The sequence below is a fragment of the Lagopus leucura genome, unplaced genomic scaffold (assembly GCF_019238085.1).
Source record: "Lagopus leucura isolate 7727_CA_CO unplaced genomic scaffold, USGS_WTPT01 Super-Scaffold_1, whole genome shotgun sequence".
Classification (NCBI taxonomy): domain Eukaryota; kingdom Metazoa; phylum Chordata; class Aves; order Galliformes; family Phasianidae; genus Lagopus; species Lagopus leucura.
Window position 1 is genome coordinate 36,074,182 of NW_024962250.1, and position 264,520 is coordinate 36,338,701.

At 40.7% G+C, this 264,520-nt stretch overlaps 2 protein-coding genes and 1 non-coding gene across 11 annotated transcripts; 2 read left to right on the forward strand and 1 right to left on the reverse strand.

Moving 5' to 3' along the window:
- The first annotated feature begins 5,672 nt into the window (after window positions 1-5,672).
- Window positions 5,673-67,652, forward strand: ESR2 (estrogen receptor 2). Of its 5 annotated transcripts, XM_042865592.1 has the most exons (10): window positions 31,443-31,657; window positions 34,928-35,397; window positions 41,856-42,031; window positions 44,563-44,679; window positions 53,893-54,183; window positions 58,116-58,254; window positions 60,317-60,450; window positions 61,908-62,082; window positions 63,642-63,795; window positions 66,172-67,652. In XM_042865592.1, exons 2-9 carry the CDS (start codon window positions 34,964-34,966, stop codon window positions 63,778-63,780), a joined length of 1,605 nt encoding a protein of 534 aa, XP_042721526.1. In that variant the 5' UTR covers window positions 31,443-31,657; window positions 34,928-34,963; the 3' UTR covers window positions 63,781-63,795; window positions 66,172-67,652. The 5 variants fall into 5 exon arrangements, with proteins under 5 accessions (XP_042721517.1, XP_042721507.1, XP_042721497.1 ...); XM_042865583.1 differs by lacking the exon at window positions 31,443-31,657 and adding an exon at window positions 5,673-5,759 and having other exon boundaries at window positions 63,642-67,652; XM_042865573.1 differs by lacking the exon at window positions 31,443-31,657 and adding an exon at window positions 20,616-20,656 and having other exon boundaries at window positions 63,642-67,652.
- A 1,298-nt stretch (window positions 67,653-68,950) lies between these two features.
- Window positions 68,951-240,700, reverse strand: SYNE2 (spectrin repeat containing nuclear envelope protein 2). 5 transcript variants are annotated; one of them, XM_042865498.1, is made up of 118 exons: window positions 240,679-240,700; window positions 222,769-222,884; window positions 214,045-214,106; window positions 213,030-213,125; window positions 212,684-212,761; window positions 212,501-212,593; window positions 211,088-211,269; window positions 209,173-209,369; window positions 208,620-208,717; window positions 207,566-207,667; window positions 206,744-206,881; window positions 205,780-205,944; window positions 204,109-204,221; window positions 202,737-202,893; window positions 201,639-201,735; window positions 201,289-201,476; window positions 200,969-201,133; window positions 199,478-199,651; window positions 197,545-197,703; window positions 197,112-197,285; window positions 196,052-196,186; window positions 195,741-195,896; window positions 194,405-194,616; window positions 194,063-194,138; window positions 192,825-192,943; window positions 192,109-192,232; window positions 191,115-191,272; window positions 190,518-190,665; window positions 188,496-189,094; window positions 187,456-187,635; window positions 186,765-186,915; window positions 184,372-184,530; window positions 183,531-183,692; window positions 181,162-181,263; window positions 179,744-179,944; window positions 178,862-179,027; window positions 178,083-178,195; window positions 176,731-176,930; window positions 176,244-176,363; window positions 175,872-176,157; window positions 174,885-175,054; window positions 172,851-173,133; window positions 172,235-172,399; window positions 171,023-171,367; window positions 170,411-170,545; window positions 169,725-169,865; window positions 168,345-168,497; window positions 166,867-167,022; window positions 166,224-166,489; window positions 162,929-165,044; window positions 162,313-162,635; window positions 161,688-161,832; window positions 160,758-160,973; window positions 160,101-160,366; window positions 159,185-159,341; window positions 157,109-157,264; window positions 154,332-154,472; window positions 153,816-153,998; window positions 153,089-153,226; window positions 151,505-151,690; window positions 150,329-150,451; window positions 149,014-149,196; window positions 145,075-145,200; window positions 142,686-142,880; window positions 142,007-142,078; window positions 141,178-141,297; window positions 140,495-140,602; window positions 137,082-137,315; window positions 134,712-134,879; window positions 133,991-134,116; window positions 132,440-132,546; window positions 131,872-132,013; window positions 130,796-130,927; window positions 130,049-130,201; window positions 129,581-129,790; window positions 128,421-128,522; window positions 127,382-127,501; window positions 127,012-127,212; window positions 125,329-125,502; window positions 124,632-124,763; window positions 122,928-123,124; window positions 122,186-122,318; window positions 121,120-121,302; window positions 120,536-120,682; window positions 119,521-119,697; window positions 119,126-119,281; window positions 118,281-118,430; window positions 116,290-116,460; window positions 115,240-115,373; window positions 114,724-114,928; window positions 112,436-112,615; window positions 111,645-111,773; window positions 111,047-111,201; window positions 110,535-110,682; window positions 109,358-109,452; window positions 107,841-108,075; window positions 106,888-107,082; window positions 106,103-106,228; window positions 104,121-104,276; window positions 100,221-100,379; window positions 99,074-99,240; window positions 87,149-87,311; window positions 83,413-83,600; window positions 83,121-83,271; window positions 82,461-82,643; window positions 80,974-81,111; window positions 80,212-80,406; window positions 79,092-79,374; window positions 78,670-78,738; window positions 77,735-77,871; window positions 76,680-76,809; window positions 75,370-75,581; window positions 72,830-73,030; window positions 72,337-72,465; window positions 71,916-72,107; window positions 71,172-71,261; window positions 70,896-70,942; window positions 68,951-70,226 (listed from the first exon to the last, which is right to left on the reverse strand). In XM_042865498.1, the coding sequence occupies exons 2-118, from the start codon at window positions 222,845-222,847 to the stop codon at window positions 70,001-70,003; spliced, it is 20,985 nt and encodes a 6,994-aa protein (XP_042721432.1). In that variant the 5' UTR covers window positions 222,848-222,884; window positions 240,679-240,700; the 3' UTR covers window positions 68,951-70,000. The 5 variants fall into 5 exon arrangements, with proteins under 5 accessions (XP_042721432.1, XP_042721423.1, XP_042721452.1 ...); XM_042865489.1 differs by having other exon boundaries at window positions 172,851-173,160; XM_042865518.1 differs by lacking the exon at window positions 141,178-141,297 and having other exon boundaries at window positions 172,851-173,160.
- TRNAL-CAG lies at window positions 176,987-177,069 on the forward strand. The gene has a single exon. It is a non-coding gene; the product is annotated as a tRNA-Leu (tRNA).
- Window positions 240,701-264,520: the final 23,820 nt, after the last annotated feature.

Sequence of the window (264,520 nt, forward strand, 5' to 3'; positions counted from 1 at the left end):
TATCCTCACACCTCACAAACAGGGGCTCAGAAGGGATTTACTGCAAAGTGAGCTAATTGCTGGGGTTTTCATAGGGCTGTTTCAGTGGCCACAGATCCAGGACATGGAGAGGGAACTGCAGAAGGGACATGGCATGGGTGACTTGGAGATTGGTCAGGTTTGAGACAGGGACACGGCACAGCCTACTTGGAAATTCACCTTGAGTATGGTGTTCAGTTTTGGGCCCCTCACCGCAAGAAAGACATTGAGGCCCTGAAGCATGTTCAAAGATGAGCAACAAAGCTGGTGAGGGGTCTGGAGCACAGGCCTTATGAGAAGCGGCTGAAGGAGCTGGGATTGTTCAATCTGGAGAAGAGGAGGCTCAGGTGAGACCTTATTGCTCTCTAGAACTACCTGAAGGGAGGTTGTAGTGAACTGGGGTTGGCCTCTTTTCTTGTGTAACAGTGATAGGACTGCAGGGAATGGCTTCAAGCTGCGCCAGGGGAGATTTAGACTGGACGTTAGGAAATACTACTTCCTAAAAGAGTGGTCAGGCACTGGAATGGGCTGCCCAAGGAGGTGGTGGAATCACTGATCCTGGGGTTGTTCAAAGAGCGTTTGGATGTTGTATTGAGGGATATGGTTTAGTGAGTACTATTGGTAATGGGTGGATGATTGGACTGGATGATGTTGTAGGTCTTTTCCAACCTTGGTGATTCTGTCATTCTGTCATTCTGTGATTCTGTGAAATGGGAAATGGGTGCTAAAGGCCACCCCTGTGAGACCACACAGGGCTGAGGGAACAGATTCAGGCTGTTCTTGAGGTGCTTTGGAGGCCACACAGGCTTGGGGAGCATTTACTCAGCTATGCTGGGAGCTCAGAGTCCAGGACCAAACCTGAACCTCAGGGGATGGAGGCCTGCATTCACTATAGAAAAGCCACCAATACGGTACACAATTCATGAGAAAGAAATGTGTGTGATTACTGAAAGAGAGACACTTAGTTCTTTTACTGAAGGCAGTTCATTTTAATTATACCTTTGCACCTTTCTTTAAGTTTGACTGCAAATTTTCATGGACTCTATTATCTTTTATACTGTAGTAAACCAATTAGCCCAGTAATACTTTTCTCCTCCGACCATCCAGGTTGTTTTGGAAAGTGCTGGTCAGTGTAAGTAAGGGTATTAACCATCTGGGACAGATACTTATATTTGTGAAAGACAGGTCTAGAGCCTGCAATTAACAACATATAATGGTTCCTTGTTTAGTCAGTACTGCCATCATCATACCTATGTCTCTGCCATTTTCACGCGGGTCTTACACTTTTTATATCTTGTCAGGCACAGTTGTGTGATCTGACAGGTTTTGTGAGAACAGATAGGTGGATAATGGTGTCTGCGTGCAATCCTGGTTTGTTCTTTTGGCAGAGGAGAATACCACCTTCAAGAGAAGTTGATTATGTCCTCCCCTGCAGATTTAGTTTTGAAACAGAGAGCTTTGAGCTTTTCTAAACTGAGAGACCTGTATGGCTTTTCAGACCAAAAACACACTGATCAACTTTATCTGAGAAAGCAGACAGGAAATAACTGGGAGTGAATGATTGAATTTTGAATTTTTGCATGGGCTAAAATAGATTGAAACTTCAAAATAATTACAGTAGCGTTAGCAGATTCCTACTTATCAGTTATAAAACAGCTATGATAAGAATTGACACTTTGTTACCTGGAAACTACCAAGCATGGCAAACAAGCGCACAGATTGGAACTTGTTAGCATTCACTCTTGTGATTGCTCCAACAGAATAGCAAATAATTGATGGCAGTGAAAACATCTACTGAAGATCATATGAAAAAAAAAAAGAGGGAGCTCATACCTATACCTAATCATGAAACCATGGACACTTTAAATGAAGCTGTGATTAGTTTTAAGTACCTACTTCTGACACCTGTTTCCATGAGAACAGGAGCAGCAGCTAGAAATGACGTAACCAGAGATCTTGTTCATTGTACAGACACAGAAACTGCAGATATCACACATAAAAGCATTAGGTCCAGTCAGCAGAGTGTTTTCAGGAGAAGAAAAAGGTTTATTGATGTTTCAAAGATCCTTAGAACACTTCCAGCAGAACTCCTTAGAACTAACTTCACTGTTACTTCTTAACAAAAACAACAACAAAGGTTTTTAAATGCAATTTTTGATTTAAAGGTAAAATGATTAGCAAGGAGTAATTTCGTTTTGGAAACCTGCACCTCTCAAGCAGCTAACACCATGAGGACTGAAAGAGAAACTGAGTGTAACCACAATAATGTATTACTCTACTCCTGCAAAACTGCCTGATAAGCATTCATTTGCCTTATATTACATCCTTTTCCTAGTGATATTGCATTGCATATAGTTTTGATTTGATAATAAAACATTATGTGTTGCTGAATCCTGTTTACTGTGAGCAATTTAAAAAGAACAATCTTAGTTTTATAGTCTAAGTATTTTCTTTGACCAGAAGTGTTTTGGAACAAAAAATCAGGCATATTTTCTAATTAATTGGGCAGTATTGTAAAATATCTTTTCATGAAATACGATGCTATGGCTTTCTCTTGATCAACATGAATGATGAAGGAAAAGGAGCAGAAGTCAGTGGTGTTCTCCCAAGGAACATACCTTTTATACATGACTGAGTATTACACTTTAGGGTAAGCTGTCTTTCAGATGTCTTTAGAAGTATGGCTGTTTGTGCAGTCTATCAAATAGTAACTTTTTTTTTCCCCCTTAAAGGAAAAGCCTGTGATAAAACAATGAACTCAGCCTGGAGGCTGCAGGTAACTTGTGTGCTTGTTACTTTTGTGGAGAGAGATTGGAAAGATTGTAATTGATGCAATTTCTCGCAATAACAAAATGTTCCTGACCTTTTGTTGATCACAAAGCAAATGTACTTTTAATATATCAAGTAAAATCAAATTTCGCTCCTTTTTCCCTCCTGCTAGCTCTCAAGGATGGTGTTATATACCAGGTTGCTTAATAAAAATGTCAACTAAGTAGAATAGGACAGAATGTTGTAGTTAAAGACCCTTCTACCACCAAACAGCTACCTCAATTTTCCTATTTCAGCATTTTCCATACTTAAAAAAAATGTACGTATGTGTGTGAGAGCAAGGAAGCTGTCAGCATGACACTGAAGAGCATAACATTTTAATGCGGGGAGATTTTTCAATGTAAGGATATAGGAAATGGTTCATAGACAATTACTTATTTTAACTGCCAGGCAGATTCTGCAGGAAACACAAAAAGCCCTGTCAACAAGTGCTATTGCAGGAATAAAGTAGTTATTCTGCTTGTTGATATACGGGGGTTCTACTTCAGCAAGCTTTGTATGATATAAACCCAGGGACAAAATCCTCAGTTTCAGTAAAAGAGGACTGGAGTGCAAAGCAAGAAGAACACAGTACTTTCTAATCATTCCTAATCTGTCCTCCCTTCCCACCTGGGAGATCAACGCAATCAAGTTTTATCAGCTGTTCCTGCTTTTCTGCTTCATCTCTAATGTGACTTCTCACACCAAAAGACAAGATAGCTGTGAGCAGGCTTAAAAAGTTTATTTCAAACATTAATTCTTTACATTGACATAGAACTTGGGTAATGATTATGCAGAGAACTTAACAACTAATTAGGTTACATTTACAGTGTGGTCTAAAAATTTGCTACTTATGTTTGGAAATTTGAGGAGTACTGGACTTCAGTAGTACTGTAATATTGAAGGGGGAATTTTGTAGCTGCCACCTATAATTGGGGTGTGATTTTGCTGCAGATATGGTGCCAAATTGACCATAAAATGGTAGGGTGCTACATCCTAAGAGAAGGAACACCTCCACTCTTTGGAAGAGGAGATTTTAGCCTGTTGCGGGAATCTGCTTGGCAGACTTTCATAGGATAAAGTCTTGGCTATAGGAACGGCTCAGGAGAGCTGTCTGAGTTTCAAAGATCATGAAAAATAGTCCATCCACTTGTGCAGGAAATCAAGCAAAGGCGGCAGGAGGCCAGCACGTATGAACAAGGATCTCCTGAGGAAAAGCAAAAATAGAAAGGGAGCATGAGGAGGTAGAAGTGTGGTCCAGCCTCAACTATTTTGTGATTCTATCTCTGGCAGGTGCTTCTCCTTTTCTATCATTTTGTTTCTGTTGCCTGGCTTCTCCAAAACCAGCTGGTTAACCAAAGAAATGCCTTAACAAGGAACAAAGTCAGAGTTAGGAACAGACCATAAAAAGATCACTGTTGGCAGTCCTCTCACATGCAGTCCTCGAAAGCTCATATCAAGTAGCTGAAATAAATTGCTGCCTCTGTAACCACTGTTGAGTCACAGTCAAATATCAGTATTTATACGCTCAGTAGGGAGAACTAAGGGAAAGAGTCAGAATTGAAAAACTGTCTGAAGTAGAATTGCACGTTTTTTCCGTAAGTGTCAGTTCTACAGCTGTTACAGTTGTTAGCAGTTTGACTATAACTGAATAACACACAATGCTCTAAATGAAAGGGAACCATGATAACCTGTCTGGATCCAGCACACCCATTAAGTATCTCAGGCTGGATTTAGAAGAGAGTTAATGCATCATTCAGCATATATTATGGAAGTGCACAGAGCAGCTAAGGGATGTGCAAGTGTACAGGAACTGCTGAATCACGGCCTGAACCTCATTGACCACCTGAGGCAAGCAATGAGTCAGCCACGGGAGCACAGGTGAAGGTAATTCACCTGTGCTACTGGAAGGGGTGGAGCCTGGCTGCACCTCTCTTGGACCCATTTAAGTGCTGACTGCCACTCACTTCTTGTGGAGAATGTTGTGAGCCTATAAAGTCTCTTTAAGTAGGAGTTTGAGATTCTTCCTAGATACTTTATTCTGGGCAGGAGGTTAACCAGTGGTAGGACTGGGGGCACTTGAGGCATTATCCTTATGGTACAGAACTCTTTACCCCATCACAACCTGTCTTGCCACTTTCCCCACATTGGGAGTGATGTATAATCAGAATTAATAATGGTATCTCTGACCAGGAGGACAGTTGAAAAGACAGTATGACTGGGCAGTAATGAATAGAGTCCAGCTAAGTCATGGAAGGCAGCATGGGTGATATACAAGCATGTTCTCTCATACACCATTGGAGTATGGCTACTTCAAAATTTTTTATACTGATTGCTATCACGTGTGTTTAAGTAGTATGATCTATCAAATAGCAGTGGATTGCCTCTCATTAGTAGTAATGGTTGTGGAAGCAGTATTTGAACCATGTAACTGGCTATTTCCTCTGAGGAGGACAAATTTTAACAACATTGAAATCTTGATGCTACATTGAAGCTGTGTCTTAATGACCATTTTCAATTATTTCAATGAAAAAGTAACTGTTATGGACTGTCATATGTAGTCTTGTGTCTAATATATAGGACTTTTTATTGTCCTTGTTAAAATCTATCTGAAAAAATACTCGCACTCACAGTCACAAGTAGAATATGTTGGAGCTTCTTAAAAAGAGAAGTAACTACTCCTTGAAAAGTTTTCCTAAGTTAAACCAGCTTTTCTTCCTCTCAGAAGTCAAGAAATATCCAAGAGATACGTGCAATTGTAACCTTCTTGATATTTGCTTATCCCTAGATTCCACTTGCAGCCAGTCTTGCTCTGAAGAGTTCTTATGTTTTATTCTGGATGACTCAATGGAGAAGGAGAAAGAAAAGTGGAAACAGCCTAGAGAAGAAGCTGAGAAGATAGAAACAGGTTATCTTCCTATGCGATTTTAATGGTAAGAGGCTAGGATTTCAGCTAAGAAAGGTAGGAGTATTCAACTCCCTCTTTATTTGCAGAGAGGGAAATCATCACGGTGACTTCCATTGCTGTATTTTTTATTGCTGCATTCCTCTGCGCTGCCAAGGGAAATAACCTTTTGTCCCCTCTTTCTTGGGGGACACTTGTTTTTATTGTTATCTCTGGTCAAATCCACCAGCACTGATTTAATAGGAGATGAAGGAGCTTTTGTGCCCTTCTCAGCAGTTTCAGCATGTGTGGAGCATGTTTCTGGGTCATTGGATGCAATTGGCGTTCAGATGAAATAATACTCCTTAGGAGTGGTAAAGACACTGTGTGCAACTTACCTGCTGTGTGGTTATGAAGTCTAGTGACTTAGCAAATAATGAGGTAAGTGATGATACTCAGTTGTAAGTTATGTTCAGGTAAAATAATGGATAAACTTAAAATCTTCTGCTTCAGCTTTGTATTTATGCAGAATAAACATATCCATAGCGGTATGGAAATGTAAAAGGTGTTAATAATTATTGAGAGATGATTATGAACAACTACCTGAGGCTGGTTTTTAGAGTGCATGAGTGGGCTCAGCTATGGGCTACCATGGCAGGTCTTTTTGTCCATGTAACAGATAGCCAAACACGCTGACTCTGAGACTGAAATCTTAGTGGATGTGATTAGAATCAACAGCTCCTCTCAGAAAAAACAGTAGGATCTCCTTTATAAATCTGAAGCAATATTTCTCTCCCCACTGCTGCCAGAGAAGGTAAACTCTAGCTAAAATAGTGATAGAGCAGTGCTGGCAGAGCAACCATGGTTGTTATTGTTTGTTTATATATTTGTTGGAAAAAAGAGGTTCTAGGGAGACATAATACTCTCTTTGAAGCATTGTGCACCTGGGCTCCTACTGTAACTAGTATGTTCTTGTGCAGCAATTTCCAGCTGGTGAAATGTCTGTCCTTAGAGGAAACATCCTCCCCAGCTACTCCAGGTCAGTGTAATCAATGGCTTCTCAGAAGGAAAATAACTCCTTTGTTGACTTGCTGTTCACTTAGTATATCCACAAGTACACTAAAAGTTTGTGTAAATAACAAAAGGTGTTTGCTGTTGAATAAGACTAGAATTCCCTTATTGCACTATTTATACTTCAATATTTCTTTCATTCCCCAACTTGAGCCATAAGTAGGAGAGCAAACTGTAGCACTATCATCAGGTACCTATCTTTTTTAACTACATGATTCGCAACATTGGTTGGAGAAGATAGGCATTGTACTCTTGAAAAAGCAGGATGGGAAATTTAAAATTAGTAGGTGAGATAAAGTGACTTTACCTAAAGAAATATGATAAAGGGAAGATTTAGCAGCAGCTGGCTTCATCAAACAACCACTAACTCTAAGTAAAGGTAGAGAATTCTTCTTATTTGCTTCTTCTGACAACTATCGTTTGGCTAGCGTCACTGTAAAGACTTATTTAGCAGAGAAGGAAAGCAAGATGTTCTCTTTACGCTGATGTAAGAAAAATAGCATTAATTTATGATACCTCAAACTGCTACTGTGCTAAGGGACAGTACTTGCTGTTCTCAAGTTCAGCAGCAGGTTACTTTCTCTTGTTGCTGAGCTTTAGCACCCAGGTATTTTCTGACTACTAAGTTATGGGAATATTGGATGATGCTGGAGGGACCTGAAGCTAATTCTGCCATAAAGAACACAAAGTACAGATGCTCTCCTTGCCTCAGGCATGAGTTAAAACATTCTTTTTTTCTTACCTTGTGAAACAAAAAGTCGAAAGGTAAAGAAATATAAAAGGATTTTTATATTAGAAAATAAAAATAATATACACAGTGTAATAAGCAGGAAAAGTGATTGCAGTTTTTTTTTAAAGTGAACTTGGTATTACTCTATGGTGACCATTTTCACAGCCCAAGAAATAATGCCTTGATGTGATTTTTGTACTGTTGAGAGAGATGAAACTATACTGACCATGCAGAATACTGAAAATAACAATAATATTTTCCTAGAGACATGCAAAATATTTCCCAAGGTCTAATTCTACAAACTTCCTCAAAAGAGCGGGGGGAAAAAAGCATGGAACTCAAACTCCATTTCCTCCAAGGACAAGACTGAAGCTAGTCAAGCCTGCTTTGGTTGGCTGCACTCCTGAGCAACAGCTGCATGACTGACTGATACAACACCAGCCAAAAAAATGACGCAGTAAATCTGTGCAATGAAGATTCCAGAAATGTGCAAGCATAGGATCATAGAATAGTTTGGCATGGATCTCTCTAATTTAAACTGCCATTTCCTTTAAGACTTACAGGGAGTCTTCAAATGTAGAATGTTGCATCTTCCGTTTTAACACTGGATGCAGTGCTTTTCATTTAATTCTGCAGTATAAATTTCATCCAACAAGAGGATTTCAAGTGCTTCAGCGAAATATGGTGTACAGATCTGTATGTGTTTTTCAGATGTCTGTTTCTGATATCTATTTCATGTTAGCATTTGGGCAGATTTGAACTGTCCCTTTGCCCTGTGCTGTTGAGAGAAACAAAAGGCGAAAGTTGTGTAGAATATGTGAATCTTTAGTGAAGCTTCCTTCAGAGAAGATTCCCAAGTATTTTTGGAAGGCTTGTAGAGGTCTAAAGAAGTAGTATCTGGAAAGATGGCCAGTTCAAGAACAGAACAAATACCTGCAGACTATGAAATAGAGAAAGACAAAGACAGTGTATGTTGGAAGTAGTGACTAATGAGCTGCACACAGCTAAAAGAACACTTGAAGAAATAGCAAGACAAGGTTTAAAAAAAAAAAGAGCCAGGTACTTTTTGTCTGCCTATTGCCACTAAAGTAAATCATTAAGGTCTCTTAAGAGACTCTTAAAAAGCTTATTAAACCGTTTTTGGAAGCTCTAGCTCATAGAAGTTGACTCTTTGCTCATATAATAAGCTTAAGGAGTTTTTGAGAGGCTTCAGCAATCTGAAAGAATGATATTTTTGGCACAAAGATGGATACACAATACATTTCAGAAGAAAATTACTGTTTGTTAGAGAGGAATCAAGTGTATTGTTCCTTTAAAAGGAACAATTAGGAGTTGGTTTATCCAGAGTTTTAAAAAGTGGACAAAGAACATTTTTGAGGTTTGACTAAAAACAATCTTGAGTTGGGTATGATTTAATTCTAAAAATCGGTCTGGTTACTTCACACCAATTCTGCTATGAGCATATTGCTGAGAATATATCTACATTCACTGGTCCACTGCAGCTTGTAGGCCTCACAGAATGTTATGAATATATTAGTACATCAACTCAATGATTGCACCAGCTATAAAAATTGAAATTACTTAAAGAATGGATTAGAATGTCCACGTCGCATTCAAAGCTTTCTTTTTTTTTTTTCCTTCTGAATGTCAGAGCTTTCCTAAATGTCTTGCTAAAACAAGAAGTGGAACGGTATGGCCACTACTTTCAAGCTGGGTTCTGTATCTGGCTTTGTTCTTAATTGCAATAAAAGAGTAGCTCTCTTTCCTATGTTTAATTTCTTTAGATCAAATTTGCAGGTGTTCAAAATATCATGGAAGTTGTAAGGTAAAAACATGTTCATTTCCTGAGGAGCCTACACACACACAGACTGACCAACTGTTGAAGAAATATATAAGTAGGATTATTAAAATGTCTCTTTTTCTCATTGTTCTGCCCGTGTTCAATGTTAGGGTTTTTCTGTAGTAATACTGAGCTATTTGTTGTATGCCATCTTTCTAGCCTTACCCTTTTTGCTGTTGTTAGAAAGAGATTCTAAGAATAACCAAGAAAGTAAATCTGGAGAAAAAACATAATAGGAATATATGTAGTTGTGAATCATATCTGAGGAAATGCTTAAGGGAACTCAGAACCCAGTAAATCAAGAAGTTGTGCCACCTTTTTTTTTCCTGAACTTTTCCTTCTGTCTGCCTGCCCGGATCTATTATTTAAAAGATTTCTCAAACTGCAGGTAATCACCTGTAATGATGTTACTGTCCACATCAGTCTGTCCTGAAACTCTGTGAGCTTTCTCTAGGATTGTTAGATAGTCAATGAGATTGAGTCCTCGAGATGTTGAATCTGAGCACCTCACAGTGGAAGAAAAAAACTATTCTGAAAGAGGAATAGGTAAGCTGGAAAAAGAATCTCTTAAAATCACTCATGGTAGCTAACTTTACTTCTCAGGTTCTCACTGTTTATAGCTGGTGAGGAATGAGTAAGCAATGAAGAGAGGGATTAATCTCAAGAACTGGAAATTCTAATTGCATTCCATTAACTTGCTGGCACTGTCCATCATTTAGCAGTTTCTTGCAAAAATTCCCCAATTCTTCCCCTCTGTCATCTTAAAGACGTATTTTAAGTAGACTCCAGGCTACCTTCTGTTATGTGATCTCTGTTTCAAACATTTGGACCAAATCGGTCATTTCTGATGCTTCAAGAGTATATGCCTCAAATATCTGCAATGGTGGATAATAAAAGTCACAGTAGAGCAAGTATTTGTTAGTTCTCCTTGTGTAACATGATTTGATTATTTTGATCCAGGGCTGTACAGTCAGTACTAATCACAGTGAGAGCTACATATGCTTGTAGGCTTTCTGAAACTGGTGAAGAACTACTTCTATTTTTTCATGTTTTTGACTTACAGATGTATAGCCTTCGGACTCTTACTTGGTAGGCTTTACTCCAGTAACCTAGCTTAATGTAATGTATTCATTAATAATTGTGTTCTTTCCATGTATGACAAATTTTAAAGTATTGAATTGAAAGCGTATTATGAACATGGAATATTTCCTTTAATCCACTTAAAGTACAAAGTGTGAAAAGGTTGTTTGAGGAATTGTTAATACAATGCTAATCTCGTAGCTGTGTAGATTCATAGATTTATTTGGAAGTACGCTCTTTTTACTCCCTTGCTTATTGCATAGAGTCCTGAAACTGGGTTCATCTGGTGCTGTAATCTTTCATTTTGGAGGCTGGGTGATAAAAGGCAAACAGTATTCGGAAAATAACACGCCTCCCTTTCCTGCCTGTTTATCTGCACGGTTTCAAGACTCCCACTCCATTATATTTGGACAATAGTAGAAGATGAAATGATGACAAGAGACCAGTTGCCATCCAAAGAAAAGCTTTGGCGAACGTCTAGGTGAATGTTTTTTGCATTGTCCTTCTTTCTCATCTATCTCATCTCTCTGCAGGTTAATGATGAATGCAGGAGATGAAAAGTTGTTCCCAAGAGTTTGGGAGCAAAATTTTATTTCTCATAATAAGAAATAAAATGTTTAGTATTTCTGTATTGCTGTTCTTCATAATACTTCTGAGCACATGACATGTTGGATGAAAAATAGTAGTTGAAATGTACCAAAGAACTTCAAGTTTATTACTAGGAGAAGAAATAAAAGCCAGGAAGTGCTAGACTTTGTGCAAGTTCTCACTTATTATTCGTGACTATTATCATCTTATCCATTGGAATTTTATTACAGAATATGCCTTAGGCTTTGCTTCAGAGAAATCTAGGGGCTACAAACTATAAGGAATAATTTATGATCACTTATAGGCAGCAAGCAAACTCTCATGGTTTAGAAAGTCATTAAAAAAAAACAACACACATTTGTGCAGATTAATCGTCTCATTCTAGAACAAGGAAAGCATTTACATTGTGTTGTAAATACTTTCCAGTTATGAGAGTCTAAATAGTCCTAGTAGCCTAAACTGGTACAAAATTTGAAGGAACAAAATCAAAAGAAATACAAGTAGCAGTCGGGAGAGAATTAGGTCTGTTAGCCGAGTATACGTCTTTTTTCCTCCCCAAAAATATAACTTGGGAAATAATAGGCAATTCCAGAATTACTGCACACTGTGTCTTGGTAAAAGAGTTTGTTTCCCCAAATCTAGGAATTGTGACTTCTGTGAGGAAATGCCTTGTTTAAGCTGACGTGTTTCTGTGTAGGTTGCTCCAGACGTAATGCCTCCTACCTATTTCAATGGAAACTACTGCAGACACAATGCAATAACACTATTGAATAGAATCAGTTCTCAGCTAGAAAACGCTCTTTTTCAGCATAGCCACTACCATTAGCTGTGTGTTTTTGCCAGCAATGAACAAAAGGCTGCAGTAATAACAATCTACCCCAGAAAACAAACAAAAGAAAATCAACAAAATGTGATGGAATATTGGTAAGAAGGTTCAATCTCTACTGCCATACAATCAACATCCACCTCTGATGTCACTGGTCAACATAATAAAATAGGGGGCATTACTTTTGGAGCAGCCCTAGTAAATGTCAGTAGTCTATTCCACATTTAATCAAGGTTGTTTTACTAATGAGAGTGGAGTTTGGCGCTGTGGTGCTCCACACCTGAGATCCTCCCCATGTGACATGAGTGGACCTCGGCAAGTGGGTGCAGCTAAGACAAAGATAGTTGGCAATGCTGAGACTGCTCCTAGCACACCTTTAGCAGTGCAGAGGTTATTTTAGTTTCCATGAGATACAGAATTTGTCAGCAAGAAGCCTTCAAACTTAAACTTCTTATGGTGATATAAAACCTTAGCGAGCTCTGCTAACAAGCTTCAGGACATTTAGATGACTGTATCCTGGCTGTGCTCTTTGTATTCACTCTGCTTTGGTTATTTTTGACACTCACCACAAGCAAAGTCTCATCAATGAAGCCTTGTGATGATTCTTGGTGTCAAATAATAATCTTCCTGTAGTTAATCCTATACAGCAGTAGAGTTACTGGCCCCGTTGAATTTAATGGCAGGACATTCAGCAAGGGCAGAACTTCTCACTGAGACCAAGTCCTTCTATCCTGATACAGCTACGAATTTAGAGACAGGGCATAAAAAAATCTAGAAAAGAGGTTCCTTTCCCAGAAAAAAAAAAAAAAAAAAAAAAAAAAAAAAAAAAAAAGATAAATAATTTTGAAAATGGTTTTCTAATACTAATAAGGAAAATGTAATAGACCATTTTATGCTCCTGTCCTTAGGCTGTACCTTGTACCATGATCAGTATAAAAGAAAATGATATTTCCTTGATTACTCATTCAAGAAGAAAATGAGTTCTGTTACCTGAAAATTTGGAAGTTTCCTGAGTAATTGGATAGCCTTTGTACACCTTCAATTTTTGATGTTATTGGGTAGTTTATGGTATTTACTAAGATGTTTTAGCGTAATCATTTTCTTGACAGGATAAAATATCACTATTACAGTGAGAACATTCTCCTGACAGCAGAAACCATTTAATAAATTAGATTCTGAATGCAATTTGCTGGTCAGTGAAGCAGAATATATAGTGCATGTGCAAGAAAGAGTTTAAATATCAACCAGAAACTAACAGTGTAAATTACACAAAAGCATCCTTCATTGTGCTGGCCTTTTCTTTCTTCTAAGACTGCAAAAGGCATTGGCAGGAATAATTTGAATGTCACAAATATGTCGTATAGAAATCTACCTGCTTCAAAATTACAGGCACTTATTTCAGTGCTGAACACACTAAAAAAACCTAGTTTAACATTTGGAGGAGAGTGGATTAACCAGCAGTATTCATTTAATTCCTACTATAGTCATCAGCCTTGAGGTGTGGATACCAAGATAGGTTCAAATCTTCCAAAGCATTCAGTGGGAAGGGCTGCTGCCTCAGCCTGCTAGAGTCTCCGAGAAGCATGGTAGCTCTGGTGTGGACTCTTGTATGGATTGATGACTGGTATATTATCCAGTAACAATTGCATTTCAGCAAGTGCCTAATAACAGACTCCTCCTTGTACCTGCTGAAGTTTTGGAAGTGAACATAAAGATGAAGCAGAGGTGGAATAAGGTGATCCTGTATTTGCATCTCTGAAACTGGCTAAATGCTATGATCTCCTGACAAATACTTGTTTTCTTCAAGTAGGAATCAGAATTGTACAGCAGGACTCATCCCACTTTCATATCTAGATTTTATTTGAACTCGAAGGAAATGGGTGACTTCCACTCATCCGGATAGCTGCAGCTGCTCTTCTGTTCTGTAACATGAAATGTAGTCCCCTTCCAGCTTCTCCCTTCTCTACAAGTCTTCTTCAGTTGTCCTAAATGCTGTCACTGCTAGAACTTCACAGCTCTTAGTAACTGTTTTTAGCCATTTTGAGCCTAGGCACTTATAATAGTTCCAGGAATAATGCACCGAAGTTTAAATTCTAAATATCAATCTTAATACAGCTTTTTTCAATGGTGTCCCTTTAGTGTCATCCTTTCAGAGATATGGTGAAAAACTGAGATACAAGATCATGAAATGCAGATCCCTGTTTGCCTTTGCTCCCTGCAAGGAAGTTTTTTTTCCTTTGGTTTCATCTCACATGGACACCCCATGTGAGGAAGGGAAGGGAAGAGACAACCCAATTAATTATTGCCTTTTATCCTTGTGTTTTTCCCCTTAAGCAGTTCCTGATGTTTTTCTTTCTCTTGCAGGTCTTCCTGAAAAATTTTGTTAGCCTTAGTTTGTATGTATTTATATATATATATATATATATCTATAGCTATGTGTATATACTTGTATATATGTGTATATATTTAATTGTCTTCCTGTAGACACGCTACTGATGTTTTTCTATAAATCTCTGAAAAGAGATAAGCCAACCAGATGCCTTTATTCTGCATGCTGCAAAGTTTTTGTCTGCATGGAATACTTGAATAGAATAATTATTTTATGTTAAATTTGTTCAGGAATGGACCTCTGTTCTTTCCCTTCATAATTCCTACCATCACTATCATTACATTTCCTCATAATGCTACCCAGGCAGAAACTGACAAAACTGAAAATTAATTTGTGAAATGTCTCCAATGTTTATGATGAAATAGCTCTGGGAGAGAAGTAGCAATGCTGTTTGTACTCAGCTAGAACCAATGTTGCTGTTCTCCAACATTCTTTTTATTGCTTTCAGATCCAGTGCATCAGAAGTAAATGCTGTCTCTGCTGTTCCCAGCATTCACAGTCGTGTGGATTTTGTGAGCGTCCTTTCTTATCTTTCTTTCTGCCTCCTTGTTTCATGTAAGGATCTCTCAGAGCTCCATCCTTTATCTTCTAGATGAGGAAACTGACAGAATAAGATTAAGGTTAAAATGTCAAAACTTTCTCTCAATTTTGGGTGCTGATTTTACACGTCCAGGCCCTGATCCTTTCAAGTGCACTCTGCGTTATTGGACTTTTAGATGGAAGTTGCCCTTTGAAAACTTACCATTGTTGGTTATTGCTTTTCACATCCTTAAAGACTAGGTAAAAATCTCCTTGAGACTGATTGGTATGCCAGTTGCTTTTCATTCTGGTTGAAAGTGGGAACAGTGATATGCCCTTTTGTTTAACGATAATTGAAACATGGGAAGATACTTCTGAGACCACTTGGAGTGCAAGTACGAACTGGCAGGTTTTGATCTGCTTGTGGTTGGGTGTGTTTTAAAGTAAGGAAGGAAAGAGGCAAATGAACAGAGAAGTGCCTCTAGCATGAGCTTGAGAGAAAAAACAAAAATTGCTTGGAGCTTTTTGTGGAGAATCTTTCAGGAGGAGTGAAAACTGTTTTGATTAATTGCTACTCTGATCAGAGTTTTATGTGTATTCTGTAAGTCAGCAGTATGTTTCTGTTAAAGAGAAAGGACTGCAGACCCCAGATAGTATAAAAGCATGGGCTTAGAGCAGAGATTGACCTTAAATTCGTAGAACAAATTTGTTTAATGAGCACTTAAAAACATCAAGTGTGGGATAGTTAGAAATTCCTTGAACTGAGCTTGCCAGTACAGAATTCACTTAGGTGCTACTCATATTCTGTATTTAACTTCCTAATGCCGTACTGAGCCACATAGTCCTCTTTTTGAACTGTGATTGGGAATGAATGCAGGAGTATTGAAAGAGGTACTTGGGCTGACTGTCTGGCCTTATCAAGTTAACATGCTAAGCAGCAGAGGAAACAGATGTCTTCTGGAAAAAAGGATAATAAAGTTAAGACAAATGACTTTAAAGACTGGATTTTATTCTTCTAGTGTATTATGTGGCACTAGGCAAAGTTTTTAAGATGGAATGGTCTAGTGGATTCTTTGCTGCTATTCTTTTTCCCCATTGTTATTGCCCATTCAGTAGGAAATCTAAGTTCAATCCATTCAGCCTTGAGCAACCAGGCAACAGATAGGCCACAGCTCAATAGAGTAAGTGTGAAGCTGCAGCCAGTCATCCAGATGACTATCCTTTCTGATTCCCTTAACTAGATAGCCAGACCTTCTTTGAGATTATGGCTTTTTTTCTTTTTTTCTTTTTTTCCTTGAAGGTTTGTTTTTTCAACAATTCAAACAAATCAGGCTCCACTCCTCTCCTTTCCCATATTACCTTTTGTTTACACAGAATCACAGAATGGCCAGGGTTGGAAGCGACCTCAAGGCTCATGAATCTCCAAACCCCTGCCACATGCAGGGCCACCAACCTCCACATTTAATACCAGCCCAGGCTGCCCAGGGCCCCATCCAACCTGGCCTTGAGCACCTGCAGGGACGGGGCATCCACAGCCTCTCTGGGCAGCTGTTCCAGCACCTCACCACTCTCTCTGTAAAGAACTTATTTAGCAAGGTAATAAGTGAAAAGAACATCTGTGCCAATATATTTTTGCAGAGGATTTTCCCTAAACTAATGTACTCAAAGCCTACTTGTATTTAAGATGGTGCCTAAATTCTTAGTGATTTTGGATTACAGAGCAAACCTGTTTTGTCTGCATTAGCTCCACCATCCTTCAGGTATGATCCTTGTTGAAAATCTGGAGCTCCTTTCCTGAGAAAATACAGAAGTCTTGCAGTCACTGTCAGAATTTAATGCCTTCGAAAATGTTCTTCTGTACTACAGCACACCAGTACTAAAGCTTCACTGTCAGACTGCAATGTGCATTTCATTCAGACTTTCTTCCTACTCTTGTTCAAAGGCTTAAGTTGTTGTTATTGTTTTTTTTTTAGGAAAATTACTTGTGAAACACATTATTTTGCAAACTTCAACCTGCACAACTAAAATTTAGCAAACTTCATTAGCAAACCTTGATGTCAGTTGCTCTTTGGAGTGTCAGGGAAAGTCTAACAGAAGGTATCAACACTAGCACTGCTGGTGCTATCTCTGAATCTTTTTCTTAATAATTTTGCACTAATACAATTGAAAGAAAAATTTAATCTATAGCTTTTGCTCATATTTGTTTAAGAGCAGATATGAGCAAGATATTTTTTCAAGGAATCTTGAGGATTTACAAGAATTAGTTTCATTCTCAGTTGTACTTGGAAGAATGCATTGCTACCTGTAGGATTTACTTAGTCTTGTAGAGCAATTCTTGAATTATAAATAGAAAGTGAAGAGAAAGTCTACATCTGTAAAAATTGTGATAAACTAGACTTGGATCATTTTTCCTTCTTGTGCTTGATTCTGTTTTGTAAACCTTGCCAAATTCTGCTAGGTTGGGTAGGTTTTCTGAGAAATACAGATTGATAAATTTTACATGTCAAAAAATGGATTTTTGATCTCAGAGGTTGCAGGTTATTGGGCTGAGGTGAGCCTGAGCTGTAGGCTCTCAGTCATTAGTACAGTAGGCCAGATCGAGGATGTGTTCAGCACTACTAAGTACAGAACTAATCGGCTCTGGCATCTCTTAGCAGCACCCTCCTGTCTTTCCCAAGGGCTTGACATTGCATCTATTGCACTGCAAGTCATATAAGGATATGTCCTACTGCTATGTCTCTGCATGTCACTGATGCTGCTCTGTAACCTTTCTTTCTCTTTGCGTGTCCTTCATGAAACAAGGAAGAAAGGAGTATTGTTTTAGTTTTTATTTCTGTTGTTAAAACAGTTCTGAACCTACAGCTTTCTCAGTCTTAAAAGAAATTAGACAGAACTCCAACCTGGGAGGTGAAGGCAACTTGCAAGACAGACTTTTGCAATAATTTTAGTTCAGCCTATTCAATTACTATCTCTGTAGTGATCATTAGCAGCATCATAGCTAGGCTGTAGCACAACCTACTTCTCACATGGGTTGGTTCTATTTCAGGTAGCTCCATTCTGTTTCTTGCAGTGTGATTTGTTTTACAAGACCCTGCTGGAGGAAAAAGCATTTGTGGCTCACAGCTAGTCATAAACTCATCAAAATGCAGCCTTGCATAAGATGCTGTTGTTTCACTACTCTGCTGAATACATTTTCACATTTTATTATTGCATTTATTGTTTAGAAGTATGTGAGTTTAGAAATTTTCTATTCTTAGGTTTCCTTGAGAAAGTGGTAACTTTTTCAGTTTGTTTGTTTGTTTCGATTTTTTTCTGATCATCTGACTTTAACCTGTATTCCTAATCTGTGATATGGGGCAATAGTAATAGAAGGAGAAGGGTGTTTCCTTTAGGAGGGTGAATGTAGGAAGGTGGGAAAAGGATGTGGTTTGAGAAGTCACAATCATAGAATGATAGAATATCCTGAATTGGTAGTGTTCTACAAGGATAACTGTTCCAACTCCTGGCTCCACATAGGACCATCCAAAAATCAAACCATGTTTCTGAGAGCATTCTCCAAATTCATTTTGAGCTCCAGCAGGCTTGATGTCAGGAAGTGGAAGAAGGCGAGTGTCAAGTGAAACGTCACTACAGTAGGAGTGCAATGTGGGAGAAAAACATGTTAGCACAAAGTAACAAAAGGGTCTTCCAAGCTTTAGAACATACCCTGATGTTTTTCTGACACCTCATGCTGATTTCTGTTTCCTGTTGTGCTGCTCTCTTGCTAGATCGGATGTGGCAAGGAAGAGTTTGCTTGGAGACCTAGGGAAATAGGGACATATGATGGTTCTTAATGTGTTTGGGCTGCTTGGCAGCTTGGGATGATGGGTCTCATATAGGAACTGTGGCTTGACTTGAATCTAATTTTATCCAGCTGGTGCTAGAGCTGTAGCTAGAAGTTCTTGTAGAAAGAAAGGAATGGATCTAGTTGAGCAATTTGTAGTCATCCAAAGGAGCAGTCTTTCCTCCTCCACTCTTGCTTGTGCTGGTTAACTATTCTATTGCTTTCTCTGACCTCTCCGGAGCAGATTTATATTACTAGCCTAGCAGTAAGACTGAAAAAAAGAGAAACTCTCCCTCCCTTTGTTCCTCTCCTTTTGCTGGGATAGGTTTCTGTGAAGTTCCCAAGCTCAAGTAACTTTTGTTGGGTTGGATGAGCTTCAGCATAAGGAACAGGGAGGAATTAGGAGGTTCTGAGAAGGCAAGGAAGAAAGACTGCTTCTGGTGATGGCAGCAAACTGACAGACAAGTGGAGATGAGCCAATCTGACCTCTGTCAGTAGCTGCTGCTCTTGAAGACTGATTAATTCTAAAGGGGAAGTTGAGCTAAAACTTGCTGCAAAATGAAGTCTGATACTGGAAACAATGAATAAAAAGATTATGTGGGAAGAGTCACTACCTTTTGTATCTGCTTCTTTGTGGTAGTACTGAAAGCTCTTGTTTTTCTTTGCAAACTGTGGTGTTATTGTGTTTTTATTTCTTTTTAAGCAGACTCCTTAAAGGGCAAGTTGTTTTTAAGCGTCTGTATTGATCAAAGAATAAAGCTCAGTTGCTTCAATTGCTGTAAATACTTTGGGAATCTTTCAGCCACTTCAGCTGGCTTTGTAACTCTCTCTCTTCTCTTGTTCTCCCACTGGCAGAATCTTCTGCATCTTGAACTTTGCTTTTCTAGTTAGATTCAGGTTTTCTACTGAGAAGAGAAAGTATATTTCTGTTTGAGTATATTAGTTGCATTGTAAAAAAGACATTGAATTAAGGACATCTGTTCTTGATGTTTGTTGAAAAACTGTGGAAGAGTATTAGCTGCAACCAGTTACTTTTTACCTTCGTATTGAAGCAACTTCATTAGTTATTGGTTTGAGCTAGCAGGCCTTTTCTATCTTGCCCAACTATTCTTTACCTCCCTATTGCCTGTTTTCTCAACAAAAAAGGAGGAAATAATCATTAATAATGCTGAGTAGATATAATAAATAATTGTATGACATCAGTCACATCCTTCAAGGAAATTATCATTTTCTGTAATTGCATGGTTCACATTCATCATAGAATCACTTGAGTTGGAGGGGACCCTTAAAAGTCATCTGACCCACAACTCCATCAGGTGCTCAGAGTCCCATCCAGCCTTACCTTGTGTGTCTCCAGGGATGGGGCATCCACCACTTTTCTGGCCAACCTGTACCAATCTTACCATCTTAGCCTTAACATCCTTATTGTAAAAAACTTCTTCCTTATATCCTACCTAAATCTCCCCTCCCTTAGTTTGAAACTGTTTCCGCTTGGCCTATCACAACAGATTCTACTAAAGAGTCTGTCCCTTCTTTCTTACAGCCCTCCTTCAGATACTGAAAGGCCACTCTCAGGTCTCCCCAGAACCTTCTCTTCTCCGTGCTGAACAGCATCAGCTCTCTCAGCCTGTCCTTGTAGAAGAGGTGTTCCATCCCTTGAAGCATTTTTTGTGGCATTTCAACAGGTCTGTATCTCTACTGTACTAGAGACTCTACATCTGTACATAGTACTCCAGGTGAGGTCCCACCAGCACAGAAGGGCAGGATAACGTTCCTCACCCTGCTGACTGTGCTGCTTTGGATGCAGCCCAGGATACAGTTGGCTTTCTGGGCTGCGAAGGCACATTCTGCTGGCTCATATCTAGCTGCCATCCACCAGTGCTCCTAAGTTTTTTTCAGTAATGCTGTGCTCTGTCCTTACACTCCCCATCTTGTATTGATATCAAGGATTGCTACAACCCAGGTGCAAGATCTTGCACTTGGATATATTGAACCTCATGAGGTTCACCTGGGACCACTGCTCAAGCCTGGCTGGGTCTCTCTGAATGGCATCACATCTAATTTCATCTATTTATTACATGTAAGTAACTAACTCTTTTTGCTAGTTCTTTGTGGCTTTATAGAAACAAACCTCCAAGTGCTTTTACATTATAAGACTATATATGTTGGTTTTTTTCTTGAACTTATCCAGGAGACTCTATGTAGTTAGGTTAAATGAATAAACATCTCTATTAATAAAGGGTGAAAAGGAAAAGCGAGAAATGAATGTTTGTCTCCATGACATCAAGAAGCAAATACCTTATACATGTCATCTCTGTTGTTGTGTACAGACAAGAAAGCACTCATGCCATAGGAAGGATTTTATATCTGGCATCTCTAAAAACAGCTCTGGTTAGGGAAAATATGTCCTTGGTCTTTATGGAGCATGGTTGCCTTCTTCACATCTTCTGCAAGGAAGCTGAGATTTCAGAAGAAAATTAGTGTTCATTTAGAATAACTTAATTCCTGCTTCAGGAGATATGAGTCCTAACAGACATGTTTTACTATAACAGAATAGTCAAGGCCAAATCTTTAAGGGAAGGTACAGTAGAATGATATAAGACCTTAAGCTGTGACTGGGCACTGTATGTGGAAAGACTTAAATGAAGGCAGAAAGTAGATTGAGTTGCAGTAGGAGAGAGCCTTTGAACCCTGCCTCTTGGTATCTAGGTATGTCCCCATTCAGCTGGAAACTGGTTGCCTCATGGAGAACGTCTGACACTGTGACTAAAAGCTTCATTGGCTTCTAAAGGTAGTGAGAGTGTTATTCTTCAGGGCAGGTTTTTTTGTGTGTGTGGAATGGAAATAAACCTTCCCATGTAAAAGTGATTTTCCCTTTTATACAGGAATTGTTATGAAATTAAGTGTATGGTACTGGGGTGAAAGCCATGGTAACAGAGTATAAGGTATTGACCCACAAGATACTCACAGGTGATGAGAAATATAGCCTTTTGCCTTTTTGATGTTTCCTTCAAATTCTTCTAGGTATAATTATGACAATTATTTCTGCAGATCTTAATGCTGCGTCCTTCTTGCTACAGCAATTTAGTAATAGGCATGGAAGAAAATGTAATTGTTAATGAACGTTGCTCAAAAAAAGATTCTTTCTGCAGTCCTGTCCTGGCCATTTTTCTTCACTCATCCTTCAGTGTTATCCTTTTATTGTAACAGCTTCAAAACTTGTGGGAGGTGGTGAAAAGGTTCTTTGTTAGGTGAATCCTGAAGTCAAACCACTCTTTAAATTGCTCATATCGTGTGAATTTGCTGGAAAGCCAAGTTGTGGCTGTGAGACCTGGAGTGCTAAATACAGTAGGAACGCTAAGAAGAAAACTCAGTAGTTACTTGGGAAGTTCACAGACAAGAGGCAGGTTGCATTCTTGTAAAATCCCCAATGGTCCCAGAATTGCTCACCATGAATAAGTTAATAATGGTGTAAGTAACTCCTTGCAGCTGGGACAATACAGAATTTATGCACTCATCAGTAATGGGCCTGGCTGTTAATCAGTAAGCTTACCCATTTTATTCATGAGAACATCTTTCTTTAAGGGAACTGCATTTGAATTTATTGGTGTTAGTGTATTCTCCTTGCGAACTTGTAAACAAAGGGGAGCTACCATCTCAAGCTGGATTAGTTTTGTGTCTATGTTTCATCTCAAGGCTCCTTATAGTTCCACATGTCTGGTAGATGGGTGCTTCAGTTACAAACTGCTGTAACTCGGTGTCTGATCATCTCTTTCAATGCAGAGAAACTCCTGTCCTGACACTGTCTCTCTTATCATTTCTCTGCCTCCAAACCAACCAGGAATTTGTAATAATTAATGACCTTCTCCTTTTATATTGTTTTAGGAAATATTAGTGTACTTCATATGTATATGAAAGAGAGAAAGAAACTTGACTTTTTTTCTTTGCCTGCTGCCTAATGCCACCCCATTCCTGATTGTTTATCTAGTGAATCTTTATTCCATCTGGCTATTTAACACACAGATTTCTTAATAAAATCTTAATTTGCTTTGATTGAAGGTTTTTGCTTTTATTATCCATAATAGATGTGGCTCCCAACTGACAGAAGATCTGAATGGAGAATAGAAATACAATTTGTAGGTAACTACTTAAAGCTGTTTCTAATGCTTTGTATATGTAGTCCTTGTTCCCCTTCTGGAGCTGCATTTTATGGACACTGCTACAGACCCTGTAATATTTTAATCTTTGTCAGGACTCTCTGCCAAGCAGAACCTGTATATTCTATCGTAAATATTCCTGTGGTAACACATCTTGGAGTCACTGATGGCAGTCCAAATACAGAACAATTATCTTCTGCAGAATCCTGCTGTGCTGTGAGGTGCCTGACGATAGGGACTGTTGTAGTTTCTGGCAGGTTTGCCCAAAGAAAGTCAGTTTTAGTTTACCTGTTTTAGTAGTCGAATTCCTGGGCGAAAGGTGCCCATATGGATCTCTTGACCGTACTGATGTCCTTTAGAGTCTAACTTCAGTCTAATGGCTGCCTGAAACCCTCAGGTGCAATGAGTTATTGTCCTCCTTGTGCTCTCAGATTTTTTTAAGTTTTTGCTATTTGTTTGTAAGAGAGAAAGGGGCTTTTCACAGTCTCTGTTGCTGTCCTGTGAAAGAGGCAAAAAGGTATTTGCTTAAAAATAGATAAATAAAAGGAGGAGGGGAGCTTTAGCAAGGACCAGTATTTAGGAGCTTGCAGGACCAGGGAGCTGTGCTGGGGCCTGAAGGAGAAAGCCTTTTTAGGAACAAATAATTAAATTGCCATTCTGTAGAATGTATCCATAAACCTTTACATTCCTACGCATTTGTATTTAGATGGTCAGGAGCATGACTTTACCCTTAAACAGAGTTTAAGAGCTACCACAGGCACAAATAGGATTGGATAGACAGGTCAGAGGCTGTAAAAAGAACTCAGTGATCAAGAAGTGCTGGATTTGAATCCCCCATAGCTTGCAAAAGTCTTCATCTGTTACAGCCAAAGCAAATCTCAGATTAAAAATATCAGTGTTTGGACCTGCAAATACATGGAGATGGGAAGCTCAAGGAAAAAAAATGTAGAAACAAGGTAAAAATGCAGATCTAATGCTAATTTCTCTAATGAGAAAAACGTCATTAGTGTGAAGTAATTATGGGAACAGCAGACTGAGTGGACAGTAATACTGCTTTGACTTGGTGCTGGCTGTGCTTGCAGGGAAGCTGTTGATAGCAAAGGTGGCAGGGCTATTGCAGCTACATGGGTTGACAACAGTCAAACCTCCAAATTCAGATGAAATATTTGGAAGGTTATGTAGACTTGAAGGTATGTTTGCATCTAAAATGCAAGGATGAATAACATGATGCTTTATCCAAACAAATTTATGAGCATGTCAGCTTCCCTAGAGTAAATGAGGTTAATGTGCTGTGCAACTAATCAAACACTTTGAAAGCAATCCCAGTGTATAACTGAGAGTTGGACCTTGATGCATGTCTTCAGTTTTCTTTAAATAAATGTTAACTTGGTAAAATAGAGATAACACCTTAAACAGCTTCTCATTAATTTGGTTTGCTTGAAAAAGAATGTAATTACATTACAAGCAAAAAACAAAAATTAAAAAAACCAAACAAACAAAAAAAAAAGAAAAACCCCATTAAAAACAGCTCTCTCTTTTCCCTTGGTATTATTGTAGTGGGTGTTAAAAAACATTGTCAAAGTTGTTTATTAAGAATGTCTGAAATATCTAAGATGATTAAGTTGCTGGTTCAGAGTGAATGTTATTATATTTCAGGTTTTCCTGTGACAAAGATTGAAATAATAATAATTAAAAAAAAGTTTGACCTGGCTTTTTTAAATGTCAGTGTTTTCTTCCAGAATTGCTGGTTAGTTAATCATTCACATTCCTGTGCTAAATATGAGAGTGACTGGCTTATGAAATGGTTCAGTAATGTAAGAGCTTTAACTGCAGTGAACGACAAATTCAGAAGCTTGTTATGTCAGAAAGGAGGAGGAGGAACTTCTGTTTAGGTCTTGCCTTCACAGGGAAAGGAAACACTGATAGTATCTGTGTAATCTTGCACTGATGAGCTGGCATCACATTGCTTTGAAAAGATTCATATTTGAGATCTGATGACTAAGTGTTGGTGAGCACAGCTGCTTTAGAATCTGAGATAAAGGAAAGAAGGAAAACAAATCCAGAATTGCTATGTGAAAACCTTGCTGACATGTAATGCTGTCAGAACATTCATAAAGAACAGAAACCCCATTCAATGTCAATCAGGTACGTGCTATATTGAATGCAATATTTATTATTTTCAATGTTGCCAAAGCTCTGCAATTGATAGGTGCTGGATTTATGAACAGTAAACTCTGTAAGTGAAATGGGGTAGTTAAAATATTGAGAGAGTTTGTTTTAGTTCCAGTGCACATTTGTTCTTAAAGTCAAATAGTTTATGCAGATTTTCAACAGGTTTGTGCTTTTAAAATTCTTTGAGGGTTCAAGGAAAATTGTAGAAGTTTGCTGTATCTTAGTACTTTGACTTAAAAAGCTGATTGGAATGTGATTGCTGCACTAAAAGCAGAAGGAATGCTTTTGGTGAACGCAGATAAGTAATTTTTTTTATTATTATTATTGCCAATGTGCAAAAATGAATATGCTAATAGAAGGTTAAAGCCACTTAGCATCATAATATTTGTAGGGCCTGATCCAAAGCAAATTGGAGTTATTAGAAGTTTCCCTATTGATTTATCTGAACTTTTGAATCAGACTCTTCAGATTGCAGGTATCACATTGCTTAATATCTCAGTTTTGTTTTTACAGCTGTTGTGTCTGTCCTGCTAGTTTTCTCATATTAAAGTCAGTGATGTAGGTTTCCATTCTTGTACAAGTAAATTGAGTTTTGAAAAGCATCTTTTGAAGTAAACAGGCAGTTACAAACCTGTTTCTTCAGTTTGCTTTTAGAAATGCTAGAGGGTATATTTAACAATAATGAAAGGTGGGTGCACATGCACACCTGTTTACCAAATCCTTTGGAATTACTGTCTGAATGCTAATAAAGGTTTTTGCCTAGCGAAGACAGGAATTATCTCATCATTTTATCTTGGGTGTTTTAAAAGGGGAGTTCTATTGGAGAAAACAAACTCCAATCTGAAGGGAAAAATGGGATAAAGAGCAGATTATGTAATCCAGAACGAATGGCTAGTGAATGTGCAATGTCTTTTTGGGAAATGTTTCTATCTTGTCATATGGAGAATGAAGCACCGTACCTTATATGCAGTGAAAGTCTCGATATGTTTGAGTAGCATGAGAAGCCCCTACTGAACATAGTCATTTAGCACTTGATTTTGATATGCTGAGTTTTAGCAGCTCATTGTTTCCTCAGCCATATCCTTGAAATTCCTTGTTCATCTTTTCTCCCCCTAAGAAGGGAGCAGTTCGAAGACTGAAGTACAGTGCCTTCACTGAAGCAGCATTTCTGACTTGTAATGTGAATCTTTAGAACTTCTATTTGCAGTTTCAGAACTTCAGCAAAATTCCTTTACAAGTCTGTGAACATAATTTAAACACAGAATCATCCCCCTGTTCTTTTTCCTCCTTTTTTTTTTTGCTTTCCTTTTGTAACTTTCCTATGTCTTTTTAAATAAGACGCGATGCGCTTTGCAGGCACAGTGGTAGTGACCCAGTGTCAGTGTAAGACAGTGGTAGAGTCTCTGTTCTCAAACTTGTAACCATGTGTGTAAGTGAACAGTTCAGCTTCCTTGGACTTTTAAAGAAGAAATAACCATAAAAATCTTAGACTAAATCTGATACTTCTTTACAGCTGATCTCTGAAATGCTGTTACTCACGAGAACCAGTTAATTTATTTGACCTCCAAGTATTTGCTGGAGAAAGTGAAATTAGAAAGATTATTTTTCATCCCAGTGAACATGTTTGTTGGCAATCTGATAACCTGGAATGTCACAGGAAAAACACTCCGTAGTTATAGAGACTGTCTGAAAATGGTACAATTGCAGAACTGCCTTCAGTGAGAGTCAGACAGTGAGTTTCTGTGATAACATTCTGGTAAAGAATGGATTGAAGTGTATTAATTAAAACCCTTTTGAAGCCATGTTTACTATGTGCTCTTTTCAAATACTCTGTGCTCTGGTTCTAGAATATTGACTTGAAGGGGCAAGTAGAAAAAAATGTGCGGTGGAAAGGGGTGGGGAGATCCAGGAGCTCAATAGGATGTATAACCACTCTGTTATCCTGCTTTTCTTCAGTTTTCTGCAGCACACTTTTGCTAGCTGCAGGAAATATTCACGTGGAAGTGCTTGCTGGTCCATTCCTCTAGGGACAGGAAATAGGAAGCTCAGAGAGCAGAAATCCCAGGATGAATTTTTTTTAGCTTTATTGAGATGGAATTAAGAGAACATTCAAGTTTTGTTTTGATTAATATATTGGACAGGTTCCCCTCCTGTGTTAATAAACAACAAGATTCTGACTAACTCAGCTGAGTCAGGCTTTTACCCACAGATCAGTAAAAGGCAGTTTCTCACGTCCAGTTTAATAAGAAAAGTCTGGAACAGGTTTTTTGTCTTTAACAGACTAAGACATGCCCGAAGCCTTTTGTTACCTGTGGATGACATTAAAGATATCTGATTTGGGATTCCGTGCTGCATTAGAACAGTGTGTCATAGCTTGCAAAGTCAAGAATATTCAATACCTTGATTTCTGTGTTATTTCTTTGAGTTTGTGAAGAAAGGTTACAGCATAATTACTAATTTCTCAGACAGTTTTAGGTCTTTTAAATCAGTAAAATTGGATATTAGGTAACTAAATAGTAATAAGATTTTAAAAAGAGAAATTAGAGTGAAATTGCAGGGACAAAAGTGTTTTAAAAGTGTTCTATTTTCCTCCAGTGGGAAGGTGTGTAGCAGACTGAATACAAGTGAACCAGTGTTATACATAAATTCTAACAAGGAAATCAGAAAAACAGCTGAAACTGTATTGTATTTCATACGTGCCCATACATAGATTTGTTTTCCATCCAGTTATAGCAATAGTCATTTATTCATGTTTATGTCTACAGAAAAAAGACTGTTTGGTGCAGTAAAGTCTAAAGCAACTGAACGCTTATTTATAAATGGTGTTTGCATGCTGAGCAGAGCAAACTGCAAATTGGGCGCTCCTGGAGCACTTGCAGAACTGAAGCAAGTCACAAAGCTTGGAGCTTTTGTGGCTGCCTGAATGGAAAAAGAGCACTGTATGTGGCATGTTCTTCTTGGAAGGACAGTGGTGAAACAGACTCTTCTGTTAAGCCAATTAGATTTACAGCTCAAATAATTTGTGTAGTAATGAGACTGTGTGGAAAAATCAGAGTAAGAAATGCTTTTATTTAGAGGAGGAGAGTGTAGAGTAAGGGCTGTTCACCATTGGTGTGAGAGGGAAAAACTCTGCTGCTTTTTTCCTTCTTCTGGTCACCTAGCTCTGACAAATGGCTCCCCAGCAGCAGGTTAACAAACAGGGTTTTCTGCAGCCTCAGACAGCTTGCAAAGGAAAGGTTATTTGAGGAGCCTGAGGCATGGCATGCTCAAGGGAACAGTCGGTGCATTGCATCCACTTAGCCAGGAGAAATTAAATCCTGCATTTACTGCCTTACATGCCAAGCAGAAACCCCCATCCCATGTTTTCTAGCTATGGGAAGTGAGATCCTCAGGTGGCACAGTGTGCTCTGCTGAACTAAACCAGTTCATGTTGTCTGGGGAGATGAATAAGTCATATTCCCAAATAACTGATTTTGTTGCCTGTAGATTGCCGGGGGCCTGGGCTTTGGGTGCAGCTATGACCTTACTCTTTTTGTTTGCTGGCCAGGAGGCTCTTAGTCTCATCAGTGGTTTTTATGCCTGGTTTTGGACAGCTGCTGCCAGGGAATCTCTTGTCTATACTTTCCTCAGAAGGTGAGATGGACAGTCTTGCTGCCTGAGAGAATAGGAAGTGCCAATTCCTGCTGTATTCCTACTGCCTGATTTTCTGTTTTCTTTCTTTTTGTTGTTATTTTGTCTTTTCCAAATATTGACTTTTCTCCTTTTCCTCTCCTAAATTTCTGTCTGACATGAGTGCGTTGCTGCTGGCATTGTTCTCTATCTGCCTTCTGTATCTCCTTGCAGACTTGCACGGGGGAACTGCTGTGGGAAAAGGGAATAAACACAGCGGTGTTTTTTGTTTCTGATTTATTTATTTATTTGAGCATCAGGAGAGACTGATGCTGGGAGATGCGGAATTGTAAGAGTAAACAAAAAGAACTTGAGTCAAGTCAGAGCCCCTGCACCAGCTCATGTCTTTGCCATGCCAATAACTAAGGCACAGTTAGTAACCTACTGAGTTGTGTAAAAGCCGTACTGGGCAAAATGTGGCTTTTTCTCCATATGTAGCCTCCCTTTCTGATGGCAGATGATTGAGCTTGACTCTCTGCTTCTCAGCAGTCATACAAATTAAAGATGTCCCTCAATACAAGATTTTGTAATGACTGGAAAGCCATGATAGTTATATGGCATTCTCATTAAGGGAGACATGGTGGTTGAAGGAAGTGATCTTCCTGGACACAAGGAACTGGTATGTTCCCTGCTGTTGGCACAGAGCTACAATCTGATAATCAAACCAAGAATTAGCTGCTCAGAATTAACCCTGTAAGAATAAACTAAATTATTTTGTGCTGAGATCCCCCACCAAAGTGTGCTTCAGGGTTACTGGATGCAGACACACATCCTTGTTCAATGAAAGCACAAGTCCCAGCTATAGGCCAGCCTGTCCTGCTCTCTCCTGCCCTTTCTTGCATCAGAAGATGCTTTCTTTAAGTAATAATGTTTTTATCAGACAAGTGTGATGTTCTTTGTACTAGCTTTTGCCATGACACTGCTGTAGGTTGAAGTGTGATTTCAAAATCCTTGGGCTAATGATTATAATTGCTACTTGTTTAATAGCTCTAATGGATTCTTCTTTTGTAAGGTAGCATGTTAGAATTTTCCCACTGAAATCCAAATATTCTTTTTGATGGAACACGTACTTGAGTGCCCGCTTTGAAGTAATGGCATGTGAAGTAGAGGAGCTGAGATCTCTCAGTATTCATTTATATTCTTGAACAGGACAGTGGCTTTTAATTTCTGGTCTATAGGTCTCTAAGTTTAAGAAATATACCTAAGAAATGCAAGTCATAGAAATCAAGCATACCTGCTAGTGATCTAATCCCACTGCTGTAAATCTTATGGCTCTCTTCATGTATCAAAAAGTGTCATCTTTGCTCAGGACCCACAATTCTTCACTTGAACGAAGTTTATGAGGTGGCCAGTGTCCTGGGTAATTATCGTTTGTCATTCTTCTCTTTTTCCAGCACAAGTAAAATGGAACTTCCTCAGCTACGAATGCCTCTAGTAGTGAAAGAACATAGTCGTAAAAAAATTTAGGTGAGAAGGAGTATCTGGAGAGCAATGAATCCAATATCTTGCTTCAAGTGAGGTCAGGTTGCTCAGGGCCATTTTCAGCCTCTTTTCAGTCTTCCTTTTTTTTTTTTTCTTCTCTTTTTAATGTTCCCAAAAATGAAGATTTCACAGCCTTCCTGAATATCCTGTTCCTTTTCTTAATTGTTTTCATTGTGGAGAACATTTTCATATGTCCAACCAGATTTTCTCTTGCTCGGACTTGTGACTAATCTCTTGTTCTCATTTGTGTACTGTTTAATGATCTTGCTTAGTCTTTGTAACTCCACTTCAGATAGTAGAAGACTGTAATTCAGCCCTCCTTCAGTTTTGTGTTTCTCTCAGGACCAAACCTGGTTCCTTTGGTCCCTGTCTGTGTCATGCACCAGATCCCTGAAATATTTATGAATGTTTAGTATAACCTGAAAGTTGTCAGTGTTCTCAGTAACACAAAGGCTAAAACAGGGCAAAGGGTGCTGAGTTCTTTTAATGTTTCAAAGCATTCCTGCCCCTATGGTTTTGATCTTCAGTATTTTCTTCAGAGGTGGTCTTGATCTCTTTGGAAACAGGCTGCTGTTTTGCAGGCGTGGATCTGAAAAGAGCTTTATTTGTTTTTGCTTTCCTTTCTACCCCCTACTTGTTGCTTATAGTGTAACTCAGGTAATAAATAATAAACCTGTTTGCTCACATGCCTTCTGTTGGCAGTATCTTGCACTGCTGTGTTTAATGAGTAATAAGTTATCCACAAAACTCGAAGCATAAGAGCTATTTTATGCATCAGCAGTGACTTTGCTTTAATGATCCGTTCTTGCGAAGATGCTTTCGTTTGTTTTTGCAATGAGATGCACAAAGTTTAACTTAGCAGAATATTAATACAAAGCTTTCCAAGAAGATGAGAGGCTCATGCTGTGGGGCAGTGGAATGCATGTTTGCTGAATCACATGTACTCAAATGGAAGGAAGAACGATTATGCCTTAACTGAAACCTAGCAGAGAAAGAAATCATCTTTGTGACAAGAAAAAAATTGTTCAAAATACGTGTCTTGCCTGGAAAATTCTAAGCACATTGTTATTTATGCTGATGAAATAGTGCCTGAGAATATCCAAGTTTACTTGCAGACTGTTGTGTTTTTCTAGGAAAAGCTATTGTATTTTTTCCAATCAAGCTCTAAAGTGTGGCAGCCTGCTCTCTCTTCCCTTTATTTACCCCTTTCTAATGCTATTTTGTGGAAGGCTTTCAAAAAGGTATTTGGTGTATATAATGTGCAGTTACCAACATTTGGATGTAGATACCCATTTGAGATTGTTCCAGTAGGTCAGATGGCTTAATTATTTACCCGTGTGTCTGTTTGACTATGACATCCAAACCAGCATTCTTGTGCTTGATCTGGTGTTCACTGCATGGTGATTGTCAAGATACACTGAATTCAATATGTAGAGCTATTTCAAGAGCAGAAGCCTCACTTTTTTGTGGATGACATTGACAACATCACATTTTTGCTCCTGCATACTCATGGAAAGTGGTCCCTTTGCATACTGGAACCCATGGAACTTTGTCTTACGTCAGATTTGGATGCTGCTCTTTATGTGCTATATTAGTGAATGGTAAGCGCTGCTGGACCGGACTGGCCAGACTGGTTATTTTCTTTGTGGCATTTCAGTTGCTTCATACCTTTCTAAGCTAAACTGACTTGATTGAAACACTTGCTGTCAAGAAGGCTGTACTCTATAGATAATGGATACCTGTTTTGTTTCTAGGCCTGGTACAGATCTAGCGCAGTGCTGATAGATTGGATCTAAATAATGTACTTAAAGTTGACCTTTGATTTTTTAAAAACCTTTCTTCAGAGAAGGAAGAGAAGTTGGGACAGGAGTTTGGTTCATAGAGTAGTTAATTTTAGTTTAATTAATAGTGTTTAAGATAAGAAAGCATCATACTGAAATGGGACAAACTTATCCTGTTGCGACTTCTTATTGTGATCCTCAGCTTAAATGTGTTAGTGATTCCTTCTGAGGTACTGATGTTAGTGGAGTTTGTTTTCTGTAGACTTGAATCTTAAGCTCTGGTTACCTGAATCTGCAGTTCCTTCTCAAGAAGTAAAGCTCTGCAGTCCAGCAGTTATTTTGGGCAGGTTTCTGTGCAGTTCTGAATGGTTTCTGCAACTTTGCTTTGTTTGTGAGGCTCTGGGCTTCCTGTTCTGAATCTTCTGAGTATAAGGGTGTATGAACAATATGATCTCATGTACATCCATGGCTAAACAATTTCTGCTAATCAAGTTAATTATCTTAAGCCATTACTGTAGTTTATTTGTTATATTGAAGTCTGATGAAGACTATTTTCTTTAGCCTTCTGGAACCCAAAGTCCCTTCTCTGGTAAAGTAAAGAAAAACAAAGTCACGAGCTGTGTGTTTTGGAGGAAGGCTGTATGAACTCCTCATGTTTGCATTGTCTCCTCCCTCTGAAACTTGACTTGTGCTGCTTCTAAGTCCTCTGTATATTTCTAAGTACTGCCTGCTGTTCTTTGGAGAGAATAAAGCCTCCTGCTAAGTAGGCAGCTATCCTCCCTATCACTCTAGTGGATTGCCTCTGATTTGGATTCGTGGCATTATTTAGTACCAACTCTATGTTCCCTCTGCTTATACATGCGTGCATGCATTTTCTGCATTCCTGAGGGAAACTGTACAGCCAGTTCCTGCTGCCAAAGCTATTGCAGTATCTTAGCAGAACATCTTTAGGTGATCGTAACAGAGATGTCATTGTAATGCCTCTCAGGTCCTTCTCTCAGAAGGATTTGGGGTAACGCTGAAGGATGCTCCTGTGGAGTATCACTAAGATCCCAGGTGGTACTCTGCTTTACCTACACGGAAGCTTTAAATACATTTTGAATTCTATGTACTCACTGGACAGATTTGTAGTATTCACTATGAAAATAACCACTGCTGAAAACAATCTGATTTTTCAGTTCCATCATTTTCTGCTCAAAAATTATTTAGGCTGTCCATAAAATGCAAGCAAAAGAACATGTGAGATTTTCAGTGCTTTTTGAGCTCTTAAGGGAAACAGGAGTTTCTGGCAAGGGCACATAAGGCATGTAGATTGTATGAAAAATGAGGTCACATTCTCCTGCTTTGGCTGCATCGGAGTTCCAGTGCAACAACGGCTGGATATGAACCACTGCTGAGATAATTCATTTTCCTGTTTCCCACAAAGGAATAAACAGCAGCTGGGTCTGAAGTGCCTAAGATGATTTGAATGAGTTCCTCGTTACTTTGCTGTGTATCTTCAGTTTCATCAATGGAATGTGAAGTGAGAAGAGCCCTAAACTGTCAGTTTTATTCAGGAAGTTGTTTTGTTTTTTGTTTTTTGGTTCATGTTTTTCATGATTTTTCTCATGTTTTTTGGTGATGCTTCTACCATCAGTCCCGTCTCTAGGTGAGGAAATATATCAGTACACCAAGATGGCATACTAGGAATGCCATTTAACAGAGAATTTCTGGGACAGCGAGGTAGCTGCTGCTTCAGGAAACATATGTTTGAATCTTTATCCTTTTATTTTATGGTTGTGTGAGATGAAAAAAGGTAAGAATATTTAGCAGCCATACTTCGGTCACTTCTGGAATAGCAAAAGTGTGGGTGGCTTCTTATTTACTCCAGGATTTTTCATGTTAATCTCTTATTGCCATCTGTAGAAGTGTGCTGGAGTATCACTTCTGGGAACTGGAACTTGAATGAATTGCACATGAAGCCCACAACAAAGAATGAAATTTAAATATTCTTAAATGCTGCTGTTAAACTGATGGTTCCAGGATGGGGTTTATATCTTAGGAGGTGTTTTGGTGGCTTCTTTCTTTTTTCCATTTTTTTCCTTCTTTTTTTTTTTTTTCATTTACCTTAAATAATTTAGATATACCTAAATATGGCAGATAGTGTTTCTGCGGGTGTATTAGGGTCCCTTGGTTGCTGGTTCAGATGGAAGGAAGAATGAAGAGTGGCAGTAAAGGCATAGAATCATAGAATCATAGAATCACCAAGGTTGGAAAAGACCTAAAAGATCATCCAGTCCAACCGTTCACCTATTCCCAAGGCAGTGCAGGATGCCAGGAAACTATAAAACTTCCTGGCCTGATGGATTTGCTTGAATTCCTCTTTGTCAACTCAGAAATTCCTGCACTTTGTGACATCTGCATTTCATGACAGCTGCTTTTATAATGGCTCTGTTCAGTGGTGCTGTATCCAAGTACCTTTCAGTGACAGAGTTGCTTATTGATGTCCATCCCATCTTTCTCCCTCTCTGGAGAGGGATGTGCAGCAAAGTTATGATTTTGAAAGGTAAAGTCTGTCTATCTGTGTTCCAAAACACCTCTTACACACTCGTGTTGCTACAGGAAGGCTGATACTTCAGTAGTGCACTTGCGGTGGGAGAAGAAGGAGGTGGTGAATTTCTTTGAAGGTAATTGGTTTCTTAGGACACTTATTCCACAATTACTCACCACGGGGTAATTCTGCCACTGACATGGAGCAGCTTTACCCTGGTTGCAGTGAATTGCTTTGCTTAGGATCCCAGCTGTCACATGCATTTTTGTTTCAGGCTTCAATTTATACATTTTTGTGTTATTACTTTTAAATGATGTTTGAACTCAACAAGTGTTGTCGCCTTTATTTTAAGGAAGTTCTAGAAAACTTTCTGCTTCATAAAGGTAGCAAACTTGAACGTTCTCTGTTTAAGTACATTTGGTATGTAATCTGTTTTTGCAGAATGTTTTCAGTGCTTTCTGTTTTGTGAATTCCTCTATATCTTTTACAGAGAAGACTTAAGACAGAGCTTTCTTAGTTTTTAATTCACGGTTGTTGTTTTTTCCACCTTAACCTCTTAGGATGAATATTTAAACAACCTTTGGTCTTGAGTCAAAATGTCCCTCTGTGCGTCTTCTCACAAGGACTTTTCTCAGTTGCTGCCACTTCAGGATGTTGGATGCAATAAGACAGAAATTAAAAACTCACCTGCTGGTATTGGCTCTCCAGTTCCCTACAGCTGTAATCAGTCTGCATTGACAACAGAACACAGTCCAATCTACATCCCTTCGTCTTATGTGGAAAACAGGCATGAATATTCTGCAGTGGCGTTCTGCAGTCCTGCCGTGATGAATTACAACATAGCCAGCAATTTTGGTGATTCTGAGAGTACATCTGTGAGGCAAACATCGAGCCCAAACATGTTATGGTCTGCTCCTGGCCACCTCTCCCCTCTGACACTGCACTGTCAGTCATCACTTCTGTATGCAGAGCAGCCTAAGAGCCCGTGGTGCGAAGTGAGACCTCTTGAACCAGTGCTGCCCGTCACCAGGTGAGTGCCACTCACTTCTTCAGAACTTTCCTAACAGTTAATTACAGCTTCTTTAGTACCTTTATGTCTTTTTGTTATTACTTTTAAAAGCGTTGTATTTCTGTGTATCTGGAAAACAAAGAAAAAACCCCACCAAGCACCAATTTGCTCCGGTTACTTTGCCATTGCTTTTTTAATATAACTTAGGAAATAGAATTTATTTTGAAGTCCTTTCAGGTGAAAGGAGTAAAGGCTCTTATTATTTTTTTTTTTTCCTACAGTGTTGTTTGAATTCCTGTGGGTTTGTTTTTTTTCTGCATCAAATAGTTATAAAGACTTTTATAAAAGCAAAAGGGAAGTTTATCTTTTTAAATTTGTTTTGAGAATTAACAGCCACACAGCAACACGCCTCGTGGTTAGAAAAAGTCTGACACTTCTTGTTGCTGTTCTGAACTGGCTTTTCATTAAGGCAGTGTGAGCAGCAGATTCACAGGCTGAATTTCTCAGAAGTGAATTTGCAAAAATGTTGCTTCATGCTGCGCAGACCCCGATGTTACATGCGATGAGAAGTGCGTGCATCATCAGCTGACAAAATAATTCCATTCATGTTCACAACAGCTTTTTATGCATAAAAGCAGAGGGTGTTGCAGGGGCAATTCCTGTTTTACTCACTGTGTGTTTGTTCATAGGGCTCCTTATTTAACTTCAGTCATTGACGATATGAAAAATAGCATGTCCTGGCTGTAGTTCAATTGTCAGTAATTTTGTTACTACCCACATCCCTTCTGCAATGGATGGATTTTATATTGTTTGCCCAGCAGTAAGGTGTAAAATGTAAGTCTAATTCAGACTTGTGGACTGCAGGAATCTTCAGGATGGCCACTTGAATAGTCTGCCTTTGGAGTAGAAGAGTAAGAGGCAGTTCTGGAGTGCATATCTGCTTCAGGTGTTAGGTGTGTGAGTTGGGACAGGCTATTTTAAATAGCACCAGCATACAAAGGGATTCCTTGAGCAGGTGAATGGGGTTATCATCCAAACTCTTCCCGCTTTGGTTAACGTTTCAAAACAGATAGGTCTGAGAAAGTGGGAAAACAGATCTAGGTTAGTGTTCTGGACTGTCCAGATAGTGGACCAAGCCAAGTGGAAGAACCCAATGGCAAGAGCAGACCTTCTGACACTCTGCATTGTGGCTTCCTATTTAAAAGTAAACCTGTACCTCTGGTGTTCAAGTCTTCTGCTGTTTGGGTTCTTATGGACTGTTGTGACTGTATTTATGACTGTATTTAAAGCAGAGAAATCAATGTAATTGGATATCTGAATTTGTGGATGATTTTTATCTCTCAGGAGCAAGCAATCACTGTATTATTTGGTAGCTGGACCTTTCCAATGGTTCATTTGTCCTAGTATGATGCATTGTAACCCCTCCTTTGTCTTTAGAAATTGTAAAAAATGATGTATAATTCAACATGCAAACACATAAAGGAGGAATTGCAATTCCCTGTTGTGGCTACATGGCCTGAGATAAAATGTACTTTTCCTCATCTTTTGGCGAGATCTTCAATGTCATGAACATCTTATTTATTGCCATGGGAACAATGACTGTGACACTACATCTTCGTAGATTATACCTTTAAGGAAGAATTCTTGGGATTGAAACAGGAATAGCTCTGGGGGAAGGGAGAGACTAACGTTGCAAGGCATAAATAATTTTAAACAACATTGTAGTTGAAGAAAAGGGAGTTGGTTGAATGATGAGTAAGAAAAAACATCAGTATAAACAGGAGGGGGAATAACTGTTTACAAGGATGGATAATGATAGGACAAGGGGGAATGGTTTTAAACTGAAACAGGGGAGGTTTAGGTTAGATATTAGGAGGAAGTTTTTCACACAGAGGGTGGTGAGGCACTGGCACAGGTTGCCAAGGAGGCTGTGGATGCCCCATCCCTGGAGGCATTCAAGGCCAGGCTGGATGTGGCTCTGGGCAGCTGGTCTGGTGGTTGGTGACCCTGCTTATAACAGGGGGTAGAAACTAGATGATCACTGTGGTCCTTTTCAACCCAGGCCATCCTATGATCAGTGCATAATTAGGGCTATTATACAGTTCATTTTTATCTTTAGGAATAAAGAGAGAGTCTCAGTGTGAGGGGGCTTTATTTTGGTGGGTGTAAACCTGGGTGTAAACTTCAGTTAATATTTGCTGTACTAATGAGGGCTGCTTTGCTGTGACTGATCTTGTGTAATTTGGAACTTCTTGTAGATCAGCTTAAAATAAGAAACCTGAATTCTACACATTTCCTATCCTTGCAAATAAGTTCTTTATATGAAGAAATTTATTTAACCTGCACTGCGTAACGTTTTGATTTAGCAGTGTTAATCTGTAGCAGTAGCTCAACAAAAATTTTTTTTTGCAGTATTCCAAGGAAAAATAAACATGAGCTTTTTCTAGAGCCTTTGTAGAGCTGATATATATATATATATATATATATATATATTTATGTTTTTGCATAAAATGGTAATAATTTGGTGATGCAAGCTCCAGACCTTGCTATGTGTATCTGTATTATATGTCCTGCAGGTAGTGAAAATAACAAAAACAGCCTCATTGTTGGTCCAGTGTTTCCATACAATCCATCTATAGTAAAATGACATGAAGAGAAAAGAAATGTGAGAATGTAATTATATAACATTTAAGAATAATCTGGCATGGCATCTGAAATTGATTTCTGCCTTCATCTCCTAAATTGTTTTTAATTAAAGAAACAAAAGATTTATTTTTAAAATGGATAGATATGTCTTTTTCACAAGTACTGGAAAACATTAAGAAGGTTGCCAGAGATGTTTCTGGAATTTAATTTCCTCCTCTTAACATCTTCTGTTCCATTGTTTTCCTTCTGCTTCTGATCGTACATGAATGGTTTGTGCAGGCCAGCAATGCTTGCTTGAGTTATATACAAATAAGTCAGTTTCTTGCCCACTGTGCCCCAATACTGTATTCATACATTGTCCAAGCTCTGCTCTGAAGCCGTAATTATTTCTGTTATCCTCCTATGCTGTTTCTTTTAATTATTTTAAATCATGCCCATCTGTAGGGCACTTGGAAATATCTTGAGGTTCCTTTGAGGTGATGGGCTGGCATTTCAATTTTATGATGCAGTTACAAGTTTAGAGCAAAAATGTCCCTTAATACCTGTGGCATCATTTTTGGTATGTTAATCAGTGTTGGGGACCTGTGCTTTGGAGATAGAAACATTCACAGTTATGTGGTATTGGTGCTTCCAGAAGTTGTGGTGGAGATTGTCCCTAGAAGCTGAGGAAAATAAAAGTTGAAAATGATTCTTCAGCTGACTTTTGCACAGCATTTTGCTCATGGTCAGGGGAGAAAGGAAGAGATTCAAATAATGACTGCCTTTTGCTCCAATTGCTAACACTCTTCTTAGACTTATGGTGCACTAACCAGGGCAAGAGCTTGAGCACAGGAAGTGATGAACCCTCAGCCTTTGTCATTGTACGGTTTACATTCGTGTAAGATTGAATCATCTCCTGGGAATGAAGGAGCCAGTGGCTTGTGGGAGGGAATCCTATTAAGAAGTGATAAAATCTGGACTGTTAATTTTTTGCTTCATCATTTTTTTGCTTTTTTGTTTTCTCAGTTTTATTTTTGTTCTCTCTTTAAAGCACAATAGTTTAGGTTTAAAAAACAAACAAACAAACACCAACAAACAAAGAACAAAAAAATCATGGTTCATAATGACTGCCAGGAGCAAATCTTGTTAACTGACAGGCCAGATCTTTGCCACTGTTATTCATTTTTAATAAAAAGTTGAATCCCGGCTCAGGTTTTCCAAGTGTGACATCTGCATCAAACACTTCCAACTTGGGATATTCTATGAAATCTACAACAAGTTAAGAGAGATGAGAGATATTGAATAGCCTGAATAGTCTTGCTGATTCCTTCTCCTTCAGGTTAATCATCTTGTCACCATTGATCATAGAACCATAGAATGGCTTGGGTTGGAAGGGACTTCAAAAGTCATTTAGTTCCACCTCCCTGTCATAGGCAACCACTACATCAGGCACCAGGCCAAGTTGCCCAGGGCCCCATCCAGCCTGGCATGAACATCTCCAGGGGTGGGGCAAATGAGGATCATTAGAAAATCATGGAGTTGTGACATTAAAAAAAAAAAAAAAAAAAATCTTAATTCTCTTTATGGAAAAATACTATATTTCTCTCTCTGACCCTGAAGACTTTCAATTAGAGATTGAATAAGGCCTTGGGCAACCTGATCGAGCTGTGGTGCCTTTGTTCACTCGACTAGATGGCCTTCAGACTTCCCTTCCAACTCAAATGATCCTGTGATTCTATATGGAAACTACGATCAAAAATAGAGAGGACCTCCTGCAGATGTAAAGCAATAAATCTCCATCCAAGCAGCTCCTCAATTGCAGCCGGGGTACATCCCCCTTTTTTCTGCATGGTTTGGTGCAGGAGCACTGTGGGCACACAGCCACCTACCAGTTTTTCTGGAGGACCTAGCAGATCACTTTTCTGTTGAGTGTGCTTGAGTGCATCAGTCCTGTGTACATTGAGAAGTGACCTCTAACCGTGCATGAGGCTGTTTGTCTGGGTAAGCTGCCTGATTGCTGTGTCCTTGGGGAAATGTGCATATATGTCATAAGTTAAAACTCTCTATTTCCTAGCTCTCTTGTCCATAAAGACACCAGTAACAAAATAATTGCTTTCGAACCTCCCGCTGTGCTGCCACAGCTATTGCTGATGAGCAGATTTGATGCCCGATGAGCCTGTGGGAGGGATGCATTCCAGATTGTTGCTCTTCCTGCAAGCTGTTCACTGCAGTAGGCAGAAGTCACGTAGTTTGCATGTGTGCAGAGTGGCTGCAGCTAAACTTTTAAGCAGATAAAGAAGCACTTGTGATGACTGGCAGGTAAAAAGCAGCACTCTTTTGTGTGATGTTGCAGTTTGTACTGTTTCTTTATTGTCATCTGGAGCAGCTTTGTGTCTTAACGAGGGCAATAAACATAGTTTGCTACGGATTAACAGTCAGTCACTGAGATGCTCTCTAACTGATCTGGATTCTCTTCTGATTCTAACAATTGGATCTTGATTCTTAAGTAGAGCAACCTCTGATACTGATGTGAAAGCCAAACTGCTTTTCTCCCAAACACAGGGAACTAGAAAAGAGTAGCAATGTATTTTCCTTCTTGCTTTAGCAACTTGTTAGGGATGTGTGCATGATACAGTACCTTTATTCTAAAGGAGCTTTTCCCCACATTGATCATCCCAGTGTAGCAGAGGGGGAAATTTGTCAGTGATTCAGAAATCCTTTAGCTTATGTGTGTCATCGACCAGACTCATTAAATATCTAAACACCTTTATTCCTTGTAACAGCTGGATAAATGAACTTTTAAAAAAATCTTGCTGTAACTTCATTCCATGATAAGTACTGTAACTTTTTTTTTTTTTTTTTTTTTTTTTTTCCCAAAGCGTTTATTAGAAAACTGGAGAACATTGTCCTCAAATTCTTGTGACCTGGGAGTTTTTTCATTGGCATGTAGGTGTTTTGGTCCTTACTTCCTGTCACGAACCCAGCACAAAGTCTACTTTTAATGTGTTGATTAAAGTCTCTATTACAGCAATTTCAACATATTTCCACCATTCTGTTTAAATTTGCTCTTGTTGGTGAGCAGATTTCTACTCTGGAGGTGTACCCTTGCTCTTCAGAAGTCTCACAAACTGGGCAACCTGCTGTCTCATTCCAGCTGATGTTTCTTCTCTTTAATACTGCTGGAAGGGAGCATGAGGAGAACTCTGCATGAGAAGCCTCTGTGTTTAAATACATACCTTTAAGTTCACTGCACAGCTTTCCTTTTGTCAAGCTGATACTGAGAGTATGCATGTGACAATATTTTCTCTCTAGCTCAAATACTGTACTGACATGAAGGTAAGATATGCTAAAACTATCAAGAAAATGGTGTCCAGAGAAGTATACAATGGATGTCCTTCCTATGCCTAAAACTTGCTTTACTGATGATCCGAGTTCCTTTTCTCTTTCTGTTTGTTTACTGGATCTTGGTGTCAAAAGTTGGTTGTTCTTCCATGTTTTTATTCTGTTCTAATGTTAATTGAGTTCCAAAGAATAATTCCAATAAGTTGGAACAACTTGGTGCACTTCAGAAATGCATCTTATTAATTTATGCAGAGCAATACGTATTTTTCTGATACATGAAATCATTTGATTGATGATGTTTCTTCATTATCCTTGTATTCTTACCTCCTTTTATTCCTCATTTCCACTGTTACAGGAGTCAGCATTGGTGGTCACCTTGAACAGAAATCTAATGTTTTGAGCTGCTCGTTCACATTGCATGTGAAAAATAATAAAATCCTTTGCTAGATTTACATAGCTATAATGGGATTGGATTCATTTTTTCCTTTTACAACGTCTTTCTTCTCTATCAGAGAGATATTAAAAAGAAGAACTAATGGTGATGACTGTACAAGCCCAATTGCAAGTAATCCTGGCTCAAAAAGAGACGCCCACTTCTGCGCAGTCTGCAGTGACTATGCTTCAGGATATCACTATGGAGTCTGGTCATGTGAAGGCTGTAAAGCATTCTTTAAAAGAAGTATTCAAGGTAGGAAAATCAGCTTTTGATGATTTAGCTTAAGTAAGTTTTTCATGTCATCAGAGACTGCAGCACTTGCTCTGGTAGTGTGTTGATCTAAAATTCTGGTGTGCAGTGCTGCATGTAAGTAGAACAATGTGTGATTTGATTGCTTTGTCTTTTGGTTCTTCTGTTGTAAACATCTGGAAACATTACAAAGCAAGCAATTCATTTCTTTAGAGAGGAGGTGCAGCACGTAGGGGGACTCATGGGAGAGTCCTTCAGCAATAGCCTCAGTGGGATGGCACTGCACACCTATGAATCTGATTTCATTTTGTGTTGCAAAGTAGATGCAGTAATTGTGAATTTGTTATAGCAGATGCAGAGGAGGTACTTCTCACAAGCAATGTCTTTGGACGCGTTATTCCTAACAAGAGTATATTGTTTGGAACTGTTGAGTCATAGCATATAATATCTACATCCATGGTTGCTATCACAGGCTACAGGCAGTGACTTATGCACTGTATTCCAGCTTAGTATCACATCTGCTTCTTATCCTTGGCTCTGGTCATCGTGTCCGGAGGCCTCGTGGAACTTAATGCAATTGACATTGAATGCTAACTACAGATACAAACACAGAAACTTCTATTGTTCTTTGTTCTGTGATGTTCTCTTCCTTTGCTGCATGAGGCCTTCAGCAGTCTTGAGGTATTTTCTTTTGGCTCAATGTGGCAGAGTTGGTGTCACCATTAGAATCAAACTTAAAACGAGTTTGCCCTTCCGATTTATTGTGCAAGTTCGGTGCAGGTGAATAACAATTTCTACAAATTGGTGAAAGTTCTTTTGACTTTTTAAAATAATTGAAGATAACTTTGTCTCCAGTTATCACAAATGGAGACTGAATTTAGTCTCAAAGTGTTTTCTGTCAGGAAAATTATTTGCCTGCTCTGTGCTGATCACACGTGCTGTGGTCATGAACAAGTTGCCTACTGTGTTCTTTTGTACACCTTAATGTACCCTGTCAGGTAATATTTGTTTGTGATTCAAATAAGTGAAAGTTCTTGGCATAAAACGCTATTGAGTGTTCAGTTGCAACCACTGTTATGAAGGATGCTGCTTATAAAAATCAAAAAGTTATGGGCCACCTGGAGGCAAGCATTTAGCTTTTGGCCTATGGGAGGCCCAGAATTGAAATTAAACGTTATGACTGGGCAATGTGTGTGGCCTCCTGCTTGCCTACGTTGGTCGTATATCAGTTCCATATCTGTGAACATCTGCCTGCAAAATAAACGATCTCAAGGACATGGGAGTTTTAAACCACTTTATGCTCCTTTGGGCTTAGGTTATAGAGCAGCAGAGAGCTGCTTCTTCCTTTTCCCCCTGTGTTGTGTGAAGAGTGATAAACAGTAATTTGTTTTTCAGTTGTATCCCAGATGGAAATGGGACAAACTGTAACCTGATCTCTTCTTTCTAAAACTCTGTTGGTTCAAAAATTCAAGGTTAAAATTATTTTAATTTTGCAAGGAAATGGTCACAATGGTTCAGTTAAATAATTACTCTTGGGGACGTGAGCTCTTGGACTTGCTCATGAATCAAGGCAGAACACAAAACCAAGCAAACTACCACCCTATTTGTAGTCTGCTTTATCTTTGTCTGATCCATTCTTAATGTTTAAAAAAAATAACTTAGAGAAACGACCTGAGAGAAAGGAAATTAAGAAATGTAAATTATTAAATATTTTTGTATTCTTTGGTGATGACTGTAAGAGAGATCTACAGTTTTTGGCAACAGGTAGTTTGGTTGCATTTAGATCAACTTGATAGTCAGGTCTAGCTTATAGGAATAAACTTTTGAACCAGTTTGTTGGTTAATTAGATACAACAGCGTAAAGAGATTCTGAGGAGAAGTGGGGTGAGACCTGAAGTAGGGAAGACAGCTAGTGCAAATCAAATAAAAACTTGTTGATAATATATGAAAGTTATACCTTGTGCTTCTGATTTTCTTTGTTTTGTACACTATGCATTAATTTATGCCATTCTTCTTTCTCAGGCTTTTAATTTCAAAATAACAACCATAACAATAACTTCAATCAGGGTCAGTTCTCCAAAGGCTTCTTCGTTCCTGGGAGTCACCAAGCCAGAGATTTCAGTAAATAGTGGTGTAGTTTACTTAAATCTTTGCAGACTGAGGTTGTGTGCACTGCTGTTTCCAAATGTGCTGAGGAAAAATTCTGCTCTCTGCCGTCTGTAGAAACCAAATATAGAGTAAGGTGTTCTAGACTGGGAGCAAATTTCCACAAGAGTGTATGTCTCGTTTTCAACAATGTGTTGGTATTATAAGATGCTTGGTTGTCTAACAGTCAACAGTAAAAGCTGACCTTTCTAGTTGCATTTTAAAGCCATAGATCGATGTTTTCAGTACAGGACAAATATGTGATTTTGCATTGTTTAAATTAATGGAGCTTAGATAAGAAATAGATGAGATGCTTAAAGTCCCTGCTTTGGGAAATAGCCAAGAGAGATTGGTGGGATGTTAAATTTTTCTCCTTTACTCTGCTGCAGGACATAATGATTACATCTGCCCAGCTACCAATCAATGCACGATAGACAAAAACAGGCGCAAAAGCTGCCAGGCATGCCGGCTACGGAAATGCTATGAAGTGGGAATGATGAAATGTGGTGAGTTCTGTGTGCCAGTGTTGCTTACTTGGAATTTGTTACATTCAGTCAGGTCTGTACAGCTTCCCCTCTAACTGATCCCCAGAATTCTAAAAAGCCACGACAAGGCAAGGTTTAAGCAAGTTTTGTAGGTAGGAATGCACCAATTCTTAAAGCAGGAAGAGACTGAATTTTTCTGAATTTAACCTGTGGGAAGGAGCAGGGAGTAAATTAAATGCAGGAAAACCATTGTTCCTCCGCTGAGCTCTGTAAATGAAGCTTATTTGCATGCTGTATTCTGCAGAATGGGAAGAAAGAAGGCTTCTGCCTGAGCCTCAAGTCAAACTGAAATCCTTTCTAATGTGGGGATAAATGAGCCTGTACTATGCCCTGTGGCTGAATGCAATGCAACAGCAGCAATGCTGTATCTGAGCAGTAGTAAATTAGCCTGGTATCCTGCTTCCAGTGGTGACAAAGAATGAAGTGAGAGAAATAGGAGCAAGACTAATATCTATATGAAGCTACTGCAGAAAACTCTGAGCTTCCAAAACCTGTCAGTTTGGGAGTTAGTGATCTAGAAGTTTTTTTTATTAGGTCTCAGTGGGTTAATCAAATGATGACTTGAGAAGTGTCCCCATTTTTAATGCTGTAAAGTCTTGGCGTCTAGTACACCCCGTAGCAAGAAATTCTTCAGCTTGACTGCATGTCTTGTAAAGAACAAGTCATCAATTTTCCAGGCTCTTTCTGTGGGCTTTATCTGCTTAAAGAGAGTTAGGGGGTACTTCTCTTTTTTTTTTTTTTTTGTTGCTTCTCATGGGCTTCTTTCATATGATAGCTTTCTGTTCTTTCATCAAAAGAAGCAGTGAACTATCCCTGTTTATCATTGCACTATCCAGCCTTTTGTTTTACTCCCCTCTACTTACTTCTGTTTCTTCGCTATTAGAGTTTTAAAGGTTACTTTTAAGAAGAAAATCCCTTAAAAGTTGTTTCAATAGCTAAAGTACTTTTATAGCCAAGGTTTATTGTTCTTATAGTTTTCCCAGTGTTCATGATAGAAGTAGGCTGGAAAAACATTGCTTACGAGCACTAGCATGGAAGGGAGAAGGTCATTGCACCTGGTCCTTGGTGATTAGCAGGCATGCATGTCATTTCATCTCATTTAATGCAGATACCTATTTCTATTTCAAAGCTCGCCTCTGTTTTTACCCTCCCACCGCTTTGATCTGAAGGCTCTTTGCAGAATATGATTCCTTTCATTAAGAACATTCTTCTGAATTCCATCCAGCATTTATCGCCGAATATTTAATGCCCGTTCATTCTTGTGGCAACACTGTCTTAGAGGCTCTTTTCTTTATTGTTAACGCTCTGGTTGTGTTTATGGACTACAGTCATATCCCCTCACAGCTTTTGTTTTATTAGACTATATAAACCAAGCAATCTTGTAAAACAGTCTACTGAAAGATTTGGGAAATTAGGGTAGCTTGTCCCATAATAATCTCCAGGATGGAGTAATGCATTTTGCACTTTGATGACAAGAATTGTAGAAGGTATTCCTGTGAGCTCTCTTCACTGTAGTAGCATTAAAACGTGGCTTTGTCTGCAGGAGGTATTCGCTGCATGCAGCCCAGGATGCTGTTCGCCTTTTCCATGGCTGTATCACACTCACACTTTGTAATCATTCAGTGAGCTGTTACGATTGTAGCCTCCTTGTTCAATTCTAGCTGATAACTCCCACCTTAGAGCCACAATTTCAACTGTTCCTTGTGTTGTGTTTGTACCCCTGAGGTACATATAATGTCTATTACTCGAGGCAGCTAGTTCTTTCTTATTTTCTTCTGCACTGATGTATCTCACCTTTATTGGTGTTTTTTGTTCATGTGGTCTTAGCTACTTGTGCTGACTGGTATCCAGAAAGGAAAACCTTCTTGCGAAAAGGATTCTTTTTGAAACTTTGCTTTCTGAATAGCCCTGCTGTCTCCTATTCAACTGTATGACTGAGAATTTTACTGTGTCTCTCTGAGAGCGTTTGCTATCAAGCCTCAGCTTTGGAGGGCTTCTGAAAAAATTGATTCTACTGTGGCATAAGGTGAAACTCCACAATACGTCCTTCAAATGAATCCTTTTATCCTAATTGTCCAGGAAGTCTTGACTTGTGATTAGACCTCACAGACACTAAGGTGTTACAAGTAACATAATGAATGTTTGTGCAACATTAATGACACTTCAAAACTCATTTATGTACAGATAAATTAGACATATCTATTATATCTGATATGTTAAATATAATATGTAATGGGAGTCATATTTTAAAAATAATTGGTTTTTTAAATTAGTTTCAGTAGCATTGAAACTTGAAAATTTTTAGAATTTAATTTGAGAACCTTGTGAAGTTAATTAAAAAAGAAAAAAAATCTAAAAATTGCATGCCCGATAATTGAAGCTGAATTGTCTGAGTTCCCTGATGAGTTAAGAGACACCTATGTGTAAAGCTGATGCACAGGGACATGGTCCCATTATTTGACAGATGTTTAAACCAGACAGATTTAAAAAGTGTATTTCTTGCATGAAATACAAATGACATTTCCTGCAGATCAGAGTGATTATCTTTCTTTTTTTATTCTTCTTAAAGCAATGCTTTATTACCACTTTTATGCCATAGAAAGCCATGAAAGTGTATGCTTTCTTTTTAGTGAAGACTTTTCCCCAGTCTCTGTGCTTTTCCCAGGTCACTTAGTGAATGCATTGGTTCACTTCTGCTAAAACATTGGGTAGGGTGGAATGGTTTGTCAGTGCATATTTGCTTGGGGAGACTTGTTATCCAGCAGAAGTGGCAGAAGAGCCTCAGTTACCTCTTTGCTGGTTCATGAAAGCTCATCATAAACTCTACACTGTTTGCATCAAACATTTCAATCCTAATTTTGTGTAGTATAAAGAGCCACCTTGAGGAAAATGTGTTTGTGTGCATATTGTATATGTTCCTGTGTGTAAATGTACTTGGATAGTATATGTCATTTTCAATACAGTAGGAGAAAGTAGGAAAGTTTTCCTTTGGAATTTCCTGGCTTGAAGACTCTTGAATGTCATTGCATTTGTAAATGTAGAGAAGTCAACCTGACAATCCAAAGGCATTTCAGTGGAGCCTGGCTTGGAGGTACTAAGGTGATAATGGATTTTCTAACAGAATATTTATCATACTGCTGGAAGCACAGGGTCTTAGACACTGTATCTGTAAATTTCTCTGTAGGAAGCCTGTGTTGCCTACTGTTCTAATCAAGTCAACTACTGCTAAATTTTGGCATTAGGAGTGATGGTAGAAAACTAATTGCAAAGAAAGCACTGTCATCAGGAACAAGGAAAACAATTATTACAAATATATTAAAAGTAGATTCTGCCCTGAAGACTTGAATAAAATAGATCATGATAAAAGAGATCTGCTCTTAGAACTTTCTGATGTTTACCTAGGGATCCTGAAATGGTCTGAGCTGTTTGTCCAAGGTAAAGAAAGAAGCGGGGAGTTGCTTTATCATTTCCTTATAGCTACCTTCTGTGCAAATATGCTTGTGCTTCTTCTTTTTTTGCTTCCCGAGGCTAAAATAAACATTCTTTGGTAAGAAGTCTTCAGTATCCTGTTGTTCCTGTTAGAATAGACTTAATTCTTCCAAAGACAGAGCTCTGTTTTGCCCCTGCCTGACGAAATGAGAACACTGATGATTCATATTAAAAGGTAATGGCTAGATACTGCCTCTGAGTACTGGTACTACTCCTTCAGTTTACAGAAAGATTTCTGTGTGATATGAATTTTGAAGTTCAGAACTTAGCTCTCTTTTTCTCCTCTATTTGCCTGCTGCTTGAAGATTCTGGATAGCTCTACATAGCACAGATATTGTGAACTATTTTTCACATAGAAAGTACACAGAGAAAAATGTTTCATGGCATTCTCTGGACATGAAATGTACTAATTGTAGTTCAGCTGTTTTGGAAATTACAGTAATTTTATCCCTTGTTCTCGTATGTTCTTGGTTGATTGCAGCATCTTTGTCAGGCCTGCTCTATGAACACATACATACTCACCAGAAAGTTTGCATTTCCTTTCAAAGGTTACTTGAGTGGTAATGATTTACTAATGAAAACTTGCTCTCAAACATTACTGAACTGACTAGTTACATAAGCAGTTGTCAAGGACCAAAATCGACGTTAAGAGCAATGTGCAGTCATATACTGCCAGTAATTCCTGTTCGCAGTTTGTCCATAAGTGAGTGAAAAAATTCTAAGGATTTAACTTAGAATATCCCAAGTCAGAGGGGATCTATAAGGATCATGAGGTTCAACCTCTGACTGCACACAGGACCATTCAAAATTCAAACCCTACATCTGAGAGCATTGTACAAACTCTCCTTGAGCTCCTGCAGCTTGGGGCCGCCCTCTGCCCTAGAGAGCCAATGCCGTGACCACTGCTCTCTGGTGAAGAACCTTTTTCCATTATCCAGCCTGACCCTCCACTACCTATGAGGAGCTGTAGGCCACCATGAGATCTCCCCTTGGTTACCTCTGCTCTGAGCTGAGCAAAACCAGTGACTTCTTTCAGTGTGTTTTATTTTTTACATTCTTGCAATCATTCACCCATGTGGCTTATGGTGCTGTAACTCGAGGTCTTGCCCTTAGTCTAGTGTTCTCAGCTGAATACAGCTATTTTCTTGTGCAAATAATTGCTCTAAATAAGAGGAGTGCAGTAGGAAGAATGAGAGATTTGATCATCTTATGCACTTTTCCAATTTCCTGAATTACCTTTATTTGAATGAATATTGGCTATTAAGTGTATTTAGGGAATTTGTGGCAATTTCAGTAATAGTCTCTAATCTTGGAAACTGTAAGTGTTTTAATGCTGTGCCTTTACACGGGTTGATTCATATCTCTATATACTGAAGCTAAACATTAAGGTTGTCTATAATTATTTCTTACCTACAGATTTATCAGCACACATGCCTTTTGGATGCTAATAAATGTACAGGCAAAATTTTTCAGTCCTGTCTAAGCCTCACATTTAAATAGGAAGCACAGAAATTCCTTTAGATTGCTTAAATGTTGGATTAATAGGAAAATCTGCTGCTACTTAATGTGTCCATTGACTGGCAAGCTTAAATGTTGCTTTCTTAGCTGTGCAATCTTACAGCTCTCTTTTTTTTCCCACATATCAGCTGAGTAAATTTAAATGTGGACATAAATAATTTTTCCTTTAGTTATGGATGAGTTGTGTTTTATGCACACTACTCAGCAAATCAGACTTGGTCTGCTTTGAAAATATGCGGCCATTAAAATTACACACAAAAAATTAAGTATTCTGTTCCCCTCTCATTTTGTTTTCTACTTCACACATCCCATTTATTTATCTATTTTCTTAATTTCCCTTTTCAAAAGATCTGAGGACAGCTGATCAGAGCATACTGAGTCCCATAGCACTGGGTTCACTTCAGTACCAGGAACTGAACTAGATCGATCAGTAGGTTGCAAGTTCTTGCCTGAGCTCATGTTGCTTATTACATGTGTCCAGTTTGCTGGAATTTCTTCCTCATTGTATCACCAGACATCTCCTTATCTCACTAACTCCCCCTACAGCCAGTAGATTTTCTGGTCCCTTCAGCCAACTGCACTACTCTTCCATACGTTTAATTCAAAGGCTGCTCTTCTTCATGCATTTTCTATTTGAGGGATTCACGTTTCCAGCAGGTATTGAAGGATGCATGTCATGGAGCAGCTGTTATTTTCTAATAGCCCAAGAAAATTCATTCTCCACAGTGTGTCTCTCTACGGCTTTTAGTCTGCTCTGTTTTTCTTGTTCTGTCCTTCAAGGTGCCCATTTTCAAAACACTTCAGCAAGGCACTGCTTCCTGCTTTTGTTCAGCTCTCTCCTGGTGATTAAGCTCTCCACCATGCACATTTGTATGGAAGTCAGAGCCACGGATTTCTCTAAACAGAGCACTCCAATACTTTGGTGCTTCTCTGTTCTGCCTCCAGTTGTACTTTTGTTTCAGTTTTCAACATTGCTGACCTTTCCTCTTTGTCCTTCCTGAAGGAAAATATTCACATACTTTCTGTGCATGATGTGACTTCAGAACAGTCTGCAGGCCCTGTGCTATTGGATTGTTTTTCTGCAGCTGACGAAGTGCATTCAGACTTTCCTCTTGACTTTCGTGTCAGCCCAGAAATGAGGCCTAGCAAACCTCACTTCATCTTCCATGCACGTGTGTAGAAATTAGTCTCTGCCTTGCTGTCCTTTGACTTTCTCAGGAAAAAAAGATTTTTGTCCAGAAAGATGAAGAAACTGATTGTGACTTCTGTGGTTTTACAGGTAAAACTTTTTTTTTTTCCGAGTGTCATAATCAAGGTTGATTTTGTAAATGTGCCATGAGAGAATGCCTTCAGTTCTCTCTGCTGGTATGTTGTCCTTCCCTGCTCAGCTTCTCGGGCAGCGTCTAACTAGATTTCATTCAGCTGAACTAGGACTGTATAGTTCTGCAAATCCCTGATTATTTTCCGTCAATACAGTGGTTGTGTAAATGTCCTGCCAGTACTCAAGCCATTTCATCCCATTCCTTCTCAGGATACAAAACCATCCTTTCCTACAGTGAATTTAGAATTCAGACCAGTACTTCCAACTGGTTCCAAACACTGCTCCAAATGCTTCATTCCACTTGGGTTCCTCCATGCCAGAGAACTGTTCAATGAACCTGCTTTCCCTGTTCCTCTTCTCCAACCTCATCTGCTTCCAGGCAGTGGGCATTCTCTAATATTCAGACCTTCTTTACAATTCCCTTTTACATCTGATGCGGTTTACTGAATAGGCAGCAAGTGAGGGTTGTGACAATGTGTAGTTGAAAGTTCCACACCTGTGAAGTCAAGGCAGAGTTGTTAGTCCTTAGCCAGTCTTTTGATGCCTTCAGGTTATACCTGACTGGCTTCTACATCTCGTCCTTCTCACAGGTTGACTCAAATGGTGCTTGACAGCTGCTGAAGACAAGACAGGATTGTGATCTGACAAGCTACATCATCTGGGAACATCCACCACTGAGAGTCTGCATTCACCCAACATCTAATTTAGCAATAGCATCTGAGATTGGGTTTTTGCGTGTGTGTGCCTTTACCTCTTTTTGTTTTTAATTTGGCTAATGTATGAACTCTTACTTTGCTAAATGAAACTCAGAGCCAGAATTGCATTGCCTCATTAGAATTCAGACAACTCACGTTCTATGTAACTGATAGATGTGGATGAGGAATAATAAGAATTGCTGAGTCCAGTAGCTTGATAGGAGGGAAACTGCAACATAACTGCATCTGCTAACAGCAAACATGAGCAGCTGTTGCCCTTAACAAAAACTCAATACCTATATGCACAGCCAGCCATGCTAATTGGCAGACACCACATCTAGCACTTATGCAAATACAAGTAGTGGCACATATATGGTTTTATACAATATGTATCCCTCCAGTATCTGGGTTTTAACGCTCTGTCAGGCAGCTGGCCCCTACTTCCCTCGGCCACAGGAACCGGAGTCTGGTACTCAGACCTTCTCTCATCCATCAGTATTATCAGAACCTGACCTTTGGTTTCTGTGTTCTTCTTTCACAAATTCTCTTGCTGATATGCATGCGTGCAAATGGGTCTCTGGCAACTGGTCCAAACCCATGGCCCTACTGGTAGGTGACAAACAGATCCTCTGGTATGGCTAGAGGTTGGGTTGGAACTTCTGGTTACTACAAGGGAACTGAAAAGCTTTTCCTCCTAACTTATCTGATGGGTGTCATTTCCAGACCACAGGCTGGTCATTGTTCTTTGATAGCCATGATAGTCAGGGTGCTGGTTGGAACTTTTGGGGTTTTTCCACCTTTGTTATTCATCTACTCCTTTTTCTTTGTGTACTTTATGAAGTATATCAAGAATAATAGAGAAGAACCACATCTGTGGCTATGATGTTGCTTTGGACAGCACACCAAAAAGACTTAATTAGCTGTAGTATTGTCAAGATAGCAGCACTACATGAAAGGATGCTTTTGTGTATTTTATGGGACTGAAACAAAATGAGGCAACCTATTACTGTGCTTTTAGGCTCCACGGTTTCTGCTAATAGAATAATAAATGTTGGTCTGATACAGATTTATGCTACCACTGGCATCTATGTATATATGAAAATTCAGTGTTCGAATATCATGTCAGTAAAGGCGTTGGCTAGCACAAAAAAATTGTCTTTTGAAAGATTTAGAGGAAAATTTCTCACTGACATTGAAAATATTGACTGCTGGAGGATTCAAGCCTATGAATCTGTTTAGTAATTTAATATTTTTAAATAACTTGATTTTTTTTTTTTAATGTGATGAAAACCTGCATATTAGTTACTGCCAAAGTTTATTTACATATTATTATTATTATATATTTATTTATAATTTTATTTGTAAATAAATAAAAAAGGTGTGAGGGAAACAGACATCATGGCTGAGCACTGCATCAAATGCCCACTGTTTTTAAACCCCTTAGCCTCCTTCCATGGCTGCTCTTCGAGAATAGGTTACAGTGATCCCACCAATAATACTGATAGGCAGAGAATGTTTGATGTTGTCTTAACGAACAGTAACAAATCATTCTGATAATTTAAGGCCTTTGTAAGAGGACTGCTCTGTGAAAGAGAAATAGTAATCTGCACGTGTAACTCCAAAGTAGGGGCTTGCTCTGTCTAGTTGTGGATACCCTAATTCATTTGGGGAAACTCCTGCTGGCTTAAGTGGACGTATGGAGAAGACAGGTTACCTTTCAGTAGGTCCCTAGCTGAGCACCCAGCTGGCAGCGAGCCCCAGCTGTGCTTCTGGCTGAGATATTTATTCATGGCTCATACTTTAGAATTTTTTTTCCCAATTAACATTTAAAAGCAAATTTATTAGCAGAATTAAACAGCTTTCATTACTTGCATTTAAAGACTTATCTCTTTTTGATGTCAATGGAATTTTCCCAGTGACTTGTAAAGTAGGCTCAAAAGTAAACATTGTTTTCAGTTATTTTTTCTTCAGGAGGCTCCTCTGAAGCAAAGTTGGGTCAATGCCGAAGCTCTAGAAATTCTGAAACTTGATGTTTAATGTTAGAACATCCACTACTGAGGGGCTTTTCCCCTCCTCCCCAAACATGTGGTTTTGTCCAATGCAACAGCGAGTGCAACGTATTTCAGTGCAATTGTGTACCTCTTGTGTCAGGCTCAAGAAGAGAACGCTGTGGGTATCGAATCCTGCGCCGCCATCGTAATTCGGAGGATTGCATGGGCAAAACCAGGAAGTACAATGAGGCTGCAACCCGTGTAAAAGAGATCCTCCTCAGCACAGTCAGTCCAGAACAGTTTGTTCTAACTCTGCTTGAAGCTGAGCCTCCCAATGTGTTGGTGAGTCGTCCTAGCAAGCCATTCACTGAGGCCTCCATGATGATGTCCCTGACAAAACTGGCAGACAAAGAGCTGGTTCACATGATTGGCTGGGCCAAAAAAATTCCTGGTAAGAATTTCAACCTCTTTTTTATCTATTTCATTTGACGCCTTAGTGGCATAGCGCTGTAAATGTGTAGTGTCTTATAGAATGTCCTGTAGCAGTAATGGACAAATTGTTGCTCTCAGAACTTCACTTGGGAGCATTTTGAATCAGAAGACAGCCTTGCCCATAATTTGATATCTGTTGTTAGCCAAGTACTTGTTCAGGTTGCTAAAAAGCATAGTTGATGTTACGTGTTATTTTTATCTCACCAGCTTTAAATGCCAGGTTAATCTGATTAAGTTCATTAAAATGTGTAGACTGCTATTGGAAAAAAACAAAACAAAACAAACAAAAAAAAACCACAAATGGTTTCCTTGAAATCTAATAAAGGCTTTGTATTGAAGTTGATGAAAATTGCTTTGTAGCCAAAAACCGAGTCTCCACAACTGCTTCAGCTGACATAATTGGTACATGAGAGAATCAGATTAAGAGGTACATTGTATTGATCTCAGAATTATTGTGTTTCCCTTCAAACCAAAAATTAACATGGTTTGGGCTGTTGGTCATGCAAAGAGCATTCACTGACTTACAATTACATGTGTTGCCTTGAATGTAACTGCATCCACGGATGTGGATTATTCTCTAACTTGATATACGATGCTCTGCTGGAAGTGAGCCCTACAGCTGCATGTACCTTGCACACGTGATGTGTTCTGCATTGCACCTAGCAGTCCTAAGCCTTGTCCATTGACACTGGTTACTTTTAGCTTGTCTTCAATGCATGTCAGTAGTAAAACCTTTTTCTTGGCAGTAAGAGAATTGTATGAAGAAAACCTGTTGAGGCGATCAAAGTCCTTCAGAACAGCTTCTGGGAATGTTTACACTTTATCACGTGTGTTTGTTTTTTGTGATCACCCATGTTACACAGAACAGAAATAAATGCTATTTTAGAAAATTGCCCAAAATAGATGTGAAATGCAGTACGTTCCCAGTTACAAATAACATCACAGTATAACGTGGCTTTTACAACATCTTCTTGAACGTGGATTTATTTCTTCCTTTAAAGTAAATAAGGTGATGAAGCTCAGCCCATAGGATTTCAGTTGGCAAATTCTTCCCTGAAGAATCCATGCCAAAAAGAAATAAAAAATAGTTGTTGACTAATGGTCCAGTGAGCACTAATTTTACAATACTTTTAATATATTTATCTTCTAAATTAGTCGATGGATGTTGCTTTGATGACCATCTTTAAGTAAAAGTAAATCTTTTTATTCTTTTCTTCATATCTTAGTGCTAAATGTGCTATATTCTGATAGAGTTTGTCTGAAGAGAAAATCTAAATCTGTTTTTTTCCTTTACTTAAAAGAAGGTCATTAAAAATTAAAAATTATTATGAGTCTCACTCTGTGAGTATATTTTTGGTGTGGAGTCAGCTTGTTGGATTGAATTTTTTTGTTGCTCATAAAAGTAAAAGACAACACCTGGATTGTTATTTTTTTTTCTCATGACTTCCAATGATTTTAATTCAATGTTATAGGTGGGTATAACGTAGCTTCTATAATTGCCTTTGAGTCAGTTGACCTAGTTTAACAGAGCTGAAGGGAGCTCATGGCTGTACTCACATGGCTGAAAGATGGAACGTTGTCATGATATTGAAGTTTGGATTCATTATGCGACATAGTTGCTGGCCAGAGTGATATCTTTGGGTAGCTATTGCATACCCAGAAGAAGATGAGGGCAGTATATCCTAGTAATTTATATTGAAGGATGAGCTATAGAGCACAGAATTTAAAGGACAGTTTCTACAGCCACAGAAAAATGAGCAATTTAATGTACTCTGCAGCAAATGAGAAGGAACTTCAGATTCTGCAATAGAAGCTGTCATGCTAATGTGCCATCCTCAACCTTTAAGCACGATTGCTAGAAAGAGGAAAGGAATAGTCCTTACAGCAGCGCTCGATGTTCATAAATCATACTGTTGGTAATGCGTATTTAGCAGGTGCCATCTGGGATACATCTGAATCTCTAATTACCTTTGCACTGAAAACTGTGGCTTGGTCTGACAGCTCTACTGGGGTTTGTTTTTCAACCCCATAACTTGTTGTTTATGGTGTAGAAATCAGTGCACGCCTCTGTAACTGTTGATTTAAATAAACCCCTGAAATGTCTTTGAGCTGTTGTTTCCCAGGAAACCATCCCTGTTGGTTGATCCTATTCACACTTCCATGGGTATTTTTCTAAAAGCACTTTTTAAATTATGAGGGTTTGGGTCTGGCAGATAATCTGCCATTGGCTGTGAGCTCTGTAGTAAATTCTTTGACAGTGAAATCTGTGAGGGAAAGCACAGCTCATGGGCTCCTGTTTGCTCCTCTTGGAGTAAAGCTCTCAGTGTGAAGGCAGCACTTTCAGTGATGCAACAAGGGAGTTTGCATTACCCAGCTTATGTTAACCTGGGGATGACACCGACTGTCTTTCAGGGCAGCACTTTAATGAGCTGAAAATGTATGAAGCGTTTATATAAATTACTGAGAGCAGATTTAATGACAGTGCAAATGTGTGGCGCACATTTGAGATGTCAGAGAACTGTCCAAAAAGATCTGCAGGAAACCCATCTCCCATGGCCGAGCCCTGTGATGATTTTTTCACCATTTGGAGCAACAGTTACCAGCACATCTAAAGCTTCAGCATCTTTGTTAGCAGTCTTATCTGAAGTGTCTCTGCTTTGAAAACTTTGACCTGATCTTAATTTAGAACAGAGGTGCAGACTGAGTGCAGAACTGATAGTCATTGTCTCTGCTTTTCTTGGGCTTGCCGTTTGGTGGTGGACACTTCTCCATTTTCTGTGTGGTTGTTGTTGTTAATTCTCTATTTTCCTTATGTGTGCATTTCTTATTTTTCTTTGTTTATAGAACCTTGAGTATCCCAAGTCGGAAGGGACCCCTGAGAACCATGGAATTCAACACCTTCTCTAAGGCTTTGAATGTTATTGCAGAGGAAGGGGCAAGCAACAACAACTTCTCTCTTCTGGCTGTGTTGCCATATTATCTGGCGCTTGCTGGAAGTTCTAGAGATAACTAAATGCTAGAAAAGGGCTTATGCCCTATTGCGTCAATTCTGTTCTTGCTTCTGGGGTGCCACGTATGAAGGCAATGCAGACATCACTACCATCATCAACTACCCTTGTCTTCCTTTTTTATTTTTTTTTTATCAGTCAACACATGGCATTTACCAATAAGGTGGTAACACAGAGCAACTGAGATGTAGCTTCTTTCATAGGTACCAAACAAACCCAGAAACGTGGCTGCCTCCTGAGGTCCAAACAAGAGACAACCCTGCAAACAGCAACCTTATATGTTATGGGAAAAGAATGGTCTGTTTTTGTAGAAGTTTTTGTAGGAGTCCTCCACAGTATAATGCAATACATCTTTAATAGATGTGAATTTCCATAGTGGGTCCTTGGTACCTTCAAGAAGTCTCTGAGGCTGTCATCTAGGGAGGTGCTCACATGTAAGGCAGGTCTACGTTCACCTACATGCCAATTGTGCTTCAGCACTGCTCTGATTTATTTATTTTCCCTGAAGACTTTCCAAGCAAGACTGGATAAGGCCCTGGGCAACCTGATTTAGCTGTCGTGCCACTGTTTGTCGCAGGAGGGTTGGACTATATGGCCCTCAGAGGTCCCTTCCAACTCTAAGGATTCTATGGTTCTATCATTTTAAATGTTTTGTGGAAGATGTGTCAAAGATAATCACAACTATTTATGTTCCCGTTTGAGATGGCAGCAGTACACTTCTGATACACCTCTTTTTCTGTCTTTCTTCACAACCCATGTTTCTTCTTTTTTCTTTTTCTTTTTTCTTTTTTTTTTTTTTTTTTTTTTTGTATATTAAATACATTTTTATAAAAACAGAGTTGTAAACAAGTTGATTTATTTGATGCTGTTTTCATCATTTTAGGCTTTATTGATCTCAGCCTCTATGACCAAGTCAGGCTCTTGGAGAGCTGCTGGATGGAAGTTTTAATGATTGGTTTAATGTGGAGATCAATCGACCATCCTGGGAAATTAATTTTTGCCCCGGACCTTGTACTAGACAGGTAAGAGAAATCAGCTTCTTGAGAGCCCTTCAGTTAGTGTGTTTGGAGGGAGATGAATGGAGAAAGGAAGTGGGTGAAATATTGGAGATGATGTGAACATTTAATTTAACAGTACCATTCACTTGTATTTTAACAATTATATCTTGAGAATTCACCTGTTGAGTGTTCAGGGCTCCAAATGTTAAATTGTAGACATCAACACAATGTGCTCCTTTATCAAACAGCTTCCATCGGCCAATAGATTTTCTCCCCATTTATTTTAAGTAGTTTATCTCAGATTTTTTTTCCTGTTCCTAGTGCAGATTTCATAGCTACATTGATGAGCTTTGTAGCACTAGCCAAAAGGGATTTTAAAAAGTAACTTGCTGTTTAATATTGAAAGTTTCCTTCAAGCTTAAGTGGAGTGTTGCAAGCTTAAAACTTACTTATCCATAGCTATGTACCAGCGGGGAAGAATATGGATTAGTAGGGATGTTTTTCCATGTTATAACAATTTGACATGTTATAACATGTTAGAACAATTTGATTTGGGCTTCACATTGGTAAAAAGAGAGAATCTGCTTTCTTGGCAAGGAGTAAAATCTCTCTTAACCTTTTCAACCTAGGGAAATTCATATCTGCACCAATTTGGGCTCGAGCTAAATAATCATCGCCATCATAGATTCAGAAAGGAAAATGGGTTACTAAGAGAAATAAATTTGAATTACAGAAGATTTGAAGTAAATTGTAGTTTTCTCATATAAAATTCAATGCAAGGACACACTGAATTGTTCATTGCAATGATAAGAAATTGCTGAAAATGTACTATATGTTCAGTTCCTCGAGAGCTAATATGAGCCAAAAAGAGCTGGCTTCCTTCATCTCCACAGGACTTAATGGAGTGGGAGCTAGCAAGCGTCTGGGCATCCTGTATTACTTTTAAGATATACTCATGTGAACTTTAGCTACATTACCCACACAATCTACCCTTTGTAGATGTACATCTCTGATGCTCATGCCTTTGTCTTGACGCTGGCAGCTGCCGGTCCTCCTCCAAAGCTTGAATTTCTCCTTTGCCAAGAGGCACGTGAGAAGCCAGGCAGTATCGAAGCAACTGCCTTTCTGCAGGCTGTATTTCAGCTCCTGGGTAGTGTTACCTGCCTCAGCCTGGGCACTCAGCACCTCCCTTTGGGAGCCAGGAGTGATCCTGCACCACTGTCCTTAAGTGTGCCTCATGTTAACAGCACTGCAGGCAAAACTCGTGGCTTACAGGTGGTGCAGGGGCATCCCTTTGAATAGAGCATCATAGAGCTTTACTGCTTTGTAATTCCAGTACGCTTAAAAAAAAAATCTGAAGCACTAATTTAAGTGGTTTCAAATTACTTCTGATTCATTTTAAGCCAATTGAAATGGCTTAAGGTATATGTATTTTTTCAGTTCATCCTCAGAACTGGAAACAGTACTGTTTCTAATATCCAAACTGGAGGTTACAATCACCATTCACTTGCAACCATAAACAAACAAATGAAACCAGCCAGAAAAAATCAAAAGCTATTCAAACGTGAACATCTTCAACAAGCAAAAGATGGTTTGGAGGGTCGTAGGAGTTATTTTACTGCTCCAAGAAACTTACTTTTGTGGGGCTTAATTATTAATTCTTTAAATGTTTGTCAGGTACAAACAGGGATGTCATAGGTTGTGGCATCAATTCCTCGTGAACCAAATCTGGAAAATGACTCAAGGTGATGGTGAGCTCTGCCCTGTAGTACGTAGTTTAAAGCTGATTATCACAAATTTTGTTGGTTGTGAAGTTAAAGCCTCTTTACAGAAATGTGGTTGCACTTACCTGTGGTCAATGCTGTAAGCACTTTAAGCACCTTACAGAGAAAATTAGTTTCTTAGAGGTAGTGACCTTTTATGCCATTGTAATTTTCCATTCATATTTCTTGATATAACCTTTTGAATGCTCCCACAGACGAGACAGATAGGCTTCTTGCAGCATTCTTTGCACTATGGCTTTTATCTGGCTGAGTCAGAGTTCCTTAATTCTACTTTTTTGGTAACATTTTAAATGTTTCCATAGGGACGAGGGGAAATGCGTAGAGGGAATTTTGGAAATCTTTGATATGCTCCTGGCCATGACCTCGAGGTTCCGAGAGCTGAAACTGCAGCACAAGGAGTATCTGTGTGTCAAGGCAATGATCCTCCTCAATTCCAGTGAGTACACAACTGCCTCTGACACTCACCAAATTATACTTATTTCAACTGCAGCTGGGAAATTAGTGTCTAAAAAGGACAGAAATATCAAATGAGATAAAGCGTAATTCAAAGGGAGCGCTGGAAAGGGACCTCATCAAATCATAAGGGTTTTTGCTAGAGAAACTTCTAAGCCATATTGTTCCAGATAACTGCATGAGCTCAGAGCTCCGTGGATCCTGGTCATGGGTTATACTTCTTTATGCCTATACAAGCCTGTCCTTCATACTAGTAAAATTATTTACTCAACTGAGTGGTGATCAATTGTGCTGAAATATTTCTATTTAATGATAATTAGTACAAATGCTAGAAAGAGTTCAACAGTTCTGCAAGATGAATGTGAGGACAGAAAGTTTGCTTTGCAGCCTTCTACAGCCTGCGGTAAAATCCTTTTATTCCCCAGAACATTTTGTAAGGTCAAAAGGAAAACAACAACAGCAACAAAGAAACCAACTGAAAGCCATCTGTATATAGAATGATGATACTATCTACATCTTCTGTTTTCAGCATGAAGCTTTTGTGTAACTCTCAACACTGTTTCCGAAAGGGAATAGTCCAGCTGTTTTCTGACTTGTTTGTAGAACAGATTCCATTACTTCAGCTGACAACAGAGATCTTCCATTTATTTTTATTTAGCCAAAGGGAGAAAAAAGTGCTCATTAGCCGTGGCTTTTTTTTAAAAGCTTCACCTCTCAAAAAAAAAAACAACACTTCTCCTCTCTTGGCTCTCCTTCCTTAGCAAGGTTAATCTGTTACTTCTGGTGTTCAAGGTGTTCAGGAGCTCTCTCCATCCGTAGGCATCTTTGGGATTCTCTATCAAGAAATACCAGTGAGTGTTTCCAGACTTTCCTCGTGGCAATTTATTCTTTCTCCACCCCACTCCCCTTTCTTCTGCTTTTGCTGACTTCTGAGGTGTCTCACAGTAGGCAGGCGCTGTCCTGTGGCACCATGGTGAGCTGCTGGGAGCCTACAGCAGTCAGTAAGAACAGCCACTCTCCTCCTCTCTTGGATTTACTTGGAGAAGAAAGGTGGTTTTTTTGTTCTTCCAGCATGATAGAAGCTAAACGGCGTGGTGCAATGTGATTCAAAGGAAAAAACCGTGGAGAATGGAAAGCACGTCTGCTTCCCCACAGACTGAGAGCTCAGTCTGACTGAAGAGCCTGTGTTCAATGTGTTGTCTTGGGAGGATTTGGGAGAGTTAATCACTATGCAATCGATGTAGAAATCCCATTTGGATGAAGAAATACAAGCTGAAGCTTGGCATGTTACATGCAGCACTGTTTGTATTGTGTTGGGGTGTGTGAATGTGTGTCAGGAAATACATCTTTTCTTATCCTGTGAATTATTGCATTGGAAGACAATCCAAAGTCATAGTTTTTTGTGCCTCACAAGCAGGATTTCTTTGTCTCCTCTGGTAGGCATGTTTCCCTTGTCAGCAGAAGAACCCGAAAGCAACAGGAAACTGCACCACCTGCTCAATGTGGTCACAGATGCTCTGGTGTGGGTTATTGCAAAGAGCGGAATCCCCTCCCAGCAGCAGACAACTCGCCTGGCAAATCTGTTGATGCTGCTCTCCCACGTCAGACATGCAAGGTAAATCTTACAGAACGTGAGGGATATGCCAGCTGTTGTGTTTGCTTCTTACAGTGACAGAGTCAGTCTAGAACTCCACAGTGCCCCTGAAGGACCCTCTTCATCTCTCTTTTTGTAAGACTGTCCTTCCTAGCATGGCTAACTAGGCAATGTGATCAGGTATTGGCTGGCACTCAACGTGTTGTGTTAATATTAAAATGCTCTCTGAACTGTACTGCATTAAAGCATTCCTACGTACTCTCCTGAAACGTTTAGCAACAATAACACAAATTCAGCCCTTTGACAAAATAAAAATAAATAGTAATAATAAAAGAAACATGACACCCAGCCATCAAAACTCTTCTGTTCAGAAGTCCCTTTCAGAGCTGATCTGCAGCATGGATTTTGGAGGAACGAGGTATGGTTTGAACTCTGTGCTTGTCAGGCCAAATATTTTGTGCATCCTGGGAGCCACAACTGGTCCTTTTACTCAGAACCCTAGCATTTTGCCGTGCACTGCAACGATGGCTTTCCTCATGTGAAGCAGCTCTTCTGCTCCTTGCCAGCTCCCAGACCACCTTAGGTTTCTCATCTCTGCTTGCAGTACAGTGGTCTCAAATGCAAGGTGCTGCAAATAGATGCTTTAATTTTCGGTCTCTGTCATCTTGAATTATTACCCAGAGATCAACTGTTCACCTGTCTTGCATGGTTATGCAAGACCTTCAAGTGCTGAAGGAGGACAGGAGGGGTAGGAGGGGGTCTTTGCTCTTGGCCTTTGTTAGGCTTTTAGCTCTTGAGCTGCAGCAGAACATCATTTTTTGGGATGCACTGCCTCCTTCCCAGACCAATCCAGTAGTTCAGCTGTGTGCTGGCTGGTTGCTGCTGTTTCCACTGTGATTAATTTGGTGTTGAGAAAGTGCACTTGGTTTTCAGCCCTAAAACTCTCTGAGTGTACCTTGATGCGTGTGTGTGTGTGTGTGTGTGTGTGTACAACTGCTGTACTTCAGCAATAGCCATCCCTGTCAATCCAAATAGTGATACAGCTACAGAGATTTCAAGTCAGCAAAATGTCACCGTACCTTGCTGTGTGACCAAAAAAGGAGGATTCTTAAAGCCTGTAGTTATCTGCAAGATCTAACGTTGGACAAGCAGAGAGGAAGCAAACTGCTTGAAGTTGGCCAATATCATATGGTATTTCTGCTCAGCCAGCTGGGAGAAGTAGGTGGTTCGTAGAGCTGCGTGATGTGAATTCCCCTTTTGTTTACAGCTGCAGCACATGGGTCTCCCACGTTTATGGCACCAAAGAAGCTTTCTCTTTCATCTCAATGGGAATGATACATCTGAATCATTTTCTGAAGACAGTTTGTGTTGGAAAGCACGAATCTTTGTTCTCTAGATGGTGGATTGTAGCCTTAGAGCATTAGGATGTTGTTGTTGCTGCTAGCAGTATGTGATCCCACCGTCTGCAGCAGTTACATCTCTTAACTCATAAAAAAGGAACTCTTGAAGCCGTGATTGTGTTTTCCTTCTCTGTGCTGGTCATACGTATCACTGACTTTGTCGTCTGTTTTTCTTCACAGTAACAAGGGCATGGAGCATCTGCTGAGCATGAAGTGCAAAAATGTGGTCCCAGTGTATGACTTGCTGCTGGAGATGTTGAACGCGCACACACTCCGAGGGCAAAGGAAGTCCCCAGTCACACATCCTGAGTTTGAATAAGTTTCACATTTCCAGGTCTGAACAGAAGTACGGGGCTGCCCCATTATGCAGGCAAATATACTGCAAATATGCAGGCTGTCCCTAGCCTCCATTTGCTGAAAGTTATGGGAGAAAACTAAGCTGCTGTGATGGGACTGCTGGAGCGTGACCTAGTGCCAGTCCTCATCTCTTGTAGATTCGCAATGGGATATCTCGGGAAAAGATTGCGAGGCGCACACCTCTGTCTGTTTCTGACATTATAATGGCTGCACTTTTATAGTGCCTTCTGTGAGACTCTTAAAAGCACCTTACGAAATTAAGCCTCAGAACAGTCCTGCGAGACGGGGAATTATTGCCTCTCCTTTTTAAAAGCAACTGAGACAAAAAGATGACCGGGTTGAGATGACAGAGGTCTGTGTGGGGGCCAGGGGTCAGGGCCTCACTCTCTGTGTCCCAGCCCAATCCTTTTAAGCACTAACTGATCTTTTTCGGTGTGAGGTGGTATGAAATATACAGCAGCAGTATTTGGCACAAATCTGCTTACCTGTGTGTGCTGGGCACTGGGCAACGCTGCTTTGCAGGTGATGTGCACAGTGGAGAGGAGTTTCCTTTGTTCTTAAATATGCAATGGCTGCATGGGCCCTCATTTGAGGGCCATTCTGAATAACATCTTGGGCTAGTTCGGAGCCTCTTCAGAAATGTGAGACCAAGCTTACATTTGCATTCTGTGAGCAAGTTCTTAACACCCGTGTTATTACCTGTGTACAATTCTTCAGTGCTTTAAAGCAGCACAAAACTGCCCCCTTCTTTCAGTCAGTGCTGACTTTTGAAATGTGTTCTGTCTGTGACATGACGATGTTGTTTTATATATTTATTAACGGTGTTAAATCTATTATAACATTTAGGTACAAAAGGTTGCTGTGTGAACATTGTGTGCGTTCATATGTGCTCTGCCAACCGGGGCTTGTGAGATCAGTGGGGAAACGCCTGCATTCCCTCCCCTTTTTTGGCTGCCTGTGCATCTGAGTTCTGCCCGCCCCAACCGTAGGGGTGGGGAATGGGAGGCTGAGCTGGGCTGCTGCCCTCAGGTTTGCTGCTTGTTGGTTCTCCAAGCACGTGAGACCTGAAGCTGTTCCATATTTTGTGCAGGATCCTTCAGAAGTTTGTTTGACAGGTGCGATGGCTTGTTTGAATTGAATGTCACTTGGGATGCAGGCTGAGGCCTCCCTGTGTGCTGCCTTCTGCATGTGTTTAAGACCTGCTAAGGAAAATAAAGAAGGGAAATAGCTCATCTGACCACCTCAGCGAAGAGCAGAATGGCACCATTTGTTCCAGTCACTGCCAGTATTGCATTTTGATGTGAGCTACGATTGCAGTTGCTATCAGTGGAAGTGTTTTACTATAATACATGCATGGTTTTGGCATTGCGGGTGTGGTGACATTAAACTGAGACTACCCCAAAAGTCCATTTGGAGCCTAAGTCTTTTGGATGAGGGACTTTGCGCTGTTCCCCCTTTGCATGCTTTGAGTATCTTGCAGACCCTTGATCCTGGTGTTTTTTGAAGCCCGGGACAGTATTTTTTATAGGAGGGGCATCAAGCATTGTCAGTGAGTTGCACAGATTTCTTGTCCTGTTTTTGATCTTGTACTATACCAGATGCTGCTGCTGTCTCAATTTTTACTGGCTACCTTTCTATTGTTTATAAGAAATGTAATATAGCAGTGCTCTGCTAAAATATTTAATGTTTACTATAAAAAAAAAAAAAAAAAAAAAAAAAAAGGAAAAAAGAAAAAAATGTGAGTACAGTCTTGAATTCGTTGGCTCCTTACTCATTTTGAGGGAAGTTTTGCTGTGAGAAGATATCTTTGGCTGCCATCACCTCCCAGCCTTCCCGCTTTGTAGTGTTCTTTCTCTGATTTTCCTTTTCCTGTGTATTTGTTTTGTTTAATACAATTTTTCAAAGAAACATTGAAGTGCTATTTTTTGTTTTGCTATAAAAGCGCCGAGTTTATGTGCACTCCTGAAGCAAATGTCTGGGAAACTGGGAAAGAGTGGGTATCAGTCATACAACAAATGTCTAAATGCCAATTTACTCTGGATTGATGCAGAAGGGTGGTGCTGCAGATTTGTGCCACGCTGTGATTCACACGTTTCTACTCACAGTCTAAAAGGGAACAGGATGTGATTTCAACAGATTTTGTTTCGTTAAGCATTGTTTTATTAAAAGCTACTACCAGTGTTTTAAAATGGGCAAAACCTGATAGCTGTCACATCTGTGGATTGATGTTCATGTGTGTGTGGGTAAAGAGGGAGGTGCACGGCACAGCTGATAAACAAGGACCTTGTGATAAGGCAATGAACGCTGACTCCTGAGTAAGATGCTGTGTTAACCGTGGGTCTGTATCCCACAGATCTTCTCATGTACTGCAGCCCAGGTGAGGAGAACATCCGTGTTCAACCCAGGCCTGAGCAGAGCTGTCGGTGCATTTCAGCTCCTGTACAGGGAGCATCTCCATGTCCAGCAGGAAAGAACGGAGCTGAGGAGCTACAGAGGCCCATCAGGAGGTGAGAATGCGGCTGCTCTGCAGCATCCCTTCCCTGCTGCACATCAGCATCTGCCACAGAGCAGGACTGGGCCAGAGGTGGTTGTTTTTGCCTGAATTGTGCTGCAGTTCTGGGAGCTGTGATGAGGGTGTCATGTATGATTCATCTCCAGGAATGCTACACCTTTTCCAGAGCTCTGTTTTTGCAAATTACATTTGGTGCTGCCAGAGGGGAGAAGATGAGAGGGAAAATCCTCCCCTGAGACAGTGCCTGATAGAGTGGGTGCTCCTATGCAGGAAAGCAAGACAGATAGCTCAGTTCTTCCCACGAAGATAAAAAAACTGCCCATGGCAAACACGTTGCTTGTACCTTGACAGCTGATGATTAAAGCAAGGTATGGATGTGCACGGCTTCATTTGAGATGCCTTAAACTGAGTACAGTCTGATGTCCTGTCACAGGAATTAATGGTTTTTAAGGTTGAATTTTGATCTTCTGGCCAGTTCTCTGGATGGCAGAATAGCTGAGCTTGGCTGCTGTAAGCCAGCACAGCCAGGGACAGGAGTCATGGACATGCCTTGGCTGTTGTCACCATTCTTCTAAGAAGAAAGTGTTGGACATTATTATGTCCTGCAAGATTATAACTTGGCAAAGTTAAGGATGCAGTCGTATATTGTGCTGACCCAGTGCCTAAACTAACACTAAGGATAGCTTTGTAAATGGGAGTACGGAAAGCAAGTGGATTGCTAAAATGTATTGTAAATTATTATTGTTGGCGTTTTACTACTGAACTGAAATGGTGAGTTAAAAGGCCTAGTATGTTTCATAGCAAAAGCTTCATTTTATTGATGATATGGGTATTTTATAACTTGTTCCCTTCTTTTAGCACAGAGGTCACCTACACTAACGCTTTGTTGAGTGTCAGTGATTTCTATGTAAGTGCATTAAAAGCAGACTGCAGTGGTATAAAATGCCAGCTTCTGCTGCTGCTTGAACAGATCTTTCTTTACTCGTCACAGTGCTGTGTAGTGAAGAGATACCATATCCATGAACAGTTGTTTCTGCACATTTCTTATGTCTACTGCCGTAGAATTTTCTGAGTCCTGCTTCCTACATGGTGTTAGTTTCAGTAGTTTGTCCTCACCACAAGTCTGGAGTGGAAACTGTTAGGAGTGAAGTTGGAACCTTTTGTTTTATGTCTGTAATATGGATGGGAAAAACAAACAAATCAACCTTCGTCCTGTCTCTCAGCTATTTAGTTCTGTGAATTTAAGGTATTTTGCCAGTGATGCACGCATTGTTAAGTTGTGGACTGTTGTGGCTGAATAAACGGGTATCACGAAACCTAAATATGTGGGGTTTTGCTCATTTCTTTCTTGTAGCTGATCTCAGTCTGCTTTCTGGAGCCTATGATGTGTGGAATCAGTGTCTGTGGGTAAGTAAGTGTCTCATCCTGACCTTCACACTTCTTTGTATGCTGTAGGTGGATTTGTCAGGTATGGGACTTCTTAGGAAGTTTCACAGCTCCAAGTGGCTCCGTAGGTTTCAGGCATTTAAATTTGAATTTAACTGTAAGGGTGCCAATTTGTAACAGTTCTGAAAGCAGAAAGTGGAGGACTGTTTGTTCACTGACTAATTATGGGGAGTTGGGCTAGATACCTCAGGGTCCCTTCCAACTCTCACGATTCTGTGATTTAGGAAGGAGGTACAGCTGAGATCAGATGGATCTCATCTCCCTCACAAAGATGACTTCAACCCAAAGCCAGGTGGAGGCGTTTCACTCCTTTGTACAATGCCTTTGCACGTGTGCACTTGCTCTCCCTATTGCTCCTGCCCTCTTTCTTTTTTTTCCCCTCTTCATTGAGCAACTCCAGCCTGAGTGCCTGAGTGAGGATGACAGTAGGAGCTGGGTGGATATATATATATAATGACTTGTCTGAAGCAGACATTAGAGTCAACCTAGATATGGCAGTTATAATCAACCGAGGTAAAACTATTGAAAATAGGACTGGGGGAAAAACATTTAATTTCCCAGAATTTATTTTTTTGCTACATTTTGAGATAATTTCATAAAAGCTCCTCATATTATACATTACCTCAGCTTGCCAATTTGATGTAACTGTATATAATAAGGAAATTGCAGGCTATGAAATTCTCCTTTGACCTTTTAGCATTGTTCCAATTTTTATCCCTGCTTAAGTTGCTTAATGGCAGCAGAACTGAATATCATGTCAGCAAGTGACTATTAGTCCTCGGCAGAAAGGTTTGCATGGGCATTTGTGACAACCCGGCAATGAAATAATGGCTAGAGTTGGCTGACTTCTGCAGAGCCAGAAACTGAAATGAGCTCCATCTGAAAGTAATTGCTTTCAAAACATAAAATGATGAGAGTGGAGGAAGTGAAGGAAGGAGAGGTGGGGGGAAGAGGGCCCATTCCTACCTCCTGGTACTATAGAGCTGTGAAACTCAAATAGATTCCAGTTTGGAATTTTTCTTCTCTTGCCCTGACGAGCAAGAGAGCGGTAACGCAGCTTTTGACACGGCTGCATGAGCATGCAAATATGTGGACTTATCAGGGTGTGGAAGGGTCAGCACTGCTGGAACACACCGCTGCTTGCCCCGCGCCACACACACCGCTACTCCCTGCAGACAGTGGCAGAATTTTAATGAGTACTCAAACTGTACAACCGAGAAGCAATGGTGAAGCTGACTGTACACAATGTTTCTCAAGCCATTGCCAACACTGTCAATTTCACGTTTAAGGTGGAGAATCTTACAGCGAGTTTATATATAAAAAGAAAATGCACAATTCTCTCCCCAGATCCTGTACACTATTCAGCAGGTTAAAATCTGAAAAAAAAACAAACTTTCATTAAAAAAGTCATTACAGTATTTGCATACATCAGGGATAGTCTACATAATTGTGTTCATCTAGAAAATCTGTGCATTTATAAAGCATTTCCATGCACTGTAACAATTCTGTATTTCAAAAGTGGTACAAAAAGACAACACAGCAGTCCTAACCACTAGAAAATTACATGTAAAACAAAACAAATGTGCATCCTTTTATTGAATGTGTCAGATGAATAAAACACAGTAACAAAGATTCAGAAAGATGCAGATTTCTATTTCCACCCAGTGATCACAGTACCAAAAGATACAGTCATGTGAAGTGTGTGCAGTAATCGGTTTAGGCAAAGTGCCTCTTCAACTGCTTGTTCATTGCGCCAACCCGAGACCAACTGCTGCGTTTGAGATTACTGTGAAGTAGTTTCTGCATCTAATAACTCAGTATTCGATCACCTTGCAAGCTTAAGTGCACTGCAGCTACAAAATAGTGTTCTATTGCATCAAAGTATAAAGTGTGTTGCTTAAGGTTTAAAAATCTATAGAAAAAGTTCATTTTCCATACAAAAATGCTGAAACTTTCTCAAGATATACACTTTGAGATGTGAAATTTAACACATTCCCATCCACCGGAGAATGCTAAAATGTGAGGCTTTATTGAGCTGCAGCACAGGCTTGGGCAGCGGCGTGTAGGATGGGAGGGGGCTGTAGTGGCCTGTTTAGGGAACTAACACAGCATACAGGTTTCTGTATTTAACTATGTGATATCACCATTTCACTGATGCCAGCAGCATAAAAATAAGCACCGCAAAGAGTGTGTTTTGGTATAATGGAGATCCCTGGGCTTCTTCCTATGTCGGTGGAGGCCCGTTGGTGTATCGCAGCATAGGATAGAAAGAACGGGCGAAGTTGTTTGCCTGGGTGCAGCTGTAGTCCTCCTCAGAAGATGGAATCATGCATGCCAGGAGAAGAAGCAGTAGAAAGAACAACTGGAGGGGTAAAGCTGCTCGTAACACACGGTAAAAGAAGGAGGGGGACCGAGGGACCACGTGAGTCGGTTGTGCGTGGCTTTCAGCTCTGAAAAGAAGATGCACACACACACAGAAACAGCACTTCAGAGTTTGAATTAAGAAGTTATTTTAACTGCCTCTCGGGGGTTCATACCCTGTACCTTCCAGGGTACAGGGCTGCGCTGCACAGGAACGCTTTAAGTGTAGCTTCAAAGCATGCAAGACTGCTCTGGAGGAAGCCAGCCACTACATTAGCCTTATATTTCTTTTTTATACTTCTGGAAAAGAAATGTTTATTTAAAATAGCTCAGATCAGTGGGTTTTAAATGTATTTTTTGGGTTGCAAATGCATGTTTTCCCTGCAGTCAAACAAGCCACTCCAAGTACTTGGAAATGGACCATGGAAAGTCACTGCTCCAGCCTGAGAAGACTCTATTTTGCCTGTGTCACCACAATCAATCTTTTTAACAGACCCTACCATAATGGAGGTGACATTTCTTCCTTCATGGTCTGTTTTCACTAAATGCCTCTAAGGTGCAAGTTGCTTTGTACAAGGTTGTTGGTGACTTACTTAAAAAGCAAATATTCCCCCATTTGGCTTAAAAAGATCTTCTCAAGAGGGAAGACAAGCTCAGACTGCACAGCAGTGCAGAAGCTGAGAAGCTTCATCTTCTTCTGTGTTAGCTTACTCAAGAGGAACAGCTGCCTTACCACTCGGGTTAATACAAATTCATACCTTGTGTTGCTGTTTTTTCTGCCATCTGAAGTTCTCCTTATTGTGATCTGTTGAAAGAAGTAGTATCTATTAACCAGAATTCATAAACTATAGCAAGGAATTTCTTTCTTAAAGAAGGCAGTTGTAGGCTTTCAGTCCTGCTGTAAGTTCTGTAATAAGGTATACACATCTAAAAGGTAAAATGACTTCATCTGAGGAACCTTCAAGCTAATCACACACACACATACGCTGACAGTGAAGTATTTTAAATAAACAAATACATAAAAAAATACTAGCCTTCTTCACAGGAGGGCTGGATTTCACTGCAACTGGATGATAGACTTCTGAGCCCAAGTCATCTGGAACTGGCAGGAATACTCTGCTATCCTAAAAGGTAACCACATGGCCCTCTTTAAAATGCATCATCAAAATTCAAAACAGAGGGAGTTCAGAATCATCTTCCATTGTTTCTCTACAGTTGCACACCTTCTTTAGTACAACCAGCAGTAAAGAGATGCTCTGGTTCTCTAGCATAACAAAATGTTACCTGCTATGCTCAACCAGAAAGCACTGCTAAGGAACAAACACGTGCAGGTATTAACTCGAAAACTTCTCTATCTGATAGTTCTCACTGATAAGCAGCATATTTCTGCTGAGTACTAACTTCTGTGAGTTCATTACACACTCCTAGTCTGATACTTGGTGAAGCTCATAGGATAAATTAGGTTAGAAGGGACCTCAGGAAGTTTATCTAGTTGAATCTCTTGTTCAGAGCAGGGTCAGCCATGAGATCAGACTGGGTTATTAAAGGCTTTCTCCTGTTTGCTTTGAAACCCATCAGGGATAGAAACTGCACAACCTCACAGGGCCATCTATTTCAATAACCAACTAGTCTTGTGCTAAAATTTTTACTTACATCAAGACTGCTCTTAGCTTCTGAAGGTAGAATTACTGAAAAGTATTTATAAAAAACTGAATTGAAATGAACGTTATCATTCATAAATAAAAAAGACTGCTGAACAAGTATTTAAACTGACTCACCAGACATCCTTGTACTGATTTCAAGTCACGTGAAACTTGCTCAAGAAGCTGTTTCAGTTTCTTTCCAATCACATGGACCTTCTCATCAGCTTCAATGTAATCTTCGCCATCAGATTTAAGCAGCAGGTAAGCAGAGAGTTCTTGAAGACAGTTTACTTTAAGCTGCTGTTCCAGCAGCTCTTTCTCCAGTTGCTTAGAAGAAACAAACAAAAAACAGTGCAACAAGCTGTTACTTTCATCTTGATGGATGCTCCCATAAGTAGATGAGCTTTAGGAAGCTTTGAAGAACAACTCAACCTGCCTGTCCAAGCGCAGTACACGGGAACTGCTGTTACAGCTGCTTATGAAATGAGCATAATGCTACTCCTTTTGTGGTGAGAGCTACTGACTCACTGGAAGAAGTGCTATAGTCTCTACTTACCAATAACTCTTTCTGGCTTTCCAGTACTGTATGCGGGTCAGCATTTGGATCTGTGATCTGTGCCTCATTCCTTCGGCCTTCGGCACTTGCTAACCACAGGATTAGTTTTTGGCTCTGATCATGGAAGTCCTAGAGGAAGAAGTGAGAAGAGAAGAAGAAGAAAGAAGAGAAAAAAAATATATTTTTGCAGCATTTTCAAAACAGGAGACCCAGCCCAGATGAGAAAGAGCTGACAAGTAATTAATAATCAAGGAGGCTTTAGTTAAATGAGTACATTCATAGGATAAGGAAAGTATTTTCCAGTTCAAAGATATTTTTGCGAAACCCTTCAAACCCACCCAAGTCAAGTTTATCATGGAAAGAAATAGGTGTTCCACTGTGAGCAGCCATTCTGCAAACATGTAGAAGTTTGTCCCTTTGTTCTCTCCCCATATCTATCCCACAGTAACATCCTCCAGAAGACTTTCCCACATAAGCTGTATGTTGTATGCACCTGGCAGTGCAGCAGGGCTTGCCGTAAACCTTTCCTCCAGTTGTCCAATGAGTGAGTGGCTTTCTCCCAACGCAAGTTCACCTTCCGAAGCCTGTTCTGAAGCTCTTTGAACTCTGTGCTATCCGCTTTCTGGAATTGTTTGCTGCTCAGGTTAATTGAAAGCACCACTGCCTTGTAGTTATCAAACGCTTTCAGTGTGTCCTGGTAGGAAAAGAGGATTAGGAGCTTCTAAGAACAATGGAAAACTTGTTTGTTATTTGCCATAAGATAGCCTCACCAGAAAAAAAGAGAGACAGGTATTGGGGAAAGCTGTTTAACATGTTCCTTAACAGTGTCTGAAACGGTACCAGATTCAAAGTAGGTGCTCTTTTTTATTTTCTTCACTTCAAAGAAAACAAAGGTGTTTGGGCCTGTTCCATCAGTCACAAGCATTATGTCCTAATCCCCTTCTGCCCTTCCTTCCTCAGTGCTTAGCATTTCTGTCTCTTGTTGACATTTGTACAAATATTCTCATAGGTCATTGTGTGATATTTCTTTTGATTTACAGAGGTTTAGCTACCCTCAGAATCCTTAAAATAATGCTGAAAAGGACAGTAGGGCAACATCAATCTCAGAGCGTGCTGCTCAGGGCCTCATCCACTCCAATTCCGAGTATCTCACAGGATGGAGAATTTGAATGTGGGTCCCTGGTCCTACATCAGTACATCTCTGTTGTGAAGAGTTCTCTCTTTTCTCTAGTCAGAGTCTAGTTTCTCTAGTCAGCCCCTTTCTGACTTGTCAAGGTCTTGCTGAATGGCCACCCTACCTGACTTCTTCCTCTCCCTTAAAATTGTAGGGGGAAATAAAGGCAGTTGTATGATACAACCACGACTTGGCAAATTCCACATAACGTTAACGTAGATTTCACTTTTTTTTTTTTCTTTTAAGAGTGACAAACAATGTCTTGGTCCCTCAAAAAGTTTACAGTGTGCCTCAAGGACAATCAGTCTTTTTGAAGTTGTGGGCTCCTGCAGTATAAAAGTAAGAGCTGCAGGATGAGTTCTGCACTCAACACAGCTCTGACTGAGAATCTGTTACAAAGACCAGTCAGAAAAACAATCTATATGTTCTCAAGATCTGTAGCCCAGTTGTTGAAAACCACTGTCAGCCACATTTTGCCCAAAGAAGAATCCTGTATCCCTCCAAGCAGCAACGTTTCGATATCAGACAATGCAAATGGTCCCACAGAGAAATCTAAATACCAGTAAGCAGTCAGACTGGTTTTATCCTTATCCAGGGCAACTGGGATGTCCCGATACCTCATAAACTTCACAGTCTTATACCTATGCACGCTGGCTCTTCTAGGGACTCAAGAGAGACCCAAGCTGTCTACGAAAGGGATTTACAACCATCTGGACTCCTCTTTAGCAAATGCACAGGAGAAAAGCAGAACTTAAACTGTGCACCCAACTCCAGCCTGATGAGAGGCACCTGCTGCCACAAGCAAGGCATCACTTAAACCCTCCCTTGCACTTGGTGCCTGAGCCAGGCTGGCACAGAGAAGCAGGGCTCAACCTGAGGCATTTTGTTACCTAAGTCTGCTGAGCCTCACACTCAAATGCACCCTGCCAGTTCAACCTGCAGACCTTATTTAGTCCTACTTAATTTATGGAAGCTGAGAGTCACAGCAGGCAACACAACAAGACTTCAGAGGTTGACAAACATTCACAGTAATGTGTCTTTAACTGTTCTATTAATTACTCAGCTAAAAATTAGCAGAGACTGACTAATGAGCTTACCTTGTTTCTTGGTTTTAACTAATACATACTATTCAAATGAGAAACCTACATTTGCTGACTGAAAAATACAACCACACATTCTGAAATTTTCTATCTTTCAACCCGATTCTTGCTAAGGCAAAAATGCTATTTAAGAGCTAAGATTTTCTGCAAATACCATGCTGCTAAAAAAGAGAGCTCTAGGGCAGATCTTGCACAGTCTGTTGGAGCTACAAAGAAACAAAACAAGACCAAAACATGAGCTATGGCTACCGGCTGCAAACTCTTGGCTGATTTTTTTTTTTAATTTAATTAATTTATAATCCCTTTCTGGTTTGCACAGAGGGGACAGGCACAGAACAGAGAACTGTGCCAGTACCACACTTCAGAATACCCAACCACCCCAGGACAGGGCCAGACGCTTGCCAGCTGGAGAGTCTAAACCTTCAGTTTTTAGGCTTTCTCTGTATTTTTTTTCTAACAGGAAAAGGCCTAAAGAGAGATGTTTGGGGTCGAATGTTCTTGTTCAGAGAGAATAAATTGTCTTGGTAAGAAAACAGAAAAGGAGAAGCTTTTTTTTTAAGCCTGGCTGCCTGCAAATCTCTACAGATGAAGGCGGCACCTTGCTTAAGTAGCCTCATCAGTCCTAGCCAACACAGCTTAGCTCCTCTGTGCCATATACACACAGCTATTGGTGCTGCTAACATACCCTAGGAGCACAAGAGGTAACAATAAAGTGCATCAGCATTTCAAAATCCCACTTCTCAGCGTGCCATAACTTACTTTCAATTTCTTGACCCTTTGTTCCATCGCCTGCATGTTAGTTGGAGGTTTTGCTTTTTGCAGTTCTTCCAGCTCCTCCTCAGTTTTATCAAGCCAAGCAGAGACATCGCTGAGATCAGAGTTCACCTGCTGCCATTGCTGCAAGTGCTGCTTTATCCTAAGTTTATTTCTGAGGTCTTGAGCTTGGATGAGCTCCCACCTATCAATAATGCCTACAAGTGACAGAACAACAAACGCTTACATGAACATTCCATAAAACAGATGCAAGGGTTTTCAAAGACAAATTACTCTCCAATCTACCTAGGGCCAAATAAGTGCTGCCATTTACTACTTCATTTTTTATTTCTTGAGATAAAACAGAGTAACTTTGCATGCTACCAGGCAAGTTACCCATAGTAATGCCATAGAATTGTTATCACATTACTTCAGGACTGTTTTGATTCAGCTGGAAGCTTAGGATGAGTACAAGAAGATGGAATTCAGTGAACCCCGTTGTAATCCAATAGATACGACAATGGGACAAAGTATGATGCAGCAGTTTGGACTTGGGTTTATGTTTCACCAGTTCACGGCTAAAGGAGATGCAGACAGCACTTGTGCAGTCACTAGCACTGCTTCTGCGAGCCTTTGTCAGAGGGTCTCCTATTCACCCCACCTATGGAACGCGGTCCATTTCTGATATCAGAAGCGTAAGTTCAGCAAGCTGCAGCATATAGCTGCATTCTTCTTTTTGCCCTTAACTTGCTTTTACAATTGCAGTACAGACATGATCTTATTACCGTCTCAAGAACCTGAAACCAGGAACAGGGTCCAGAAAGGTCAAGAGAACCATCTTGTTGGCCTATTTTGAATTAAGGACCGCAGCAAATACAGTGAAGAACAAAGTACACTCCCAACTTTGACAAAACATTTCTGTGTATGGGAGCTGTAGTGTCTTGCTGTACAGACTTCCAATAGCTAAGAGAATGAAGTCTGGCAACCTTGTTTTAGACAAAGAAACAGACTTCTTCTGAAATCTGAATAAAAGTCTTTGAGGTATCTTTCACTTCACTCCAACCAGTCAAGAGACACGAGTAAGAAAAATCTCAATTCTGGCAGAAAATGTAAAAGCTTTGAACAGAAAACTCAGGCTGGAAATATGAAGTGAGAACACAGCCCAATGATTCTTAGCAAAATGCATTCATTTGGACTAGAGCAATTTAATTGTATTTTACTCCCAAGGCAAATGTGCTGCCTTTGGCCCATTTCTGCTTTGTATCCCCAAAAGCCTCAGGGCAAAAACTACAACACACTGCCTGAATGCTCTGTACCTGACTGCTTCTCTGCAGCTGCCATAGTCACAAGCTCTTGGTCATCCTGGGGTTCTTCATCACTCATGTTAGTAGATGTGCTGTTCTCCTTGTTGACACTGCTGCTGCTTGCAGAGCTGAGCTGCTTCACCTGGAATGACATTTTGATGGGTGAGCCCAGGGTGTTAACAAGTCATCAAAGTCAAGCTTCATTTGTGTTTGGATTGCTGCTGAGCTCTCATGAGTCAGATTTAGCACTGGGCTTCTGTTTCTCTGCTAAGAGTTTAGGCTGGCTCTCTATGTTTCTTGGGAAACAAACACCATGTTGACACTAATTATTACAAGAGTGGACATGGAAGTGGCCCTACGTGTACCAGACAGCTTACATCTGCTGATGCTCCTTGTTAGATTCCAGTTCTCAGTAATACTCAGTGATGCTAAGGCTTCACAACTGCATTAATGGTGACAAAAGCAGCCATGTAGCAGAACCACCTTTTGTATGAAAGAGGGCTGACAGTTGATCCAGATCCACTGAGCCTGGGAGCTGCTGGTGAAGCCACATCTGGAAACCAGCCACCAGCAGACAACAAGGCCTTCCCTCACTGCTTATCCCACTGAGTCATTTTTTTTTTATTGCCCTGAAGCAGATTAGATAGTGGGTTGCATGCTAGAAAAGGACTCTCCAAATCAGTCTGCTTAGTAAAGGGAGATATTTTAAGGGAGATATTTTAAGTAAACACCAAGGGAAGATGTTCACACACCCTCTTTGGGAAGGTAAGCTCTCCCGGAGTTATACTATGACCAGAGGATGGTCCTCTGTCATGGTTTTATGACTTTTTTGACTGATTGATTCTGATCAGGATCCTAACACATTGTTCTGAATTGCTTTGGAGAAACTTCTCTAGTGAGTGCATAGATGGAGACCCTCAACGGTTCCCTGAGTCACCAGAAAGAATGTCTGTTTCCATACAGCAAACATCCCTGCCACCAACTAATCTTTTCCCTGATGCTGGAGGAGGGAAGAAGATGGAGCTACACATAGCATAGGTTCAATGCCCAAAGAACCTCCAACTCACATAGCCTGGCTTATAGGGGGTGCTTGTCTCTGGACCAGACAGCACATCACCAACAATCTCTGCCTGGTTGTATCGGTGTTTCCTGCAGACAGGGCTCTCTGGAGAATGCCAGGGATGAGCTTCTGAAACAGCCTTTCCTGAAACAAATAAAATGAAGGCCGAATGCCATGAGTGCAAATTCCCTCCTCCGTTAGGAAACCGTTGCTTTGTATTAAGTTAGAAAGCGCTCTAAATAAAATGGCATCGTTATGGCATAAAAACGACAGTTTTGCAGCTTTCCTTGCAAAGCATGCACATTTGCAAAACATCAACAGTGTTTCAAAGGTAATGAGATGACAGCCATGCAGTTATGGGACATTCTGTTCTCTTCTGGAAAATGCTTGAATACAGGGATGAGTTCAAAATAAATAAATACACAAAAATGAAAAAGGCTGCACTGCGGTTTTGGAAAGCTTGCATCCTAACGATACTAGCACATATCTGCAACACATTTCAGCAGAGATGAGTCTAGATAAGTCCTAACCACTTGTTCTGCATCTAACAGACAGGACACGCACGGTTCTGTCACACACGATGCAAAATGCAAAAAAATACTTTCAGAATTGGAACTACTACTCTCAGTAATTACAGAATTAAAATTGGAGACAACCAAAAAAGTGATACTACCCAGAGCACACCACCAAGAAAGTACCAGAAGACTTTGGATCGATACAATGAAATGCACGTTAACCACCTTGGCAAAATCTAAATGGCATGTTTTCGACCGCTTTGTAATGCACATGTGAATACTGCAGCGTAAGAACACCATGGCAGGATGAGGCATGGTGTCCACACAAGGCAGGAGGTCAGACATTACGTATGAGAGAGGTTGAGGAATATAGCGTGCAGCACAGGGAGATCGCCATGTTCAGACACATGCATTAGCAGGTGCCTACCAGAAGATGCTTTCAAAGTTTTTGTGGTCATTTTAAGATATGCCTCAGGATTTTCAGTGATTTCTACATCTGAAAAAAGAATAATGTCATTTTCCTCACTATGCAGTATTTTCCAGCTATTAAAAACAACTGAAACAATAAGGGACAACAAAGGCAATAAAATAAAAAGTTATCGGCACTATTTCCATCAGACATTTTTAAAAACTAAGGGTTCTTAAAACCTTGTTTCTTACAATTAAACTAGGGCTGGACAGCAGGATTCCCTCCATGAAAACACTTAAGAGATGAGACTGCTCACATCTATTAATAGTACCTGAAAACCAACCAACAGTGTAGAAACAAGACCTCAATCCCCCTCCCTTCCCACACACAGGGACATCCTGCAACTGTCTCCAAAGAAGCAGCCAGCAACAGGTTCTCACCTGACAAAGCACTGTAGTACGTCGCTTCTTCTTCATCCTCGTGAGACGAAGAGCCCCCTACATCACCTGTGTGATCCCACTCAAGTGGGATGGAGTCAACACTGACAGGAGTCTCACAGCCTGATCTTTCATGACCTTGAGTAGGTGGCATAAGGTGGCAAAGGGACTGTGGGGAAGAGGGCCCCTCACTGATGGCCTTCTTATGCCAGGGATCGTTCTGGATTTCCCTGGAGTCTTCTGGATCTGTTTCATTTTCAGAGGTCTCTTTTTCATCATCTAATCCCTAAAAAGGTAAAATATTGTTGTATATTAGCTATTACTAACAAGCAATAGTTGTCAAAGATCTGCACTGCTAACTCAGCGACACAATACCACTGGGGACAGTTTGTGGTGACTTGCAGTAACCCAAGACACATGTCCAAAGAGAAGCATCATTTCTGCACCCTTCCTCTTTTGCCAAAACAATCCTCATATCAGCAGCTACTTCTCTTCCAAGACACTCAACTACTACCACAGCATCTCCCTCTAGTTTGCAGAGAGGGGTCTCCAGTTCCAAACAGTTTGCATGGGTCAGCAATGAAGTGATGCTCTGGTACAGGTGAAAAGCTACTCTTAGATGTTCATGTTACCAATCCCACTTGCCTTTCAAATAAACATTCTTTCTTTTTGAGCCAAAGCAAACCAGGTGTCAACTAAAAGTTCCCAGCAGAAAGTAAAGAGCCTTCTGCTCCCCCAGCTCAGAGTTGCCCTAAGAAAGGGGACTGACTGATGGACATCCCAAACAAATCCATAACAAGGTACTGTAAGCACCTTATTGGAATTAAAGAAAACAAAGTGATATGAAAAACAAGATAAAGCTTTTGAAGCCCTGAAATCATTGCTATGCCAATATTAACTACGTGAGTTACTTCCGTGCCATCATCCACTCTGTGCATATGGACACCCAACAGGAGGGAAGTAAGGAGACAGCAAAAATTTAGCAAACTTGGTACAGCTGCTGAGGGATTTCCTGCTCCTGTGAGCTCAGTATGCTTGGTCAAGCTGCTGGGGATAAGCACTAAGCACTGCCCTTCAAACACCAGAATCTTGCCAAAGTATCAAAACAACTGTTGCTTCTTACGGGATGTCTTGAAGTCAGCCTTTGATGGAAGCGGGCAACTCGCCCAAACACCTCCTGGCAGTATCTGTGAAGTTCTTCCAATTCATCTTCAATCAGGATAGCATCCAAGGGCTCGCTCTTCTGAATTAACTGTTCCCCAAAAACGATTAGCTGATCAATCTTATTGGTGTGCAGTGTTATTTCCTGCTGAAAACCCTGTTTGAAACATACAAAACAATTAGATCACATCCGTAGCTTCCCTTCATAGCCTAAACTTTGTCCATTTCTTACTACAGTAAAAGGAAAAGCAGCAATTGGCATTGCTGGCTAATTTCATTTGGCAAATATCTTTTAACTGAAGAGGTGCAGAGGTTTATTTTACTAGCAGGATTATAGTTCCAAATGAAGTGGCATTTTCCACATGTGTACATCAGTATGACTGCTGTCCTGAGCCTGCAGGGGATTGCAACATGAGAGTTCAGATCATCAGTTTATTTTTCCATTGGGTACACAAAATCTTTTTCTCAGTAGTAGAGAAGTTTGTCTGGTTAAGCTTACAGCCTACAAAACTGCAAATCTGCATCCCAATGCAATTAATAGTGTAGGAGAAAAGGGGAAAAACAGCATATAAGAAGGTATCAAAGAGCCAACGTGTATTTTAGGCCTTACAAAAACCTGTTGCTTGTTGTGAAGCTCCAGAAAAACAGGTGATTCTGTCAAGAGAGGGCAGCCCTATAAGATGAGCTTGGTTCTACTGAACAGCTGCTTTCTAAGGATACGTACATTTAACTGGCGCATTTTGTCATCAAAGTTACTTTTTGAGAAGTGCTCCACATTTGTCAGCTGGAGGTCCATTTCTGTGAGCCAAACAAGGATGTTTTCCCTCGTTGCCTCAAACTCATCTCTGCGATTGGTGAAGTGCTGAATAGAAAGAAAGAAGCCACCGTTACAAGAATTTACTAACTGAAAAAAAACATCACGGAAGCTCCTTGAAACAAGTTTTTTCACAGCTGCTGTTCACCTTAACGGCCTTCAGGACAAAAATGACAGCATGTCATGTACACCAACTGTGCCCTTCCCGTAGTGATGCTGGCATGAAGTGTTGTATGCCATCACACTGTTTGTATGGGAGAGGGAATAAAACTTCAGCAGGGCTTTTATAAAAATAATTCTTGCTTCCACGCAGCGTAACAAAAATACCTTCTCCCACAACACTGCAAGTCATTTGGACTAAGGGTCAATCATTTCATTTGTTCTAAATTTAGAGGAAAATTAGACAAAGGAAGCCATTCTCATCTCTAATTAAACTCAAGTAATTAAAACTATGGTAATTAAAAATCAGTAAAACAATGGAGAGGCAAGATTGTGGATGTTGATGCAGATGCAGTGGATGCACCACTAGCCATGGAAGGCAGGAGGAGCCCTCTGCCACTATCTTCCATGGAAGCTGCTAACGGCCTTGCAGCTTGCAGTGCCCCAGTTCTCAGTGGATTTTCTTCTCAGAAAGGGAATTATGTAACTTCCCAAACATGACACCTCCTAACTGCACTGATCAAATCCTTCCAGATATCTCACAGCCTCATCCATTGGCCATTGGGAATGAATAGCTATCCCTGTCAATTGCTTGCAGTGTTGCTGTATTTAAAAATCAGGCAGTGACAAGATTTCTGAGGGAACATCAGGGAAAAGCTGCCCAGAAATCAGTTTAACTTGACTTCGGAAAAATCATCCTCAACTACAGGGCAGTTGTCTAAAAGTCAAACAAACAACATTCTTCCGTTAAGCAGAGAGCATAGCATGAGGCAGTGACAGCACATACCCCTCCACCACACCTCCATGCTTCAAGCCCACTAGGTGAATCATAACTTGGAAGGAAGCAGAGCTGCATTGTGAACTCCAGAATGTTTGTATACTGGGACCTTCTGTCTCTCTGCCTTTTATTTTTGGAAAGATGCAAGTGTATGAATGGATCTAGCCACGACAGGGATGACTCAAAGGAGAGCATGATAGGAGTGCTAAGGCCCACAGCACATTTTCCCAAATTTGGGCCAATTCCTCACCTACGCTTCTTCACTTATCAAGAACCCATCTGCCAAAGACACGTTTGCACCACGTACTTGGTGACCTTTCCAGAGGTGCTCTCCCACACTGGTAACTCTAGACACAACTCAACACAACACAGTTGCTCCTGAACACATGTTTTGCCCTTCTGCATCTCCTACAGGAACCTGAAAGTGCTCCTTAACTCCCTCACCTCACCACTCACTTACCTTGAGTCTCCTCAGAATGGCAGCCACTCTTTTCTGGAGGTTGTCCCAGCGCTGGTTGCCTTCATGTACCATCTGCTTCAGCTTGCTGGCGGAGTCAGTGCGGTTCTCGCGGGCAAGGCGCCTGTACTGCTTATTGATCAGCTCCAGCTGAGTGAGCCGCTCATGGATTTGCCGTTGGAATGCCTGCAGAGCAAATGGAGAAACTCAGCCCCCCTGCTGACAAGAGAAAGAACTGGGATAACACTATCCATCGAGAGAGATGAAGATGCCTCCTCCCCTTAGAAAAAAAAAACAACAAAAACAACGGTCTTTCCAACTACAAAATTAAGCCCAGAGAAGGACCCATATTTAAAATCATCTGCTTAGCTTTAGATCATTAGGAAGGAAAAAACAAGAATAAAAAATAAAAATAAATCTTTAACTTGTAAGAGGGATTGTGTTGGATCAGAGTCTTATATTCTCCCCATAAAAAAAATAAATGAGACAAACAGACCAGCCAGATATGTGGTAGCCATAATACTGCTATATAATGTATGGTAGCTGTATGTTAACTTCAAATTACAGAATGTATTTTTCAGCAATCTGAGCATTTTGTAGAGGCAGTAAGCATTCAGCAGTCTGACTGCCCAGCCAGATACAAACATGTTATTAAAAATTCACCTCAAACTTCTTCAGCTCCTCTTTTGCATGTGTATACAAAACCTCTGAAGAGTTGGGGCTAGCTGCTGTCCTTTCAGCTGATTTTAGCCAATCTTCAAAGCGAGAATAGTCATCCAAAAACCTCTGCCATAGGCGCCAGGTTTCCTCAATTCTGACAGGGAGAAGCAAAAACAGAAGAGTTTTATCACAAGCTTATCATTTTTTATTTCTTTTGAAAATTCAACTTGTGGCACAAGCGTTTCTTCAGAATGCTGACCCAAACTGCTTTAGGAGCTGTTGGGCACAGACTTACTTCATTCGCCTCTCCATCGACATGGCACAAATGTTTCTCCACCGTCTGTCCAAGCTCCTGCTAGTCTGCTGGATGGAGTCGCACTCCGTCTCATTAGCACATGCATCGGAATCGTGCAGCAGGACTTCACAAATATTAAAGACAGACTCCACTCCAGCTGTGTGCTGTTCTATGTCCCGCTGCAGATCCTGCATCGACAAAAGAAGGGTTTTAGTGGAAGGCAATACATGTGGCTAGATGTCAGAGATCCATTTTCAAAATGCTGCAGAAGATGGGGAAAGAGCAGTTTGTATGTCAGTAAAAGGTTACTTGGCTTTAGGACGAAGGCTTACGGGATGGGCCGCATAGGAGACAGACAGATCAGGACAGAACTACCATAGTAAAAAAGGAATTGTCCAGATGGATTTCTCAGTGAAAGCACAGACATTTCATGAACAGTATGGACAATTTTAACATGCATTCAAAATCCAAACCTTACACACACTGTAAATGCACACTTATTAATTTTGACTGTACCAGATGACAGTATGTCCTGTCAGCTTACCACAGTGTGAGACTTGATAGAGAACTCACTGTACACTTCCTGTACTTCAGTAACTGCATGATCACAGACTGATATCACAAACTGCAGAAGCGCAGCAAAAGAGCAGCCAGTGTCACACTGCTTTTCTTACTGCCCTTATTATCACAGATTCTATGATTCCATTTTTTTGCCCTTCCAGAGCTCCTGTTTCAACAGACTATTTTAAAGGATCTGGCAAAGACCCTTTGCCTTACCTACACTACCTGTTTCTTTTCACTTCTCCATCCTATTCTGGTGGCTCCTTCTGTACACGCAACTATTCAGAAAGTCAAAGTAAGTGAAGAACATAAAAAGAAAGCCTTACTAAAGTATTTCATCTTGAAAAAGTAACTCTGCACAACATTACCAAGTGTGAATATTACTGAAATGACAATGCCCACTCTCTTTCAATTTTTCAACCCATTCCTGGCTTTCCTGAAGAAGTGAATGGAGCCTCTAACCAAAATAGAACAGAGAGCAACAGCAAACACTAACAAATATTTTTCTGACAGCAGCAAGAACTCCCGTTAAAAGATTGATTGCAGAGAACAGATGAAGCAGACCTGGTTTAGCTATTGACTGAAATGAAATCAACACAACACCAAAAAAGCCCACCCAGACATTGCTTGTAGGAAATACAAGAAGAATTGAAGGAAGGTCTTCCCTGAAACTAACAAGGAGCTGAGTATCACCTTGTGGAAGACTTCACTGTTCTATGAGTACTTGAAAGAAGGGCTAAGCCAGAAATGGCAATAATTTGGCTTGTGGGATTTGTGATAACATACCAAAATCTTTAAACAGAAAGAGACTGCCAGAAGAAAACCCTGCATCAATTTTGATAATTTACTAACGATTCAAAGCTGTTCTCTGAGCACAAGGCAGAAGTGTTCTTGTAGTACAGTCTCTACTTCTCAAGGCAGCTCTACCCCACTGCTATTGCAAAGAGAGATTCCTCTGTATCTGTTAAAATACTCTGGATTTACAACCATATTTCTAAAAATGAGAATCTGGAACACAGATTACAAAACCATCTTACTTACATTACGACATGGTGCTGAGACAGTTTCATTACTTTTGCTCATGCTTGGGTTCATATGCAATAACCCCAGGCAGAATCCTTGCTGTTTTCACAGCTGTTATTCCAAATGACCTGACTGCATTACGGTGAGACAAACACAACCAAACCATGAGGCCAAGAACGTATCTTGAGCCCAAAAAGGTACTTTTCCATCAGCTTAAGCAGTCTACATCCTGCTAGACTTCTGCACTGGTGAAATCAACTTGAAATCTAAAAACGAGTATTATTCATGTTTCAAACTTCATCTTTCTGAACAAACACGCCCTAAAACATCTTTCTGGATGCACAGTGCTTTTAAATGTCATTAGTCAAGACTGAACAAGTAAAGCTTTTCCAGCTGAGGATGTCAAACAAAGCCTGCAGGGCATATTTCTCACCAACACTTTGCACTTGCTGAAATATTCCTTCAGACAAAACCAGGAGGGATCTCTTTACTTGTTGCATTTAGATAAAGGTTTTGCTAGTATGTTTTTCCTACAGTCTTTTTAGTCAGCACAAGCTTCTCATGCACAACCTGCTAAAAGTTTACAGTAGGAGCAGTCTGGAGGTGCCCACAGGTCTGCACTGACAGAAACCAAACAATAAGGCAGTAGAAACCAAACAATAAGGCAGTAGATAGCTCTGAGCAGCAAATGATGGCTCTTGCCGCAATGGCTTTAGTTTGGAAAAGAATTCCTATGCATCCATCTTTCTTCTCTGCATGGCAATTTATCACAGCCTTTGAGAAATGCAAAAGGTTTGAATGGGGAGAAAATACTATACATACTATTCCCAGTGCAGATGGAGCCATGAGACCACAGAACCAAAGGTTCTGGTGTTTGACCAGCTGCTGGCATTGGTGGGAGCCATCCCTACTGCTGTCACAGAGGCACAGGCTCTTTCCATGATCTCTGGGACATGAGGCAACTGAGAGCAGCCAGCAGAGCACACAGCCCTCAGGTCTGGGTCAGTAAGGGATCTTTTACTAGAAAAATAAGCAGCAGCCAGAGAGACAGAAGTTGGAAAGGATGGGAAGAACACTCTTAGAAGGCAGATGCCATAAAGTTCCATGTTTCACAGCTTTATTCTTGATCTTCAGTTTCAGGGCTAATACTCCTGTTAGAGTCAGAAGACAGACGTGATTCCCAGCCTTCCTAAGGAGGCACTGAGAACCTGGGCAGACTTATAGCACAGAGGAAAGGTTGACACAGCTTATGCTGCTCTACCAGCAAGTCTGTGCTTTGGAGAAGCTCTTTTTCCTTCCCCAGCTGCTAGAGAAAGAAGTTTTACTACAGGACATCTCAACCAACTTCCTTTTTGCTGGAAAAGCTTGCACATTCAGTTGTAACCAGTCCTTGCCATCTTCAGCACTTAAAAACTAGCATAGATCTTTAAAAGCTCCTTGATAAGTCACTGTCTTGGAGAAAAGCCTACATGCAGTACACCAATGGCCAGTACTGCTAGGCTGGTTCATACTTATGCCTCAGCAGGATTCATGCACCATCCCACAGTATCCTGTGGCAGTACTGTCTGCAAGTAGAGAAGGAAGGGGAGAGAGCTAGAGAGTGCAATACCTCATATTACAGCACTTACATCTGTCACAGCCAGCTTGCTTCTGTGATTCAGGCTTTGCAATGCTGAGCCTAGGTCATCTATCTTCCTGGCTGAGGGAGCTGGGCATGTTCAGCCCAGTGAAGAGAAGGCTGTGGGGAGATCTCACTGTGGCTTTTCACTCCTTTAAAGGAGCTTATTATCAGGAGAGAGAACAACTTTTTACATGGTCTGATAGGAACAGGACAAGGGGGAATGGTTTTAAACAAAAAGCGCCTTGTCCAGCCCTTGTAAGGTTGAACTTAACTGGGCAAAAACTCTGATGTGAAAAAGCTGTTCCTTGTACTTTGTGGGTATTTTTCAATGGAGGGGAGAAGAGGGAGCAGACCAACACTTACAATACTGAAATAACAACAAGCAAATAAAAATCCTCATAATGCATCTTGGCAGGAACATGCAGTGAAAGTTAAAAGGCCTGGCTAAAGAAAAGAGAAACGTGATTTTAAACTAGGACCAATTGTCAGCAAATTTTCAGCTCATTCGCTTTGGCTGCTCCTATTTCCCACCTGCTGTTCCGCCAGTCTCTTCTGGATTTCTTGGTCATCACAGATGTCATAAACAACAGGCTTAGAAAGTTCTGACTCAATCCGGGCCAACCAGGTGCGAAGGTTACTCATGTTTTTGTCCAAAAGTTGTATAAAAGCAAATGTTTCCTTCAGTTTCTTCACCCTAAGCAAATCAGGAAGAACATTTTGTTACAAAGATCTGTAATCAGTGGAAGTTATGTTAGCAGAAGGTGACAACAGGCACGGCTTTCAGAAGGACGTGCTATCACACCAACCTGTTGTCTTAAACCAGAGCCATATTTTAGTTAAAAGCTACCTAAATTGGCTCAGTAAGCCTCTGCTCTACAAATGCAGGGAGGTCTTGTATGAATTACTTACTGAAGCTAAACGAGAAGTGTCAAATTTGTAGCCTCACTCATCTGTTGCTCAGGTCTTCAGCTCATTCTTGGGCATTAGTCTGCACTGTAAGATGCCTCAGTTAAACTGAAATGGATATCTATGCCCCAATGTACCTGCTGTGAATGATGTTCAAGGCTTTCTTCATCAACCACCAGGCCTACCCTAAGCAGAAGGACTGCCAGCAAGGTATTGCTTGCCAATGGAAACAGAATTGTGCCCACACCAAATGTCCAATATCCTGAGTAAACGAATGCTGACTCCTGAGAAGGCCTGAGCTATAACAGCTTCAGACCTCACAGTGCTATGCTGAAAGTTCTTCTAAGCAACAAACTGAAATATGTGGAGTGCTGCCAGACTCTCCTAGTGGGTGAAAATGAAAAAAAAAAAAAACAAAACAACAAACACTGAAAAAGGGAAATATCCAACAGTTGGAGAGTCATACACCACACAAGCAAATAAACTGTATATAGCAGTTAGTTTTCTTACAGCTGTTCATAGCACAGCTCTCAAAGCACAGACAAACGTTTTACAGCCTTTACAAAATATTCCCATGTCAAAATCCTTTACAAACCTCTCAAACTGCCCAAGTAGCCCGGTTACAGATTTTTGTAAATTTATCTTCATGTATTGGAGGAGCATCTGCTAAACCACCTCACCACTCTCACGTGTCTTCTTGTAATTCTCATTTATTGCCATTCCCAATAACAATTACTAAAAAGCCCAATACTGGATGAAATACATCTCTTCTGACTTCAGTTTGATATCAGAGCTTGCCAACCACATTTTGATAGTTAATCTAAGAAGAAAAAAATAATAAATTCTACATCCTGATTTTAATCAGACCTGTTTTAAACATCTAGATTATAAGACAGGATGAACTGTACCAAAAAGCACTTACTTCTCTCCGTTAACAGCACTGGTTTATAATGCAGTACTATAAACACCAACTGGAGTCAGGTGAAATGATTTCTCCCCTGCCCTAGAGAGAGCCCACATCCAGCTGGCATCATTTCCCTACACTATCCCTCCTGGCCTCTTTCATCCCTCTGTTGTCTCATTCCGACCCTACACCTGGGGATGGATTTTTGGACCTCATATGAGATTTTAAAAACACCAATTTCTGCATTAAGCTTTAAGTGACTGCCTAGTCTAAATCAAGTTCAGTGCTAAAAGTTTGGTACGAAGTGTGAAAAGGTCAAAACATTTCCCATTTATCAGCTACTGTGACCTATTTGTCAAATGTTGGAGCAGGGAACTGTCACCAGCTAAACAATACGAGCAGCTGGGACATCCAAGATGAACCCTAACTCACTTGTTTGCACAGCAGCATTGTGCAAAGCTAGGAATGGGGCTGGGAGGGAGACAGACAGTAATCTCACCTAGTGAGAGGCAGGGACGGATTACATGAAGGCAGAAGTGCCTTCACAGTGTTCCGGGCTGCAGGCTTCATGCAAAGGACCTGCCCCTCCTTGCAGGAAAAAAATGAGTTTTCTTGCCCACTGTCCTGCCTGGCTGCCAAGTTGTTCTAGCCAGTGTTAGAGGAGTCCAAACTGCCTGAAATTGAGTGGGTTTTGCACTTGCCCATTGTAGCATATGATACAACAACAAGAGATATGCAGGATAGCTAATCCACGATGAATGTATCACTCTGCGAGCAACGACTGATCTTATTAGCAATCTTAAGGCAACCAAACAGGACACAGACGTCAGCTGAACACTTGATTTAAGGTTAAATACTTAGGGAGATGTGGGAATGATTGTGCTGGATTTGTTCAGTTCTGCTGAGTGTTGCCACGGTATCAAGTAAGGCAAGCAAATTTGGGGTCTCATAGGGACTCTCAGCATAGGAAGCAGTTTCCCCTACCTCTTGTTTCGAAAGGGTCAGGCAGAATTTTCAGGAGAATTTTCAGGCAGTTTTACAATGTGGCCAAGAAGAGAATAATCCTATAAGTAGGACTCCTGGAGACAGTATTTAGCAATTGTGCACTCTCCAGAACATAAAATTAGTCTAGTCTGGTTGATCCAACCCTGTAAGCCAACCTGAAGGATCTGGCCCAAGTCCGTGGTTCACCTGCAAAGCCACTGATACTGGTGAAAAGCACAAAGCAGTCTGCTTGTTGGTGTAAACCAACGGTGTTTTCCACTGCTGCAGCTGTCAGAAGAAGCCAGGGGGTGACAGAAGCATTCAGCAGCTCTTGCTTTCATTAACAAGCTCTTTTCAGAATTCTGCCCTCAAGTTCAGCCCTTTATGCAGAAGGCATCTGGTTTCTAACCAAACAGCTGCTACATAAATCTTCCCATTACTGGTCCTGCTTCCATTAAGTGGTTTTCAATGAAGATGTCACACTCCAGTAACCATACAGCTTTTTCTTGTGCTGTCACAGGCTGGCAATAAATTGCCCAAGAAGACCTAATTCTCTCTCCACTCTCTTCCCTGCTCCTGTCCCACCAGCCAATCTTGATCCACTTGATTATAACACTCAGCAGGCCTGTGGCTCACCAAAGGCAGGTGACTGACCTGGCAGCCCTTCTTACTGGAAAGATGGGACAGTATGGGCTCTGTGTTGAATACAGAAAGAAGGAACCAACAGAAGAGCCACAAAAAGTTCAAGCCAAACATCTGCACAGTTGCAACTGCTAATTCTGCAGGACTTCATGACCAATGAAACAAGGCTTAACTGCTGCCCTAAATGGCAGATGAAGCAAAGAGCATCATTCAAAACAGAGAACTCTAAATATGTCAGCACATTGGCATAAATGTGGTTGTTATAAGACTTTTGACCAACAACTACTGTCATTCTGCAAAGGTAACTGCTGCTCTCCTGTACAGAGGCTTTCTGTTTTGAGAATGTCTTGCAAGAGATGCACGTGTTGGAATCATCTGATGCCACTGCCTATGTGCTGAGTCCATAGTTCAGGACACAGTATTGTTCCTCTGCTTCTTTTACTCCATTCTCAATCTGTATCTACCTATTTTCTGTCTTAAAGTTGCATTACAGAAAAATTCATGGGTTATAAGCCATGGGTTACTTTATTCAGCCTGCACACTGGGTAACAGGTAGGTGGATATGGACAAGGTGGTCCAAAGCTAAACTAAGGCATATTCAATTATAATTAAACATTTATGCCTTGATGATTGACTGCATATCCAACAAATAAGACAAATAACAGCTTCAAGGAGAGTGGTAGCATGAACTTGTATTTATTTTCTAGCAGTTGCCTTCACAGATGCACTGCTGTAAATATCTAATTTAATTTGTTGCATATTCTGGGAAGAATATGGCATTTGTCAGTCATTGAACCACCATTAATGACCTAAGTCATCAATCTCAAACTTCATCCAAGCAGCCAGAAGAGAACAAAAACCCTAACAGAAGCTCACATTAGTGCATTTTGTAAACAGGAAGGCAGTCCTCTCCAGATGTTCACATTGGCCAATCTGTTCTTGTTACAACCCACAGACACTGAGCCCAAGGCAAAGGGTAGGGCCCTACACTGAAAGCAACAGGTGAAATGATGAGAAAGCAGAGCATCCTCATCAAACTTGCACAGAAGTCAGAGAACGGCTGTTTCTCTGGCTACAGATCAAAAAAGAGCATAAAAAATACTACTTAGATCCATAAAAGCCCTACACCTTTGCAACAATCACACTCATCTGCACTGTAAATTACTTGCTATTTGCATGCAAGAAATCTCACAGACTCTCTTGAGATGCATCCAGAGAGAACAAATGGTGCAGAAAGATGGGCCTGGGCACTGGGGGGGGAGATGTGCAGCCCCCAAACCTGGGGCAGAAGCTCCCCCATGTCCAGGTGACAATCACTCAACACACAGTGGAACTTCAAGTGCTCCTGCTTGTCACCTAAAGCATGCCACCATTACTGTTAATGGAACTGCTGAAGGATAAATTCTCAAGTTATTCAAACAGGAAAAACTTACTGTTTCCCAGATGAAGGCCTGGCGATACACAGTTTGCTTCCTAATGGGAATTAAGTTGCTACCTTTCACCACTTCAGCATACTCCCAGAAACAAAGTAAAATAAAACTGAATAATATCACAATCTCAAAAAACAAACAAACAAACAAAAAACCAACGACAACCACCACCAACAAAAAAAACCCAACTCAAGTATCTTGTTCTTTGCCAAGGGCTCAACTCTAAAGGCATCCTGATTCAAAAAAAGTACTTAGAAAAACACATTAGATGCATGGGATAAGTCAAACAAAGCCCCATTGCTACTCATCTTCATCTTTCCACCAAAATACCGGTGGCAGAAAAAGAACAAAAGCAGGAGATTATAACAAAAAGCTGGCTGCAAAAGTGAACAGAAGGACTAACTGACCTGACTCGATATTGGATTTGGCCCTTAACAGCCCAGTGAAGCTGCCAGCATTGGGTTGCGGGAGAACTGGATTAGGGACTCTTCAGTTTGGGACTGAATTGCTGCACAGCCCCACAAAGCAGCAGAATATTTTGTAGTAACTACTCAGGAATTATCTACCACTATGAGGCACTTCCAGGTTGAGTGAAGTGTGTTCACACAACACAAAAGATGACAAAATGCCTGCCAGCTGCATTCCATTAGCTGTCAAAGTGCAGCAGGGAAAGGCACTTTCCCTGAGCTGAAAGGGTAACAAATAACGTTTGCATTTAGGGTCTAATGAGATGAAAAACATCCTGATGTATATTCCAAGCCGTCATTCTACAACACAAACGTCATGCAAGCCAGGCAGAAAAAGACACCGCCTCCATTTATTTCTAACAGCAGAGGGGCTGCCATGGCCCTGCCAGCTGCCAGGATTGTTTACTGCGGTAAATGAGATGCACGAGACCCGGAACCTTTGTTCAGCGAGGTGCAGGGCGTGTGAAGGACAAAAGACCCGATTCCGGGTGGTGATGCCAATGGTGAATTTCAGGTCTTTGTGTACAGGGTGAGGACATTTCAGCGGTGCTGCTAACATGACAGGAAGCCCTGTGTGCGTGGGCTGTGAGCTCAGCACACATGGGCACGCAGGAGGACGGCTCGTCTCACATCCCCCTGCAGCCAGCCAAAGGCTGCTGCTCTCCATCTCCTCAGCCTTGGCTGCAAAATGCCAAAACGTCTGATTTGAAGGCGGAGGCCCTGAGGGCCGTTCCTCCTCCTAAGCCCCGCACACAGCCCGCTGGCTCGGCCACTTGTCCAAGGGGAACTGCACTGAAGCGCCGGTGCACCCATGCTGCAGAGCCATCGCCCCCAGCCCCACGACCCACCACCGCCGAGCCCGAATCAGCACTTACGGTTTGCAAGAAGCAACCATTCCTCAGCCTGCAAATCCCAAGCTGCCAGGGGACCGAGCGAGCGCCTGTGCGACCACGGCACACACGGATGAGGAAACCCCTCCTCCACAGATGCCCTATTTATTCACTGCTTTAGCATCCCGCGCTGGGGGGGGCTTGCCCGTCCTCCTCCCTGACCCCTGAGCAGGGGAGCCCGCGGCAGCAATGAGTCCCACTGCGTTTCGGCATTTTACCTGGCAAACGGCCGCATCCCTCCTCAAAGCAAACCCACGAGAGCTCTATTCTGACACAACAGAAGGAACACACGAAGGAACGCAGGCAGCACAGCCGCGCACGGCCGGCGACAGCACGGTGGCAGGCTGGAGGCTTCGGCACTGACAGAGCAGCTCTCAGCACTCATTTCGTCTCTCTGTTCGTGCACAGCCTCACACCCAGGTGATCTGCAGCAGAGTCAAATTGAAGCAAACCCAAAATCAAGCAAAGGTCCATCCGTACACAGACCACGCACACGGTGTATCCTTACTTCCTCTGCGCTCTTCTTCTTCACCTGTACCATTCTATCCCAGGTCTTTAAGTACTAATTAAATCTCCCACACACTGCCCTGTCCTCTCTGTAACCTCCCAGTGCAGGCGGAAGGCCTCTTGAGCAAGGAGCCTGGAGGACAAAACAGCCCCATGTCTTTTACAGTATCACTCATCTGTGGAAAAACACAGTCATAATTTGTGTGTTATGACTACCAGCGATTGTGGGGCAGGGAAATAAGGCGGAAGTCATGGAACCTTGGGTTAAAAGTCATTCCCCACCCAGCAAACATCAGACAAAAAATAAAAGTTGTGGTAATCCCCCCAGAAATGCAAGGAATGGGCTGGAAATCAAAGGCTGCTCAGCATTCAGGTAATCCGCAGACCTGCATGAGCTTGTCAATCGCTCACATTCAACACACGGCAGAAGAGAAAGCACCAGGCAGACACCTCTCCCTGCACAGATAAATCACACTCAGGCTCCATTCCACCTGACTATGGCTCAGGGACGGTCAGGTGCATTCAGCACGACTGGTCTGGACAACAAATTGTAAGAACCCTCCCTGAAGGACCAGCAGGGAGACATGGCCATGCCCGGCCCAGCCAGCTCCCCCCGCTCCCAGCACACCTCGGCATGCATTGCATAACCCAATAAGCCCAACCATCCTGCCTGAGACGATAATGAATCCTGTCACAGCTCCAAACAGAACCGTAATCCCTGAAGGACGGGGAACCTGGAGAGCAAGGAAAGAAAGCAGGCGCTTTGCAAATGATATTTCAACTACAAAGATCATCATCATTATTATTTTTTGCACCAAAACGATTACAAAGAATGAGATTTTACAGTGGTGCTGCCACAAACCAGTAAAATTCTTCTGAACATGGCTGTACGGTGTAACCACGGCAGCACACTTTGCTTCGCTTGCTGTGCAGGGCTCATCTGCAGCAGTTAGGAAGACCTTTGAGCTCAGAGCACAGCTGCACTGCAGTGGGGTGGGACGGTACACTGCCACGTGGTGCTCACTGTGCCGCCCTGCCAAAGGGCAAGCAACGTGGCTGAAAATGCACCCAGAGAGCAGCTGAGGGCGGTGTGAACTCATCCGATCCCTGCATCTACAAGGTGCGGCCTGCTGCCATCTGGGCAGTTATCCGGGCAGACCCACTGCAGTGCAAGGATCAAGAGAAAGCACAGAGTGGAGCAGAATTTCGCTGGAGCTCCCCAGTAAATTCAGCAGCATTCCCACGTTGCAAGCACAAGGCATTGATGATGGAGAGCTTCAGCTAATTCCTCTTTTACTGCAACCTGAGCTGCTTCTGACTGTTTGGGAATTTATCAGGGAATCGTAGAATGGTTTTGGTTGAAAGAGACCTTACAGACCAACTAGTCCAACTCACCCGGTGAGGCACCATCCAGCCTGGCCTTGAGCACCTCCAGGGATGGGGTATCCACAGCTTCTCTGTGCTAGGGACATATCACCCTCTGAGTAAAGAACTTTATATAATTTCTTTCTGGTATACAGTGAAAACAACCCTGTATCTCCTCAGCTCAATGCAAGAAGGAAGGGGCTGACCAGTCATTGCAGTTTAGGATTCTTGGACCCCATGATGAGGGCTGTTGGCTGTTACAAAGAAAAGCTCTAACTGCCAAGGATTTATTAAAATGGTGAAGAGGCACACGTGGCATTGCTACTTTCCCCACATTTTCATGCTTGCATTAAGTCAGTCATTTTAACCTATTCCTGCTACAGACCCAACCAATGTGCCTTCCTCCATGAAACATCAAGAAACACACCACAGTGCGCTCACAGCCAGAGCAGCTTAGAAATGGCATCCATCTTCCACAGCTTCATGAACGTGCCGAGAGCTGCAGGATGCTGGGAGGTACAGAAAACACATAACTATAGAATGACTTGGATTGGAAGGAATCATCTAGTTCCAATCGCCCCCCAAATGCATATTTCTTACTGTCCAGACAGCCCAAACCACCAGAAGCAGCCGCAGAGGAAGGTGGAGATTTTCCTGAAGGCTCAAGATGCCCACCTGCAACCAATGGGTGCTGCTCCTGTCTGACTGCAAGCTCTGTGCACACAGCAGCACGGGCAGCAAACCCTTCCCTCTGAACTAGGAAGCAAAGCGTAGAGTTTGTGTTGGTGGCAAACAGGCCAGGGAAGGACAACAAGGGATACACCTCTGACTGTGTACACAGTGCAGGTTCCTGCCAATGCTCTCTGGTTAAAGCAGGCACAGCTTGGGAGTGCCGCTCCAGAGTACATCAGGGATATAAATGCCATTCCGTGGGTTTTTGGCTGTCTGCCCACATGCATGCAGCCAGTGCACTGCTTCTTCTGTTGTTTTTGCCTTTGCTTGGGTGGGAGTGCAAGCATGCTATGTTTTTTCTCACAGAGTGCTGCCACAAGGTCAGTGACCAAAGAAAAGCGAGATATTTGATGCCCATCTTCATGGTCAGCACAAGGCTCTCTTTCTGCCTCTTGGTACACTCACATTCCCCCTTTATCAGCAGAGACTTCAGCACAATAACCTGTACTGTTAAGAGTATCTTCTGAGCTGCACAGAATTCATTTGTTCTCTTTCCCAAGCACTTCTCTGCCTTCATGCATTTTACCCCATGAAAATGAACATTTTGAGACCGTTCCAAGTTTGCACCATGCCACTCTCCAGCTGCAACGTATGCGGCACAGCTTTGTCATTACACAAACTGAGCACAGGCATACAATGCAAGTGCTAAGTCCTGCAAATGTTGCCATATGGCAAATCTGAGCTTGTCACCATGAACTAAGAGAATCACTTCAAAGACTAAATGGGGAGCTCACCTAATTTGCCCATCTGTCCCAGGACGTTTATTGGTTTTAAAAGGTGAAATAAGCTACCAGGTGGAACATTCTGTATTGACAGATTGGCTTGAGACTGTTTGCTTTCATTCTGGCATTACAAAGACATACACATACGCTGCATTATAGGGAAGGTAGATGTCACCCAAGTTGCTGGGTCAGCCATGGAGACATTAGAGACCACAGAACTCATATCACCTATAAATCTCAACTAGACTCCCTTGTGGATATGGGTTATTTTATACCTTCTAGCCACAGGGTCATTAGTGCTTCTCTACTAGAAAGATTCAGCGTCCAGGATAAAGAGCTAGCCTTTAACACATAGATCTTCAACAGATACTTTCTCCTCCAATTCATAGCACAGCTCTGTACATTACTGACTGCCCACACTTAGGCCTGTTACAAGAACAGCATGAGATTCAGTGCTGTCATGCTGGCAGCTACGCAGCACTGTGGTCCCTTCTCCATTATGCAGCAGTGAATAAACAATCCCTGTACCGTGCCTCCAACCATCACAGAATCATAGAATGGCCAGGGTTGGAAGGGACCTCAAGGATCATGAATCTCCAAACCCCTGCCACAGGCAGGGCCACCAACCTCCACACTTAATACCAGACCAGGCTGCCCAGGGCCCCATCCAATCTGGCCTTGAATGCCCCCAGGGATGGGGCATCCACAACCTCTCTGGCAGCCTGTTTCAGCACCTCACACTCTCATAGTAAAGAACTCCTCCTTGATATTCAACCTAAATCTTCCCTCCTTCAATTTAAAACCCCTTATTTGTAACCTTCCTCCTGCCAACCCATTCTACGCATTGAATGGAATCAGCAATGGTTGATGGCTGAGATCCTGTAAAGACATGTGGATTGCAGTGTCTTCATGCAACAAGGCTGATGCAGGTTTTGCCACCACACTGTTTCCATACGCTCCTTTAGTACAACTTAATTTTTTTGTTGTTTATTTTTAAAGGATTTTGCAAAAGAAAACTGACAAGGAAGGTGATGGTGTGTGGAGCATCACAGCCCACACTCACAGGTCATCCCACCTCCAAGGTTACTCGCTCTGCTCTGCTACCTCAAAGGGCCCAGCCTTTGTCACACCTGGGAGGAGTAGAACTCCTCCACAGCACCTGAGCTTAGAATCATAGTTCAAGCTGGGGAAGACCACGAAGATCATCTGGTTTAACCATCAACCCATCGCCACCATGCCCTTCAGTGCCACAGCTACCCTCTTCTTGAAAACCTCCAAGGGATGGTGATCTCCCCACCTCCTTGGGAAGCCTGTTCCAGTGCCTGAACTCTTTTTGAGGATAAATTTTTCCTAATATCCAACCTGAACTTAAGTTCATTACCTCTCATGCTACTAGGAGATGCTACCCAGAAGTACCTCCTCCTTAGTGTCCTATAATACACCACGATATTGAAAGCAGAGCAAAATAAACTCTCCTAGAGTCTGGAGGACATTTATAACTGAGCAACTAACAACAGCTCAAATGCCAGCCCTGCCCCACACAGCAAGGTGAGGGAGGAGATGTGCTGCATTCACGCTGCAGAATTGTTCCAAGCTCTGAACCACCTTCATTAGGCATTAACTCCACAAGGATCAGCAAAGCCCACTGGACTGCCTGATAACCTTGGACTTGCTGCTTAAAGTAACCTTTCCTCATCTCCTTACAGTTCATTATCCTGGTCCTGAATGCAAAATTGATAGATATCACAGGTAGCAGCTGGTACACTCCAGACATTTAAAGGTGAGAAAATAGGAACTGTCAGAAGTCATCACACCAGCCTCCCAATAGCTGAAATATCCTCTTGAATATTCAATACTGGGAGCCACATTGATGCTTTAGGCAAATGCACACAAAGGTACCTCAAAGCACTACCATACATTTGCTTGAAGGTACAGCTTAAAGACATCCCAAGACAAATGCTCTGTTGGCAGAGACTTCCTGAATAACAGTATCAGATCTCCCTCCATCCCAGAAGTTCTTTAGCATACTTTCCTAAATATTAGTAGAAACGTGCCATATTTACTTCAGTTTAAAAAAAAACATGTATTTTGATCTGCATTTAAAAAATGCTATGATGCAAAACTAACACAAGACATAAAAGATCATAAAGGTGTTTGAAAAGTGACATGTTACCATAAGATGAGAACAGAAAAAGTTCTGTTATAAGAGCAAAATGTTCTTTCCTACATAGTATCAGATAGAAGTGTATCTGGAGACAGATGAGCTGTTGCAAGACTTTATCTGCAACCTGTTACATCTTAAGAAGGCAGCTTCTGCTTAATCATTCATGGCTCATGTGTCACCATTAATTCAGATCGTATTCCTGATTATGATCCGGCACACTTAAGCACTATGTTCTCAACACAGCCACCCACTTCACCAGACTCGAGGCCCAGGGAAGCAGGCTACAGGCAAAACAAAAGCTTAGGAGATAAATTGAGGCCAATGCTTATTTTTGTGTTAGCCTTATTATTTCTGCATTACTAATAAACTCAGGCAGGAAGTGAGACCAGCTCAGTGACCTCCTCCTGATCTGTGGTGGAACCTCATAGGTGCTAGTTAATGTGACGGATCTGAAGAGCCCAGATGGACTCCTATCATTATGCATTTGACAGATGTGATATCACCCAGACTCTTTATATAGAGCCCACGATTAAAATTGTGTTTTATATGACTTCTCACATCCTGCCCTCTAGCATTAGATGAACTGTTTGGTGTCATAATACAGCAATAAGTCATAGAAATAAAAAAATAAGAGGTTAATTACAGTTTAACTTGACTCTTACTAGTCAACTTTAACAGAATTGAAAAGTCTCTGATGGTTGAGCTACTGACTTTTGTTTCACATAAAAAGCACATCTTCTTACCGTGCTCCAATGACATCAAAGAGATGCTGCCAGCGATCATTGATTTTGTTGAGTTTATCATCTATTTCTGCAACTCGGCTCTTGTTGCTGGCCTTGATTAGTTGGTCACCCATTTGTTTCAAGTGAAGCTTATTTTCACTGAACAGGTTTATTTCTTCCATGCAGTCCTGAGAAATATAAACAAACATTGCTCAATTTCCAGGCAAAGCAAAACAAAACTCTCTTTCCCCATATCTGAGGACTGGTTTGGCTTGGGATTGCAAGGTTTTTATATTAGTATATAAAATCGGTTCGCTTGAAAACAAAACAAAACAAAACAAAAAAAGAGAAAAACAAAAAATTCAGTGGAAAAGTATTCTCACAATGAAGCCACTATGAAAAAATAAGCAGCTAAAGACTTGCAAATGCCAGGAGTTAATTCTAAAAACAGCACTTCAAGTGTTCTAAACTTGCCTCTGCTTTCCTGATTTAGCTTTTTGCTTTTCTTTTTTAAAATCAAACTAACCCTAATTCAAGTCTGGGGTGGCTTTATTTTGCCAGTATTCATACCTACAGGAGATCTGAGATTAGACATTGAGAGCTTTAAGCCATGGGGAAGAACAGCAGTCAGAAATAATAATTCAACAACAAAAATGTCCTGTTTAAAATCAAACCAATATGGAAGGATCAGACATCACTAACTGCACTGAGTACTGAGAAGGGGAAGAATTAGATTTCATTTTTGGTTGTGATAATCTCTCATTTGCCTCCTATAACACCTCCCATCATTCAGTATTTTCTTCGTCCTCTCCCTGCCAGCTGTGTAACAGTGAGAGGGGAGGAAGTGGTGAGATGCTCCCAGAACATCAGTGATCCCTAGCAAGGAAGCTCTGGGCCGTGCTACGCATGCCTCAATCCAGCCCCTCACCAGCACAACTCACATCATGCCCAAATGCAGTTAGGTGGCATTTCTGTCTTGCGTTTTGTCCCAGGTCTGAACGTCAAGAAGATAAGAGCTTTGGACAGAGTAGCTCATCTTCTGACAAAGGCCTGTACATGCTGCTCTTATAGCATCTGTTGCTTCTGGGAGGCAAGGAAGAGATGAAGAATGGCTGCTCTACAACCAACTATCAGGCTGCAATTGTAGAAAAGCAGCAATGCTACTTACCTTCTGCAATTTGTCTATCATGTCCTCAATGCTAACATCCGCCGTCTGCAGCACTTTGCTTTCCATCTGTACCAACCAGGAGCAGAGCTCCTTATTCTTCTCATTGAACACAGTCCAGGCATTGAGTCTGTCCTCGATCTCCTGCTTACGGAGCGACACCTATGGATAAGCACACAAGTGAAATGCTGGCAACGTCTCTCTCAGGAAGGAAAACAGTTGATTATGAACCCTCTAATTTCCACTCTGCATTCCATTATGTTTCATTTTGCAGGAGCACTTATTAAGTATCTCTAGCTTTCTACTCAAAACCATCGAGCAGATCGTCATTACAAGCTATTTTGGATAGCAAGGCCAAAAGTTGACTAGCAAACACCAGATTCTCTCCTTCAGAAGAACTGCATTGACTGACAGCATTATAAATAATGACACTGTGTAACTGTTTAAATATTGCTCAGTGGAAATCTGAAGATGCCAAACAAGGTAATACAAAATATATAATTACCACATAGTACTTATTATGACCCCAACTACAGCAAGAAAAAAGAAACATGCAGGTAAGACAAATTTTGAGACTAGTGGCTACAGGTTTGGTGGTGTTTTTTCTTAATTTCTAGAAATACCTGTTTTCTTCCCATTTGCTCATCAGCTTTTGGAGAAGTTGTAAAAAAAACATCATCGATAATCTAAACTTTTATTGAAAACTGTGTTTTTTTCCTCAAAGTTACACATGTCAGAATGGATGAACAAATTGTTTAGATGGAAAAATTAAGGTGTGATGCTACCTGAAGCGGCAAATTCAGTGTCACTGCTCCAGCACTGCAGAATGGAGCAGGCTCACTCTTCTAGCTAACAGCACATATTTCTTGTCTTGGGGATTTAAATACATACTTGTATTCATTTATCTACTCCGTTAGATTCCTGTACTAAGATATTATGAGAGACAACAAGTGAGAAGCAGTGTAAGTTCTACTGAAAGAAAACAAACAGGAAATCCCTTGTTCACAACCATAACTTCGTGCAAAGAAGATGGAACATAACCCTGCTTGCCTTAGTTGCAAATAGCCACTCCAAATACCACACCATGGCAAGGAAAGTATTTCCTCCTCACACCCAATGTGCGCCTTAAGCACCAACTGATATTCTCTCACTATATTGCTTTTGTCTTTTATTTATTCATTTATTTACTTTAAAGAAGGGAATAGGGAGATGAAATGCATGTCTAAATCTTTCATGCTAATCTCAGTTAGGAGATCATAGAATGACAAAATCATTAAGGTTGGAAGAGACCAGTGAGATCACCAAGTCTACCAGTCAACCCATCCCCACCATGCCCACTCAGCCATGTCCCTCTGTGCGGTATCTCCACGTCTCTTCAACACCTCCAGGGAAAATGACTCCACCATCTCGCTGGGCAGACTGTTCCAATATCTCACCACTCTTTCTGAGAACTGTTTCCTAGTATCCAACCCGAACCTCCCTTGGCACAACATAAGGCCTTACCCTCTGAAATAAGGAGCATCCTAGATGAGGCCTGTGCTATTTTGGGACACAGGGAAACCATCTTCAAATTTCACCTTGGGAGTAAGTCTCCTAGAAACTCCAGGGAGCTAGGAAAGTCTCTCTACATCCTAAGAGTGACTCTGTTTCTGGGATGCTCCCTTACACTCTGAGAGGTATGAAGGGAAATATCTCTTCCCTCCTCCATCACTTCTTCCTGTGAAGGGGACGCTCCTCCACAGCATCTCTTTTGTTAGGAGGTGGGATGACTTGATTACAGAAGATGCTATGCACGTTGGCAATACTGTTATTACATCTTGAGATAATCTTGACTCCATTTTTATCTTCTAAGCATGGGGCAACACAGCATTTAGGAGGAACTTTTTAGTCAACTAACCAGTTCAGATCAGGAGTAAAGCAGGAAGGAGGCAAAAGATCCCAGAGAAGCTTCTAAGAACGCAAGCCCTTTGAGTCATGCTTTGCTTTGAGCACTTTCTCCCCAAACCAGCCGCCCCCAGTACCAGTTCCAGCTTTGTACCCGTGTAATGCAGAAGTCTCTGGCCTCACAGCAGGCTGCAGGTGTACCAAGCATCCCTCTTGAGCACTAGCATTTGGTAGGACAGGACTCACTGATAGAAACAGTTAAATCTTTAACCTACACAGACCTCACAAGGGCAGCAATGTAAACACTAATCCCTTGAGTGCATCTGCTCGCTAACTGTGTTTGTGTCCCTGCCCAGTGCAGCACAGACATCTGGCTGTTCTGCTCCCATGGCCGTGATAGCTGCAGTCATGCCTCACATGTAAAGGCTTTCCCATCTCACCATTTACACTGCAGTAAAAAATACTGATGTATTTTTACATAACACGTCTTGATTTCTTTAATTTGATAGCCAAAACAAAGCAGTTGTGCTAGCAGCAGAACCAGTGAAGTCTCTGTCCGGCTCTGAGCATCCATGCAGGCTCTCTGGGAGCTCATTAGGGCTGTGCAAACATTTCAGCACATCCCTCTGCTGCAGCATGGAATCGATTTCCTCCCACTAAGGATTTTTCTTAGTCTAAAACTTCTGTAATATTTATTTCACACCGTATCTCCAATGTAGACAGGACAAAATACTGTTCCTTCCAGAAATCCAAGTGGGAATCTTGAATCTGAACTGAAACTATTGTACAACCTGGATAGGCTGTAGTTGGGTACATACATAACACAGATCAGTTTTCAGAGCTGTTCACCAAAGTTCATCAGCAGTTCACAAAAAAAACAAAAACAAACAAAAAAAACCCCATCAAACTACTCTCTTTATAGGTTTAACTGCAGATTTCCATTAGGTAAATGGCTCAGGCATTCTAATTTACATCTAATGGCCTTGGGAGAGGGGAGGGTGTCTGGCATTATCTTCAGGGCTCAGAAACAGTAGCAGACAACACTGGTTGTAGATTAACTGTCAAAGATACTAAATCCTTTTTTGCTGCAAGGCCAAAAAGAAACCCAAATAACTATTTCATCACATCAGAGTTTGTGGAATAAACAGAGCTGTTCATTCCTTGCTCTGGCAGTGTTCCCATGGACATTGCTTCACCTTGGTCTAAGTAAGGGTTGGATGTGAGGCAATAACTTCCTTCAGGACTTCTTTTTTTGCAAACTGTGGAATAAAAGCTTGTGAGTAAAGAGAGGCAACAGTTTGGCTGCTGACATGTAGAGTCATCCCAACAACTTAAAACCTGAAGTATTTTGCTTCTTCCAATCCTGTTGACAGGGCAAAGTAAACACCCATTCAAAGTGCATAATAACCCGATGAATCAAGATCATATGACCTTGCTGGTAATTTTTCCCTGGTCATTTTACAGGCAGAACTAAATTAAGCGTAATAACAACAAGACACAAAGTACGCAAACGTTTTGCAGCATGTTGCTGCAACAGGACAACCCAGTTCAGAATGTGTTTAAAAGCCAGTGTCTGCATTTAAACACATTTAAGTTTTCTTTTTCAACCCGCCTGGCATTCTTTGACACCAGATCGCTAGGGCATCCCCCTTTCTTTCCCAGTTTCAACCCCTCAGGCAGTTCCTGTGTTTATCTCCTCTCCCTCCCCCTCTCCCTGTGGCGGCCCAGAACAAAGCCACCTATGGCAGCACACAGCTGCATTTGGGCTCCGTGCAATGCAGGCACTTACTACTTTCAAAGGGTTTGCAATAAAATAAATAAATAAATAAATCACAGCACAGTCACCAGGAAACAAAGAAAACTCAGAAAATTCAGCCCTACTCAGCTGCCCCAGGAAAAGCCCCATTCCCTCCCAGTGCTGCAAAAATAACCCAACCCCAAAAGAAACCCCATCAGCTGGCTGCTTCCCCTTGCCCTATGAACACCTCGCTATAAAAAAAGGCTATGCAGAAAACTTACTCGCAAGCAGAGCTCTTCCCACTGCCTGTGCAAATGTTCCACTTGCTCCTGGAGCACCATCATGTCCTCGGTGAGGATGCAGTGTGCCAGCTCCGCCTTCATGGCCTGCAGCTCCTTCATGTTGTGGGCCCAGTCTGCCAGTGACTGCTCCAGCTCCTGCATGGAAACACCCAGCACAAGCCTTGGCACTAAGCTCCTCTGCTTTCCAAACCTGCTCTCTAATCCTCTGCCTGGCCTGTGGGGGAGGAGAATGTGCAGTGCTTGTGCAGCACTCTGCAGCCGGACTGGATGGGGACCCCATGGGTTTGGCTCAGGGCTTGACCCAGAGCCCAGGGCAGCACTGCTGCTCATTCACTGGTGCAGCAGCAGCCTCTGCTGTAGCCAAACTTGTCCAAACGCTGCTGGAGCCCAGCAGTTCCCCATGCTTCAGGACAGAATTTTGCAGCCAGGAAGATGTGATCACTTTTTTGGATTTTCAATTTTTTCTTTTGGCCAATTTGTTCCTGCCTGCATTTGTTCCAATTTCAGGTAGGTTACTTATATGCTTAGGAAATAAACCTGGTTCCCTTTGCTACTGCATGGCTTCACAGCCATTTCATTAGATTTCTCAGAAATCTGGAGCTTTAAACTGCTCGCTCACATAAACACTTCTTCTTTGACTTCCCTCCTCCCACTCCCCTTCCCTTTGCAACATGGTTATGCACTTTCCTGATCGGTGTTAAAGAAGCACTGCATGCAACTTGGAAAACAGGAGATTCTAAACATTAGGTCCTCTTTTGCAAGGTGGTCACTGGCTCCTCTGACATAAAAAAAACTCTTACATAGAAGTCAGTTGGTCTCATCTTACAGGAAAAAAAATAGCAAGTGTCAGGAGATGCGTGCTGGGTCTGAGCCCTGTGAGTATTTTCACAGGTCTTCAGATCCAGTCCTTTATCTAAATCCTAAAAGCAATTTCTGGTCTGCTTCAACATGGGAGGAAAAAAATAAAATAAAATAAATAAAATAAAATAAAATAAAAAAGTGAGGCTGAAACATTTACTCAAGTTAAAAAAAAATTGCTGCTTATAGATGCACAGACATGCATTTGTTTATCTTGATAAAGGTTGAATCCCTGCAATAATGAAGTCAATTTCTTATCATTACACTCCTGGCATTTTATTCTGCTGTGATATCCCAGAGCAGCAGCTGCAGAGGTCCTGTCTAACTCTGCTATCTCTGTAGCCAAATTTTTCTGCTTGGAGTTAGAGGCAGGAGCAGTTTGTTGCCATTTCACAAACAGTTCAGCACTGCAGCCAGCACTGCTGCTGTGGCAAAGGCAGCCAGTGCTCACAAAGAAGATTTCAGACAGCTGATAATGAGTACAAAGCCTTGGCTCATTAAAACGCTTATTTATTCCCACCACAAAGGTCAACAATTCACTTCATAAAAGAATGATGAAAGACTGACCAGTCCAGAAATAATGTCTCCCATCCCTTGAAAATGCTTTGCCATTTAATTTTCATTAAGTACTTTGGGCTGCAAGGGCTTACACCACTCCCTTAGTCTAATTTTCTTTCTCTTTAATTATTTGTGGATCCCACAGGTGAGCACAGTGCTTTTCGTGCTTGCAAGGTCTCTTGCCTGAGAAGCTCTCCATCCCAAACAGATTGGAAAACAAAAGAAAATATGCAGGCATTAGGATGGCAGCCAACCTGAGCTGAGAGCAGGGAGTTTTAACATCTTGTTTGAGAACCACCTTAGTTTATAAGTTCAGATGGTGGGAAGTGAGAAGGAGGAAAAAAATATTACAACAGTAGCTTTTTTGCAGGAAGAATCTCTCTCCTGCATGCAGATTGGTCAGCTGCACTCTGCAGATTGGCAGCAATCGGGATGGTATAAAGGAGAAAAATTCAGGGGCACAGAAAGATGTGAAACTGACTTAAAAGGGATTGAGTGATGTGCAAAGACTACATCCATACAAACACAATATGCTCGGTCAGTACCTTAATGTGTTCCTTGGATTTGTAGAGTTCTTCATGCTCGACTGGAAGCGGATCTTTGACTTCATCCTTCAGCTCTCGCAGCCTGCTCTCTAACTCCTTGGTATGCTTTTCACAGCTATCCCAGCTCTGCTCAAGGAGACCCAAGAAGTTATAAAAGGTTAAGATACAGCACACGCTGGACACAGATGTGACATAATGCACTATGTGGATAGGTTCCAAAACAGCATCTTCAACCCACTGAAGTAAATAATCATAGGCTCTAGTGTTTGGATTTTCTTTTTCATACACAGTGATACACCCACAGGAATTTGGCACATGGTTTTACAGACAATATTGCACCCTCTGTTGTCATGAAAGGTATGTTTAAGGAGCATTTCTGCTTATCTTGTTATGTGTTCTGAGAGGCTTTTAGCATAAATTTGGGGATAGGGATCATATCACTGATGAATTCAATTATAAGGTATACCTATGTGCAGTCTGGCCATGCAAGCAGATCCGTTGTTCCAAGGAAATAAATATGATCTGCCCTTCTGTTTACAGGTGCAGCATCAGGTGGAGCAGTAAGTAATGTTAAATCTCACTATGTTGAATTTTAGCTCAGGCTTCATACCTCAAAGCAGAGCTTGGGGCCATGGATGCATGAGAACAATCAGAGTGGGAACGTACATTATGGTAACAAATGGACATGAACCTCATTTTCCTTTGGAGAGCTAAAGGACTATGCTTTTAGCTTCCCACAAGCCCTGATGGCAAATGCTGCTCCTCATTTGGAGTGCACTGTCTACCTGCAGGATGCTGCTGAGCTGTGTCTTCATCTTCTCCAGCTGGACCTGAGTGTCCCCCCAGCTCTGCTGCAGCTGGCTGAGCTCCTCCTGCAGAACAGCGCTGGTCTCAGGATCCGAGTCAGTGCGCAACTTCTCACCAACATCAATGATTGAGGAGTACATTCCTTGCCACCTCTGAAGAATCACTGCCTTACTCTTTAAAAGAAAAACAGTTTCTAAGCTGTTAATCATGACATACTCCAAGTAAGCCATCAATAATTAATTTGCTTTTGACTCAAATTAGTCGGTAACACAAGCAATAGGATCAGCATTTCTTTCCTTAAAGCAACAGCAGGAAAGAAGGGCAATCTGGAGTGGGAGGGAGAAGATATTCTAGCTTTTCTCACTAATGAAAAGCACGAGCATTAACTTGTAAAATCTACTAAAAATCATCTTTAAACAGTAGGTAAAAATAAAGATGAAATGAAACAAGGCTAGCACCAAATGGAATACTGGTAATGTGTTAATTCAACATTAGGTGCGTGGGAACATGATAAACTCTGGAAGCACAAATAAAGGACTTGAATACATTTTGAAATGTTTTAGAGTTCTTTAAGCAACCACCAACTTCACTGATTCTTCTTGCTTTCCTGTAAAACAAGGAGGTTAATTCAGTGAAAAGCCAAGACAGCCAGCATGAACAAAGGAAACGTGATTTCCATTGCATGTAAAATGCAGAATGCGCTGCTCTGAAAAAGTGCTGCCTGGTTTCAATGCATTCTAGAGTGGTAGCCCCAGGGACAGATGCCCTTGCAGGTTCCTTCTGCTCCTGGCACCTCCTGTCCACTCCTGCACACACACGACACACATCATCACACATTCAGGTTATTTTAAAGCTCTTTCTTCTTACTGGAGAGAAGTTTCAATCTGAGGGAAATCACAGGTTTTAGATTCACCAGAAAGAGATACAATACCTTGAAATCATGAATTAGATTTCTAAGGTGGTATAGGCTGTAGCAGTCCTGGCTCTTGACGGCTGTGAGGAAGCTGTTTGTATCAGCAAGGAATCTGCTGAGGCTCTGCAGAGAACCCCTGAAGAGCTGCCACTGGCTCACGAGTCCATCGATATCTTTCTTCCGCTGCTGAACCAACCAGATAACATTCTGCCACTGCTCCTTCAGCAACGTGAGCTTGGGAATAAACTCTGTCCTGCAGACAACAGGTGTTGAGTGGTAAAATATTTTGACCTCAAGGCTGTATTTTCCAATAATTATGTTGGGTTTACATTTGGAATATTGTAAAATTCCTATTACAGTGCCCAACTAAGCAAAAAACTCTATACATCCACAAGCTTAGCTCTGCTCTACATATTCCATTTCCATATTCATAACTTTTACATGATACAAAAATAGATAATGCAAGTCATTCTTGCTATTGAGTTATAGCAACATATGAAGTACAGCAATCACAGAAACAATATGCACTAAATATTTGTCTGAAGAACACGGAAGATAATGCAAGTGACACAAGATGCCTCATTGTGCAGCAAAATTGATTTGTGCCTTTACCAGCCTATAATGGCAAGTTCAACCATCACTGAATCCTATAGCAGGGGGATGTAACTACAAAGTGAAAAGGGTCAGTGTTGCTATTGAACCCACCTGAACAGTTTCACTTCTCCTGCAACATGTTTAGATGACCCATCACATCTAGATGGAATGATTAAAGAGAGCCCCTGGCTATTCCTTTTGTTTCTCTGCAGGAGATCACGATGCCCACATTAGCTCTTATACAGATGTGTTTGTGGGGTTAGCTTCAACAAAAAATCCAGTAGCTTCACTTAATTGAGCCCTATTTTCCCTGGCATCTTTAAGCCAAGCTATGGACTTTCCACTGAAGTTTCATCCTGCCAACTCTGTGGAAGCAAGCTCTAGCAGAGAGGAGTACTATCTTCACTGCAGAAGTGCCTGAGGCAGTTGAATCTTTGCTCACAAACATTTTGTGCCTCTTCTTCCTCTACACTGATTAAGAGAAAAGCATAACATCATAATAAAAAACAGGTTTAGCTGTCGTGTTCTGGATGCAACATCATGTGAGCTTGGGGCAGTGTAAACAGACTCATACCTCTGTACTTTAATGGGAAGAGAGAAAGGGACCTTTACATGCAGCATTCTCATTACCCTCTGCAAGAAGTAGGCCTCTCAACTACACTGTTCAAACAACTGCAGGGAAGCAGCAGCAGACAAGGAAGCTTCATGTATAGGACCAATTAACTAATCTTATTTGGCAGAACATCCAGTTACTATCAAAAGTGGAGCCTGAGCACATGCGTTTCTGTTTGCAGCTCCTTCACACTTTTGCAGAACGCGCCAGGAGATTATTTAAAGAGAAAATCTGGTCAGCAATTTGACTTTGTGTCCAATCCTGAATTGAAGAGGAGAACCTATTCGTTGAATTAGAAAGATCTTCAGGAGAAAAACAAATGCATTACCTTTTTTCTGCTTCTCCAGATTCCAGGAACAGTAGAACTTTTGCTATGATAGAATTAAATGTCTGCTGATTTATGGAAATCTCAGTTTGCAGCATCTGAAAATACCATAAGAACAACAGTTTTAACTATTCATTGAGCAATCCTTGCTGTGAAAGCTGGTTCTGCTCCTCTGCATTGACAGCACATAAAATTTTAAATTTTAAAATACTTTTAAAAGTATTTTCCAGTGCTATCATCGTATGCACCCTAAAAGATTCCACACTTTCATAATACCAGGAAGAATTTGCACCTATGTGGTAACACAAAAGGAGCTGATGTTTGCTGGATTCACTCATGAGAAATGCAATCTAGACTGAAAACCATAAGAAAGGTATGAAAAAGAGACACAAGGCTGAATCCACCCTTTGCTGTACTTGTTTTATTACGTTTTATTGCAACAAGTGAACTGATTTGGAGAAGCATAAGAGGTAGCAAAGAATTCCTACTTGATCCCAGTGAATATCATTAACATGCAGAGACTTTATACCACATGGAATTAACATCAGTTCCTTGGGGTACTGCGAAGCTCTTGCCCACTGCAGTAGCACAAAGCTCACTGTAGGAGTTTCTGACAATAAACTTTTACCACATGACTTTTTACCAGTATTTTGTTTATTTCTCCATTTTTCCTTACAGGTATTCAGGGAATCCCTCTCTCTAACAACAGCAAATGTTTGAAAACAGATTTCCACCAAAACCTTCAAGCTGGTCAGAAAAGAAAACTGCCACGAAGATATTTTCTTTAAAATGCAGTTCTCCCAGGACCTGGTGAGGTTCCTGCCAAATCCTCAGCAAACTGCCTAGCAAGTTGCCATGGACCATGGGCTCCAAGACTATGGGACAGGCAGAGAGGCAACCAAGCTCAGGGCTGGCAAAAGCTAGGGCTTCTGCAATGCACCACAGGGATACACTCTTAAAGCTCTGACCCGTGCAGAAAGCAATCCATTCATTTTAAAATTTTCACATTTCAGAGCTTTTCTGAGGATAAGTACAAAGTCACATTTCAAAAGAATGAAATGCTCTACATTTCATACTGTAAAACTCTACACAGATGTAAATTTGAAAGGAACAGTATTTTCCAAGGATTTCCTATCACCTTCATCATTCAAGATATTTTGATTTTCAGAGTTAGCTTTACCTCATAGACTCTCTGTTGCTCTTGCAGTTCTTCAAATCGTCCTGGAACATTTGTCTTCAGAGCCTCTTTCATTTTTTCTAGGAATTTCATCCAGTTTTCACATTTCTGAAGGAATTTCTTTTCATCAGTTTGAGTTCCCTCAAGCACACTGTAAAACAAAAGAAATCTTCAAGAACTATTTTGCTGGTGGTTAGTTTCCTGCATATGTTTGCATATGCATTAACGTGGCCGTTACTAATGCTAACACAGTAGGGTTTTGCTTGGCACTTTTCTACCTTTCTTCACTTAAAGCCCTTTACGTTTTTGCTTCAAGTGACTTGGAACAGAACTAGCCACTATGTCACAGAACTGTAGAACCACAGAAATACTCTGGAGTAAGTTAGAAGGGTAGAAATCCAACGTAGAAACTCCCTGAGAAAGCTGTGAACAGCTAGAAATATTTCCCATGCTTTAATTTCATTTTCCTCAAAGAAAAGAAAAAAGTAATGACATTTTTTGTTTGCCTTTCACACCTGCAATGTTCCAAAGCAGTTGCTGTCTTCTGACTCCATTGCCGAGTCAGGCTCTGCATCTTCTTTAGGATGAAGTCACTGAGGGGCAGCTTAATGCTTGCTTCATTCAAACTCTCTATGCTTGGAGAAAGGGCAGCAAGCTCTAGAGTGTGATTCTGGAAGTAAAAGGGAATTTGATTGCAATCAAAATGCTAACCCAAGAAACCACATTTTATGTTAACCTTAGAGTTTATAGGAAACAAACAGGTCAGTTTCCTTACAGGAGGCCCACTTTCTTGATAGTACTGAGCAGATACACATGTGCTGGCACTTGCAGATTAACTCTGTACCGTGTGTGGTACAAAGACTAGGTCACTGCAGAATTAAGCTGGGAAAAAGGATCTCCCATCAACTCCAAATCCATGTGAATTTCCTTCTCACAATCCATTTTTCTTGTGACACAGAGCTAATTTTTATGTATTTTAACAATTTTTTGGGAAGAGATTACAGTTACTCTGTTGGAAGTGACAAAGCTATGATACTTAGAACATATAATTCCTTAATTGGGGCTCTTAAATCCTGATTATTCATCTTTTTGTACTCAGGAAATCAAACATACCATGAGCAATTCTGAGTTGTCTGTTTCTCCGTCTAGATGGAGACTATCAAAGGCATCTGTGCAATTCTTCACATGACCCTCCAGAGTTTCAAGACAGTTCTTAAAATCCTCCAGTTGTAAAAGATTGAACTAGAATGAACATTGCAGATTTACATTAATTATGAGCTGGTTTAATAATATATATTTGCTATACAAAAAGAAGCAATGAGCAACACTATCAGGAAGACAAACAGATGTTCAATCCAACTTCCAATGTATTTATAACTCACTGAGGGAAATTCACTGTTTGCACTGGGTAAGTGCAAAATTTAAGCCAAAGCAAATGTCAAGAAGCAGAATCTCTAATTCTTGAGAGATTCTTAAATATCTGGAAGAAATGTGGGCATCTGGAATATGTTCTTGTAGACCTGGATTGGTTTTAGGTACACTGTTTTCATTCTTTTTGAGGCAAACTGGAGCCCTTACGATTGTTCCAAGCAGAGCTGAGAATGTTCACATCTTAGTTTAAAGTTCATAATAAAAAGAGTTTCCTGACTTGTAATCATCTGAGAGTCTACTTACAAAGGCTTGTTATAGCAACGCAAGCAGACATGAGGCTGAAACCCTTCTTTCATGTCCTTTTGGCTTCAAGTGTTATTTCCTTCCCTAGTTGACCATACCACTGAGTTTTATTTTTATAAAAAACCTGAGTTTTAATTTATTATTTTAGTTTCATTTTCATTCACGGAATACAGGACTCCAGTGAAGAAGTTAACACACTCTGACAACTGATCTTCTCTTCACAGAAGTACCTCCAATTCATCTAACTTCCTCTGCAACATCTTTTCCAAATAGGATGCTCTCTGGAACGGTTGCAGCTTCTCCAACAGAACGGCGTGTGCAGCTGTCCCAGCCTGCTGTTTTATCTGATCAGCCAACTCAGAAATTTGGGAACGGCATCCCACTATGTTCTGAAGTCCATTCTGTAAATTCTGATGAGAGAAGAGGAAATTGAAAAAGAAAAGGTCAGCAAACGAATCAGATCTTCATTCATGTGCCATTTTCATTCAGTATCTTTTGTTGCTGTAACTAAGCTCTTTTGGTTGATCTCCTCTGTGAGCCAAATTCAGACTTTCACTCAGAGGATAACAGGAGTTGCACCCCTGACTCTAGTGCTGGGAAAGGCACAGGTCAAAGTTCAATGGAAGATCGGTGCAGGCAGTGGGCTTTGCTGTTTTTACAGAACGGATCAGGGAGAGAGATTAGCACATCCATCTCTACAGACCAGATTTACACTAGCAGATGGAGAAACTGGCTCATAGTGAAATTGAGAAATATCACTGTTACAAACTTGACAGCTGGACAAGGAATAGCAAGAAGTCATTGTGAAACATACCACTGACTATAAACGTCATTTACTTTTAACCATGTCTCTCCCTGGAATTTGCCACTGTATCTTGTCTTTAATGTATCAAACAAAGGCTTTTGATTGATGGTAAAGAACAGACATGCTTCCCTTAAAAGGAAAATGGCTCTTAGATCCTTACCTCTGTCTTTGGAATGGATCATATTGTAAGCTACTGCTTTAGCAAGTCAATGATTTGAAATTATAGAACTATTTAGGTCAGAAATGACCCATATGATCATCAAGTCCATCTACTGCTTAACACTACCATGTCCACCATTAAAATGTCTGTAAGTGCTATAGCCACACACCTTTTAAATACCTCCAGGCATGGCAACTCCATCACTTCCCTATTCCAATGACTAACCTCCTTTTCCACAAATAAATTCTTCCTGACATCATTCCTGTACCCCTACTGTGCAACCTGAGGTCATTTCCTTGTGTCCTATCCCTTGTCACACAAGAAAAACCGTTCTGATTTCTTACACTGTGTACTGGACTTTATCTTTATCTTACTGGACTTTATATTTATTGTGGTAATATCTACTACAGGATAAAATTAGATAGATTAAAATACAACTTAAAATGCACATGTAATTTCACATACATGTAACACGATGTCACTGTTCCCCACTCTTCCAATTCATCATTCATTTTGCAAAATACAATAAATTATATATATCCTACTCATGCAAACTAGAACAGGACCTACAGATTTACTGGCATGCTAGTGGTTATGCCATGCTTAGTAGGTGCAAAAATCTTTCCAAAAATTTCCAGAAAACGTGATGCCTCTTTGCTGACTTGTTTACATCTCACAGCCATTAACAGACCAGAAAGAAGTTAAAATGCTTTGTCCCAAGTTTTGCCACTCTTAGTTATTTCTGACATGGTAAGAAACACATGAGCTCTCTTTCCCTTAACAGAAAATTTCTCAGTTGGCTACATGCAAAATAGGAGACTTTGAACTTCTTCCAGTATGTGGATAAAGTTGCATAAAGTGTGACAAATCTCTGCTCTGTTCTGAAATAAGGATTACTGTATTTCTTTATTGCATTTTGAAGAAACCAAAAATGTCAGAACCTAATGACAGTTTGCCTCCTGAAAGAGTCAAATGTACTCTGTGGTCTCAGTATGAAATCCAATTTACCTAAAGTCAGCAGTGTCTGGAATAATATAATGAGCTCAGAAATCTGTGAACTTATCAGACCAGGCCAAAAAAAGGACCAAAATCAAATAAAACCAAGTTAAAGACAACCGTAAGAGACCTCAAGGTGGTCCTGTATTCTGGAAAACTGGTCTTTTTTTCTGACAGCTACTGATCTAGTAGATATTATCTCTCCTCCCAAGCTGTGCTGCTTAAAGTAAATCATCTTTGGTTTAATGATCCTCTCCAGCATAGGCATTTTTTGTATAGAGCAGAAAGGGACAGAGACTAAATATTATTGCTCCTCTTTGGTCCCTATGCTAACTGTAGTTTGATTTGGCCTCAGGACCTGGTGAAAGTATTTGAAGGAAAGAAAAGTTTCTGTTAATAGGAAAAAACAGATTTCATGTTTTCCACTGACTGGATTATTTTTTTGGTGCAAGGGTGGAGGGGAAAAAGAAGGCGTTCATTAGATTTGATGGTTTGTTGGTTTTTTTTTTGTAAATAAATCCTGGTTTGTATAAGGCAGCAGAAACTTATTCATGTACCTTTACATCCTGTATCCTCTGTTTCAGGGTTTCTATCATATTATCTTCAGGCATGCGGGCATCCAAAAGCAGAGTGCACTGCTCTTCATGCTGCTGTAGCTTGGCTGCTGCCTCAGTACATAAACTATCACAGGGCTCCCAGAGCTGAAGCGTTGCTTGTGCTGTCCGCAGCTGATCAGTGATGTCTTCATTTACTGAGCTCCACCTGCCAACATATCAAATTATGATAAGAGCATTTTGCTTGGAGATGCACTTCATGAATCAGAATATGATTTGGTGTAGGAGTCCTAAGGGAGTTTCTTTGCATTCACAGTCTGGTTACTGAAAGCCACTTGACACAGCATCGTTTTGTGCTGTGAGATCCATCACAAAACAGGTAGCATCAGCCACTCTTCACAAGGGTACCCCGAGACAGCTAAGCATTGCTAACAGATTTAAAAACATGACATACGTTGAAATCCTACCTCAGCAATTTTATTTAATACTAACAAATGTGGCTCTTTTTTGTAAGCATACCTGGTATGTGCCTCTGTGCACTTCTGATCGATAATCTCTGCAAAGGAGGGGGAGCAGTTCTTCTTCAGATTATTGGCAGCTGCCTGGAGCTTGGCCCAACTTTCTTCACTGTTCTCCAACTCATCCTGAAGAGACTGCAAAATGGATTATTTAAATGAGTTGTGAAGATCAGTGACACATGCATAGCTTCCACCATAGATCAGAAGGGATACAGTAGCAATAATGCTACACACCTGCAGCACAGATCAGAAAGTTTGCAAAGAATGTAATGTGTGATCCTAAAAATTAAGAAATTAAAAGAGAAGGGGTCAAAGTGAAAAAATTCTTCAGTCAGCTTATTTTAAACTGAAGTGAAAACCCACTGCTTTGAAGTTACAAAATTAATGCACTAGGATGCAAGGTGATGTAAGGAAAGAGGTAAGAAGGTCCCCAGTTCCTCTTCTTTATTATTTGTTCCTAGGTGAGAGTGGAAATGTTTAAGCAAACTTTCTTGGTCTGACCTGTACCACTGCTGATGTAACTTGAAGATGAGCCAAAAGAGGTACTCTGACACAAGTGTAAAGACAGGTAAGAAGATTTTAGCCATATCTTTTTAATGCAGTCAGACCCAAGGCCAGTCAGAATGCCCACTGTAAGAACTCAGCCTCTATAACAGCAGCAGGACAACCCACAAATCTAGAGACATGGTTCCTTGCCCAACTTTCTCTCACACCCCTGGTGCACTGTATCTCCTCTAGCTGAAGCGTGGTGGCAGGTCATCTCCCTGGGAAATGCAAGTGAAAGGGTAAATTCCATTTCAGCCAACGAGCCAAGAGCCAACATCTTTCATTTCCTTAGTGAATGCTAAGTTTAAAGTGAGAAATCTAGAAACAAGAATCAGTGTCTCTGGTGAGAAAAGAATAAATAAGTAAAAAAAAAAATCCACTGACTTCTGAGGCACTACAGTAAAAAGGAAGCTGCTTGAGAGAAAAATGTATGGTTCTTTCTCAGTGAAGTTTGTTTGAAGGCACAGAAGTAAGCACAGAATTAAGGCAACTTCAGCAGATTTACCTGGAGAGTTTTGACCTGTTTTTTCAAAGCTTCCAGTGATGGCACAGAGGGCTTGCACTGGTCTATGCAGTACAAATATCTTGTCATCAGCAGGCTGACTTCTGCATAAATGTCATCATATACTTTCCATTGCTCCAGTATTGACTGCATTGAGGTTTTCAGCTGTGCAACCTACAAACAAACCACTTGTGTTACAATCTCTTAACAATACAGCCTGCCAAAACTACTGTCTAGGAACTATGGGATTCTCTCACACAGTCAAATGAGAGATTTCCTTCTCATTTTCTCTTTGCTTCTTTCATTATTGCAATCTTGTTGCCCTGGGGCAAGCAAGTTTCCACACTCCTTCAGTGTGACTTACCATTTTTACCCTTCAGTATCAGGTAAGAACACAGTGTATGTCCTGGGCTAGATGAAACATTGATCTAGTTCAGTATCTGCTTTCACTCATGCCAGTACCAGATGCTTTGGCAAACTGGGCAAGGCAAAAAGCATGTTTCCATGGAACCTGTTCAGGTGACAGATTTCAGTTCCAGCTATGCATCCACTTAATGGAAGATGAAAGCTTTTCCAAACCATAGTGAGTACTAAATAGACTGCGTGAATCACCATAGCACAGTATCACAGTTCCAGGCACACAGGAGTAAATGGATTAATCAACATTATTCTCATTTGAATCATGGTGTAGGTGGGAAGAATCTCTAATTGCTTTTTGTAGCCTGCAGCAAATCACCACCCACACGAAGACAGAAAGACATTATACTCATGAAATGTCTCTGGGCCACAGATTCACAGTCTCAAGATCAAACTATGGATAGTACAAGCAAGGCACTACATCTCCTTAGCCATGTATTTGAAGGCACAGCCAGGCTCCTGCTGAGGCCAGTCGTACACAGGAAGAAGACTGTGCTTTGAGTTTCATTGCTCGTGCAAACAACTAGGATGTAACAAGCTGCAGTTTCTAAGTTCCACACTTAAGTCATAAAATACTAAAATTAACATGACCTACAGATTCTAATTAGAATCACTAATCACTATGCTGCTAATCCTGCCAAATTCAAACCTCAGCTCCACACCAAAATGAAGAACTTTCCTTTTTCATCATGCACATACCCACAAATCTGTTTTCTAGATGAGAAACAACCACATAACCTCAGTTGAGATATTAAGCAAGAAGATGCAACCTCATCCTGGAGTGACGTCTCATATGGAAGAGTTCAAGTAAAAGGATTCAAGTTTCACAAAGTTTTGAGGAATGAGATCAGAGCACTTGTAATAAAAAGTATAAAGGAATCTTATCTATAAACAGAATTGCTGGATCACACTTAATCCTCAGCAATATATGGCTACTTATTATCAGAAATTAAAACCCTTAGCTGTAGCCATTATTAGATCTTTTGTATCTATCAATTACACCTAGGTAAGAAAGATCAGTTTCAAGTCTAAAGCTAATATAACTATGTATGCAGACTGTCCTGGAGTCAGTTTGTATAGAAAACCAATCTGCCTGGTTTTCCTTGAAGCAACTGAGGACTATGTAGGGTTTGAAGACAGTGGAAGCCACCCAGTCATAAAGAGGAAAGGGCAGCTGGGAGGCAAAAAAGCTCCAGTGCAAATGGAGCATATTCCAGACAAAGAAGACCAGAGTACAAACTAGAGAAGCAGATCAAGTAAGAAAGCATAAGATAACAGAAAAATATCCATGCCATTTCTTTATTTTCTTAAACTGCAGATGGGTCTCTGTACCTCCCCCCCCGTATTCAAACTGTTTTGACATCAGACTTTTTTCTTTCTTAATTTTGGAAACAGGTTAATTTCTGGTATGGGACAGACTGAAATGGAAGTTCTTAAAAGGTTAAGATTAAAAATACTCTGTGGGTTTTTTGGTTTTGTTTTTTGTACCAGCTTCTGATACTTCATAAAGAAAATTAATAACAACAGTGGAAAGTATATGTTCTGGAGGAATTCTGAAATGCAATCAAATCATTTACCTGGCCAACAACACTGTCCTTCATTTCACACAGGTCAGCTATTCTGAAAGACAACACCTCAGGGGTTTGTTCTGTACTACCATTCAAAGACATACTCTGCTTCAGCTCGTCAAGCATTTTGGATTTAATTGCAAGCTGATTTTCTAGGTCCTAAATGAGAAACGAGAGAGAGAGAAGGAAGTAAAAGCTGTAACAACAATGATAAATAAGATCTATCAATGACAACATAGAAAAACGTTTCTGTGTAAAGAGCTTAGATAAACTCGACTTTTTAAAACCAGTCTTCTTTGGCCATGCAGCACCACCACCATTTTAGCCCCAATACTGAACAGCTGTCTGTAGGAATTCAAAATGACAGCAGTTGCTTAGGCAGTCTTCCGCAGGTAGAACCAGAACTTTTAGTGTCAGTATGGACATCATGTCTGGGAAGAGATCATCAAGAGCTAATTCCTCAGCCACCATGTGGGCCTCTTTGTAGCTCTCCAGATGCAGAAAGACTTCATCTTAATACAGATGTTCATTACACAACAATTATAAATATTTACACACACAGTGGGCCACAACAATTCCCTATAAAGCTACACTTAAAGTCATGACCTTTCTTTCCCCAGCCTTCTGTCCCTAAAACTTTATCAAATTTTGATCTCGTTCTTATTGAGCAAATAATTTTAATGAAACATTTTACCCACCTGCACCCAAGCACTGTATCTTGCTGTGAGTAGGGCAGTATTTTAGCCAAAGGTACCCTGTCTTTCTCTCATTCTGACCCTCCAGTATATTTTATATTTTAAGTGAAGTGTTACGTACATTTTGTACAATAATATCCCACTTACACAATATTTTACCTTGCAATCATCTAATGTGTTCTGCGCAGAGATTAGACTTGCTGGGGTTTGTAAAGACCTCATTCGATCGCTCTGTGCTTCCAGCCAGTTGCATAAAGTCTGTGCTTTGTTCTCGTTTTCGGTAGCATCTTCCAGAAGGTGTTCTAGGTCTTGTATCTGAAAGTTACAGAACATTCTAATTTACACAAACCTAGGGGTGGGCAGAAACAGGGCTGCTCCTCCATGACAAAATTTGAGACTACAGTATTTTTTTTTTTCCTAAATTGAACTCTGAATGTAAATATAAAAATCTGCGTTCAGTAGTGTTTTTGGAGAAAAAGTGTTTGCAAAATACAGAGCACTGGTATTGCCAAGATCAGAGTTGTGAGACAGAAAGCAATTAAATGCAATCAAACCTTTCTGTTCAGGGATGCCTGCAGCCTGTGCCACCGCAAGTTCACCTCGCCAAGACACTCAGCAAATTCTGTCCTTTCATACCGCTTGCTTTCCACGTCACAAGTGCTCATTTGCAAGAGCGACTGGTTCACAAAATCTACCATCCACTGCTTAAAGTTCATCTCCATCACATATTCCTGGAGGAATTAAAACAAACAACCAAAAAGGAACAAAAGCTTAAAACAATTAGCTCAGAAGTTTTAATCTGATCAGTTCCAGTCACATAGTGGGCAGTATCAAAGCACCTGAGAACAGCAGCCACCAGAGGCTAGGAACCATTCTCCTGCCCGAGCCCAGAGCACCCCTTGGTAGCCCTGCAAGGCCAGAGAAAAAATAGATCTATGTAGGGATTTGTGCCTTGAGGTTGGGCTCCCTGACATCTGCAGACGTACAAGAATGGTGTGAACCCTTCCTGAGACTGGAGCAATAAACCTCTGTTATTGGAGCTTTAGCATCTAAACAGTCATTAGTCTGCTGCAGCCTCTCCGCAGGGTCATAGACCTGCTCCTTCTTTCTTAGCAGGTCCTCTCTCTTGATAAAATGTTATATTCAAAATCCAAGTTCTCCAGTTAAATGGGTTCTTGCAACAGTGCTCCAAAATTACGAGGTACTCCTTGGTGAAGAGGTGGACTAAAGTACAGCACAAATGGAGAGACAAGCTCTGTAAGGAAGCAAAGCTTTCCTGCTTAACACATCCTATAATGTAAATGCCAGAGAAAGAGAATGAGTGAGACAGACTGCACTGCATAAGAAGAAGGAGATTACAGGACAGCTGGCTGCAGCTGTATGCAGGGCAGGCAGTGTTTCGTGTGGCAGAGAAGCAAAAAGGTTTCATAACAGAAGGCACCTTTGAGGCTGTTTGGGGAACCCTCCTGAGAGCAAGGGTGAGGATATAACAGTGTCTTTAGGCTGTTTCCATGCTTGTGACAGCAAAACAGTCACAAGCTAAGCCTGGACTTTCAGTTTTCCATTTACCTTGTACTTCTGAAGGAGACTTCTGACTTGAGCTACACTACTTTGTGCACTTATTGGTTCTTCATGTCCTTGCTGTTGTTCCACATGGTCCAGCCAAGTCATTAGTTCAGCAATAGCTTCCCGCGAAGAAAGTTTCTCCATTTGAAGCTGGGGGTAAAAAATATAATTAATCCTCCACACTCCACTTGTGGAAATATCAAGGAAGATGACATCTTGCATTTTTAGAAGGGCTCAGACATTATAATTGCAATTATGGGGCTATGAATTTTACAGTGAGCTCTGAGATTCAGAGAAGATATGACTTAAATTGAAAAAAAAAAACGCTAGAGAACTCAGAAATTTGAAATAAAATTATTTCTAATTGTAACTGACTGTCATATAAAAGCACAAAGATGATGATATGTGCAAAACACTGTAATAATTAAACAGCAGTATAATGTTGGAGATATTCTGAAAGCAAGACAGACAGCTAATTAAGAGAGAGTTGCTTTGCAGGCCTTATACTGCAGCCAGCTGAATCCCAGTAGCATTTTAAAATAATTATTTAGCTCGAACTGAGAGATAGCAGGAGAGTTTCTCCTTACCTGGTGCAACTTTTCTTGGATAGCTGGGAGCTGTGTAATCAGTTCTCCCCATTTTTGCTCAAACTTTGCCAAAGATGACCTAAGTCCTGCAGTATCAGCCTGCTTCACATGAAAGAGCTGGTTGGCAGCGCTCACCACAGAAGACTTCAGGGAAGATTTGTCATCAACTTCCTTAGAGAATGTCTGAGGTGCATGACAGAATTTTAAAATAAGGTAATTATATGTTTAATTAGATAAAGAGGACAAACCAGGTTTTCAGTTACTGGATGAACTGTCTTAAATGGATTCTAGCAAGTCTGTAAAGTTCAGAAAATCTAAATTCAATACGTTCTGGCAATATGTAAGGCCTTCTTGTGCCCATCCTGGTATAATGCTGGATACTACCTCTTGCTCCATGGGGATTAGAAATATCCCCATCTCCAAATCACACAGAGGTCAAGGGAGCAACCCTAGCTCTCAAATCTCTGTCCAGCTCACACCTACCTATCCAACTTCCACAGTGCAATGCTCTGTCAGATTTCACATCAAGGCAGAAAATCCTGGCTGGTTGTACAGCACCAGGGAGCATGCAAGGACGTGAAATTTAGAATATGCTTTTCTACAGGTTTTCTCTTTCCTGATTTTGGCTGACCAACCCCACAGTCTCAGTGATTTCATTCCTGCTCCATGAGTTCTCTTCAGTTGGTAAGAGGCCTATCAGCTGAGCTAAACTGCTGTATCTGGCATTTGGCATCAGGAGCAAGACAGAAGCCATGCTTTTATTATTCTATAAATGCATAACTGATCTTGGCTGGATTGTGATATATTGTACCTGGGAGCTATCTATGAGAGGACCCCATTCTGATTTTACACAGGCTGGCCTAGCAATCTAAAGGAAGTTTTTCTGTGCCTCCCATCCTGAATGTTCTCCATTCAGGTAATGGAGTAGCTCTGGGGCATGCTGTCATTCAGTATCATATTTTGCTGGCAGCTTCTGGGTTACGGTAAATACAAAAAACACTCAAAAGGATCACTTGCATTGGAAGTCATAATGTATCACCTCAATCTGGTAGGAGATCAGACTTACAAACAAGCTGTCGATGTTATCCCTGATGGTGGGAAGATCTTGTGACACGTTGAGAGACTGCTCCTTCCAAAATTTCATTCTCTGCTCAGCAGAATCCAGCCATTTCCTTAACTCCTCTGAGTCTCTGTTGTAGCTAAAAGAAGGAAACAAAACACAGACATATCTCTCCTATCTAAATCTAGGATGTATTTCTCACCTTCCAAATTGCCCATACTGTAAGGAGGCATGTGCTATTCTGACACCTCTCACACACTGACACTTGGTTAGAGCCATGTGAAAGCACAGAGCATGCTTGAGTCTTTCCCCTTCAGAGAGGTCTGAAATCCAGCTTGAGGCAGCATTTCAACCAGGTCTTGAGTGTCTATAAGGGGGATCATTTACATGTGGAGTTGTGCACTATGCCTTTGGGAATAAAGGCTAGCTTGCATTCATGTGAGTCAAAGTACTTTAGTCACCATGATTGCAGCACCTGTTAGCACTTCAAATACATGATCAGCAGCACGATGCAACTTTCACCTTTGTACTCTGACTTAACAATGACAGCAATCAAAACTGTTCCCACAAAAGTAAATGGGAAACAAAGCAAGTGCAAGAAGATCTGCTATGTAATAAAGGGTCAGTTTTCTGATTACCACTGCTTTATTTTTTTCTGGTTTTAAGTAAAAGGCACTACATCATTTCATAATTGCCTATCAGTTATTTCAAGCTGGTATCTCCAATTGCCTTCTGAGTTATAACCCACCTGACCAAGAGTTTGAGTAATGTTTGAAGTTTGTGTAGTTCATTGCCAACTTTTTTGGTTAAGGACAACCATTGCTCTTCCAGCTTCCTGATCTGACTTGTTATTTCTGGACAGCTCACAGCAGTCAGCAATTTCTTCCCTTCTTTCACCATCTGGTACAGCCTGGCATGCTTCTCATCAACAGTGCTCTTGATTTGCTATTAGAATATGGCAAGTTTGTAAAACAATTAACATTTTAAAACTCAAAAACATGACTATTAAAACATGTATCATTTGTTCTAACATCTTAATCTTACATTCAATCTGTCATGTATTTTGTTTTCCATTCTGAAGCAATCTGTACTTCACTGTGTGTAAACTTCAGGCTATGAACTGAAGCTGTAAGACCTGACTGCCTCATCTGAACATATGACCATAGCCAGCAGAAAATTACTGCCTTCCTGTTTTTAGTAGGGCCTCTATGTCTATCTTATTAGAAAAATGTTACTGGGCATTTGAATGAAGCTGTTGGGATAAGTACTGAGTGATGGTGGCCAGGAGGAATGAGAGTGAACAGAAGATAATAAATCAAAGACACAGGAGCAGCTGGGCTTGCCTAGACAGCTGAATAAAAACAAAGCATGACTGTGCCATAATGACACTTCATTGGAAGGTCAAAGTGATTAAAGGGAAAAGAAGAAATTCCAGGAAGGAGATTGGTCCTGGTGAGAAGACAGAAAAGAGCAATTATATGATATATAAGTTTCTCACTTCTCTCCAGACAGACTATTTAATATTAATAGGGATATTTGTCTAACAGGAATTATGTTCCAGAGAATTTTATTTTGCTTTGTCCTTGAAACTGTGAAGCTCCAATGCTTGAACCTCTCCCAGAAACATCTTAAAAATTTTACTACTTCATTTCTGATGTCATTAAAGAAAATGAAGATTTAAGTTTTTAACTAGCCCTTCACTCTTAAGAAATAAATGAAACCAAACAACTTCACAATGACTGGCTATGCAAATATAATGTATCTCCGATATCACTGTGATGGGCATTAAAAGCACCAGAGGGCCACTGCGATTGTCAGTATCTACTGTGAATTTATCTCAGAAGATAGATCAGAATTTTCAGAGAACATCCCATTGTCTCTTTTATACAATCAGGTACACTGAATCACAGTAATTCTTTTCTGACTTTATAGTCTATGGGTCTAAATATAAAATTGGACTCTCTACAGACCCAGTTCCCAAACTTCTAATAGAGTAGGTCCTCTGAAGACATAGGAAGGTCAAGCCTGTGAGGAATGCAGAGCTCTCTCGGAGGACATATCACTGAACTTATGGAACTCTACTTGTCATTTTTATAAAGCAACCACAAAGGCTGCTTTTATATCCTTATATTTGTATGTTTCAAACAGTTTAGATGTTTTAAGCTGGATTTGATGTTCTAAATAAAGGTGTAGCTCTGCCATCAGGCATGCAGTTGGGAACAAGCCAGCAGACTACTTGCCATTTTCTACAAAAGGAATTTTATTTTCATTGGTCAGACAGGAATCAGGATGGGAGACAAAAGGTAACACAGAAGTTTCCAGTGTACATACCCACACAGACTAAAACAACAAATAGTGCCCTGCAAACTGGCTTCTCCTCATACTCTAATTTTTTTTTCTTTTGACAGCCTTACAGATTCAAGAACAAAACTAGTTAGAGAGACACCAATACCTGGAGAAGTGCAATCCTTTCCATTAATCTTTCTTCTGTTTCTTCAACCAAATTCACAGATGGCAACATAGAAGTAAGTGCCTCTAACTCCTTATTGAATGCTAGACATTCATCATCAAATTCAGTCCATTCCTAAAAAACAAATTACATCATTAATATAACACACGTGGGCATTTTCACTACATCAGACTTAATGCTTAATCTAGCACAAGCAGCCCTTGTGTTAATGAAACAGAACACATAAGCAGTTAAGCAAAATGAAAATACTAAAGCGAGACATGATTTTAACACAGATAAAATAACTCAATGAATATCTTCAAGATATTTAGTTTGAAAGAGGTATGCTTCAGTTTTTACTTCCTTAGGGGGGTTTTAAGAGCAACCTTTGTATTTAATTTTAAAATAGTACCAGTATTTTACGACTATAATGGCTCTACTGTCAGTCCAGGCATTACAAAATTACTGCAATGAAGTCATGCAGTCCCACCCACATCACAATAACAGACTGAAATGCCCACTTTCAAAGGTGCTTCAAGGAAAAAAAACAGCTTACTGCCACACAGAGAACAAGTTGCTATTCAACAGAGATATGAAAGGACAACTACTAGAGAAAAAATCACTGTTGTGGTAGTTGCTTCTAGAGGAACCCTTCCTTTTTCCCTTCAGCTTTTACCGTGGGTTTCTCTTGGCTCATTACCTTTAACAACTTCTCTAAGTGTATACCGTACTGGCTGGCCTTCTGCTCCAGCAATCTGACTTCATTCACCAGCCCTCTCCAGAATTTCTCTCTCTTTTGCAGGACAGAGGGATTCACTTTCTTGGAAAATGCTTGCATGAAAGCCATGTGAGTCATGAGGTTGTGGAAAAAGTCCTGAGAAAAAACAAATTAAATCTTGCCATGTAAGAGAAACCATGCACCTGGGGCAAGAGTATGCAGAAGAGAGAGAAGGCTCACTGAGAAAAGCAGCAGACGATTTCAGAGTCTATCAAAGCTAGATCAGCAGCCTTCTACCCAAATGCTGCATCAGCCCAAGATGGGTTACTGATAATTCTGCAGTCAGACTAGGAACCAGTGATGAGTTGCATATACTGTTTTCATTTATGCATTTATAAAGAAAAATCATCTACATTTACAACTTCAGTTCATATGAAATACAAAGATACTGGAGGACAAAAATGGAAGAGTTTTAACAATACTTGAGTTCAGTGTGAGGGGAGGATCTGGCTGTCACCAGACAGCCATTACTCAGTTTCTCTAACCTTGATGGGAGATAACTCCAATCATCAGGCACGATCAGATCTAAGGGCTAAGAAGTGGGAAGGACACAAAGAGCTTGATTTAGTTACAGCTCAGCCAAGCCCCTGGGAAACAGCTGAATCTCAACAAAATACTTTCCGCCATGAAAATGTTTTAAGGACTTAACATTATACTTCCATCAAGATCTTCTTCACTAAGAACTAATACTAGTACAAGGATTTCACTTTAGGACTGTATCCTAGACTGTGTGAGCATTCTGATAAGTCTCGATAGCCAGGGCAGGAACAATTAGTTTTGCAGTTCCTTCTTCTTTTGTAAATCAACGTGTGTAAGTTTGGAATGTAAATCTATTCTATATTTGTTTTCCTTTGTAAATACATTCCAAACATTTTACTTTGCTAAGTGTAATTTGTGAGTAAGTGACAAACATCATTCTGACGGCTCTAAAGTAGTGATCTGCAGTGCTTGGCATCCTGAAGCAATTCTATAGGGAGTTTGAGCTACGTGGAGCAGTTAAATCAAGGCATTAACAAGACAGAGATATTTTGCAGTGACTAGCATTGGTCATGGCTTCTTATCAAGCAGCAGGACAATCAATGGGGATGCACGTGTATTCTCAGGATCTTCCATCAAACACACTGCACTGGGAACAGGGAACGGTGGACTGACAAGAGGAGGATCTAAAGTACCCTCCCTTCAGAAAAAAAGCTGTTATGACTAAGTTTCCTCCATCGGATCACGAGGACATAGAATGCTGGAAGCAAAGCCTCAGCTCTCAATTGTTAGACAGCAACTTCAGGAATCTACTTATAAAAAATTAGAAGGACATGTTTTCTTCACACATCATTATGTTCTGAGGTAAGTCACAGCACATTATATACGGGCAAAACTGAAATCCTGATCTTAATATACAACCAAAACTGCAGTTGTAATAACTTCTTTTTCTTGTTGTAGTGAGTCCTATTTTGGATTATTAAAAGCTTTGCATTATTTTCTGCATGAACTTTAGTCCCTCTTGTATGCTATCAGATAATTTCTCTATGATACTCAAAGAAAACTCGTTAAACAGTTTTCTGGCTGTGCTCATCTGGCCGGAGCTGGGCTGTGAAGAGAATCCCATACCTTGTGATTTTCCAGGTGAGATTGTAGAGCTGCTCTGCTTTTTGTCAGCTGCTTTGCATCTTGTGCAATCTTCTCTTGTCCAATAGCAACTAGCTCTGCAAACCCACAAAGTAAGTCCTCATATTGGCTCTCACTGATGGAAGGAGAATTCAGCTCCACATATTTTGCTTTCAGAATCCCCCACATGTCATCCAACACATCCTGCAGTGTGAACAAAGTTTAGTGATTCATGAAATACATAAACGAATCCTACAAATCCAAGTGCACATTCCCAGACTGCAAAATAACTATCAGCCTTTTGATGCTTAAAAAACATTGCAGAGAAAAATCAAACCTTGCTGTATAAGTAGAAACTGTACTGTGTTCTTACCTCTAATTTATAAGCTTCCTGGATTAAAGTGGCAGGTAACTGGAATCTTTCCCCATAGCCTCTCAGTTTTGCCACTTGGTTTTCAAAGTTTTGCAGTTCCAAAGCACAGGCATCAGTTTTCTGAAATTAAAGACAAAATATAAGTTTATGAGATGAACAGACAAGACTGTTCATGCACACCTTACTGGGTTTGCGTGGCACAGCCAAGAAGGAAATACAGGCTTGTGTCTCAGTATGACATTCAACATGTTTCAGTTTACTAACTCAACAGCCATTATTAGAAGGAATCTGGCCTGAGAAAATACCATTTTCTCATGAATTGGAAAGATTCAATCAGGGATGGATTGAGACAAGTTCTTTCTGAACAAAGGGAAGTTATGTACTGCTGATGTTCTTTTTCTAAGAGTGATTGCTTCACAGAATATGTTCAAGGCAGCAGCCCCTGCTTGGGATCTGAAATGGCTTTCAGCCTGGCAGAAAATGAGTCTGTAAACAAGGCTATGAGCCCGTAACAAAATTGTCTGTGGAACCCCTTTTTGCTCCAGCAGCAAGTAGATGAGCATTCTGGGGAGGATATGCAGCCTGTCCATTTCTAATTCTCTGCTAATCCCTACAGAGGTTGAAGAAAACTTTAACTGGTCAAATGCCACACTATGATGAAGTGCTTAAACCTCCTGAATGAGCAGATACAAATACTGCAGTCCTATTTCCATGAAGAAAAAGCGGAGCTTTGAATATCAGGAAGGCATAATGTGTGGAGTGCTGCACTTTGTGTAGCTTTTTCTCTTCTCTGCCATAGCTTGGGGTGTATTTGTTCTAAGAGGTTGTGGGGAGACTGGTTCCTCCCCATCAGTTAGTAAAAGGACTGGAATTAAGTCCAACTATGGGCTGGGATGAGTAGGTAAAAAGGGGTGATAAATACTGAACTCTCTCCTCTCATTCTTAAAACGTAAGTGAGACTCAAACTCCTGAAAATATAAAACAGTAAATCACAGAAAACTGGCTACACTAGCTTTTCTTTTCCCACAAATGAAATTACCTGAAGCTGCTCAGAAACATTATGTCCACGAATTGAGTTCAAACATTGTTGCAAAGTAGCTTTTTTCTCAGTTAATTGATCATAAAGCAGCCTGGTTTCATTCTGAAAAAGTAACAATCGTCAGAAGTATATCACATACAAGAGTATAGTAACAAGCAGACAAAAATACAGCAAACAAGACAACTCTCTCTTACAGAAAAAGCACTTTTTCACTTTAACACACAAAAAAGCATACATACTCTGGGCTCAAAGGAATAATTTAGAGAGGGAAATTCCCTGTCAGTGTATTAAAAAATGAGATTTCTCTGTCACAATGATCTTCTGTGACTGTAAAGATCTGTGAAACTTACAGAGAAACAAATTCTTCTCTTCTGAAAATGACAAAATAAGTCTATTACTGACAAATGATGGAGCTCAATGGATTCTGCAGGAGTAAACATAGCAGTATCAGCCCTGTTATTGTTTGCTGAACACATCACTGTGTTCTTCAAAGGAACCATTTTATTATTCAGCAGCACAGAGGTAAGCTGACTTGATGATGAGCCACTGCAGCTCTGCTGAACATCAGAAAACGTATTTTAAAGACCAAGTTCTTCTTTCTTTCAGAAAGGAAAACATAACTTTGCAAGACTGCGGCACGCTTTCTGTTACTGTGGCACAAAATCTCAAGGAACAGTAAATACCAAGGGTTAAACCAATCTCCAACCAACCAATCTCTCCAGATAGCTGCACAGCAGACACTGCACCCAAAAAGCAGCGTCTCATAACATATATTCTGAGAACAACAGAGCTTTTGGCATTGCACTAACTTTGATCACTCCTGAACACACGAGGCGGAGGAAAGGATGCACAAACCCTTCCCTGGCCTAATCCTTCCCCACAGAAACTTGGTTTAGCCTGTAGATCAGCATACATGGGATTCCGAGTTACTTCTATACTTTGCATGCAAATTTTCTACTGTGATCAAGGCTTCTAAGGCAGTCAGCTCTGTAAACAGCGCTGCAAAAGCAAAATAAATTTGCTTCTTGAGAGACCAAGACAAGTTTGTTCAGTACCAAAAAAAAGACCATTATAGATGCCTCATTTGTAACCTGAATGCATTAACACTGAGAAGTCTAACAGATGCTGTGAAAAAAGATGTGCATTTGGCAGTGCAGTACCTGATAACTGGTATTATGATCCAGACCAGCTTTCATTGAATTGCTCCTTGAAGCAGTGGCAGCTTGAGTCTGTTCCAACCATGCCTGTAAGTTGTTAAAGCACTCACAGAACACATCTGTGCTCCTACCAGCGCAGGTAATAGACTTTAAAAGATCATCCTTTTTATCACTCAGATCAGCGTGAAGTTTTTGCAGCTCAACAGAAAGAGTCTAAAGAGTTGGAAAAAAGATAACATGAGTGAAAATGGTCTCTGTCAAAGGAGACCTGCCTGTAAAACGCAGTGGTACATGAGCTGGTAGTTTGTTAATGGGCAAAAGGCCCAGATCTGTGCGCCACCAAATAACTTGATTGTGCTACTCCCATCTAATACTAGCAAAAATGAGAGGTAATGTCAGGCCATATACATTTTTGTTGCAAAAGAAATCCACCATGGTTCCTCCTTCCCCTGGATGTTCTAGGAATGTTACCTCATAAAGAACCTGCTGCACGGCTGCCTCTTCGGTGGAGAGGACTGAGGTGTTTAACATCTCCTCCATATTATCCAAGCACCGGCTGATTGCCAGAAGTAGCTCAAACAGTTTTTTGTCCAAATTGGAAGAAACTTCCTCTGCCACATTCTCCTGTGTAAAGGCAAGTCAGAATTTTTCAGTACTTTAACCCAAGGCACACATAAGATTTGTTTGCTTGCATAAAGTTAGAAGTTTAGTCAGCTAATAATAATAAAATGCAGTTCATGAAATACTGAAGGACAGTCTTGGATGGGACAGCTATATACATGCAATACTCAGAGCTGTCCAGGCCAAAATTGAGAGTGACCTTCAGTGTATTAGGAGCAGATATAGTTTCACAGGTTTCTAAATTCAGAAACAGGCACAACAGAACTTGCCTCGTCAGCTCATATATTGCATATTTACTAAAGTCATTGACAGGGTCCTCATTTAACAGAGCCTGAGGAACAATCTGGAACAATCTTTATCCATACTAGCATGTCTTTGGATTCAGGTAGCAGAAGTGTCATGGTTGAAACTTGCAATCTTTCTCCTCAAAATCCTAAGCTGAATGTACATTATACCCCCCAGCTGTTGCAGAAGGTACACTACAATGAGCCCCGTTTGCAATACTGAGATTATTGTCTATGTTTCTCAATGCCCAAACAGTGCATTGTGTCTAGATTTCCTGGTGTTTTTGGCAATGCTAAAACATGCCATTTTTACCTGTGCATGCACCACGTTTGCTTCTTGGCTTAGGTCTCCCAGCTGCACAGTGTATGTTTTCAGCTCTTCCACGGTTGAGGCTCCTGCATTTGGGAACGCGCCCCGGGGCAGCATGTTCAGTTTTGTTGTAATCTGACGTTGAGAAAGAGAATACTGCAGTTATGTGAACAGCTCAAATGATGTTTGGGCTATGGGTAACTACATAACATCCCTTTTAAAAAACATTAAAATAGAAGTGTCAAGTTATTAATATAAAACATTAGGATAGCATTCCCTTTTTGCTGTCAAGAATAAATTGGTTAGGCTGTGCCCTGATCAAAGCATGACTGAAAAAAAGAGCCTCTGATTCCCTCTTTTAGGGGCTACAGGCTGTAGCCTGTATTAAAGCAGGCTTGCTGCCCACTGCAGTACGTGAGTAGGAGCAGCCATTCATCCTTTTACTTGACCAATTTTCTTCCATTTAATGCAGTACTCTTCTTCTTTCAGAGAACAAATCTAGTCATTCTAATTGAATGTGAACAAAACTGCTAGCAAAAGAAAACACTTTTTCCAAGCAGTAAAATTCTGCAGTCTGCTCTGAATAAATGCATAGCACTTTCTTATGGCAGTGTAAAACCACTTTTGATACATCAGAGAGAATGCAAGAACGCTATGGTGAATCATAGAAGAAAATTCAAGCTAGAGTTTCTTCTGACCAAAATGTTCTCACTTGCAAGAACTGAGACTTAATCCACATCCATAAAAATCAGCTGGGAGCTGGCTGGATAACTCGCCTAATTTCCTTAAAAGAATTAAGCAGATAACATCAGCTCTGAATGCTAACTGCCAGAATTCACCTACGTGTTCCCACACTACTTCATAGTCATAGCTCCAGAGTCATCTACCTCAAAGTAAAATTAAAAGACAATCATAAAAGCAGTATGCAGTAACAATTTCTTCTAGAGAGCACTTGCAAAGATTTCAGTTATCTGATGAAGAAGAGACATGATATAATGACTCAAGGAAGGTACCCTAATAGTTATCTTCACCCAAACCAACAGGCTGCACAAAGAGTGCTTTACTGAATTGAAACGAACCTGAGGTTCCACAAGCTGGCAGAGAGGAGACTTCATCTTTGAGGAAAGCTCTTGTTGTAAATATTGCCATTTATTACCCGTTTGGTCCTTTGGAGCTAAGGTGGGATCAGCCTGCTTGCTTTTTGGATCAGATTCCCCATTGCTGTATTAAGAAAAAATTATTAGAATGTCAAATACTAAAGTAGAATAAACAAAACTAAATTTGTAAAACTGCTGGTGTAAGACTAGTTTCTATTATACCTGTCCCCAAAACAGAATGCAACCAAATGCATGGCTGGGAACAGATACCCAACTTGCCCTCTGCTTGGCCTCTGCTTCAGCTTATGGAAGGCATCAGTCCTGCCTGACATCAAGACTGACTGTGGGCATTCCAGTCAGCCCAGTATCATGGAAGCTGTCACATAAACAACACTCAATTTCCCCAGACTGCTGATAGTAGAAATCCCCCAGCTCCTGCAATTTTTCTTCTACAAGCACACATCACTCTAAACAGTGCTCCTGCAAAGTTTCTGTGGGTTTGGGAAGTTGTACTTAACTGAATGTGGAGAGTGATTTTATTGCTTTGTACCTGGGTTCTGATTTCACACCATCCTCAAACTGTGGCTGCATTTTTTCCACACATGACTCAATGAAGTCAATGAGGTTCTTCTGCTCTGCTGCTTTTACTTTCAGATCCTGTGAACAGAGAACAGAATGAACAATAAAAATCAGTTGTGTTTGCGGTATTGCTCTGAAATTATTATTGTGCTTTTCCAACCGCATTTCACATGAATCCATTTAGCAAGCAAAATTAAGAATGCCTCTATCAGGAAAAAAAGCAAGTAAAGTCTAAATATGATGTTACCAAACAATTTTCTATAAATATGTATTTTTACAGAATATCCAGTTAGCAAAACAGAAGTAGTTTACAGAGCACAGAGTTTCATAGAATATCTTACAATGTTAACAATGACCTTGGAGTCATTCCGAGTTGGTTCATGGGAGAATGTTCACAAAGCCTTTGAGTCAAATCCATCTTCAAAAGAATCACAGAATGGCCAGGGTTGGGAGGGACCTCAAGGATCACAAATCTCCAAACCCCCTGCCACAGGGCCACCAACCTCCCCATTTAATGCTAGACCAGGCTGCCCAGGGCCCCATCCAATCTGGCCTTGAACACCTCCAGGGACGGGGCATCCACAACCTCTCTGGGCAGCTGTTCCAGCACCTCACCACTCTCTCTGTAAAGAACTTCCCCATTGACATCCAACCTAAATCTTCCCTCCCTCAACGTAAAACCATTTCCCCTTGTCCTGCAGTTATCAACCCTTTCAAAGAGTTGATTCCTCTCCTGTTTGTAGGCTCCCTTCAGGTATTGAAAGGCTGCAATGAGGTCACCCCCCAGCCTTCTTTTCTCCAGGCTGAACAAGCCCAGCTCCCTCAGCCTGTCTTCGTAGGGGAGGTGCTCCAGTCCCCTGATCATCTTCGTGGCTCTCCTCTGGACCCTCTCCAACAGCTCCCTGTCTTTCTTGTACTGGGGGCTCCAGACCTGGACTCTGTACTCCAGATGGGGCCTCACAAGAGCAAAGCAGAGAGGGACACCACCTCCCTGTTCCTGCTGGCCACCCCTCTTCTGATGGAGCCAGGATACCATTTGCTTTCTGAGCTGCAAGAGCATACTGCTGGCTCATGTTAAGCTTTTCATCCATCAGTACCCCCCAGGTCCTTCTCTGCAGGGCTGCTCTCAAGGACTCTCCTTCCAGTCTGTATGGATGACTGGGATTCCTCTGGCCCAAACGCAAAACTGCAAAAGCAGTTTCAGTATACAGCTTCAGATTTAAAAATACATCAGCACTTTAAACACAGGAAATTGGGTGGGTGACGTCATCTGAACCATTGTGATAAAAGACAAGAGTACCATCCGATTTTCTAAGGATCATAAGCCTTTTGGACAAAAAAGAGTTTCCAGGGCTTGGAGGCCTTTATCCATCCTCTCTAACTCCACAAATCCTCTAGGAGAGGTGTATAAGGTACCTGCCCTTGGCAGACTTGATCCCACAGTGAAAACTGCAGCAGCTAATATACACAGCAGCCCCCTACATGCTCTGTGGACATAGAACAGGTCAGGCAGAAGAATTACCTGTGGGTGCTGAAAACCATTTTGCTGGAGGAAAGGCTGTTCAGTGAGGCCAAGCTGGGGCATGCTGGAGCCATTGGAGTGCAACATCTTGAGGGACTCTGGGTCACTCCTCTCCCTGCTGGGAATCTGTAAAGAGAGACCCATTGTGGGAAGGCTTCCAGACTTGACAAGAGGCCAGAATCTCCATGTGCAGTTTGGGGAAATAGCAAAAGCAAAGCTGTTTTGGAACACTCGTAAACAAAATCAGCAGTGCAAAAGCAGCTGGTACTCATGCGAACACTTCTGTCCAGTTTCTGTCCAGGTCTAGCTGGGGGGCTGTGGTACTGGAAAGCTGCTCATGCCACTTAGGTGTTCTTTGAAGAAAGTTACTGCTTTAAGGCCTGTCTGCTGTGATACTATCACAAACATGATGGTATTTTGAAAGAAAGCAAACAAAAAACATCACCAAACATTTTTATCCTTTTCCTGCATTCCTCACAAAATCTCAGCTACTGCCACTGAGCACTTCAAGCTGAAAAGATGTAGCTCAAAAACTCATTGGAAGTCCCACTACTTACTGCAAATGAAAAATAATCATACCGCAGTGCAAACTGGAAAAATAACAAGTCTGACATTTCTGATTGACTCTTCTCCTTTCCTTGTTTCACATGGTAAGCTCTAACTGTTCTTGTGCTACTACAGAACTCTCACTTTTCCTCGGCACAGAATTCATATGCTTTACCTGCTCTTCACTGTATTTATCCTGAAGCATCATCTGGACTTTTTCCAAATTACACTTCGCTTCCTTCAGCTTCAAGGAAAGCTCCTCTGCCTCCTGTTGGTGGCCTGCACTGTTTCCACCATCTTCCAGTAAACTAAGAACCTTTTGTTCAATCTCTGATAACATCACCTAGAAGTGACAGGAGTCAATTATTCATTCTTAGAAGTACAATATTCCTTTCCTGATAACACTCTTAAGACAGTGCTTACACTTGACCCTATCTAAAATGAACAGAAAGAAGAAAAATTAGCAATAGCTTCACGCTCCCTGGATTTTCTCTATAATAGCCTCTTTTTGCTATGAACAATAAAGTGCATTTAATACAGTGCTAAAGACAAAACTGTTTCAGAACACGTTCTGTGTGGGAAGTTGTATAACTCAGACATTAAGTAACGAGAAAGAGAAGCAGAAATTACCAATAGACTTCATTTGGAATAACTAAGAAGACAACACACCACATCAGAGAAGAAGGCAGAGCACAGACTGACTACATCACCTTTGGGAAGGGTCAAGTTCCGTGGATGTATGAGCTAAACAGACCTCACCGTGAGACCGAGGCACTACTAAAACTGCAAAACTGTGGTAAGTGAGGAAGAAATCCTTGACCTGATGCTCACTGTAAGGCCAGTTTTCACTCCTTCTAATCTCATCAACCAGAAGCATGGCAGAATTTCTGCTCATGTTACAATACAATGTCACCAGTGCATGGAGGGCAGCCTTTAAAAGGAGGTCATCAGTTCTAAAAACAGTTTTGGGCACCAAATAGAGACAGATCATTGGTGTTGACTGGTAGACCTCACACAGATCTTGCTGTCATGAGTTAAGGAGTTATGTCTAACTCTCCACCCACTGCAAGGAGCTACTGGCTTCACAACAGAATCAGCGAAAGGTGAAGCCTGTCTCAGCTGAATAAATTTACAACCTTATAGCTTAGTTTAAGGTGACAACTACCTCTGAAACTATTTTATCTGAAATGCCCCTGGGCTTTCAATAGTGATAAAGTAGAGGGACATGTGTATCCTAAGGCCAAGTGGAGCTGAGGACAGCAGTCCACCTCCCTGAGCAGCCCCTCCCATCTGCAAAGAATCCTTCCTAACATACAATCATCCAACCTAAATTACCAAAACACAGTACTGGTACCACACGTTAGCCAGGCCACTGGAAACTGTTGGGATTTGGTTGCTGATTCACATTGTTCTGAATCGAATTACATCTCTGCATTACTTCAAACTCATGTTTATAAAGTTAAATGTGGAGATAGAAACCACAGCTCAACTGCAAAGTAATCAACTGCAATAAATCAATTGTTCTACATCATATCTATCTATCCAGAGACCATTCCTGTTTTGTGCTTTGGATATTTTTCTGCATAGATCTTGATTAGGATAGAAAAATATTTTTCTGCTCCTCTGTCCTGTCAAGTTCATGTATTAACATTGAGCCAGACTGCTAAAAGCTGGCAGGAACTCAACAGGGCCTAGCATTGCCTGAAGTCTGCTTGATTTTATTGCTTGTGACTGCCCTATCAAAGCTGACACTGACACAAAGCCTGAATGGGATTGAGATACAGCCAGCTACATAAATGTATTCCCAGAGTTCAGCAGTCAAGCAGATGAGGATATCGGCCTGGCACCGTGGGGAACTCCAAAGCTGCATGCCTGCACATTTTCTTTTTATCTGTGTGCCAGAGAAAGGAAGCTGCGCCAGGACTACCACCCAGCCCAGTACTTTACATCAGCTCTGTTGTCTTCCATCCATTTCCAAATGGAAGATCCTAGACCTACAGCAGTACAACCAAATACAGGCTACTCAAGTGGATGAATATCTGTCTTTCCCCCTTCACTGGCAGCTGTGGGGTCCTGAAGTGCAAAAGAACTTACAGCTTAGGAGCAAATTTTACACTGGTCTTTTAAGTCACACTAAAAAAAAAAAAAAGTGAAAATATCCAAACAAAACAAAAAAATTCTTTATTCTTGCTGAATTATCACGACGGAGACCAACAGAAAGCTGCCCTTAAAGAGAGGATGCAGACTTTGCTGAGCCATATTTTCAAAAATAAAGAAAAAAAAAAGCTGTAGAAACATTCAGACCCCAAACTAAATCCTCCAGGTGTGTAACAGCCCCACTGTGTACCACCCTAAAAACAGCTATTAACTGAGCCCTAGGAAAGCTGCACCTGAAACCGAAGCCAAGCTACCGGCTCTCTGCCAGGGCAATGAAGCTGAATAAGCAGGGAGAGGAGAAGCAGTAACTGTAGCTTTCCTGTGTTCACAAACCCCCGGGAAGGGTCGCTCATGGATGGCCAGCAGCACACAGGCTGCTCCCTCTTACCTGGAAATCACCAAGCTGCAGTTCCACCATCTGCTGCATTTTGGGGGTCTGGGGGTCTGAGCCCAGGGACACCTTAGTTTTGTCTAGCCATTGTTCCAGCTCAGCAACCTGGGCCTTGCACGCCTGGAGGACTGTTTCCGGCTCGGGCCTACCACCATCCACTGCTTCCTCTGCGTCTCCCTCTTTCCCTCGAGAGCCCTGGGTGGCGTTGGGGACAGGAGGCTGCGTGACACTCTGAAGCAAAGCACACAAAAAAAACCCCACAGTTATCTTCCTATTGCTTTCTTTTTCCTTTCTTTCTCTCTTCTCCTTTCTTACCCCACTCCTTACCAGTGAGAAATGTTTAACTTTCACATTCACAGGGCTCCAAAACAACTCTGTCACCGACTTCAGAGTTTTTAAAAAATATATAATAATTAAAGATAAAAGAAAAAGGAAGGGAAATTCTGCAGGCAGGCGATCTAGGATCTGGTGCAACAGGTTTCCAGACACAATTTGCATCTGCACAGGTATACCTGAGCCACAGGAAGCACGATGACTCACCATTAACCAGTTCTCCCCTGAGGAGAGATGTTTTGCTGTGGGAGTTGGATGGAAGAGCCATGCAGTTTAAAACTGTAAAGCAAGCTGTTGTGCATCATTTAGAAGTTCCTTCTAAGCATTTGGTTCCAACAGCCAAATGAGTTTTATTCAGGCTCTACATCACACAGAAAAATAATGTGTATTTTTAAGTCTATCTTGTGTAATTCTTTTCTCTCGCTTGCTTTGCTTTAAGAAGCAGTACTGCATACTTCCGTAATAAGGAGAAGTCTAAAGTGCTTGGAGATACCAGCAGTTGCTTAGAAGCCTGCACAGCTCTGTATATATCCACGCACATGCAAATAAAGGAAATTAATAAGTAAATGAAGCACAACGCCTCTGCTGAAAACCACCTGTACTGCTCCCACGGCTCCAGAGCATTCACACACACTGAGATGGCCAGTCACAGTGCATTAGCCTTGTGCTAAAATGAGGGTGCCAAAATGCATTGGTTCAGGTATCAGTGTCTCACTTTGATCATTACTCTTCTGATTTCCCTCTCAGATACCTTGCAGCAGTGTCATTAAACATAGGAAATAGTCTGAATGTACATATTCTGAAACAGGAAAGTATGTTGATGTACATGCAATTGAAGATATGAAAGTACCAGTTTACTTCAACTTCCACTTGAAATTTTTGGCTTTAGTTCTCAGCCAGTTTGTCCTTGTTCATAATTTAATTATATTTTGCCAGTTTGGGAAAAAAAAATACATATTTACATATATATATATATATATATATATATATATATTTTTTTTTAATCCAATGGGACTGCAAAACATTTTGGTTCACTAAAGTAAACGTATTTTGACAATGCCAAAAAAATAACCAAGTATTAAACAGAACACACGCATACAGAAGCATTTATCTATGGCATGCTCTGCCCTTCCCCAGGTAAATAACACTGCTTCAGGAAACTTCATTCCCTTTCTTTACAGAAACAGAAATTCAGATATGCAGCCAAATCAGTTGAATAAAACAAACCAGTTTTGTGTGCAGGTGTAACATCGTTCAGCTCCATACACACATCATGAGTTTGTGTTCTAAGAGTTTGTGTTCTAAGACTGAGATCATAAAGGACATGGAGTGGACAGTTACCAAAGCTTACCTGACAAGTAATAGTTCAAACAAGTTTTTGAATTCTGTGTTACATTGCAGGCTGCTAGAACTGAGTTTGGAAGGAAAATATTCCAGGAGCAATGAAATCGTATCATTTAACAACTACCAAGATAGTGGGAATAAATTAATGTTAGTGCATACGTAAGTTCTGAATGGAGAACATGAATATAATCAGTGCCACAGATCTCTAGACTTCAACACATCTCCGAGGGAAAAAAATGAATATAGCATTTTTAAAAATAAATGCCTTCCTGTCTCCAAATAGTAACTGATCTTTCAAGTAAATCACCTAGCAGGAGAAAAAAAAAAAAAAAAAGTTCCTAATAGGAGTTATATAGCACGTGGAAATGGACAGAGCAGTAAAATTCTGAAATGCAGAAGATTTTGCAATATTGCAGGCTTTTTTGCTGTCTGGCATGAATTGAGGAAGGACAGCCTTCTCTGCACGAGCAGAAGTGGACTGTGGTTTATAGCCTTACCGCATTCTGTGCAAACAACACAGAGCAGCTGTGTCCACCTCTGAACACTGCTCTGCTGAGCTTTTCTGTAACTGGGTTCAACAGGTTGTGGGTGCCCCTGAGGACAGGAGGCTGACAAACACAGTGGTGGCACACAGAAGTACCAGTATATGTTATCTTGTTAGGTGCCTGACCTGGAGATGAAGTCTCTCTTATACAAGGGTCTAAATGTCAATTACTCTCAACTGAGATTTACTCAGTGCAGCAAGTATCTCAGCTCAGTACAACACAGAGAATCAGTGAGAGCTCAGCTGAACAACTTTCTGTGCTTGGGGACTGGAGTGACTTCATCTCCTTTGCTTGCAAAAGGAGCTCACAAACATCCTGTACGAGCAGAAGCCAACAGTGTTGCAGAGTAGCAAAGAAAAAGGACACAGAGATCACGTGTACAGACAGGCCATATATGATACACTCACTCATACAAGGCAGAATGCTATTGTTTATAATATTAGTATGCAATTAAAAGCTGCTGACTAAGTTCTAACATTTAGCTATGTATTATTTTCCTGCACAGGAATGAGAAACTAAAAAAGGGCACATCAAATTCTCCCAATGCCTTTTTTTTCCATTATTGAACTATATATATTGAAAGTCATGCATGATATAAGGAGTCAAGGAGCACTGAGAGACAAAGTGACTTGAGAGCGTGCTCCTGCCTCAGGCAATGATGGATTCTAGCTTCTTCCATGCTGCTAGAATTTAAGAGCTAGAGCTGAGGCTGCTCTGCTACCAGTCTTTTGCTCCTGGCCTTGGTGGACTGTTCAAGACTATTCCATACACTCTTCTGCATGTAACCTATAGGCTGCTGCCCATTCCTCTATAAGCTAGCACATGTTTTCCACAAAGAAGCAAAATATGGGAGGGTTATTCTTATTCATTTCTCCTTTAACTGCCACTTCAAAATCCAATAACTGATGCAGATTTTATCACCTTAATCCTCCCATTCACACCTTTATGAATGCCAGCATCTTTTTTCCTGACAATACTCCATCTCGTTTCCTAGAAAACTTAATTTTCAAGGAGATCAGAACATAACCTTTTTCACTCAAAGGAGCAATCTGAAGAAGCCCATTAAGGGTTGTAGGTATCCTACCATATCATTAATCTTTCCACAAACTCCAGTACCATTATCATTACCAGTAGCTGGGTTATACAGAAGGTCACCTCGTTCAGCCTACTTCAGATTTGCAAACTCACCACAGTCTGACTTTCATGACCTGTGCCAGGGCTTTCTGTCCTCTGTGGAGTTTGCAAAGATGATTCCTCATTGTCTTTATTGCATGATCGTACTATCTCAGCAGCATCCTGTAGAGAAAGAGAAAACAGTGGAAATATTTAGATCATTATTGCCTTGCTGTACTTGAGAGACCTCAAAAGTAGCAGCTCTCCAATGCATAGCAGTCCTGGACCAAGCACATTCATGGAGATAAGTTCTCTTATGCTTTTAACATAGATACATGGAAGCAGCAAGTGTAGCTAACACATCAGATAATGTCAAGACACTGTGAAGAACATAGCAAAACACCACCAAAACTGTAGCTGGTCAGGAGTATCAGATGTTGATCTTCTTGTTGACAAAGTGAATCTCTTCCACAGATAATCTCCTAACAAACTGTACATTTTATTGCCTCCCCAGGAGTTAATGAAATGAATCACTCCTAACAAATGCACCTTTCTGTCTTCGGGCTTGTAGAACAGGAAAGAACACTTAAAATGAAAAAATTCAGAGTGATGTGGAAGACAGAGCAACTTAATAATGCTACTGCCCTGCATTTCTACAGTTCTCTTACTTCAAAGCCTTCAGCATTACCTACGACTTCTGCAAACACTTTCCACAAAGATGAGTTCCTGCCCTGTTGAAATAAATCTGAGTTCATTACCTGTGCACCACCATCTGACAAGGTTCCAGAAGACCAAGAGGTTGCACTGTCTTCCTTACACTTTTCCTTGTATTTTAATGAGGGCCAGAAGCTCACATCTATCTCCATGGCTGTACTTCCCTTTGAAAGTAATAGCAACTCAGCATTAGCTTGTGAACACGAAGCTCAAGCATCCCTTCAGGCAATGTAAATTACTGCAAACCTTTACGAACACTTAGCTCTTTCTGCCTTGTTTATCTACCTTATGTTTCCCAAATCTCACCTCCTCCCTTGCTTAATGGCTCTGCCAGATGAACAATAGCTGGATGACACTCCAGAGACCTCAAGAGTATCCTCTGCTTTTTCATGCTATCCCCGAACAAATAAACAACAAAAAAACACAAAACTTACACCAAATCACTCTCTCTCTTTTCCTGTCTGCTGAAAACAAAATAACCCCCAAGTCCAGTATGTAAAGAAAACTGCACCAAAAAAGAGTGGGTAGCCAGGCTACCATCTAACCTGCATTTCTCCAGAAGCTGTCTGATTTTGTCTGAAAGAAAATCCACTTTTAAACCTTGTTTTTTAGGCTCATGTTTGCTACTAACACATGCATAAAGGTGTTACTGTATAAGTAATTCCATCAAAAGTAGGACCACACATCACAGAATGAGTTACTGTGTAATACTGACATTGATTCAAGCTCAGTTTCTTCGTACTTTTTCTTGGTGTAACAAACTTGGCTTCATTTTACTCTAAATTATTTCATATCTACACTTTTTTATAATCTGTAACAAATCAGTTTATCTCACATACATATCTGTATATGTAAGACATATACTGAACTTACCTTGCTGTGAAAAGCATCTTCTGACTCTTCATCTAAACAGGGCAGAAGGGACATCAGTCCTCTCTTCTTCAGCTACAAAATACACAAAAGAGACAGTTCAATTACTCACATTAAATAGTAAAAGCCTCTGCCCTTTTGCCTGTACACTAAAAGAAAATTACCACGTGGGGACCACTTTTGGACAAGCACTGAGCATTTGACACCAGACATTAAAGTAATTTATAAGCAATTAAGTAAAGCGATAAGTTATTAATTAATAACAGCTACAGCTCCTAAACACCTCTAAAAACTGGGATTTTTCAATATTTTGTAGTGTTTCAACATCACAGATGTAATTGGGACAAATTTTATTTTGCTGAATTTACTGAAAAATCCTCAACGACTGATCATTATCAGTAAATACGTGCATTTAACATTTTGCTGCTGATCACTTAGTGTAAACTCCATGTTAAAACAGCTCATGCAAAAAAATAACCTGAGGCACACCTCCTTCCTGCCTTCTCCTAGCCAGGTATCATACCCAGTCTTCCTTGGACCATTTAAAAGGAGAGAAGTAACTTTGCTTCATAGCTGCAGGGATGCTCCTCTCTCAAAAGCCACTCCTTCTGGATAAAGAAGGGCTTTACACTTTCCTTCTTCACCTCCTGGGCAAGTGATCACAAAACGGTGCTCCACTCACCTGCACATCGGAAACATCAGTCCCTATGGAGTCAGTTTGTGCACATACAGAGGCTGTGGGCTCATCTCCTGGTTCAGGCACTTCTTCCTGTAAGCGCTGGTGAAGCTCAGACATTGAATTCTTCATCCCGGTAAGGATGTCTTCCTTTCTTTGGCACAGCTTGATGATTTCTTCTTTTATAGCTTCCATTTCTCCCTAAGGAGCAACAACATCTGTAAGTACGCGTTTTTCTTAGTTAAGCAAGAGGTAAAGTAACAAATGACACCTTGCGTCTTACTGAGAATGGGTCTATTTGCCCTCTTCCCTTTTTCATAGCTTTGGGACAGTTCCCCATTGTCAGTGCAGGAAATGTCCTGAAACATGCAAAACAATAGCAGCAGATTCTGTTCAGGACGGCGCTTGCCACCTGTACGGCTGCAGTTGGTAGTCTGGAAGGAAATGTGGAAGGCTGGATAAATGAATCAAACTAGGTCTTGCATAGCCAGGGGAATATGAGTTTCCCTCAGGACAGAGGGAATGTAGCTGAGTTACATTACTCTGTGAGTCAAAGCAGATGATATTACTTTCAACCACCTTTTCTGGAAACCTGACACAGAACAACTGGGGTAGCCTAGATGAAGGCAAATACAGCTAGGGGTAATTCAGGGCTGAGTCTTCCTTGCATAAATTGAGTTAACAGAAGCAAACAAAAAAAAATAAAAATAAAAAATGGAGGGTTTCAGTAACACAGCTAGGGACAAGAATTATCCCACGTCTTAGAATATGACACTGGGAGATATGGTCCTTCAGACAGTACAAGGAACATGTTTAATGTTCTTTGGGTCTAAACAATAACCCAGATAACCCTGCGTTAACAAAAGGGAAACAAATCTGTCTGGCTTCCCTCCTTGTTCATAACTGTTACTCTAGTCAGTGTTCTGCCTTCAAAGCCCTTTTCTAGGGGTCTTTCCTCACCACTTGTTTTCCAGGTGAGCAAAGAAAGCAGAACCAGTAACAGACCAAGATGGGTAAGCAATAAAATACCTCACCCCCTTCATTACTGGCAGTGCTAAAGCTCTTTGAAGTACTATGGCTTGATTAGAAAACTAAAAATCAGCTAAATACCCCACTGCAGAATGGGATCTGTCCATCAGAGGAAGCTCTGATGCTAGGCTTAAAATAATAAAGACACTGATTCCAGAGGCTGCTCTATCATGGACTGAATAACGCTATGCAAGTAATAATCTGTGATAGAGAAAAGCAGTAAGACTGCTGGTTTTTGTCTCAACTACAGCTTCCTCCATAAACAATGCTACTGTGGCCGCATGGCTAGGAGGGTGAAGGCAGGAAAAGAAGAATTTGCCAATTTCCCATATATTTATAAATGTTTGCTAGGAATAATATTCGTATTTGTTTTACAGCAGGAGCAGACTGTATAGCACAAATGTCAGCTACTGCTTTGCCAACTTAACTAGGCAAGAAACCAAATCTTTACTGACACAACTTCCTCATTTGAAGCCCATCAATAAGATGGGCAATTCCAGTGCCACATCTATCAATGAAATGCTACAACTGTGAAACACATCTTCTAAAACAAGAGATATTAAACAGAAAGTCTTATGCTCAAAGACAAAAACAAGAGCCAGGAAACGAGAAGTACTAGCATCCAACATCCAATCACCTGAAAGCAGAGCAACTATGTATTTAGGAAACAACTGAGAGATTATAGTTATTAAGTATGATGTATGTTTATTAACTGTATTGCTGCTGACTGCAAAAAGCTGAGCTTCTTAGAGGCACTTTATAAAAATACTCATTAAACTTGATTAGTCATTTCCCGACTTCTGCAGTGCTGTCTTTAAAACACTTCTTACTTTTGCATCAAATAAGCAATTCATCCATTACAGAGAGGACCCAACTGCTGGCAAAAAACAGCACCTGTCACCAGCTGATGAACACACAGCATGTCAGCAAGGACGAGGAAAGGGACCTAGAAGATCAAACCCTAACCAGAATCACCAAAAGTAACACTGCAATGATCAGAAAGGGACACAGTGCTCTCTTTATGCACTATCCCAAGGTGCTACCCCAGTTAACATGTAGCAGGATGATGAGCGCAGGCAAGCAATCAGTGCTGCATACTGTTTCACCACAACAGCTGAAAACAGCACTTAATTTTCACTGGAAGTTGATTCAGGTACAAATAGCACATCAAAACCAGTGACATTAAAAATATGCCCAACTTGAAACTAGTACTGATTATAATATCTCTTGGTATACAGCAACTTATGTACCTACAGTCACACCACAGTGTTCAATTGCCTGCTTGACTGGAGCAGGGAGCAAAAGCACACTACTATTCATCAGTGCTACATGTTATCATAAATTTAGGGCATGACATTAAACCCACCTCTGGACAAGAAGCCTTTTGAGTGCGTGGCTGATATTCATCTGATTTTTCAGCCAAGTGATTCTTTAGGAATTGTTTCAGCTTTTCAATCTCTTGCTCACATTCTTCTGTTTTCTTCACAGCTTCCTGTGAAACAGTAACTCTTGAAATAATTTTGTATTAACTAGGACATAAACAAACTGGTCAGTAATGCAAATTGCACCAAAGAGTGCTCAAACCTCTTTTCCTTCTTTAGTTAGATGTAAAAGAAATTGTGCTTGCTCTGCTAACCCTGCAGAACTCCATCTTCACCACGTTCAGAGTTCTGCCTGGAAGCATATCATTGCCTACTCTAGAGAAGGACTATGAATTTTAAAATGCAAAGTGGAACATATTTAACCACATTTACCACAATTTATGAGAAGCTGAAAATAAAGAGAAATTACAGGGTTGGCTGGTTTCATATCAAGTTAGAAAGCCTACCTGTTTTAATTAGTGTTCAGGTTGTTATTGCCAGCTAGCTCTGCACCGGCCAGAAATGAACTGTGCTGTCCAGGCAGAAACTGCAGCTCAGAAGATAAGCCAACCACAGTTTCTAACAATTTGAATAGTTTCTATCAAATAAATATTTCCACCTTGTGTGAGCTTCCTCTTCTTGCATGACTTATGGAGAAAGCCTATTATATGTCATCAACAGCCAAACTCACTTTTATTCATTTGATAGTAACAGCAAAATCTCATCAACCAGCACTCCATGCAGAAGTCTGCAGTCTCCCCACATTCATTGCTAATGTTGCCTGCCACAGCTTATCACAATGTCTCAGGTAACTAAGAAACTGTTACATATACAAATAGTAATATCTTGTGAAAACATTTACTTTGCAAAACATTTTGTAGCTTTGTTCCTCAGCACGTGGGCTGAGAATCAGAGAGTATCAATAGACTTTTCCTCAGGCGGCTGAAAAAGATAGCGAAGAAAATGCAACTCTGTAGACAGCAGGTTACTTTGTTCATTCACCTCTTCGCAATAGCAATCACTCCCACATGTTAGTAAAGTTTTGCATTATTAGTTTTTAACTTACAACTTTCAAAAGGCAGAAAGTGTTTTTCCCACTGAAAAAAAAAAAAAGATATCTAACTGCAGTCTGTAATCTTAATGACATACATTAAGACAAGGGGAAGAAAAGTAGTTATTCTGCTGCTCATGCTCAGCTTAAATAAGAAACTAAAAGTACTTCTAAAAGAGAGAGTCTTACCTATACCTACACTCTCAAATTCTCATAACTGTTTAGTAGTATCTCAATTTTACCTGACTAACTAAAGAATACTCTGTATTTAGACTCCAATTTCCACTCTCAGACCAATACATGAATGCAGTCACTTTCCTGCAGATCACTCATCCATTCCCTATCTCCCATCAAGGAGCAGAAAATCTTATTTTATCCTTTTCTGGAAAGAACACACATTACGTCCTATTTGTGGTACTGAATCTGTACCAAGAAGTAATGCTTCTCTCTTTACTTTATTCTTAAATTTTGCTTTTCTTAGCAACTAGAAGACCTATTTGTGGAATAGGCCCTGCTGCCAGGAGTGTGAAGGCAGATACTAAAAAAATGTCAACAGTACATCATCAAATATGCAAATACTGCCACTCCTTTGCACAGAGAGCTGGTAAAACATTGTGGCTTCCAGCTCCTCTTCCTGAGGACACTGTTTAGGTAGCGATAGGTGTGGCTCTTAACAGGCTATAAGAGAAGCACAAAGGGCAACACACATTAAGTCTCCTAAAACCCTACCCTGAAGCATCTGCAGTATCTACTAAGGTTTTGTTTCTGTCAGACTTTTTCAGGTGTTAAACTGAAACTTAATTATACAGAAGTTCCTAGTATTACAGTATAGATAGCAAATATGTGCAACCACATCCAAGCACTAAAATGTCAAACTAATTCACAAAGCAGGGAAAAAAATGAAGTATGTATCCGCAAAGGCAGCCTGTCTCCAGTGTGGCCTTCTGTCTATTAGAATACCTTCTATTCTTCTAATGCAGCACTGAAAAATGCCATCCTTTAATAGCTGTATCCTTTGTAATCTCTTAGGTGGCGACAGAATTATACTTTCAACCCACTCAATAGAATGGGAAAGTCTTTTTTGCACAGCTGGATATCACTGCAGCAAAGAACTCATTTTTCCAACCTGTTTTCTCACAAAGAAATTTTACTCAGCTACAAATTTTTGGAAGTCCATAAAATAAAGGCAAATGCTGAGCAAAAAAAGATTACAGCTGCTTCAAAAAGGTAAAAAATCTAAACCTTGACCGATAGACCAATGCTCTTCATAAAGGAGTTAGAAGTCTCATGGTAACACTCAGTAATGGCAATGCACCAGGATTCCAAGGGATAAAAGTATTCTAAAAATTACTGAATACTTAATCTGGTAACTTTTTATCTGAAATATGTGTGCTTTACCGTATCAATTATTCAGACCTAAGAAGGTATGAAGACTAAAACCCCAAGACATTAGGGATCATACAGATCTCTGTCTCTTTTCAACTCCAGGCATGCACATCTGTAGCATGCTTGGGTTTGTCCCTTGGTGCTTTTAAAACTGAAAAGAACAGGAGGAATGGGCCTACTGAGACAATCTAGTCCAACTGGCTGGCCACTGTGCAGTCAAACAAAAGTTAAAGCGTACTATCAAGAACATTATCCAAACATCTCTAACACTGACAGGAACGGAGCATCAATCGCCTTTCAAAGAAGCCCGTTCCAATGTTGGACCACTCTTGTGATAAAGGTACTTTCCCCAGCATCCCCTGGCACAGCTTTGTGGCACTTCCACTCGTCCTGTCACAGGAGACCAGGGAGTAGAGCACAGCATCTCATTTTGCACTTCCCCTCTTCAGGAAGCTGCAGAAAACAATGAGGTCTTCACTTGGCACCCTCACAGCCCCTCGTTGGATGTGCCTTTCAAAACTTCTACCAGCTTTGTTGCCCTCCTCCAGATACCTTCAAATGTCTTAACATTGCTTTTATACTGGAGACCCAGAACTACAAGCAATATTGAGGGTGAGGCCACACCAACGCAAAGTATAATGGGAGAATCACCTCTTTTACCATGCTGTTGCAAACCGTTCAATGCTCCAAACTATCCAGATTGCTTCACAAAGCCTCTGAACTCTCCATGGAGTCAACAGCACCTCCCTATTTACTATCATCAAACCTGCTAAGGATGCATTCAACTCCTCCACTCAGATCACTGATAAAAACATTAAAGATGACTGGTCCTAGGATTAAGCCCTGGGGAAGACCACTAATGACTGGCCACCAGAAGCCCCAGTCACAACAATTATTTGAGCTCTGCAGTTCTGCCAGTTTGTCACCCAGTGTAGCATGAACCTGTTACCTCACAACTGGACAATTTGTCCAGAAGGATTCTGTGAGGAATAGTAACAAAGGTCTTACTAAAACCTGGAAAGATTACATCCACTGCCTTTCCTTTGTCCACTAAGTGGTTGACCTTATTGTAAAAGCAGATCAAATTACTGAGATGGGACTTTCCCTTCAAGAATCTGTGCTGATTCAGCCTGACAAGAGCAATGTTCTTCGCATGCCTTAATTTCTCAATCTGAAAACAAAAGGCAGAGATTCACATTTTAGCTGCACTGTGTACATCTGGGCTCTGTAATGTTTAGTAGAAACTACATGGTCTAAATCACTCTGCTTTACTACAGTAGGCTTGGGAAACCAAATAGGCAAAGATAATGCACCAACTGAAACTCATTTCAGTTTTCTATCTACAATGTCATGTTGTAATGTGCAATTACACACACACAAAAAGTTAGAACATCCCCCAAAACATTACACAGAGAACATGGTAGGTGCACTACATGCCTGTAAAATAAAGGTATTTGAGGTGATACCTTATGAAATTAAATAACATCAATGAATGCAAATCAATTACCTCCAGCAGTTCATTTTGTTCCTTAGTAATTTTTTCTATTTTTTTCAATTCTCTCAAAAGTTGTCTTGCTCTTAGGAAGACTGAGACAGGTTGTTTTTTCACGCCTGGCAGCTGAAGGTCTTCTTCATAGGACTGTATGTGAACAATGGTCTTCTGCATAGGACCAATATGGTCAAGTATAACCTGTTAGGACACAGGATAGATGATGAATGATTTAGTGAATTGTGAAAAAAATCAAATTTACATGCATGATGTGCAAGAGTAGGTTTTTTTGAGTTTTCTATTTAATGCAGGCAGTGGGTGAATATTATTTTCTAGAAGAAATATCACTTTAGGTTTTCTGCATAATGTAGCCATTACAGAACTGTTTCCTGGATAACAAAGCTGTGAGCTGTATGACAACATTTTTATTCCTCCCCCAAAACAAAAACCACAATTTTTGCATGTCAGTCAGCTGACAATGTGGACTGCAGTTGACAGAAAAGATACCATAAAGCTTTGTTTTATTTCAGGTTTTATAGAAAAGAAAGCTGTCTGGCCAAGAGACCTCATCTCAGCAAGAGTTCTCTGCATGCATGAAACAGGTGTGCAATGAGTCCCTTCAGCCTGTATTTCTAAAAGTATCTGTTGTATTTTTCCTCTATTTCTGTGAAAATAGGGCCTGATTTGCAGACTCCCATATTAGTTACTGTTTGATGATAAGTGGAATAATATTTATTGAATGTACCAGGTCCTAACACTCCCAAAAATGGAAGAGTCAAATATAGCAGGAATACTTTTATACTATAGTTACACACTTGGCTGTCTATTGGTATGTTGTTATCAACTGTGCTTTAGTTTCAAATGTTCTAGGTTAGACCAGGACTACGCTTCTTGAAGGGATATCCCAACAGCCTCATTTAAGAGTTCATTTTGCACACTTGTCTAGGTGTATGTAAATTCTATTCCCTTCAGATGAAACTAAAGCTGAAGACTTTCCAGAAGAATATCTAAAAACCTTTGACAACTAATAGATGTCCAGCATCCTGGACAAGCACGAGTCTGGTCCTGAGTTATCTCCTAAAAGACACATACAGCACAGACCTCAGGTCTCCTGAAGTATTCTGCCCAACCAATGTGCTCCTTTTGGATTTCACTACTTGTTACTGTAAATGTGTAGCTGAAATAATGTTTGCAATAACTATCATTGACCTGAGAGTTGGAGTATGTGTAATACTGACATTTCAAAGTCATACACTAAAAATTTATTCATTGCAGTACGTATTCACTAAACAGGCTTTTGCTGGAAAAAGCGTACATAGGAGCCTTCACAGACCTGTCCATGTTTAAGTTGGTCTTTAGGAGAAAGTTCCAACAGATCTTCTGATGATAAGATTGTCTTCATTTTCATAATATCCTTCTCAAACATTTTTACATGAGATTCAATGGCATCCAGTTCCTAGATTTTGGGAACAAAGAATGTTTGTAGATAGTATAGTTTTGAAACTCCCTTCAAAAAACCATTATCAATATGAATTTCTGCATTTACTCAAAACTTAAAAAGAAACACTGAAAAACAAACGCAGCATATGCAGAATGTGTTAACAGGACATGTTAACAGCTGCTGCTGACCAAAAGGCTAGCTACCACAAACTACGCGTTGTCATAACATCTAAAAGAAGTAATAATCTATGGTCACCTAGTCTATTTTAAACCCCAAGCATGGAACTGAAATACCCTTAAAAAATCACATTATAAATCACTACTGGTGACAACGAAATTTTCATTGTTGATATTTACCATTAAGAAAGAGGTCTAATTATGCATTCTAAATGAAGACATGTCAGATGGAAAATGGGTCTGCATACAGTATGGCTCCCAGACAACTCTCACGAAGACAGAGTCAAAGAACAAACTGTGTTGGAAGGGATCTTATAAGGTTTCCATGGACTGTTTGGGACCTGATCCTGCTGAGATGTGGGAGCCTCCTACCATGGGGATCTCACCCTTACTCTGAGTCCCTGAGACAGTGTTTGACCAACCTCCCTAAGGAGTATGGCGCTATCTTGTTTATAGTCATCAGTTATATAGCAGCAGGCAACAGTAGCCTCTCCCCTATATCCATCCCTTCTCTGGTCTGAACTGACCCAGCTCTCTCAGCCTTTATTCCCATGTACTGTGCTACAGATCCTGACCACTCTTGTGGCTCTTCCTGAACTTGCTGCAGAATGTCTATGTCTCTTGCACCAAGAAAGCCAAAAATGGGCACATCACCCAGATGTGACCTCACAGAGCCTTGGCTCTATAAAACACTGCTTAGCAGGAGCTATACGTATCAGTGCGTTATCAACATAGTCTTTTTCCTAGAACCAAAACAAAGTATCACACAGACATTCCGAAGAAACCAATTCTGTTCCAGCTGAAACTAAGACACATGCAGACAATGTAAGCTGCATTTAATAACATTTGGTGATGCTCCGATAAAAAGAACTTACAGATCAACCAAACTTACATCAGCCACATGCTGGATCTGTGGAAGAATCTCTGCTATCTCTTGCTGTAACGTTGCTACTTCCTCCTCTGCTTCATTCAGCTGCTGCATTATACTGTCTGTTTCGAAGACAGGCGTTAGCTCCTCCAGCTCCAAGTAAACACTGTGCAGGAGATTTTGCTTTTGTTCTGAGTCTTCCAAAGCCATCTACAGACAAAATAAGAAATTAGTTTGCCTCCATCACTGGTGACATCAAAGCTCTGAGGCGATTTGGATCAGAATGAATCAGTTTAATTTCCTGTACATCACTGACCAGTGCATGTACTTTCAAAAGCTTAGTTCAGATTAAAACACTTCGTGCTTAATGAAACCAAACTGTTGCATCCTGCAGGCAGAAATCTGAGGGGCTTCTGCTATGACTACTAGGGAATCAATTAGGTAAAATAAATCTACATGATCATGGGTCATGTAGAGGAAGGTTTTAAACTCTGAGATCTCACCCCCAAAACAGAAAAGCATGAGATGCCAAAGAAGGTTCCTCCCAAATTTCTTTGCAGTCATCAGGCTGACCCCAAGTACATACATGTCAGCCAGAGACATGAAAAGGGTTTCCTGCACATCAGTTAGCAAATAAACTGAAGCTCTGCAGAAAATATCTGGCCAGTTGTGCATGATGTGAACATTCTTCCCATCTTCTGCTGGTATCTGCATGATTTTTTTTATTAATTACAGCAAATGTCTTCATACAGAATAGTGAAGGGGTTGTAAGCAATATCTGTGATTCACTCAGCTTTCTGCCACCTGAAGAAAAGGACTGACCATATCTCTGAACTTTATTATGAGCCTCCAGCATGTTTCTAAATCCACAAGCTTTCCAGCCTAGACCACATAAAAAACATAAATGCAAAAGAAAATAAGCTTTTGTTGCGAAAACTACACAAATTTTGTTAACTGCCATCTCCTCGTTGTTACTGTGTGACCTGCAACACGTTGATCCAAAAATGTCAATCTCTTCTTGTAATATAGGAAAGAAATTCTGGTTAGTTTTAATAGAACAATCCATGTTCAGAGCACCAACTTTTTCTTCTGGTGTAAGCCAAATAGTGGACATACAGAAAACTTCTATTTTAAATATGATACTGTTAGAAATCATCTTGGCATTTGCCTGGCCCTGTAACATTGCAAACATGTGATTCTTGAAGTCAGAATTACCTTCAAGACACACTGAGAACTGCCTTGCACATCGATTCACTTCGAAGTTTCTGGTAAGCGCACAGACCTCAAAATACCACTCTATTTGGGATCATGTGCACAACACAGAACAGGTACAAAACTGTACCTATTCGAAAAGTAATAACTGATTTTAGCCATGCAGCACACTGCCATATATTTTTGGTAGATGCATGCTCTCCATTTCAGCACACAAGATAATTAAGTCCAACACCGAAAAGTACCTATCTTTATTTCATGCCCTTAAACTGTAACCATTTTTCACTTAAAGTACTTCTGGAAAATTATTTATATCAGTAAGGCTGAAGAATGCAAAACTGTGTCTTTATAGAGCAACTAGTTATAACGAGAATAGACATCTGCACTAACACTTACCTGAAGGCCATCAGTGTACTTGTGTAGTCTTTTTGCGGAGTCATTTTGAACACCTGCTCTTAGCAAGCTGTTGGTGTTTTCTATCCAAACTTTCATGTCCTTCAAGAGTTCATCATATTCTTCCATCTTGTTGGCAGCCTAGTAAAAAATGGGAAGTTTTTATAAAAGGGCACAAATACATTCCTATTCACTGCCTAGGATAAACACACGTATGGGCAAGACTTGAAGCAAACTGGATACATTTTATCAAGGACAGATTAGCATGGTAAAATAGAGAAGTACAATTGAAATTTTTCTGGAACAGTTTCATCTTCTAAACAAGAGTAATTTTGGTGTCCATGGGCATACATTTCATGGGGACACTGTTATGATTTATATGGCAATGTTATTTAAATAGATAACACATTGGTATCATAAATCATAACACTGCTGATCCAGGGGCAGGGATTGCCCATGCTAACGCATACCAACCAAAATGCAGAGTTGGTCCTTTGGATTGGAAGCTGGAGGCAATGTTTGTCACTCCAGAAATTCTTAGCTATGTTAAGTCAACGCACCTACTCTGGGCTTTTCATCTGTTTGAGAACCTTTGATGATATTTTGTGTGAAGCCTTTGTTCGTTTATTTGTTTTGTTTGTTTGTTGTAAAGCTATTGCTTTGGCTTCTTTGTTAAAACAACACAAATTTTTCAAATTTGAGAAAATCTGAAGTTCACATTTGCCTCTACCTTGTTTAAAATGGCTGTTCTGCGCTCGGCAAGTTGGGAGACTTGTTGGTAATGCTGAAGGGGGGTCATTAAGATATCCATCAACTCCTGTGCGTGGCAGGAATCCTGCTCTACTATGTCATGCACTTCTGCATCCAGCTCATTGAGTTTGTAATGCCAAAGATCCAGCATATCCCAGATTTGCTGCATGTACAGAAAGGAAAAATGAAATATATGGTTGGGCAGAAAGAGTTATTTTTTCTTCATGTTGAGCATGTGGAATTGCAAAGCTTTTTGAACTGATACAACAAGAACAGAACACTGCATCTGCCAGCATGATTCACAGCTATAAAAGCATTTTCCTGTGAGAAAGAAAAGGTAAATGTTCAACACGTAAATGCTTGCTTGTACCTCTTCTATTAAAGACACAGAATGAATGGAGACAGCTTTATACTCCTGATAAACCGGGTTCTGTAAAAGCAACCAAAAATCTTTCAATGCCCACCAAAAAAAAAAAAAAAAAAAAGGCAAAATTACCTTCTGAACTTCTTTGGCTTTTGCAACACTTTCAGTCTTCTGTTCCAGCATCTTTTCAATAGCTTGAAGGCCATTGTTAATAGTCTCTGCTTTTCCTTTCAGCACATACTGAGGAGAACTCTGCAAGTTTTCAAAGCTAATCTGTCACAGTAAAGAGAAAATGATAGTGGAGATTACAAAGATCCACTTGTTTCTGTGTACCTCCTCACTAAAAATACTGGAAGTCTTTTTATGTTCCTTTTGATGAGTCACTTAAAAACATCAGAATGGAATTACATTTCCTGGGAGAAGCATCAACGTGACCAGACTGAATGTTCCCATCTTGTTCAACATTTTCTCCTTCCTTAAAATGACTGGCAATCATGAACCAAAAACTAGTAAGGTGCTGCAACTCCCTGAATTCAGCTGACTCCTTTCTCATCTGCAGCAGTGCCTCGATTATTTCTTCCATTTAAGAAATAAGGACGCTGAGAAGCATCAATGTGTAGGGAATTTCTGAACAAAAAAACCCTGGATTTTTTGTTCAAATCAAAACACCAAAGGGCCTAATTTTCAATTTTTTCAATTTGCAATTGAAAGAGAGAAGTTCTCGGGTATGCTGAAGTTGAGTCAGTGCTGAAGCAGAGAACTGAGAGACACAAGGAGGTACCAGGTTACCATGAACTAGAAGAACTGCAGGGGGTGAGAAAGTCCTTGCTTGCCCAAGGTGATGTCTCTTCTCACTAAAACCTGCTAGCTGTTAGGGTCAGCTATCAGTACTGTTAAATCATGGTAAATTCCCTGCACTGCAGGCCTGGTATTTATGGAGCTCAACTGCACGTCACTTTGCACAGCTTTATGCCGCGTGGTTACATGAGATTTCTAGTTTACCACTTAGTGACAGGTTTGTCACTACTTATTCTGAAATACTTATCCTTCTGTGGGAAGAGAAATAAGGAACGTCACTCATTTAGTAAATTATTTGCTTTTATTTCTTTCTACTTGTTAGTTCATTAAGATTCTGACAGGTATTGTCAGAACAATATAATACCCATACTAAGGTACTGTGTTGATAAAACTACAGTAATTAAAATAAATGTATAGGAAAAAAGACCTACAGTCCTTCTCTTGGGTACTCGTGCTTATACAAAACAAATTATGAAGTCCAATCCATACTTTGTGTCTACAACTCTGTGGAAAAAGGAACTCAGACTGTAATCACCAAACATTTCATCATTATTACTACCCTGAAGTATATTCAGCATGAAAAATTACTGACGTGTGCAGTGGTAGTTTCTTTCTATAAAACAAAGCAAAAACATGGAACAGAATCACATATGAGCAATGTGACACAGCTGGAAATACGAAAGCAGGCTGTTCAATAGACTTCTGTCATTCCTCAGACAATTTGCTGTTTCTGTCAATGTTCTGCTCATCCAGGATTTTTTTTTCAGTAGCTCTTAGTGGTCTGAATTTATAGTACTTGTCACATAAAATGCATGGCATCAGAAATACATTTTATGTTCATTCTTACGTTAGCTTACTTAGAAGAAAGTAGAATGCCATTAAAACAAGACAAGTTAATTCATTTTAGCACAGACTGGTACCTCCTGCTATGTGCCTACACAGATCTCCAGTTCCCATAGAATTCATCTGGCTTCCTTCAGGCATTTAAAAAAATTCCAATGCATTCTGTACTGTTTTCCTCTACTCAAAACCGAAATGTTTCCAGGGCAATTCTTGCACTTCAACATGTAACATATGCACTGGGATAATCTTTCATCTCAGAAATTGAAACAGCAAACCAAAAACAAAAATCAACCCAAAGCATAAACACTGTTTTATTCCTCCTTCTCCTTCTCTCTCCTATCTAGTTGTCAGTTCTGAAAAGACTTGTTCCAAATTGAAATGAAAGCTGTAAAAATAAACCTAATTAAAGCTAAGAAACTGTAACGAATAGGTCTCTAAATATTCAATACAGCATAAAACAAATGAATAATCTGACAGACAAAAAGAGTCATTGGATTTAAATATTGTTTCATTAAACTTTCAGGTTCTATCAAATTAACTACAATTTAGTCTTCAAAATTGGCATAATTATTTCTGCAAGAAGTTAACTGAATTTTTTTTTCATTTTGAGAAGAAATGAATAAAAACAATAACTACAGCACAAGACAATTTCATCCTAAACTTTGAATATTACATTACTTTCCCTTAATTTTGTTTTCAGTTAACTGCTTACATTCCCTTTATACAGAAAACATTGCAAAAAAAGCATCTCATTGTAATTTAGTTACCCAAATACTCTGCCTGCTTTTAAAGGAATGCTGTCATGTCCCAAGAAGTGGTACAAAGAGCCACGCTGTGATCCTTTACCATACATGCAAGTTTAATTTTTTTAAAAGTGGTTTCAAAGGAGTCTTTTGACTCAACTGTAAAAACTCTTCTCAGTTAAGTTTAACTAATATTCCAACCAACTCTGACTACTAGCTCAGTGTAAGAACCAGACTGGACAGAAAATCACATCCATATCATATCCAAGACCTTGCTGCTAGTGGTTCTATCAAGCTCTCTTTCAACACCATCACCATTTTATATTCAGCTGCTTACTGGAAGTTTATTCTAAAAGAAGACAGTTAACATTAGGAATTTTTTCTTCAGCACACCCTTTCACCTGAAGTAAAAAGGTGAATTAAAATATAATCAATGCTTTAATTTTAAATTTGAAGTTACAAAATTCATCCAATCTTGCTGGATGAATACAAAGAAGTATGTATGAAAATCACATAAGCAATTACCTTGTCTTCCAAGTCTTGTAAAGTTTTCTTGCAGTCCTCCAGCTGTGCTTCAGTTTCTGCAGGAACTATTGTGTACATTTCAGAATATCTGATCCGGAGTTTTTCCATGATATCCTTAAGATTTTGACTTTCTTTATCAATCACACTCTGAACTTCCTATGAAATAGAGATTTTTTTACCCATTTTTTTCTTGAGCACACGTGCATGTGTGTAGACATATACAGATATCTTGTGGTTTAGATTTCTTGCCACGAGTGTGAGTCAGAAGAGCTGTTTTTGAGACACAAATCCTATTCTGACTACCTCTGCAAGCAGATTAACCTCAAGAAATACTCCCTCATTTAATCAAATGATGCTTTTGAATCTATAAGAATTAATTAAACTTGATACTATTCCATGTCGGGCAACTGATGTATTGGTATTTATTGACAGGCATACCAATGTAATCATAGAAAGTGCGCCAACCATTAAATGCTAACCTTTGTGCCGCCCCTTCTGCCAAAAGTGTATTTTCTCTTTTAAAGATGTTTAATAGCCAATGTTCATTCCCTCATTATTATTAACAACACAAAAGCCACAAAAAGCAACAGATTTCAAGCTGAAGTGTCTGCTTTCAGGCAATTATGCAGAGCAGCACAGCGGGCTCCTTTCAAAGCAGTAGTTTCCAGTCCAGCATGAAGAATGCTGGTTTTATGAGATAAAAGAAACTTGAACAACTGTCTAGAGCCCGTGGCCTAGAAATAAAATCTGACCCAAGTCCTCTTGCAGAAAGAATGAAGAAACTCATTTGTTTTGAAGGTTTTCTAGAGTTTCAAGTTGGAAAGTTCTGTTTTATGGTTCCTTTTCCCAGTATTCAGCTATTCGAGAAACTCAAACGTTAACGATGCTGTTGGGCAAAAAGCTCCCACCGGGCATTAAAATTAACATCTTTTTTTCCATTAACTCCCAGTTTTTGCATGGGAATCTTTTCTCTCATACAAATACAGTTCACATAAGATATACGTGAGAGTCTGAAATTGATTTATTTCCTGTCATCTCAAGACAACTGGCTCTGATAGAAATAAATAAATAAATGAAATGAAACCATGAAACATCTGTGTGCCTAATTCTACAGCAAAGTAAGCCCTTGTACCAATTAACACTATGCCGGTATTTACAGGACTTCACAGATTCCCCAACTTGAATTTGCAAGAATCAGTTACAATATCAGCTACAACACCAGTGTCCAATGGAAAACGTCCAAAGCAGGTCTCTGCAAACTGGTTTCTGTATACAAATGCATGCCCACATTTTACAGGTTGGTTAGTTGGAAAGCATTTGGCTGTTAAAACTGTCACCCTTTTTTTCCAGGGGGTTAGTCTGACAGAGCTCAAATTCTCTACAGATCTTAGTCGGCTAGAATAAATAAATGATAACGTTCTAAAGTTTAAAAATAACTTAAGTATAGTAAAAATAAAATTTTGATCAAGATCTAAAAATTAAGAGAACATAAATAAAATAACACTAAATCAACATGACTGAAATAATAAATAAATAGACGCATATAAACCAAGATTCTGGAACTATTAGGAATAGCATTTTGTAAAGTCCAGTATTCAAAGAAGGCTAACAAAAATATACTGAAATGACAGAAATGTATTTTAAAATGTACTGGAATTGTGCAGAGTTAAGGCTGGTGGGATCAGTGGTCCTGATCACAATTTGAAAGCAGTTACCAGATTAATTGACTTATGTGGAATCAGATCCAGAGCATTCAAAGCTGCCCTGGTTAGATATGCAGAGGAGGAAAATGCACAAGGTATACACTAAGCAGTCCTTCCTAAAAGGCACGCTGGTTGTGAATCTCTTAGCAATCTATGAAGGCTTCTGCTAACTGAGCTAGTAGAGGAAGAAGAGTGCAAATCAATTCCAGGGCAGGCCAATCATTTCCCGTTGAGCCAGACTCATTCTCTTTAATTCAGTGTGCATATGGATATACATACTTTGCAACTAATTTTATTTGGAGCAATTTCAAGCCCCAACATAAAAGAGAATATATTCCAAAGATTCCCACAGAGTCACAGGGCAACTGCTAACCTTTAGCTGTGCTGCCTTTCCAACAGCATCTTGGGAGAGCACAGATAGAGCATTCTGTAATGCATTTTTCACAGCATTTATTTCTTCAGTGATCTTGTTCCTCTCTTGAATCTCAGACTGTATCAAATTCTTATGGTCTTGAGTCTTTTCATACAACCTATGACAGATTTCCAGCAAGAATACACTGTGTTAGATTTTATGGAGTAGAAGTTATCAGACCACACCTAATGTAGAATTTTTTGTAAATATCCAGAACATTTGCTTGTATTTTCATATCATTTTATGTAACTAAATCTCTGAGTGTCTGCCCTTTATGCTTCAATTTCTTAGAAAGTGAGTCTTCAGATATTGCTAAACAGACAGCATGGCTATTTAACCAGGAATGACGCTCCAGAAAACAGCTCATAATCTCAGAGTCTGAAAGCCATGGCAGAGAAAAAACACATTAACAAAGATTTCCATGTAAAAAATAAAGCATGCAGAAGGGTGACTGTAGTCTCAGATTTGCAAAAAACATTTGAGGTAAATCTTAAACAGTCATTAAGGCACTAATTAAGGTAAAAATAGTGCAAAACGTGCAAGGTCTGACTTCCAGAAGAGTAGAAGACTTGTACATCTCATTCAAGTTCACTAGAGCTTGGAGCTTCCAAAATCAATCATGAACACTAATATTCTCTCCTACATTTGAACTGCAGCCCCACATGACATGATCAGGCTCGAGTCTTCCCTCCCCAACTAGTGTCTCTTGTTGCCCATTCTGAAGACAGCAGATGGGTTAGATGGAGCACTAGTCTGACTCAGCACACTATCTTCTTTAAGTCAATACATCTTCCATATATTCTTCAATATCTAATAAAATGCTGCTCTTACAAGTAATCCCATGTTATAACTCCCACCAACCTTTTGCACCACTTACTTTTTACAGCGGTCTTGCATTGCCTTTATCTCACATAAGGCAGGAAGGGCAGTCTCTGCCTCCATGTTTTCAGATGTATTCAGGATGTTCCTTATTCGGTGAAGAAGTAAGAGCAAGAGGAGCTGCTGCCTGCTGATGTTCTCCTCAAATGCATACACAGAATCCAGTAATTCTACCAGTTCCTCTCTGGTGGCTTTTTCCTTTTCTTTAAGACTTTCTGGCTGCTCTTCCTGGAGCTTATCAAGAATTATTGCTTCTCGTTCCAGCTAAGTAAACAGCGTGCCAAAGAATGAGCTCAAGTGCTTTTTTAATTCATCAGCATAAGTTATATTATTTATTTACTCATATGCATAACTAAATAGTAGGAACTGCATATCCAGAAAGCTTGAACCTCTGACGGGAGGCAAAACATTTGAGTTTGTTTTAACAAAGAACAAAGCCACACACAGAGTCATGCCGGGTTCAGACAATGTATGCTGTAAACATCCCCATCATTTCTGACTCCAGGTTCAAGAAAGTCTGGAGGTAATTGGCTGATTGGTGTGGAAAAAAAAGTGATGTTCTGTATTGATCTCAGTCCTGCACAGGTAGATTTACTATCTAAGGGTCTCAGCTCAATCACATTCCTCAAAACTTACTGTTTGTTAGGCAACTCACCTCCTCGTTGATGAACTTCCATTCTTGTTTTAGTTCTTCACAGTTGATTTCCAGCTCTTTTGCTGCCTCAAGCAAACCCAGCCAATTTTCCCACAGTGCTGTTACAATCCTGCTCAAGGCCCTGTCACTTCCCTTGCGTAATCTCATCAGCTCTCCTGAGACCTGCCTTAGCTTCACAAGATCATCTTCAGCCGAGTCAATGTTCGAGACTAAAATCTTATGCAAAAACAAACAAGCAAATAAATAAATACAGCCTATCAGAAGTGTTAATGAAGCATTAAGTAACACAATTAGAATCCTCTATTAAAATAGCAATCACTTCACTGAACTGGCTAAATACAGTTTCACTGAGGGAATTCTGTATTGGCTGAGACTATGGAGAAAAGGGAAATAAAACAAGCAAAACAATCAGAAGAACAGCACGCACGAGAAATTAGGTTGCTTTTACTTTATGGTTATTTGGAAGGGAAATGAATGAGCTCTAGTTACAGACACACAAAATGAAGAATCTGTAATATGGTGAGTACTACAAGACAGCAGAAAGGTTCATTGTAGCAGAGGTATGGTGAGGAGAAAGCAAGAGAGTCCTGGATGGGGAAGTAGAAGTACTCTGACTTTCCCATCTAGGGGAAATAACAGCGATTTGAGAAATCTGATCAGTCCAGGTCCTGCAAAGCAGCAATGAGGAATTTGAACAGAAATGCAACACTGACTAAAGCATAGGTAATGTTTGATTTTTCCAGAATAATATGTACTTTTACATGGCACATTGTAATCCAGTCCACTTACAGATACCTAAATACATGTTGTGGTTTAGTATATACATAAATACAAGATAACTGCACTGCTTACTACTCTGATATCATATGCCCTGCATAACTACATCACAGTTTTGCATGAGTCTTTGAAGTTCTTCACATCCTCTCTTACCTTGCATTCCTGTAAGTTCTCCAAAGCTTCCTTATAAGACATTGGCGTTTGGGATAAAGACTTCCCAAGCATCTTTCCCAGATTGTTGAGATCATCACACACTTTATCTTTGCATTTGGAATAGCTTTTGTATTTTTCCAAATATCTATAGGAAACAATTACAAGACCAATTATAATTTGTTATGTTTGATTGTTTCTCCAAACATAACACCCACTAGAACAGTAAGTAAAAATAACTTCTAAACTAGCATTACTTACTAATTATTTGGCAAACTGTCTTCAATTAGTGTTTTTTTATATACTTCAGCTCCAGAATCTGAGATACTAAAGAGATACAGGTACAAATATCTCAGTGATAAAGAAACGTAGGTAAGAATATGAACCATATCAGCCAGAGCTGCTTGAAAGAATTGTCTGTCTTCCCTTAAGTCTCCATTCTTTTCAAACATTTTTTTAGAAATACAATTTCTAAAATCTAAAATCTGTTAATTTTCCTTCCATTAAAGTCACACCTAGGCACAACAAATAACAGTTCTTTCTGCTGAATTACCTGGCTCTGTAGGAGAAGAAACAAAACTCCATTTTTTGTCATAGGTAGGAATATGATCTAGGAACATGAACCTACCTCTGTTTGTCGGCCTCGTTTCTCTGAATCTTCTCTTTTAATGCCAAACTTTTATTGACTAGTTCTCTTAAAGTATTTTCCAGACATATTTTGCCTTCTGGTTTCACCAGGTTTTTCAGCTTGGAGTACAACTGCTCTATGTCAGCCTTTGCAGAGTCGAACTCTTCTTGTTTCCACTGTGGGGTTTGATAGGCGTCCTCTGAACTGCTGAGCTCTGCTGCAGCAGAACGAACCTCAGCTTCACAGTCCTCAAGGAACTTGGCAGCCCTCTCAACAGCCTTGGTGTAAAGCTCACCAGCCTTACATGCCTCCTCCAGAGCAGACTGAAAGTGTTTGAAGGACAAAGGAACAATCAAGAAAGATTGCTGTGCTCCTCTGAATGGCCAAATGGCCTTCTCAGAATTTCACATGGTTGTCTTCAAGACCCAAACTCATAGAGCAAATGCCCTCTATTACCCGTGTAGCCATAGAGAGGTGCTGATTGCCTTCAAACATAGGGACAGGGGGTATAAAGGAGCTACCAATACTGGAAAATTCCAAAGCAAAGGATGGCAGGACATAAGAATCATAAGTTTCATTACAGACATGGACATAGACTTTTATTAAATATACTTACAACACGGGCAGCAATGTCTGTCTTCAGTTGTATTTCATGATCTGCCAGCGCTCTTAATTTTGTTTCTACACCAGCAGCAAGAGATTTTTCTTCTTGACTTTCCCTCTCTTTTTCCATTATACTTTTAAAAGCAGAAAACTCTGCTGACATCATATTCTGAATTGATTCCCATCGCATCTTTTCATACTGCATCATTTTCAAGTCTACTACCATTGGCTGCTGGAGCTCTAACTGAACATGCCTTATGGCACGGGATAGATGCTCTGCCACATTCTGGATATCTTCCTTGTTTACATACTGGAGACTAGAGACCAAGTTTTGAAGAAACAGACTCAATTCCTCAACATCTGTCTCCAGGCTCTTTATTTCTTGCCCCTTTGATTCTTTGAATAGCGTGTGTAAAACCTCATTTTTGTTTATTTGATTTTCTACCTCCTGGATTAAGCACAAAATCTGTTGAATTGTCTGAAGCAGAATCTGTGCAGATATAAGATTCTCAGCAGGAGAAGAATTAGATCTATCATTTAATATATTTGCTTCTTTTCTTGCAGCAGATGTCATAGTCTGGATTTCATTTAGCAGTGCATGAAACTTCTCACATTCCCTAATAACATTACCAAAATGTGTTATCTTCCCTTTAATTTTATTTCTAATTTTAAAAAATTGAGTTTGCAATTCATGCAATTCATCCAGCTGTAATGAATCCCAATTTAGACCTATGCATTCAAAAATTTCTTTGAACTTCATTATTTGTGACAAATTAGACTGTAAGGATAATGCTTTTTCTTCAAGTGCTTTGCATTTATTCTTTACTTCTTGCATGGCCCCTGTCAGTTCTTCTTCCAGTTTCAATTCACTACACTGCAGATCACTAAGCTCTTGTTTCAATGAAGTTATTCCTTCTGCAAACTCTCTGTAGACTGCTATCTTTTTTCCCACTTCATGACATTTACTCTGAATTTGCCTCTGTGTCTTCCTTGCTCTATTTTTCAGACTTCTTAATTGGTCAATCAAAAATAATTGTTCAGATAGACTCAGTTCCCCAGCTGTGACCTGACTCTCTTCACAATGGGATGAGATAAGCCCTTCAATCTCTTGTACGTCCTTTAAAATCTCCTTTAAAATGTCCTGTTGACTGATTAATTCTGAGCAAGTGCTGGTTTGGTTCATATCAGGCTTGCCAAGTGTCTCTGCATTTCGAAGCTGACAGTGAACTTTCTCTACTTCTGCAATAAGTCTTTGCCTCTCTTCCAGCTGAAGCTCCAGGTGCTGTAATCTTTCAACAGATTTTAAAACAAGAGCCTTGTATGAATTCTGTAATGCTTGTAGGAGGAAAGTCATATCAGAGATCTCCTCTGGCTTCAAGATGGGAAGGATGTGCTGGAGCTCATTACCCAGTGTTTCAATCACAGGCTCTCTATCTAGAACTTCATTCCTCATAAGCTCACAATTTCTGATCTGGGATTTAACATCGCAGGGGAAAAGTGCTGCTTTCTGATCAAGAGAGGAGAGTGAATCTTTGACCCATGAAATATTTTCTTTCAGCTTCTTCATTATGTCTTGTTTCTTCACAACAGGACCAGTGATCCGAACATCATCTTGAGGACTATGTTGCTCTGATAAAGCTTCCAGTTTGCTCTGTAAATCCTGTATACAGCTCTCCAGAGCTATCTTTTCTTCATCGCTCCAAATTCTTTGCATCTGCAGTTCTATCTTTCTTTTTAACAGGGAAAGACCACGTTTAATATTCTGTAACTCTGCAGTCCAAATTATGGGGCATTTGGCTTTTTCTCCAGCTGAGGAACACAACTCTGTTTGTAAATACTGTTCCTGTATCAATCTCTGAATATCCTGTGCTTTATCCATAAGCGTGTTAAACTCATTGATTTCTGCCAACACCTGATCATGCTTCTTCTGCACTGCCTGTTCCATGTGCTGCCACCACTGCTCCAGTTGCCTCATTTGGCTTGCAGTTAACACTTTGTCCATGCACGTTAAATGCTGAGACAAAAGTTGTTGTTGAGTTTTCAGCTGGTTTAAAACATCTCTTTCTTTGTGTAATGACTGCACACATGCCTTAATTTTCTCCAGTAGAACTGCGTTATTCATAGGACCCCTGTCAAAAATATGAACAGGTTTATAAAGAAAAAAAAACATGAACTACACATATTCTAAGAGTTTCATCACACAGATGATTCATTCACTTCCATTCACGTATATATCTTTCTTAATGCTCTCTCACAAGTGTCCTAACAACCGTAACAGTATGACTTTCTTGCTTATCCACACAGTGTTAGCTATTTCTAGATATCTCTGCAGTTAAAGATACATTCCAACATGCATTCTTTAAAACAGCAGCATATACTAATACAACAGAATGTGCCACTTTCTAAAATAAAAGCTGCCTCTCTTTTTAAAAATAAACAATACTGTTAAGTTATGTCTAAGTGAATTAACAACAATTTATATTCCTATTCAATTAAAACTTGGCTAAAAGAAAAACTTCCAAAATTCTCACTCCTTCAGAATTAATCTGGGGGAAGGCATCTGCTTGTCTTTTATTTCCAAGAGCATTTTGAAATTCACTTCTAAAATACATCCAGCAGATACAATTTCATTCAGTTCTTTCCAATCTGCAAATCAACAATTTTATAAATTGTTTTAAGTTTTCTAATTAATGTGTTACCTTACTGTGACTGATGGACAAGTTCCATGTTTTGAAGGTTAACTCATAAAAAGTACTAAATGTTTTGCATGCATTGGTTACCTCTGGATTGGTACTACAGTTATTTATTGTTGTGTCCTTTCTATCAATTAAGTTAATTTTTCAGAGTTATGAGTTACTAAATTTGGCAAAAGGATTAGAATTAACGAGTCCTTGAAAAAGAAATATTGCTCCAATTTCCTAGCTAATTCATTTTAAAGAAAAAACAATATTTCATATCTGACATATTTTGCAAAAATATTTTAATATGGCATCCATACAGATATTTAGCAAAGCAACCAATTTCTTTGTTTTGCCTAAAAACAAAAGTGAGTAGATGTTGCTAAAAGGTTACAGTAGAGAATCACCAGTAATAATTCAGTTTAAAGACTCCAGGTACAGTTGCAACATCACTTTACAAACCTGTGAGAGTTCTCTTTCTGTCGAACATTAATGAGATGTATAAAACATGAGTCTCAGCATTATTGAAGCTTGGCATGAAATTCAGCCCACATCAGTTGTATCAGAAACATTAAGTTAAGGACCATATTTGTTTGCAATCTATTAACAGAAACCCACAATTATACTTACATTTTTATGTTATCTTTTTCTGTTGCCAAATTTTTCATTGAGGACTGAGCAGCAGAAAGATTTTTCTGGTACTCATTAACCAAACAGGACTGTTGTTGCTTTACTGCCTTAACAGCATCCAGTTCTTGAAGCAGCCTGTCCCAGCAAGGCACCACAGGCTCTGGGGTTTGCAGCTCTGCTCCGTTTGATCGTGTTGCATCAGGAAACGTTTCCTGACTCAGACACAAAGATTTTGCTTTCCACGTTTCCAGCTCAGTTTGTAAATTCTACAATCAAGCCCACCACAGGAAGGATTAGAAGAAGATCTTAACTACCTTCAGCTTCAGCACTGAATACTGATACATTCATATACATACACTTCCTTGGTTACATGTAATGAGCACACATCACAGAAGCACACATGCAATCACAGGTGTACCCACTGGTACACTTCAGAAGATCAGTACAAAAGATGGCATTCATGTGGACATATTTGCAATTAAGGCACAGTGTTTGTAGATTACCTGTTATGCAACTGTCTAAACCACAGAGTCAAACCTCAGTCAAGATAATATGCAACAATTTTGTTCTGCCCAACTGAATCATATTTCTGTAAGTGTATTGCTACATTAACAGTGAGGAATGGGCTTTGCAATTTCCATACCTCCAGCTCTTTCAGTTGCTCATTTATAAGCACAATATCCAGCTCAGCCACTTCATTTTTCAGCTCATTGACCTTTTGTTCCTCCTCAAAATACTCAGTGTTTACTTGCACTCCAGGAAATAGTTCCTTCTCATCAACCCCTGCTGCACCTTCCTTCTGCAATGCAAAACAGTACAATTATTTCTGAAGAACTCCTAAAATGCTAAGTTTTCTGCTTGCAATGCTTGGCTTCATATGTTTAAGCCATGACTAAATCCTGCTCTTGCTTCCTCCTAGGAAGCCCTCCCATCACTACCACCCACCTCTGCAGTCATTCTGGCCTGTAAGCACTGTTCAATTAGCTAAGAAATCTCCATGAAAGTTTGAAACTCTGACATCTCCTCCCTCAAGTAACATCTTCCTTGCACCCTCTTCAGCCTACTGATAACTCAAATTCATAGGTCTATCTACCCTGTCTTCCCCTTCCCTGCTGTACACACACATGGGTCTTTTTAGCCTCTCACACTCATCTGGACATACAGATACACAGATGGTGTCAGTCTCCCTGCACATTGCTTTTAATGTTTCCCATAGTTTTCCAGCTCATCAGGTGGTGAGAGACAGAGGAGAAATTGAGAATGCAGAGGAACAAAGGTTGCTACATGGGCTATTCTTCAGGAATAAACTCAGGGCTCTGCTACTCACTGTTCACAGTGCAGGCCTGTGGGAAACTGTCAATAATGGGGATACATGCCAAATATGATTCTGGCTTCTGTCCACGGTGTAGTCCAAAATCTATATCCTGGTTTCTTATCCGGACACGCAGATTTCTTCAGGAAGCCAGCATAACCTACTGCCCTTTCCCTATGCAAAGTCCCAAATACGACTTGCCAATGGAAAGGCAGACTTGCCTATAGATTTAACAACAAAGACTGGAACTGGCTTCATCTTGAACTTTATGGACAGGGTGAACAAGAAACAATAATCTCAGGGAATTCTCAGTAAGGCTATTTGTGCTGAAACACCATTATTCTTAAACAAGAATACACTTAGTGATGCCATTTATTAAAGTACCTTATTATTCATTCAACTTCTTAATTAATTCTTCTTTCTCTATTTTCTGTTGGATTTCAGCTTTCTGATCTCCCTTCCTTATGATGGCAAAGACTATCACAGCTGACTACAGTAACACAGAACCTTATAGCAAACAGCAACTTAAAGAGAAGGCCTATGTATAAAATACTGATTGTGATGGTTAGGAAAACCAACACTGCTCTTTTGAACAGATCCACTGGAAAAAAAAATAAAAGAAGTGTTGCTAGTATTTCAGATAAAGTTCAAAATACTGTGGACATGAAGTTGAATTATACACAATGAGCTTGATTTCTCTGTGACAGTTATTACTTCCTCAGTTATAACAGAACTTCAGCTGGAGCCCTCTGTAACAAAAATCCAATAACTCTGACAAGTGCAACTTGAAATACCAGAATCTGTTTTACCTCATGGGTAGAGACTGGGGAGTCAGATTCCAGACCATTTGTCTCAGCTGTTACAGGTGTCAGGACTCGACTCTTCAAGCACACACTCTGTTGAACCTGCTCCTCATCTTCTGTGTAGGATGGATTCTTGACATCAGCAGGTTTCTCCTTTTGCTGTAAAAATGATACTAATAAAGAAGCAAGTAACAAAAAAGCCCTAATCAAATGTACTGAATAGTAATTACAATACTTGAGAAGCATATTTATGAAGCCCACACTTATAGGTGAATTAGAAAAGCCACAATTACATCTCTTAAATTTTTGTGTACAAGGTTATGGCAAAGAAAACCACTTAGAAGCAGTGCTGAATTTTTATTATAACTTTTGAAAAAAATTACAGATTGCAAGTGGTCTACCTGTGATCTACGCTGTTCATGTTTCATTATTCTAAGCAAGACCTTAAACTGTGCACCCCTGGATGCTGTCTCAAATGCATTTTTTAAAGGCTTAGGCTTTTCCAATCTTGCACTGCACTGTAGACAGTCTGTGGTTAGGCACATAACCAGCTACCAGGCAGGATATTCACAGCCACGTATACACAAAATAAGGAATGGAAAATACTTACAGCACATCACGATGGAGAGCACATAATTGGCAATTTATTTGTGCTGCAGGGATATCTAGGCTATTGGCTACAGGTCAGATAGGATATGTACTGAAAGCAGTCCATCCACAACCCAGAACGAGCTAATTTATCCCAATTCTCAGCAAGTTCATGAATGCACACTGTGCTCCATTTTGTCATGGCTACACTGCCTTGAGCATCTCGTGCTGTTTGCTAAAACAAAAAGCCTGAGAAACACCTTGCTCCATCATCTGTATAACAACTCCTCAGGGAGGTAATGATGGCAACAAGACCCCTGGATTAGCTCTTCATCTCCAACGAGAACACAGTTCTTCCCACACATGATAGCTCCAGCTCTATTTTGTCAAAATTCCTCCTTTATCGTGGTGCACAAAAGAGAACACAGCATTTCAAATGCAACCTCATACATGCAAAGTAAAGAAGAAATCTAAATAAATGAAAGAGGCTCAAGCAAAATAACAGCATTCAAACAAAATGGTTTAAAGGCATCACAATACAGACAAGTGATTTGGAATATCACATCCTCAGAAAGCCACTTTGTGGCAGCTCAAAACAGTAACAGAACAATCCCTCCATGCAAATTTTAATCTTACTGGAAAGGATTCTGAAATTTAATGCATATTTAATCTGCGTATACCACACATCAGGTAAGAATAACAAGTTTTTACTATTTATTAGTAGTATCATCCCCTTTGCAACGAGACTGTATAAATACACCCTCAAATTCAATCACCTTTAATTTCATGTCTGATTACCTTCACTGGACTTGTTTCCCTTCTTATTTCATCACTTCCAATATCAGTGTCATCCTGCCTTTCCAGATCTGCTCTGTCCAGAAGGTTCTCTTGGACTCCATCACATCTATCCATAGCCAGGCTCTCTTTATCAGCTTCCTCCTGGTTTGAAAAACACAACGTGTTTACAACCAGTAGAAGTCACAGTCCAAAATTCAAGCTTACCAAAGAACACTGCGCTCCATAATCTTCCTACCTGCTCTTCAGTTTAGCTTAATGAACAGAGGTAACCCAAACACAGTTTCTTGGGGAAACTTGCTCAGATCAGTCTGCCAGGATCTTATGAAACAGTTTCTATTTCTACTGCTCCAGAAATTTCTCTATGGGCAGTTATTTCAATGGTCACCTCTCTGCCTGCAGCTGCTACTGATGGATGGTCAGAGCAATGAGGGAGTTCGCCAGACTCCTCCTTCAGCTTTCCACAGATGAAGTTATTTATGGTGTAATTATTCTGAGGTGATCTAGAGACCAGCAGTTCCAGATTAGTGACCTCTCACAATATACTTTGTGCCTGTATCCTTCCTTTTAGCTGATGAGGAAAATATATCTCTGTATGACCATAAATTTTAAGGAATTAAGTAGGCATTGCCACTAACAGACACACATATATTCACACTGACATCTATTAAAACATATTAGACAGATACCTGAGCAGTTTGGCTGTATCTGTCCTTTCCTTGATGGACACTTTGTAATGGGCTGTCTGACAACACCTTGCTTTCTTCCAAAAGAGAACCATTTTGCTTCTCTTTCTCCAATACACTCCCAACTACAACTTGACCCTGAGAGAAACAATATAACACAAAAGCTGTTCTACTGCAAATATACTTTAATATTTAAAAAGTGAATCTATTTTTAAAATGTAAACAAACAGGAAAAAATATTGTATTGCAGCTGTTAGCAATTCTTAACTGTATATGAGAAACTCTTTAAGTTCTGAAATTACTGCAAAAGAAAGGACTAAGATTTTTTGGCAGAGGCACATCTGTAATTTTCCTGTCTACACACATTTCCCCCCACAAAGGAGGCTTTATCTAATTGCACGCAGATTGTGCTTGAATTGAAAGTTGCAGTTTTGAATAGATAGTAGGATGCAATGGGGGGATAGAACGTAGGATGCAATATACAAAAGGCAAATACAAATATAATAAGTATACAAATATAACCAAGATACAAAAGGCAACATACAAAAGGCATTTGAGACCCATGCCCCTTTGAACCAGTTCTCCACTGCCATTATTCTCAGGAAAAATACTCACAGTAGGCATTTCCAAACACTCCCTTAACTCTGCTGTTGTGGTGCCCTCTTCTGCAGCAATAGGAGTATCTGAAATGATCTGCATCTCCCTCTTCAGCTTATTTTCCATCTGTACTCCATCTGTGAGATCATCTTTTAACTCAAGGGCTTCACTGAAAATATTTTCTTTCTTTTCCTTGACATTTTCAAGTTTTTCTTCAAGACTCCTATGTTCACTCTGAAGTGTTTCAATTTCATTCTCAATAAACTTCTGTCCTGGTGAAGAAGTGTTTTGTTTAACAGTTTCTGCTAAAACCAAAATCTTCTTCAACATGTCTTCAAATTGACAAAGAAGTGCTTGTTGTTCCTTTGAACAGGAAGAAAACATGCCGTTGAAACATATATTCACTCAATATACTTAACGCTAAGATCAAAAGTCAGTCACAAAAATCATAAATATTTACTGTGAACAACAAACTAAGCTGAGAAGTACAGGAAGTCCTACTTGCTGCAGAAAATCACATACTAAAATTTAGTAAGCCATACATTTTTACAAGCAGTGATCATCTGAAGCAAGATGCATTAAGACAACGATAAAAGAAACAGGCAGAATTCTGTGAGGTGCACAGTGACCCAGTCGAGTTTTAAGAACATAATTCCTACCTCTCTTACTGCTCAATTTTGAATTTGTTAGAGGTATGGCAATTTCTGGAGGTAGAGGAATAGCACTGATCAATATCTGAGCTACAGTTTCAGCTTTTTGTACCTATGCTCACAGCTACAAGACTGTTTTCAGGCCCACCAAACTGCAGGAGAATGTCTACCTGCCTGTGAAAGATACTTCTTACAACTGAACTTAGCTCACTGACACTCACATAAACTTTCTTCTCTTGCTAATTTGAAGACACATACTAACACCAAATTTGACAATCTCTTTCTTCATCATGCCCCCATTAATCTACAACCAACCAAATTAAGTCTACGTGCTTGACACGAGGACAATTTTACCTTCTGTTTAATTGACAGTAAAAGCCCATTAAGAGTGGACCTTCATTAAGAGCGATTTCAGGTCTATATTTACCTTGATGAAAGGAATACAACACATACTTAATGGTTTCAAAGTGTTTCTTGGTTCTTCAGTTTGATCCTCTCTTATCTTTTATAAATCAGAAGATCTCTACAAACACCCAGGGGATGGACTTACTTTCTCCATGATGCAAAACCTGTAACATACCTGTGATTTCAATTCTTTTTGCTCAGTGGATGGTTGTTCCACTGTTGGACTCACACCATCAGCAAGCTTTTCGGAAACAGTTCTTAGCTCTGTGTTCAAGCCTGTCACCATATCCTGAAACTGCTGGTGCTCTTGAACGTGTCTTTCCAAGGTCTCCACTGCAGCCTAAAAATCAAGGAGTTTCTAGGATTAGACCAACACTAACTGACACACAAGGACCCAAACTGGGTGAAAACAATAACAAACAGCATCCAGAAAGTCATTCATTCTTCTAAAAGAAGAAAACAATTATGCGACCTTGAGACTTCTAGGAATGGATACTTCATATCAAAGCTATCAGAATCTGCTGGCAAAGCTATAAACTATTATCTTCACACTTGTCTTGCTCTCATTTGATTAAATGTTTTTTCTTCTGCAAATGGAAGTGAAAACTATGAACTCGTGCTCTTTTCCCAATGGTAAGAGAGAGAAAGGAGTCCCCTGCCCCTTTACAAAGCAATTTTCACCACTTCTAGTTTTACTCATCAAATTGTCAGTTGAATGAGACCTACAGGCAAACAGTAGGATAGACTTCTTACACCAACATTCTCATAAGAACACAGAGTAGGGTTCCAACCTGTAGCTGGCTGAGCAGATTTTCATGCTGGTGTTTTAATTCCAACCACGATTCCTCTGTGAAGCAGGGATTCTCAGCAAAGCTCTGTACGTGATCTCGGCTTTCTAACTCATTAAACTGAAAAGTTAGACCTTCTGCTTTCTGCAAGAGTTTGGTGTAACTTGCCAACTGAGCTTGCTTCTCCAGCAAACCAGGCTGAAGGGCAAAATCCATCTCCTGTTCCTGTTTCTTCAGTTCAGTTAGAGCCAGTCTCAGATCTTCTTTGCTTTGCTCATACTGTTCCCTGTTGAACAGAAGTTGCTCTTGAGGGCTAAGAAAAATATACTGGTTTTAATATTAAAATATTTTGCATTTATTACTTAAAAAATGAAAATTTACAGTCAAGTCAATCATTAGAATGAACACCAGCATATCAAATACTTTTCTTCAGATTTTAAATTAATGATCAACTTTAGGCTGGAATTTTCAAAGGTATGAAAATGAAAGACACTGAAGTTAGTGCAGCTGAAGTGGACCTAAATAGAAGACAAGTGACTAACCCTCTTACATGTGCCTTAAATTGTAACCCACAAACCCATAGTTTCTACTGTCTGAGGTAAGATGCTCATGCTCTGTATTTTCAGCTCTTTATTCCACCAGAAGTCCTGTTTCAAAACTACAGTAAGACTATACATATTTTTCCTTTAAAAACATCTTCAGACAGCCTCCTGAAAGGGAATGTTCTGTAGAAGTGAAACATTGCTTTGGTCAAGGTGGGGGTGGTGGGGGAGAGTTTCAGATCTACAGACCATAAGAACAGCATACACAATAAGGATTGTGCTGTCACAATCCAGTGACCTTGACATTAGATTTTGATTTGTTTGCTTTCCAAATACCCACTATGATCGACCAAAGGTGAACAGGTTATACTTGTCCACAGAAAATACTCAACTAAAATTAGTGGGGCAAAAGGCCATTAATCAACAGTTATACGCTCACATTTAGTGATGAAGCTACAATATTTTCCAGATGGAACTTAAATGCCAACATTTGAAAATATGATCCCACACAAAAAAAAAAATCCAAACAAATAAAATCTGGTTACTATTCTACAAAGTACAGCAGGGAAAATGACAATAAAAGTAAAGCTTCAGTGCTTGGGTTTTTTTTTTTGTCTCAAGATTCATAGTTTTGGGTCAATCAGAAATAGAGCATAGCCTCCCAGACATTACTGCCTTAAATTCGGTGTTCCCATTTCATGCTGCTGGATGTATCACATCTGCTATCCACAGGCCTAATCCTGCAAGGTCCTGAACATCCCTTCAGATCTGCTGAGCACCTCAACTCCAGTCTTTAATGTACTGTGAAGAGGGTGTCTGCATTTTGTTAAGTTGGATCTAATACAGCCACTGATCTTTCTGAATGCCACTTGTACTGCTTGTACCGAGTGTTTAACAACAGAAGGCAACTGAATACTCTGAAGAGTACTTGTTTCTAATAGTTCATTCCCTGGTAATTTTTAAAAGTATACAGTAGGCCTGCACTAGCTCCGTTTATCTCAACAGCAAATTTCCCAGTGATTTTACTGAACTGCTCTAACATTCAAGGACGTTATAGCAGACAAACACCTTGAAATTGCCTTCAACTGCAAAATCACAACTTCAGTTTGTTTTCACCACACACTTGGAACCATGTGACATGTTTACAGGATCTATTTGGTTATCAGGCACACTCAGCTCCCTTTGCTGACTTCCTATGAACAGACTTTGGCAGAAAATAACTTGCAGCAGGAACAGCTGCCACAGCCAAGAAAGTGTCTCAGCCAACCAGAATAATCCAGACGTTAAAATTCTACTTCAAAAATTCCAGCCTGCTGGATTTACATCAAACTCTCCCTTTGAATCAGGTATGTACAAAAGTAGATCACAGCTCTGCTGAGGAGGATGCCTGGGGCACTAAGCCAAGCTCACAACATAGGGAAGGGCCACCACAGGTCTAAATCAGTGCACCCTCCTCACTATAAGAACAAGATCCATATTACACTTGGCAAATTACCTTCTGTATGCAGTGGCTAACTGACAGGTCTTTTCCCACTGGTTCTGGAGGTCAGAAAGAGTCTGCTGAATCTCCGGCTCCTTAATTTTGTCATTTCTTATTAACATTTCTCCTACAGGTACTATGTTCTGTATTTTGGCATCTCCTGCATCTTTGAGAGCCATGATTTCCTGTATTAAACAAGAAGCAGTACAAACACAACAATCTTGGGTTGCAGAATAAAAGGTATTACCAACAAAGTCTTTTACTCTTGATTTCAAGACAAAAGAATTCGCCTTCTAATATATCACATAACAAATACATTAACAGACAGATGATCTAATTTAGAAAGCTTGGGATATGATAGCTCAGATTTATTAGTTATTCTCTACATGACAAAATTTAACCACTACTGGTCTGACACAGTAAAAGAACCCAAATCTCAGGGGGATACATATATCACAATACTATCCCTTCCACAATAAGAAAAATGTAAATACAAACAGCCTCTTTTCTGGCTATTCTGTTAGGAGCCTCTTGGTTTCTCAGAAAGAAGACAACAGAGAGGACATGGGGGCCTAAGAGAATCACTCAGTGAAAGAACAGAGCAGCCCAATCCAACAACACTGTAGCACACCCAAGAATCTACACATTTTGCAGAGGCTCTCTGGATGCCCCAGCCACATTACTGACCTCCCTCTCCATCTCTGGAGTAGTTTATGATGGAAAGGGGGATGGCCACCAGCACACCTCCCTAGCTATGAATTCAGTCTTACTCCATCTAGAGGTGTAGCAGCAAATCTCCTCTAACGTGCTTTATGAACTATGCAAAAACAAAACTAAAAAGGAGCAAAACAAGAAGAAAACACTCCCACAAACTCACACACTAAGCAAGTCACAAAACACAAGCAATCAGCAGTGGTAGCATATTTTATAATATATTGACTCATCAAGCATTTGCTTTATAGTAAGTGCAAGCTGTGTAGTGCAATGGGAATAACACGATACCTTTATCTGATAAATCCTTCTGTCTGGTGGCAACTCACTTTCCTGTGAGCTCAGATTATTAATAGCCTTCTCAAGTTTTTTGATCCAACTAAACATATCCTGGGCAAGTTCTTTGAAATGTTCATCCACTGCAAGTCCCTGAGTATTTCCTGCCATCTCACTTACATTTGTCGTTAGTGTTTGATATCTACTAACGAGATCACTGGTTTCTGAAATGATTTCATCTTCTGTCAGCCCAGTCTCCCTCAAGGAATTTGCTAGCTGAGCCAAGGAATCAAACGGTTCTCTGAAAGTACAAGAAATGAATAAACATCTATTTCTCATAACAACACAGGGCAATCTTCTTTAGGTAGAGCTCAAAGACAACAATACCTCTGCATTAATAATGTCTTATACAGGTTTTCAAGTTTTGTCTCATCTTTTTTGATCTCATGCAGTTTTTCTTCTTGAGTGGTGAGCCATTTTTCTAAGACAGTGCTGCTTTCTTGAAGGCTAAAGAGAGAAGAAATATGAGTGCAGGTCAAAATAAGAGGCGTTACACAAGTAAAACCTGCTGACAATGCTGTCTTCCTGAGAAGCACAAACACCAAGCACCTGATCAAGCTTAAATCTTAGCTTATGGATAGTTTTAAGTACGCTGGTTCATGTCACTGAAACATGCAAGCACGTGCTCCCATGAAATACATCACTGTATGCTCCTATGTGACACTGATTCTACTATGTTGAGAAACATCACAAGAGGAATATAACAAAGCACTCAGTAAAATTTCGTTAAATCGTCACTCACTATGGCTGTTTAATAATTAATCCTTTTCTATCACTTGTGATTAAAATGTCAGAACTGACACTAATTCCATACCTATTGAGCTGCTGGAGAGAAGTACCAAGTTCCTTTTCCCGTTTCTGACACTTGGATATCAGCCTTTGTAGCTCTGCTTCTTGATCTCTCACACGGCTGCTAAGTTGGTTAATGCTTGCTTTGGGCAAGTAATGCTTCACTTTATTCAGCAGAGTCTTAACCTCTTGGATATCTCCATCTTTGCCTTCAGAAGTGAAGTGCTGAATGAAAGCACAAACGTGTTGGTGAAAGTTGCTATTGCACAACAGCTCACGCAGTCAGGATGGCCGAGCGGTCTAAGGCGCTGCGTTCAGGTCGCAGTCTCCCCTGGAGGCGTGGGTTCGAATCCCACTTCTGACAAGTTGCTACTTTTTTTTTCATGATGGTGAGGCGAGGCACTGTTACGGGTTACCCAGATAAGTTGTTGATGCCCCATCCCACCCCAAGGTGCTCAAAACACAGGTTGGACAGGGCTCCAGGCAACCTGACCTAGTGAAAGATACCCCTGCCCATGGTGGGAGCCTTGACCTGACCTAGATGGTCTTCAACAGTGCCTTTCTGACCCAAACCATTCAGTGGTTCTAGGATATTTAAGCTTCAAGAGTACTTTGACCCCAGTTATCACCAACATGTCCTACATTCCTCTTTCTGACAATGACTGTCTGTTATTCATACAGTTTTCTGATTATTTTACTTTCAATTGGAGGAAATAAAGCCGACAACTTGGATTTCATTCATAGTGGCAAAACAACAGTCAGAAATAGGCAAAAGTAGCATTCAAATCTAGCACTGACATCACTACGTCTTCTTTTGTTAAGCTGTGATTGCTTCTTGCCCATGGTGCATTTTTGTCTCTTTTCTATTGTTCCTGTCTGATCTAGAGTCAAAATTCATAACAAAGTGAATTCAAGTTTCCCACATTATAACCCAGTACAGGTCAGAATTTCATTTTAACCTCTACAGAATCATAGATTCATCAAGGTTGGAAAAGACCTCTAAGATCATCTAGTTCAACTGTCAGCCAATCCCTGACCATGCCCACTAAGCCATTCCCTGTCATATCCCATGACACATTTGACTTTCTGCATCTTTGCACACTGAACTGTGCGCTTAGGGTCCACTGACTTACATTAAGTAATGTCCTGTCTCTTACATGACCAACTCTGAGTTGAATTTGAACTATATTATTCAATTTTAACTCAGATTTACTTTCCACTTATTGTCCCAATACTTCATGTTGCATTAAATGCTCTTTGGGCCTGAATTTACAAATCACATTATGTGAATTCACTTCCCAGAATAATCTCCTGTGTAAGAAAGTAAAAGTTCAAGGTGAACCAGCAATAGAAATTAAGAGTATTTTAATACTTTACCTTTAGTTTCTGCAGTTTTTCTTCCAGCATCTGTTTTGTTTCTGAGGGGTCAAAGCAGTCCTTCAAAGACAGCTGAGTGCTGCTGAACCAATCATTAAAATTCTTGCACTGACCTGAAAAAGACATCCCAATTTCCTTCATTAATTGTACTCTGAAAAAAAAATAATCCAAATCCCTATTTAACATGAACATTTCAAGACAATTAATAATAGCGTTTATCAGTGCTGCTGTCAGAGGCTGTTTTTCACTACACACAATGTGAAAGAAAATGCTTTAATTAATAATTCTTTTTACTCAACATTTATTGATAATAAACATAGCTATATACTGGGGAAAGGATGGTCCACCAGTCACAGCAGTTTCAGTAAATAAGACCTGGAATAGCACATTATGAATTGTTCTCCTTTCCACACAAACAAATATTACTCATCTGACAATGGGATTACTTTTGTATCTAAATTAAAAATAATTGGAAAAAGTGAATATTATTCACTTTTTTATTTTTATTTTATTTTTTTATTTTATTTTATACATTTTTATTTTTTTTTATAATTTTTTATATTTTATTTTTTTTATACATTTTTAATGAAATGTTTTGACATTCGTTCCTGAATTTTGTTGGAAACAGAAGCCATTTTTGTCCAAATCCTTATCTTGGTACTTTGGCAATAAATTTGTTTTTGACAATGAACCAAAATCAAATAATTTTGCAACAAAACTGATCCAGTGGATACCTACAAACTGAGAAAGCTACCTAAATGTGAAACGTGTTCACTTACGATTCAAAACACCAATAAAGTGGTCCTGAAACACGTGTTTTTTCTTATTAAACAAATCGGTGACACATTTAAGCTGCTTATTTAATTCATCCACATCGGGACAATCCGTCTCTTCTTGGAGTAACGTCACATGATGTTTTTGTTGCAGAATTTTCTGATGTATCTCCTAATGTTAAAAAAGAGCAGATGTTTACTGTACAGCTGCCTTATTACCAATCACAGATTTTTACAACATGGTTTGTTCCTGCTTGTACGTCAAAATAATTTCTTAATGTGCACTGACAGTAAGAAAGCATTCAGTAGGTAGAAATAAGAACTGAACTCTATTTGAGTCGTGTGTTTACATCTCTATGCACAGATAATCACACTGTTGTGTGTATTTTTCATCACACAGACATGTGAGAGGCATCATAAGACAGTATGTTCCAGAGCACATAATACCTAGAACCAATAATGCCTTAGCTGCCATATGCACTATTCCATTCCTAAACGTTTTAGGCTGCCTGTAAAGTCCCTGCGGACAGAAAGATGACTTCAGGATAACCAGGAGATGAACTATTGGAATAAAGAATTAAATAATTAATTTCCTTATTCCAATACCTGTGAAGACACAACCCAGTACCGCCACGTCTGCTTCAACATACCTTTGCAATACACTGCTGGAATTTTTACCACTAACCATTTTCAGTAGCTGCAAGGGTTAACTAACTACATCTGATAACATCCGGTGAAAATGGGTTTTTATGTCATGTTTCCATCATCTTTAGGAAGTATTCCAGTGAAGTTCTTCTCTTGAGTTACTTTACCAACTTACCACAGGTACACAGAAACAATTAACAAAATTGTAGAAGATGTGTAAAAGATTAATTGGTGGCACACTACCTCCAATTTAGTAAAGATCTCTAAGGTGTCGGAAGGAGATAAAGCTTTTAAAAGCGATTCAGTCATTCCAATCTGTGTCTTGGCCAGATCAAGATCTCCTTTTAGCTCTGCTGTATTCACACTGAGTTCACTGGTACGCCGCTTCGTTGTCAAAAGGTCTTTTATTAACTCCATTTTTTGCACAATAGATGATCTGATAACCTTCACATCAGAAATAAAAAAAAGTCAGAAATTAGAGTAGATTGATTTCCTATCATGCTGCAGAACTGCACAACAGACATAAAAAGCAATTACATGAGCTGCAGTCCAGACACTTTAACCGCAATTTGTTCCCTCCCACCCCACAAATGGAACAATAATACAATAAGGAGGAATGATCTCTGTTTATCTTCATTAGTGATGCATGTACTGATCTGCCACCAAATTTATTTGTTGGTGTACTCCAGCGTTGACCCTCAGCTGAATAAAAGCCTTACATGCCTTTCAGCTGCCAGGGTAAAGAGAACCCCAGATCCCTTGTGCGACTCATCTTCCTGCAGAAATCCCAGTAGGGATTTCCCACGCTGACTCTAAAAACAGGCAAGGAGAGCAGAGGTGGGGAAGTCTGGCCCAAGGCCAACAACTAAGGGGAACAACCCTTCCCTTAAAGCTTCTGCAGATTGGCATGAGACACCAACTGAATGGAATCACAGCTACATCATAGCCCCCATCCCAGGGGGCTGAGCATGTCTGGTGCTCTTGAGGAATATACTGCATGCGGTTGCTACTCCAGTCCTAAGCATTTCTGATCACTTTACTCAATGAAACTCCTCTGACTTCACTGTCTGTTGAGGACAAATGCACAAATAGCCAAACTAAGTCAAGCTCAACACACATCTGACAGGGAGCAGAAGCCTAGGGAATCTTGGTCTCAAACAGTGGAGAAGGACTTATTCTTTGATGCGTGATGTTAACACAAAAAGACAAATGTTTCCTTGTGAAATCCCAAAGGAAAAAATAACATAACAAACACCCTTAGTAAAAACCTACACACATACATAAAGGTACAGTTTAAAATAGACCAGCAACATGCTGTGTTGATGGGATCCACAGAGGGATAACAAAGTCCCTCTGTGCCATGCTCTTTGCCAATAGGAACAAACGACATGCTGGCATTTTTAGGCAGGACTGCAGAACAGTTGGATCAAGTCTGAGCCCATAAAAGGCACATGACAGAAGCTTTTGTGTTTACAATGGCAGGTTTGGTTCTGACAGCTTGAGAAAGACAACAAATGAAGCGTTAGTGCTAACAGCCAACAAAACATCCACAGTTTTCTTTGGGCAAGTCAAACCGAGAAATCACTGCGGCAAAAGTGATGCTAGAAGCAGGTCTTGTAATCATGAATACCAGCACATCAGCTGTAAAAGCATTTTCCTACCTGGAGCTCCAGTGGAGGTTCATTACTATTTAGAAGTTCTTCTATCTCAGCCACTGTGTTGTCAAATTTCTGGAGTTTCTGCTCCTGGACACATAAGCATGCCTAATGGTGGAAAAAACACTTCTATAACTCTCTTTCATTCAAATTTAGTTTTCAAGTTTCTGTTAGAATAATATACTTCTCATTTTCTGATTCCTTGTTTTGGCATATACAGCTCCACTGGTCCAACAGCTGCTTACTCCGAGATTTTCATTTTAGAAATTTAGGTTGACACTTTTTGGTTCTGGGGTCAGAGATATTCCGGGTTTCTCAGGCAAAAGTAGCTGTCAGTGCAAATCTAGCATAAATTTAACAATCTTAACTATTTTACTTCTATATTAACCAAGCAGAGTTGTGGGAAAATAATTTTTGTGGGTTTGTTTTGTATGTTTGTTCTAAGCATTTCTTAATGCTTTTCTTAATGCTTACCAAAAGGGTAATACATCTTGAAATCTTCTCATAGACTTAAGTCAAGAACTGATCCCCTGATTATGCATTTTGGTAGGGATGAGATAAAATATAACATATCCTGCATACGTTTTTTTATTATAAATCTCCACATATACAAAAACATCTCTACTTGTTAGAATGGATTCTGGAACCATCCAACAATGTGGAAGTAAAATATCAGCTTCAAATTATGAAACATTACATGTCAAAAGTAGTCACACTGCGCCTGATTCCAGGATCCCAAATTTCCCTCAAGACAAAATTTTCTATTGCAATTTCTACACAAGGAAACCTCAAGACCCATCCAGTCCCTGCAGCCCTTAAAAGCACTTCCATTTCCATCATGCCTACAGGGGAAAGGACTTCTCTGACATCACACATACTGAAACTGTTTTTAAATAGTCAAAAAATTCATTACTCAGTACTTTTGGATAGGTTTCAGGAAAGCACATACACCTGTGCTCTGCTGAGTGGTCACAAAGGACCCTGGGTTTCAATCCTGTGTAACACTGCAGCATTGGGCTTCTAATTCCAATTAATATGTTTCAAAATGTATATACATACATATATATAAATAAATAAACAAACCTGGCTCCTTTTGGAAACTTTAGAATTCACAAAACTACAAATGCACGGAATTTGCCTTTCTCTCCTGCTATTCCACTCGTACAGCAGTTCATGGGGAAAGAGTTTCTCTCTCCCCTCCCCTTTCCCCCCTTTTCTTTTGAGAATTATCTTCTTGTGCAGGAGCAGTGGAGGAACCTCAGCCACCTCCAGTACAGCCAGCCCTTCCTGTGCACCAGCAGGAAGGCACGCCGGAGGCACGGTCACATCACTGTGGGCTTCAGCAGTTTCCAGGTAACAAAATAGCTTTTAAGATGCAGTTGCCAGATGGTGTATTTTTAGTGCAGCCCTCAGGGACCTGAACTGCCCCAGGTTAACTCCAACAACACGGTGGAAAAACAATAACAGAACATCCACCTGTGCACAGCAAGCACACTACTGTTTCACTGGGAAGATGCACATAACAAGAACACCTTGGCTTTTTATTGCTCTGCAAGTTAAAACAAATGAGCAGCACTAAGAATGATAGCAACAGTTCTGCAGTAAGCACAATGAAAAACAGGGCATTTGTAGCATATAAACACTGAGAATCAGCTGCCTGCATATTTTCAAACTAGCAAATATGAGACTTAGTTATGTTTCAAGCCCACTCAAGCAGGAAATTACTCCTGTATAGTAGAGAATGGCTGTAGCTACAAAAGAGCAGCACAGTTGGTCAATTATGACTGTAAGGTCAGAAGTTAAAAAACTCATCCCCCATATATGAGGCTCTTCAATGACTCAGAGCTGGTACATGTGTTTCTAAATCCAACTGCACCCCTATTCCTAGAGGTAATGCTGGAACCTGTGTGAAAGGGGCAAGAGCAGGCCTTGCCCAGGCTCTACTGATGGATGCCTGCCCATGGAGATTCTTAGTAACCACACACACTCTTTTCTCTCTTCTCTAGGTACAAGGAAGTTTGTGCACCATTGTACTTAGTCCATAAAATTCCAGACTTCACTGTTATGTTCACACAGTACAAAGGGATGAGGGGACTTCTGTAGTGTAATAAAGCATTTATAGTGCTGCATTAATTCTAATGATTTAACATATCCACTAAGCTTGTACAGACATCTACACATACATATTAGTTTCCAAGACCTGCATCTCCTATATATTATGCACTGTCTTCGATGAAAGCGTACAGGGAAATGAAACTGCAAATATCAGGACTTCCACTGCTTTTGCAGAGCTCATACCTCTTTGAGATCTGCATTTTTATAGTCAGAAGTCCACATCACTACAACATGAATTCAAAGAATTTCATTCAAATTACCTTCAGCTGTGTAAGGTCCTCATCGGTCAGACAGCGGCCTTCCGTGTTCTTAAGTTCTGCATTTGCCCATGCATCGATTGTGCCAGATAAACCAAGAAGTTTGTCCCACAAAGCCTGAGCTCTTCCCAAATTATCACAATAGTTTTCAGTTTTTTCATTGATCTACCAGGAGATTTATACACAAAAAACACACACAGATACACAAAACATTGAGTTATAATCCAAAAACAAAGGCAGCGTAATAAAATCTGAGCAAAACAATCTGAGCACCTACATAAACAATATGTGCAGCAAGGGAAAAAAATCTCATGTGTCTTCACAGCAAACCAGTCATGGAGAAGATATTTAAATCCCTGCTACACATGTCGCTAAACACACCAATCAAAACGGCAGCTTGCCAGTTTTAAGGCAGGTTTAGGAAGGAGCCTTGCTCATTAATGTTTATCTACTCTCAGTAAATGCCATCTAATCTCAGTATTGATGCACTGCTTAGACCGACTGTGGCAAACATTTCTCCCCAACAGCACCAGCTTTGTAATTCTCCCCACTGACTCCAAAGTCTAAATGCACTGAAGTTGTTATGGAAGCTTACAGATTCATGCTGAAAGCACAAATGTTGCCTTCCTGCACTTCCCACAACCATTTGCTGTTAAGACTGCCATGATATAAACTATCAAAATCATTACACCAATGGACACTCTGTAAACTTTGCTCTGGATTTCCCTCTTAAGAATCTTTGCCATATTGCACTTAATTTATTCCAAATATTACACATGAGTCAGAATCAATTACTGTAATGCACAGCGGATAAGACCACCCCGATAATTTACTTTTTACATACATCCAGCCATCTGTCCACAATGATGTTAGCCTCATTCTCAAACGGAGGCTCCTCAAAGCTTCTCATTTTATTGAGCTGGAATTGAAGGTTTTTGCAGATCTGATTTATTTTGTCTACATCTTCAGCGCGATCATTAAATTCCTCTTTTGCCTCTTCAATCTGTGAAAGAGACCAAGAGCATATTTGCAAGCAATGTTTGCTTAAAACAGTTTATTCAGCAAAACATTTTAAGTGATGTGCTGTTACTTTCAGGTTAGAGATATAACAGCATTACATGAAATAACCTATTTTACAGAATATAATGAGACTAGCAATGTATTCTCTGCCACTGCATCCCTGCCACGCTGATAAGAACATTTTCCTCTTCATTCTGTCACTGCTGGCAGAACAGCTGAGTGAGAACTGTGGATAGTATACTTCTTACTGTGAGACCTAAAAGCACAGCTTGATTTAAAAGTAACAATCACAAGATCCAAGCAGACTGTATATCCAAATACAGCATCTCCGTTACAAAAACAAGCAAGTACAATGTAATAATTATCTTACATCCTCATAACCTGGCACTGGGATCCCCAGGTTCTGAACTATTTTTATAAAAGCTTAGATTCCACTTCAGAATGGTCAAATATGCCACTGCCAGAAATAAAATCGTCCATTTTTTCTATTTTCTACTTAAACACGAGACAGCATCTTTGTGCTTGATTGTAACGTCAGTGTTTACAAACAACACGGAAACCTATTGGAAAAGAAACACTGACCTCTAGCGTTAGGCTACTGCAAACTGTAATTCGCAGAGATGAGAAGCATCTCATCAGACAAAGCCTGCCAACCAGAGACCAGGGGAGGGATGGCAGAGCAGCACAACTCTCAGCAAGGCAGATGATCTCCTCTGTTACCGTTATACTTAATTACAAATAAGCAATGAATACTCAAAGACATGTCAGTACTATGCAGCAGCTCTTGCAAACTTGCATTCTGAGAGTGGCAGCTGCAAAACAGGCAGAGGAGTACGAGCTGTAATCTAAGCAAAGGGCCTCCAGAAAGTTAGGGGCTGGGGCATGCAAGCAAGCTCCCCTGCAGTGGAAGCTCAAGCAACATGAGGTGCCAGAGGTCCTGCTGGTGAAATCAGAAAAGATCCTGCTCGAGCTGAAGGGCAGATGATGCACACAAGCACCCACCATGAGGGAAGAAAATGTTTGTGTTCCTTCTTAAATTTAATCATCCCAGGCACTGGCTGAGAGCAAATGTTCCTGAACTATGGTTGGTGTCTCAACACAAAGCCAAAAATGGCATCTAAACAGCTTGTCATGTAACCCAGCCAGGAAAGGTGAAACCTGTTCACCAAAATGGTCACAATGGAAATGCTGCTTGCTGTTCCACAATCCATTAGCTATGGATGCCTATATCCAGTACTTGCATTCATTTACACAAAAATAATGTAGCTAGAAGTCAAGCTTTTATCTGAACCACAACACAGTTTGGTCAGCAAAGTCAGTATGACATCAGAGATTAATGTTGAAAATACAGCTCAATAAAATACTGAATTGTCAGGCCAGCCAAAACTGGTCTGGTTCCCAGAAGTCTGAATCCCAGTGCAGTTTCATGTTGGCAACCCCAAGCAGGCTCTGTGCAAGTTGATAATGATTACAGCAAGGCACACGAGTACCAGTCTTGGAAGCAGAATAAATCTGTCATGGTCCAGTCCTTCAGTGGTTGTGTCACACTGACACAGCCTTACAGCTCCTGTTCTTCAGCTTCTTTCTCAGGGTTAGCTGAAAATCTCCACATAGCACTGTGCAGTGCAGACAAACCCTGCAGCCCTGTCTATGACCTGAGCAGGGAGAGGATGCAGATCCTCATTCTTGGTTATACGTTACTACAGCAGATAAACAAGCAGCCCACAAGGAGTTACATTAGATATTATTTTTGCTTGAGGCGTTTACAATGCTTTAAACCATCTCTTCAGCAGTGAATAGATTTTGTTGCTTCTGTATATTTGCAAACTACCTACTAGAAGGTTTTTAACTTGATAGAAAATATAGAAATGTTCTGAAGAGTACAGGTGAAATAAGTCTTGCTGCTTTCGAGATGTGGGTTTTGTTGTGTTTTTTTTTTTGGCAGAACAAGATTTCATCTTGTTTTGGTGTTGGATCAAAACTGTTCTTTCCATTTTAGATCAAAATCCCCTTTAACAAGAACATGACTTACTAAGTAAAGCCGGTCATCAATTTAACATCAAAGTATAGTCCTTAAAAGTACTTTGGAAACCAAAGTGAAAGCAAGGACTTAACACTTACCCTGAAGTCCAGGTATACAACCCTATACAATGGAATGCTCCCACACTCCCAGGAAAGTTTATTTATGTGACTTTTCATTAAGTTCCTTTCACTCACCTTTGCTATCAGTCTGTTCAAATTGTCCTTCCCCATGTACGAATTTTGCTGTGAAAGCACAATCTCCTGTTTATGGATGATGCTGGTTAGACTGCTTTTGCAGCTTTGATACTGCTTCAGGAGCTCCAGAGCCCTCGCACACTGCTCCTGGCTATTGAAAAAAGAGATCAACTATTTACTGACTATGCATAAAAGGAGCAGCCTAAGCCTCCTACCTGCTTCTTTCTCCTACATAGTATGTATAGGGAGTCCAGACTCTCCTCTGCTTATCAAACAAATTTCCTTAGTTCCTTAGTTTTTTTTCTGACTCTAAGACAGGTGTTCTCTTTGATTTGGTTCTGACTGACTTCTTTTTGAATGCACTAGCATGAAAACCACAGCAAACATAAAAGACACCAACAGGCAGACTTTTCTTTTCGATACCTATGAAGTTCAACATATCACTATATAACACTTACACGACAGGATTGTGATTTCTTAAAAATAAATAATATTAATGAGCTTTGGCTGCAAATTTATATGTACCATTCTTGGCATTACGACATTCTACAGCATTGTAGTAGTAACATTTCCTACTGCATCAGAATTTCACTTACTTTGAAGCATGGTTTTAAGACTTTTTTGCTGATGCATTTCATAAGCAAACTTCTCACTTGTAAAACACTATTTAAAACACAACTTTTTTCCTTACCATTCAGCAAGCAAGAGTTTTGTATCCTCCCACGATCTCTCTGTAACTCTACATTGCTCATTTGATTCTTCTGCTTTTTCCTCTTTCATCTGCAGGAGCTTATTAGCAATTTCTCGCATAGATTTCATTTCAACAGCAGAACAATCTAATTCCTTTTCCAATTCCACTAATGACTTGATCCTTTATTAGGAAAAAAAAAAAAAAAAAAGAAATACAGGCTTGTATGAAAGCAAGTCTTGATTTTTTTCCTATAAATGTAATTACCAAAGCCCTCTAGAATTTCATCCTGAGCTGAGCACAGTTACTATATTAAATGACATCATAAAAAGTGTGATTTCATTTTCAGATCATGAAATTTGACAGTCTGCCAGAGGAGTTATACTGATCTAGGAGCCGTTTGAGAAAGCAACCCCAAATTTTTTAGGGCCAGTGAGTTTTGTATGAACACAGTCAATTATTTTGCATGAAAATGTGAAGTGCACTCCGGCTACCTTTAAATAAGGTCTAAGAAAGGAAGTTATGGCATAGTGTGGGATTTCACAACCATAAACTCCCCTCCCTATTTCCCCACACTAAGACTGTAGTGAACTGTTTACTCATCATTTGGAAGGCTGCAGAGAACTCCTCTGAAACACCATCTGAGATGCAGGAAATGTGACTTACTCAAGGTATGGTAAAATAACACTATTACTCAGAGGTTTAGATCACATGTTGGTGCTCAGGGAGAAGAGCTATCTACCTGTTTGAGTTATGTTATTGAAAACCATGACTGTAACAATCAGCCTCCTCCTAATTTCCTCTTCATCAATAGTACTTCAAAGAAGCACATACATGGTGTTTAAAACAAAATAAATGGAAAAAGCTTCCCTTTTTTAGATTCTAAATCAGAGAATAAACCACAATTCACAATTCACAATCTTTCAGTGCTATGAAGAGGCTTTAAGACACAGTCAGATTTCAGTGTTCTACTGCAAAGAGTCATTAGAACCCCTGAGTCCATTGAAATTACTTAATTACAAGAGCTTCGAAAAACAATTCACCTCTGTTGTATAGCTGGAACTGTTGGATCCTTCAAACCTATTTTGTTAATTCTATCACGTAGATCCTGAATGTTTTTAAGGAGCTCCTCATTTCTGGTGGAAAAAACCTTGTATAAATCATTTCCCTCCATAGGCATCTGTTCACTTGAGTGATCACCAGTCACATTTAGCTCTTCAGATAAAGTTTGAACAAGCTTTTCACAGCTAGTATTTCTCCCACACTCAGTATCTTCCAAGCAGATATCAACTGTTTTCAAGCGTTCATCCAAACACTGAGCCTCTTTTGCCATATGAGAAAGTTCTTGTGCAGCCTCTCTCCATGTTTTTCCTTGTGTTTCAGGTTGGCCTAAGGGATCTATGAGATGTTTGACAGAAGACTTAATTTTCCTCAACGAGGCCATAAAAGCTTCCAGATCTTTAAGGACTGTCTCTCGGATTTGCATTTTACGGCTCATTTCCTCAAGCTGGTTTTGATAATAAAACATAATTTTACTTGCAGCTTGCAGATCTATTGGATTAAATTCATCTCTTGCTGAGCTATCTAGGTGTTCCAATTGTTTGCACACTTCAATCTGATTTAATATGGATCTCTGTAGCTCCTGCAGTAGAGAAAGACATCAACAGTGTTATTAAGTGAAAGAAAGTCTGTATCCTGTATTCAAGCTGAACCAATGAAAAACAAATTCTACTGATCCAAATATAATATATGTAATAAATATTGTTAAAAGTGTGAAGGAGAACAGCTTTTGGATTTTGGTGTTTGGAATTTCCATTACAATTTATTACTGTGGAAGATCTAGCTACGGAAATAATATCAAATTTGACTGATTTGATAAATCTGTATCACTGTGCCCATATGTTCAGTTCACCGTTTGCTAAGAGATAACATCATGTTAGAAATATAAACCTAAGTCTGTATAAAGCAATCTGAAGTCATTAATGTAGAAAGACTTTGTCACAGCAACACAGTAGATATGCTAAATAAAGTGGTCAAGAAAGAAAAGTTGTTACTCTGGATCTTGGTGAAGGATGGGTTAAAAGAGAAAAATCAAATAAAATGGTATTCCACAGACAGAATTTGTTCAGCATTATGAGAAAAGCCCAATCACCTTGCCAGCAACCAGATGAATAAGACAGAAAGCTGATGAGAGTCCTGGGACTTCGGAGTACAGGCGAGCACACAGATGACTGCTATTGCTGCCACCTTTTATGCTTACTTTTTCTGTGTTTTCAGAGGAGATTCACATACATCTAAAATCTCCTTGTGAAGCCTGCTCATTACCTAGTTAAAGGATTATGCAGCCCCCAGATGAACAGCAGTACAGCAGTGTTGTGAAACCCCAAAAGCGCAAAGCTAGGAAAAAATGCAGGATCCTTCCAACCAGGAGTCATCTCAGACAAAGAGTGCACATGAACTCTGTCCTAGAACCTGAGAGACTGAAACTCTACTCAGCTTGAGAGCCAAGGGCAGACAAACGCAAACTTTCAGTACTGCGTAGCAGCCTATGTGTTCAGAAGGAACAACATATCAGGAACAAAACAACATCCAGCTCACCTAGCAGACAGAGCAGAGTCTAGGAACAAGATACTGAAAGCAGCTAAAAAGCCCAACCCTGCAGCACACTCAGATCCCTCAGCAGATGTGATCGAGGCAGCTTACTTTAGCTCATTAATTAACACCACATTACTTACATCACTCCACAAAGTGACATACAGCCAAGTGGGGATAGCGTAAAACTGTAGCAAAGGGAAGTCCTGACCAAGCATTAAATACTCATTTAATGCTATGCCTTTTACAGCAGAGTCTATCAAGGGTGCCTGTCTGGCTCTCCAGGAGCAATAGCATTTGAAGTAAATGAATTAAAATGTGTTCAGACACAAATCAGATCAAAAATTTTGGGAAGTATTGTGAATGGTGCAAAAGTCCTAAGTGAGGAACCCTACGCAGTCCTTTAGTTCCTAGAGATATGAAGAATTGCCCTGGTTGGGATGCTGTCTCTGCATATCAGCCTTTTCCCTTACCTTTAGTTCTCTGTAAGCAAGATCACTGTTCACCAGATTAAACTGCTGGATTCCCTTTTTGTTCAGCCGTTGATCTAACTCACATAGAAGAATGGACTCATTTTCTATTGGTAAAACAATTTCCAAGGCAGTCCTTAAAGAATTAGTTCTATAAGAAAGGTAAAAAAAAAAACACAAATTGGGAAAGTAGCAAGACAAGACACCTGACGTTTTACAGCATAAAAAGCGACAGAGATATTGTGATTGACTGCATGACTGATCCAATTCTCTTTTTCTTCCTGAGGTCAAACAAGTTTTTCCATTGATAAATATGAGAAGCAGAGTGAACCACAGCTCATTTAACCTGAAGGTAGCAGGAAATAAAAATGAGGTCAAGGATACTGCAGAACTGTTACACTCTGAGCTTCCTGAAGAGATTCACACTATCTACCATGCATAACTAAGAAAAAGATATGTCTAATGCAGTTAAAACAAAAGGCAGTTAACACTGTTCAATACACAAACACTTCCTATAACACACAGCTATTCACTTTGAAACACACATTTTACTTACAGTGAACAATTCCTTTGCTAATATCATGAAACATTATTTTATACCTGGTACTTATAATATCCTGAAGTTCTTTCCATTCTCCTTCTAGTTTGCCTCTTGTCTCAGAAATAGCAGCTTGCTTCACTTCGTCCACAAGGTTTTCTAAGCTAGATGAGATGTTTCCCAATTGTGCCCAACCAGAATTGATATCATTCTCTACCATCTACAAGACATGCAGGGTTAATTGATTTAATATCATTCTGTGCAACAGAGTGGCCAGTTCATTAAATGACAGTCACAAGAGTTCCTATGGAAAAAGCTGAAAACATCATCTTTAAGGGTTTCTTTTTTTCAAAAACTCAATTTTCAGCTGCATGTGAATCTCTGTCAGCTTTTTAGAATGAAATTTTCTGTGTCAGATACATGCCTGCACTACGTTTTAGAAATGTTTGATAAGTCTGGTTCAACCATTTTTAAACAAGAATGAATAGAAAATATCTCATTTTAACTATTTTTGAAAGAACAAAATTCAAACTTCGAACTGAACCAAGTTCTAACACACTAGACTGCTTCTGTGTTCATTCCAATGGAAGAGCTGAAAAATTGCAATAATAAAATCTCTAACACCAATAATGTGCCTTGTAACACCACCTTAAGTTTCTCACAAACATACTGAAGTTCTAAGTCCTGGAAGAGTTTCATTCTTCATGTCTACCACTGACATTTGATGGTTTACCTTTGAAGACTCCTCCAGCCTGGCCATGGTCCATCACTTACCATTCCTGCTATCTATCTAGCTATCTGTTTTTTGCAGTTGTTCTTTCCATTAGATCTTGCAAATTACAAACTGATAGCCACCAATTTCTTCTTTTAGCAATACTGGCAAAACTCCACTGCTAAATAGGAATTTGGCTGTGCTAAATGTTAAACCCTCAGTTTCTCTCTGTTTTCAATAAACCTGCTTGTAAGGATGCTCTGTATCCCTTGACAGCACCTATAATGCATAGAAGGTAAGTGTATGGCATCAAGTATGTTTTTAAAAGATGAAGTCTGCCTTACCTGTAATTCAAGCAATTTATTTTGAAGGCATGAAGTGCCTTTTATTTCATCAGTAAAGCCAGATGCTACTTTATCTCTGCTCACTTGTAAAAGTTCCTCCAGGTTCCTTCTTTGTGTGTTATAGCTAAAGAAAGATACAATCACTTTCAGTGTGAGTATTACTTCTAGCTTAATGGAACACAGCAGAAGTTGGATGTTGTCAACCAAGACTGCCATATAAAATAAACAGTTTGTTGCAAATGCACATTTTTACCTAAGTTGCAAATGAATGGGCATAAATGAACAATATGTACAGTGGCTGAGACATTGTTTGCATGGATAATTTTCATGTGCACATGCCTTCTGGCATTCTTTGAATTCAGTTTTATAAACGTAACAATGTGAAGTATTTTAAAAACTTGTCTCTTTTCCTTAATGTTGTTGTATTTGGTGTTACTGGTAAGGTGGATGCAGATTTCTCTGTTCCAAGGAAAGAGCAGAAGAAAAATTGTAATAGCTTTAAGTGTTCTTCCTATAATATGCTGATATTTGTGTCATTTAGGTACTACAGCACTTCCTTATCCAATGCAAGGAAATGTTAAGTAAGCAGAAGTAGAGCAAGAACAGAGTTCTTCATATCGAAAGTGCATCCAATGTTTCATAAAGTCTATTAACTTATGAATATCTAGCACTGTATCATCTCTTAATATACATGCATTTTAACTTATAAATATTACCTCTCTAATAAAGCTGGTGTGGGCGAATCACTGCCTTCCTCAAACATCTTCTCACAGCTTTCTCCATTGTGATGCTTCATATCTGTTTCCAAAGCCGTATTTTCAGAGTTTCTTGATGTCTAAGTCAAAAACAAAAAAGATAACAATGACTTCTGCATCACACTGCGCCAAAACAGAGAGAGGATCAGCAGATGTCTGTAATCTCCTGAAAGAAGCAATGCTTCATGTGTGCCAAAAGAGATGAGAGATACCATTCATGAACACAAGGTGTGCTTCATCTCAACAATGAGCCAAAAAAGCAGATTTTAGAAGACTTGCAGCCAGATCATACATTCCTTCCACAGTAATGCTGACTCTCTGCATGTGCAACCGCCCCATCATAACTCTGGCAATCACCATTTGTGTGAATTTTTGCTGCAGAAACCAAAAGGCACTGCCTTCTGCACCTTTTTTTTAGGCTGCTTATACCACATCACTGTGCACATCTCTTGCTCTTGATTCCAGGATATGCTCTCCTGAGTTTAATGTCAGCTTACACCTGTTACACACTTCATACTTCAAATATCCATGATGGAGCAGAATTTATCATTGTTATCAGGAACAATATAAATAGTTTTGCAAGAGATCTTCCTTGATAACAGACACTTCCTCTGCATCTGCCAACTTAATGTAAATGCAATGGAACCCTTCCAACAGTCTGGATGCTGTCTGATGAGCTATCTACAGCCTCACTGGCATGAATGCTTATCCTAAATGAGACATCTTCTGTGATGTCCACATCATAAACAGTAATGTCTTCTCTCTGAATTTTTTTTTTCTAAGAAATTACATGGATTCTGTTTTTCCCCCTATTTTTCTAAAGAAAATGCCTCCAACTCTTCACTAATTTTCCTCTCTGTGTCCTTAGAAATTTGTTCAAATTACTGGGCCACTGTGTGGGATTTATGCTTCAACACAGCTTCACATATGGCTCCTTCAGCTGAAAAGCACTCTTTAGCAAAATATAACACAAGATTGAAGGTTCACAAATTTTCAGGATGCTTAGGGCTGTTCTCTGTATGTTCCTTTTGAACATGTACTCTTCCTAGGTTCCCTAGTAAAACGGGCTTTTGTTCTGCCACAAGAGTCCTGAAATCTGCCACAATAAGAATAGCAACAGAAGCAGTCAGTTTTTCTTTTTGTCAGTGATCTCCTCTAGACTGAGCACTGTCTCTTAACAGTATGTATTGACTTCTTACCTCCTGTACTGAAAGGAAATCAATTTGTTGGGTAGAACTGGGCTTTTCTCCATTCTCAGAAGCAACAATGGAGCTCCTATGGTTTAAAAGAAATTTCAGCTTAAGAACAAAATACGAAATACAGAGGTGAAAAAAGAAATCCAGGCTCATGATTAAAACCTAACAGTGCAGCTGTGTGGAAAGGTAATCAAATGCTGCTAGACTATGAAATTCAGTATTAAATGTTTAAAAAGTGAAGTTGCCCTTAGTAATGTACTTGGGAGTACATTCACAATATCACAACATCTGCCCACATGTCTGATTTTTACAAAGCCACAACACATCATGCATTCAGTCACCCACTCTGTTTTGGATGGCTGTCTTCTTCCAGCATGAGACAGCAAGGCTGTGTAAGTATCTGCCACGGTTTGTTGAAGCTTTTCTAGCTTTTGTTCAGAGTCTGCAGCAAATGTTTGTAGGTCTGGGACAGTTTCTTCTGCTAGTTTTCCCAATATTTTAAGATCCTCTAGTGACTTGCTAAGTTCTTTCAGGCTGCCTTCATGTGAAAAAAAGGCCTAAACAATGGAAAATAATACATTAATCTCCTATTAAATCATAAGGATAGGCAACTCTAATTATTCTTATACATTTGTCTGTTTCCATTGTCTTCTCGGATGAATGGATTTAAAGTATAAGCTGTCAAACCACGAGAGAAACATTTATCTTCCTTGATATTTTTCTCAAATAAAGCCAGGAAAGAAACTGGGATTTCTGAGAATGTATTCCCCAGCTGCATTTCCAAGTCTGTACTCACACTTGATTTTGAAATTACTTCTGTAACTACAACTTTAGCGACTTTTGATCCCAAGTCATCTGCACACTGACATTTCAAATACTGACTACAGAAAAAAAAAAAGAATTGGAAAACGTATTTTAAATACTCCCAATCAATGACTTTACTTTCGATGCTGAAATTAAGATACATTAAAATCTAACAAAAATATGAGCAGAAGGAATGCACCTAAGAATGTTTCTTTCTCTTTTCAATTGGGTATTTACTATTGGGTCAGAATAAACTCATTAAAAGCAAACACAAAAACTGTGCTTACTTCAGCAAAGGCCAGAATTTCAACACAGAGCATTTTATTACCTTTCTAAGTGGTAAACTGGCCACATCAAAGCATATCAAAGAGGATGAACAAAAATGCTAGCAGCAATGAAGCGTAACAGCCATTGCCTATGGAGTATGCAAGATTCATGATGCCCCAGCAAATGAAAAATTAAAGCCTTACATCTAACTCTGATTAATTTATATGCTCCACAAAGTGGGTCTACTGCACTGTGAGAAAATACTCTCAGTGGAAGAAGCATCAATCTCATTCAACAAAACAATTGTAGCAAATCACAAACACAAAATCACTTCTTATTTTCACACTTCGCACAAATAAATCTGTTTTATGCCTCAAGACTGTCCTAAAAAAAAAAAAAAAAAGAATAAAAGAAAAAAAAAAGATAACATCTATGCAAAAAGGAAGCAAATAAAGAGGCTATTGTCTGCAGTCAGAAAGTCAATGAAATAATTTGACATAATTTTGGAGGCCTCTGTTCTCTGTTTACATAACACAAAGGAAGCAGGAGCAGGAAGGACAATGCATTCAGAAAGAGAAATAACTGAGCAGAAAAGGAAAGGGTCACGTACCTCATGTTCCTTGATGAGCCCTTTGGTTTTATTCATATTCAGGAGTTTCTTTTCTTTCCCTAATTGCTTATTGATTTTTTTTAAAGTTGTGTTAAATTTCTTTTTTTCCCTTTCTAATAGGAGCTGGATGCAGGATATAATTTCATTATGAACGGCCTGCAAAATTCAGAACACGTTATCTCTGTGAGACGGAGACACAGCATTACAAAGCAAATTAAAGTCTCAGAAAACAATGTGACAAAAAAATTGGTTTCCAAGATGCCAAGCATAATGACAACAGACAGTGGAGTCTCCTTCCAATATTATCTCACCTCCCATCTTTTACGAATATCTTCACTCTTTTCTTCTACTTCCAGCTTTTCCTGATCGGATGAAATATTTTTCAGTTGTTCAACTGCTTTAAAAAAATTGTCAAGAACTTTATTGTCCAGAGCATTAAAAGCTTCCTGCAAAACAAAACAGCATTACAAAAGATAAACAGAACTGAACGTAGCTTATCAACCTAATAAAATGTCATCAGTAGCCTATAAAGGATACATATAAAATACACATACATGGCGAGTACGGGCTGGGATGGCCCTTGCATGACTGAAAACAAGGGCATTATCCACTCTTGCATATTTGCAGAAAAGCTGCAGACGCTGTCAAAATATGTTTTATAGACAAAAGCAAATATTGTTCCTTTAAGACCCATTCTAGGGGAAAATGTGGTACCAAAGAGAAAAAAAGACTAAAGTTCCTCAACTCTGTTCATTACCAGAGAACACACACAGCCATGTCCCATGTCTCCCAGAAAGCATGTGAAAGGTCTGCACTGATGCAAGGGGACCCTGTGAGCTCTGTGCAGCTGCCAGCATAGGGCAGCCCAGAACTCACTGTGCAACATGAGGCAACACAGATATTGGGTGTGTTTCCATGTTTCATACCTCACTAAGGACCCCTTTCACAGATCTGAATTTTGACATCTGACACTTTCTATATCATTTAGCCACTGGAAAAAGAAGTGGAGATTCTGCATTTATAATCATACTTTAATAACTTGTCCAAGAGTTCGGGCATATGTTTCAAGATGGAAATCTTAATTATTAATCAGGAAAAAAATTGTGATAGCTCAGAACAGGGATCTGAGAATGATGGAGTAATTTAAGACAGGGCGGTAAATAAACTGGTATTCAGATTCATATTTCCTCATTCGAATTGTCTGCCTGTCAACATATACTAACAAAACTAAACTAAAAATTTAGTTTACAGTCAGCAGGAAAAAAAAAAGATTAAAGGCTACCCCAAAAATTCTCATATTTTTCTCAGCTTTTTAGACATTAAATGACACTAAGAAATAATCCACCCAGCTGGCTCAGAAAACGAACCTACCTCATATCTTGAAATATGCACTTCAGGACTTAATTTTTGACTAACAAGTTCCACAGCTTTTGAAATGGAAACCTCAATATCCTTCTGAGATTCTTCAAAATTAAGTAAAGCTTCCTTTTGTGAGGGTTTCTTCTCAGATTTGGGCAGGATGTTGTTCACGTCACTCATGACAGCCTTGAAAGAAAGAGACCTTTCAGAACATGTGCAAGTTGCATTAATTATGTAATGTGATTGCTTCATAACATCACTCAAGTTTTTCAAGTTGAGATACTGATCTTAGAAATGTTCTAATTTCTGTCCCTGGCAAGAGTCTAGGACATAGATTCCAACAGTATAACCTTTTTTTGTTTTACATGAATGAAAAGGAATCTTCCTAATCACATAATGCTAAAAATTGTGGGTATAATGTATAATAACAATAAAAAAGGAGTACCTCTATTCTGTCTCTGGCTTCTTTAATTCGTGCTGGCAACCCAGCAGTGTGACAATGTTGTTGGGACACCTCACTTGAAGCATTCTTCATCAGAGACTGCAATATCTCTTCTACTGCCATAACTTGCTCTTGGCATGAAATTCCCCTTGCAGCCAAGCTCTGGTTGAATGAAAAGCATTAGAAGTCTTCACAGTATTTACGCCTTTTTGTTTAAAGAAACTGAATGAAAAAGCCAGCATTAATCATGCATGGCCAATATTTGCTCAAGAACAAAATCATATATCCCAACAATAGCCAGTGTATTTTGCTACAAAGTCTCTGTGTAGAGAGTCTGCTGCCATCCACAGGGGATTCCGTTTGCTGACACATTCTTTCAAGTCAATGTGGTATCATCAGTACTTTGCCTCAGACTCAATCAGAAGTAATTTTTTAAACACAGTCTCTCATCTGAACAGCCTACCAAAAGCACAAACCACACATTTGGATATGCATAACCTGATCGTGAAGTCATCCAAAAGTAAGCACATAATCAAGACTCAGACTTTCTTGTGGTAATGAGTGCCAGAAGGCAGGAAGCAGTTGGCTATTTTGCATGCAAAAAGTAGTGTGCCATATTTAAATATTTATCATGAAATGTCCATATTAGAATTGTTTTGATCTATGAATATTCAACACATTTTCCTTTTTGAAGTTGTCAATTAGCATTCTTTTAATGATAATCAGTGCTCTACTGGGTTCCTGACCTACTGTGCTGAGGGCAATTAGTGACCAGATCTCTCCTTCTCATAGACATAAAGGCACAATATCATTCATATTTTTGGAAGCTGTCAGGCTGTCTTTACTTAATTTATCATTTTTAACAAACTGGTGCTGTACTGCAAAATGAGGATTAGTTTATAAATATATACCCAAAAAAAAGAATATAGTCATTTCATAGCCTCACACTTCCTAATTCCATAAACTAACAAGAAGGCACAAACTCAAAGTAAACTACAGCAGTTACTGTACATGGATTTAATTACTGAAGAACATCTGTATTTAATCTTAGCACTTGGACAGAAGAAATTCAATGAACCCTGTGGCCACCTTCCTACCGCTAGACTATACACAATTCCGTGTTGCAGAAATAGGGAAAAAGGAATAAATGACAGTGCTTCAGCTTCTCTAGTGCAAAGCCCAGTATCTTTGTTCAGTCTCATCTTCACTGGCAGGACAAGAAAGTAAATAAGACATTGCTTATTTGCTTATTTAAATAAGACATAAGCTTATTTGCTTAAGTGAAGCTGCAGAGTTGGACATATGTATTTCCAACCTACCCTTTGCTAGGGAGAAACAGTAATCTCTGGCTGAGAAACAGTGGATGCAACAGACAGAAATGGAAGTAACAAAAAAATTCAGCAGTGCTCACTGTGGATGTTTAGAACAACTGCCTGTAAACTGAGATACGCAGATTACCCAAGATGCTGCTGCAAATACCTCAGATATTCCAGTTTTTGACAGGAATGCATTGAATACAGCCAAACTGTCCCAAGCAAGGATGCATGATAGAAATAACTGTAAATTCAAATCTCAGCACCTTCCAAAGTTTTGATCTGCTGCAAATGCTGTGCTGCACATGACTAATTAATAACACTAGAGAGCAAGCTACCAATCAGTAGCAACAACAGCACTTCCTTGTCAATTATCACCTGAACACGCGTATACCAGAAGACTCATTTGTAGCTAGCTCATCTAGGACTGATTCTGGGAAATAATACCAAAATACTACCATTGGTTGACTTTCTACCACCTCGTGTGACAGCATAAAATCTGCATTTTTTCTCCATTGGTGAAGGTGCTTTTTACCCAAGTCATAAATCCACTCTGAAAGATGAAAATCTGATGAACAAGTATTTTAAGCTGTATGTATGTATGAATGTATTCCCATTTTCACCTGCAAATATTCCTCCATCTGAGGTTCCACAGGTGTCTTGTGACCAATCTCACTGAGAAGGCATTCAGTCTCTGTGGCCCAGCTCTCTACACCTCCAAGAAGCTCTTCAATTTTCTCCATGCCTCCTGGAAGCTCCTTGGCCTTTTCAGCAGTGTCTGTGTTCTCTTCACCAAGCTATGAACAAAGAGTAGGGTAAGACGTTCACACTCATCATCAGTCCACAGGGATCTATCCACTACTCCCCTGTAACATACAGTCATCGAATTTACTTTCCTGCTTTTGCACTCAACAAGCAATGAAGGACAAATAAACACCAAACTTACACTGGTAAATAAATCACCCAAGGCTTGATTTTTCAACCCTGGGAGCAGGCAGGGCAACACAACCTGTGCCCACATGGATTTCCCCTTCCCTATAAGAAAGCAGCCACATCCACATTACAATGGAGAAGAACTCCTGTGATACAGCATTTCCCAAGTTATGCCAGGGAATTATCAAAGCGAATGACAGCTGGTGTTGGCCAAATGGTAGCAATGGTTGAATGGTACTGATAGTCAGGCCACATTTCAAGCATTTGCCCGTGCACTATGTTGACCTACACATGTTTACATAATGTCCAGTGCAATACCAGAAAAATAATCCCTTCTGTCCTTAAGCACTTACAAGACTGTCTATTTCTGCTTCCTGAATTACTTCCTAAAAACATCTCTTGAAATGTTAATAATGGCTTTTACATGCAACTCCAGATTTCCTCACTCTTGCAAATATGCCTCTTATTAACATCCTCATTAAGCTCATCTCCCACAGAAATACTGTATTTCTTTGCCATCATTTAACATCAGGGCAGTATTTTAATAAATGTCATTGAAAGGCTCAACTTAGAAAATTAAGAGCTCTAACAGTCCCAGATGGAGTGATAATGCTGCTACTGTGAAATTATTCTAGAAAAAGTAATATACATAACATCAAGCAGATTGTATAGGAATTTACTGCCACCTAAAAACCTGTCAAGTGAGCTGGTATAAAGTTGAATAACCTAGAAATATCCATGCAGCTATAATTACCTTTTTCTAGACGAAGAAGGGATTACACAATTTAGCAAAGGTTCACAAGCTCTTAATAAATGAAATACCCCTATACTAAACAAAATACCCTTATATATATATAATATATAAAATATATATATATATATAATACCCCTATAACTAAACAAAAAGCTTTAACCTGCAATAAGTTATCCCCTTTAAAGTGGTTTTAAAATTTTGATTTTAAAAATTGGTATTATCTAGATTGTTACAAAGAGCATTTAACTGTGTTGCAAAGACTTACGAATGGGATACCTCTGTGTATTCTCTCTTCCTCTTGTTTTAAACCTGGAAATACTCAGCTGACTGAAAAATTTATTAAGCTCTTACTAACAAGCTGATAAGTTTAGAAAAGATGATTTTGAAGGCTGCTTGTCAAAAGGGAATTATGAAACTGTTATCTTACAAAGCGTGTCTTCTTGATGAATTTAGCCCATTTCCTATTCAGTTTTTTCAGCTCTTTGGCAATATTCGACCCAACTTGCTCTTTGCTGACTTCAATGAGATAGTTTCCAGCTTCATTTAATGAACCATGCACTGAATTCCAGTTTGCCAGCACTTCCACAGGGACCTACAGAGAAGCATTGAAATAATTTCAAGCAGAGCCCTGCCACAAGTTGATTTCCAAAATGAGGAACAGAAAAGCAAGTACAACCACTGTCATGTAAAATGTTTTCCTTCCAGGAGTCTCTGTCCATCGTGAGTAAAACAAATCCAACAACATACCTCTACTGGATACTCATTTTGTTTTTCTTCCAGCCATGTCTTTAGTAAGCAGAGGTTTTCTGTGTAACTACTCCAGGAAGACAGGACTTTCTGTAGTGTAGTATTTACATTGGAAATATAGTCTTTGCACATAGAAATCTTTGACTCCACTGTCTTAAAAAGTTTGCTAATTTCTTGAGGATCTCCAGCTAGGATATCAAAAAGAAAGTAATGTTACGCATTTGGAAACAGAGAGATTTATTCAATAGGATTAGTACTTAACAGAAAAACCTAAGTGGGGATTAAAACTAGAGACAGCATATCAGTTCAAAACAGAGGTTTTCATTATGAGTTTATGTACAGGAACTTACCTAAGTCAAGGTTGCTTAAGTTTTTGTTTTTCAAGTCTTCACAGATGTCAGCAGCAGTTTCCAGCTGTGTGTTAAGTCTCTTTTCTTCAATGAAATTCTACCCAAAGTGAAAAAGAATTGGCACAGGTAAAAGTAACCCACATAAAACTTAACGTTAGCAAATACAGGTTGGGACACTTTTTTTTTCAATGAGGCTGCAACCTCAGAGTCGAATGTAAATTAAACAAAGCCTATCCAGCAACTCATCTAAACTCTTTAGCCTGAATTTGACCTGTTTGTTTTCTGCTCACGTAGAGAGTAGCTTAATGGGAAATAGAAACTCTGGAATGCCACTGACTGAGTCACAGCCACGTATGAGTCAGAACTACTTACTTCAAAAAGATTCAATATGATATAAACTGGGGATGAAAAGGGAAGAAATGGGAGTAGAGAAAGAGACTTATGGTTTGAATATTTACTTAGGGAATGAGTGGGTTGGTCCTCAGGCTCTTAGGTACTCTAAGGTGCACCTTACTCCATGAACCACAACCACAGAAAAAACGTAGTAATAAGTGTTTATGAAATCAACTGCATCAAGAAACTCAGCATAGATTAATGCTGTATTCCCACCTTATTTATGGGTAATGTTAGTATTGGAAAGAAAAAACTTTTTTTTAAAAAAAAAAAAAGAGAGGGACATTTTGTATAACTTCTTGTTGCCTTCTACTAGGGTTCTGATGAAATTTCCACTAATTTAAGTAGGGATTTTCCAGCATGAAAAGTTTCAGAGAAACTCTTCAGAAACTTCACATTTTGAAAGGATAATAAGATACTTGTTATTCTGCATCCAGAAAAGCCAACAAAGCTGGCAAATGGGCTGAAAAGCATACTCTATGAGGAGAGGCTGAGTACATTTGGGTATTTGGGTTGTCTAGATTAAAGAAGAGGCTAAGGGGTAACCACATTGCTATCTGTGGTTTCCTGAGGAGTGAAAGAGGAAAGGGAAGTGCCTCTCTCTTTTCACTGATGAGGAAGAACTCAATTTTGAATCAAAGAGAGTGGAGAGAAGAGGAATTATTGTTACAGTGTGATTATGAAAAACAATTATTTTAAACTTACATTCCAATTTTCTAGCAGTGATTCCACAGATTCTTTCGTCCCATATTTCACATCCCAAATATTTAGCTTCAGTGTCACCTCATTGGCAAATGCTGAGCACAGTCCATAGTGGTATTCAAGAAGGGAGCTGGAGTTTGTGAAACGAATATCACTGAATCTGCAAACAGTGAAATGTTCCAAAAGTTGACTCAAATCATTGGATGCAGAAGGCATTAATGTATAGAGATTTTAGCCTAAAAATCCTGAATAACATATATGTCCCACGTCACATTCTCTAAGTTGGAAAGATATGGAAGGGTGGACTATTCAGCAGATAAGATCTTATGAATGGGAGGGAGTCTAACTTTTTTAACATAGTCTAATAGTGATAGGACAACTGGGAATAAATGGCTTTAAACAAAAAAAGGGGATATTAAAGTTGGATGGGGCCTGAGACAGCCCAATCTAGTGGTTGGGACCCTTGTCCATGGGAGGGGCTTGGAACTAGATGAACTTTAAGGCCTCTTTCAACCTAAGCCATTCTACTATTCTATATGTAAAGATCTTTGTGGTACAAAATTTTAAGATAACAGGTTTTTTTTTTCTTCTTTTTAAAATAGTAGCTCAATTTATGGGCAGCCTTAAATAGTTAGAGAACAACACTTGTTATCTGTATGTCAAAGAAGCTCATGCTATGTGAATAGATTCACTGGTCATTTTTGAAAATATCCTTCAAAAGCTACATAGGGTTGCACAGTCTGTAAATTTCAGCTTTCCAAAAAGGTAAAAAAAAAAATTGGACGCAGAATCCCCACATCCAGAAAAATCTTTATTTTCAAGGAATTTGCTTTCTATCCCAAGTGAGTACTTCCTATCCACACTAGCCCAGAGCATTTGAAAAGCTCCTGTTAATGTGCTTCATTTTGTACAAATAATTAGACTTTCATGGACCTACAAATTAACTGTGTGCTCAACATACCAGTCAACATGTGCTTCTCATGTAACTGGTGATAGAACTAGAGGGAATGGCTTCAAGCTGCACCACAGGAGATTTAGGCTGGATGTTAGGAAATACTACTTGTCTGAAAGAGTGGTCAGGCACTGGAATGGGCTGCCCAGGGAGGTGTTGAAGTCACTGACCCTGGAGGTGTACAAGGAGCGCATGGGTGTTGTGTTGAGGGATATGGTTTAGTGAGAACTATTGGTGATGGGTGGATGGTTGGACTGCATGATCTTGTAGGTCTTTTCCAACCTTTGTGTTCTTGTGATTCTGTGATTCTGTGCTTAAATGGAAAATGTTCTTTTTCTGCAAGGCATGGACAATTTATGTGCAAGTCAACAGAAGAACTAGAATACAACACAATCATAGTAGAAGGAATTCGAGTATCACAACCTTCTTTTCATTTCCTCTAGCTTTTCAGGCACTACTAGTGGCATATTCTTCTCATCTTTATTCTCAAATGATTGAAGAGTGTCCAAGTGAGAATCAAAACAATTCATCAAGCCCTGGGAAGAAAAGGAAACAGTAAGCTATTCATATCAATACTAGAATCAACTAGTATTAAACCACGCTAGAATCTGCAAGTCATCTGCTACTACAGTGAGAGTAAACAAGACAGACAAGACAGTCTTTCAGTGTCTTTTTTGATTAACATGCAATGAAAGTCTTATTAATCAAATCACCTTCTGAAGTGCAACATATAATTTTTCTTACCAGCAGGCCTCTAGTAAAATGTGAGGTGCATGGAGCTACACAACCTACACCACCAGGTTTTCTTCTTCACTTTTAATATCATCTTTACAACAAATATGAGTCATTTTAATGGGTTCAGGATATTAAGTTTTTCCTTGCTATATGTTAGCAAAACCTAAAAGCAAAGCCTGCTGAATAAACTTATTGTATCATACTTGCCTAATACTTTATTTGAATGCTCAACAAATTCATGCTGATAGCATATGACATTAACCAGTTGTGAGCACCATTGAGTAATTTCCCAGTTCTTGAGAGAAAGCAGAATTTCTATCAAGAGGCACCACTTTGGCAACAAGATCTCTATATGAACCATACTAAAAAGATTGGATTAAAGGAGGAAGAAAAGGAAATTTCAGCAGAATGCCTTCCTATCCCACCAAAGCAGCTTATTTTTCTTAAGAAACTTAATGATGGTATCCACATGTCAACAGAAAAAAAATATGAGAGCCTTCAATCAACCATGTCTCCCTCCGTCTCATTCTTAAAAACATTACTAACACTTATCCTGAGCAGCCAAAATCACAGAAGAAATGGCCAATGTTTGGTAAAGCCATTATTAGTGAAAAAAAGCCATTTCTCCTAACAGGAATTGACTAGCAACAGTTCAAAGAAGTGGTGGTATCAAGCCACTCACAACAACCTCCTGTTCCTATTCTTTCAAGCCAACAGCAAAGATACTTACAAAAATATTCAACTTCACCTTGTTCACAAAAAAAAAACACAAGTAAAGTACCACGATGATCCAACCAAGCTCCAGTACACTTATGCTTTTTAAGTTTTCTAACTCAAAGCATTAAAATGTTATCAGTGTAAAGACCTCAAGATCACAGTAAATAACTTGCATGATACTGAGGTATCAGAATACTTTCCATTGCTTTGAAGGGAATAACAGAGTGATTCAGCAAATACTTAACTTTAAACACATAGCTGCGTGAACATAATGGAATGTAACCCCGAGTGCAAGTGCTTTTCTGAACAGGTATGTATCAAGCCTAGATTTAAAGATAAGGATGCAATTACTCTGCATTATTACTTAACAAGCAAGTTGCAGGAGCCACATAAAATAGCATAATTTTCTCATTCACTTCACATTTAAATTTAATCTCACTCCAATGAAGTCAGAAACCTTCCTCACAGACCTGTGCAGTTACTTGAATAAACCCACAAAAATCAAGGGTATCTTCCGGAGGGCTTCTCATCTTCAGAAGATAAACATATCCATACTACTTTCCAAAACAGTAAACAGCAATTCCATGATAAGTACTTTACTAGGTGAGACTAAAGGAGAACATTCCTCTGTGATCAGCTTACCTTAAACACTGAAATGATTTCACTGAAGAGAGACATGGCTTTAAATGGGTCCTGCAAATCAGGCAAATCTTCTGCCTGCAGATGTTCTACCTTCTGAAGCCAGGCCTCAATGCCATCCAGAGGTGGGGGCAACATCTGGTCCAGCTCTGCTTTCCATTCATTAATCTTAAAAATAAAAACAAGCAATTAAATTTGTCACTATTATTCCTTTCTCCATCCCTAAGATACAGTTGTATGTTCTGTAAGCTGATGCTCCACACATCCCAGAAAAAAAAAAGCAGGGAACAAGGGATGCTCTGGACTAGCTGTTTGTTATAAGAAGTGCCCCGTCCCTGGAGGTGTTCAAAGCCAGGCTGGATGGGGCCCTGGGCACCTGGTCTAGTATTAAATGTGGAGGTTGGTGGCCCTGCATGTGGCAGGGGGGTTGGAGATTCATGATCCTTGAGGTCCTTTCCAACCCTGGCGATTCTGTGATTCTGTGATTCCGTGAAGTGACCAGTGGACATTTCTTCTATAAAGAGCAATTATCAACAAATGCAACAGAGGGAGACAACACAGCCAAACTCACTGTAAAGCACTGATCAATCTGATCTAACTGCATCACAATTTGTACTGTGGGAAAAAAAATATGATCATATTTCTCCTAGCTGCAAAGTTATGAGCCATAACTTTGTCTTCAAATAACCTTGTAAGCATTAATAAACCAAAACCTTTGATCTGAAGGCTGCTCAAAAATAATCAGATGCAAAAGCAGGAATGTAATTCACAGCCCCTTTCAGACTCCTCTTGGGCACTGTACACCAGTTTGTCTGAACTTCAGGTTCAGGATCAATACTGCTTTCATTGATGCAGAAAGGTATCACCCCCCCCCTGCTTTTCCCTGTGCATATTCTTGGGCTAAGTTCAGGCTTTCACATCAATCACATTCACACATGCAACAAGGTAAGTTGGAATTGCCTCTGACCTGAGAGACGAGTTTACTCCATTCTTCCCTCATCTGCTGCTGGCCTTCGTTCAGCTCAGCTCCATTTCTTTTTGATGATAACAGGGGCAGAAATGCTTTTTTTTCTTGGTTAAATGCTTCCATAAATGACATCATTTCCTATAGATAAGAAGGAAGTGTAATTCATAGAAGATAACTTGGATGGAACCCATGCAACTGAATACTGCCTTTGAACATATTGGTAGGAACTCCATTAAATTCAGAGGATGTGATGCACGGAAAGGCAAGGGATTACATCTGAAAGTGCCATTCTCTACTAAAATCTGTACTTAGCATATTGTCAGTGCTGTCAGGACATGGTTCTTCTAACCAAGAGGGAGGGAAAACTCATTTCTCTATGGCCATACAAGGCCATTTTATTACCAACTCTGACTACAATACAAATCAAAGGAAATTTTACTTCAGACACAATCTATAGTCAACATTTCAAGTATTTCTCTATGTCATTAGCTGAATCTACTATAATTATTATCACGACCTTATGAAGGGCCTATGGAATCTTGTCCACGTTCTCAATTATGTCAATTAATTAAAAGACATCACATTGCTCTCTCCAAAAAGCCTTGCTCTGCTTAGAAATGAAACAGCATATATCTGTTTCCAAAGAGAAATAATTTTACCCTATTCTTCCCTCAATCATTTGAGAGCATTTACTGAATTCAAGGTTTCCATCTCCTGTTTCATTTAGCATTTTGGCCTAGGCAATGAAGATGAAAGTCTCTTTCTCAGAACATTCTTAATATTTACTTTTGAAAAAGCAGTTAAATACAAAACACAACTTACTTTGTACTTCTGGTAATAAGTTTCATTCTCTGTGTCCATCAGCAAATTTGCTAACTTTTTTCTCTGCACAGCCAACCAGCTCAAGGTCTCTGTTACTTTATCCTAGTAATTAGAGCAGAAAATTTCATGTTTCTGTTTTGAAAGCCTTGTTTCTAATTGACATTGTGCCACAAAGCAACATATACTGAGCATATGATAACCCCATTCAAAGCCAGTGAAAAACAAACAGTGTTTCCTGGGGACTCTAATGAGCTTTGGGCCAGCTGCTACTATAAAGCGAGGCCAAAGTTTTAAACTTGTCTCCTGGATATACAAAGCCATCTTAAAAGAAGAGCCTGATTGCAGCTCTAGTAGAAGGACATTATCGATATGGAGATATGTGAATTAATGCAATTAATTGAGGCAATTAATGTATAAACTCTAATAGGAATCATAGAATGGTTTGGGTTGGAAGGGATCTTTAAGATTATCTAGTTCCAACCCCCTTGCTACTCTGGAGAATATAGATTACAGACAACTTGGTTTTCCAAACACCATAGTATAGGAGAATATAGACAACAGACAACTTGGTTTTCTAACCAGCGTAGCCTGCAAACAACAACTGCTGCTCACTCTACATGCAAGCTATTAAATTTAAAGCTAATTGTTCTGCAGGTTGGCAAATTTATCTGCTTCCACTCTACTATTTACACATTGACTTGAGAGTGCACATGAAAACAATCAAGCTTAAAAACATCCTTGGTAAAAAACAAAGAAACAAACAAACAAACAAAAAAAAACCAAAAACCCACAAACTAAAAACAAGACCAACACCACCTGCACAGAAATTTCAACAGTACCATCAAAATCTATCACATTGAGTCTTGGCTAACACATAGGAGTACCAGAAGGTTCAAACCAATTCAACGCTGTCAGCGGCTGAATCAGAGGATCAAACTATGGAGGATAACTGTTAGTGCATCATGCAATAAGCTGGGAAAAGGAAGTACTGAGAATCTTGGCAGTGACAATGCACATTTGTTACAGAATGCCTGTGATAAACCAGATTACATACCTGCATGTCTTCAGTCTCGGGCATATTCCTGGAGTATTGTAAAAACTGAGCCACATAAGTCATGATTGATTTTTCATCTGGATTCATAACATCAACATCTACAAGAGCCAATACACCAATTATTCAGCCCTCTAGACTTGATCCCATGATTACACACTGTAGTGCAGTTATTAAAACACATTTCCATAAATATGTTTATTTTGCAGTAGCTCACATAATATACCACTGACAGAAATGAGTATGTCATGAAATTCTTTCCCTGGGAACACCTTGATATAACATGAGAAACTAATGAACAAGTTTCTCCCATGAAAGGAAAAGTTTCATTCTCTGTCATCTTCATATTGTTCGTGCACATGCTGCCAATTCAAAAATCCTAAAAATCCCAAGTATCCTCTGAGTTACACAAAAAAGAACTGCAGATTAGAGCATCACAGTAAAGATCAATGTTTCATTTCAAACTTGAACACAGCCTTACTTTTTGCCTGTATTACAAATCAACACGTGTAGGATTATATTAATCTCACTCATTACAGGAAAGCAGATTGCTTACCTTCTGGTTCAAGAAGCCGTGGAATATTGAGCTCCAATTCTGCAATTCTGAAAGCCTCATCTAGGTTTTCCTTATTGCTTCTAGCCTTTGCCTTCTCCAAATCAATTAGACCTGGTCTTAAGGCATTGATGATAGCTAAAAAAGGCAGTCCACTTCTCCAGCTTGACTTGAAATCATTCACACTGATAGAACCATATCTATCCCAAAAATGATTAGAAACAAAACACAACAGCACATTTACTCAAATGTCATGAGTGAGAATTCAGAAATACAATATAAGTTTGGCAACATGATATATAAAATAAATCAAAGTAGTTACAGAGAACTTTGTCACTACATTTCTGAAAAAGTTGGGTCAGAAAACCATAGAGACAATAATGCTCATCACTGCAATGACATTTTTTAAACTTGGTTTTGCAAAATGCTACAATATTTTCTTCTTATACTGCATTCTGAAGCTAAGTATTACTGATTCAGTATTCCTTCTGAACGCAATGTTCTCTCTCACAGTCAATACATTCCACGGGTTGGAGAAATAACAAGCAACGCACTGAAGTTGTTGCAATAAAATAAAGGTATTAGTCCATCAGACCACCGAGATTTGGAATCCTTTTTGTCATTACAGAAAATCTAGACCTTAAAACTATCAGCACAGAAGAGATATTCTTTTCTTACTTGGTGTCTTTCAAACATCTTCCATTAAGTAGTGCCTGGACAATGCTGTGAGAGACCAGAAAGCTCTGAGCCACAGTGCAATCTGGGACTACTTTCCAGAAGCAGTTCATATATTATGAGTATGCTCCTGAGTGGAAAATATGTAGGGCTTCAGGTGTTAAAACTTAGCTACAAAAAAATGGGCCAGGATTTTAAAAAGACTTGTTCCATTAACAAAGACTATAGGATTAACTGATACAAAGTTATTAAATGCAATCACCATTCAGAAAGGATGCTACAGAACAGAGAGCAACATTGCTGAAAACAGTAATACTGCTGAAAATAAAAAACAATCAAAAAAGGATGATTAAATGGACAGAGGGGTCTCTTTTACATGCTGGTCAATCTTGCTTTGATAAAACACAATGAAAATGTAAAATACAGTGACTAAAAATTTCACTCAGAAAGTAAACTGTGCTGATGAAGGCCTTTTTCTGCCACTAAACAACTTCAAATACTAGTAAAATGTTATTAGAACATAAAGCTATCAAAAAGCTGGGGGAAAATGGTTGACATTATTCTAAGAGGTATTTGAAATGTCTTTGAGTGTTGCAGTAGCCCTTGAAGAAAATGTAAAACGTATATCTTGTCCCTTGCAACAAATATATGTTTAATTTTGGCTGTGTGCTGTGAATGCTCCCACTGAAGTCAACAAAGCTATGTGAACATTGGGAATAAAAACACATACAAAGACTTTAGGGACTGAGACCTGTTCCATTTTCTAGGATCCTCCTTGGGGATCATGCAGTGTTTTGAGAGAATACTTGTCATTCTGTCTGTCTCAAGTCCCACGAGTGATGTTTGAATCCTAGAAACCCCAAATTTTCCTTTTAAAAAATAAGTAACTGCTGCAACTTTGTTAACCGGTGCCAACCACGAGGATTACAACTAGTAAATCATGTAAGCATTCCACTAGACTTATCACACAGGAAACTGTAAGCTCCTAAAAGAGAAAAGCCAAACAAACTAATTTACATTGTGGTGTTTCATTAGCAGGATTAGCCTCACTTCATTATATTTAAAGGGCTCATTTCATAACGCTTAGGGCTTGATTGATGCTAAAAGTGCTGATAACATCATTTGAATTCTGAAGCATTTTCTGCTAAGCCATCACTAAGGCTAAAGGAAAAATATCACATTTAGGGAAAAGCCGTAAATACAAAATGTAAAATACTATTTATATGTATTGGATGAAACTTACAGTGAACACTGTTCTTTTGCCCAAAACAGAAGAGCCTTTGTAGCAGATATCTTCCACCGCTCCTTAATTTTAGCACTCTTTTTAGCTGATCGCCTTGCCTTTGGGGAGGAGTCAACAGTACTTGGACAATCAAGAGAAGGCTGATTGTAAGTGCAAGCAAGTGTCCTGGCAAGTTCTTCAATCTGTCAGAGATGACGGGAAAATTTAACCAGCTTACAGTGGAAACCTCCAAGACATTAATGGCAAAAAGCACAGAGAATTAGAAAGGACTCAATTAAGCTGTAAAAGCAGTCCTCTGCCCCCAAAGTTTGGATAAAGTTTATCAACCATTACCAAACGTTATCCATTCAAGATGAACAGTTGATATTTTTGGCAGGAAATATTCACCCAAGGCATTTATGTGATACTATGGGTACCAGCAATGTCATGAAGGGATTTTCTCACTCAGTGTTCTTTCCTACTCTTTGTACCAGAGAAGGAAGCCAATAGCAGCTGTGTTTTGTGCTGTCTTGTGTTCTATCAGGCACGTTCATAGTTCGCTTGCTTGCTTGCTCAGGGTGCAGGAAAACCTACTCAATTGGCCTCAGAAATCTACACTTGGTTAGAGAGGCTTGGTTTAGGTAAAAGATAATGCACACCCCTAGGCACAGCACAAATACTCCAGCTCCAAAATACCCTTTACCAAGAAAAAACATGGGCTACAACTAATAGTTACAGAACATTGCTTATAGATTCCTTCCTGAGCCCCTATCACCAGCAGATCCCAAAAGCAAAAGGGCTCTTGCTAGACAACTGTTTGGTTCCACCATTCTCTGCAGTCAACAGGATTCTAGCAATGCAGTGTGCTTTCAGACTTCTCTTTCTCCCCATAATGTCCTGTCACACAGGATGCGCACACAGTACCTTGTGTAGGAAACACCACAACATCCTGCATGTCATTTCTGATACTTGGTTTTAGAAAAACAAAGAGTAGGAATTACACAAAGACTCACAAAACAACTTCAGCACAGCCAAGACTGAAGAGGGGTCTGCCCCTGGGGGAGATGGATGTGAGCCACTCTACGCTAATTGCTCCACTTGGTGCTCCATTAAGAACTTAATCATCACGGGCCTCAGCAAGACTAAGTTTAGCTGATTTTTAACTAGTTATTTTTAAAAATCTCATATCTGCACTTCCTACCATTTTCAGTTAAATGATGTCCAAGTTGTAATGCTACCATTACATTGGAGAAGCAGCTCAGAGACAGGCAGGATGCACTGGTGCATCTCTTTTCTGACTCATCACTTTAAGATGTCAGAAAATAATCTTCTGCTTTGTACTAATTTGTTTCTTTGTGCAGCCATGTAAGCCAACATATTTTTGTGCTTTTTCTCCTCTGCTGAAAGACTCCTTTGCATTACTGAAATACTTACATGAAAATGAAATATAATTGTCCAAATTAGGCCAAGCACAATGGAAGGTTTTCCTTCAATAATGTCAGCAACATGAATATTTATAAGCTTGAGCTAGGAAGGGAAAAAAGGATCATTGTTAACAAAGAAAACGCTCCACCAGCTAAACTGGCTTTACTTGTGAATTTTGAAGTTAATACTCACTGATTTGCTCCTTAAAAACGTCAAAGCATTTTCTATGTTGCTTCTGCACTGAAAGGTATTAAATCCTTTTTCCCGTGGCTGCAAAGCAAAAAGAACATGTTACATTCTTAGTTGTAAAAATTAATTTTATTTCCATTTTGATAAGGAGAGTCTTGCAAAGATTCATGAATGACTTTGGATCAAATTATTTCAGTGTGATTCAGTGTCAGTGATATAAGCTTAAGTTACTTGCAAATAGCTCTGTGACTTCAGGGGGATTGTTAATGTCCTTACAATCAAGAATATCCTGCAATTTCTTCTGGATTTGACGAAGCATTGAGGTAATATTTGTATTGTTCTGTCTTACCAGATGTTGACCTGAAAGCACTTCCAACAGATCCAAAAGCATATGTCCTTGCTGAATGTCTGTATATAGGTCTGAGATAACAGAAGGAGGTGTATGCTGCAAAATAAATTTCAGTGTTATGTGACACCATCTTTAGTTACTTTAAATTCAACACGTTATAGAACATGAAAGATTATTACACTTCATTGCTAAGAAACTGTTCAGTATCTTCTATTTTTCAATAAGTTGAAATATAAATCCTGCATCTAATCAGTCATATGCAGCTCCTTCTAACACATTATTGTGTTTGTTTCTTATTCCCACTCTCCTCATCTCAGAGTTTTATTTATAAGAGTTACTTTAGGACACATTTTTAAGCATTTATGATATTTTTCAAGGAGACATGTAGCAAAAAGAAGTAACTTTGAACAAAAGGAAAGTTAATATTAGCAGTTAATTCATATTTTTACTTCCTTTTCAACATATACTGAATACAAATACGACTACAGACCTGAATAACTAAGCTGTCACTCTTTCACCCATACACGGACAACACAAATCTATCATCAGCTCAATGGCTTCTCCTCAAGGAGAAGCCAAAACTGGATTTTTATCTGAGCAATTCAGAGCCACAGCACACGCTATATAAATTGCTCTGTGATCATCTCATTAAATTCATGTTTGTTGTTTGCATAAGTGAGTAATACTTCCCTAAATACAGTAATAATAATCAGAAATTTAGAAACTCTTAAAACCCTGATATTCATGCCACAACTCAGCAAAAAGTTTGTTTTACAAAATCAGCAAGAAAGATACTGTCAACTTCTTACAAAGCACCTCTTGCAAGTCTCCTTGGACTATCACCAATATAGTGTTGTTACATGTAATAAACAAATGCTTTCTATGGGCTACTTTACCCAGACAGTGCTTAAAATCTTATATTCATTTTGCTTATTTAAAAAAAAAAATCTCCTAAGAACACAACCAAACCAAAAAAGGCAAAAAGCATTCTTCTCCTAAAGAATACCCTTCTTACCTTTGCCAATATTGAATTTATCCAGGTTGTAAATGTTTTCTTCTGAGTACACTCTCGCTGCACTGGGGAAAAAAAGAAAAGCAAAATGGTTAATGAAAAAATAAAATCATCTGGTTTTACTTTTCTTTCTCAAAAAGCTAAGGTCTGCTCTTCCAGATATTACAGGTTGATATTAGTTTTCTCAATTCTTAGTGGTTTTTTTTTTTTTTTTTTTTTTTAACTTGCACACATGATAATGTAAGGAGCTCTGCAATTATCAACCATACTTCTCTACTGGATACAGCAAAGAGCAACCAAGGCTTTCTTGAAGGCTCAGGAAATGCAAGCAGCAGTGTGCACACAACATTCTAGACAACAACCCATGTAGAATAACTCCATCCATCACCCAGAGACTCAGCCAGGTCCTGTAGGCTGTCACTAAGTGAAAAACTACCAGCAGCTGCAAGGGGACTATTTAAACTATTTTAGGCCCTGCATTAAAAAACAGAATATTTAAGCAATTTCTCACATCAGCCTAAATTTCGAAAGTAGAGAAAGCCTTTCTCTGTGACAGAAAAGAAGAAAAGGGAATCATTCTATAGTTCTTTCAGAAAGTAAAGAAGAATATCTGGGAGCAGAGAGCAAGGTATGCACCTTGTCAAAATAAATACCAAGGCTCTGCACTTGGCATAAGGCAGTCCGTACAAAAGCAACTATTCAATTGAACAGCAGAGGATCAGGGCCTAGTTTTACTTTACTACAGATATTAAATTGCTCTTCCCTTTCCTCAGTGTGTGAAAGCTGAGCAATGCAGGCAGATCAGTCTAGCTCTCCTGTCCCCTCCAGGATAGATGCCAAGACAGGGCTGTGAAAAGCATACATCCCTGCTGTGTGCCTGAGATAACAGCAGGTGTTGGCTGCTGAGATGACAGCCTTTCCATCTCGCTGCTAACCCAGATGCTGCACAGGCACTGCCACACACAAAACCCACAACCCACCTCTGCCTGCCATCCCAGAGCCTCCTGGGAGCACACATGAACACAACCTCCTTTTTTTCTCCCTTTCCACATCAGCTTTGACTGGAAGCAGACAGGCTGGCTTCTCAAAGAACAAGCCAAAAAGCAGTGCCCGCCTCTGGGACCTGCCTGGAGCTGCGGAAGGGTGGTTGCCTCCTCTTCTTCCCTTCCTCCCTTTGAATCAATACCCATAGGGCTGCACTGGTTCCACACAGACACTACAAACACATCATGCGGACTGTTGAGGGAACGTAAGCTTACACTGATGAGCAGATGTTCCAGTCACTTAAACCACCACCTTTAGCCTGTGCCAGCCTCACAGCCTATTCAGCCACCCCCTGCCAGAGGCTGAGGCAGACCATTCTGTACACACCTAGCGCAGCTCCTCAGGCAAAGCTCAGCCCCTCCTGTCTGCCTGCCTCCAGCCTTCCCCTCAGGCACCAGGGAGGTGAGGTGAGATGGGTAGAAGAGATGCAAAGCAGAGAGAAAGCACAAGGCCTCCTCCTGCTACGATGGTGGCCAGGAGCAGAGGCTATGGAAGCCGCGGTCAGGGTAATGCAGATAAGTGACCTCCTGGGTCATGGGGTGGGTGAACAGCTAGAAAAACATTCATGCATTGCACGCACTGAGGGCCGTTGTGCATACTGGAGCTGACTGGTCTTCCATCAGTTCTTTAGTTGGGTTAGATATTTCGAAAACAAAACAAAACAAAACAAAACCTCAGAAGGAACAGTGAGATATTGGCACGCTGCCCTGGGGGGTGTGGGAGTCACCATCCCTGAAGGTGTCCAAGAGCTGTGGAAATGTGGCACCGAGGGACACTGACAGTGAGCATGGTGAGGGTTGATGGTTGGACTAGATGATCTTAGTGGTCTTTCCAACCTTAACGATTCTGTGATCAATCTGTAATACTACAATCCTGACAGAGCAGTTCATTTCCTCTGCTCGATCAACTGTTTTGTGCTTTTCTTTAAATAACACAGAGGTGGTGATGAACAATAAAGATGAAGGCATTCTTAAAGACGTGGACAAAAATGTTTGGAAAACAGAAAGTAAGCACACGTGCTACACACCAATCATATTCACTACACACATTCGGAGGACATAAACAGCATGGAGTTACTGGCTTCATGTTAGCACAGGACCCAACCACACCCTTTGGTTTAATACCTGTATGGGTGCTATTCCAATTACCTAATGAGTGATTACCGAGTAGTTGCACTCTTTTATCAGGCTGGAATTTCTGGCACTTGAAAAGAAGCAGAAAGCAAATATTAAATGCTTTGCCAGTCGTCTGCAACTCTTCCAGGTGTAGCTCTTGTCAAAGGCTGCTACCAATTTAGAGGACTTGCTTTCAGAGTTGATAACTGAAAGACCACTAGGACGAAGACACTTAGTCTTGTTCTGGTTTAATCTCTCCTTATTGACGTACAGAAGCATTACACAACATGGGCCAGGTACTACAAGTGTTGATTCACATGGGCAGCTCACAGGCAAACATCTCACAAGCAAATGGAGAAAGTAGTTATTTTGCTGCATGTGTGTAAGAACAAGTTCTGTTCCCACAACCTACAGCCATAGCCTAATGCAACTCACCAGCCTGCCTTTCAGGTAGTTGCAGCCTCAGCTGCAGTCTGGCTTATTTTCCAATTGAAATAAATAAAAAAAAAAAACTTCATGAATCAATAAGAAAACTCAATGGCTACCAGTACAACACAGCTCATTACAGATGTGCTGCTGGCACGCTGGCAGGCAGTCATATTTCAATTTTCAGGCTGAATGCGTTTCCCCTGACTCCACTGCTTGGAGGCTCTAACGATTTAATCAAGGTCTCAAATTCTTATCTCTGCCACGTGGTTAATTAATACGGATTTTTATTTTTATGAGGATGAATGGATTCTTTGTCAGGCCTTTTTATCGGAGTCTAAGTGACCTTGGTTTTATCTTGTCCTAGTTTTCAAAGTGCCATTGACCCAGAATAAAAACAGCTATCAAAAAATTCTGATCATTTCTTTCACTTTGGGATGCAACTAACCAAGGCAGAAGGTAAATCTGAGAGAACAAAATGAGAACCTGCTAATCTGAAAGCATCCAAAATCTATCACATTTCACCTTCCATTTTAAAGCTAATCTTCAGAACAACTCTTTAGAAAGGAATAGCACAGAAGAAGCGTGTCACATAGACTTGCTGTAAATCAATATATACTGTCGGACAGGACAATAGCTGTTTTATCCAGCAATGAGCTATCAGCAAGTGCTATAAAATAGGCCAATCGTTAAGGGCTGGAGCACGGGACATGATAGATTGCAGCAGGGGCCATGGCAGCGCTGAGCTCTCCTGGGAGGAAGAAGAGAGAAGGGCAGGAATGTCAGCCTTCCTCTGATGGTAACACAGAAAAGCCAGAGTTAAAACTCATCTCCTCTCCGCGGCTGCCCTTTGTTCCTTCTTTCCTGAGGTGGGAGATGGCTCCAAGGAAATAACTCCCTCCCTTGTCAGGGAGTGGGGGAAGCAACCCCCAGCTCAGCACAGCAGATGCAGCCTGCTCCACTCTGCCTGTAAAAAAGAAGTCACCAAACATCCAAGAGATTTTCTTCTACTGCGAGGACTGGTGCCTCACTGTCACTGAATCCTTTACAACCACGTGGCATTTTTTTTTTGTTTGTTTTAAACTCAAGCAATTCTTTGAAATTAATGAACAGAACTCTATCATCTTCCCACCTATGATTTGACTGACATAATTACCATTTGTGTGTGCTATTTTTGCATCTTCCTTCCACCACACAGGTCACCTGAGGATAGATCTACAAGAGGAAGTCGTGCAGGAACAGATCAGGAGCTCGATGAGCTGAGGTCAGAAGTCAGTGTACCCACCACATGTGTCAGGGGAAAAAAGCACGTACCCAAGAAGCTCTAGATTGAATGGCTACAATCACTGGGGTATCTTTTTGGAACACATATTCCAGTTGCATCCAAAATATGCACTTCCATACTCTACGACAGCATGGCCAGCATGGTTAACTTGGAGAGCTCCTTCAAAAGAGCATTCCTGCTACAAACTAAAGCACCAAGCAGGTACATAAGTAAACGGCAGGAACTATCAGAAGGATTGTTATGCCTTTGTCTGCTCAGGGAGTGGTGAGGAATTCTCCCCCCTGCCCATTACGTCGTCCCTTCCCTTCCACACAGTAAGACGGCCTCACTTACAGCAGACAGGAAAGCAGGGGAACAGAGTTATTTCCAGCATTTATGTTCAGTAACATGGTGTTAAGCAATTAAAAACAAACAATATTTTCTGTCAAGATTGAGTTTTTCCAGAGGCCAACGAACATGATGAAAATATTTCCACAGAAATGGGTCTTTTCAAATCCAAACAGCATTCAGGTATTAACTAATTAACTACTGCCACGTTTGTGCAGCAAGTGGGAACTTTCTACACTATCTCCTCTCAGACTCCTTTTCCTTTTGAAATCAAATGATCCAGTTTACCCAAAGCGTTGCTAACTCAGGAAGCCTGTTCAAACTGAGTTTGCACTCCTGGCCTTCTTAAATACTTTCACTGGTCTCATTGCCAGGATCCTGGAGCAGCTCTGAGTCATCAGAGTATTTACTAACAGAACAGCCCTTGGAGTGAGGCACTGCAGTATTTGGAGGCACAGACAGAGGTTGCAGGTTAAATTCTTTAAGGTACTAAATCACATCATTTAGAAATCAACGTACCTTTAATGATAAGGGCTTACGTGGCTTTTCTAACTTTTTTTTTTGCAAACCCAGACTGGAGCAGGGACTTAAACATAAGCAGATCTCTGTGCCACTGGCTCAGAAGCAACCCACTCCCCTCAGTCACCGTAATGCCAGTTTTTAACAAGTTCTGGCTCAACAATGCCTTCAGCAAACTGAATTTTACCTAGCAAGGAACATATTTACACAACTACACAGTCTATTTTTTTTCACTGGGCACTATAACCAGGCCAAAATATCCAGGAGGGATTTTTTTCAAGCCAATCTCATGTGTCTCCCAATTCAGTCAGCCCCATCACATGGCATAAAGCCATTCAGATCCAGAAGCTGCAGACCAGCTCCTCACCCAGGCAGTGTAAACAGGGCATAAATTTCAGTGCAGTTCCTCTGGGAGCTCTTCCATTTGCAAAAGTCACCCTTGAAAAATCATTAGCATTTAATGGACTTTTTTGGATCACTTTGTTTTAAAAAAAATAATCAACAAATGAACGTGTAGCTGTAATAACATGCCAGCCTCAACAGATGAAGCATAAAGCTGGAGCAAAATAAACGTTGGGTAAGAATTATAAGTCTCCCTGACCTCTGGAAGATTAAGTGTGTGTCAGAGCAATATCCTCCTTTAAGTCAATTACTCAGATATGAGTGCAATCTACTACAAGTTGCACAATAAAATCCATCCATACATATCAAAGCATTTAATTTTGGTCAGAGAGGAATAGGTTTTTGATTATTCATAAAGGATCAGGTTTAACTGCATGAAAATAACATAATTCACTTATCTCATTAAGCACTCTTCTGAAATAGTTGTAGTACCCATGTTCTTATGTTATCCCCCTAGTTACAGCAATAAACAGCAGCATGAACATAGGTCAATGAGAACAGCCAAAAATTAAGACCCGTACAGTTAATTAAATTGTGAAGTAAATACATGCTTCAAACTCTGTGAGCTAGAACACACTCTCTTGTGTCTGAACTAGCACAGAAAGTGTGGAGAAAAAATGGAAAGCAATGTTCTGTAGAGACTTGGTGGGAAAGGCCACACTTACGCTATGTTTGCTGACCTGGGCTGGAAAGGGAAAGTGTTTGCTCCTAGGAGGAAGATGGAAGTTGCACCCTCCTGTAGGATTTCGGGATTTACATCCTAGAAGCTCCAGAGCATAACAAAACTGGTCAGTGTCTGCTGGAGCCACCCACACCCTGGTGGCTGCAGTCCCCTTGCTGCAGTCCCACACTCAGCCTTGTCACCACGGAGCAGACAGATCTCCAGCAGCTCTCAAGACACTAGAAGACCTTCTCTTACCAAAGGAGAGGAGCCTCATGACTTTGTGACTAGCATCATCAACTGAAAATGTGTGGACTTTGTGTTAGAGACCACACAGTTTCATTTTACCTACTTTATTCACGTTTTTAAAGCTTCAATGTACCTCTTTAGAATACTGAGCTGCTCAGAAAGATGCAAACAAGATGATTTTTACCCATATCTCAGCGACTTTCTTTACTGCATTTTTTTTAGACTGATCTCTACAAAGAAAAGTGAATGTTCATCCTTGAACGTTCTTTTACCTGAGAACACACTTACAGAAAGTCTACTAAAGCTGACTTGTACAGTATTAAGTCCCTGGCATTAATTTAATAGGCTTTGTATAATGATAATGGCTGCTAATAAGTAACCTCTTTATTACTTATTTTAAGGTTCTTCTTGTGAGAGGACAGGTTGAACTCAATGATCCTCATGGGTCCCTTCCAACTCTATGGTTGTCCCCCCTTCCTTTCCTTTTCTTCCAGAAGGTATGCAGGCCTCCTACAGAAGATTTTGACTTAAATCACAATCAAATCTTACCTAAACAAAGTGCCTGGTTCTATATGCAGTAAAAAAAAGCTAACAATTTTATTACATATTTAGGCATATAACTTCACAATGACCAAACTGACTGGTTAATTAGGACAAGACCCACTAAATGTGTCAGACAAGTGCTGTAACATCACTGCCATTCAGAAATAACAGAAGACTGAATCACAAAAAAATTAAATGTAGAACAAAGTAGAAGCAATCAAGACAAGACCTCATGCCTACTTTTCTTTTCCTATGCCATCTGGTTACACCTAACTCCTGTTACATTGTGCTTTTTACAGTACTGGACATATTCTCAATTTATAATCTAAAAATTTGGGAAGCAGATCACAACCAGCACTACAACCACCCTCAGCCACACAAAAATTGAGCTGTTTTTCTAAAAGTTAAGAGCAGTCACTTCTTAAATCTGACATTTCTCTAGTATTTCTCCAGGTGAATCTGCAGATTTAAAGTAATCAAAGTCTCTGGCTGCTTTAAAAATCCCACCTCAAGATCCCCTATAATTAAAACAGCCCCTTTTCCTTGAATGACCCTAACATTCTTATCTGATCCTTTCCACTACAGATCTGTAGTAGATTTATTAATAGTTTCTGTATGTCACATTACAGGATGTGTTTCTAGTGATTCACTGCAGCTGTATCACCTTTTGTCTATTTGACCCAGATCAGATGCTGCAGCATCAGTGCTCAGTACATTAGACATGTCTACAAAATTTGTTGCATCTTCAGACATTACAAAAATTGCTTCCATCACTTTCTAAGGACCTCTCAAAGTGTTTAGAAAAGCACACGCAGCTTGGCTCCAATTTGCACCACATCAGCACAATCCAGGAGCTCAAATTACTACAGCACAGAAAAATTATTTAGTTATTTCATTTTTAATAAGCAAGATTCTTTCATTTAGATACTGATCAAACAACACCACTCTCACTGGACATATTTCACTTTCCAGAAAGTAGTGGTATTATTTCAAAATAAAACCCTGGTCTAAAATCCCACATTTCTCACTTTCATGCCTTAAAGCTAGACAGTGTTGCCCAAACCTATTTCATGAATAGTCAATTCATGTACTAATGGCTGAGTATGACAGGCACAGCAAATGTGTGTCTCACTAACTGTGCTTGGTGCTACAGCCAGGCTAGCACTCATCTGCTATGGCTTTTTGCTCTCTGTCCTGAAAACTTCATACTGAAACAAAACAGAAGAAAGTTCACCATTAAAGACGTTTGGTTTCAGACCACTGTTAACACTCATTCATCAAAACATGTGGCTTCAATGGCAACATTAGTGCAAAGATGGATTGTAAAATAATTTGGCAGGATATTCTCTCACACCATCTGTTTTTAACATATTTAGTCTCAACTAAACTAAAAGCAAATAGGTCTGTGGAAACATGACTTAACTTCATCTGTTCTAGAATACTCAAGCTTTAAACACACTGAAGATCAGCCTTCCTGCCATGCTCATCCTGCTGCTTGATTCCCTGACCAATGAATGTTTTCATGAATACACTTGGAGCAAAATCAGTCTTTCCAGGAAATCCTCAAAGGAAAATCCATAAAGCCTACATGATAGGCCATCTCTGATGTGCTGATGACCATTTAAACGTCACTTAATTTTTCTACTTGTTCTGTCCATGAGCTTTCTTTCTACACGTGCATGGGATAAAGCAATAAGGACTGAAAAGTAAATAAAAGAAAAAGAAAGGAAATGAAATAGCACTGCAGTTAACTCATTAAGACAGCTCGGTGCAACCAACTAATTGTCAGCAAATTGAAAACAAGGAAACTAATGAAATACCACAACTGCTTTCACATTGGCAATTCCCTTGAAAACAGTTTACTGTAACATGTATTCTGAGTAACAAAGTGTAAGAACCCACAATGACACATGCACCAAAAAAGGCAAGGGCTCTGAAAATAACCATGAGAAAGTACTATCAGAGCTGTAACCTTTCAGTTCATTGCTAAAAAATTAGTTAGAAAAATTAGCAAAGTAACACAGGCATGAACAGACTACACTGTAACATCAGGTTTACATTCTAACAGGTATCTCTGAATTCCCTTCAACTTGCCCAGGGTCACAAATTCACCATAAATCCACATCAAGAAAGCAAAGAAAACTATAGCAACCCACCTTGCAGTGATAGAAAAAGGTCATCTATTTCGGAGGAAGCCTGCTCCTCTGTTGAGGGAGATGACTGATTTGATGCCATGTTAAATCCAATGGAGACTCTTTAATCAATTTCCAAACTGAAATTACAAAAAGAAAAGATAATCAGTAGAGCTTTGTGTTAACAGTGCTGATTGTGAAGGAATGCACAGGTTAGGTGTCACTTGGGGGTTTCTTTACTTCGTTTCTGGAGCTCACACTGAATGAAGTGAATGTTCCTATTGCATGAATCAATTATTTTTGCTGCTTAGCTCTGCTCACTTGATGTCTGACAGAGGCCAGCAGTGCTCCACAGCACAACCATGGATGCAAGTATGTCTTGCCATGAAAACAAAAGCTATGATTAGGGAAAGACAAACACAGACGCTTCCTTTTAGGAAGCCAGGTTGGCAAAGGCTCACAGAGCCTTCTGCAGATCTGCTGCTGCCAAACCTCCCAGGCTTTCTTTACATCTTTGTATTTTCCTTCATGCACAGATGATTGTCGCAGAATGGAAACAATTAATGCAGAATCTGCAAAGATTAAGGTGAAATGCAAAAGCAGCAGTTAACACAAGTGGATAATCACAGCTGCTGGTTCTACTTAACAGTGTTGTTACTTCTTAATCCCCATGATGAAGTACATTTTTTCTCCAGCTCCTCCATTCTCCTGTCCCTGGATACCTCCCCTTATCTCTAATTCAGTTTCAGGGAGTTATATGCAATGCCTTTCATAGTAGTATAACAATGTTTCTGTTACTGCTGTAGCAATATTGTTCAATTTGACCCTGCAGGAAGCTCATTTTTATCAAGAACTTAAACAAGTTCAAAAATAAAGCTGAAGATGAAATAAAGGCTCGCTTTAGGCAGCCTTTGTTTCTTAAAAGAAATATGCCCTTTTCATAAGAAGTGCTGGGATTTACACACGTTAGCAACCCATCCACCAGGTATATGTCAAAATGACAGGTCAAAACTGATGAGTAAGGGAATACAACATTAAAAGAAGCCAGTGACATTTTCATTCTGCTCCTTGTGCACATGAATGATGATGAAGTCTGTTCACTCCACCACAAACAGGTTTCCCTCGCTCCCTGCACACAACGAAGGACACCGGTGTCATGAGGAGCTTTCAATACTTGGTCTTCCTCACACCCTGAGCAACGCGTCCTTGTGCTTTATTCAAGAGCTGCTCTGCTGACAGGATTATTAAGCTCCTCACAACATCTTCCACAGCACTCATCACTGCTATTTGAACACTTCACAGATACTACTCAATTCCCATTTGCAGCACCTCCTGAATCTGGCCCGTGTTCTACCAATGGCAAGCAAAGGTGCAGAAAGCACAAAGGTGAAAAAGATCGCTAAGTTGACTCTGTTTTCACAGTGCAATAGATTGCATGTCCAAAGCACTGATTCCAGCTGGCAGGGAGCACACAATCTTTCTGCAGGTGATCAATAATACAGGAGTAAAATTTAAGGCAACAGATACCAGAAAAGGTATTTCCAGCTGCAGAAGGTAAAGACACAAGCTATCTGGATTATCTGAGAAAAGGTAGCAATATTTTATAAGGGCTTAGTTTGCTTAGCTTACCTAGAAGTGAAGGAAAAGACTACTTAATCTCTGACAGGCACACAAACAAGACAACATGAATAAACTCTGCCTTCAAGTTAGAATGAAAATCAGATTACTAAATATTGGGTTTTAACAAAGCCTCTCAACACAACCAGCTGCCACAAAGGCCTTCTATCATTTTAAGACTGGAACTGTTCAGAAATGGACAACAGAAAGAGATTGTGCCTTTACTGAAGGACACTGGAGCTTGCAGCCATGGAAATCTCTGCTGGGTCCTCTGCCACGGAGTTCATGGCTATTGATCCAGCCATGGGGCCCTCTGCTCCCAAGCTCTGAATCTCAAGCCAGACAACCAGAAAATAAGCACACAATTAGCTATCACTGATAAAAAAAAAATAGAGATAAGTGCCAGGGCAAGTGTCTTGCAGGAAATCTGAGTAGGTGTTAAACTAGAATCCAGTTCTCCCAGCAGCACTGCCTCTGCCCAAGGCTATACAATCTTTCCTGGGAAACTCTCTCCTTCTCCTCTCAAAATCAAGCAACACAACCAAATCCTAAAAACGTAACATGTCACGAAACCTTAACATCTTGTGGTTATTACTGTTATATATATATGTATATATATTACTGTATAATGTTAGATATGTGTTATTATATAACATTGTTATGATTATGTGATTGCTACTCAGAAAGCAGCAAGAACCAAACAGGGGGTACAAACCACACCATCAGATCTCCAGCTTTATGCTCACAGGATACAGGCAGAGTTTGCTGCACTCCCTGCACCTTCACTTCTCCAGTTGCCAAGCGTAGGCCTTCAGAGCTGTTTAAGTGCTGTGGCTCAACGCTCTGGGCAGCTCAGCACTCTTGCCCATCCAGTGGGATGGAAGACAGGACTGGAAAAAAGGTAGAATGGAAGGGTAAAAAAATGAAATGAGAAAACAAAACAAAACAAAAAACAAAGTGATGTGCAATACCACTGCTCACTGCCTGCTGACTGCCCAGCCAGTCTCTAAGCAGGGGCAGCCCCAACCAATCTCCCCAGTGTTGTTGTGCTCAGCGTGTTGTCATGGTATGGAGTATCTCTTTGGGCAGTTTGGGTCAGCGGTCCTGGCTGGGCCCCTTCCCAGCTCCCTGCACCTTGCTGGCAGGGCAGTAGGAGAAGCTAAGACCTTGACTTAGTATAAGCACAGCTCAGCAACATCAGTGTGTTATCATTCTCATGATAACATCGTTCTTATTCTCATCATATTATTCTCATCCTAAATCCACAACACAGAAGCATACCAGCTACTATGAAGAAAACTAACCCTACCTGGCTAAAACTAGGACATTAAGAAATAGAAAATACTGGCAACAATGAATCCACAGGTGAAAGCAATAAGACTGCCTCAATTTCCTAATGTTACAGCCATGTGAAAAAAGAGGGATAGAAGAAGCATGCAAGCAAGACCCCCACCACTGCCACATGAGTATAAACCACAAGCAAGAGGTCTCAAAACCACATACCTTCCCCTGCCGCTCTGGGACACACTCAACTTCAGTAGAAATGCATGCTTTTACCCATTATCACAGGTTTATTCCCAGTTTTAACCTTATTTTCAACTAAACAGGCACATGATGCAGCACCAAATCACCAGCAGTGAAAACACACACATCTGTCTGACTTCTTCACATCCAAATTTGATATGGTGACACAGATAGAGCTAAGTCACGTCCACCTGGCTTGCATAATGCTGAAATCATTGGAGCATATAGTCTAGAGAAAGAGAACAGGATCTGGCACTAAAATACCTCTGTGATAATAGGATAAGAGATGCAAGAGCTATGAAACAAAGCCCAGTGCAATTTTAACCTTTCTGTGAGCGTTTCTCCTCTGTCCACATCCCTTCTCAACTACAGCAATGACACAGCAGGCAGTGTCTCCCTCTATGTGCCTGTATCTGTTTCACAAGGTGGGACTCAGCTCAGATCTCTGGGCATGCAATTGATAAAATGTAATAAAGCTTACAGGTTGTAAAGCAGCAAAATTTAAAGCATTAATGCTTTGAGCAAGGAGCGTAGGATGAGACAACTTCCAGAGATCCCTCCCAACAAAATTATGGCACATGATCACAGAACATATATAAATGAAAAAAAGCATATGATTCTATTTTCTATTAAGGACAAACTAAGGCCTCTTTATCCAGAGGATGAATTTTCTTTTTTCTTCTTTTTTTAATTTTTTTTTTTCAAACAAAAACCCACTCCATAAATCCTCAGCACCGGTTATAAAACTGCAGAGCTAATACATGAGAAGTTTATGGCAAAGCTTCCACGGCCCTGAAGCCTTCCTCTCACCATCTAACACAGCACATGCATTTTTCCATGCTTCTGGTTCCCGTCCTGCCCCAGCAGAAGACCCCACATATGCTTTTAAGAGAGACACACACACTCCTGGAGGACGTATCTGCAAGGATTAGTATTCTTTAGAAGGTTCAAGGTACAGATTGTCTGAGACAAGATTACCCAGGGACAAGAGGCTCATCCTTTTGCCCTTACTCCCAGAATTTCATTCAAATATAGCATGTTAAGTGTAACTGCACTGCGTCAACCTTTGAAGGGTATAAATCTGTGGAGGTGTTGGTAAAATTGCTTAGCAATGCATTTCATAGGCTTTAGGAACTATATCATCTTTTCAACTCTGCATTTGATTATTTCATTTTAAGACAACTCAAAGCACCCACAGAGCTAAACCAAATCCTTCAGTTCCACAAAAGGCTGAATAACTGTGAAATAGACATCCAGGGCATTGAAAACAAACTGCAAAGAAAAGCATGCCTTTGCAGTGGAGATAAACCAAAGGTGAGAAGAATGCTTTGTGTTTCCACCCTTCTGTAGTCTGGTATTAATGCAACTCAAATGGTTCAATGCCAACCAAAGTTTCCCCATGACAATGACACTTCTAAATCCCAAACCCAGGCTATCTGCTAGTGGGTGTTAGTACAGAACTCCCTCCCTTACCTCTCCTGCAGTTCTCACAATGGTGGGAATTACATCAGTACGCTCATAATACATAATTTCAACCCAACTTTCTTGAAATCTCTCTTTCACAAATTGAGCTGAAACATCAGTTGGTTAAAAGAACATTTACGGAGAAACAAGGGCACACTGAGAGACCAAGAAATCTAAGAGCAAGTAACACACTGGAAATCTCAGAAACTAACCTAAAAATACACCCCAGCTTTAAATTCTGGAGAGATCATCATGAGAACAGACAACACTGACTTAAATTCCACATCTCCAGTGAGACTTAAGTCCCAGTGGGACTTTAAGAGACACTTTTCTTCACCTGCGTCTTTATAAAAACTTGCTTGTCTCAAAGAAAAGGGGGAAAAGTTTGGCATGGATGTTGGCAGATTCACTAGCAAGGATTTTGTAGCCTTAACAGAAAAAGTTGGATCATTATAGATTACAGATTTCATCCTTCAATTAGTCCAAATATAGAGAGCAGTAGGGTTTCACTGTGTGAACAAAACAGCAATCATGCAGCATGCTCCTCTGTGGCAGAAGTGCTGCTGTTCTCAAAGGACGTGTGCAACTACAATTAAAATACAAAATGCACATCTCATTAACGATGAAAATTACTACCAGAAATAATGATAATGCACACTTTTAAGACGGCAAGGTAAACTAGCTGGCATGACTTCCATGCTGCCTCACGATCCCAATGAGTACCAGCCAACTCCTGGGCGTCCCTGCACTGTGCTGCAGCCTGCTGGGCAGATGTGCCCTCAGAGCCCTCTTTGGGAGCTAATCCCAAAAAAATCACATGGCATGAAATTAGCTCACAAATGCACTCCTTCCAGCTGAAAGCAGAGATCTTGCAAACAAGCCTGTCTAGAGGTTTATATGGTGAATGTTATAATCTGCAGTCAGTAAGTCTCCGCTTCATTGTTTCTGTATTTACAGACACATGCCTCATATTTTCCCAATTATGCTGGCTACATGCTTTCAGTTGGTGTTGCAATAGGTATTACAGACATCTTTGTATGACATCTCCAACCACTCGGTTTTACTTTTCCTTCTTTGAAGTGCTGCTGATTGTTTACGGCTCACCCGGGGACTTAGACCTTCCCTCCATGGAGGCCTCTGCCTGTAAACTGAAGGCTGTTCCTAGCAACAGATTATTATTACTCATGTGTTAGCTGAGCTGATGTCACGACAAGAAACGGACGATTTTTATCTCTGGCAAATTTGTCTGAAGGAAGTAGAACTTCACAATGCAGGCGGACTGAAGATCCTTTGCCTTCTTAACAGAGTGCTGCTGAACCTTCATTTGGCAAGCAGTTCTTCTGTAAGTCTGACGTAGTCTCCTTAGAGGCAAATTGCTGGGATTCAAATCACAATAACATGTCTTGAAGAACTACCAAAGAGAAACCCTTCTGATCAAGTTGGGATTTGAGGTTTTGGTTTTTTTAGTTGATTTTCACCCAGAGGGTGGTGAGGCACTGGAACAGGTTGCCCAAGGAGGTTGTGGATGCCCCATCCCTGGAGGCATTCAAGGCCTGGCTGGACACTGGTGGTTGGTGACCCTGCACATAGCAGGGGGGTTGAAACTGGATGATCATTGTGGTCCTTTTCAACCCAGGCCATTCTGTGATTCTATGTATGGGTTGCCTGTTTTGTTTTAACAATGTTTGCTCTTTTCCACTCACTTCAAGTGTGCTCACACTCCTCTTAAGTCACTTCCCACAGCACTGAAGTTTGATGTCACCCTTCCTCCTCAACTATTTCACCACTTTTAAATGCCAGTTTTGGGGCTTTCCGTGCCTGCATTTTCCAATACCTTTCCATTAAGGCACTCTTTCTGCTGGAAGTCCTACTCCAAAGTGATACTCATTCTTCTCACATTTAGAATGCCAGACAATTTTGCTCTTTGAGGTGGCCTCATACAGTATACAATTTCACAGCTGGAATGAGATCACAAAGCAGATGTACAGATCCCCTTCTTTTCAAAGCCAGAACCTCAGGTAACAAAACTCAGAAGAACACCATTGACAGATCTGCCCTGATTTCCACTGCTTGATGAACTGACTACTTTCTCACAGAAAAGAAAAAAAAAAGTATTTGTCACCATCCAGTAAGTGAAATGGCACATTCTCCTTGCTTTCAGGAAGAAATAAAAGTCTCCCATTACGTTTCCATCACTTTGAAGGTGATGGGGAAAAGAGAGTAGAGCCTTCTGATCCCAGGCTGGATGTGGCTCTGGGAAGCCTGGTCTACTGGATGACGACCCTGCCCATGGCAGGGGGGTCGAAATGAGATGATCATTGTGGTCCTTTTCAACCCAGGCCATTCTATGATTCTACGATGATTCTACATAAAACCCACTGCTTTTAGATGGGTATCTGCCCTGTAAGAAACTGCATTAGAGACACAGGTCTGGCCTTGGGTCTTGTTAAGATCTAAGCAGCAGGAGGTGAAGGAATTCAAAACGCAAAAGCTTGGAAAAGGCCAAACAACTGCTCAGAAAGAACCAATCCCAGAGAATGTTGAATCTGCAAGAAATAAAGATGGACACAAAACTACACCTCATTGCCACAGAAATAGTCTTCACTCACGTGAACTGACACACTGAAATTAAACGCACAAGCAAGGACTCCTCCAAAGAATAAGAGCTGCAAGACCAAGACACGTCATGTTAGTTTATTTATGACAACCAGCAACAGGACATTTTTCTCATCCAGGGACTTCCCAGTAATCTATTTATAATCTTGAAAACATGCCAGGACAAGCGTCTGAGTATACAAAAGCTACGCCACTTTTTAAGGCCAGCAAATGTTGCTGGTTTGTCTTTGATTTACACATCAGTAATACTTCCTGTTACAGAGGTACAATGGATCTTCCCACTGCATTAATTAATTTGAAAACATGGTTAGAAAAATGTCTTTCCTGACCTTTTCTTTCTTTGGGGGGTGGTAATATATCAGCCATCCTGGTACAAGTACACAGTTTGAAAACAGCATTAATTCCATGCTGTTGTTAACACACAGAAATGCTTTTATTAACATGAGCTAAGCCTCGTTCAAGATTTGACCCACGGAGATGCATGATGCATTTGCTTGCTCTGTGCACTCAGAACAAGAGCCTATCCCACATTTATCTGTTCCCAAGAGGAATTGCACTGCTGAAGCATACTTAATTAAGCTGGAGAAAACATGATTTTCCAACTGGTTTCCACGTTTTCCTTCATCGTTAATAAAAACAAGCGTTCAAAACCCATAGTCACAACTGTTAGTGTAAAAAGGTAGAGCAATGGGTGCCTGGAGGCTCAGAAGGCCAACGCTGCGTCCAGCACACCGCTACACACGAAGCCAAAAACACTGTGGTGGTTTGGCCATTGGCCAGAATGACAATTCAATCTCCACATCACAACCAATAAGTACAGCGTGCCAAAATCTCCAGCTAGGTGCCACGACAGGTATATGGTGCTCTGCTGCCACAAGGCCAGATGGGAACAGCTTGCACAAAGTGGGCTACAGGCACGTGCTTCCCTGTGACTCCACAAGCCACGCCATAGCCACATCAACAGGGGGCTGCAGGGAAGGGTTTTTTAAACACAACGCAAGAAACTCAACTATCCCAGGATCTAGGCCATTCCCAGGTGACCAAGACCCAACTGTGTGGGCACAGGCAGGCCTCAGCCTGCTGCTCCCATCCTGCAGCACTGTGCAAACAGCTCATTGCAGCCCTTCCTCTGTGCTTCCTGAACTGGGTCTCTCCTTACAATTGGAAGGGAAGGGGCAGGGCATGGGCTGCAAGCAGAGCCACTTCAGCTGTCACACAGGGGACTCTGGTTGGAATGGGTTGGAAAACACTAATTTTTTTCTTTTGTTTCTTTTACTCATCTTTATTTCCCCTCAAAAAAATAAAACCTTTGCTTAATGTTTTCTGAGAGACTCACCGTAGCCTGCCACCAATACTGAAATCACTTTATACACTGTAAAAAGCATTTAAAATAGTGCTAAGTAATAATTATACCCATTCTGTATGAATGACATTACACTAACAAGAATCAGGCTGCTACTAACACTCTGCCTTTGAAGGAATAAAATTGCTTCCTTCCCACTGCCTTACTAATTCCCTTTTTCCCTGAATAAAGGAAACAGTCAGATGGTTAACAAGCAGATTATTCTGCTGAGTGAACCTCGCTTAAGCAATGATGGCTTGGAGTTTCCCAATTAAATCATAAGGCCATTCTCAGATCTTTCTGAAAAGGGGTAATCTGCCTTTTCAGGAAATTTAGAGAAGGGAAAAGTAGGGATAGCAGAGATATAAATGCAGGGGTCTTTGCTGGACTGAGGACTTCCTCTTACAGAGCAAAACAACTGGAGACAGCAGCACACAACATCTGCACACAGACCTCAGAAGGCAGAGCCCTCGGGAACGTCAAGAGAGGGGAGGGAAGCTAAATGCAATATGTATTTGGGAGCCAAGAGAGAAAGGGCACGTCTCATGCAACTCCTATCTGCTTTGGCAGTATTCCTGTAAAGATCATGGGCTTGTTTTGATCACTAAATATAGCAGAGAAGAGGAATCCTGCTGCAAGTAGCGCTCCACCAGCGCTTGCTGCTTCAGAGGCAGAAGAACACAAAAGAGAGATTTGTCCAACAAACAGTAACAAAAGCTTGCCAAAATTTGAAGGGCAAATTATAATTTAAATGATAGAACCCAGCCTGGCAGCTGTGAATTCATCAGTTTCTCTCTCCAGCAATGCTAACTGCTGCTTCTCCTGCTCTGACCTGGAGGGGCTGCCCCTCCAAACAGCGAGCCTCTCATTTCCCAGTTAAGCTTTCAGCTAAAATCTCCCCAAAAAATTGCTACTTAGGATCTCCTTTGGACACCTGCCTGCGAAAACCTGAACACTGACATGCCTGTGTGGGTTTTGCACATGCAGAAAGAGCCCTTGGACCATGATAACCCCTGTTATGCCTGTGTGGGACTCTCTGCAGTGATAGAAAACTGGTGCTCCACTCCGCAAACTCAGCAGTTTCCAAGGAGCTCTTCTGTCTTCTACTCTCAACAAAGTGTCTTTTGCTTTGCTTTCAAAGAATTACTTGCTTTATGAAATACAAAAATCCCCATGCAAGTGTAAATCTCGAATTTATAGCATAGTTTCAAGCCTGAAGAATAACTTTTTGTGTGCTGCAAAAACCAGGCCAACATTCTGATTCCTACCAGTACTGCTGTCAGAGAGGAACAAACTGCCAAGCTGCTCATAGAAAGCCCAAGAAAAAAAACTTGTTGGTATATCCTAACCTGCTACAACAAATCACTCCTGCTATACAAAATATATATATATATATATATATATTCAGTTGAAATTTCAAAACCATTGACTCCAAATAGAATCACAGAATCACCAAGGTTGGAAAAGACCTACAAGATCATGCAGTCCAACCATCCATCCATCACCAATAGTTCTCACTAAACCATATCCCTCAACACAACACCCATGCGCTCCTTGTACACCTCCAGGGTCAGTGACTTCAACACCTCCCTGGGCAGCCCATTCCAGTGCCTGACCACTCTTTCAGACAAGCAGTATTTCCTAACATCTAGCCTACATCTCCTGTGGTGCAGCTTGAAGCCATTCCCTCTAGTTCTATCACCAGTTACACGAGAGAAGAGGCCGATCGCCAGCTCACTGCAACCTCCTTTCAGGTAGCTATAGAGAGCAATAAGGTCTGCCCTGAGCCTCCTCTTCTCCAGACTGAACAATCCCAGCTCCTTCAGCTGCTCCTCATAAGGCCTGTGCTCCAGACCCCTCACCAGTTTTGTTGCCCTTCTATGAACCCACTCCAGGGCCTCAATGTCTTTCTTGCAGTGATTTCCTATTTTTCTTAAATAGGAAATAGCTCAGAAAGTAGGATGCCTAACGTATCTCATGCTTTCCCCACCTGAAGATGCTAAGTCCTCTTGCCAGTGCCCAAACCACAGACCAGCCCAGGTTGTTGTTCTCCTTCAGAATCTGGATTTCTTACCATGGAGACAAAGCAGGACAAATGCCCATGAGCCCTGCGCATTTCCCTCACTGAAAGGCAGCAGAATTACTAACATCCAGTTACTTATGGACAAGTCCAATCAAGCAACAGTAAATGTGCATTGCATAAGCACCACCACTGCACCATGCTCTCCCCAGCCAGCCAGGCAGCCTTGGCAGCATCACAGCCAACAGGAGCCTGGCATTCTGGCCAACTGCACACGCCAATGTGTGCTTCTGCATCACTTTCTCTTGGAGCTGCTGCCCTTGGTGAAACTCCAGCAAGGAGCTGGGGTGCAGGATACAAGGAACAGGATATGCTCTGGTTTCCTTACAATCCATGCACCTGCTTTGAGTACAGTAAAACATAGGACCAGCTTTTCTGAGATCCTCTGCAAGAAGAGACACGGTAAGAGTTGCTTCCAAGCTTTCCAAACAGGAAGCATTCACTTGTAGAAGGTAAAGCCTGCCCGCACCAGCAAGGCACTGCCACTCTGCAGGAACACCTTCATTGCACAACTTTGTTTCCTTCTTTTTGGGAACCCCAGGCACATAATTAGGAAGAAAATTCAAATTCTTCTCTATCCCCAAATGAAGCCAGCTCTGCTCTTACTCTCCTCTTGCAATAACAAGTTCTGCCTTCTCCATCCCAGGAGGATTTCATCACCAACATCCCACCCAAATCTGTGTAAGAAACAACTTTGCAAACAATCTATCAGACAGGGTTTCCTTCTTCTTTTTTTTTTTTAATAAAAAGTATTGTTTTGGATTGTTGTTGTTGACGCTTTTATACAAAAGCAACTGTAAAGCTGTCAGCCTGCTAACTTCGCAACCACTTGTTACAGTCAAAGTGGTTGATGAAGCAGAATGACAATACCAGGAAGTACCTGGAATTGATCTTCAATGTTTATTTTTGGAGGCTGGCTTTCCTCCCAGCTCTTATTTAATAGTTTGCTCTTTCCCTCCTCCTCTCATTTCTCCTCCCTGGGATCAAATTGCAATTTGTTTCACCTCATACAGCTCAACCACAGATCCCGAGAGCACAACTTCAGGAATCAAAGCCAGCCTCACATAACACGTTCTTTCTCTTTCACTGTTAACATGTTCTTCTCTCCCTTACCAAAAAAAGATAGGAGAATGCTCCAGTGTTTGTCTGAAACTGGAGGTGCAGGAGGTCCATTCAGTGCTCAGTATGCACCTGTACTTTGTATCTGTTAGTCAAGCAAATTCCTTCAGCAAACTCTCCCCTTAGATATTCAGTTCATTTGGAAAAGGAAGTTCTGTTGCTGCAAACTAGTTTTCTACACAGGAGAAATTTTAGCCCTATCTTCCATGGTTCACCTGCGCAGGTAAGTCAGGCTTTTCCCAGAAAAACCCATGCTTTCTCTTCCATGCTGCTAAGTAAGACTGCAGCGGTAGCCACGCTTCAGGGCAGACCAGGTCAGAGCTGCCCATGCGACTGCAATGGTTTGGCTCACTGCAAGTTTCAGGTGAGCTTAAAAAATTTCCATGCATCATTAATTAACCATACACGCTGTCTTCAACGACTGTAAGCCTGAAGTGCAGCACATTTATTCCTTCAAGGTTTAACCATTTCTGAGCATGCATGCAATTATCCCCACTAGCCCAACGGCTACGCAGTAATTCAGTGATGTGCCTGAAGCATGGGTTTTACAGAAATGTAATAATATACCTAACATTTTGCATTAAGTTTTCATGAAAAGGTGATGATTACCTACCAGGTGCCGTCCATCACCACTCACTGTGTCACTCTGGGAGCAAGGATGCTTGCAAGGCTGCAGCAGGGAGCACAGGGAAGGAGCACACCCCTGGGAGTCTGCTGTCATCGTCACTGCCACTAACCTGAGGGGTGACCTTGAAAAAGCCACTCTCCAAATCCCCTTTGGCCTCTTATTTATAGCAGAAGATTGTCTGGCGCTGCAGGTGCAGCTTGAAGCCTTCCCAAATCCAGAGAATGACTAGGGGAGGAGGAAGGCTTTGAACAGGACATTGCTGTCTGCCCTCTGCTTCCAGGTCAGGCCTTCAAGGCTCCACTGCCTCACGCAGCACAACCTATCTGACAGAAACAAGGACACGCACAGCCCTCCTAGAACCTGTGCCGTGCTATTAGACATTTTGGCTGAGGCTCAGCTCTCCTGACATTAAACATCTCCAACAGAGATGCCTCCATGTGCCTCCATTGTTTGGACACTGTAGAAACAATGGAGAGGAACAGGCACTTTTAGGGCAGTCCATCCAGGGTATTTTTAGATGTCAGTGTGGATGAATCATGGCCCAGAAGCACTTGCTCCTCTCTGGTGACTATGAAAGGAGTCTAGACTACTGTCTCGCATGCAGACAGCTTTGCTGTAGTTTGGCAAGATGAATCTCACAATTTAAGTTGAGAGAAAGGACATAAACAAAGAAATACCTCTGTGTTTCCAGTTGGGTGAGAAGGTTTGCCTCCCCAAAGGCACAAGGTGCAAGTGCCCTGCACATCCCTTCCTCCCCAACATCCTGCAGTTGGATGACACACAGCTACCTTCACTGAGAGGGCTTAGTTCTGCTAGAAGAGTTTCATTTCCCTGGAACAGGATCCCCAGGGCAGTGGGTACAGCTCCGAGGTTACTGGAATTCAAGAAGCACCTGGACAGTGCTCTCAGACATATGGACTGATTTTTGGGTGGTCCTGTATGGAAAAGGACTTGGATTCAGTGTTCGTTATGGGTCCCTTGTAACTTGAGATATTCTATGACTCTATGGTTTAATCACTGAACTTCAAGCTTTCGTGAAATATACCTGCAACCAAAGCTTGCTTCATGAGAGTTCCCAATAAGTAAGACATGCTGCTTGTGGGGCAGCTGTCATTTCCCTCCCTGCATCACCCAGGTGGATGTTAACAACCCAAACCAACCCAACACAAAGCAGAGTTCTCTCTGATGCCAACAAACACACAAAAAAATTCCTAAAGCTGTCCACTTCCAACATTTTTACAAGCACACTGTGGCCAGCTGTACACCATTCCTTAGCCACAGACACACAGGGCACAGGCAGCAGTGTGTTCCCCTCTCCACCCTCAACTCTTCATTTCATTTCAACTTCTTGTGATTCTCCTGGCAATCATTAAGTTAAAAGACCCAAAAAGTAAAACTTCTTCCTGTAAAATCCACATTTCTGCCTCCTCCCCACACTACCATGAAAGTAATTGTAAGTGCTTTGTTTTCCATCTTAATTGTCATTTCCTTTGATAGAACTTGCAGCCTGAATCTTAAAGCTCAAATACCTAATATTATTCTCTCCCCCTTCCCCTGTCCCTTGCTGCAAAGAGTACCTCTTGTATCAGGGTCAGCAAAATGTCTCAAGCCTGTTTGCTTGGCTGCATTGTGTGGGGAGTTATCAGCAGGCTGCAGGATGGTGAGAAAGCAAACATGCCTCTTTGAGACAGACCAGGGGCTGTGGTTTAGACCAGAGTCAAAGTTCTGCCCCATTTCCCCTCCTATGGGCAGATAACAGCCCTTTCCCCAGCACAGCTTTTTTCTTCTCCCTTTCCATGCGCTCAGCTAAGTGAAACGCAAGATTTTTCTCCACTCCCTCTATGCTGACCTTTAGCACTTCCAGAGAAGCAGCTTTTTTTACCTGCTGTTATGAAAACTGTGATCTAGGTGATGTACAGAGACTGCTTTCTTCATATGCTCACTAGTACCGGGATTCATGTCCTGTGATCCATGAAGATCATGCAAAGTTGGCCAGTATTAGCAGAACCTCTTCAGTCTTCCCATTTCCACTTTACAATCCCTTCACAAACAAATGCAGTGGTCTTCACGCTCTCAGCATTGTCCCAAGCCAAAATAAGTTCACCCTTCACAGCAGCTACTTGCTGCCAACACCCTTCATGCTTCATGGGACACAAGTCAGGAAGGGCAACCAGTAAAATCCATGTCCTATGACGTAACATACACTACCAGGTTTTGAGCTACGGTCCTGGACAAGCTTTTGGTACTCCCATAACATATTTGTGGTCCAGATCAATTCAGCTCCAGCTGAATAATCTGCCCCAAACCTCTTCAGAGCAAAGTCGACAGAACTCAGATAAACTTGATCTCCCGGTGGCTGCATAGCCACCTGTATCTCGATTACAGCAGTATTCCTTCTACCCACACTAGTCACAGATGAAACTCAGGCAAAGGAAGATTAGGTGAGAGGTGTACGAAATGTCACCTTCCCCTTAATCACAGCTTATGGATCCAGTCCCAAAGTGTTACTCATACAGCACTCCGCACTTGTAATCCCACCAAATAATCCAGCTGCATGTTCCAACAGGCAGGTCGCTAGGAGTGTTCTCTCGCAATCACTGCCTCTGTTTCAAATGCTTCTCCGACTCTGCAAGAAGAGACTACATCCTCTCCCACATCTAAAAGCCCTGTGACAGCTCAAAACAAACTGAGGGGAAGCTGGGGAAAGTGTGGTACAAGCGGCTCACCTCCTTCAACACGAGCAACTGCACAGCCAGCTGGCTGGTTCTCCACCGCTGCCAGGTAATGCTGGGGAAACACTTCAGTTGTGGTAAGCAACAGATAAGCATCTCTTTGCACACATACACATATAAGCATCCCAGCTGCTAGAATTTAAAACCAGTATTCACTGTGCTCCAGGGAAGAAAACAAATAGGTTGAACTGGCTCAAAGGCACAGCTTCAGTAGTGAGAGTCTGGATCGTCTCTTCACATCTCCCTGTACAAACCCGGCCATTGAGAATCCAGATCTAACAGAGCCGCAGTTGCTAAGAAAACAGAGCTGCAAACAGATGTTAGGAGATGATTCATGGGGTAAGGGCATATCCCTGTACTACAGATAAACTCAGATGAATGGGCCTCTTTATACCTGATCTATCAAGCTGTGCTTCTTCTTGCACTCTTTGGGATTTCTTCTTTCATTCATTTCTATATTCAGATGGTGAGGAAACCAAACGGAACTGATCTCGCTGTTTATGGAATTAATTACTGGTAAAGGGATGTTACAGTGCTTACAATGAACTCAGTAAAAGGGCTAAACTATGGCCCATTTTCCCCTCAAATGTAGACTTGTCAACACAAGAAACAGCTTTACCCAAAACCTACCAAAAGAAGCAACATAAAATCCAGAGTAAAAAACTGCTTTAACTACTTTCATTGATGACGTAAAACTAGCAGCCTGGGAGATAAAGCATTTTAAGCCTATTAGATCATTAAGGCACGCCACTTCTTGAATTACTTCATTGTGTCTGTGCTTATAATCTGTCTGACAGATAACTAAAACACAGCACACTCCAGGACTAGACAAGCGCTGCTCACACCAACACAGTTCCCACTTACTTTAGTGAATTTTTGATCAGTTTTACTTGGAGAAAAAAGTTTTTTTGCCCCTCTTAAGCTGCATAGTTCTCAGTTGACATCCACAGTACCTAAGATATATTTGCTTCCTGAAGTTATCTGTATCTGTTTAAATAAAGGAACTCTGATGTACATTGCTATAGATAGCTGTAGTAAAAAGGCAGCTATCATTCATTATCCTTCACTCTGACAATGAGAACAACCACCTGCACTTCTGAATACATATTTGTACAGCATCTAGCACAAAGGGAACCACACACTACTGCAATATCAATCACTGCAGCACTGGCTGCAATTACCACCAGTGTTTTCATCGCCCCTGCAATCACCCCTTTGCCAGCGCCCCTCACTCCCAGCACTTTGTAGCTCATCCCCATCCTCCCCAGCAGGTTCCAGGTAATCTGCTCCCACCCCACACAGCCCTTCCCATCCCACCTGCTCCATCCTGGAAATCAGTTCTTTGGGCTGCCCCGGTTGTGAGGTGAGGTAGCTGTAAGCGTGGCATGGTGGGACCATCACTGTGGGCAGCACTAATAGCTGCCCCTGCTCTGCCGAACAGCCGCAGGGGTGGTGAAAGGCCATGACAGCTCACCAGGTGCCAGAGGTTTGCACATATTTTTAAATATCACGTTTCAAACAGAGGTGTGAGTGGAGGTTTTGTCACTTCAGTCAAGCCACAAATGAGCCAAGATTCTGCACGGGGCACTTCTGAGTTCCATGATGGGAGAGCACCCCGAGAGCTGTGATGGACAAAAACGATTGGAAAAAGGGGGGAGAGGACAGGTGGGGCATATTGCATCCTGAAAGGTGCACCAGTCCAAGAAAGGATCGAGAGGCTGTGAGAGCTCTCAAACAAACCCACTGATGGCTTTTGCCTGAGCACTTGGACGGACTTGAGGAATGCGCACCTGCTCTACCGCTCAATTCCTGCAGCAGCTCACGTGCAAAAAGGGAAGAAAGACTTAACTTTGAAGGTAACAGAGCACTGGAATAGGCCGCCCGTGGAGGTGCTGAAGTCTCCTTCTCTGGAGGTATTCAAGACCTTTCCCAGTCAACTTTCCCATGCAACCTACTGAACGGAACCTGTGCTAGCAGGGGGTTGGGCTTCAGCGGTCCCTCCGAATCTGTACGATTCTGTGATTCTCATCATTTAGGTGGGACAGAGGAATCCTTCCCTCCAAGCCCTGCACCTGACCCACGCTCCTTGCCAAGCAACAGCCCGAGGTCCCCACGTGCCGCAGAGCACGCCGGCACCGCTCAGCACCAACCGCTGCAGGAGCCAACGGCTCCCGGGGCAGGAAAAGAGAAAGAAGCGGGAAGCGCGGGGAGCCCTCAGCTGTTAGCAGGGCGGGAGCGGCTCCGTAACTGCTAACGGAAAAGTCACTGCTGCTTTGAGCTCCGACGGGAACTTCTCCCGAACAAGTAACCACGCTGAGTTCTGAACGCGACACCGAAGAGATGAGGACTTCACAACGCTCCGTCCCCCCACGCGAAGCGGAGCTGCGGGGGAACAAGCGCTGCCCGCCCGCCCGCCTGCCCGCCCGCCGACCGCGCTCCGTTCCCTCTCCCTGAGCCCCGCCGCCTCCCGCCGAGCGCGGGGTTCAGGCCCGGAGCTGCCCCAGGCGGAGATCCCACGCCCGGTTCCGGCCGCGTCCCGCAGCGAACTCCGCCGGGCGGCCCGCTCGGCCCCAGGGCTTCTCCTCCGTTCCTCCCGGCTACAAGGCGGCGGAAGGTAGGAAGGGAGCGGGGTAGGGGTGAAAGCAGGCGGCGCCGAAGGTGCAGCCGGCACCGAGGGAACAAAGGCGGCGGGAACAAAGAGCGGCAGGTAGCGCGGCGGAGCGCGGCGGGGCAGGGGGCCGCTCCGCGCACAAAGGCGAGGCCGGGCCGCGACGAACTTCTGGCCGGGCGGGATCCGGCGGGGCGCACTCACCGCGGGAGCGGTCCGGACATCGGCGGCGGCGCGGTAACGAGCGCGGGCGGCGGCGGTAGTGAGCGCGGGCGGGAGGAGGGACCGGCGCCGGCCGCTCCCCGCCCCGGCCGCTGCGAGCGCGCCCCCCCGCCCGCGGGCGGTGAGGCGGAGCGGCCGCAGCCCTCACGGCACGGCACGGCCCGCGCCCCGCCTCCTCCGCCTCCCGCCGCGGGGCTGCCCACGGCGCCGCCTGGGAGCCGCTCCCGGCCGGAGCACCGCGGTTTTCCTTTCGGCGCCGCGCACACATCCGCGCACGGCCACCTTCGCTCCGCGGGTCCCAAGCAATGGCGGCAGCAGCTGGCATTGCCTGGGCTGCGTGCAGGGGGTGAATGGGGACCGACTGTGTTCGCACAGCAACTTAAAGGGTTTTCAGAACTTCGGAGGAGGGTGGGCTTCTTTTTGCTTCTTTTTTTCTCTCTTTCTCTCCTTTTTTTGTAAGGATAGGAAGAAATACCTTCTATTTGTTTCATTTGGTACTGGGTAGCTTTTGGCTGTGGACTTCACCAAGTTAGAGGGTACAGGTAATAAGAGTGAGATTTCAGAGTTCAGCGAGCTGCCCGTAGGAAAAGGTAGCTTCCCAAAAACTACTTCTTATTTCTTCTCAGGAGGAGTGGTGATGCAGTGGCACAGCTGCACAGGGACTGGGGGGTCACCGTACCTGGAGGTGTTCAAGAACTGTGGAGATGTGCCACTGGGGGATGTGGGCAGTGGGCATGGTGGAGTTGGACTTGGGGATATTAGTGGTCTTTTCCAGCCTTAATGGTTCCGTGGTTTGATGAATCTATGCTGATAAAACATCAGCCAACCTAAGTGGAAACAAATAAGGTCATAGAATTACAGAGTCACAGAATGGTTTGGGTTGGAAGGGACCTTCAAGGTCATCCAGTTCCAACCCTTTGCTATAGACAGGGACACCTCCCTCTAGAGTAGGTTGCTCAAAGCCCCATCCAGGCTGGCCTTGAATGCATCCACAGAGGGGGCATCCATAACCTTTGTGCAACCTGTCCCAGTGTCTTACCACCTTCACAGTAAAGAATTTCTTCCTAATATCCAGTCTAAATCCACTCTCTTCCAGTTTAAAGCTACTGAGGCTAGAAAACCAAATGTTTCACTCTTTCATGACTACTTAGGCAAGTGTTTTATGCCCATAGGTGTGTCTAAAGCTCTGCCAAATTTGGGCACTTGATTTTCCGTAAAGACTTTTTTTTTCTTTTCCAGTCAGTAGTGAGCCCTGTACCTTCCTGCCTGCTTTGTAGCTGGAGTCAAGAATGCAGTGTGTTGCAGAAGTGCCAGCCAAAGCTGGTTATAACCTGACTGCTCTGCCTTGGCAAGCACCTGCTCTGATTCATGCTGCTGTTGTACTAAATCAACTAGGGAGTTGTGCTAAACGAGCACTGGGGTTCCCATTGAGTTTGTACAATGACAGTGTTGTCTGATACTCCACAGACACAGAAGAAGGCAGAGGGCTGCATTGGATGGAGCAGTGGATGCCCCATCTCTGGAGGCATTCAAGGCCAGGCTGGATGTGGCTCTGGTCAGCCTGATCTGCTGGTTGGCTGTGGTCCTTTTCAACCCAGGCCATTCTATGATCCAATGATTCAGGCCCTCTGCTGTAGTTTCCTAACTTCTGTGTTATGCTTACCACTGTGCATAGGCTTGAAGTGAAACGAGCATCCTCAACTTGTTTACTAGCCTTGGCTGATGTATTTCAATCTTGAGTTGAAGTACGGGACAGAAAAAGTTGTAACATCAAATATAAGCTTTGTTACTTCAATAATTATTCCAAAGCTCTTGCCCTCTGGGACTGCAGAAAAAGTCTCATGGAGCCTTTTGTGCTGTAGAGCATTACCACTCCATGCTTTTCCCTCTGACATAAACTGTAGAGCTCCTCGTTCAGCTTACACAGTGCTGCAGCTCTCTGACATGCTTTGTCAAATACAAACACACAGTGTCTATTTACACTTGAATTATTCATTTCGTAATTAGCTTATAAAGTACTTTGAAAGCACAACAGAAAGTATTACATTAAGTGATGCTATTGGGCAGACATAATGCAGACAATTAAATAGTAACACCATTAAAAAGACATTGTGAGACTCAGAGGTAAAATTGAGTCAAAAGCACCTACTTTATATCCAAATGTTACATCTGTTGATTACACAGTACAACCTAAAACTCTGAAAATAAGCTTTAATCTCTTTTCAGGCACAGTCCTCCAGCTAGGAGCTGCTGCAGACCTGACAGGTGTATGGGAGGCCAGCAAGCAGCTGCTGTGGGTCAGTCTTCATGGAAGATTACAGCTGGAAGCTGGGCAACCAAAGCTCGACCAGCAGTAGTGAAGGTGAACACAGTGGGAATGAGAAGTTTTTGTAAGAGTTGTGGGTGTGTCCTGCCTTTCCCACACCACTCCATCCAGCAAACGCAGAGCTGGGTGCTGCAAGGTGTGTCCCATACAAGGCATCCAGGTATCTCAAGCTGTCAGGTCCCACGTGAGATAAGGACATGAATTCCATGGTGGGACATCCCTCCTACAATGGAGAATTTGCACAACTGGAATCCAGCATTGGAGAGAGCAAATTCCCCACGTCTGCTGGATAAAATGTTAACTCTGAAGGATAGTGATGTCTGTGTAAACTGTGTTTGTTTGGATACTCCAAGCCACGTTTACACTCTGGTGTGCCAGAATGAACCTTTGGCCTACTGACCTTCCTCTTTCTCCTGCATGCAACCCTTTGTGTTGTGCCAGCACACTGTATGCTGGAGCTGGGAGTTAGATGACAACTAGCTCAGAGGAACAGTATTTTGTTTTCAGATGGATTGCTTTCAGGATTTGGTGGCAGCAAGCATACACAAACAGGTACAGTTGAGGGGCAGCAGAATCCAGCAGAGAGATGGACACAAACAGTATGAGCTGGACCTGGTATCAGGATGGTACAGCAAGAGAATAAGGGGCCAGCACCATACCAGAAACTTCCATGACCACGCCTGGCTGCACTCCTCTCACCCCAACCCATGCAGGATAGAGAAGCAGGAAAGGGGAAAGGTGAGAGCAGAAACTCATTTTTGGATTCTCCTTCCCTCCTCCCTGCTGCCACAGCAACACAGAGGAAGCAAGGTGGTTCTGCATGCATCACTTTGGTTGCCTTACATGCCGTCCATTATGCTGGTGCAGCTCTTTGTGCAGTTGTGTAGTCAATGAGATCCAGAAATGGCTTAAAAAAAAAAAAAAACAGCACCTTCCTCATCCCCATTATTTTCACTCTGGCTCAGTGCCCAGGTATGATTTTACCCCATCTCTGCAGAGGTGCAGCTGGAGCAAGAGCATTGGAAGGGGAAAGAAGCAAGGGGCATAGGGATCTGCTTAAATACACAGTGCCCCCTCCCCCACATGGCCCATGGCACAGTCCCTGGAAGAGAAATTCTTGCTCAACAACCACAGGCAATGTATTTGTCAGAATTAGGGAGATCAAGAAAGAGGAAATAAAGGTTGAATCCATGCAGGCACGTGCAGTATTTGCATACTGTTTTCCTCTGCAAAACATAAAAGGAAGCCTGAATGTAATCATGTTAGGAATGCTCCCTTTCCCCTCCCATTTAATCTAAGCATTATGTATGACATTCTTCTCAGAGTATAAGACAGCAACCCTGCAGACCGCTTAGGCAGGGACGTTGCCTTTAACACCTAACTGTTCCTGCTGAGGTCAGTGGCAGCACTTGCATGTTTAAAGTTACACATGCTTAAATACTTTGTTAGGTCACCAGCTAATTTAAGAACAGAGAAGCACAGCTTCAGAAGAGAAAAATAGGTTAATAATGCTAAAGTTGCAGCAAATTGTAGGAAAACTGGAATAGGTTCATCATTAGTGAATCTATGCTATTCAAAGTAAATTTTTCACCTTTTCGGGTCCTGCTCACTGCCTTGCATTCCTGATGATCTGTGTGGGCGCAGCAGTTTTAGAAGCTTGTTAGACTGATCATCAGACCTTGACCTGATCTTATCAGTGAACTCAGGCAAGGTTTTAGACATGAAATCCCTTTATCTTAAACCCTGAAGTTTTATTCACTTTTTCATGAAGTTAGTCTAATGAAAAAAACCTGTATCTTTTATCTTTAGCCTGTCACAGCTGCAGCACCTATAATACAGTGTATCTGTAAGAGGGCTATAAGCAGCCTGCCATCAAGGCTATGCTGATCCTATCAGCTTTACCCTCACGCCCCAGGGCTGGCTGGTGTCTTGGAGCACCTTGCACCCCAGCAGCAGCGTGGTATCTCAGTTTTTGCAGAGAAGTTGGGTAAGAGAAACTTGCCAAGAAACCCTCTATTCAGCTGACCAAAGCAGAAGCTGCAATACTACAGTGCAACACTTGGATACTAGGTTTGAATTCAGGGACATAGAAGAAATGGGTAAGCACTTTCTTTGCAAAATAGCTCCAACAGGAGGTCTGCAAGCCCCAGGGGCTTGTAAAGCAGAGCTGGACAGCAGAAGGCACCCAAGGACCAACACATTTTTTTGTTTGATGGCCTCCTGTCATTCCTGAAACCCTTTCTCTGGGACTCAGGGAAGACATGCAATAGTTTTGCTTTGGCCAACAACTATATTACAATGTTCAGGGCACCTACCTTCCTAATGGAGGGAATTAGATGCTAGTATCTCAGTGATTGTAGCATGGCCCTGTTCAGCAACTGCCGGGTAGTTGCTTTCCAATATGATTCAATGGAGAACAAAAAAACCTCAGTAGAAAGATGTGGGGTTAAGACTTCTCTGGCAACAAAACTGAGTAATCTCAATCACTACCTTCAAAAATGTGTGCCCTTGGGCCCTGGCCAGCCATCCACTCTGTCAACATCTTTACTGCCAACTTTACTCACAGGGGCACGAATGTAAATCTAGTGTGAGAAAAGGATTAAGCACATTCTGATTTTTATGGCCTATGAAATGTGTGCTGCTTTGCTGTTGCTACACAGTGGTAAACAATACAGAAAAAGGGGATTCAGGCTGGTATTGCATGTTTAAAATTTCTAAGGAAAAACATGTAATTCTAGATACTACCAACCAGTGCAGTGTATACAAGGTTTCTTTTAAGTCAGAAGCTAAAAGCCTGTACCTTGCCAGATGCTGGTTGAGGTATGCTACTTTTCTCCTGCAAAATAAGATTAGCAACACCAATTTTCCATGCATTCAAGTTTGGAATTTTCTCTGCAAGGAGATTAAAGCCCAGGCAAACACAAATCTGCCTGGATACTGCCCTGCTCTGTGTGTAGCTCTCACTTGGAATGAGTCCTGTGCTGTTTAGGAATCCCACTAAAATGAGTATTTCTTCACTGATGATTCAGTTGGCTGAGATTTGCAAGAAGAATGGAGGAAATTAGATGCTAGCTTCTTAAATTTCAGTAGGAAATGTGTTCCTGACTCCTTTAGGTTGATGTTTTCATACATATACAAAGACTAAAGAAGGTTCTTTTACTATAATATCTATGATTGGATTTGAGGCAATATCTTTTGATTCTAGGTTTCATAGCAGAACCTCAATGCAAACACAAGTAAGCAATTGTCAGGACTATTACTAGTGTAACTCCACAGAGTTGTCAGCAGAAAAGCATCTGAGCTAAGTACTTGTTCAATTAAAGGTGCAGAACAGTGAGTATATATGCACATGTCTGAAAAGCAGACAATATTTATAATGAATCCCAGGGTAGAAGATATAAATAATTTACTACTTTTAATTCACTACCCTTATTATTTTCTGATTTATACTGTTTTCTAGATGAAAAGTCTCATTGAGTAGCACAGGTAGTGTGAAGTTGCAGTTGTGTATAGCGTAACATTTTCTGTACAGCTGTGACTTTTTCTGAGTCCTCTCAGCTCCAATTTTGTGCAGAGCAGACTGAAAATCAGCACGTGGAGCAGTGATCCCCTGTTTTGGTACTTAGTGCTGTTTATGTTGGCATCCTGGATATATTTAGTGAACTGTCATCTGTTATAGATGATATGGGACAGCTCTGATGTTTTGATAAGCATTGACTGGGAGCATCACACAGAGTCTTTGAATTGTTCCTTCATTTACACACCCATCTATTTTGAAAGCTGCTTTATAGGCTGTGTCCTCTCCCTTAAGCCCATTGCGAGGTTCCCAAGCTACTGAACCTTCTGCAGCAGTGCAGGAAGCCTCCAGCTCCTGAGTAAATGGCTTTGTATTGACTGGCAAATAGTTTTCCTGAAACCAAATGAAATGTGTGCTAAATAAGAGGCTATTGCATTTTCTGACTGTGTCAGGCTCTCCCTGCAGCATGGCCCAGTCCACCTGGCAGTGTCATCCTCCCCATGACAAACCCAGCTATTTTTGTCTGCTGAGGCCCTATTACCAGGCATGGGGGAATTACTGCACCACCAAAGCTCTGCTTCACAGAGGGCACTGGTCAGTGCTGTGCCAACACCCACCACGTGCCTGTTTTTTCCATCTATTTTTCCATACAGCTTTGGGATCCTTGTGAAGGACCACACAGCCCTGCTCCCCACAGTTCTCCTCCCACCCCCCAGATGCAGATCATGTCCCAGCTTTGGTCACCATCTCCCCAGTCTCTGTCCCTCGTTCTGCAGAAATAAGTATTTTTTCTGAATTTCAATTTCTGCAGAATATCTACTGACATACAGGCCAGCACAGTGCTTTGTTATTTATCACATGTACTGCTGCTGTTGGAAAAAGCAATCTCAAAAAAGCACACCTTGCAGGCACAAGGGAAACTTCATGATGATCATAGTTCTGGAATGCATTATTATGAGGGTTTGTAATGTTGAGTGTGTCATTTGAGGTGCCTGTGCCCATTGCTGCTGGAGGTGGGCAGAGGTGAGACAAGCCCCAGCCTCTGATGGTTGAAGCCATGCCTGAGCTTTGCTGGGGTTTGGTGGCTGGGGTCAAAATGGTCCCAATGGATGGCCAGAGCAAGAGGGCAGAGAAGCTCCCAGCAGAGAAGAAGCTCATACAGATGAGAAGGAGCAGATGAAACATAGGCATGAAGAACAAAGAAATCCTGGCAGAGGATGTGGCTCTGGTAGAGAGGATGGTTAACACAAGACCTCGCTGCTGCTTCTTCCCTACCATCTCCAGCCAGCTGGTCTTCACCTCTTCACCACTGGACTGGCACTTCTGGAATTCATATATCTCAGCCTAAATGAGCCAATGCATCTGAAAAATGGCCCTGAGGAAGGCATGTGGGTGGTTTTCTGTTGAGTCACCAGATTCAATGCATGGGACCATGGCTGACAGCTCAGAAAAGGAGGAGCAGAGCTGCAGCTCGTGGCAGCTCTACCCATGCAAGTAAGTGTGAGCCACCTCTATATCTAAGCCAGGCAGCCACATAGATGGGATCCCATGCTGAACTATCACAGCTGTGCCACATAGGGTCATACAATAGCTCGGGTTGGAAAAGACCTTAAAGGTCATCAAATCCAACCCTCCCACATCAGATCTAGTGATGGGAGGCCTCAGAATGGGTCATGTCAACCAGCAGACACAACAGGAAACTGCTGTCTGTGAAGGTACTTTTTGGGATGCCTGATCTGCTTTAATGAACAAATTAATCACATGGTCATGTCATCACAAGGTGTAATATGCATTGTTTTATACTATGTCTAAGAATGTCTGCTTGCTTGCAGCTCCCTTTTCCCTCCCCATGGCATGTGTGGCTGTGCAGAACTCATTGACCACATTCAGGGAGATAAAGCAACCAACAGAGAATAACATCAGCGTCTGGCTTGGCTGGTTTACCTCCCTGACTCAAAATGGAAATCTTAACTGGATTCACCAGTTCAATGAGCTGAGCTGTACCCTAAAGCCATCCCTCCAGTGTGGCCAGGCTCAGGTGGAAGAGAGTGGGACCACAGCAAGACCTGCAATGCCAGCCAGTGGGAGGATACCAAAGATGATGACAAGATGTGCAATGAACTGGATGTGTCGCCTGCCTGGGATGAGAAGCCAGGTCAAGGTTTCACCGGTAATACAAGAAAGGCTGCAGGCAGACATGCATAAGCACATTGTATTTCTATAAATATTACTTGATATAAGGAGACATCTCATTATGAGGCTTGACTCTTGCTTGTCTAAGCAAAGGAATGCTGGATGTGGGACAGCATGTGCTCGTTGAAGCAATGAGATTGCTCATCTGTCCCTGAGAAAGCCCTGGGTGACACAGAGATTCTTTTATTCCTCTGCTACCATGGACCAAAACAAATGTAAATATCTCTCCAGTTCAAAGTATTACTTCATGCTGTTTTAATAACAAAGTTCACTGCATGATTTGGCTCTATGCTCTTTATTCACTATCAGTGAGTCCAAAAGGGAAGTGGGAAAGGGGTGAAAAGCTAGAAGTGCAAAGAGGAGTTGCTTACAGCTGATGTTTATTTCATGTCATTAAACCTTCATTTTCAGTGCTACTAATCCTTCATTTTGATGACAACTTCAAAGATCGCTTGTAATTATATTTCAATGAAAAAGCTGAATCCAGAGACGTAGATGCAAAAGGGCAATTGCCTACTGTGCACTGTGTTTAGAAGGGACAATTAACTGTACATTCCAGGGATGGATTGAAAGGATGAATTTTAACGGTGACAGAGTTTAACAATCAGAAAAACCTTGGCTCCTAACTGGCTGCTATTTTAATTTCCATTTTACAGTGGGTCCTTACAGTTATTTCAGTTGTTAAAGGATTGATCTCAGTGACAGCCAGAATTAATGAGGTGTGACTAACCAGGAGGGCACCTGTCACCTTTACTTGTTCAGAGGAGTCTGTATCTAACATGCATTTATTCATACTCCTAATTATCTCCTTAATAAAACTATTAGAAGTGATGAATGATTTTTTTTCTTAAGGTATAAAAAAGGGATTATTTTTCATCTAGGTCAGACTAGATGGAGGTTGGCTTACAATTAAAAATGAGTGATCATTTGCATTAAAATGTGCTTTTACTGTATCTTAAATGTCCTGAATACATATCGGGAAAGAGCTTATGCTTTTAAAATATTAAACCTAACTGATTTTTTTAATAAAAGAACATTTTCTGCGATTGGATTTTTACCTTTTATGGGTTCCAAGATTTCAGAAATGAAAGCTCTTAACTTCATCTTCTTTCTTCCTTCATTAGGTAAGAGGAAGAAAATGGATTTTTTTTTTCTTTTTCATTTCCAATCAGTTTCTTGTGCTGTCCTTGGCCAGGCATTGAACAAACACTGACTGATGGAAATATTCTTTCCATTCCTGCCCAGCACTCTCCTACAGAAGGCAAGATCCCCATCCTCCAGGATGCTCCCGGAGCTTCAAACGCTGCCAGGACACAGGCACTGAAGACATCAGGAATATTACGGCTGTGTTAAGGTGGGGCTGCCGTGGCTCGTATAGAAACGAGTGCCTCATTTCCAAAAAAGCAAATGCAATTGAGCAAGCATAAGAATCCTGGTGTCTGCCGCAGCTCCTGCGGTTTGCAGAAGCAACACTGACATCTAGCGGGGCAAGCTGAAATGCTCATCAGAATGGTTGGGTTGGAAGGAACCTTACAGGACATCCAGTCCCACTCCCTACCATGGAGTAGCCCCCCATCAGCTCAGGCTGCCCAGGGCCCATCCGTGGCCTTGGACACCTGCAGGGATGGGGCACCCACAGCTCTGTGCAGCAGTGCCAGGGCCTCAACACGCTGAGTAAAAAAATTCTTTCTAACATCTAATCTGAATTTCTCTTATTTTAAAGCCCTTCCACCTTTATCCTATCACTATTAGGCTGTGTGAATCACAGTGATCACTCTAGGCCAGCAAGTGATGAGCATTCAGGAGCAATTTATTGAAGCAGGAATTGCTACCACTGGAACTAGCTGTTGGAAATGCCTCTACAAAATGTTTTGAAGGTGTATCCCAATATCTGTAAATGGCATGTGACCCCAAGTTTCTCCATTCAGGAAGGGAGGACAGACTGAAGACCAGCCCTGCTGTGTTTGAAACATCATGGAATCAAAGTTTCTTGCTCTAGCCTTATAGCTGACAGGTGAAAGCAACAGAAGAAAGTGATTTTTGGCTGGTTTGATCCATTGCATGCTTGCCTAAGTGCAGAATAACAGCATGCAGTATGCACCATCCCCATGCAATCATGAAAACATGAGAGACAGGAATTTTTATCTGTGCTGCCTTGTGTGCTTTAAAAGAATGATTTGATGTGAAGCTGGAGCAAAAGAGAAGTTACAGGGAGGGGTGTTTCCCTGGAAATCTTAAAAAGCAGTAGCTAGTTTTATAGTCCTGATAAGAACCATGTGGAAGTGAATGATGAGCTTAGAAACATGTGTGAGACTATGCTGGGAAAGTCCACTGTGATGGCACCAGGAGAGCTCACTTGGCTCATGCCGTCACGTGTGTAGCCTTTCAAGTACGTTAACTCCCTACTGGTTTAATTTGTCTCCAAGATCTGAATTCCCTACCAGAAAAATGGAGAGAGAAGAAGCTTCCAGGGGCAGCACCAGAGGTTCCCCAAGGAAAGGTGACCATGGGGCAGCAATGATGGGGATGCCAGTCTCCCACAGGCTGTGCAGAGAACACGACCCAGCAATACATGAAAACTCTGCCTTGTTTTTGCTTTGAATTTGGTGATATGCAGAAAAGAATGCCTAGTTTTCATTTATTTCAGGAAATTTTTTAAAGATTTCTATGGCTGCAAAGAATATTTATAAAATATGAAGATTTTGAACAAAAAATACTTCCTATATTCAATCAAGACCTTCAGTAATGACTTCTGTTACACAATAAGCTAAAGCATTCTGCAGTTCAACTTTGCTCATTAAAACCCAACGCAAATAGAAGACACAGATTGATCAGGATTACTTTGGTGTCCAGGTTAAATCTCATGGTAAATACTGGACTCATTTTTTCTACTCAGGGAGTGTATTAGATAGGCAATAAAACCTCATGTCCTCTTCCATTACTGCAGCAAGATCTCAGGCCGTATAAGGTCCCATGAGGGGGCAGAGGGGCGGGATGTCAGTGCAAGGAAGGATGCTGCACCCTCCTCATCATACACCTTCTTTTGTTTGCCTTTGCAGTTGGATGCTTTGTTAAGGCTTTATAGGGATACTGAAACTCAGCATCATCTCTAAGGGCAGACTGATATTTCACACTTAACCATATATGCTTTTGTATGCATTTTCTGTGGTCAGAAACCCAGCAGACATGCACACACTGGCACCATTCTCTGCCCAGCACAAACGTGAAAGCTGGAAGCCCTTCTGCCCTCCTGTGTGTGCCAGCTTGTGCCTTGCAGGTCACAGCAGCCTGCAGGCAGCTTTGAGTGTTCAGTCCCACCCCTTTTTTCCACTAATGCTATTGTTCAGCTCACAAATACAGGGCTCCTGATCCTTCCATGCAGAACAAAGTGCCTGTGCCAATAACTGAGTTCCCTGTCAAGAGTCAGGAGATCTCTCCTCTTCCCTGCTTGAGGTGACCAAGCAGCAGTGCTCTTTTTTGTTTATTTACCATCAATGCCTTATTTTCAACCCCACCATGTGCCCATAGAACACAATAAGTAGGGAATCCTCACGTCAGTCAGGAGTTTTGAGGATGAGAACAACACTTAGCGTGACACTTGTGGGCTATCTACATCCTAGGTGCTGTCCTTCATGACTCCGGTGCCCCATGTGGGTGAAACTTGCTTGTAAATGCCACATTCTGGGGAAGGACATGAAGCTGTTGTGCATCCAGTGCCTGAAGTGTTGTGACAGGCACAGGAAAACATGAGGGCTTTGCCCTACGCTCCTTCCTGCACTGACATTTTGCAGGTGGGTGGTGGCAAGGTTTGCTGAATCCCCACAGCTGGATGCACATCATACAGCTGGCCTTCAGGGAGGTGTATTTGCTTGCATGAGTTCATGATTTAGCAGATGTCCAACCCAGCTGCAGCTCAGCATGGTGTTCCCCTTCTCCCTGTTTCCAGGCTGGATGTGGCTCTGGGCAGCCTGGTCTGGTGGTTGGTGACCCCGCTTATAGCAGGGGGGTTGAAGCTGGGTGATCATTGTGGTCCTTTTCAACCCAGGCCATTTTGTGATTCAATGATTCTATGATTCTGTGATTCTGTGATTCTATGATTCTACCTCTGCCCCACTGAATTCAAACTCTTTGATCTGTGTGTTCACCCACAATTTATAAGTAAATGTAAATGAGTAAATGCAAATGAGAACACAATACAATTTGCGCACATGGCTGCAAAGACCTTGACATTGTGAAAAGCAAGCCTCTGGCATATGGGTTATAACTTCACATTGCAAAGATTACGTGCCATTTAGATAAGAACATGCCACCTATTCTATTACTCTGTATAATGGCTTGAGTTTAATCACTGATATGCTGAGAGGAGCTATGCCTTCACTCTAGCCCTTGAAGTAAACCTGCTGCTTGCAAAGATGTGAATGGTCCCAAAGAAGTGGAACCATGTGCTGTCCCCTCTCAGCCTTTCTAAAGACACAGACTTTCTTAGATTTTTATGACCTGCCTCACTCCACTGCCATTGGCTTGTTTCCCCAGTCCAATGGATTTCCTCATTCTTTTCAAGAGATGCAGAAGTTATCCTCAAAAAAGTGACTGATGATATCCAGAGCTGGGTTACAGCTTTGAGCCAGCGCTCTTCCTGAGCTCTGCCAAGGCACTGATTTATTGTGCTTCAGAGCCATGGCATGATGAGGATTAAAATCAATCGTACAGATGACGCATGGGCTTTGCTCCCCAGGCTCTGGACAGCTGGGTCTACAGTAACTTCTGCATTTATTTAAACAGGTGGCAAGCAAAGTAAGACAAACTCATTCCATGCTCTTTTAATTCTCTGAAATAGATCTAAACAATTTTTCTGTTTACACAGCATATATATAGCAGTCAGTGAAGGAAAACAAAATTTTGTTCTTCGGACAAATTATTTAACATGTTTGTAAGTTTCCTATTTGTAGGAAATAGTATGCATTCCTAAGTCCTGTAAGTAATAGCGAATGGCCCTTATTGCAATCTACAACACAGTTGCCCTGTGTGAGACCCAAGTGGGGCCTGCAGCTCAGATGCACACCCTCCTGCTTGGCACCACATTCCCATGTCATCAGATTGGGATTTCCTGCCTGGGATTGTACATCACCTTCTTTAAAGTCACTGCATGCATACTGTATCTACTCTCATGTGTGAGCAGCAAAGTGCAGGAAAGTAGAGAAGGGAACTGAGACATCATTCAGCGCATGAACTCTTCAAGTCTCCATTGCCATTTCAATTGTCTTACTGTGCTGTAGATACATTAGATACAACTACAGAATTTGACTCATGTACAAACACTGAAAATATCTGGCCACTGAGAGAACCTTTTTCAGCTGTATCTTTTTCCACTCAATGTCTTTTCTAAAAGAAAAGCGTGGAGGAGCTCGTTGGTGAGGGTAAATGAGTTCATAACAATACTGGGGGAAGGTTAAGATCACAAATACATACTTGTATGAAAAAGACAAAGCAAAAAAAAAAAAAGATCCATACATTTTCTGTAAGTTTGCTCATGTCAAATAGTAAGTATTTTAATGACAGCACAACACAGATGAGTTATCCAGAGAGAGAGACTGCGAGACATCAAAATCTGGGGGGATGAATTCAGCATTTGCATTGTTCTTTCACTTCAGTCATCTCTTTCCTTTCACATCTTGGACTCAATTTTTGTTGTGAGAATGGCCTTGTATTCGCAGAAGAGAAACATGGATCTCTCTCCTGACAAGTACATTTCAGTGGCATGAAAACCTGCATCAATAACTCTGTGGGACAAAACACAGCAACACACATCAGATTCACATGCAGACTTCTGCTAAGCCTGCACCCAGTTTTACACACACCAGGTACAGCTTCAAAGAGGAAAGACAGCTAGAAAGGCTGCAACACTTCTGCTTTAGAAAGCGGCAAAGAGCAGAGCTTGGACCTGATTACTTATCTGCTAGATGGTTCTCAACTCCAGAGAATCAGCAGAGATCATCTCAGCCTAGTAAGAGACCAAGGAAATCAAGCTCAGACCTTTCTCTGCCTGGCAGCACTGCTTGCTCTGAGTTGCCACATGCTCATTTGCACCACTTGGATCCAAGGCTCTGCCCTGAGCCATCTTTTTACACCATATGGTTTTAGATATGCAGAGGCCCTGGACCAGCAGCAGATTTCTGAGGGAAGAAGAGGGTAAAGGAAAATTAGACACAAAATATAAGTTAAGCATAAACATAAGCATAAACATCACAAAAAAAACCCCAAGCATAAACAACAACAACAACAAAACACCTAACCAGAAGACCTCAGCAGTTCTAATTCACTGTTTTTGGGTACTTTCTCCACCCATGTGTCCTTGCTCTGCTCCCTGTAACTACAGCACTTGCCCAGAGTGGAGGTAAAGCCTGCCTGTGTTGTGCTGGCAGCATTGGCTCTGGAGGGAGCTGCACTGTGTGCCTTCATGGGTGAGAGGTACAGGCTGGTTGGTGAGACTTACGGCAACCTCTGATCTCTTGGCTGTTCCTCAATTTGTATTATCTCTGCAAACATGCCCTTCCCTTAATCTCTGTATAATCTTTTCCCAGACAGAGTAATTAAAAAGCCATTCCATATCTTTTCACTGGCTTCTTTTAGATAACATTTTGCAGCTGCCCACCCTTTAGCCCTCAGTCTGCAAATTCTGTCCTGTGGTTTTTGTTTCTTAAAGCAAACTTCGCACTCCTCTGCCAGCCAGGTTCTTTATACCAACCTTTTCTCAGGTGAAATGCCATGGAGCTCTATTCAGATGTTTGAAGCCTCCTTTGGTAGCAAGCTGTGATCCAGCCCTGCTTGTTCCTTAAACAGTTTCCTTCATGAATTTCTGCCATCTTTACTGGGCTGGTCATACGCACAACTCAGAACTGACAGCACAGGGAAGCAAGAATTGAAGTCTCCACACCAGGTCCTGCTCCTGCCCTGCAGCAAGCCTGGGTGTGCAGAGGGGTTGGTACAAGGACAGCTCTCTCTCACAAGGACATCTCTTCCACATGGGTACCTGTCCCATATGGACACCTCTCCCAGCCCAGCCAGGGCCACCTCCTAACCCCAGGGCTGCCCTAGGAGGTGACCACTACAGATGCTGGCCATGTGGCCCTTGGCCGTGTGAAGTTTGGATTTGCTGTCAGTGGGTCAGTACCTGTTAGCACGGATTTCTCCTGAAACCTTCCCTGCTGTCTTCACGATGATCCTCTGCTTTGTTTTTGTACTTCTTTGAAGCAGTCAGATGCCAAATACATGATACACGCACACTCTGGTGCAGTGGCTTTTACTGTTTTGGCATAGCTAGAAGACATGAATATGAGTTTGACATCAGTTTTCCAGCACAATGGGAGGAGACGTTGTAATAATCTTGTACTTCCTACACTTTTCTTCTGAGCACTGTTTAGTTATATGAGGAAGAGCTTGAGAACAGCTCTTACAAAGCATCAGTTTTATTTTATCAAGTTAATACTTTAGATTTTAATTGTCAGCAAGGATACATCAATGGTTTCAACAAAATGTTTTTGTAGAGGGGTGAGAAACTTTCTGGGTCTGAAAGGCAACATGGAAATTATTCAGAAGTGCACCTGAGGTGTTGATGGAACATAGCTCTTCTGGCACTTCTCATCAGTTGATCTACAAAGGATCAACTTCTATGTGTTGTTCATATAGAAGCTCAGAGAGAACAAATACCTTTATAAGGTTTTCACCTCCTGGTAACAGCATAATGCCTTTCAGAGGTGTTAAGAACTTCTGGCTCCTCTGAGCTTTATTTGGAACTAGGAGAGCCCTGGAGGCCCATTAAGCAATTCTAAACCTGGACCTAAATAATTTCTCTTACATCTCAATCTGTTTATTGTTCTTACCTTCACCATCTCTGCAGAAAGTATTTCAACGCTAAGAAAGCAAGTGTTCATTCTTTTTTTCCCAAGGGCCACCCACACACAAGCTTCCTCCATCTCTGCATGAAAAGAGCATTTATATTAGTAACTGTCTGTGGCCAAAAATGCAGCTGAAACCAGAAGGCAATAAGTACTTATTTGTACAAGCATTTTAAATTTATGCTTCTAAACCATTTAAGTCAAAAGCTGTGTCATATCAGATTTGTTGAAGACATGGCCCAGGTTCAGGGATACAACTAATAAAACTTGGCCAGGCTTACAGAGAACACGATCTGAGGTTTGGATTTGAGATTTATTGCAATTTCCCGTGTTTCTGCAAGTGTTTGGAATGCTCTGACAAAAATAACTGCATTTTAGTTCAGGGACTGATCTACTTGTGTTCTTGGGGTGCTGTGGACTGCACCTCAGCAGACACTGAGCTCATGGTAAGAGAGTCTGACATCCTGCAGTGTGGTTTTTCCAAGCACTGTTAAAAAAATCGAAGTAGCTTGTTAAGTAATAGAAAAAATACAGCATTTTCATTAAAAATCTCTCAGGCAGTTGTTACTTAGCTAAACACTACGGTCAGCCACTTGAGCAAAGCACAGTGTGCCAAGATTTTGCTGTACATGGTGTGCAATAGCAGCATGATGAACAGCTCCTTGCACCATTCACATTCCATTTCTTTCTCAAAATAAAAGTCCAGGTTCTGCTCTACTGAGTGTTTTGAGGAAGGACAGAGATCTTGCTGAGCTAAGAAGGTGTTCTTATTAAATCTGCACTTGAAAGAGGGCTGTTAGCTTTACTTTGAGTTTGTCTTGCTCTCTCTGTTTTTCTTTGGATACGACACAGAGCGAGCTGGCATTACCATGGAACTCAAAGCCTGTGGACTCAGAGACTGCAAAGTTCTCTAGGACAGAAGGGTCAGCTCTATTTTCATATGAATAATGTGCAGAAATCTGTGATTCTATCTACAGACTTAATCATTTTAGCTAGGATTTGTTTATGATTTGATTGTGTAAATGACATTGGATAATTATTCTCATGCTCATCCAAGGACATACGGTATGTTCACAAGCAACTGGGTCAGTGTGCATCTCCAGTGTCTTAACAAAGTCCAGGTTCACCAGAAAAAATCAGAGTTCTGTCCTAGGTGAGACCTAGGTAGGTTCCCAGCAAACAAAAGCAGGTGAGAAAGCAGAAAGAGCTAATGGTAAGAAAGCATACTAAAAGAGGTGTGCATGCATACACATGCATCTATACATAGATAGAGGTGGACAGCAGGACAGCCACATATGGCAAAGCTACATTACGTATAGTAAGCATTCAATCTACAAGACATAAGGAGGAAAACATGAGATTAGGCAGAAAAAAAGCAAGATTTAAGATGGGGGAGCATGACAACTGCAATCCTTTCATGAACACTGTTTAGCCTTCCTTAGACCAGTCTGGCTAAGCTGGTTTTAAAAGCTCCTTCATCAGCAGGATGTAGTTTCTAGCACAATAAAGGGGCAAAACAAAACAATCCTGAGAACATGGCTTCTCAGCAGTTGAACCTACATTGCAAGTTCCTCCAGCCAAGTTTGGTTAATGACTTTTTTCTTTCCAGAAACACAGTGATCAAACACATAAGCAGTCTCCCATTCCCTCCATAATGAATGCTTCTCTTTCTGTACATACCATTTCATTGCTTGCTTTGCAGCAACCGTAGCAGATCACGAGGGTGGTATTAGGAGGTGTGCAGGCAAATTAACACAGAACTCCTGCTTCTTCTCTGTGCTTCAAGCATAGCTGCACCACAGCTCTGTGAATCAGCAATCTCGTGTCCTTGGCCAGCTCCAACCACTTACACACCCTGAGTCTAAACCTTCAGCTGCTTAACTTTCATTCCATCCAAAGGCAGGATTCAGGGGGCTCCAACGCAAGAACTGGAACTCCCAATACCTCTCAATTCAGATCACCTAGCACAGCTATAACTGAATTTAGATTTCTCACCCCCTAGATGAATATTTGAATATTTCTGTTAACAGAGACAAACTTGGTGCCATGAGGCACTGAGCATACCTAGCCAAATGAACTCCCAAAGGTTTCAGGTGGAATGAGGTCGTGTGTTTGCTGTGTGTCTGAACCACAGGAGGATTCAGCTGAGATCCTGGCCTTACCTGTCACTGCTGCCTGGGCATCCTTGGGCATTTCTGCTCAGTGCCCTGTGCCACTGCCAGGACAAATGAGAAGGTGGCAGGAATTTTCAGACAACCATGGGGTCAGGCAGTTGCCACAGTAGGAGATTTACCGGTAGTTTCCTTGAATGGAGCCCAGTGGATCCCTCTGAGTCCCATTTCTGGCGAGCCAAGTAAATATTCTAGAACTCATCCATCGTGACAATGCACTTGACTTAAGGACTCGGATGTCTGAGGGCAAGACACTAAATCCTACATATTTTAAATCATCCGCCACTAAAATTTTAATTGCTCGCTTCACGATGATATTTTTAAAGCTTAATTTACATTTGAGGGAATATCGCATACACCCACATAATCCTGAGCACTTTCTTCACAATTAAGAAAAACAGCAGTGATCACACAACCCTCAGAGCGAGAGTCTGCAGTACTGCTTCCATTCAAAATACTGGTTATACTGGTTCTGATTTGCCCTGGGATACATGGGCTGCATTATCTGCAAAATGGTGCAGTTGGTAATGCAAGCTGTTGTGAGAATCACTGAGAGCACCTGGCCTTTTCCTGAGACCCAGCCCCAGGACGCAGAGCACATAGCATCCCAAAGATGGAAGACTAAAGGAGATGTCTCACTGGTACTTTCAGCAGAATGAAAGGAGAAGGTTCTCTGTGATACTGTGGATGTTCTCCACTTATCTGCAGTGAAGAGAACTATAATGACAGTGAATTAATACCAGTGATCATATTTTAAAAAAGGCTTAGAAAGTCCCTTTCCAGGCAAGAGCTCTATGTGGTAGACAGTTACAATGACAGTGGGCAGATGCCCTGTGAAAAGGTGAACTCTTCCCAATTATTTGTAATCCCAACTATCATTGGGATTTCGGCTAGATTCTGTATGGCACATAACTCAAGGTACATCATTTGTAGCCCTGCCTGAAGTGTGGGATGGGTTTTCAGAGTCATTCTCATACTGGATTTGCTATTAGCTAACTCCCAGCAGCTCCCTCAACATCCTGTAAATGTCCTGGGCTCTGTCAAAGCTTCTGCCTTTCCCATTGCGTTGCAGAGGAAGCCTATGGATTTAATTTTGGCCTCTGGGCGATGACTTCATTTGTAGTAGTTACCAACAGCTCTTCTGAAACTGAAGAGAATTCATAATTAATATAAACTATGAACATTTGTGGCTTGTGGCTTCTTCTCCACCTCTGAACAGAAAATGAAACTATGTTGTCAGAAAGAATCCTTAGGAAGATTTCAGTGCTCCTACTCCAATGATGAGTAACTCGACGCACCCTTGAACATGAATCGGCTCCATTTCATAATCTTGACAATTTTGGATTTTCCATGAAAAAATGTCTGGAACTGATTAAAACATGTAAGTGCACATGCTAAGGCAAATTCCCATCTCTTTTGTATCTTATGCTCCACATACTGTTTCCCATAACATATCAAATCTCTGCCTTGCCTTTCTCCCCCTGCTTCAACTGAGGGCAGGAAGTGAACAACCTCCATCTCTCCTCCTTTTCATGTTCCTGGATGGTAAACTCTCCTGCACCTCCTTTGCAGATTGATCCCCAATATTTCCTTTCCATTTGTGAAGTGTGGGACATGACCGTTTGATGAGTCTGAGGAATCAGAACACATCTAGCCTCTTTTTGCGATGTGCTTACTTCTGGTGTAGCTCCTAGGATCAGAGAGATGTTCTCATGGGCTGTATGTTCTCATGGGCTGTGCCAGTGGGGATCCTGGAGCTGGGATCCCTGCTGCTCCCTGCATGCTCCAACAAGAATCTGCTTCCTGCTGTCCCAGGCGCCCAGCCCTCATTTCACCTGCAGCACAGCTGGTTTGCAGGTACTGATGTAACTCCTGCTCTTGCACCCAAAAATCCACTCAATATGCAATAACTCCAGTTGATGCAAATATGCATGAAAGGACTCATTCCTGCCTTAATGAGGACAAATATCTCTAAGGGATCTGCAGATATTGTGGTGATAAAAAGGCTGCAGGTGTTGTATAAGCAGAAATGCTCAGATGATATGTGAAAGAAGCCTTCTCATTCAGGGCCCTGAGTTGGTTAAGAGCTGTGCACGAGTGTATTTTTCATTCCATCCCTTCTCTGATGCCTTGTTAGTAATAAAATATAGCTATAAAAGAACTTACAGGTAGGAATGCATGCCCTGGGTTAGCAACCAGTTCGTCTTTTCAATGTGTAAATGTTGTGGCTAATAAAGTAGAGCATGGGATTGAAGGCAGTCAGCTGTTCCAAGTGAAAACAAACTGTTCTATTTAATCCCTGGTAGGCAGAGTGAAGAAACACCTTCTAGAAATGAGTTTCACTCCTACAGCTAAATATTATTAACCTGAACATTTGAAAAAGCCAGAATCAAACCTCCCTCCTCAGAGTTTGATTCCTTGTTCCTGATAAAAAGAGAAAACAAACTCTACCCACCCACGAAGCAACAAACTTCTCCCACCTTCCCAGATTTAACTGTTTTGAGTTCCAAATCTTGGGCTTAAGAGGCAAAACACCCAGGGGCTTTCATTGCTTGTTAGTCTCTTCGGAGAAAGATTTCCAATTTCTCATCATGAAGACAACATGTTAAACAATTATAATAATTAAAATTGAGGGAACTTGGGAAAACGGAACAAATTTAAGCTTAATGAAATTTTCAAAAGCCTGTATCTCTTCCTAGTCGTAAATCAGAGTGGAGAGGAATTATGCATACCAGTCCCCCATGAAACAGTGCTATGGACTGAACAAGTAATGACTGCAAGGCACTCTCATAATGCTATTGAGGACATAAAATAATTAAAGACGATGTGAAAGAAAAAAAAAAAAAAGAGAATAATCTCATTTTTAACATAACAGAAACATGCCTTAAATAAGGTCACCTTATCTGAATTATGCTTGAAGTGGCCAGTGATATGGCTGAACACTTGGAATTAAGTTCACAGAAGAACTTATAACAATATAACTGTTCAGCGAAGAGCCACAAAGATGATGAAGGACCTGGAGGAAAGCCTGAGAAACATGGGTCTGTTCAGCCTGGGGAAAAAGAAAACTGAAGGGGGAATTAATTAATGTTTGTAAATACCTAAAGGGAGGTGGGAGGCAAATGGATGAGGCCAGGCTCCTGTCTGTGGTGCATAGCGATGAGACAAGTAATGGCCTAAAAACTTGAACCAAGGAAGTTCTGTACTAACATGTGGAAGAAAAGCTTTGCAGAAAGGGTGACGGAGCATCGGAACAGGTTGCCCAGAGAGGTCATGGGGTCTCCTATGGAGATATTCAAGACCTGACTGGACACCTACCTGTGTGACCCATTGCAGGGAACCTGCTCTGGCAGAGGAGTTGGACTTGATGATCTCTTGAGGTTCCTTCCAACCCCTCAGCCACGATTCTGTAATCCTATATGTGATTCTGTGATACCAACTGCATTCCCAGAATGACTCTGCAGGGGAGATCATATCACTACAGCCTCTTTTACTACTTAAATCTTTTATTCCTGTTTGCTGTAGCAAATTATAAAACTGTACTCTCTGCATCTGCATGCAGTCACCTAATCACTGCATTTCCAAGACAATGTGCCAATACAGACATGTGGATTAAAAACAAAGAGCTGGGGAGATTGAGTGACCATGGGCACACTCAGCCTTCACCCACTGAGGCAGCAGTGTGATATAAAGTACATCTTGTGCCACGGAAGTTTGTGCTCCGCCACCCCAAGGTAAACTAAAGTAACTTTAGTCCATTCCCTGGAAAATCCAGGCTCTAAAGTGAAACATTCACCACTTAAACACAGCTTGGACTTTCTGCTTCTGTTGCTGATGTTCCTGCCACTATTTGGGCCAGTCTGACTCAATGTATCTCCTCTGCCAACAGCTGAGATTCCTGAGGCACACAGCAACCTTCCCCTACCACACTAAAATACTGCAACAACTTAATAGTGTGTGAACAGTGATACTTGCCTAAAGAATTTAACAGATCTACAAAAGCCAATAACAGGTGGAAAGCAATGTGAAAGCAAACAAAGAATAACAAGGCACTCTTACACACTTAACTTTTAGCTTTATCCAGCAGGCATAAATGCACAACCAGGCCAAACTGGCTTTAGGGGATTGCAGCAAGTCACTGAACTCCTTTTTTATTGCAGCTGGTAAACTTTATAGCACAGCAATGAATAACAACAAGAAACAGAAGAACCAAGCCTTATTCTTCCCAATCTACCCAACATTTTTATAGCCATGGGGAATAACGTAGCCAATAGACAAGCACATATTTATTTGTTTGTATCCCAAATTATCAAAAAGAAGCCTGCCTCTAACTCTAGGTACGTTAAAATTATTAGCAATACAACAAACTCCAAGAAGCCTTGGAATAATAATTTTAACAGGCATCCAGACCTCTCCAGCCTCTCCTTTCTGTCCTCCATCTTGCTAGGAAATTATTTTCATTTTCTTCAAAAGAAAGCTAACAAACAGATGCTTTGTGCACAATAAATTACCAAATTCAAGCTATTTCAGACGATGACAGAAAACAAGCCCTGCAGCTCTGGAGAACGCCCTGCCACCTGCTCCTTCAATTACACTACAAGAGAAAAACAGCTGGCTGCCAATGACACAGATAAACGGTTCTCCAATGTTTTAGGGCTTTGTAAGGCAGAACCAGTGCCTTAAATACACCCAGAAACCAGAGGCCATCTGCAGGGACAGCAAGTGAGATGTTCTGCCTCATAAATGACTGCTGACTCTGTTTCTGTCATGTTACAGGATGGTCACGGCAGCAGCTGTGAGTGTGATGTATTCTGTACCTCCTAGGCCACCAGTCCTACAGCTGTCCCATTGGATCTTATGGTCTTTGGGAATGTGGCCATGAGTATGCTGGTTTGCCACTTGTGGAAATGCATGTGGTACAACGTCACGCTTGCACTATCAGCTGAAAGGTATGCACAACAGCTTTGGGTCCATCTATTGCAGACAGCGAAAAGAAACACATTTCAGTGGTAGGGTGCACTGCACTGCTCCTTATGGAGTGCCCATGGCAGCAGTTATTCACTTCAAAAACACAAAAGAAACTTAAAACCTTCCTCAGTTTCAGTGCCATCCAATTTTCACGCTAATAGTTCAAAGTCGAAGTAAAAAGTTTCAACCACACACACATAAAGACTTTGAGCTTTTTATGTTACCGAGAGCATACCATAAAGACAAGTTTCACTACATCCTTTATAACCACAGTGACTGTTTTGCCGGCACAGTTATTCAGATCACATTCCAAAATTCATCATCAAGTTAATTACCAGATTTCAGTTTGTTCTGTATTTAAGAGGAGATTGTGTCTTGGCTGTGGGAAAAAGAAAACACAAAAGAAGGCGGCAGCTTGTTTTTCAGCTTCTGCTTTTGCATTTTCTGCTCGGGATCCAGGAAAAAGGGAAGCATTTAAATTAGGAATAATGTATGTCTTGCAGGATTAACATTGCACATTTCTCAGAAGGCAGAGAAATGGCAGCACACCTTTCATCTCAAGATAGCAAAATTTACCACGTACCATTTCAGGGGTGGGTTTTTGTATGTGTTTCTCCAACAAGCTGCTAATCTGAAACACTGTTCATCTTCCATTTATCCCTCTTTCAATAATAACAGCCCTTCCACTGGCAATATCATTGCTTATGCCATGATAATGCCTCAAGTGAGGTTAAGACTCTAGAATGCAAACACG

Bases quoted from the DNA above. Each gene is read 5' to 3' on its own strand.
- ESR2 (XM_042865583.1), top strand. From the start codon at position 34,964: ATGTCCCTCTGTGCGTCTTCTCACAAGGACTTTTCTCAGTTGCTGCCA. The intron at 35,398-41,855 runs GTGAGTGCCACT...CTTCTCTATCAG, and splicing joins CCAGTGCTGCCCGTCACCAG to AGAGATATTAAAAAGAAGAA. The intron at 58,255-60,316 runs GTAAGAGAAATC...ATGTTTCCATAG, and splicing joins CCGGACCTTGTACTAGACAG to GGACGAGGGGAAATGCGTAG.
- SYNE2 (XM_042865489.1), bottom strand. From the start codon at position 222,847: ATGGCATCAAATCAGTCATCTCCCTCAACAGAGGAGCAGGCTTCCTCC. The intron at 157,265-159,184 runs GTTAGCAGTTGC...TCTATTTCATAG, and splicing joins GAAAGGCAGCACAGCTAAAG to GAAGTTCAGAGTGTGATTGA. The intron at 81,112-82,460 runs GTAAGTGAGTGG...CTTTCTATTCAG, and splicing joins CCATTCTGAGGAGACTCAAG to CACTTCACCAATCGCAGAGA.